At 39.6% G+C, this 288,358-nt stretch overlaps 5 protein-coding genes, 2 long non-coding RNA genes and 2 other non-coding genes across 17 annotated transcripts; 6 read left to right on the top strand and 3 right to left on the bottom strand.

Annotated features, from left to right (window-relative positions):
* Positions 1 to 3,178: 3,178 nt before the first annotated feature.
* On the top strand, positions 3,179 to 6,779 carry SP9 (Sp9 transcription factor). Its single transcript, XM_020887564.2, has 2 exons — positions 3,179 to 3,331; positions 4,375 to 6,779. Exons 1-2 carry the CDS (start codon positions 3,311 to 3,313, stop codon positions 5,797 to 5,799), a joined length of 1,446 nt encoding a protein of 481 aa, XP_020743223.2. The 5' UTR covers positions 3,179 to 3,310; the 3' UTR covers positions 5,800 to 6,779.
* An 8,999-nt stretch (positions 6,780 to 15,778) lies between these two features.
* On the bottom strand, positions 15,779 to 53,024 carry CIR1 (corepressor interacting with RBPJ, CIR1). 2 transcript variants are annotated; one of them, XM_020887558.2, is made up of 10 exons: positions 52,858 to 53,024; positions 47,334 to 47,428; positions 42,718 to 42,791; positions 42,112 to 42,122; positions 41,961 to 42,025; positions 41,262 to 41,310; positions 40,348 to 40,465; positions 19,312 to 19,418; positions 17,854 to 17,939; positions 15,779 to 16,800 (listed from the first exon to the last, which is right to left on the bottom strand). In XM_020887558.2, the coding sequence occupies exons 1-10, from the start codon at positions 52,927 to 52,929 to the stop codon at positions 16,128 to 16,130; spliced, it is 1,350 nt and encodes a 449-aa protein (XP_020743217.2). In that variant the 5' UTR covers positions 52,930 to 53,024; the 3' UTR covers positions 15,779 to 16,127. The 2 variants fall into 2 exon arrangements, with proteins under 2 accessions (XP_020743217.2, XP_070332099.1); XM_070475998.1 differs by lacking the exons at positions 42,112 to 42,122; positions 52,858 to 53,024 and having other exon boundaries at positions 47,334 to 47,424.
* Positions 53,025 to 53,029: 5 nt separating this feature from the next.
* Positions 53,030 to 88,474, top strand: SCRN3 (secernin 3). Of its 2 annotated transcripts, none has more exons than XM_070475999.1 (8): positions 53,030 to 53,120; positions 56,134 to 56,303; positions 59,345 to 59,526; positions 60,070 to 60,269; positions 63,199 to 63,411; positions 80,182 to 80,344; positions 81,242 to 81,422; positions 87,853 to 88,474. In XM_070475999.1, exons 2-8 carry the CDS (start codon positions 56,145 to 56,147, stop codon positions 88,021 to 88,023), a joined length of 1,269 nt encoding a protein of 422 aa, XP_070332100.1. In that variant the 5' UTR covers positions 53,030 to 53,120; positions 56,134 to 56,144; the 3' UTR covers positions 88,024 to 88,474. The 2 variants fall into 2 exon arrangements, with proteins under 2 accessions (XP_070332100.1, XP_070332101.1); XM_070476000.1 differs by lacking the exon at positions 53,030 to 53,120 and adding an exon at positions 53,244 to 53,582.
* Positions 88,475 to 93,032: 4,558 nt separating this feature from the next.
* Positions 93,033 to 135,253, bottom strand: GPR155 (G protein-coupled receptor 155). 4 transcript variants are annotated; one of them, XM_020889129.2, is made up of 16 exons: positions 135,034 to 135,252; positions 130,463 to 130,959; positions 122,929 to 123,328; positions 120,779 to 120,944; positions 119,758 to 119,913; positions 118,097 to 118,180; positions 116,627 to 116,744; positions 113,084 to 113,168; positions 112,901 to 112,991; positions 111,621 to 111,831; positions 107,799 to 107,903; positions 103,532 to 103,668; positions 101,949 to 102,044; positions 99,383 to 99,447; positions 97,969 to 98,106; positions 93,033 to 94,980 (listed from the first exon to the last, which is right to left on the bottom strand). In XM_020889129.2, the coding sequence occupies exons 2-16, from the start codon at positions 130,926 to 130,928 to the stop codon at positions 94,689 to 94,691; spliced, it is 2,610 nt and encodes an 869-aa protein (XP_020744788.1). In that variant the 5' UTR covers positions 130,929 to 130,959; positions 135,034 to 135,252; the 3' UTR covers positions 93,033 to 94,688. The 4 variants fall into 4 exon arrangements, with proteins under 4 accessions (XP_020744788.1, XP_070332098.1, XP_020744798.1 ...); XM_020889139.2 differs by having other exon boundaries at positions 94,813 to 97,457; positions 135,034 to 135,253; XM_020889131.2 differs by having other exon boundaries at positions 94,813 to 95,033; positions 135,034 to 135,253.
* On the top strand, positions 134,392 to 227,392 carry LOC110134565 (uncharacterized). 3 transcript variants are annotated; one of them, XR_011490944.1, is made up of 4 exons: positions 134,392 to 134,618; positions 174,257 to 174,336; positions 221,532 to 221,636; positions 222,529 to 227,392. It is a non-coding gene; the product is annotated as an uncharacterized lncRNA (long non-coding RNA). The 3 variants fall into 3 exon arrangements; XR_011490942.1 differs by having other exon boundaries at positions 221,532 to 221,777; XR_011490943.1 differs by lacking the exons at positions 221,532 to 221,636; positions 222,529 to 227,392 and adding an exon at positions 187,478 to 193,318.
* Positions 183,275 to 183,378, top strand: LOC139038135 (U6 spliceosomal RNA). Its single transcript, XR_011491078.1, has one exon. It is a non-coding gene; the product is annotated as a U6 spliceosomal RNA (small nuclear RNA).
* LOC139038102 (U6 spliceosomal RNA) lies at positions 185,047 to 185,148 on the top strand. The gene has a single exon (XR_011491049.1). It is a non-coding gene; the product is annotated as a U6 spliceosomal RNA (small nuclear RNA).
* Positions 193,682 to 234,931, bottom strand: WIPF1 (WAS/WASL interacting protein family member 1). Its single transcript, XM_020889114.2, is given in 9 exon segments — positions 193,682 to 196,737; positions 203,242 to 203,355; positions 204,056 to 204,271; positions 208,282 to 208,525; positions 208,527 to 209,056; positions 212,303 to 212,461; positions 218,758 to 218,887; positions 222,347 to 222,434; positions 234,842 to 234,931. Coding segments are annotated over 8 exon segments (1,500 nt in total). The 5' UTR covers positions 222,398 to 222,434; positions 234,842 to 234,931; the 3' UTR covers positions 193,682 to 196,681.
* Positions 234,932 to 235,021: 90 nt separating this feature from the next.
* On the top strand, positions 235,022 to 241,906 carry LOC139038038 (uncharacterized). 2 transcript variants are annotated; one of them, XR_011490946.1, is made up of 4 exons: positions 235,022 to 235,427; positions 236,217 to 236,394; positions 236,508 to 236,646; positions 239,328 to 241,906. It is a non-coding gene; the product is annotated as an uncharacterized lncRNA (long non-coding RNA). The 2 variants fall into 2 exon arrangements; XR_011490945.1 differs by having other exon boundaries at positions 236,217 to 236,646.
* The last annotated feature ends 46,452 nt before the right edge of the window (positions 241,907 to 288,358 follow it).

The following is a 288,358-nucleotide window of genomic DNA, read 5'->3' as shown; positions in this document are numbered from 1 at the left end:
AAAAAATCTGTTGATTTAACCATACCATATTTACGATGTAAATATATTCCAAGATGAAAACGTCACGGATCAATTGTAAAGGACCCGGATACATAATTTTAAAAAATCAGTTTCAGTGTATATGAGGTTCTCACCCCACTTTCACTGCTCAGTCAGATTTGTTTATGCAGAATCGACATTTAATAGTGCTAATTGCACTCCAGTTAAATTGCCCTGATTGCAGAAAGGGAAGCAATTTTCGTGCTCTCTGTCTGGGTTTGGAAGAAATTGTTTTATATTCACCTCTTTATAAAGAAGTGGAGATAAGGCACCGGGGCCTTTGCACAAATTGCACTTAGGGGCTGACTGGCAGCATTCAGGCGCTATAATAGAGCATTATTTGGCCGTTTTGAATAATGTAAAGCGTTTGCTGAAAGCTATTCTCCTGAAAATTGCTTTAACTTTTAAAAGGGTGATGATTCACTCCAAACCAGGCCTTTGTTACATTGTCATTATTTCCCCAAATGTTTTAACAGTCAGCTCAACACTTCAGCATAACACATTGATCTTTGTTTAAAAACTAGATTTTTTAGAGGATGAAAAAAATCTGTCACACGGGGGGAAAAAAAAACTGGACTTCTGAAAGATTCCCTTGGGCACCCCACCTTAAAGTTGAAGGCGTCTACCTGCGATCATCTGGAAGATTTTCTAACTTTTATTGTGATCCGGTGATGTGTATCCAAAGAATATCCGAGTGCCCACGTAGAATCTGACAGCTGAAACTATGCTGAAAACGGAGGGAGGGGGAGGGGAGGAGAAGGGAGGAAGAGGAAGAGGAGAAGAAGAAGGCAACCTGGGCGCCCGGAGAGGTGCCAGCGTGAATTGTTTTAAATGGTTGACTTGAAAATGTCACCAGTGCTAAGTGGCTTTTTGGATTGTCTTATTACTTTGTCAGGTTTCCTTAAAGAGAGGGTGTGTTGGGGGTGGGGGAGGAGGTGGCTGGGGGGAACCTCCGCGCTTCTCCTCCCCGGGCTACACTGGGTGAGTCGGCAACGCCTCGCTGCCACTTAACAATCCCTCTATTAGTACAACGACGCGAAGACTCTACGGGAAGCCGAACACCAGTCTGCTCTCCCAGGGCAGAAGTCACCTGTTGGGAAGGGCTCCCGGGTCCCCCTGCCGGGCTTTCTGGTTCTTCCAGGCTGCTAGGATGCCGCCTCACCCCTCCACGCCGAGTCCCCGAGGCTTTACACACTCCCCCTTACCCCTCTCCCCCGCCAATTTCTATTAAATCCCCGGGACACAAAGCTTCATTAGAGCCGCGCGGGTCTTCCCACTCTCCCTCTTCTCTCCTCTTTCTCTGTCGTACTTTCCTCGGCCTTTTCGCCACCTTAGACCAAAGTGGGGGGGGCGGGGAGCATTTGAGCCAAGATATTCTAACGAAAAGCAAAGAAAGCAACCCATATAGTCTTCTCCACCTACGAAGTGCACCAGGATGCACGCAGACTCCATCTCAGGGCCAAGAGATGAGCCACGGTGGTCGCACTTTTTGGGTCAAGAGGTACTGTATGCTCCCCCTCCGCAACAACTCGTCTTTTGCACCCAAGCTGTTGAGGTTCGTGGTTTAAAATGTCTTTTAGAGCAGGATGTGGGCTTTCAGGGGGAAATGTGGTACATTAAAACCAGTACCCACGTCTGTCGAGGGCACTGATATTTCTGATTCAAAAGCTGCTCCTGGCTACTCTGAAGAAAAAGAAGGGGAGACCCAGAAAGAAAAAACAAAACAAAACAAAAAACCACCTCAGCGGGTACTGAGGGGCTCCAGGAGCGTAGTTAGTTGTCTGAGGACGTGTCTTCTCACACGACAGGATCCGAAGAGGACTTTAAGATGCTTCCAGCTTGCAAAATGTGGAGGCGCCCACGTGTGGCCTCGTCCCTGGTACTCACGGACAGAGGTCCGGGTGAGAAGCTCCCTGAGCACGTCCAGGAAACAGGGAGCTAGGGGCGAGCCCACCCCTCAACCCGGCGTCCTTGCCCTTCAGAGGAGCCTCTAGGCCCAGACAGCCTGGAGTTTGAGGGGGTTGGAGCTGGGGCAAGAAACTCGATTCCGGGCTGAAACGTGACATGCAAATCTTCACCGGGTTAAACAAACAGCCGAACAAGCTGCAGCTTCAGCGGGGGTGGCGGTGGGGGCGGACGCGGCTCGCGCCGATCTCTGTTTCCAAAGTCGTTGCATTGTGAAAATAAGCGGCTTCGTGCAGCGTGTTGTATGGGCTGATGTCTCCCACCCCCACGCCAGCCCCCAGCGAAACCTGGCAGATAATCAGCACGTCCCGCTGTTTAGTCATATTTGACAACTGGGTTAACCTGGTATCTAGGCGCTGGCAAACGGTACAAAGGGTGCCCTCAATTACCACTTGAAGCTTCGGGTGTGAGTGGCACTTGTATTACCCACTGGGTCAGAGGCCAGAGCGACAATTAGGAAGTCACATAGACCGCTAGGGGAAATGGCGGGATGCGGTAGGCTCCAGGCCCTCCCAACAAGTCTGTGGGTGTAGACCTAGACGAAGAGGCCTATTTCTATCCTTTCGGAGGAGCTGTCCCTTCACCCCTTCTCCTCAATGTGACTCTGAGTAAAACTGAATCCAGTGGGAATCTGGAACCAGGTAGACAAGTGACAATGATACAATCGCGAGAGAGAATGATGGATTCCAGCTGAAGTTGTGCTCCGCAGGCGAGAGCCTGGATACACAAAGTGAGCGTTGACATTTTCATCTCTACTTGGGCCTTGCCCGTGTGGCCTCCGCCTCGGCGCCCCCTCCCCTCCTGTCTCCTTTCCCACAAGTGGAGAGTCGAGGACTGTCAGTCCTAACTTGCACCATCTTAGGGAGGCCGCAGCGGGGGTGGGGGTGGGGAAGCTTGTGACTCAGTCTCAACGATACTTAAACCTGGCTTGGTGAGTGTGTGTAAATTTTTAATTGCGCTGTAATTTCTTCAGTCCCTAGCCGGCGACCGCCCCCGCCCCCCACCCCGCTAGCCGCGGTGACTGGCACGCGCCGGGAGCCCGGGCTTGGGCCCCTCGGCGCGTCTGATTGGCTGCTGGGCAGCTCCCGTCTGCTCTGCCTGCGCCCTCATTGGGTAAGAAGCGCAGCCAGCGGCACTTCAAAGCGGGTGCTCCTCTCACTTAGGCTGAGTTTAGCCGGCGGGAGCCCGGAGTCCGCTCGGCGCGAGCGCGGGGACGCGGGAGCCGCGCGGAACCCGAACAGTTTTTCCGAGCAGCCGCCAGGCTCAGCCTCGCTCCAGGCCCCGCCACGCCACCCAGGGACCTGCTATGGCCACGTCTATACTTGGGGTAAGTCGAAAGTGCGGTATTTGCTTGTTTTAACAGGAGTAATTTTTCGTTATGGCTTCTCCAGGTTGGAGGCTCTGGAGAAACTGTTGCTGCCCGAATGCAGCCTCAGCTTCTTTGAGCACTTTCCACATTTCTGGGACTCATTCTTTCCAAATTATTGGAATCCAGGAGGTGCCTTTGAAAGAAAAGGATTTGTTAAGCAAGTCCTTTCAATATTTGGTTTTAGAGGTTCCTTTTCTTCCCCGCGTGATTTATATCCCATCTCCCCCCCCCACCCCCCCCACCCCCGCTTAGGGGATTGTTGCAATTACGCGACAGCGGTGTTTCCAGAAAACAGTCTTAATCGTTTTGCAGACCATGTAGTCACGTTAACATTTACACTTCTGCGGCTCCCTAGTTCGTCTATGACTGAAATCCATCGCGGGGGTCTCTTCTGCTCGGATTCTTGTCTTCGTGTGTGTGTGTGTGTGTGTGTGTGTGTGTGTGTGTGTGTATGTAAACATTTAAAACGTTTTCTATTAAAAAGAATGAAGTCGCAGCCACCCTTGGGAGCAGTGCCCCAAGTTTCCCCCACCCCGGCCGCTGTTCCGGCCGCCTCTATCCTCACCTGGTGTTTGCTGTCGATGTGTTAACCTCCGCGCTTCATCCCGGAGGGCGACTTGGGAGCTTCTTTGAGAGGAGCGGACTTATGGCGAGCGGAAGGCGAGCGACTTGAGTCCTGTTTGGGGCAGGATATGCAGCGACTGAGGCGGGGAGAACCGACACACTTTGATTTGTAGCCTCAACGAAGAACAACTTTACAGCTCCGGGACCCTCTCTCTTGGGATCGCCTCTGCCCCGCGCGGGGCATCCTCCGCGAGCGCACCGGGAGGAGGCGCGAGTTGGGGGGCCACGACCCCCCGCCCGCCGCCCCGGGACCAGCGGCTGGGGGACGGGGCTGCTCACGGGTGCACTTTGTCTTCCTCCCACTTGTTCCTGCCCTCCTCCTCCTCCTTGCTCCCTCCTCCACCCCACCCCACCCCACTCCACCCCACCCACTCTAGGAAGAGCCGCGCTTCGGAACGACCCCGTTGGCCATGCTGGCGGCGACCTGTAACAAGATCGGCAACACGAGCCCGCTGACGACGCTGCCGGAGTCGAGCGCCTTCGCCAAGGGCGGCTTCCATCCCTGGAAGCGCTCCTCGTCCAGCTGCAACCTCGGGTCCAGCCTCTCGGGCTTCGCAGTGGCCACCGGCGGCCGCGGCTCGGGCGGCCTGGCGGGAGGCTCGGGCGCAGCCAACAGCGCCTTCTGCTTGGCCTCCACGTCCCCTACGTCGTCCGCTTTCAGCAGCGACTACGGCGGCCTCTTCTCCAACTCGGCGGCGGCCGCGGCGGCAGCGGCCGGCGTGTCCCCGCAGGAGGCGGGCGGCCAATCGGCCTTCATCTCCAAGGTGCACACGACGGCGGCCGACGGCCTGTACCCGCGCGTGGGCATGGCGCACCCGTACGAGTCGTGGTACAAGTCAGGCTTCCACTCGACGCTGGCGGCGGGCGAGGTGACCAACGGCGCTGCGTCGTCGTGGTGGGACGTGCACAGCAGCCCGGGCTCGTGGCTGGAGGTGCAGAACCCCGCTGGGGGGCTCCAGAGCTCGCTGCACTCGGGCGCCCCCCAAGCCTCGCTGCACTCGCAGCTCGGCACCTACAACCCCGACTTCAGCTCGCTCACGCACTCGGCCTTCAGCTCCACGGGCCTCGGCTCCTCGGCCGCCGCCGCCTCGCACTTGCTCTCCACCAGCCAGCACCTGCTGGCCCAGGACGGCTTCAAGCCGGTGCTGCCCTCTTACTCGGACTCCAGCGCCGCGGTGGCGGCCGCCGCAGCCAGCGCCATGATCTCGGGCGCCGCGGCCGCCGCCGCCGGGGGGAGCTCGGCGCGCTCGGCCCGCCGCTACTCCGGCCGCGCCACCTGCGACTGCCCCAACTGCCAGGAGGCGGAGCGGCTGGGCCCGGCCGGGGCGAGCCTGCGGCGCAAGGGCCTGCACAGCTGCCACATCCCGGGCTGCGGCAAAGTGTACGGCAAGACGTCGCACCTGAAGGCGCACCTGCGCTGGCACACGGGAGAACGGCCCTTCGTGTGCAACTGGCTCTTCTGCGGCAAGCGTTTCACGCGCTCGGACGAGCTGCAGCGGCACCTGCGGACTCACACGGGCGAGAAGCGCTTCGCCTGTCCAGTGTGCAACAAGCGCTTCATGCGCAGCGACCACCTGAGCAAACACATTAAGACGCACAACGGGGGCGGCGGGGGCAAAAAGGGCAGCGACAGTGACACGGACGCCAGCAACCTGGAGACGCCCCGCTCCGAGTCCCCTGACCTCATCCTGCACGACTCCGGCGTCAGTGCGGCCCGGGCGGCTGCGGCTGCGGCGGCTGCGGCTGCGGTGGCAGCCTCGGCGGGAGGCAAGGAAGCCGCGTCTGGCCCCAACGACTCTTAGAGATCCGGCGAGAGGCGCGAGGAAGCGAGCGAGCGAGTAGACAACGAAAGCGAGCGAGAGGTTCGGAGGGCAAACGACCAGGGGATGGACGGGCGGGGGCTCCCGGGCCGCCCCCGGGCCGGCGCGAGGTGGTGCGGCATCAGGCTCGCGGACCGCCGCTCGCCTGCCAAGCCAGGAGCTCCCCTCTGCTGCCCGAGTCCAGAAGAGAATCGAACGCGTGTTCCAGGAACAAAAGCGAACCAACTTGCGACACAAACACTTTAAAAAACTGCACACACAGACACACACGCCGGAGACCTACAACCACAAGCACGCACACTCAAGCGTGCACACACACACTAACACACCACTCGCACAAACTTCTCGAGCGAAGAGCAATACATAGAAACGTTCCCTCCTCCCCCCACCGCCCACCCCCTTCCTCCACCCTTCTCTTTCCTTTTCTCCAAAAACGAGTCACCACCCTGCAAAGGACTGTCAGAACATTTGAGAACAAACGGGACCTATAAAAACAGACCCTTTGCGTGGATTATATTATATATAAAATGCTCCAAGTCCTGCTTGATATCTACTTACAGTGAAACTTTTTATTTCCTATAAAAGGAAGCATCAAAAAAGGCTGAAGGTGAGAAATTAAGCTGGAAGTCTAGTGACAGTTTCTCTGTATTTCATAACATCTGTATAAATAGGGTTCAAAAGATTGTGTTCTCTTTTATTTTCTTGTAAGTGTTCATTCGAATAGAGGTTTGTTTTTTTCCCCCCTTTGGTGAATTCCTGAAATTCAGGGAGTTTTTTTTTAATTTTCTGATGCACTTTGTGAAAGTCAGTATATATGTAAAAGATATTTAAAATGTTGAGTTATCATTTCACTCACAAACACGTAAGTTAAGGTCATCTAAAGAAATTAAATGCGTTTATCTGTATGAAGAAAATCTTGACACCATATTTTCATTTTGGTATTATTAAAGGACTCTGAACAATACACTTTCTTTTTTTTTAATCCTGTTACCCCTCCCACCCCCACTAGTAACCTTTACATGGGTAGACTTTTTTTGTTGGGAAAAATTCCCTTAATGTTAGTCTTAGGTAATGTGAGGTTTATGTGAGTTATAAAAAGCCATAATACATGTACGTTTTTTGCAAAGTCAATTATTTATTTGTATGTTAACAGCATAAATTAAATGGGGTTATAAGGTGTAGTTGTATTACTTAAGGAGACAGTTCTCAAAAGGTGACATTTTAAAAGTCTGGAAACCCTTCGAAAAAGCAAAGGTCCTTGGCAGTTTTAACTGGGGAGGTGCCTACCCCTGCCAGAGAGGTCAAACAAAACTCCAGTGGGTTTGTTTGTTTTTAAAAAGCGATTTGGCACAATGAGTGAAAGGAAAAAGCTTTTAAAAAAGAAGTCTTTTACCTCCCAAGACCCTCTACGGTTGGGAGGTGACTCAAGGGAATAAATCGCTAGAGTCAATACCCCGGAAAAGACATTTCATGCCTAAATGAAAATCTTGTTAAATGTTATTAATTTTGACTTAGAGCACACAGCAGCCCCCTGTGCCTTGTATTCCCTTATTAGGGATTCATGTCTTATCAAATATCTAATTAATCTCCTAGACATCATTTGTTCTGGCCAACTTTATCTCAGCTGGTCCACGGGGAAAACTCCAAATATTCTCCGTGACAAAGCTCCCTTGAAGATCTTTTTAATTGTCTAAATTAACTGCACCAAATTTGCATGTCAAACGGTAAAGGGCAACCTGAGATAAAATGTAAACGTTTTAAAAGCCCCCAAACTAAGCACTTGATTTGATAACTAGGCTTTTTAATGTTATGGAAGACAACTGCTCCTTTCCTTTTCAAAGACGGCTGATCTATGCAAATAGTGAATTGGAAATGCCTAGGTCCCCGCGCCGTCAAATGGCCCTCGCAGGTTATTTGAATATCAGTGGCGCTGCTTCTGAAAAGGTTCAAGGATGCTCTCTGACTTCTTTGTGATTACTCAGTGCGGCGTCTTATTCTGAAGAAAAAAAAACTCAGGAATAATTAAAGGCTGGGATCAGGCCTGGGAACACATTTGGGACAGGAATCTCATTTAGACAGTCTCTTTCAAAATAAGGCACAGTTAAATTGACCAGAAGGCAATTATTGAAATGAAAATTATTTTCACTCTCTTTGTCTTCTGACCACCAACTTAACAGCCCCGGTTTAAAAGAGAGGGAGAAACGAAAAGAAAATTGGTAAATGAAATAATTTCGCAATTCGAAAAAATGTTAATTTAGAAAATGAAGTACATATTTACAGAATAAAAACTATATCTAAAAGGCTCCCCTCACAATAGAAAATAGAAGCAAAGTCAGCCTCAGTTGTGTGGGGCAGTGTGAAGAATTAAAAAAATTATTGTCTTGGGAACTGGAAAGAATGTTTTGATTTTTATAGAGGAGAAAAAAAAATAAACTGTTGTTATTAAGTCAACAAAAATTTTCTCTCAAACTGCAGTGAAAAGCCAAGTAGCAAAGTAGCGATAAAATGTACAGCGAAGGTCTCCAGTCGGGCGTTTGCAGAGTCTCGGCTGGGTGACTTCCCGCTCCCCCTTCCTGCGTCCCCGAAACCTCGGCTGGCCGGCTCTTCCTCGAGTTTCTTTTCTCTGGCCATTTTCTCTTCTGGCTCAGTTTATCACCGGGGCCTCCGGGCTACACTCCGCGCGCCCTCTCGTCCAGGCCTGGCCTGGAGAAGCTGGCCAGGGCTACGTTCACCCTAGGGGCTTGGGGACGAGGAGCTGGAGGTCGAGAGCGTGCCTGGCGTGTTTGGGGCGCTGAGGGTAGACGGCGCGGAGGTGAGGGTGTGGTGGGGTCTCCCGGGGAATAAGGGCGCCCGGGCGTCTGCCCCAGGCAGCTTTGTTTCTCGTGGATAATAAAGGCAGATCAAAGGGCCTGGCCGCGCAGGTCCCGCTCGCCTCGCGACTCCCTCCGCAGCCCAGTGATCAAGGCCTCTGCGCGCTGCCTGTGCCCCGCGGGTCAGCGGACGTCCATCACCGCGGCTCCCCAGAACCGCGGGCGGCGGGCGGGCGTGAGCGTCCAGCCGGGAGAGCGGAGCTCACGAAACCTGCACGCGGAGGGAGAGGGCCCCTGCCCCCAGCCGAAACTAGCAGGCAAGGGAGACTCCCGCCCTCTTCCCCAACCTCCGGCCCCAGGGGGCCCTGGGGGCGCGGGGATACCTAGGTCGGAGCGGGCTGCGACCTGCTGGGCCCCAGCAAATTGGGGAGGGCGGGCGTGGGAGGAGGGAGCCCAGGAACCCCGAGACGAGTTCGGTCTCCACCCGAGGTGGGGCCGCGTCTCCCCAGGGCCACCTCGGGGCTTCCTGGGCCCGGCTCTGATCCGGGCGCAGGCGAGGGCCGCAGCTCGGAGGCTGGTGTGGGGTTGGGGGCGCAGGCAGGGGCCCTGAGTCCTCTCAGTCCCGGGTAAGAGGAAATTCGATTTCGTTTCAGCCGGTGTCTCCAAGTATTTCCTGCGCTGTAGCTTCTCTTCCTGCGCAGGAGAGGAACGAAGACCAAGTTTTCCTCGGCCCTTCTCTCAACCAGCCGCAATCCACACCCTCCCGCCGAGTTCTGCCTTTTCTGGCTTTATTTACTTTTTTTTTTTTTAACCCTTGAAGTGAATCGAATTCTACCTGATGTGAGGGGTGGGGGGTGCGGAGAAAGAACGAAAAAAAGAAAGAAAAGAGAAAGATTTTTCTCTTCTTCAGGAGGGAAAACATTATTTTGACGCGATTAGATGGTGCACCTGAGCGGCTTGTCTGGACATTCCGTCAAATCGTTATAAGTCGTGTAAAATTGAATTTCTTTTTATTCAGATGGAAACTTTATTTATTTTAACTCTAATCTTATTTGCATCTATTATCTGTATTCGCCGAGGCTCTCTCCCACTACAAAAATGCAGATGAAGTAAATCTTACATAAATCCCGCCCATTTGTGTAATTGGTATACTAAGTGTTTATTTTAAGTGAGAATAATTTAGCTACAAATTTTCTTAAGGAATAACATTCTTAACACATTAAAAAAACTGAAAACTCTGATTTGCTTTTATGTTTGACAGTCGCTCTTGATTCCTTTAAGAGGAGCTTGGTGAGTGCGGCTCTCTGGCGCCATCTAGAGCTCGGGTTCGGGAAGGCCGCACTATCGGCCCTCTCTCGCCGCTTCGAGAGCGGGGAGTCTGCGTTTGCAGCGAGCTGCAACAACCGAGCGAATCCAGCAAAGAAAAGAGAGTTTTTGTCTTCGGGGAAGACAAACCCCGCTACTGGGGAGCACTGCTTAGTAACGGCCGGTATTATTGCTCCAGGCAAGGAGGTTTTTTCTGAGATGTGCCAACTGAAAATCCAAACAAATAAAATAACGCCCTGCTTGGCCCTAGTCTTAGAATTGGCGTATTTAATATTTCTTTCAAGGCAACTTCAGGGTCTTCCAACTTGGAGCTGAGCACGCTGGGCGCTGTCGGCGGCGATTTGGAGCCGGCATGGGGACCCGGCCGTGGGCGCAGCGCCCCCGCCCAACGACCCTGGCCTGAACCGACCAAACCAAGCTGATTAAAGCACGCAAGCAGATCGTCCCACGTCCCCAGACCCCCTGTGAAGGGGAGAGAAGCGAGGGACCCGCACCTTCTCCAGCCCGGACCCGGGGATGGCCGAAGCAGTCTCCTGCCTCGCCGCTGTCTTCCAGGCGCCGTCCCGCCGGAGTCGAGTGCTGGGGGCTACTGGGTAGGCCGGGACCCGGCGGGGCGGGCAGGGTCTCTGAGGGCTGCCAGAAGTCCCGAAACCCCTCCTCCCAGCTCCTTGCGAAGGATCTGCACTGCCCGCCGGCGCGAACTGATCCCTTTTGCCCCCGCCTTTTCCCTTGGAAACCCAAATCTAAAATCGGATAACACTTGGGGGCGTTGACCAATTTTCTCTCCACTCTGAGTCTCGCCGTCCCCCCGCCGCCCCTTTCCCTCCTCTTTCTAGTCCACTACCCCACCCCTCGTCTTCAGACGTCGCGCAGTGGCTTCTTCCCCTCCTTTCTTGTCCCCTACCCTCCCTTCACGTTTATTGTATTTTAATCTTAAAAGCTACACCTCCAAATCCCGCACCCAAGGCCGCAGAAGCGCCGGAGCCCGCAGCAGATAAAGCCGGCGGAGGCGACGGGGCGCCGGGCTCCCTGATCTCGCGCCAGGGAAACGCCATGCGTTTCCCGGAACTCTCAGCCACCTTTGCCGCGGGTACCTCGGCTGGGTTTGTATTTGCTGTTTTAATACAAATCCCGCCGCACTGCCTATTTCAAAGATGTGCTAATTACTACTTGGATAGCAGGGCGCAAAGTCCTTGTCCATTTCCAAGTACAAAGTAGGTTGCTAGAAAATTTGAAATTGCCTTTCAGCCTAAAGCTGCCTTACCTGAATGTCATAATTACAGTAATTATGTACATCCAAATTACATGCTAATTAAATTAGAATCAAATCGTTCTAAATCGAAATCAAATGAGGTAGTGAAGAATTAATCAATGACAACATAAATAGAGAGCTTCCTTCAGAGATATTTATTGTAACGATCCAAGGAGGAATTTGATCTGAAAAAGTCACCTGTTTATTTACTTTCAAATTAGTAATCAGTTATTATCCCTTCTCCATAATTTTAACCGTTCAGTGTTATTTACCCCCACTCTTTCCAGACGCTGGAGTTTATAGAAATATGTATGAGGTAAATACATACAGACATGCCTACCCTATATGTTATTGATATAAATATATACAGTGTGTTTGCAACTCCAGTTAAGGGAAGGTTTCACCAAGTCCGTGGAAACATGTTCCTCCAGGGCCTGTTCTCAGGGACCCGGAAAAGCAAAGCAAGGCTTTAGATTTTCCAAGATCCTTACACTCTCTTCCTTTAGAATTCATACCAGGGATTTTACATTGTTTTGCAAACATCCAACCATTTCTGGGTGATCTATTTATTTAAAAAATGCAGATTGATAAGTCCCCTCTCCAGCCCCCACCCCCGCTCCACCGCCCACCCCCCTCCCGGCAACCGCGGTCTGTTTTCTGCTTGTAGATTGCTGGCGAGAATCAACATTTTCATTTTTGCCCCGGGAGCGAGAGATTAGCATCAGCGTCCTAAAGCGCCCTCTTCACCTGTGGAGCCCGAGAGACAGGAGATACTCGCTCGCTTTCCTGACTAGCGAAGTCCCCTCTCCGACCTGCAGAGGGGAAACGCGCGGGAGGCCGGGCGAGCTTAGGCAGGAACTGGCAGGCGAGGGCCCGTGGCGGCCCTGGCGCCCTGGTCCCCAGGGCGCAGCTCCCCTGGCCCACAGCCTGGAATTTCTGAGTGGGCCACCGGTGGGGTCAGGGGTGGGGAGGAGGACCGGTGCTGCGAGTTAGCCCGCATCCTTTCCTGTTACACGTTGTCGGTGGGTAGTCCAGCGGCCTCCTCGCTTATTCTAGGAGGCAGACGGGCCCCCTAACAATCAGGCTTTCATCTGGGTTTGAGGTGCGTTCAGGTTGCCAGACGCGTGTCTAGGAAAGCATAACGGTGCGCAGGGGAGCAAGCCAGCCCGGGACTCACTCCAGCCCCCGACTCCAGCCCCCATCTGGCCTTCTTTCAGTCTAAGGCGAGGTGCTTGGAAGCCACGATCCGGTCAGCACCCAAGCCTCCGGACCTCCGCTTCTGCCCACCGCATCTGGAGGACCTTCAGACCGAAAGGACTGGGGTTTTCCGTGTCTACGAGCCAGGGAAAGGCGACTCACGGGCAGTTTGGGCCAGAATGTGCATTTCTTTTCCTCCCAAGACGTTTCCTGCGTTTCACCCCGCTTCACTATTAAGTTGTATTCTGAGGCTGTTAAGTGTGGCGTGAAGAAAGGAGAAAGGGGGTATAGGATGAGGATCTGTTTCCGCTTCTGTCAGCAGGAACGGGGTTTGAGGAGATTCACCAGTTCTGGGTTGCCATTGCATCTCCCAAACCTTATAGTTCCCTCCATCTTAGTTGCTGCTCACAACTTTTAAAAAGCATTTCTCCTTTTTGATCTGAAAAACCCGCTCCCAAGACCAGCAACTATTGCATGCCTTTATCTCTTTTCAAGTGGTAACTATCTAGGTTTTCTTTTCAGAAAATCGAAATAAGATTTCTTAATACTTCTCAGCTACTGAAGCTAAAATGCAGCTTTCTCCCAGATCTTATTAAGCACAGGGTGTGGAGGGTGCGGCCTTGCAGAGTGGCCTCCTCCAGCGCACCTCAGCCCAGTGGTCCTTTCCTGAGGAGAGGAAAGTGAAATGGCTTAGGTGGATTTTAAAATCTTTGAGAGTCAACGCTGAAACAGTAAATATTTGGTGATTAAAAATGGGAAACGCCGAGCTCCGAACAGCACCGACTGATGTGATTCACTGTCAGCAAGCCATCTCCTGGAAGAACAGCAAGGAAGGTCTCGCCAAGCCTTTCAGATAAAAAGCCTTCTTTAGATTAAAACCGTATGATACAAAGCAAGATCTCCATTTCCCACTGCAAGGTAAGCAGAAACCTGCTGCTATGCTGCAGCAACCTTGCCTATTCTGGCACATTTATTAAATTAAATGATGACTAACTTACCACATTCAGATAAATAAACAAGTCCTAACCGAGTAATCTGATCATGCCTGACCATTTGTAAATCGACAGCACCTCCTGCAGGAATTAATTTGCTAGTGTTAAATAACATTAAATGTTAAGCCAGGGAAAGGGGAGGAAGAGACCTCAATAGTCTCCGAAGTTAGCCAGTGCTATGTCATGCCATTGGACAAATTAGAAATGTCACTAGGTACACCCAGATTTCTTGAAAAGAATTTCTCTATTAAGGGTCAGAAGAATGACTTATCACCAGACTTTTCCTGTGGTTTTCTAAAAAAAAAAAGATACTGTTGAGGACTTTAGTTCTCGAATCATACGCATTAAACTTGGAGGATTCTTTTTTGGAGTTAGTACTTAGGGAAACCTCTACACATTCAACTAGACATACTTTCTATTATAAGCCTTGTCTCTGGTTTTTACCTGTACTTCAAAAGCAAAAGGATAACAAGATGCTTAACATTTAAAAAATCACTTTCAATTGCTTTTGCCTTTACATTAGAATATGCAGAACAAGTCAGGTGAGCCTCTTCAGAACTGTTACCATGTTAAGATTATACGTGAAAATGCCTCCCTTCAGTTTTTGTTTGCCAAGTGAGAATGCTAGCCCCTTGGGGCTGTCTGGTACCCTTGGGTGACCAAGTCTGAAAGTCAAACAGCAAACCAACATTTTCCATAACTACATGTGAATTTTTCTCACCGTTGGGTTGATAAGAATATTGGGGGTGCTGGTACCGCTTTATAGTTTCTCAAACAGTGAAGGATAAGTTAACCAGAGATTTAAAAAATTCTTGCGGCCACCTTCAAGTTAAAAGGGGACCACACTTTTGTGTAAGTGTTAAATGATAATGTGTTTAATTCATTTTAATTACAGGATGCATTTCAACATTTCCCTTCATGAACACTACAGGTTCAGAAATCCTTGAAGGCAGTAAGTATTGCATAGGTTTTGACATTATCAAAATTATAAAGTCTAAAAAGGCATAACATAGGAAATAATCAGTGCGACACTGATGAACTCAAGGTGTAAATTAGCAGTCTTTATCAATCTCAAATGCATGCTTTCTTTTTTTAAATGAAGAAGGAAGGGGATCTTTGAGGTGCACAGTAAGTTACTGAAGAGTACAGGAGGAGGAATTCAAGTTCTTCTCTCCCAACTCTTAAAAACGTAAATAATCAGAGTTGCTTTATGCCTTCAGTTAGCTGCTTGTAAATCAGAGGACATCTGTGTGTGCATATGTAAGAGACACATACACACACACACACACACACACACACACACACACACCAGATACAGTCTTACAGTAATTCTTCTAAATTACTTTCTTATAAAATTTATTTAACTAGTACTGCCAATTCTCAAAACCATCTGAACTAATGAGTACTTGTATTATATTAAAAAAAGGTGTTTTTAAAATGTGGAACCATGATAATAATACTTGCGTATGTGATGGTTAGTATGTATTTTTTTGAATTGCATGTTACTTGTAATTTGAACTAAATGATTTTTTCTATAGTTCTCCTTTACCATACACTTTGAAACACAAGGGGAAATTTATAGCTAAATTTATGTATGTCACACATACCTATTTATGAAATATATCTAAACAGCTTACTAACTTATGACAATAGACGCTTAACCTTTAGAAGTAAACTGTGTCATGGCTGAATGTCCGTAGTTGGAAGGCCATCTGTCCTAGGTGGAATGGCGGCCCCTAATGACACAGCAGTCCTAACCTGGAGCCTGTGAAGGTGTTAGGTCACATGGCAAAGGGGAGTTAAAGTTCCTGACAGAATGAAGGTTGCCAATCAGCTGATTCTGAAATACGGCGATTATCCAAGTCTCCTGACAGGCCCAATGTAATCACAAGGGTCCCCCAAAGTAGAAAACAATGCAGAATGTCAAAGTGTCAGAGCAATTAGGTGTAAGAATTTGACTCGACTTCTTTAGTTTTGAAGACAGAAGAAAGGGGCCAGCAGCCAAGGAATGCAGGTGGCCTCTAGAAGCTGGAAAAGTCAAGCAGATTTTTCCCAGAGCCTCCAGAGCGAACCAACTCTGCTGACACCTTGATTTTATCTCAGTGAGACCCATTTCAGACTTCTGATCTCCAGAACTGTATTTGCATTAAGACTGAGGTAATTTGTTAAGACAGCATAGAAAATTAACACATCATCCAAATGTAACTAGCTTCTTAGCCTAGAGCAAAACAACTGGAAGGAGTTTAAAGTCTTAAAGTAATACAGATCAATTCATTACTTAATTCATACCAGGGAATTTCTACAGTGATTACACTTGGCTTCAAGTAAATTCAAATCTTAAAAGTAATAAATGTGAATTGAAAAAAATAATTAAACTATATCCATTCAATGTACTGTCATTCTTTTAATGATGAAAATGTCACAGAGTAATAAGGGGTTTTTATTTCAGTACAGGGTACAAGAAACATGTGTCAACAGAATATATTTTTACAGCCTCCAAATAGATTACTTACAAATATTTGCAAAGTTTATTCTTATGGGATTCATGTAGTTTTGTACTTGATGGAAGTTTACAGAGATGAAAAATTAAAATAGAGCTTCTTATCAGAAAGACAACTGTATACAATTTAGCCCTTGCTAAAGGTATTCAAGAAAAAAGTGGAGATATTTATTCTCAGTTAACTGTCACATGTTTAAGTCTCTACTCTTTACTTCTGCTCCGTTCTTTTGGCGTCACTCTAGTATGCTTATCTCCCGATAATGCTCTCTATGCACTTTGCCTCCTCTGTATGCATCCGTGCCACGGCATCTGGTGTCACTTCTGTCCCGCTCTTCACTTGGACTGCGCCGCGGCCGTTTCCTTACTTCTCTCGGCTTGTAACTGCCGTGACTTCTGCTTCGGCTTCTCCTACTCCTCTCATCCCGGCTCTGGCTCCTGCTGCTCCTCTCCTTTCTTCCAGATCCTCTCTTCTCCGGACTCTGGTCATGGCTTCTGGGCTTTCTGTCAGAATCAGAATGGCTCCATTTGCTGTTCTCCCCAGAACGCTCTTGTTTTAAAAATTTAGGCTTTTCCTTGTTACTGCGACTGCAAGAACGGTCTTCATCCCGTTTTCTCTTCTTAGACTTGTCTGTCTCTTCAGAATCACTGTTGTGATTCCCTGAACGCTTGTTTTTCTTTCTTTTCTTCTTCTGGACTTTCTTTCCTTTGCTGTCACTCTCACTGCTGCTTTCTGAACTGTCACTAGAGGAGGAGGAGGAGGAGGAGAGTGGGGAGGAGGAGGAGGGGGAGGGGGAGGAGGAGGGCTTGTTTTTATGTTTTCTGTGTTTACTTCTGCTCTTCTGAAGCTTTTTCTTTTTTCTATCTTTTTTCTTTTTCTTTTTTTTCTTCTCAAGTCGATCTAATTTCCTGTTATTAGAAAAAAATAGTAATAGGCTATGTAAAAATAGTCTGTCCTTTCACTGATAAATATAAAATTTTGAATAGACAATACAGTTTCTTAGAAACATTAAAAGTGGTGTTAAAAAAAAATGGTGTTCAAATACAAATTTTTTACTTTTATTAAACAACAAATAATTTTCTTCCTTTTAAATTATTCAAGGCACATACACAATAAGTTTAAAAACATTAATTGTCTAGGTATACTGTCCTCTATAGTAATGACTATTAAATTTATTTTTACTGAATAAGAATTGGGAATTATATAGTATTCAACATAATCGTCACTGTAGCATAAAGAAAGGTCTGTAACATTAGCTGGACCAACTGCAAACTCAAATATAAAGCTCTAATCAATGGAACATTAATTTTATGTATGTACTATTTTAAAATATGGAAATACTAAACAACATTACACAGTCAAAATTCAAGAGAATATTCTCCAGAAATTCAGAATAACAATATATTTTTACATTTTAAAATACTGTATTTAAAAATGTCCTCACTGGATTCTGTCCAGCCATCCTCAAAACTCCACATATTGAAACAACATGAGCTCCCTCTATTGGACTCATCAGACATTTCTTGGATTCTTTAATCCAGAGGTAGTCTGTTTAACATGATTCATACTTACTTTAAATTTTAGCATTTTCAGGGTTCCTCATAAAATCATACAAAATTAAAGAGAGTAATACATGGCCCACAATATCTTCTAAGAACAAACTGTATATAAAGATATATAAATCTACTATGAAAAGTAAAACCTACAAATAAATCTATTTCCACATTAAATTTTCTGAAAAGTGCAGTGACTCTGTTGGTATAAGCTGAGTATAGAATCTTACATTCATTTTCATATTCCTGAAAGACAAACTATATTACTGTAGCTGAAGAATAAATCAATACATATATGTGATACATAAATTAAGTACCTTAAACTCAGGATCAGAGTTGAATATGACACTAAAATGAAACATAAGAAAAAATGTAGTTGAACTAATTAAACAGATACTTTTTAATCACCTGAGGAGTTTCTGTTTTTGTTTGGTTGTTAGTGACTTTAAAAATTCAACTTCTGGATCTTCTTCACCCTCGCTTGCAACATACTCCTAAGTCAACAAAAGCATCATAAAATTGCTAGATTAGAAAACAAGTTAGTTGTCAGGAAACATTTACAAATAAGTTTTATATTAGGGACATACTGTTGATGAGTATGACATTTGGATTGGAAAGAGGAATTCAAAAAATTTTGTAGTCTATCTGCCAAGGAGGATCATAATGCCCTAAGAGATTAAGATGACTGCTTTATCAGGAGAGGACGATAGAGAAACACAGACAAAATGTTTAAAGCATGGCTTCTACTCTCTCTTGTTTTTATTTTTTTTAACCTTTCTGTTATTTTTTTTTTAATGTATTTATTTTTAGTTGGAGGACAATTGCTTTACAATTCTCTCTTAAGTTTGAATTGAAATACTTCTGGGTTTAAATATTTTCTTTTTAATTTAATGAAACATAAAACCCAGGAAGATCACAAACTTTACAGGAAGGTCAAAACACCCACACTTTTTGCCTTTATAATTTCAACAGTACATTATTAAATATATAAACAGTACATATACATAATAAATGGGCTTCTCTGGTGGCTCAGAGCTCTCTGGTATTCTCAGGTAAAGAATCTGCCTGTAATGGGGAAGACTGGGGTTTGATCCTTGGGCGGGGAAGATCTCCTGGAGAGGGGAACAGCAACCCACTCCGGTATTTTTGCCTGGAGAATCCCACTGACAAAGGAGCCTGGTGGGCTACAGTTCATGGGATTGCAAAGATTAGGACACGACTGTGACTAACACTTCACTTCACTTTACACAGTAGATAGGTTGTACGTACAATCCCTAGCAATGTTTGAGATGGAATGTGACTCTCTCAGAGCAGTAGAAGTTTATGCTGGTGGGAGTCTGGGTTTTAGTCTCAGCTCTGTCTTTAAATAGCCACATGACCTTAGGGAATCACTTAACTTCTGTGGGCTCCAGTTTCCTCATTAAATGAAATAAATGGTTTATATTAGAACATCTACAACCTTCATACTCAACCATTTCTGGATCTATGTACAGTTTAATCAAGTAACTGTTTAAAATATTTTCCATTATTTTTATACACTTCTTCTCATTGGTTCTGTTTAACATCACTTCAGGGTAAGTTAGCAGGAAAGAAAAAGTTAACAACCTTATCACCAGATCAGTTAGGTATTTTATCCACAAAAACCCAGAGAAGCAGCTTTGTTTATTAAAGTATAGGTTTAAAAACAATTTCTCATTTAGGTTAAAATAATAAAGAAGCAAAATCAAAATGTATTTTAGGCATTTTCTTTACTCTATCTTGCCTTCCTATGGATATATGCATATTGGAAAACATTAAGTAGCAATTCACAAGCAATCACATTTAGATTTATAGACATTTTCAGCTTACTGATAAAAAGATCATTACCTGTGATGGATCATTTGCGGTCAAGTTTCTCCCCAGTACATTTCGTTTCAGTGCAAACCCACTGTTTCTCATCTCCGCTATTAGCTCCGAGGGGTGCATCGATGGCCCTGTTCACAAAAATCACAGTTTGAATGTATCATTTATATCTCTCTACCTTTTTCGGACTCCACAGTAGGAATGCAGTTGAAGCTTTGTTAAATAAAATCACAGCTAAATCAACTCAATAATCTTCTGCTGAGCAAATAATCAGATATGATTTTCTAAAACAGCAGTCTGGAGATTCAGAATAGAAAATAATTGCATTTTTCTTTACATGCTAGGGTATTCTCTTCTTATGTAACTTTGTCATAGTGAAAAAAATACACTTAAATGTTATCTTCTTGGTAGTTTTCAGTATAAAATCAAAGCAAAATGATTAAAAGACTGCAATTAAATTTTTTTTGCAATTAAATTTTTAATAGTTATTCTCTCAGTAAGAATTCAATTTAAAAAGAGATACTTTTAAAGGTACATGAGCAATTTATTATTCGAGTTTCCAATTCAAAATTTCTAACCCTTATTTATCAAATACCAATACTGAATTCATTGCCATGTGGTTGCGAACTCATAGACACACACACACACACACACACACACACACACACACACACACACGCTATCAGTAACCATCAAGTACCTTAGTTATAATCTTGCACATATACATACCCAGAGTTTGAAGCTTCTAGTCATTAGTTTGGGGTTGGTGACAAGCAGTTTTATGCTGGTTATATGTGTGTATGTGTTATATTTTCTATAAGCTGTTGTTTGCACTTTAGCAAAATCCCCAAACTTTTTGAAAAGTGAGCTTGTTTTGGTAACATAATATGCTCTAAAGACAAAATATGGGCTAAACACAGACATAATTAAAAATAAAAAAAATTTTAAAGATATGTACTCTTCCGTCAAACATTATTATATTTATGTAAGATAAGAGAGACTCTTTCCTCCTTCTTTTGCATATTCTAGTTTCACTTTGTTTTCCCTGCCAGTAGTAAATAATGACATTTCATGAAAGGTTTTTAAAAGTTTCTGGCCTAAATCATTACATTGGCTCCAATGAACTACACTGGGCAATGTATCTGGAATACAGGGAAGAACAGGACAGTTCCTGCCAACAAGGAATTCATACGGGAAGCTGGGAGGATGGAGAAATAGTCAGAAACTGATATTCTAGTTTGCTGATTGAATATATCATCTAATTTCTTTATTCTTTTAACTGCTCTATTGGTCTTTTAACTATTGATACTTATTTGCAAGCTCACTTACATGTTACCATAAAAAACAAAAGGAAATAGGCAATACAGTTTAAATCTGTTCTCTCTGGTAAAAAGTTTGGTCAGACAAGTTCAGGTGTAGGTCACTAACTCTTATTGGACTCTGGGCATTACCATTCTAGTCATATTAGCAAAAACAATTGAAAGTTGCCTATAGGTATTAGGGAGATAATTAGAAAAATAGCCTATTATTGGTATGGGAAGTATTAATAATGTGATGCTTTAATTTATTGGGGGAAAAACCCTTATTTATTGAAAACAAAAACATCATAAAGCAGTACCTTTGACTGATATATTTCATTTTTAAACAACACGATTTTTTGTTTCTTTTATACAATTAGTTCCTGTGGATTACTTTAATGACTTTAAGAAAAATTATTCAATTTGGTTGATAATATTGATAATAAGATGTTAAGTAAAAAACTGAATTTTAAATATTAGTATGGATTGCCTCTAAATGCATTGAAGTGTTAATATAATAGCTTTAAATTAATTATAGACTGTTCACTTTGGTGCCTTCTCAAATTTCACATGTAGAAACATAATTTTATAAAGTAGAAAATGTCTTTCCTGAAGTGTCAAAACTACATTTCTTTGTCAACAACTTTTTAGATGTTAAATGAATTCAGAAAGCAAACATGTTAAGAATTAGGATAAAAAGCACTCCAGTGAAGGGCTAAAGAGCTTTGGCCATTATGATGAGAGGGTACTGATTTCATCAGTTTTCATCAAAAGATGGGTAATTTTAATAAAATGTATTAGAAAACATGGTTTAAATTTTTTTATTACAGTACTTCCAACCACTTCAAGAAAATGATCTCTTTTTCCCCAGGCTGACAGAGATTATACAGGCTATGAAACAAACATTACTCTTCCACCACTTGTATTTCTCCAAAATCTTAACTGAGATTTTATAGTATATATGCTTAGCACATACTTTCACACTGTATGACTCTAAATACAGTGATTAGTGAAGAATTAACAAACAGTACTCAATAAATAAAATAACGATCTTTTTGTCAGTAGCTATAACCGTTTAGGATTATTTTATATATATATATGTATTTTTTTTTTTACAAAAAATGTTCTTGATAGTAACATTTTTCAAAACCCAGACTTATTCACTTCATTTGGTACTTAAACTTTCTCCTTCTATCATCACAAATTCTAGGTTTGAAAGATGTGACATATCAAGTTTAACTAAGATATATTTAGCAAGATATCTTTATACTTTCATGTTATTGTGATAGTGGCTAGGTAGAGTTAAACTGACAGACATGGCTCCAGCTGAGAGCTCAAAATTTAATTGATATAATAGATTATACAGATACGTTAAAAAGACAGATTTTACAAATATGTTCAAATGCAAAATGATTGCTTTTTTTGGATACCTTAATAATTTAAATTATACATGTAGCTGGGGTTTAGGAATGTTTGGTTTGCTCTTAAATTTGCTATGGCAGAATGATTCTAGAGAACTCAGAAAAAAAGGCTGCTGCTGCTGCTGCTAAGTCGCTTCAGTGGTGTCCGACTCTGTGCGACCCCATAGGTGGCAGCCCACCAGGCTCCTCTGTCCACAGGATTCTCTAGGCAAGAATACTGGAGTGGGTTGCCATTTCCTTCTCCAAGAAAAAAGGGCATTTGTTTTAAAATGTAGATTTGTGAGGGATCCTTTCTAGATCACTTCAGCCAGGCTGGGTTAAACCTCCATAGCCTGAAAACCAGTGTTCCAAATTAGCAAAGCAGGTCCATGGAAGAAACTGTTTTCAGCATTCATTAATTTTGCAAACTTGCTTTGCTATGATATGTGGGTAAGCATCAAAATACTGATTGTGACTATAGTATGCAGTTCTGTGTCCTGATTAGACCCAGACTTTGTTCTACTAGAAAAATACCATGAAGTCAATGTCACAGAAAAAAATTCTCCGAAGGCAAATTATATTGTATTAAAATTATGTTTGTGAAGGGTTTAATTTGTTCATTAAGAGCATTCATTTTTATAGAACTAAGCAAAAGCAACAGAAGGTAAAAAATCTTCTGTAGTAAAATAGGTATTTTATTAGAGAATAATATAGGAATCCGAAGGGCTGGCTGTGAGAAAGGCCCTATCGCTGACTTCACAATTAGAGGGCAGGAGTCCCAGGTGAATGCCACACACTGCACAGGAGGAAGACTAACGCTAAAGGCAGAGGTACTTCCTGTGTTTCACTGTTAACCTAGGTCCATCTGCCCTTCCTAAGACAGAGGGATCTTCCTTTCAAAATTCATCATTCCTTTCAAAAGAAGAATTACCTTCTACTATTTTACGGTATCCAGCGGGAGAAGACAGAGCACTGAGTTCTAGGTTAAGAATAGCTGTATTAGAAAGACTTTGCCCTCCTTCCCCCGAATATACTAATTTAATTTATAGGATGCTACTGTTTACTGGGGCATTGAACAACATCAACTGTTTGCTGGGACTAAAATGCTATTCCTAGAGTGAATATAATTTTGTTTGTGATGACAATGGCGATCAATTTTTTTCTTTCTTGTTCTGTGTATTTTAACTTTATATAATGAAAAATCTCAAACCTAGACAGAATAATGTAAAGAGCTCTATATACTCATCACACAGCTTCAACAATTATCAATATTTTACCATTCTTGTTTTATTTACTACCTCCAAGTATTTTTGTTTCTTTTTTGATAGAGTATTTTTCTCCCTCTCCTTCTCTCTTTTTGAGGTATAAATGACACATCTTAAATCCCTTTTAATCTAAAAAAAGTAACCATTTTTCCTCATATGCCCCCTTTATTGCTATTCATTTGTTCAAGAAACTGGGTCATTTTTCCTGCAGAATTTCCCCCGTTCTGGGCAGTGATGTCATTTAATGTTCTTTTGACCCTTGTATTTCCTGAAAATTAGCAGTTGGATCTAAAGGCTTACTATTAAATTATCTGGGTATTTTATAACACATACGTTAGGGGAATAATGGAAGGTTTTCTAAAATTGGGATTCAGGAAAATGACACCTGAAAACAAATACATTTTTGCTAACGAACTAGACTATGGAAAAAAGGCTGAGATTTCAACTTGGTATGTTCTTGCTTTCACCATGCTATTTACTGTGGTCATACTAACAGTGACAAAAACCTTAAAAATGTATATGTTTGAAAATAAACTCCCAAACACATCACAAATAAATTATGATTCTTATTTTCATGTAAAGTACGACATTTATTTCTTCTTTCTTTCTTGAAGTTAAACTGACTATACATTGTGAAAAATCCACACTCCCTGTCACTAAATGTAAAAAGGACACTTAGAAACACTAGTTAGGTACGTGATCAAGAGGGAGAGTTATCGAAATTATCTTATACTTGTATTTGATTCCTAATATTACCTAGCCTTTTTGCTTTAAAGAGAGCTTATAGAAAGTTATCTTAAAAAAAGACTGAAAAGGGGGGCACAGTAGGAGCGTGCAGCACACGTCCCAGGGAAAAAGTGAACAAAGCTATTAATAAAGTGTGTGGGTGATTTTTATTTATATAGATGAGAATGTTTTATGTATGATTTTCTAAAGGTTATGCAAGAACCAATTGTACTGAATTGTAATAAAACTGCTCCATACTGGGAATTTTCCTGACACATTGCCAGTTCAGCTTGGAAACAATAGGGTTTCTTACTGCCCTTATCCAAGTTCATACTGAAGAAAGCTAATCTGATCTTTATTAAGACATATAATACAAAGGAAAAATTAAACATTTCATTTTTGTGTATCTGGAAAATACACAAAAGCAAGGACAGATAAAACTACTCTTATTGTATGCTAGTGAAAAACTCTGTATTAAAAAAAACTTTGATATTTGAGTTTCATTTGATTATGTCTTTACATTTTCAACTTAATTTACATGCAGATATTTCAGTGATGATACATCTATCACTAAATATTACGATAAAGTGATAAAGATAATAAAGTGAATTCACAGTCCTAGAGAACAAAGAAAAAGCATTTGTGTTGTGATGAATACGAAGTATTAGAAGTCAGCACTAGGTTTTTAAAGAAGTTATGAGAGTATGAACGCTCTTGAAAAGAAATGCATCCATGAACTTCAAAAACATTATGCTGAGTCAAAGAAGAACACATACTGGATGAGTCCATCTATATGAAGATCATGAACATGTAAAAGTAACATATGGGATTAGAAATCAAGAGTGGTAGCTGTAGGTGGAAGAGGCCGACTGGAAAGGGACTGAAGGGTATTTACTGGGTGACAACAATGCTCTATGCTCTGGATCTTGTTGGAGAAACTGGTTACATGGATGCATATATCTGTCAAATTCAAACTACATTTAAGACCAGTGAATTTTACTTAAAAATATATCAAGTCAGTCAACAGTGGATCTTTCCTGGTGGCTCAGCATAAAGAAACTGCCTGCCAATGCAGGAGACATCAGTTTGATCCCTGGGTGGGAAAAATCCCCTGGAGAAGAAAACAGCAACCCACTGTAGTATTCTTGCCTGGGAAATCCCATGGACAGAGAAGCCTGGTGGGCTACAGTCCATGGGGTTGCAAAGAGTCGGACACGGCTTGGTGACTAACCACCACAAACAACATTCAACAGTAATTACTGAATGACTAAGTTACTACAGACTGTCACTACATTTCTAAACTAGGTCTCTCTACAACCATGGAGAGACCCCTGCATAAGGAATTGTAATTTTACATAGAAACTGATTTTACAAATCAATACTAAGTATTACTGAGGGCTTATTATTTTATCTCACTAGGTACTTGAGAAATAAAGAATAGAGAACTTGGTTTTTGCTTTCAAGCTTATAACTTTTTTGGGAAAGTTCATATAAAAGAATAGGAAACATATAAATTGTAAATTTGTGTTATAAGATATATTCAGAGAATAAGATGATAAATAAGATGATGTTTAGTATAGTTAACAAAGCCTAACTATTCAGTCACTAACTAAACTATTATTTACTAAGCATGTACATTGTGCAAAGAATTGGGAATACAAAGATAAATGAGATACAGTACCTATTTCAGAAAAGCAATACCTTCTAGGAAAGAATTAGAAAGTGAGTTTGACTTTCAAACTCTTAATATAAGATTCAGGAAAAGGCAAAACATAGGCAGTGTAAATAAGTGGAATGTGATGAAGATTCATGTTAAGTTTGATTTGGGAAGAATTATTATTTCTAGGTAGGTAGACTACCTAGACCAGGTAGACTACATATCATTTATTCTCCTTTTCCCAGGTAATCACTAATTTCCTTTACTTGACGTTGGCAGACCTTGAGTAGATGGAATGATATTAACAGGAAGAGTCATGTAAAAGAGTTATGACTGTGATCTGAGAATCATTAATACCCCTCTGAGATTATGGTAGGTTTAGCCTCCACTAGCCTCACAGATGCCTTTTAACACAGAGCTGAGCCATTTACTGAAAGAACAGGACTGCGATTAATTTGTTAATATCAACGGAATTTTAAGGCACAGCCACTCTGTAACAACAAATTTTTTTTTTCCATTTATTTTTATTAGTTGGAGGCTAATTACTTTACAACATTGCAGTGGTTTTTGTCATACATTGAAATGAATTAGCCATGGATTTACATGTATTCCCCATCCCGGTCCCCCCTCCCACCTCCCTCTCCACCCGATCCCTCTGGGTCTTCCCAGTGCACCAGGCCCGAGCACTTGTCTCATGCATCCAACCTGGGCTGGTGATCTGTTTCACCATAGATAATATACATGTTTCGATGCTGTTCTCTTGAAACATCCCACCCTCTCCTTCTCCCGCAGAGTCCACAAGTCTGTTCTATACATCTGAGTCTCTTTTTCTGTTTTGCATATAGGGTTATCGTGTAACAACAAATTTAATCACTGAATTATACCAGTGCTTACAGACAGTTCAAAATTACTCACTGGTCAAGAGCATCGATCTGACCTTTTAAATACTAGGAACTGACAGGTTTTACTGGTTACCCTTTGGTGACCATACAGTTTTGTTTCCTATGTGAGTCTATTTCTGTTTTGTAAATAAGTCCATACTATTTTTTTATATTTCACATACAAATGATATCATATTTGTCTGCTTACTTCCCTTAGTATAATCTCTATGTCCATCCATATGCTGCAAAGAGCATTATTTTATTCTATCTTATGGATGAGTAATGACCAACAAGGGCTTAATTTTCAAAATATACAAAGAACTCACACAATTCCATAACAAAAAAACCACACAACTACATATTAAAGAAGAGAAGAAATGGTGTCTAACCTTCCTTCTTTATTTTGAGGTCAACCCTTTATTATTAGTCTCAATATCTGCCTACTTGAGGAGCTTAGCTTTAAAGCGATTCTGGTAATACTTTTTCTGCAGTAAAATTATGTTGAAGGATTAAAAAAAAAAATTCTGCCATCAGATGTAATGTTGTCTCAGTGGCTATGCTGGGAGGATTCAAGTTCTTCAAAGCATTACACAGAAGAACTCAGTAACAGATACAGTGGGATAAGCCATATGGTCAACTGAGTTTATCATCTTTCTAAAGAAAATCACTCCAGCATGTTCCTAGGTGTCTTTCTAGTACAAGCTAATGATCAGACAATTATTTTGTTAAATTTTCTGAACAGGTTCTCAAGCAACAAAACTTCCTCCCACGTGAAAGACTGGTGGAGAGATGGAGGGGCGGCATGTGGGTGCTCTGTTGCAGAAAACTGCTATCAGTGCTACAGCTTCGTGTAAGATTCTTCAAGAAAAACTCAATCAAGTCTTGGGGGAAATAAGGCAAGGAAAAGAGTACTGACATGCAAACAAATGTTTGCAACAAGCATAAAACAATACCTCAATTTAATCTATTTATTAATTTTCATATTGTTTAAGCACACTAAAAGCTTTGGCATAAACAAGAATGGATAAAGACACTTGAAACATTAAGTACCAAACATCATTTTGGCTGTTAGAGGAATGGCTGGAACTCTTACTTAGGCATTGATACAGAGAAAGAAATTTTGTATATGTCAAGATATCCAGTGACACCATTTTGAATTTAAAATTTACTTTTATTAGAAATGTGAAATTTACCATGGTATCATATAGTCAGTTCCAAATACTCTTAAATTACAGCTAAGTTTAAAAAAATGGCAAAGTAACTTTAAATATATGGCAACTCAGACTTAAAAGCAATACAGAGACTCAATTTATCTGGATCAGACACCAACAGCCAGCAACTGGTAGAAATACCTAGACGATAACCGACTACCAGAGTCTGGGCAAGGACTAGCATAAGAGATGAAAATTCCTGGGGCCCAACCTTAAAGGGGCCCCAACACTTTTGTGAGCTTTACTTCCACAAACCCCATCAAGTTCTCACTGTCAACACCAAAGAACAATCCCCTTGTACTTCCCTTCCAATAGTGGGAAGGGAGAAGTAACTATATTGAAATATGCCCAGAGCATTTTGTTGCCTTGAACAAGTGCTTAACCTCAAAGGAAGCTATGGCTCAGTGGTAAAGAATCTGCCTACCAATGCAGGAGACGTGGGTTAGAGTTTTGGGTTAGGAAGATTCCCTGGAGAAGGAAATGGCAACCCATTCTAGTATTCTTGCCTGGAAAACCCATGGACAGAGGAGCCTAGCGGGCTACCATCCATGGGGTCGCAAAGAGTTGAACATGACTTACTGACCAAGCAACAACCACAATAACCTATGTGAGGGAAGAGAGAAGCTGTAGGAGGCGAAGGGAAAAAGCTGAGAAACGTTTGTGAAGGTTGCAGCCCAGGGGTAGAGGCTCACTGAAAGAGGGAAACTTAGTCATCGAATTATACTGACGGAATGTTTCCCCTTCTCTCCCTCATATCTTACCGCTGCATCAGTAGGGTTCCTGTAAATCAACGGATTGCAACTGAAGCCAGGCTCAGCCTCTACTAACAGAATCTGTAGGAAAACCCAAAGATAACAGAGGAGACAAAAATAAGGACACCAGAGGAAATTTACCCTTTAAAATTTACAGCTACAACAAAGAGTAAATAGAATCTAACTCCTAGCCAGGTAAACACAAAAGGTCACTCTAAAGGCCTATTTACCTTGGTTCTGTCTACCTGATACAGTATGTCTGGCTTTCAACCAAAAATTTTAAGTTTGCTAGGAGGCAAAAACCATAGTCTGGAGAGACAAAGCAAGCATCAGAATCAAACTCAGCTATAATGAAGATTCTGGAATTATCAGATCGGGAATCTAAAATAACAAGATTCATATGCTAAGGGCTCTAACAGAAAAAGTGGACAACATGCAAAACAGATGGGTAATGTGAGCAGAGAGATGGAAACTCTGAGAAAGAATCTAACAGAAATGATAGGGGAAAAAAAAAACATTAACAGAAATAAAGAATGCCTTTGATGAGCTCATCAGCAGACTAGGCATACCTGAGGAAAGAATCAATAAGCTTTTAAGATAGGTCAACAGAAGCTTCTCAAACTGAATAGAAAATTTTTTTTAAAAATGGGCTTGAGGGAGTCAGAATATCCAAAAACTGTAGGACAATTACAAAAGGTGTAACATACGTACAATAGGAATACCAGAAAGAGATAAGGGAAAAGAATGGGAAAAAAAATCTGAAATAATAATAGACAAGATTTTTCAACACTAATGACAGACACCAAAACACAAATCCAGGAAGTTCAGAGAACACCAAGCAGTATAAATACAAAACAATCCATACCAGGGATATGATATTCAAACTGCAGAAAATCAAAGATGCAGAGTAAGATGAAAGATGTCAGAGGGGGAAAAAAACTTAAGAGAGGGAGAAGGATAAGAATCCTATGAGACTTCTCTTGAGAAACCATGCAAGTAAGGAGTAGACTAAAATATTTAAAGGTTGAAAGGAAAAACCCACTAGTATAGAAATTACCCAGTATCCAGTAAATTATCCTTCAAAAGAAGAAATACAAGATAAATATTTTATTGTTCTTATTCTTAAAAGATCTAACAGATAACACCTTATTTAAAATGATAACTTCAGTAATAAACTGGATGCATTATATTAATAACTATGGATAAAGGAAACATATGCAGCAATGTTGCAAGAGACAGGAGGAAGGAATTGCACCCAATTGGTTTACTCTGTCATAAGACTGGCGTAAGACTGTTATAAGCACTGGTACTACGTGTGAAATGGTACAGTTACCTGCAAGTGGACTTAGGTTAGTTCTAAATGTATACTGGAAATTCTAGGACAGCAACTAAAATTAAAAAACAATTAAGCATAGATGATATGCTATGAGAGGACAGAAAATGGAATCACATAAAATACTTGATTAAAACCAGAGAAAGGAAAGAATGGAAGACAAAAAGAACAAGGGAGACAAATAGAAAACAATTATAAATATGGCAGATCTTAATCCAATTGTATCCATAATAGATTAAAAAAACATACAACTTATATGTTGCCTACAAGAAACCTAGTTTAGGGTGTCTTAAAAAGTGGTGTCTAGTCCTGCCTCAGTTTACTGTGCTGTGTTTACCTAGTTGGCTCTCAACCCTCCATCAGACTGTATTATTCTTAAATCCCTAAGCCCCACCTCTTTCCAATCCCTCTTTGTCAATAACCTCACCTCCTACATCACAAGGAAGCTGTGAGAAAGAACTCCTCCACCCTTCCTTGCCTTCCTTCATCTGCAGACTTATCCATGCCTGCCGTTGGTTCTCCCTCCAGGCACTCGGCCCCTTCCAGTGAGGGAGTCATGGCTCTTGACTCCATCATCCGTCAGACCTTCTGTGAGACCACTTGACCAAATTCAGTGCATATGTGGAACATTTTACAGAATTTAAAGCATCTTTTAAAACTGGAATTTATCCTTAACTGCTTATTGTTCCATTTAAGATTAAAATAAACAAATAATAAAATAAAGTAATAAAGCATTACATCAGCAGTATGATTTAGTACTTGCTGAAGGTATCTTTTGATCTTTCAGTTTTATTAAAATTGATTTATTAATTGCTAGACAATTATTTACATGAAATCAGAATTAAAACTCTTCAGTTCAGTCGCTCAGTCATGTCCGACTCTTTGTGACCCCATGAATCGCAGCATGCCAGGCCTCCCGTCCACCACAAACTCCCAGAGTTTACTCAAACTCATGCCCATCGAGTCGGTGATGCCATCCAGCCATCTCATCCTCTGTCGTCCCCTTCTCCTCCTGCCCCCAATCCCTCCCAGCATCAGGGTCTTTTCCAATGAGTCAACTCTTTGCATGAGGTGGCCAAAGTACTGGAGTTTCAGCTTCAGCATCAGTCCTTCCAATGAACACCCAGGACTGATCTCCTTTAGGATGGACTGGTTGGATCTCCTTGCAGTCCAAGGGACTCTCAAGAGTCTCCTCCAACACCACAGTTCAAAAGCATCAATTTTTCGGTGCTCAGCTTTCTTCACAGTCCAAATCTCACATCCATACACGACCACTGGAAAAACCACAGCCTTGACCAGACAGACCTTTGTTGGCAAAGTAATGTCTCTGCTTTTTAATATACTATCTAGGTTGGTCATAACTTTCCCTCCAAGGAGTAAGCGTCTTTTAATTTCATGGCTGCAGTCACCATCTGCAGTAATTTTGGAGCCCCAAAAAATAAAGTCTGACACTGTTTCCACTGTCTCCCCATCTATTTCCCATGAAGTGATGGGATCAGATGCCATGATCTTAGTTTTCTGAATGTTAAGCTTTAAGCCAACTTTTTCACCCTCCTCTTTCACTTTCATCAAGAGGCTTTTTAGTTCCTCTTCACCTTCTGCCATAAGGGTGATGTCATATGCATATCTGAGGTTATTGATATTTTTCCCGGCAATCTTGATTCCAGCTTGTGCTTCTTCCAGCCCAGCGTTTCTCATGATGTACTCTGCATATAAGTTAAATAAGCAGGGTGACAGTATACAGCCTTGACGTACTCCTTTTCCTATTTGGAACCAATCTGTTGGTCCATGTCCAGTTCAAACTGTTGCTTCCTGACCTGCATACAGATTTCTCAGGAGGCAGGTCAGGTGGTCTGGTATTCCCATCTCCTTCAGAATTTTCCACAGTTTATTGTGATCCACACAGTTGAAGGCTTTGGCATAGTCAATAAAGCAGAAATAGATGTTTTTCTGGAACTATTAGGTAGATACAAAAACTACATAGAGATTGTTTTCATTTTTGTTTCTGTAATGTTTATGCTTTTTAACTTTTAGTTTTGACTGCCTTGATTATGTGACTTTTCAATAAAAATTTTCAGTCTTTAAAAAAAAAAGAAACCCAGTTTAAAGACACTGAGGGAAAAAAAAGACAGATTAAAAGTAAGGATACAGAGAAAGATATATCATGCTAACACTAATAAAATAAAGCTGGAGTGTCACATTATTTTCAGATAAAGCATATTTCAGACCAAGGAATATGCTTTCAGACCAATCCTTTATGAAAGATAAACAGAGACAATTACATAATGAAAATAGGGCACATTCTCTAAGACATAACAATCCAAATGTGTATGCACCTAGTAAGACAGTATTAAAATATGTGAGGCCAAAACTAATATAAATGTTTTTAGAAATAGACAAATCCTCTCTTACAGTTGGAGCAAACTTCAGGACTCCTCTATCTACTAGGCAAAAAATCAGTGGGACATAGTTGAATAGCACAGTTCCCATCAACTGGATCTAGTTGTTATTTATTGAGTATTTCAACCAATCAAAGCAGAATATACATTTTTCTCAAGCTCATATGGAAGAGTCACCAAGACTACATTCTTTTTTTTTTTTTACGAACAAGACTACATTCTGAGCCATAACCTTAACATTTATAAAAGAACAGAAATCATACAAAGAGTGCTCTGAGACCAAAATGGAATTAAACTAGAAACCAGTAATAGAATGATCACCAGAAAATCTCAAAATATTTGGAGATTAAATAAACACACTTATAAATAACACACAGATAGAAGAAATCTCAAGAGAAACTTAGTATTTTGAACTAAATGAAAATACAACTGCTGTATAATAAAGAACTTGGGAGCCTTTGTCCCCAATTTGTGGAAGGGAGCCTCTAAATATTGGAGATTTCCTGAGTGATAAAGTGTCATGGTGAGCCCCTAAAACGCTTATGCCAAGGAGACGAGTCAGGATGGAGCCGGCCACAGGAGAAAGGCCAACCATGGGATTAGAGGGTTGGAGCTTTGAGCCACATGTCAGCCTGACCTCCAGGGGAAGGGAGAGGGACAAGAGATTGAGTTCAACCACATGGCCACTGATTCAGCAAACCACGCCTATGTAATTAATCCCTAATGAAAACTCTATACGGCACGGATGAGCTTCCTGGCTCTGTGCATACTGGTGTACATCAGCATGTAAGGAAGGTGACACTGGAAGACTGGAGAGAGGACACTGGGAGCTATGTGACTAGGGTAGGCAGAAGCAAGGCAATTGTGTGTAAAAGTGTGAAATTTTTCTTTCCTACATATTGTGTGATTCTGTCTATATGAAATTTCCAGAACAGGCAATTAAAAAAAAAAAAAGCAGAAAGTAGACAAATGCTTGCCTAGGACTGGGGAAGACTGGGGATGAGAACCGAGGAATGTGGGGTTTCATTCTGAAGAAATGAAAATGTTTTAAAATTGACCATCCTAATGGGTGCACAACTTCAAAGCCATTGAACTGTATACTTCAAATGGGTGAACTGTATGGTATATAAACTGTAACTCAATAAAGCTGTTAAAAAAACATTTTTCAAAGAAATGAAAAGACAAGCCACAAACCTGGAGAAAATATCTGCAGAAGACACATCTGATAAAGGATTGATACCCCAGTTATATGAAGAATTCTTAAAACTCAACAATAAGAAAATAACCCAGTTTTAAACAGTGGGCCAAAGGCCTTAACAGACACCTCATCAAGAAGATATACAGATGGCAAATAAGCATATAAAAAGATGTGCTGAATAATATGTCATCAGGGAAGTGCAAAATAAAACAACAAGATACCACTCTACACCAACTAGAATGACCAAAATTCCTAACACTGACAATGCCAAATGCTGATGAGGATGTGGTGCAACTGGAGCTCTCATTCATTGTTGGTGGAAATGCAAAATGGTGCCCTACTTTGGAAGACAGTTTGGGAGCTTCTTATAAAACTAAATATATTCTTACCACATGATCCAGCAATTACATTCCTTCATATTTACTTTAACAAGTTGAAAACTTATAACCACATAAAAACCTGCATGTAGATGTTAATACAGCAGCTTTATTTGTAACTGTCAAAACATGGCAACCAAGATGTGCTTCAGCAGGTGAATGGATCAATAAACTGTGGTACATCCAGACAATGGGCTATTATTCAGCACTATAAAGAAATGAGCTAATACGCCATGAAAAGACATGGAGGAACCTTAAATGCATATTACTAAGTTAAAGAAGGGCTTCCCCAGTGATGCTAGTTGTAAAGAATCCACCTGCCAACGCAGGAGACATAAGAGACATGGGTTTGATCCCTGGGTTGGGATGATCCCCTGGAGAAGGAAATGGCAACCCATGCCAGTATTCTTGCCTGGAGGGAGAATCCCATGGAGAGAGAAGCCTGGGGGACTACAGTTCAGTGTCGCAAAGAGTCAAACACAACTGAAGTGTCTTAACATACACAAGTGAAAGAAGCCAATCTTAAAAGGCTACATACAGTATGCTTCCACCAACATGACCTTCAGAAAAAGGTGAAATTATGGAGAGAGTAAAAAGATCAGTGGTTGTCAGGGATTAGAAGGGAGGGAGGGACGAATGCTCAAAGCACAGATGATTTTTTAGGGCAGTGAAACTACTTTGTATGAGACTATACTGGGTAGATACATGCCATCATACATTTGTCCAAACGTACAGAAGGCAGAATACCAAGAGTGAGACCTATGGTAAACTATGGCCTTTGGATAATGACGATGTGTCAATGTAGGTTCATCAACTACAACAAATGTACCACTCTGATGGGGGATGCTGATAACGGGAGAGGTTACGTATTTGTGGGGGCAGGTGGTATATGGGAAGTCGCTGTGCTTTTCTCTCAATTTTGCTACGACCCTAAAACTGCTCTAAAAAATAAAGTCTATTAAGAAAAAACACAAACAAGACTGAAACAAAACAAACAAAAAATTAAGAGACATACAGATATATGTGACCATTCACTCTATTAAAGCCAAAAAAAGAAAAGCTCCACTATGTATCTAAAAAAATGCTAGTTTCAATTTACATTAAAAATATGAGTAAGCAACAGAAGGTAAGAGGCAATGACAGGAGTAAGGCCTACAGAGCATAAACAAAAGGCCAGTGGGCCAGGCATTTAGTTATGTTGTACTATAAAAATATTTTACAAATATTAAGTCACCACTGAAGCTTACAAGTTTTATATATAATTTTGATGTACCTAGAGTGTACAAAAACTTACAAAGTTAAGATGATCTTATCAGTAGAAAAGATATTCTAAACCAGCTTAGCCAAGAGAAGTATTTTGATTGCCTAATTTAACTTTGTAAAGGAGAAGTAAATCTTATAGCTTGTCCCTGTAAACCTCACAGCTGGAATATTCTAACAGCACCTTGCAGTTTCCAGTGATCAAAGTAAGTTACTTTATATACTAAACTAAGAATTTCATAATAGAAATAATGTAACACCAGGGGGTGCAGTTATCATGAAATAATTACACTCCTGGGAGATTACAGGCACAAGGCTGTACCCCAGGGGTGTGATTATCCCATGATAACCACATCCACTGAAATTGCCTTATTGCAAAAATAATCTCTATTCACTGGTGAGACATTATTCAATAGGTGGTTTTTTATAAATGAAAAGATTTTTTAGCTTGAATCAGCAAGTGGATTAGGAAATTGGCCAGTTTATTTTTCATTACATTCAAATTCAGAATATAACATCATTATTTGCTTTCCTATTTGATACAGCATAGTATTTTTGATTTTGTTTTTGAGAAACCCTTTAGGAGTTTCTATTAATGTTAGTTAAGTGGTACTGCTAAATTCAGGTCAAACTTTAAAAGGCATTAAGTGAACAATATCATTTTAAATAATTTATTTCTATGTGTAAGTTTTAATTCCTCTAATATTCATTTAAAAATTATAAATGTATAACCACTGTTAATATTTCAGTCTATCTCCTTCCAGGCATTTTTATTTTTCTAAAAGCATCTCTCTATATGTCTACTTAAAGATGTAAAGAGAAAAATGAATGGAATCCATGTAGCTAGCTACCTTGTTTTATAATCTGCTTTATCTGACCAAATGTTATAAACAATATCCATTCATTAAGAAATCTTCCTATCATTTTTCAATGGTTGCATAGTATAGGATTCCTGTGTGACAATATCCCATAATTATTCATGTAATATTCTTTTATTATTTATTTAGGTTCTCTTACACAATGCTTTACAACAAAACCTTGGGACATATCCATGACTATTCCCATGGGACAATTTCATGACCATGTATTATTAGTAAAACATAATTTAAACAAACAAGGACCTATTTCCCAAACCTTCAGTTGTTCTTACATATAGTTGAAGCTGATGGTTTTCAACTTGGACGGTACATCAGAAATAGATCAGTAACTTTCATCTTATGTGGTATCATAGATAGTGAAAGTTACTGATCTATTTTTACCTTAATCTCTCATAGAGTTCAGTGCTTTGAGGTATTCTTAGAAAAGTAAGACAGGATTTAAGAAATTTGAAATACTGCTTCCTCTTTTTTTTACCTGCTATATCCTGGTACATCCTCATGTGTCAACACAGATCAACAGCTCAGTTCATATATCTTATCTAATGGCTATATGGTATTCCAGTTTGGCTACACTGGTATTCCAATTAATTCCATAATTAATTTATTTTTTAATATATTTTTTTGGCCATGCCGCGCATCATGTTGGATCTCTGATCAGGGAGCAAACCCATGTTCCCTGCAGTGGAAGCATGGAGTCTTAGTGGAAGCATGGAGTCACTGAACCACCAGGGAAATCCCGTAATTTTTTTTTCCATACTTAATTTTTTAAAAATATACTAATAAAGTGCTTACTATGTGCTAGGTGCTATTTATTCTAAGCATTACATATGTATTAACTCATTTAGTTCTCATAACAACCTTATGAGGTAGGTACTAGTATAATATCTATTTTACAGACACCGAAAACTGAGGCACAGAGGAGTTAACAGCTTGCTTGAAGTCACATGGCTACTAAGTAGACAGCAGGGGTTTCAAATCAGGCATCTACATACCTCCACACCTTCACAGTCTGAATTTATAGTTCCTTCTGTGTGGACAGTTGTTCCTTTGGCCTGAGATATCAAATAGATGGTTGCACTGTCCTGTCATCTAGGTCTCAGCCTAATATCACTTCCTCAGAGGTGGCCCTTCCTGACCACCTCACCTAGTTATTCCCCAATTAGTTCTTACCACAGTATCCAATGTAATTCTCATCACAGAATTTATAAATGCATAGTACTTCCTTATTAGTTTATTTTCTGTCATTCCCAATAGAATGAAAGAACTTCTGTCTTGGGGCTATATTCCAAGAACCTAGAAAAATGCCTGACACAGAGTAACTACTCCATACTTAATTGCTGAATAAATGAGTGAGTTTATTTTACCAACCCTTTACTGATTAGGTTTATTTAGGGTTATTTCTAATCTTTCACTACTATAAACCTTTGGGCATCTACCTTATCACTTTCTTACTATAAATTCCTGGATGTTGAATTTCGAGTAAAATGATATGTATGTTCTTAAGGTTTTTGATACATCAAATGACTCTTCAAATTTATCAATTTATCTCCACTTTATCAGTAGTGGATTAAAATGTTCATTTTATCATACTTGCTCTAACACTGCATGTGTCATGCTTTTAAATCTTTAGTGTAAGTTCTTTTGGTTGTTGTTAGTAGACTTTCTAAATAGATTCAAGAAAAAGTAGGTGTATCAATTACCAAATAAAGGGCTATCCCAGTCTATAGTCTATACCCTAGTCTCCTAGTATCCCAGTGTTCGTCCTACTCATTCTCTCCAAGCAGATCAGAGTAAGACAAGGCTGAAGAACAAAGACAGCACTGACACTGCCGCTTCATAGCCAACACATAAGTCATTCAGCTGGAAGGGCACCACGAGGATGGAGCGAAGGGAAATATGAGAAAGATGTAACCCCTCCAGAAAACAAAATACACCTTTCAAACTAACAACAGATCCCTGGGACTACCAAAAGGAGAGCTCAGAGGTGTCTGTGCTAATGGGTTCTTCATCCTACTCCACCTTCCTTTCCTTTGGGGCTTTATTTCTTTGATGACTTTTCTCCCTTCTTTCACCAGTTGAGTGAGGGCAGGGGAGAGGGAGCTAGTATGTGGGGTTTTAAAAGCACCTGCACTGTGGCATCAGCAGGATGCTCTTTTGTCAGAGATCGTCACACCAAAGAGTCTGTATCCATATTCTCTTACCACTGAGTAATTTTCCCTCTACTTAAAATGTGTGGTTTTTTTGGCTGCTCTGGGTTGTTGGTAAGGTCCTCAGGCTTTTTTTTCTCCAGTTGTGGGAGTGGGGGCTACTCTCCAGTTGCAGTGCTGGGGCTTCTTGATGCAGAGCACAGGCTCCAGGATGTATGGGCTTCAGTAGTTGTGGCACATGACTTAGTTGCCCCATGGCATGTGGGATCTTTTTGGACCAGGGATAGAACCCATGTCCCCTGCACAGACAGGCAGATTCTTAACCAGTAGACCCAGGGAGGTCCTTAAGAGGTGGTTTTTAAAAATGTTTTAAAGAGAGATAAGGATTTTAAAAAATTCACGTGTAATATTTTGTGTGTACTTCCTCTACCCATCCTGACATTCATAACACCACTAATGAAACAGTGTCAAACTTGACAATGGATCAAATTCCTAAACTCCTAATATGAGAACTAGCATCTTGAGTCCAACAGCCTGCATCTGGCCTGCTGGAAGTAAGCCTGATCTCTAGTTACAGAAGAGAGCCTGAAGGCCATCTGCTGACTGAGGGTGAACCTTGAGCTCAGAGGTGGCAGTGGAAGCCTCACCGAGTCCAAAGAGGTGCATCAGAGGCCGAGATTAGCTGAGGACAGAGCTTCATGCCTAGAGCTTTTGCTTCAATAGAGCAGCTCTGCCTTTATATGTTCTACATCTGGGACTGCTGTTGTTTAGTTGCCAGGTCATGACCGACTCTTTGTGATTCCCATGGACTGTAGCACGCCAGGCTTTCCTGTCCCTCACCATCTCCCAGAGTTTGCCCAAGTACATGTCCATTGAATCAGTGAGCCATCCAACCTATCTCATCCTCTGCCGTCCTCTTCTCCTTCTGCCTTCAATCTTTCTCAGCATCGGGGTCTTTTCCAATGAGTCAGCTGTCCACATCAGGTGGCCAAAGTATTGGAGCTTCAGCATCAATCCTTTCAAAGAGTATTCAGGGTTGATTTCCTTTAAGATTGACTGGTTTGGTCTCCTTGCTTTCCAAGGGACTCTCAAGAGTCTTCTCCAGCACCACAGATCAAAGGCATCAATTTTTCAGCACTCTGCCTTCTTTACTTTCCAGCCTACATCTGCACACGACTACTGGAAAGACCATAGTCTTGACTTATATGGACCTTTGTTGGCAAAGTGATGTCTCTGCTTTTTAAAACTGTCTAGGTTTGTCATAGCTTTCCTGCCAAGAAGTAACTGTCTCAATTTCATGGCTTCAGTGACCACCCGCAGTGATTTTAGAGCCCAAGAAGAGGAAATCTGTCACTGCTTTCACCTTTTCCCCTTCTATTTGCCATGAAGTGATGGGACCAGATGCCTTGATCTAAAGTTTTTTTAATACAGAGTTTTAAGCCCACTTTTTTACTCTTCTCTTTCACCCTAGTCAAGAGGCTTACTTTGGATTACATGTAGGATTTTTAAAAAATTTTTAAAGGTTCTACAGCTGTTTAAAAAAATGTGGAAAATCTCTTGAGTTATACTATCATCCTTTATTTTAAAATGAAGAATTGAAACTCATAAAAAGTGAAATGACTTAAGGTTACAGGGTTAAGCAGGTTATTGCTATTATGATTCACTAAGAATTATTGTTGGATTAGTGTGTCTGTTTGAACAACATACTAACAAGGCACTGAGAAATTTAAGTTAAAACTTCTCAGTTTTAATATCTTCTTATAAAAAGAACTCAAATGATTTACACCAAATTCAACCAGTTTTTCTTAAGTAGACAACAACAGGCAGGAAGGTAAATAACTTTCATGTAAAAATTAATTTTAACATATTTAACATCTTTTAAAATTCAATTTTCTCTCTGAAACAAAAACTGCAATTGTGGCTTCTAGTTCAGCTTAGTCTTAAAGCTCAGGAGGACATAAATATGAGAAACAAGCATTTCTTCCTTCGATTGTTAGGTTACCAACCTGATAAATGATGTTTAATATATCTGTTACTTTTAACATCAATTTCATAGGGTCCTTAGCTAGAAAAATTAAATCCTAATACAAAGAATTTCATATTCAAAACATATAATCAGAGTTTTCCATTGACCATTTTGGAAATGTGACCTAACCCCATAAAACCAAACCAAACCAAATCAAACCAATAACAAGACAGACTTAAAAAAAACAGTTACTTTAGCTTTGTTTGTCCTCTATATAAATTCTAGAACAAACAAATTATGTCCAGTGCCTACCTGAGCCATCAGTGGGAACTGAACTTGCATTAATCCCAGAAAGACCAAACAAAGGACATTCTCGATCTGTGTTGACGTGACCCCATTTGTGACATTTAATGCATCTCACATTTCGAACCTGAGAAATAGTAAACATTAATTATTTTGGTTATTAAAATACTAAGAACCTAACCACTGTTCAACTCCTTACTCCTTGTAGAGTTTAAGTGAAATCAGTCTTGTTTTTAAAAGATCTCCAAGGAAAGAGACTCCACATATATTTGGTTAAAGTAATTCAAACACTAAAATCTTTTACTATAAACTGCGTCTAAAAGTTCAGCTGAATCCTATTTCTTTTTTAGTGTTACCTGGTGGCAATAAAACAATGTAATTCAAAAGGAAATGGTAAAACACCAAAAAAGAATGATGTCCTGTCTCAATCTGGAATTCTCTAATTTAAAAAAAGTTAATCTTTGAGGTTTCAACTTCCTAAACCAAGGGCTAGCAAACTTTTCCAGTAAAAAGCCAGACAGCAAATATTTTAGGCTGTATGGGCCAAAGGTCTCTGTTGCAACCACTCAACTCTGCCAATATAGCAGGAAAGCACCCACAAATAATATGTAAACGAGTAAGTACGGCAGTGTTCAAAAAGTTTTATTTTTTGACCATGAGCTAATTCTCCAAATTCCTTGAAAACTGCAGAGACCATTTTCATTATAGCCCTCACTATAAAATTTTGAATCCTATCTTTTATCATGATTTGATATTTGGATTTGCATCTTTGCTACATTTAATGTTTTCTCTCCGAGTCCTTCTACTATCTGATACAAACAGAAACCATAGAGCCCCTTTTCAGCTTAAATACCTTTGGACAACAATATAAAGAAGAGTTTATTTTGAAAAAATTATTCTTACAGAATAAATGTGTCACTTGCCTGAATACCAAAGGGCTGATCTCTGATGTTCATGTCATCTTTGGCATATCTATTAAGGAGAGAAAATGTACAAACAATATTAATAATAATAATAATTAAACTAAAAATAGTCTTATAGTTCTAAGTAAATTATGAAATGTACAACTTTAGTAAATAAATACAACCATAAAATCTATTTAGTATTTCCAAACACCACTTTATTATCAAGTATCCAGTCTGATAATCCGTGATTTTAAAAAAATGACAAAAATAAAGCTAAAGACTATGATCAAGCAAATTAGCTACATAAGAAAAATCATTAAAAATAACTTTTCACATTAGTTTCCTTCTCTGGTGAATAAAAAGCAACATAGGATGGGATATCAGATAAAACTGGAGAAGGAAATGGCAACCCACTCCAGCACTCTTGCCTGGAAAATTTCATGGATAGAGGAGCCTGGTAGGCTACAGTCCATGGGGTCGCAAAGAGTAGGACACGACTGAGCTACTTCACTTTCTTTCTTTCTATAGTTCCTTTTGGAGAAGGAAATGGCAAGCCACTCCAGTGTTCTTGCCTGGAGAATCCCATGGACAGAGGGGCCTGGTGGGCTGTGGTCTATGGGGTTGCAAAGAGTCAGACGCGACTAAGCAACTAACACACACACATATCAGATAAAATTAATGATACATATTTTATCTTAAAAGAAAACCAGTTCTTACTTTTCTCGTGGGGCCCCTTTCTGCCATTCAAATTTGTATTCAGTCTCTCCTTCTGTTTCTTCTTTCTAAAAACATTGTTAAAGTCTTTCAGTTTTTCCATAAAATTTCAATCTATTGTAAATAAATCGAAACATAGAAAGCAGTACTTTACCTCTTTGTTTTCTTGATTGCATATCAAAAATATGGAGGAAAAAAGGTAGGTCAAGTTAAAAACTTCAACATGAAAGTCTGCTATTATATACTACACTATGATATCACGGTATTTAATTGTAACCTGTAAGAATGTATTGCTTTGACTTTTTTCTTCTTTCACAAGATAAAATTCAAATCACTATAGGATAAAAAACGGTACTGAATAAGAGGCAGTATTTAATTAATCTTAACAAAAGATTAATTTCTGATCTTTAAACTTCTATATTTTTCATTGACAGTGAATATTATGCCTTCTATTTACAAATATACTCGGCTAGAAGGACTAAAGACACAAATTATAAAAGAATAAATATACTTCTGGTGATGTTGAGATTTTATTTTCCTTCCCGAACAACATGTCATGAAATTATTATTATACTAGAGAATTATTGTTAGTATTTATCCTACTATATTGATTGTAGTATTTTAACAGATTATTTTATAGAATAATATCAATATTAAAAGATGAAGAGCAACTTCTAAAAATGTCTGTCATAACAGTTCTCAATCTTTAGTGACAAACACATCAAAGACTTAAAAAAAAAAAAGGAAATGAAGCAAGTACCTTTCTTAGCCCCTGGTGGAGCCTCATACATGAAGTTAAGGCCATTCTTTACACGTTCATCTCCCATTAGCAATCTAAATCAAACAAGAGATAAGTTTTCAAATTTTTTTCTAGGAGGAAAAGAACTGCAGAATAACTGTCCCTCTATACCCCTAAATTCTAAGGGAATTAGGATAAAATGTTTTTATTAGAGATAAAATTCCAGAACTACTCTTCTGACTAAATGATATCTGAAATAAATGAATGAAAATTCCAACAGTGCTGCCCCTTTAGTAACTGGTTTTAAGTTCTGAGACTTTCTCAATACTTGAAAGAACCTAGCCCTCCCAACTGAAATGAGGGGAAAATGCCATGCTTACCCTTACATGCTTTTCTTAAACTTTGAAATGTTGTCTTGAAATCCTATATGCCAACACATATTTGGAATTAAGTTAGATAGTGCCAACATTTTTTCTTAATTGTGAGGAATCAGTTTAGAAAAATAAGTCTCTCTGGATTTCTTTAGGAAGTCAAATCCAATTAAAGCTTACAGGAGTCAAAGTCAACAAGAGAATAAATAAAATTCTTTAGCAAGGCCAATGGAGAGAGACTAGTTTAAAGAAAATCTACAAGAAGTTAATTACTATGATGGACTCAATATCTACTGCATCTTAAAAATCATTTTTTAATAACTTCTTTTTCAACACCAAATGTTCCCTGTTTGGAGAACACAGTGTTCTGTTGTTCTGTTTAGAGATATGTTCTGTTTAGAGATATGTGTTTAGAGAATGTTGTTCTGTTTAGATATGCTGTGCTTTTTAGAAAAATAGCTCTGCAACAAACCGAATGAATAATCAAGTTAAACCTTTTAATTCATAAGATCTATGTAAAGTACTGATTAAAAAGAAGAAACCTGAAGAGTAAACATAATTTCCTCTTATATTTGGAAAAGGCTATCACAAAGTATAGCCTACATGATTCTAAGTCCTCTCTCTCTTATTTCCACTGGAGTTTACAAATAACTGTAAAAGAAGAGGAAGGCAAAAGGACAACAGGATCTACATCCATACCGTGGGATATGATTCAGCAATAAAAGGGAAGGAACCAATGACACATGCTACAACATGGATGAACTTCAAAAACATTGTACTAAATGAAAGAAGCCAGTCACAAAAAGCCACATATTGTATGATTCCATTCATATGACATTTCGAGAATAGGTAAATCTATAGAGAAAAAGTAAGTCAGTGGTTGCTTAGGTCTGAAAGGAACTGGGAGTCCAGGTTGTGGGAATGGGAAGTGACTGCTATTGGGTACAAGATTTCTTCTTCGGGTGGTGAAAATGTTCTGAAACGAGTTATGGTGATGGCTCCAAACTTTAAATATACTAAAAACCAACATATACCTTAAAGTTCATAAATTATATCTTATATTAACACCATTTAAAAATTAACATGAAGCATACGAAAAGCTCAATATCACTAGTTATAGGGAAATGTAAATCAAAACCATGAGATACCATGCTGCACTCATGAGAATGGTTATTTAAAAAAAAAAAAAGGAAAGTAACAAATGTTGGGAAGGGTGTGGATAAATTGCAACCCTTATGCATTACTGGTGGGAATGTTAAATGGTGCAGGCCCTATGGAAAACAGTTTTCTGATTCTTCAGTAGTCAAACACAGAACTACCAGATGATCCAGCAGTTCTGCTCCTAGGTATAAACCCAAAGGAACTGAAAGTTGGGGGATGAAAAGATACTAGTATGACATTATTCAAAATAGTCAAAAGACAGAAGCAACCCAAGTGTTCATTATGGTTGACTGGGAAGACCAACTGTGGTATGTATAAACAATGGAATATTATTTGGCCATAATAAAAAATAAGCTATGATACATGCTACAATATGGATGAATCTTGAATATGTTATACTAAGTGAAGTATGCCAGACACAAAATGACAAATATTTTTCTACTTGGGGTAATGAAAACAAAGTTTTGGAAATAGAGTGGAGATGGTACACAACACTATAAATGTAATTAATGCCATTGAACTGTGCACTTAAAAACAATAAATTTTATGTTTTATATATTCCCTTCCTAAAAAGCATTTCATTTACACAAACGAAAATAATATAAAATCAAAACTGGAAGATCAATTGCATTTTGTGCAAAACTCAACAGGTATACAAAATAAAAGGAAAAGCTACTATATTAGTATTTATGTTTTAACTTCAACTAAAAACTTATACAAGTTCGTCCTTTTTTCCTTTTTTTTTTTGCTGTTGACTCTAAGTAGAGTGAAATGTATAGATGTTCTGACATCCTTTTATTTATCCATTCAGAATAATAAATATGATTGTCATGTTTAGGGATCAATATCCACAAACACTAAGAAATATCTAGGACATTTAAAAACACAGAAGGGAAAAAATAGAATACTAAGGAACAGAACTATTAAAGACAACATTTTTTAACAAGGAAAAATGAAAAATGTAGCAAATCACTCCAAATACTCATAAACTTGCTTTTATATACTCATAAATTCAAACAACCAAACCTAGAAGCAATGAACAAACCTAGTGTCCAGACCCTGGTTTCTAAGTATTTTTCTCAAATAAAAGGAACAGGTTGATTCCAATACTGGAGCAGGGAAAAATAAAAAACAAATTTTTTATGACCTTATAGTGTCATGAAGTAGTTTTATTTATTTACTTTTTAAAAGGATGGAGCATGTTAAATGGACATAGGAGTCAAGCTGATAGAGCAGGCAAAGGCCAAAACTTGAGCAAAAAAGTATACGAGTACTGGATTATAACCAATTAAGTAAATATCTGAGTCCATAATGATAGGAATAAATGATTAAATAAATAAGTGAGGGAAAGGAAAAAATCCTCTTTCCAGAGAAATGCAATTTAAAAAATGTAGAGGAATTTAGAGAAACAGAAAATCACTGTTAGAAAACCACAGTAAAAATTGATGCAGGCAAGAACTATCAATGAATAGTAATACTAGTGGGCGAAATTCAGGGAGAAACAGATATTTGCATGGGTTCTTACATTTCTACTTCCACGATCTCTTTAATTAATTATTTTAATTGGAGGCTAATTACCCTTCAATATTGTGGTTTCTGCCATACATTGACATGAATCAGCCACAAGTGTACATGTGCCCCCTGTCCCGAACCCCCCTCCAACCCCCCTCCCCATCCCATCCCTCTGGGTTGTCCGAGTGCACCAGGTTTGAGTGCTCTGTTTCATGTATCCACGACCTCTTTATTGGTCTAACTCAACTACACTGCTGTTTCCTAATACACTCTTCACCTTCCCACCACGCTCATCTTTAATAAGCTTTGACTATATGCAGATCAGAGCTTTTCGACAGCAGTGCTATTTGACATTTTGGACTTGACCATTCTTTGTGTATGCTGTAGGCTGTTTTGCAACATCTCGAGAATCCACCACTAGATGTTATCACCCAACCCCTGAGCTATGAAGATCAAAAAATGTGTCCAAATGTTGCCACATATCTCCTGGGGCAACAAGGGCCCTCAGTTGAGAACCATGGCTCTAAACCCTTACCCTTCTTCATAGTTCAGCTTTGAACTATGTCAAATGTCACCTTTCTTTTTCTCCTTTCCCCTCCCTTCTCCCTCCCCTCTTTCACAGAGTCTTACTTTGTTATCCCAAATGGAATTATTTTGTCTTATGCTAGCCTGCCACAGTTTTTCTAACAGTGTATTTTCAATTAGTTATTATTTTCAGCCTTGAACTATATGTATGTACATTTCTTGTTATTAGATTTTCTTGAGGCTAGAGAGAAGCTATGCATCACATTTTATATTATAGGCTACTACAATATCATTTGTTGCCTTGCATGAAGTAGGTACTCAATAAAAGTCAATCACATTAAATAAATTAGTGAGAAAAGTACTTAACTGAATAAAATGTTTTATTTCTCTAATTTTGCTCTCAATACACTATATTTTAAAGAGAGTATTTGGTAATAGTTTAGTATTACTTTGCTTAAGTTCCATGTTTTGATGAAATATAGGACTGACTGGAAGAGAAAGTGTGACCTATCAAAAGCACCACTATTTATTTGTTTGATTAACCAAAAGAAATCAGCTTCAGAGTCAGACCTGCAAATACAAACATAAAGTGACAACAGCTGGGGGTAGGGATGGATACTGTACTACATAGTAAGCCAGTGAGGAACTCTAGCTCTTATCCTATTAAAAGAACAATGACATGCAGGTCAGGTAGAGACACTTCACTTTACTTCTTAAAGCTATCTTGCGCATCTTTTCATTTCAGTGTATGTTGAAGAAATATCTTCGTACGAGGCCTCAGTAGTTCAAGTATAAACATTTATTTTTCTTCCAAGTTTTGAGTAAGTTGGAATATCTCTATAAACTATATATGGAGTGTATATTCACATCAATCTATATTTTATGTGAATTATGGGTAAGGTTGGAAAAAGTGCCCATCTATCAATGTAAGAGTAAAGACAGTTCACAGGGAATACAATCCTATCATTGGGGGCATTCAGTTAAAAAAAAGCTAGTATATGATTCAGTAAAGGATATTCTCATGCAACTGATTACTCTAAAAAATACCAGCAGGGTTGAATTTCTTACCTATTATCATATGATTCTTGTTCTTTTAGATATTGTTGCATTAACTCTTCTTGTTTCTTCTTGTCATACGATATTTTCTGTTCTGCCATCCAAACCTAAATTAGTAAAGTAAAAACTTTGTTCTCTTTTATAATAAAACATAAAACGCTATTCTATATAGTTTACAACATAGCTATTTTGGTCAGAAAGCCACAATAACAAAACAAGAGTTGAAAATTCCAATTTATGCTTTGATACAAGTCCTAAAATATAATCACTCAAAACAGCTAAACTTTCAGGCAAGAATGTCAAAATTGAGAACCACTCTGAGCACTTGGTACAACAGCTTCTTGCCCTCAGTCCCTTGCGTGTTTCAGAGACAAGAACGACCATCTCTCTACATGGAATATGTCTAGTGCAGAAAACACACAGGGCACATTGTTGGATGCCAGTGTCACTGATACCCCAAGAGAGGAAAAATGGAAGACAAGGAGGAGGAAAAAAGGAAAGGAGATGAAAGACAGATGTAGAAAAAAGGGAAGAAGCAAGAGAGAAAACTGAAGAAGGAAATGGCAACCCACTTCAGTATTCTCGCCTGGACAGAGGAGCCTGGCAGGCTACAGTCTATGGAGCCCGAGAGTTGGACATGACTTAGCGACTAAACCACCAAGAGAGGAAACAGATGAATCAACAGATGCATCTGATACCCTGCAGTTGCTCGAAGGCACCACCACCACAGGCTGGGTGGGTCCCTATGTGATATTCTCAGAATCATAAAAAGTGGTGAAGGTAAAAAGCCCACACAGCTTATGCAAGGATATTTAATCAAGTTACCTCCAGGTTTAAAAGGTATCAGTGTCTTTCCACCTTCTTTAAAGTAAAGGATAAAGTGTCTGATAACCATTCAACATAAATAGCAAGGCAAAACTGTCTCTCCCAACAAGCTGTTTTAAGAAGGTAAATTTAAGGAAAAATATTTAACACATTGATAAATATTTAATACTTAAATTGATAAAGTAATAATTATAATGGGGCAGATAAATATGGGGAGGACTGGGGACAAGACTGCCATTATTCAATTTTAGACACAAAACAGGAGTAGTTACTAGTATTTAATAGTACTCAGATAGGTAGGTTTTATGGGGACGACAATCTGAGATGTGGACAACAAAGATTAATACGGAGATAAAAGCAAAAACAGAAATGAAAAGAGAATCCTTCAGGAAGAGACTATCCTGGAAATTTCTTTTGCGTAAGTTCCTAAAATTTCTTCTACTGTCTTCATAACTAACATATCTGTCATAACCAATATAACATTACCAATGTAATGTTACAGTAGAAGAAAAGTCTACACTTGGGATAGGCAGTAAAAGGCACCTTTGGAATTTTCACTATAGCTAAAAATGCAAACAGTTGAAATAGAGAAATGCAAGATGTCATTGCCTGATCAAATAATACATTAATAACAACCTCCTAATGATTAAGATACTACTTCTAACAATAACTACATTTATTTAAAGTTTTAGATTTACAAAGTTATTTTACAAATCTCATTTGCTCAAGAGCTGAAATACATGAATATTTATGATGGATTAAAATAAAAAGTAGTGAAATATATTCTCGCCTACAAAATGCTCAGAATCTGCTAACAGAAAACCATACTAACCTTTCTGTATGTTTAATATATTTTATAATAAAAAAAGATGTGAATTGTGTAAATAAATAGTAACAGTGTTTGGGTTTGGGCAGCGTAGGAAGAGGGCACATCATGATTGTGTTTTTCATAGCTTATGTTTTTATATGGTTGCATTTATGCCATTAAATCCTCATCTGGGAAAAAATAGTAACAATTAAAATGAATAACAGAATACATTCAATGTAAGGAAATAGAACAAGACAGTGATTAACTCTAGGGGACAGAGAAGAAGGCTGATATAATAGAATACTTTACAGCCAAGTTTTGGTTTTTAGAAGTTCTTTATTTTTTAAATGACATAACTATACTCACATTCTGACAAAATGTGGTCCACTGGAGAGGGAATGGCAAATCACTTCAGCATTCTTGCCTTGAGAACCCCATGAACTATACTCACATGTAGCCAATATTATTTCTGTCTTGTAAATCCTTCCAAGGATGTTCACATGGACACACACGTAATATACATAACATAAACACACACATACACACACATTTTTGGTCCCTCTTTTCATAAATGGTAACATATACACAGATGGTGACTGCAGCCATGAAATTAAAAGATGCTTACTCCTTGGAAGGAAAGTTATCACCAACCTAGATAGCATATTAAAAAGCAGAGACATTACTTTGCCAACAAAGGTCCATCTAGTCAAGACTGTGGTTTTTCCAGTAGTCATGTATGGAAGTGAGAGTTGGACTATAAAGAAAGCTGGGTGCCAAAGAATTGATGCTCTTGAACTGTGGTGTTGGAGAAGACTCTTGAGAGTCCCTTGGACTGCAAGAAGATCCAACCAATCCATCCTAAAGAAGATCAGTCCTAGGTGTTCATTGGAAGGACTGATGTTGAAGCTGAAACTCCAATACTTGGGCCACCTGATGTGAAGAGCTGACTCATTTGAAAAGACCCTAATGCTGGGAAAGATTGATGGCAGAAGGGGACGACAGAGGATGAGATGGTTGGATGGCATCACCAACTCAATGGACATGAGTTTGGGTAAACTCTGGGAGTTGGTGATGAACAGGGAGGCCTGGCGTGCAGCAGTTCAAGGGGTGGCAAAGATTCAGACATGACTGAGTCACTGAACTGAACATATACAGCATGCATATATATATGTATGCATATATAATACAGCATACATAAACAGATAAAATGTATAAAATAAAATTCTATACCATGGAGATCATTCCCAGATCAGTAAACAAAATGCTTTATTTTCTAGGAGGGTAGGGTGCTGAAGAGTATCATTTCTTTGTGGAGCTACACCATCATTTATTTACCAATCTCCTGCTGTACTGGTGGATATTAAGACATTTCCAATCTTCTGTTATTACAAAGGCAGCTGCAATAAATAACCCTGTTACACAAGTAGCTTAAATGCGTTAAACAGGATTTTGAAGCATATTAAAATTTTGCCAAGGGAAAAACAGGGTAAGATATCACTGGCAGAGGGAACAACTCAGATAAAAGATCCAAAGGTATAAAACAGGAATTGAATAGTTTGATTTTACTGGAGCATAAAGTCTAAGGTTGGAGACTTCCCTGCTAGGCCAGTGGTTAAGACTCTGTGTTTCCACTGCAGGGGGCATGGGTGCGATCCCTGGTCAGAGAACTAAGATTCTGCATGCTGTGGAGCCAAAATTAAAAAAATAAATAAAATTTAAAATCTAAGATGGGAGAATAGCAGTAAGGGATGATGAAGGAAAAATAAACTGGAGCCTGGTTATCTGGACTTAATTTTGGAGTATTTTAATAAGGAGCTGGAAGAAATCAAAGCTGCGCTTTAACATGACTACTCAATGGAAGCAGCCCAAATACTCATCAAATGATGAATGGATAAATAAAATGTGCCGTATCTATACCATGGAATTATTCAGCAATAAAAGGGAATGTAATACTGATACATTATACAGCATGAACTCTGAAAACATTATGCTAAGTGAAAGAAGCCAGTCACAAAAAAAACCCATATTGCACGATTCAGTTTATATGAAATGTCCAGAATAGGCCAATTCACAGAAATAGAAAGCAGATTATTTGTTGGCTAAGGCTGGGGAGCGGGGAGGATTAAGGACAAAAAGGGGAGTGACTGTTAGTAGATATGGGTTTTGGGGAGAGTGATGAAAATATTTTAGAACTGTTTTGGTGATGACAAAATTCATAAATACACTTAAAAATATTGAATTTTACACTTTATATGAGTGACTGTATGGTATGTGAATTATATCTCAGTAAAACTGCTAAATAAAAAAATAATTATTCTGATTGGTAGAGAATGGATTTGAGAGGGATCAAAACTGGCAGCAGAAAAACCAGTTAGGAAATATAACAATCTAGGTGAAAGATGATAAGGGTCTAAGATGCAGATAAGGTTAAGATGCAGACAGTAGTGACAAGGAGGAGAGATGCATTCAAGAGATACTTAAGAAGTAACAGCAATAGAATTTATTAGCCGACTAGATAAAGCAATGATGGAAAAAGATGAATCTTATTTCTGGCCTGGGTGACTGGATGAGGGTTGAACACAACCCTCACAACACAACTATCTGCATTTCCTACTGATACAAGAATAGGAGGAGAATAAAAAGACAAGTTCTACTTCAGGTATGTTGAGTTTGAGATGCCTGCAGGATATCAAGATGAAATTGTCTAGTATACAGCTGTGTTCAGGTGCCTTCGGTTCAGTTCAGTCGCTCAGTCGTGTTCGACTCTTTGCAACCCCATGAATCGCAGCACACAGGCCTCCCTGTCCATCACCAATTCCCAGAGTTTACCCAAACTCATGTCCATCAAGTCGGTGACGCCGTCCAGCCATCTCATCCTCTGTCGTCCCCTTCTCCTCCTGCCCCCAATCCCTCCCAGCATCAGGGTCTTTTCCAATGAGTCAACTCTGCATGACGTGGCCAAAGTATTAATTAGGGCCTAAGATCTGGCAGTGTAGAGTTGAGTCAGGAGTAAAAAAAAGGGTCGTTAAAATTTTGAAATTGGCTGTAACTGTTCGAGAAAGCATATAGAATAAGCAGTATGAAACTCTGGTTACCACCTGTATTGTAGGAATAGTCTAAGGATAACAGTGTGTGGGGGCGCAATTAACATTTTATTGTGCACTCCCTCTATGTAGTAGGCAGAGAGCAAGGTGGTGTTTCAGTCTTTATCTACACCATCTTACTTAGTCCTCATAACAATTTCAAGTCAAAGCAACTGATACGGATCATTCTTAACTTACAGATTAGGAGGCTCAAGATGAGGGATATTAAATATTTTATGCAAGGTCTCAGGGCTAAAAGTGACTGTGCTGGAATAACAGAATATAGGTCAGGTTTCAATGCTCAGACTCATCCTACTTCACTATTCTGCTTCCCACTGCCGTAATATTCAGCATACTTTCTTTTGTACTGGATCTAATAGACCTATAAGTGGTCATTTAAAAAGTCACAGCTCAGAGGTTACCAGACGCTACAAGATAAGGTGGGATAAAAAGAGGAAGCAAGGCGTGACTTTCCTTTCCTTATCTATCTAGATAGTCTTTTTTTGTCTGGGATGGCAGAGCTCAGAAACCGTTATCTCAGATTCGAAAAGACAACCTAAGAATCTGCTGAGGGAAGTAATGAGGAACCCTGTTACCAGACTATTTACATTCTGGCTGACAGAGCCGAAAGAGCAGACGGAGCCGCCTCTTCCCTGGCTGATGTAAAATAAACCTCGAGAGCCAGCGTCGAGGGACAAGAACACCAGGGCTTTAGGCACGGAGAAAAGGCGGCCGTCCCAGGGGTCCCAGACACACCACCACTCTGACCTCCGGGAGGTCCTAAGAACCCAGGCGCCAAGGGCCTGCTCACCGTACTCACCTTTTTGATGTTGGATTTGGAAGCAGGATGAAAGTCCTTCTTGCACATGAAATTGGCGAAGGATTTCCCCATTTTGGAGGGTGAGCTGGGGTATGCAACCGCTAGATTTGAGAGCAACGTAAACAAACTCTGCCGCCTAACCGGAACTGCGCCTCCAGTAGCAGTGGGAACTTCCGGGGTCAAAGGGGACGACTTCCGGCACTAGCTCCTCTGCCGCCCATTCTCACTCCTTTCCCCTTTCCCTTGGGTAGCTCGGAGGCGAGGTGAGGGGCGTGCCGGGGGGTGGGGGGGTGGGTAGGAGGGGCGGGCGAGCCCAGTAGTTGTAGGAAGTAGGAAGCCCGGAAGTGCGGCGGGTGGGACTGAGAGGCTCCTAGGAGGGGCTCCTAGGAGGGGCGCGGGCCGAAGCTGAGCAGTTCGCAGCTGTCTGGGGTGCTGAGTGTGTGCTGGGCGGCGGCAAGAGGTTCTGGAAGTCCGAGCAGTTTATTCTGTGAACGCTGTGTCGAGTTACAGAAACCTGCCTGCACCGATTTTTCTCGTCTGTAGTAATTCTTGCCCTAACTGTCGCAAGTTTGTGAGGATCAAACGATAAAAGCTCTTGGTGAACTAAAGCATAAAAAGTATATAAAATGTCAACTCCACAAGAGCGAGGACTCTAGTTTGTTGTGCGGCTCCTGGTGCAGAAAGATGTCCGTAAACATTTGTTAAATGATGACTATGTTCTAGAGGTTAGTAAAGCCTCTCAAGACTGCCCCTCCTAAATGCGTTAGATGTCTTCCTAACCAGGTGACCTGTTTTCTTAGCTTATTACCCCGGTTGGGTCAGATTACGTAGTGCACCTTGATGGCTCTTGAGATTCCAGGGTATTGAGGGTACGTGGCTGCCGCTGCTGTAGGCAATCCTTCAACCAAGTCCTTTCCCAGGATGAGGTGGCGTGTGATGTCAGGAGAAAGCTTTTCTGAGAAATGTACTCTTCTGACATATAATAACAGTAACAGCGTTTATATAAGTGTCTGATGTGTTCTATGCATTGTGCAAAACGTTTTACGCATTGTCTTATTAAATTCTCGTAACAGCCCTTTGAGAGATTTACAGATGAGGCAGTAGGCTTAGATAGAGATTAAATAGCCTGCCAAAGTTAGGCAGTGGTGGAACTAACTTTGGAACACATATAGAAGGCGATTTAAGACATAAGTTGAAAATCACACGAAGGACTTCCCTGGTGGTCCATTGTTTAAGAATCCGCCTGCTAATGTAGGGGACACTGCTTCCGTCCCTAGTCCAGGAAGATTCCCCCATACTGCAGAGCCTCTAAGCTTGCAGTACACAACTACTCAAGCCCAGGCTCCTAGAACCCGTGCTCTGCAAGCAAGAGTAGCCCTGGCTCCCCACAACTAGAGAAAGCCTGCACACAGCAAGGAAGACCCAGTGTGGCCAAAAATAATAAATTAAAAAACATTTTTTTAAAGGAAGGAAAATCACACAGGAACAGAAGCATTGGTGATCTTTCTCCATCACTGAGAAAAAGAGAAAAACCGTTAGGCATTTCAGGCTGAATTTGTTTCTTTCTTACCTGAGTCATTTTGTTTTCTTTACAATGAAATATTGATTATATTTAAATCTGTTCATGTAAAGCCATTCTAAGGTTTGGGTAGTATAAGACCAAGGAAAGAAGGAAACTGAAAACCATTTGCCATTCTAAAAGCAAATTTTGTTGCAGTTGATATTTAGTTGCTAGGTTTCTGACTCTTTGCACCTCATGGACTGTAGCCCACCAAGCTGCTCTGTCCCTGGGATTTCCCAGGCAAGAATACTGGAGTGGGTTGCCATTTCCTTCTCTAGGGGATCTTCCTGACCCAGGGATCAAACCCGTGTCTCCTGCTTGGCAGGCATCTGCTGCTTGGCAAGTGGATTCTTTACCACTGAGCCAATAAGCTCTACTAAAATTGAGGATTTAAGATTTTTCCAAATTACAATTGAAGATATGATCTTGATATTAAATTATACAGTCAGGACTTAGAAGTTGAATGTGAACATAACAATTCAACAATGGGAAATAACAGTTTGGAATTTTATTGGCATGTTTTTGCTTTTGTCTGATGTAGTGAGTCTGTTTCAAAATTAAAATGTTTTAATGAACGCCACCCTTATGGCAGAAAGTGAAGAAGGACTAAAGAGACTCTTGATGAAAGAGGAAAGTGAAAAAGTTGGCTTAAAGCTCAACATTCAGAAAACTAAGATTATGGCATATGGTCCCATCACTTCATGGCAAATAGTTGGGGAAACAATGGAAACAGTGGCTGACTTTATTTTTCTGGGCTCCAAAATCACTGCAGATGGTGACTGCAGCCATGAAATTAAAAGATGCTTACTCCTTGGAAGGAAAGTTGTCACCAACCTAGATAGCATATTAAAAAGCAGAGACATTACTTTGCCAACAAAGGTCTGTCTCGTCAAGGCAATGGTTTTTCCAGTAGTCATGTTTGGATGTAAGAGTTGGACTATAAAGAAAGCTGAGCGCCGAAAAATTGATGCTTTTGAACTGTGGTGTTGGAGAAGACTCTTGAGAGTCCCTTGGACTGCAAGGAGATCCAACCAGTCCATCCTAAAGGAAATCAGTCCTGAGTGTTCATTGGAAGGACTGATGTTGAAGCTGAAACTCCAATACTTTGGCCACCTGATGCGAAGAACTGACTCATTTGAAAAGACTCTGATGCTGGGAAAGATTGAAGGCAGGAGGAGAAGGGGATGACAGAGGATGAGAAGGTTGGATGGCATCACCAACTCAATGGAGTTGAGTCTGAGTAAACTCCAGGAGTTGGTGATGGACAGGGAGGCCTGGTGTGCTGTGGTCCATGGGGTCTCGAAAAGTCGGACACAACTGAGCAACTGAACTGAACTGAATGAACATTCTTTGTTAGATATGTACACAAATATAGTCTTTATAGTATAGGTACAGGTGTTTCCAAATATGGAAATAGTGAAAGGAGATTCAGGGAAGACTTCAGAAGAGAAAGAGCTTGCAGGGCAAATCTGAGCTATAGACTAGAAGGAGGTACTTGTTATTCCTGTTTTCTTACTTATTCTTGTAGTGCTAGATTCATGCCCATTATTTTCTTACTGATTTCTGTAGTACAGTATATGAAATTTAAAACTTTAGTGAACATCCTTTGTTAGATATGACAGTAATATCCCCAGTCATCAAGTAAACTCTGTTTTGTATATACTAAATAAATATATTTTTCTCTTTTTATTTTCAAACTTCCATATGATTTTTAGTTTAAAAAAAGATGGAACCTTGTTCCTGTGACACTTTCGTGGCATTACCTCCAGCAACAATTGATAACAGGGTTATTTTTGGAAAAAATTCAGATAGACCCTGTGATGAAGTACAGGAAGTAGTTTATTTTCCTGCTGCAGTTCATGACAACCTGAAGGAACATCTTAAGGTAGGTGAAATGCATGTTTTGTTAACAATATTTTTCTTTAAAAATGTCAAAAACAGTGTTTAAAAATCACTTGCTAGCTATCTGGCAGAGGCTATAGAAGCTAAAAAATCAAAGAATTTAAATTTCATAAATAATTTGAATCAGAACTAGAATTCTGGTCTTTTATTTTAGTGATTTGGAGAAAGCTGAAATAATTATTGTTAGTTTTTTGAGCAAATATTTGAATGCTTACCATATGCAAGCATGTTGAATAGGGGAAAGAGTTAACGCTTGCTGTCAAGACTGGTTCTGTCTTGCTTTTAACAGTTCCCTACCTTGACAACAGGCTTCCCAGGTGGCTGGGTGTTAAAGAATCACCTGCCAGATAGGAAATGGGCTGAATTTTCTGGGTTGGGAAGATCCGTTGGAGAGGGAAATGGTAACCCACTCTAGTATCTTGCCTGGAAAATCCCATGGACAGAGGAGACTAGTGGGCTATAGTTTATGGGGTCACAAAAGAGTCAGACAGGACTTAGAAACTAAACAACAACCACTCTTAACAAGAGGTGTGAGATCTCATATTAAGATGTACAAGTGTGGACTTCCTTGGTAGTCCAGTTATTAAGAATCCGCCTGCCAGCGCAGGGAACATGGCTTCAGTCCCTGGGCCCAGGAAGATTCCACCTGCTGCAGGACAGCTACACCCTTGTGCCGCAGCTATTAAACACCACAGCAAGAGAAGCCGCCTCACACACCACAACTGGAGTAGCTCCTGCTCACCACAACTCGAGAAAGCCTGGGTGCAAACAAAAGACCCGGCTCAGCCAAAAATAATAATGATAAAATATCTGAAAGCTTCAAGAATGCGGTGGTAAACACCATTTTAGAGCTCATGGAACTAAGACCCTAGGAGTGGCTATGGAGGAAGACCCTAAATTGCAAAGATTTGTTGTTGCCAGCTTTCAACTTAAGTCAATTAGTTATTAATGTCAGCCTATCATAAAAATGCCAGCATGCTGCATCTGGTTAAACGAGGGGAGAGAAGACTTTACCTTATTTGCCTTGTTTACCCACCCTGCCCTATAATGCCTATAATCATGAAGATGAAATAAATTGTAACATTTAGTTTCTATCATTTAAAAAAAAGACAAGTTTTGTCTTCCAGGAGCTTAGAGTCTAGTAGAGGAATAGGATGTGTATGTAACTAACCACCTTGTAAAGAAGGATGAAGTTTCAACACCAAATTTAAGAGCAGCAGATTGTGACAGCGGTGGGGAAGAAGCAATTAATTCAGACTAGGAATCAAAGAAGGCTTTACCAGAAGTTGGGCTTTCAGCTGGAATTTGACGTGCAAAAAGGATTCTGATTGATGTAGAATAGAAACAGTCATTCAAGGCTCTGGAAATAGCAGTTTTATCATCAGAAGAGGTTTTCTTGATCCAGTGATAACTGTCAATACTATGTACTAGTCATTTGATAGTATACACGTCAATTAAAGGATCCTTTAAAATTTTTTTATTTAAAAAATCCATTTATATGGAATTTAAAGGGAAAATTTCACACTATGCTTTTATTGCTAAATTATTTATTTTTAGATTCCATTTTTACTGATATTCTAGTATCAAGATATATTAAATATTAGATGTTTTATGTATCCGTTATTCCTCCACATCCTTGTGGGATTGGTTCCAGGACCCCCTAGGATATCAAAATCATTTGATGCTCAAGTCCCTTATATAAAATGACATACACATGCATATAACCTATGCACATCCTCTCATAAATTTTATTTTTTTTTTAGGAATTGTATCAATTTTATATCTCTCATTCATTTATTTTCCTTTTGAAATGCTCAAATCAAGGCAGGTATTTACAAATGTCTTTCTTTAAAATGGTTGCAATCATAATAATAGTACATTTGATTCACAAGTTTAATTTCCCAAAATATTTAGTTTGGAATCAATCCAAAACAAAATATTACATTATTCAAAAGAGATAATATCTCAGGAAATGTATGCCATGATCAAGTATATATTAAAAACAGTTATAGTCCACATGTGTCTTTCATTACACTTTTATTTTAAACATTTATGTCCATTGCTATGTGAGGAAGATTTTTCAGAGACAGTAGGAATTGCAAGTTACTGCAGACCTTTCTGTGGCCACGCTTATCTCTCATAAACTTTAAATTATCTCTAGGTAGTACAATATGTATGGCATGTAAATAGTAAATACAATATAAGTGATATGTAAATAGTTTCCAGCAAGTGGCAAATTTGTTTTGCTTTTTGGAACATTTTGGAATTTTTTTTCGCTGAATATTTTTGATCACTGTTTAGTTGACTGTGTGGATGTGGAACCTGTGGATACGGAGGGCTAATTGTACTAGGCCAGTGTTTTCTTTTGATGAGACTATTTACTCATTGTGGATCCATTTCTGTTTTATCTCTTCATATTTATCTCACCTATCCTGTAAGCCAGTAGTTCTTGTTCTTTTCACAGTTGTGGATAAACCTGATGGGTGAATTCCACGTGTGACATGGGCTTCTATGGCAATCACTTGTATTTATGGGCTGCCATATGGAATGTATATCATTAATCAACAAACACTGGACGTTGAGTTTGAGATCTCTTTCTTTACGTTTCAACTCACATACATCTTCCTTTACAATATGTTTCAAGATTTCACAACTAGAAACTCTCTCCTGAGCTTCTATTGGCACCCCACCTTCACTTTTCTTCATAGTCCTTATACTTTGTATTTCCTTGTGTCTTACTAATGTACAAGTCTCAGTTTCTTGAAAGCAAGATCTGTATCTGATTCACCGTTATAACTAATATATTTCTTAGCAGACAGGAGAGGCTTAGTACATATCTAAATGAATAAATGCTCTTAGGGACAATTCTGAATATTTTTTAAGGGTAATGCCTTTATAATTGAAATTTTCAATTTAGTTATAATTTCTTTCATAATAGTCAGGCCTTTGATCAATTTTAAGATGGTGGACTTTGATAACTTTTCTTTTTCAGTTTTATTGTTGTTGCTATGACTTTCTTTACAGTGTACTTACATAGAAATTGATCAAGTTCCTGAAACATATGCTGTTGTCCTTAGTCGCCCAGCTTGGTTATGGGGAGCAGAAATGGGAGCCAATGAGCATGGAGTTTGCATTGGGAATGAAGCTGTATGGGGAAGAGAAAAAGTTTGTGATGAAGAGGCACTGCTGGGCATGGACCTTGTCAGGTTATTTTTTTGTTACATTTTTGCACTATAGAACCTGTCTAAACTTAAAATTTTGGTGTAACTCTTAACATGTTTTATCTTCCTTTTTTCCCCCATTTTTTGGACTTTTATACTTTATAGTTTGTGTTAAAAATGCTTCAGAATACAGGTATGTAATTTCAAGACTCTCAAATGTCATTAATTAGGGGAAGGGACGGAATTGAAAATTATGATTCATTGGAAGTACTTAACATATTTTATTAGACCATAACTAATTCTCACAGTTACCTTATGGGCTATTATTATTATCCTGATTTTACAGATGAGAAATCTGGAGATTTAGAGATAAATCAGCTTGCAAATAAATTACCAAGTTGGAATTTGAACACTGATCTTTGTTTTCATCATCCCAAACTAGCTTTAGAAGGAATAGATTAAAAGTTGGATTTGCCTGTATCTATTAGCTTGAAGAGGTTTTTCTTTGAACATAAACACAAAATCTCATGTGCAAGAAAAATAATGAAAATTTCTTTTAATCTGAGAGCTTTAATATTTTTATTTTAGACTTGGCCTTGAAAGAGGTGATACAGCTGAAAAAGCCCTCAATGTCATTGTTGATTTATTAGAAAAATATGGCCAGGGTGGAAATTGTTCAGAGGGCAGGATGGTATTTAGCTATCACAACAGTTTCCTGATAGCGGATAGAAATGAAGCCTGGATTCTGGAGACTGCAGGAAAGTACTGGGCAGCAGAAAAAGTAGAAGGTATGGACAGCTTTTCATGATTTAATTTGTTTTACAGTTAATAAAATACCTCCTAATTGCAGACATTTCATTTAGTTGTTTTTCAAGATTTATACTCCAGTGCAATGAAGGGGAAAACTGCAGGGGAAATGAAAAAAAGTGAAAGAACTCTATAAAGAGCTTTCTTGAAAAAGAGGAAAAGGTGCTATCATCTCTTTTTCATAAATATGATATTAATTTCATATAACCTGTGTACATTTTCTGTGAAGTAACTCTTGTATGCTTTATAGTAGTTTTTTACCTTTTAATGAGATAAAATCATTACTTTATAATTTTTTCATCTTTTAAACTTTGGGCTGAACTCCAGAATTTCATCATGTGTGGATATGGAGGTGAGGACTAGGGAGTGTTACTGGGGATTGGTGATTGTGAGTTAGTGGTGAGAAAGAATATGTTAGTAGTAACAGTAGTAAAGTGTAAACATTTAATGTCATTGAGTAAATAAAACAATTGTTTTAGAATGCTTTGCTTTTTTTTTTCTTGATTTCTTTGTGATCATATATACTCATTTTCCAGTGAGGAAATTCAGAGATATGAAATTATGTACTCAGGGCAGTGAATGATAGAAGTTATTGTTTTTAAATTTTATTTATTTATTGTTTTAGCCTTAGAATTTAAATATTTCCATCCTGACTCTTTGTTCAGTATTCTTTCACTTGAGTATAGTCTTGTGCTAAGGCATGTTCACATACTTTTTGTGTACTTACCCTCTGGATCTCATAGTTTTACAGATACACATGTGAAAATATTAAATAGTACATGAATAATATATACATATATATGCCATAAATATTTAAAGAAAGGGAAAGTCATTGTGAACTGGAGAAGTTTAGAAAATCTTCATGAAGGTAGCTTTGAGCTTTGCAGGATTTGGATGCTATTTTTCACAGCAGGTTATTGACAGTTGTTTAGATGGACATTTTATTTTATATTTTGCATGCATGTTTATTAATACATAAAATTGAATTGAGACTATTTTTCTTATTATGATAATTGGCCTGATCATACCATTAATTACTTTTTATTTTGTCAAGTATGCTACATACAAGAGAAAAATGAGTAAGTGTTTTTTGTTGAAAAATGAGCCCCACCAAGCCATCTGAAATGAACACCTTCATTGAGTCTGATTTATTCAGTTGCAGATTAACTTTGTCAACTTGTTTCTCTTCCTAATAGTAAATGAGCCCAAGAACTAAATAGCTTAACTGTAGGGAATTATCTTACTAGATGGAAAATTCTTCCCTGACTTTGCTTCTGTCATGACTTAAGTCTATTATTGTAGTGAGACCATCCCAAGTATGACTTCATTAGAGTGATTTAACTGATTTCTACTTGGCTGATTGTCATTCTAAACTGTTTTAAAATGTTGTTAATTTTTATTCATCATATCTATTTCATTTATTATGATTTGTTTAGAATAGGCTTTTATTGTTTCTTCTGTTTTGTATTTTAATTGTAAATTTTGTTATAACTTAAGTGTCATGATATTTTTAGAAGCCTTCTATATCAGTTCTAAACTTACTTATGGCTATTTTTTAAACAGTAATTCACATAAAAGACTAACATCTAAAATATTATAAATAACTGTCAAAATTCAACAGTAAAAAGACAATCCAACTAGAAAAATGAACAAGAAGACACAAAGAGACATTTTGCCTAAAGGGATATACAGATATCACAAAAGCTCACGAAATGATGTTTAGCATCATTACCCATTAGGGAAATGCAAACTAAAATCACAATGAGACATATTATACCTCTATCAGAAGGGCTGAGACATTTTTAAATTTTATTCATTTTAATTGGAAGATATTTGCTTTACAATGTTGTGCTGTTTTCTGCCATACATCATGAATCAGCCACAGGCATACATGCGTCTTAAACCTCTCTCTTGAACCCTCCTCCCACCTCCACTCTATCCCGCCCCTCTAGGTTGTCACAGAGCATTGGTTTGAGCTCCCAGCATCATACAGCAGATTCTCACTGGCTATCTGTTTTACTGGAATGGTTAAAGATTTTTAAATGACACTACCAAAAAGCTAGTGAGAGTGTAGAGAATGGGTCACTGATACATTGCTAGTACGAATATAAGTCACTCGGAAAACAGTTTGGCAGTTAAAAAAAGGATCTTAATATGCAAGTATGATACAGTGTAGCACTTACAATCTTGTGCACTTATCCCTGAGAAAGAAAACTTAAATGCACACAAAGACCTGTACATGAATTTGTATGGCAGCTTCTTCCACGATAGGCAGAAACTGGAAACAACGAAGCAGTCCTTTAACTTGTGAATATTTAAATAAACTGTAGTATACCTAGACCATGGAATACTACTCAGCAATAAAAAGGAATGAACTGTTGATACATATAATAACCTGGAATAATCTTTAGGGAATTAAACTGAGGGGAAAAAAAAGCCTTAAGATTATATATTGTATGATTCCATTTATATGGGTTTCTTTTGAAATGACAATTATAGAAATGAATAACAGATGGTTGCCTGGGGTTTATGAAAAGGTGGGTGTAGAGATAAGTGGGTGTGGCTCTGAAAGGGCAACATGAGTGATCATTGTGATATAATCTTGACAGTATGAATATCAATATTTTGGTTGTGATATCATACAAGACGTTACCATTTGGGGAGACAGTATAAAGGTGCATAGTTTGTTCTTTAATTCTTATAATTGCATGTGAATCCATAGTTACTTCAAAATAAAAAGTCTAATTTAAAAAAGTTATTTATTCATGGGTAATAAATAGATATACATGGTACAACGTTTAGAAGCCTATATTTACATTGAAATAGTGATTAAAGATCATAATGTACAGAGATAGATACATTACATTAAATGTGACTTTTCTTCTCACTTCCTCTCTTCTTTGAAAATAGAGGGAGTTCGCAATATTTCTAATCAGCTTTCTATAACGACCAAAATTGATCGGGAACACCCAGACATGAGAAACTATGCCAAGCAGAGAGGTTGGTGGGATGGGAAAAAGGAATTCGATTTTGCTGCAACATACTCTTATCTTGACACAGCCAAGATGATGATTTCACCAGGCAGATACTGTGAAGGCTACAAACTTCTGAATAAGCATAAAGGTAATTTTAAATAATGCCAGAATGAAAATATTTCATGTATATATAATGTAGGTATAATAAAGTTTAGGTTTTGGCGAATTATTCTAAGTAAAGATATATATTTATTAAAACTGAAAGTATTGTGATATTGTAAACTATTTTTTGAGATGAGTGAAGTGCTATGTAATTGTGAGAGGGTAACAGTAATGATTCTTTTTGAAGAACAAGTTCAGATTTGCAATCCTCAAATCCTTTTTTCAGTTCTTATTGATATTCTTAAAGCCAAATTTATATTACTTTTGTTGTCAGAATTCACTGGAACATGGAGATAGTTTTCTTTGACTCTTGCTCCTACTTTTTTTTATCTTTTGATAGTACCCTGGATATTTTCTAATTTCAAAAGTTATATCTGGAATAGGTCAAGAAGACTAACTGAGAAGATATAAGAATTCTCCCTTTTCACTCCTAAACTCTAGAACTGTTGAATAAAATATTTAAACATTAAGGACGTATACAGCTAACGTATACGTATACTGAATACGTATACGTATTCATCTTCTTAAACACAAGAAGAGGAAATTGTTAGGTACCAAAAATGAAGAGAAAACTCACATTGTCAGCAAGATTTGAGGTATCTTTTCTCTGTTCTGTTCAACTTCTGTGTCTAAGAGGATATTGTGGACAAGATATCAGCCTTGCAGGCTACTTTTAACATCCATATGAATATAGGTGCCTAGCAGAAAGACTAATCTGGGGAGCAGGAACTGGACTCCTTACTAAGATCAGTACTCTGCTGCTGGCCCAGAGTCCAGCTGGAACTGAGATGTCTGCTGTGCCAGGCTGTGGGTCAGTACAGTCTCTTGTGAGCAACTGAACTCGGATCTATGTGTACTTTGTATTATGTATAATTATATTTATGGAAATGTCTGCTTCTCCATTGAATTCTGTCAGTTTTTGCTTAATGTATTTTCAGTTCAGTTCAATTCAGTCACTCAGTCATGTCCAACTCTTTGTGACCCCATGGACTGCAGCACACCAGGCTTCCCTGTCCATCACCAACTCCCAGAGCTTACTCAAACTCACGTCTACTGGGTCAGTGATGCCATCCAACCTTCTCATCCTCTGTTGTCCTTCTCTTCCTGCCCTCAATCTTTCCCAGCATCAAGGTCTTTTCCAGTGAGTCAGTTCTTTGCATCAAGTGGCTAAGTATTGGAGTTTCAGCTTCAGCATCAATCCTTCCAATGAACACTCAGGACTGATTTCCTTTAGGATTGACTGTTTGGATCTCCTTACAGTCCAAGGACTCTCAAGAGTCTTCTCCAACACAACAGTTCAAAAGCATCAATTCTTTGGTGCTCAGCTTTCTTTATAGTCTAACTCTCACATCCATACGTGACTACTGGAAAAATCATAGCATTGACTAGACAGACCTTTGTTGGCAAAGTAATGTCTCTGCTTTTTAATATGCTGTCTAGGTTGGTCATAGCTTTTCTTCCAAGGAGCAAGAGTCTTTTAATTTCATGGCTGCAGTCACCATCTGCAGTGATTTGGGAGCCTGAAAAAATACAGTGTCTCACTGTTTCCATTGTTTCCCCTTCTATTTGCCATGAAATGATGAGACTGGATGCCATGATCTTAGTTTTCTGAATGTTGAGTATTAAACCAACTTTTTCACTCTTTGCTTTCACTTTCATCAAGAGGCTGTTTACTTCTTCCTTCACTTTCTGCCATAAGGGTGGTGTCATCTGCATATCTGAGGTTATTGATATTTCTGCCGGCAGTCTTGATTCCAGTTTGTGCTTCATCCAGCTGACATTTCACATGATGTACTCTGCATATAAGTTAAATAAGCAGGGTGACAGTATACAGCCTTGACTTACTCCTTTCCCGATTTGGAACCAGTCTGTTGTTCTGTGTCTAGTTCTAACTGTTGCTTCTTGACCTACATACAGATTTCTCAGGAGGCAGGTAAGGTGATCTAGTATTCCCATCTCTTTAAGAATTTTCCAGTTTGTTGTGATCCACACAGTCAAAGGCTTTGGCGTAGTCAGTAAAGCAGAGTAGATGTTTTTCTGGAACTCTTGCTTTTTTGATGATCCAACGGATGTTGGCAATTTGATCACTGGTTCCTCTGCCTTTTCTAAATCCAGCTTGAACATCTGGAAGTTCACAGTTCACGTACTGTTGAAGCCTGACGTGGAGGATTTTGAGTATTACTTTGCTAGCGTGTGAGATGAGTGCGAGTGTGTGGTAGTTTGAGCATTCTTTGACATTGCCTTTCTTTGGGACTGGAATGAAAACTGACCCTTTCCAATCCTGTGGCCACTGCTGAGTTTTCCAAATTTGCTGGCATATTGAGTGCAGCACTTTCACAGCATCATTTAGGATTTGAAATAACTCAATTGGAATTCTATCACCTCCACTAGCTTTGTTTGTAGTGATGCTTCTTAAGGCCCACTTGGTTTCACATTCCAGGATATCTGGCTCTGGGTGAGTGATCACACCATTGTGGTATCTGGATCATGAAGATCTTTTTTGTATACTTCTTCTGTGTATTCTTTTTTTTTTTTTACAGGTTTTTTTTTTTCCATTTATTTTTATTAGTTGGAGGCTAATTACTTTACATCATTACAATAGTTTTTGTCATACATTGAAATGAATTAGCCATGGATTTACATGTATTCCCCATCCCGGTCCCCCCTCCCACCTCCCTCTCCACCCGATCCCTCTGGGTCTTCCCAGTGCACCAGGCCCGAGCACTTGTCTCATGCACCCAACCTGGGCTGGTGATCTGTTTCACCCTAGATAATATACATGTTTCAATGCTGTTATCTTGAAACATCCCACCCTCGCCTTCTCCCAGAGTCCACAAGTCTGTTCTATACATCTGAGTCTTCTGTGTATTCTTGCTAGCTCTTCTTAACATCTTCTGCTTCTGTTAGGTCCATACCATTTGTGTCCTTTATTATGCCCATCTTTGCATGAAGTGTTCCCTTGGTATCTCTAATTTTCTTGAAGAGATCTCTAGTCTTTCCTATTCTATTGTTTTCCTCTATTTCTTTGCACTGATAGCTGAGGAAGGCTTTCTTATCTCTCCTGCTATTCTTTGGAACTCTGCATTCAAATGGGTATATCTTTCCTTTTCTCTTTTGCCTTTTGCCTTTTGCCTTTTGCTTCTTTTCTTTTCTCAGCTATTTGTAAGGCCTCCTCAGACAGCCATTTTGCCTTTTTGCATTTCTTTTTCTTGGGGATGGTCTTGATCACTGCCTCCTGTACAATGTCACAAACCTTCGTTCATAGTTCTTCAGGCACTCTATCATATCTAATCCCTTGAATCTATTTGTCACTTCCACTGTATAATCGTAAGGGATTTGATTTAGGTCATACCTGAATGGTCTAGTGGTTTTCCCTACTTTCTTCAATTTAAGTCTGAATTTGTCAATAAGGAGTTCATGATCTGAGCCACGGTCAGCTCCTGGTCTTGTTTTTGCTGACTGTATAGAACTTCTCCATCTTTGGCTGCAAAGGATACGATCAATCTGATTTCGGTATTGACCATCTGGTCATGTCCATGTGTAGAGTTGGACATGTCCTGTGTTGTTGGAAGAGGGTGTTTGCTATGAGCAGTGCATTCTCTAGGCAGAACTCTGTTAGCCTTTGCCCTGCTTCGTTCTGTACTCCAAGGCCAAATTTGCCTGTTACTCCAGGTATCTCTTGACTTCCTACATTTGCATTCCAGTCCCCTCTAATGAAAAGGACATCTTTTTGGGTGTTAGTTCTAGAAGGTCTTGTAGGTCTTCATAGGACCATTCAACTTCAGCTTCTTCAGCATTACTGGTTGTAGTATAGACTTGGATTACTATGATATTGAATGGTTTGCCTTGGAAGCGAACAGAGCTGTCATTTTTGAGACTGCATCCAAGTACTGCATTTCGGACTCTTTTGTTTACTATGATGGCTACTCCATTTCTTCTAAGGGATTCTTGCCCACAGTAGTAGATATAATGGTCATCTGAGTTAAATTCACCCATTCCAGTCCATTTTAGTTTGCTGATTCCTAAAATATCGATGCTCACTCTTGCCATCTTTTGTTTGACCACTTCCAATCTACCTTGATTCATGGACTTAATATTTCAGGTTCCTATGCAATATTGCTCTTTACAGCATTGGACTTTACTTACATCATCAGTCACATCCACAACTGGGTATTGTTTTTGCTTTGGCTCCATCCTTTCATTCTTTCTGGAGTTATTTCTCCACTGATCTCCAGTAGCATATTGGGCCCTTACCGACCTGGGAAGTTCATCTTTCAGTGTCCTATCTTTTTGCCTTTTCATATTGTTCATGGGGTTCTCAAGGCAAGAATACTGGAGTGGTTTGCCATTCCCTTCTCCAGTGGACCACGTTTTGTTAGAACTCTCCACCATGACCTCTTCATCTTGGGTGACCCTACACAGCATGGTTCACAGTTTCACTGAGTTGACAAGGCTGTGGTCCATATGATCAGTTTGATTAGTTTTCTGTGATTGTGGTTTTCATTCTGTCTGCTCTCTGATGGATAAAGATAAGAGGCTATGGAAGCTTCCTGATGCCAGAGACTGACTGAGGGGGAAACTGGGTCTTATACTGTATTTTAAATACTGGTAATGTATTTTAAAATGCTGTTATTAGGTGCATATTATTACACAAGGTTATCTGGAAAATCTCCCAATAGTTGGAAATTGTAGAACACACTTTAAATATATGGGTCAAAAAAAGAAATCTCAAATTAGAAAATATTTTGAATTAAATAAAATGAAAATCACATATTTATGGCATGCAGCAAAAGTACCAGTTCCAGGAAAATGTATCGTATTAAGTGCTTATATCAGATAATAAGAAAAGTCTCATATCAGCAATGTAAGCTTTCACCTTAATAAACTAAAACAAAAGAAGACCAAAAATTCCCAAGCAAAGAACAAAAAGAAAATCATAAAGTGCAGAAACCAATAAAATTGAAAACAACAAAACCATGGCAAAAATAGATCAAATTAAAAAAAATTGTTCTTTGAAAAAAATTAATAAATTGATATACTCTAGACAGCTTGACAAAGAAAAAAAAGAAGAAAACACAAGTTACATGTCAGAAAAAAGATATTATATATCTGTAGACATTAGGAAGATAATAGGGAATGCTCTAAACAGCTCTAAATGTATTCAGTAACTTGGAGGAAATGAACCAATTCCTTGAAAGCCACCAATTACCAAAACTCACCTAGGAAGAAGTAACTCTTCATTTAGCAATTTAATTGATTGTATGCAATCTGCAAAGTCTGTCTCCTGGTCAGCAGCTCAAATTCCAGTTCATCTCTTATGTCTTTAGAATGAGGATCATTCTGGCCCTTCATATACTAATTCATGAATCTGATGGAGATTTGGGCAGAGTTTTTTTTTTTTTTTCCCTTAACAAAGAGTTTGGCGGTTCCTTTCTATAAGTATCTCCTTTCTGCAGTTCTCTCTTCACCTTCTAGTACCTGCCATTTGCCTGTGGTACCTCAGGTCTTAAAGGCCAAGGTTTTCTGTTGCATGGCATTGACCATGGCCTTCCCTCAAGCCAAAGCAATAACAAAAATGGGAAATTTACTCTGTGCTTAATCCCATCTTCCGAGTGTCACTTCTCATCCAGAATTTTCCTGCTTTTGTTTACAGTAAAAAGCCTTCGGTGTATTTTATCCCTTTATAGTTATCTGAGGGAGGGTTAGTTTGATAGAAGCTTCAGTTCAATTCAGTCACTCAGTCATGTCTGACTCTTTGTGACCCCATGGACTGCAGCACACCAGGCCTCCCTGTCCATCACCAACTCCCAGAGTTTACTCAAACTCATGTCCGTTGACTAGGTGATGCCATCCAACCATCTCATCCTCTGTTGTCCCCTTCTCCTCCTGCCTTCAATCTTTCCCAGCATTAGGGTCTTTTCCAGTGAGTCAGTTCTTCGCATCAGGTGGCCAAAGTGTTGGAGCTTCAGCTTCAGGGTCAGTCCTTCCAGTGAATATTCAGGACTGATCTCCTTTAGAATTGACTGGTTGGATCTCCTTGTGGTCCAAGGGACTCTCAAGGGTCTTCTCCAACACCACAGTTCAAAAGCATTAATTCTTCAGTATTGTTTTATTTATAAAAATAAATATATTCACATGATTCAAAATTCAGAGGTACCCAAGTGAAGTGTCTCCCTTCTAAGGGTTATTCACTCAGTCATGTCCAACTCTTTGCAACCCCATGGACTTTAGCCCACCAGGATTCTCTGTCCATGGAATTCTTCAGGTAAGAACACTGGAGTGGGTTGCCATTTCCTACTCCAGTCTCCCTTCTAACAGGCCCCTATTCAGTTATTTTTCCTATAGGCAGTTCCTTGTGTATTCTTTCAGAGATGTTGTATGCTTAATGAAATTATATATAGGCATTCTTGATGCTCTGCTTTACAAAATGGTTGTATTCTGCCCATACTTTTCTGTGCATAACTTTTTTCCCAGTTAGCGGTAATGTATATCATTCTATTTTAATATGTACTGAACTTCTTCATTTTTTTGAGAGGTACATGGTATTCTATTATTTTTGTATACTTTTATTTCCATATGGCTGTATTTTATCATTGTAAAGATTGACTGTATGAATTATATTTTAGTTAACAAATTCCCTGTGACTTAGATTGTTTTTAGTTTTTCACTACTGAAAATTATACAACATGCTTATAGCTTCTTTATTTTCACATCCATGACCATTTTCCTAGAATAATTTCCTCAAAGTAGGATATGAGGGTCAAAGCATGTGCATGTATTGCGCTACTTTTATGTTGTCTGAAAGTGAAAGTGAAGTCTCTCAGTTGTGTCTGACTCTCTGCGACCCCTGGACTGTAGCCTGCCTGGCTCCTCTGTCTAAGGGATTCTCCAGGCAAGAGTACTGGAGTGGGTTGCCATTTCCTTCTCCAGGGGATCTTCCCAACCCAGGAATTGAACCTGGGTCTCCTGCATTGCAGGCAAACTCTTCACTGTCTGAATCACAAGGGCTCTTTGTCTTGTCTATTTGCCTCCAAATAATTCCAGAAAAATTCTTTATCTGCTACCCCAAAATTATTATCTGCCACCCAATAATTATGAAGATTATTTAGAAGATTATTGGGTGGCAGATAAATGCTAAAAGGCTCTTTTCACTAATAAAAATATGTGACTGATATATACTCTTTCACTTGAAAGATAAAGTGGTTCTATAAATCAGTCAGAAAGCAACTTCTCAGAGAAAAGATCAGTCAGTGATTGATACTTGCTTCTCAGGTATTCATTAAACAAATTAATTATACGTATAGCAGAAAAATGGGGCTTCCTAGGTGGCTCAGTGGTAAAAGAACCTGCCTGTCAGTTCAGGAGATGGAGACCCATGTTCGATCCCTGGGTCAGAAAGATCCCCTGGAGGAGGAAGTGGCAACCCACTCCAGTGTTCTTGCTGGAGAATCCCGTGGACAGGGGAGCCTGGCTGGCTGTGGTCCCTAGGGTCGCAAAGAATCGGACACCAGGGAGTGACTAAACACACAAATATGCACACACATACAGCAGAAAAAAGTTCGTGACAGAATGTTTTTAGAATGCCTTAATGTCATTGTTTTCCAAGTATTTAATACCTTACTTTTAATTTCCAGAAGAACATCTTATCATTTGAAAAATTTCCTCTAAGTTTCTTAATGTTAGTTTGTCATTTTGTAAGTAGGTTATTTGAAGTGTCTCTTTTCCCATGTGGATAGATATGTAGAAAATGCTGAAATATGTTACTCTAAGGATTTTGATTTTAGGGTGACTATTATTGTAAAAGTAGAGATGGAGTAATGGTTGCAACAGTACCTACTCCTATTTATTTAAAAAGTGTATCAGAGGCTTGACAACTGTGCTAAGTGATTACATTATTTTCTTTAAGCAACCATGATAAGTAGGTATTATCTTCATTTTACAAATGAGAAAACGATGTTTGTGCTCTTCACTTATCTCCTGTATGAAACTTTAAAAAAAGACTCTTATTTGTCCTTACACTTTTCTCAGCACCTAGTTCAGTGTCTGCACTAGTGTATATGTACATTTGCTAAGTTTTTTTGTTGCTGTTAACAAATTGAATCACACTATCTAACCTGCAGAGAGTTTAACAATGATCATTATTGTGTCCTTTTTTTATGGCAATAAACCTGAAGGGTTAGGACATAAAATTAGCAGGTATTCTGAAAAAATGAAGACTATCAACGTATAACTAAGCCAGAGAGAAAAATGTCAAGAATTGTAAGGTTTAGGGTGATTGGATAAAAGGAATAAAAAATAGGTAGAAAAAAATTATAAATCAATTACCCACTGCATTATAATAATTAGTTCTATTATATTTAACAAAATGACTGAATTATAGATTTGAAATGCATAGATGAGTATAGTAATGGATGCATCTGACATGAAACTTCTCTTTCCTCCAAGTATGAAGTACAGTTCATCCAGCTTTCTGTGCTTTGCCAAAGGAATAAATGTCTTCCCAGTACTTTTATAGAAAATTGTCTACTAGAATATTATAGCTAATTTTTCCTATGATTTTTCTAGATGGAAGAGCCTACTTCTCTTCTTTCCAGCTCTTCCTACCTGATAGCTATTAACTGTGCTGCATGTATGTCCAAATTGTATCTATATTCACTTATGTATTTTAAATGACTAGTTTAAATTGCAATGAGATTGTACCCTGTGTTTTGCATTCATTTTAGTGAACCCTACCACTGCAGTCTCAGTACTTATTCAATGCTTGCTAGTGGATTACTTATAGCTATCCTACTCAAGTGATCATGTAAATCCTTCTTTCATTTTGAGAATTGTAGGTTTTGAATACAGAAAACATTTTCATAATACCTGTCTTATCTCAGTGTTATGGTTCTGACACTGTTTTCATCAAAACTTGCTACTTATAGGAATTTATGTTTGAATAATTCTAAAATCTCACTGGGTACAGAAGCTATGTATCTGATAGGTGTGGATGGCTTTTGCTTTATTGTCTAGTTTTATTATTAAGGATTGTTTTCAGATATATACTTTCTTTTTCTCCCTGCATTTCCCTAAATTAACAGAAAGGTATTGCTCCTGTAACAAATTATCTATACATTATTTTTCTTGAATTTGAAGTCATAGCTGTGTTATGGAGAAAGTGAAAATTTGCTATTAACATAAAGCAGTTGGTAGTTTGAGTGATTAACTGAGGATGGAACACTATATTGTTTTATATGGAAATCAATTTTATTTTAATTTGAAATGGCACAGAATCACAATTTGGGTACATACTTGATGTAAACTTTTTTCTTTTAATTATTCCCATATAGCATGGGAATGAGGGGAATTTCTTGCTTTTCATGCTTTATTTGTCCTTGTAAGTAATTTCATTTTTTTATTCCTTTGCTGTCGTTGTAGTAGGATTTGCAAAGAGAAGAAACAAATACCTATGGTCAACCAACTGTGTTAAATGAAAGTTATTTTTTTCTTTAGGACTAATTTTAATAATATAATTAAACACTTACATATAAACGTCTGAAAATATGTGATGGCAGGAACTCTATGTTTTGTGTTTTTTTAAATATACTTGTTACAATATGGATCTACCATATTCATTACTGTTATTAAGAAATTGATACTACTTGAGGGCGAAAAGAGACATATTTAATAAATGAAAGGCATAAAATTTGAGTTGGTTAAAAGCAGAAAGCTGAACATCTGCTTCTGGTTAACAAGGGGTAGCTAGTACTGGACTAGCCTCTTCCCAAGAAAAACTATAAAAGCTGGAAGAATAAAACCACTGTTTGAAGGCATGGTGAATACCCAAAACAGTTAGAACATGATGGGCCTAGATCCAGGAGATTGGAAAAAGACCCTCTGCGCTCTGAGAGGAGTCTGACCTTCTATGTCACAATTTCTCCTTATAGCAGTTGCTGACTTCTATGCAGTGTGTATGTAGGGAGACACTGTAGGATGAATAGTCACCATCTTTTTTTAAAAAAGATGGTAGCAATAAGCCTATATGCAAGACAGAAAAAGAGACACAGATGTACAGAACAAACTTTGGGACTCTGTGGGAGAAGGCGAGGGTGGGATGTTTAGAGAGAACAGCATTGAAACAAGTACACTATCAAGGGTGAAACAGACCACCAGCCCAGGTTGGATGCATGAGACAAGTGCTCAGGGCTGGTGCACTGGGAAGACCCAGAGGGATGGGGTGAGGAGGGAGGCAGGAGGGGGGATCAGGATGGGGAACACATGTAAATTCATGGCTGATTCATGTCAATGTATGGCAAAAACCACTACAATATTGTAAAGTAATTAGCCTCCAACTAATAAAAATAAATGGAAAAAAAAAAAAAACAAAAAAAAGGAGGAGTAGTCGCTAAGACCTTAAAAAGTTAAGCAGAGATTTTGGCAGTCTTACAAGGTCTTAGGGACAAAAATTGGATTTGATGAACAACCAAGAAGGGGCCTGAGAAATACCCTAGGCTTTCAGTTGAAACCCCAGAAAGGCTGTATATTAGGAATAAGAATGGACAGAGAATAGACCAGTCTTAGCTGGATCAATAGGTAATCTACGTATATTCCATCTGTTTGTCAAAAGAAAATTAAATCCTCTGTGGAGGGAAATATCATGCAGAACCTCTACAAATTTTCATCTACAGTGTCCAACATTTAATTAAAAAGTTATCAGACATGCCAAGAAATGGACCAAATGACTGAAAATCAAGAGAAAGACAGTAGAAACTGACCCACTGGTTATCTGCAATTAGTTTTATTGGATACAGACTTAAAAATTAATATGTTTTATATGTTCAAAAAAACTAGATGAGAAGATGGAGAATTTTATCAGAGAACTGAAATCTATAAAAGAGAACCAAATGGAAATAAAGTAACTTGTTGTTCAGTCACTAAGTTGTGTCTGACTGTGACCCCATGGACTGCAGCACTCCGGGTTTCCCTGTCTTCCACTATCTTCTGGAGTTTGCTCAAATTCATGTCCACTGAGTTGGTGATGCTATCTAACCATCTCATCCTCTGTCTCCCCTTTCTCCTTTTGCCTTCAGTCTCCCAGCATCAGGATCTTTTCCAGTGAGTCTGTTGTTTGCATCAGGTGGCCAGAGTATTGGTGCTTCAGCTTCAGCATCAGTCCTTTCAGTGAATATTCAGAGTTGATTTCCTTTAGGATTGACTGGTTTCATCTCCTTGCAGTCCAAGGGACTCTCAAGTGTCTTCTCCAGCACCAGATTCAAAGGCATCAATTCTTTAGCACTCAGCCTTCTTTATGGTTCAGCTCTCACATCCATGCATGACTACTACAAAAACCATAGCTTAGACTAGACGAACCTTTTGTTGGCAAGGTAATGTCTTGGCTTTTTAATATGCTGTCTAGGTTTGTCGTAGCTTTCCTTCCAAGGAGTGTCTTAATTTCATGGCTGCAGTCACCATCTGCAGTGATTTTGGAGCCCAAGAAAATAAAATCTGTCACTGCTTCCATTTTTTCCCCCTTCAATTTGCCATAAAGTGATGGAACTGGATGTCCTGATCTTAGTTTTTAGAACTGTAAATTTATAATAACTGAGAATTCAGTATAATAACCTATTAGACATAGCAGAAGAAAAAAATTAGTGAATTGGAATATCAGTAGAAAATTTCGGCTTAAAACAGAGACAAGGCTTTGGAAAATATAGGCAGGAGTGTGAAAGCCATATAGGACTCATTGAGAAGATCTAACATGTATGTAGTTGTAGTCCAAATAGGAAAGGTGAGGAAGAATATGGATGGGCAAAAAGCAAGATTTGAAGAGATCCTGGCCAAGAATTTTCCCAAATTAATAAAGTTGGCAAGTCACAGTTTAATGAAGCTCTACAAATCCCAAGGATAAATAAAAGGACACCACACCTGGGCCTATTGGAATAAGATTGTTGAAGAGGGAAATAAACAGAAAATCCTAAAAGCAGTCAGAGAGAAAAATATATATCACCTTTAAAGCATCAAATATAAGACTGGCAGAAAACCTTTGCCTTCAACAGAAGGGAAAGAATCTAGAAGACTATAAAATGACACCTTTAAAGTGATAGAGAAAAATAATTACTACTAATTTAGAATTCCATATCCAGTGAAAATATACTCCAGAAATGAAGCTGGACTAAAATTTGAGAGAATTCATCACTAACTGGCTAGAATCAAGATTGCCAGAAGAAATATCAATAACCTCAGATATGCAGATGATAGTGCTCTAAAGGCAGAAAGCAAAGAGAAACTAAAGAGCTTCTTGATGAAGGTGAAAGAGAAGAGTGAAAAAGCTGACTTAAAACTCAACATTCAAAAAACTAAGATCGTGGCATCCAGTCTCATCACTTCATGGCAAATAGATGGGGAAGAGTGCAAATAGTGACAGATTTTATTTTCTTGAGCTCCTAAATCATTGCAGAGAGAGACCGTAACCATGAAATGAAAAGAAAATTTGCTCTTTGGAAGAAAAGCTATGACAAACCTAGACAGTGTGTTAAAAAGCAAAGACATCACTTTGCTGACAAAGGTCCATATAGTCAAAGCTATGGTTTTTTTTCAGTAATCATTTATGGATGTTAGAGTTGGACCATAAAGAAGGCTGAGTGCTGAAGAATTGATGTCTTCTAACTGAGATGCTGGTGAAGACTCTTGAGAGTCCCCTAGACAGACAGGAGATCAAACCTGTCAATCCTAAAGGAAATCAACTCTGAATACTCATTGGAAGGACTGATGCTGAGGCTGAAGCTCCATTGTTTTGGCAATCTGATGTGAAGAGCCGACTAATTGGAAAAGACTGTGATGCTGGGAAAGCTTGAGGGCAGGAGGAGAAGGGGACTACAGAGGATGAAATGATTAAATGGCATCACCAACTCAATGGGCATGAGTCTGAGCAAACTCCAGGAGATAGTGAAGGACAGGCAAGCCTGGTGTGCTGCAGTGTATGGGGTTGCAAAGAGTTGGACACAAGCTAGCAACTGAATAACAATGACAATAGCAAATCAATTGGTACTAAATGAAATACTGAGTTATTCTCCAGGAAAAAAATGATCTTAGAAGTAAGGTGGGTGAGAGTGAATGAAGAGTAAAAGAAACAGTAAATGTGTGGGTAAAACTAAATAAATATTGTCTGTTTAAAATAATTTAATGACCAATGACCATTTCCGTTGTGCTCAAGTTCTGTTGTGCATTGACTTTGTATAGTACCAAGGCTACACTTCCTGAAGGCTGTTCAGGTTAATGACTGAAAGCATCAGGGAGACTAAGGCAGGCCCATGCCTGGGGTCACTGAACTCTTCTGATGGCTGACCTTGGGTCAAGGACTTCCTGCAAGCCTTGCAAACTTTCCTTAGATGGCATGCTAGTCTAGGTCACTTTCACTCAACCTTTCTTCCCTCTCTATTAAACCAAGTTTCAGACTTCAGTTGCAGTCTGGATTACTTCTCATTTTCTCTCATAGGCATTTTCCCTCCTAAAATCTTTATACATTTACACACTGCTATATTAAAAATGGATAACCAACAAGGATCTACTGTACTGAATAGGGAACTCTGCAGTTACGTGGCAGCCTGAAGAGGAGGGGAGTTTGGAGGAGAATGGATACATGTATATGTATGGCTGAGTTCTTTTGCTGTCCATTTGGAACTATCACAACATTGTTAATTGGCTATCAGTTCAGTCACTCAGTTGTGTCTGACTCTTTGCAGCTGCAGCATGGCAGGCTTTCTTGTCCATCCCCAACTCCCAGAGCTTGCTCAAACTCATGTGCATCGAGTCCGGGATGCCATCCAACCATCTCATCTTCTGTTATCCCCTTCTCCTTCTGCTTTCAATCTTTTCCAGCATCAGGGTCTTTCCCAATGAGTCAGTTCTTCACATCAGGTGGCCAAAGTATTGGAGTTTCAGCTTCAACATCAGTCCTTCCAATGAATATTCAGGACTGATATCCTTTAGGATTGACTGGATTGATCTTGCTGTTCAAGGGACTCTCAAGAGTCTTCAACACTACAGTTCAAAAGCATCAATTCTTTGGCTCTCAGCTTTCTTTATAGTCTAACTTTCAAATCCATACATGACTACTGGAAAAACCATAGCTTTGACTAGACAGATCTTTGTCAGCAAAGTAATGTCTCTGCTTTTTAATATGCTATCTAGGTTTTCATAGCTTTTCTTCCAAGGAGCAAGCATCTTTTAATTTCATGGTGGCAGTCACCATCTGCAGTGATTTTGGAGCCCAAAAAAATAAAGTCTGCCACTGTTTCCATTGTTTCCCATCTATTTGCCATGAAGTGATGGGACTGGATGCCCTTATCTTTGTTTTTTGAATGTTGAGTTTTAAGCCAGCTTTTTCACTCTCCTCTTTCACTTCCATCAAGAGACTCTTTAGTTCCTCTTTGCTTTCTGCCATAAGGGTGGTGTCATCTGCATATCTGAGGTTGTTGATATTTCTGCTGGCAATCTTGCTTCTAACTTGTGCTTCATCCAGCTGACATTTCACATGATGTACTCTGCATATAAGTTAAATAAGCAGCTATTCCAATACGAAATAAAGCTTAAAAAAGCCTTTGTGTATTTTAAAAAAATTACATAAATCATCAAGCCAAGCTTATTGAAGCCAGACTGAAATTTGGTTCTCTCTCTCAAAAGCTTTGTACATAGAATTGGCATCTGCTTTTCAAAGACCCAGATGAATACAGTAGAATTAAATATATGAGAAATAGCACAAAAGACAGGAGGCAGTAATTGGAGTAAAAGTGTTACAAGGTCCTTGTATTAACTAAGTGGTGAAGAACTAATTTAAGACATTGTAATATATAAAGTCAAGAGAAAATAATAAGAAGAAATGTACAAATAAGCTAACATGGTAGAAATAGAATAATAAAGACTTGAAAAAGTTAAAGCAAGAAAGGGTAAAAGGGGAAAAAGAATAGCTGGCATAAATAGAAAGCTAGTAATAAAATGTCCCATGTAGAATTGTTCTTATATGGTTTTTATCTTTGATGTCATGCTTTTAGAAAGGCCATTTCCACTGTACCAGAAATGATTATCTACATCTTATAGTTTTATTTTTAAAATTTATATTATAATTCTTCTGGAATTATTCTGAAATAACGTATGAATTAGGATTCCAACTTATTTTTTTTTTTTACCACTTCTCAAATGATTACCCAATGATCTTAGCACCACTTGTTTTTTAAAAATTTATTATTGGAGTATAGTTATAATGTGTTAGTTTTAGGAGTACAGCAAAGTGAATCAGTTATATGTATGTGTGTATATATATATACACACACACACACATACTTTTTTAAAAAATTCATTCCCCATATTGGCCATTATACAGTATTGAGTAGAGTTTTCTGTCAGCACCACTTTTTAAATGAATTATCTTTTGTCTGCTGATTTGAAGTGCCAACCAATTTTATCAAATAAAAAATTCCAAAGTAAACCCAAGTGTAAATTAGATTACTGTGTTTATCCATAGTCTAGGACAATGCCTGGCATTTAATAGATGTTCAATAAATTTGTTGAATGAATAAGAACTAAAGAGAGAAAATCCCATTTTTGTCTTTAGAGAACTTGTAATCTAATTGCAGAGATAGGAACAATACAGACAAAAGATCAGGAAATTAATGGCAGAGATAGACAAAAAATAGGACCAATGCAGATGAAAGATAGAAAAATGTTACTTCAGTTAAGTTCGGTAGAAGTTTTAATTTGAAGGAGTTTTAATGTGATTCAGGGAGAATTGAGAGTCATAACTTTTGGAGACGAGAATCATTATCGTATGAGAAGAAGATATTTTTGGCTCCTCTTGGAGGACTGCATTGTGGAGGGGTAAGGTTATCCATCCTAAGAGATCCTAAGAGATCCTGAGAGATCCTGAGAGATCCTAAGCCATATAAACATGTATAGAAAGGAGCAGAGCTGTCTGAAGGCAGGCTGGGCTTTTTAAATTTTTTGGTGGAAATGCCTTCCAAATACGGGATTCTGAGGTTCTCTGTAAGCATGGACATGTTGTGTTTGGTAAAAAGATAAAATAGATTTTTTTTCTGTTTTTCTAAAAAAAAAACTCCTTAAAATACCAAACTTTACCTATGATAGCAGAAAACAGAATATAATGCATTTATATTTACCATGCACAATGGACATTTAGATTTTTGAAGTATTCTGACAGAGCTATGTACATACAAGTTCCACTAGCCAATAATGTCCTTTGTCTCCTTGATTCCCACTCAGGTTTTCATAAAAGAGTACTAATGTCAGACATAGAAATTATTACAGGAAAAATAATTTGTTATTTTGTAAAGATCATCTTTTGTAATATTGGAAACTAAGCACAATATTCTCTTAATATTTGGTTCCTAGAATGGATAGACTCAGATAATAATTATTGACATTGTTAGCTAATTGCTAACTGCATAACCCTTAAAAAATTTTGAAAGGGCAATGAGATTGAGTGTATTTTGTATGATTGATTTCTTCTTCTTAAGAGAGAATAGATTTATCCTGTTATAATGTTTTGAGATTTTGTTTATTTTATATTTAAAAAAATATCTTCCTTGTGACAGCACAGTGAGTCTAACAGTTACGATACAAGATTTGCTTATAGTCAATCTTACTTAATACCTAAACCAGTATCTCATGTTAAATATTATCAGTAGAGAAAGCAGGTCATAATTGCAGGATGCCAGTTTGCAAATGCATATATATTTGATGGTCTTAAAATTTGTTTCCCTAGGAAATATAACTTTTGAAACAATGGTGGAAATTCTCCGAGATAAACCAAGTGGCATTAATATGGAGGGAGAATTCCTGACCACTGCAAGCATGGTTTCTGTTTTACCTCAAGATTCCAACCTTCCTTGCATTCACTTCTTTACAGGGACTCCTCATCCTGAGAGGTAAAGTCACAAATACCATCAACCAGGCAGGGAATAGGGTAGAGTCATTAGTCTGGTCATGATTTTGTCAGGCTAAATTTTTGTTGCACCAATATGACAAAAATTTTCTACTGGATGTTTTATTCAGGTTTTAGTCTGCCATTTGCATATGTGTTATATAACTGTTCTCATTCTTATGGGATGAAAATGTTTATTGTTTCTGGTACACAGTTATTCCTATCCCCTCTTTCCCCAAATATATTTAAAATTGTCAAGAAAAGAAAGTAGATAGGTTTTCTTATGCAGATTTCTGTATTAAATATTAGATGATTAGTAAGAGTAAAATGGTTCAATAATCTAGAAACACATATAAAACTTAAAATATCAATAGTTCAAGCTTTATCAAATAGGATTATACAGGCTATCTTGATTTAAATTGTTGGTATCTCTCATAAAACATAATGCACATTATATTTAGAAATGATCTTATGTGTGCTATCTCTTATCTTTCGTATTATTAGAGATATCTTCAAGCAAATGGAATGAAATTTGTGAACTCTTTATTAACACTTCTGCTTATTTTCATCCCATATCCTAATCCTCAGTATTTTGCACTGAGGATTGTTCTTACCCTCCAACTGTGGAGTTTGCAGTAAAAAATGAACCATAAGTTTACTTGACACTGTTTATGTGCCAGGCCCTTTGCTAGGTTCATGGGAATTCAAGGCTAAATAAAACATGTCCCTTGCCCAAAAGAAGATCCTAGTATACCAAGGAAGATAGGTACAGGTAAAAGTAGTATGATAGGAACAATCAATATGTTATAGATGAGTAGAAACTAGAGGGAATCATAGAAGATTTAGAATAATGCTGAATATTTTTATATCGCACATACCAACTTAATACTTTTGCTTCTAGATCTGTTTTTAAGCCTTTCATATTTGTGCCGAATATATCACAACTACTGGACACCAGTTCACCTACATTTGAACCTGAAGATTCAGTTAAAAAGAAGCTACAATTTAACATCAAGCCTGACAGAAGACATCCACTCTACCAAAAACATCAAGAGGCCTTGGAAATACTAGATAATAAGATGGTATGATTAGATTATCTTTTCTGTTTATCATGAAGAATAACTTAAAGTATGATTCAATTCATATTTTGAACTTTGTAATGTCAGCCTTCTTTCCTTTATATAAAAATAGGTCTAAAAATAGTTTAGATGCTTAGACTATAATAGAGCTATATTATTTGTGTGTGTGTGCTCAGTTGCTCAGTCATGACCAAGTCTTTTTGACCTCATGGACAGTAGCCCACCAGGCTCCTCTCTCCATGGAATTTTCCAGGCAAGGATACTAGAGAGGGTTGTCGTTTCCCCCTCCATAGGATCTTCCCGACCCAAAGATTAAACTCACATCTCCTGTGTCTCCTGCACTGGCAGGTCAGTTCTCTACCACTGAGCCACCTGGGAAACCTTTATATTATTTTTGACCTTTGGTTAAAAATAATGGTTAAGAATGTAGTTTGAATTTTTTAGAGCAATTTATTATATTAAGCATAATAACAATAGCTAAGATTTATTGAACACTTATACACCAAACACCATGGTACTGTTACATGGGGTATTTAATTTAATCTTCACAACCACTTTATCAGGTAGGTACTATTAATACCCCCATTGTTGTTGTTGTTGTTGTTAAGTTGCCAAGTCTTGTCCGACTCTTCATGACCCCATGGACTGCAGCACACCAGGCTTCCCTGTCCCTCACCATCTCCTGCAGTTTGCCCAAGTTCATGTCCATTGCATTGGTGATGCCATCCAACCATCTCATCCTCTGTCGCCCTCTTCTTCTTCTGCCTTCAGTCTTTCCCAGCATCAGGGTCTTTTCCTGTCAGTTGGCTGATTGCATCAGGTGGCCAAAGTATTGGAGCTTCAGCTTCAGCATTAGTCCTTCCAATGAGTATTCAGGGTTGATTTCCTTTAAAATTGACTGGTTTAATTTCTTGTTGTCTAAGCGATTCTCAAAAGGCTTCTCCAGCACCACAGTTAGATAGCATCAGTTCTTCAGCACTCTGCCTTCTTTATGGTCCAGCTCTCACAACCATATGTGACTACTGGAAAGACCATAGCCTTGACTATACAGACCTTTGTTGACAAAGTGATGTCTTTGCTTTTTAATACACTGTCTAGGTTGTCATAGCTTTCCTGCTAAGAAGCAATCGTCTTCTAGTTTCCTGGCTGCACTCACCATCCACAGTGATTTTAAAGCCCAGGAAGAGGCAATCTCTTCCTGATTCCACTTTTTCCCCATCTATGAAGTGATGGGTCCGGATACCATGTCATAGTTTTTTTAATATTTAGGTTTAAGTCAGCTTTTTCGCTCGTCTCCTTCACCCTCATCCTCCTCACTTTCTGCCATTAGTGTGGTATCATCTACATATCTGAGGTTGTTGGTATTTCTCCTGGAAATCTTGATTCCAGCTTGTAACTCATCCAGACTGGCATTTCTCATGATGTGTTCTTCGTGTAAGTTAAATAAACAGGGTAACAATAAACAGTCTTGTTGTACTCCTTTCTCAATCCTGAACCAGTTAGTTGTTCCATACAAGGTTCTAACTGTTCCTTCTTGCCCAATATACAGGTTTCTCAGTGGACAGGTAAGATGGTCTGGTTATCTAAGAGTTTTCCACAATTCATTATGATCCACACAGTCAAAGGCGCATAGTCAATGAAACAGAGGTAGATGTTTTTCTGGAATTCCCTTGCTTTCTCTGTGATCCATCAAATGTTGGCAATTTGATCTCTGATTCCTCTGCCTTTTCTAAACCCAGCTTGCACATCTGGAAGTTCTTGGTTCATGTAATGCTGAAGCCTACATGCAGGATCTTGAGCATAACCTTACTAGCATAGGAGATGGTGTTTTGAACATTCTTTAGTACTGCCCTTTCTTGGGACTTGGGATGAGGATTGACCTTTTCCAGTCCTGTGACCATGGCTGGGTTTTCCAAATTTGCTGACATATTGAGTGAGAGTTGGACTATAAAGAAAGCTGCGCGCCGAAGAATTGATGCTTTTGAACTGTTATGTTGGAGAAGATTCTTGAGAGTCCCTTGGACAGCAAGGAGATCCAACCAGTCCATCCTAAAGGAAATCAGTCCTGAATATTCATTAGAAGGACTGATGCTGAAGCTGAGACTCCAGTACTTTGGCCACCTGATGCGAAGAACTAACTCATTTGAAAAGACTTGATGCTGGTAAAGATTGAAGGCAGGAGGAGAAGGGGACGACAGAGGATGAGATGGTTGGATGGCATCACTGAGTCAATGGACATGAGTTTGGGTAAACTCCGGGAGTTGGTGATGGACAGGGAGGCCTGGCATGCTGCAGTCCAAGGGGTCGCAAAGAGTTGGACATGACTGAGCGACTGAACTGACTGACTGATTAAGTGTAGCATTTTGATAGCATTATTTTTTAGGATTTTGAATAGCTCTGCTGGAGTTCCATCACCTCCACTAGCTTTATTGACCGCAGTGCTTCCTAAGGCCCACTTAACTTCACACTCCAGAATGTCTGGCTCTGGGTGAGTGACCACACCATCGTGGTTATCTGGGTCATTAAGATCTTTTTTGAACAGTTCCTCTGTGTATTCTTTCCATTTCTTCTTGGTCTCTTCTGCTTCTATTAGGTCTTTACCATTTCTGTCCTTTATTGTGCCCATCTTTGGACAAAATGTTCCTTTGATATTTCCAATTTTCTTGAAGAGATATCTAGTATTTCCTCTTCTGTTGTTTTCCTCTATTTGTTTGCATTGTTCATGGAAGAAGGCCTTCTTGTCTCTCCTTGCTATTCTCTGGTATTCTGCATTCACTTGGCTGTATCTTTCCCTTTCTGCCTTACCTTTCACTTCTCTTCTTTCCTCGACTATTTGTAAAACCTCCTCAGACAACCATTTTGCCTTCTTGCTTTTCTTTTTCTTTGGGATGGTTTTGTTTACTGCTTCCTGTACAATATTATGGACCTCTGTCCATAGTTCTTCAGGCACTTTATTTACTAGATCTAATCCCTTGAATCTATTTTTTACCTCCATTGTATATTCATAGGGGATTTGATTTAAGTCATGGCTGGCCTAGTGGTTTCCCCACTTTCTTTAGTTTAAGCCTGAATTTTGCCAAGAGAAGCTGATGTCCACAGTCAGCTCCAGGTCTTGTTTTTGCTGACCTTATACAGTTTCTCCATCTTCAGCTACAAAGAATGTAGTTAGTCTGAATTTGGTATTGACATTTGGTGATGTCCATGTGTAAAGTTGTTATCTTATATTGTTGAGAAAGGGTATTGCTATGACCAGTGTATACTCTTGGCAGAATTCTGTTAGGCTTTGCCTTTGTTTTGTACACCAAGGCCAAACTTGTCTGTTACTCCAGGTATCTCTTGACTTTCCTCTTGAATTCCAATCCCCCATGATGAATTGGACATCTTTTTTAGGTGTTAATTCTAGGAGGTCTTCTAGATCTTTATAGAACTGATCAACTTCAGCTTCTTCAGCATCAGTGGCTGGGGCATAGACTTGAATTGTGTTGAATAGTTGGCCTTGGAAATGAACAGAGATCTTTCTGCTTTTTTCAAGGTTGTAGCTAAGTACTGCATTTCGGACTCTTGTTGATTATGAGGGCTACTCCATTTCTTCTGTGGGATTCTTGCCCCAGCAGTAGATATAATGGTCATCTGAATTAAGTTCACCCATTTATATCCATTTTTGTTTGCTGATTCCTAATAAATCTGAAACTTGGAGAGTTTAAATAGCTTGTTTAGTGTATCTCACACCAAAAATTATAAGACTACTGGAGGGAAGTTAACCTGGTCTCTGAAATAATGTTCTTGATCATGTACCCTCAGATTAATTTTAACTGAAAGTGACTGGACACTCCATAGACTTAAAATAATAATTATAATGAGTTTTTTATAAAATGATAAATGCTTATATAATACTTTTAAACATAAGTATTATAAAAGATTAAATATATCATACAAAATCTCATCTCCCAAAATAAGTAGATATGTATATTTTGAGGGACAGATAGATGGGGAGACAATTCTATAATATCCATACGTCTTCACCCTTCCTGCCCTCTTCCCTCTCTGCTCCAGGGATAAAAAAAAAAATAGAAGGAAATGGAAGGGTTGCCTAAAGGCTTTTCATAAAACTATCAACTGATTCCTTGCAATGAAGGAAAAAATTGGCCATCTTACATGTTTTCTCACCTGCTTCTACTAGCTTCTGATTTTTATTGTCTATAATTACTTTTACTTTGTCAAGGTATATATATTTACATTCTTTCTACATTAAATGCATTAAATGAATTTTCCTCCCAGGTAATTTTTTTTTTCCTTTTTCTGTAGTATGTTTATATAGTCATCATGCTTTTCTGTCTGCTCTCTCCTCCCCACAACTTATGCTTAAAGCAGAGAGCTCTATCCAGATCTTCTGTTTGTTATATGTTCTTGACACTACCCTGGAGGACAAGGCAACCCACTCCAGTATTCTTGCCTGGAGAATCTCATGGACAGAGAAGCCTGGCAAGCTACCGTCCATAGAGTTACAAAGAGTCATACATGATTGAAGCGACTTAGCATGCACTCACGCTTGACACTACTCTGCCTTTTCTGAGACCGGTTTGTTTGACCTCTGACCTACAGTGTAAACTTTTTTTGTAGCCAGGTGGTATGGAGTGAGAGGCAAGTGTTTTGTTTTAGGAGCCTATTAAGTGCACTGACTCAAGCCCAGTTCCCTGGGTCAGCAGTGTCATTCCCTCCATGAGCTTGGCTCATCCTGATTGAGCACAGCGCTGTGAAAAATGATGAACCCTCTGGCTCCTCTTGCCTTTGCTCAAGTTTCTCAGTGATGTGTTTCATGAGCGTCTGCTCTGGAGGGGTCTTCCTTCGCGCCTCCCCGAGCAGCCTCTGCACTGCTCTAATTCCTCACGCTAGTTCTCAAGAGTTGTCCGCGCCCTTTCCCCCTTAAATACTGCTTGTGGGAGTGAGGTGTTTTTTTTTTCCTGTTTTGGGAGTGAGTTTTGTAGAATTACTACTAAATGGTCATTAAAGTAAATAAAATTGCTGTTTGACATTTCTCCAAGTAATATTGAAATAAAATTTAAACGAAGTTACTATTTTAGGGTTTGTTTAATAAGCATTAAATATTGATTGACAGCAAAGTAGTGGAAAGACAGTAGAATTTGAGGGAAGAAGTGTGACAGAGTTTGGTTCTGTGTAAATAAATACGTTTGTGTTTTAGGGAGAGTCAGTTCTACTGGTAGTTTGTTACCATTTTTTGATTACTAATGAAATTGAAAATCTCATATGTTTATTGGCCTTTGGTACTTCTTCTTAAATGATTTGTCTGTTATTTTCCTTAGCCTGTTTTTCAAGTGATTCTTGTTTAGCCCTTTGCCCCAAAGAGGCAAAAAATATATGAATAACTTTGTTATGTGGCAAATTTTAAATCTGTTTATTTAACTTTTTTGTCAGACAAAGTTTAAAATTTAATCAAGTATATTTGTTACTGTAAGGCATTTTTATTTCATGCTTCAATAGGCCTGCCTCACCTCAAAATAAATATAACCTCTGCATTTTCTTCTAGTATGTGTACATTTGGGGGAAAAAAGTTCTTTATATGGAATTTATTTTTGCAGGTGTTATGAAGTAGGGTTCTAACTTTTTCAAAGAGGTGACCAATTATTCTAATACCATTTATAAACTAAATACATTTTTTTGTTTATATATGGAATGCAAGGTTTCTTCAGGGGAAAAATTGCATACAATTTCACAGTGAAGTTCATCTCAAAGTTAAGAATCCTGATTTTGTGGAGTTCTGTTCTATAATGGTTCAAATTTTTAAAATTATGCTCACTTTTTATAACTCTCATCCTATATACTTTTTCTACCAGTACCTACCCTCTAACTGATGATGGTAATTCATTAATAACTTGAAATTGCTCCTTTCAATAAGAATCATGACCTTTTTAACCCCCTTGTTGAAACAAGGAATCATAGAGAAAATGTCTTTTCTTTTAGTTGTTCTTTCCCTTGAATGTTACTATTCTACTCCTTTGTTTAATCTGATAATACTGGTCTTAAAAATAGAAGATCCAAATTCACAAAAATAGCTCAGCCTCAGTTTTCAGCAGTCTTCCCCATTCACAATTAATACAAAAATTTCAATTGACCTGTTATTTGTCTTTTATGTTTCTTGCTTATAGACTAGTACTACATATTTGTTATTGTCTTTTCTACTAAGAATAACTAATAGTTTGTGGTTAATAGATTAACTCAAGCTAGAACAATGATTTTTCCCAAAGAATTTCATTCCTTCTTTGTCTAAAGAACTGAACCAGAACTTGAAACCAGAATGAACAGACCTTGTCTGTAGAGGTGATTTGGAATTTGATTAGACTCGTGTGTGTGTGTGTACATTCACATGCACATATGTGTCTGTGTATTTACTTATTTTTATTTTTCAATTGTTCAGGAAAAAGCCAAAACAATGTTGGACAACATGAGCAAACTGGAGAAAGAACTGTTCAAAGAGATGGAATCAATCCTTCAAAACAAGCATCTTCATGTGGATAAAATTGTTAATCCTTTTCATCAGTGTACAGAAGATGAAATTAGAATTTATAAGTCAAATATTAGTTCTTAGTGATCACATAAATGGTCAGCAATCATCCTCAAAGTTAGAATCCATTACCTTGGTAAATAATATAAACTTAGTTTGACCAGATCTGACTATTCTTTAATAGCATTCAAGTGATAGCATGGCTATTAAAACTATATATAGCTTTGATGAAATATTGAGAAAGGAAATAAGATTGGAATTGCACATATATATCATGGATAGTCAGGTGTTACTTCAGGTTTTGACATATACATTTTGTTAGCCATGATATCTTAAAAAAAATCACAATAATGAAATGTCCAATTCTGCATAAAGCATGAAACATTAAAATAATGTATGCATTTATTAGAATTATATATTGTCCTCAATTTTCTCAGTTACAGTAAGAAAGCAAATTTTTCTTTTTAATGGAAAATATTGTCTCAACTAATAAATTTTTTGAGCTTTAGGCAAGTATTAGCCAGCTCTAGCAAAATTTTCTAGATTTACACATTGTTTTATTAGTGTTTTAATTATGCAAATTTTTAATTAAACTCAAACATGCTCTTTGTCAAGGCTTAGCTGACCAGTGAGCTTTTAGCTCTTATTATCTAGCATTCTTTCACCCATGCTCCTTATTTAGAGCTTTTCTGGGAGATCAGGACATGAAATAAGCCAAGACCCCAGGAGGTACTGTTTTGGTATCTTGAATCTCGAATCTTTTACTTTTGTTCATTCAAGGAAGACAGGAACAGGAATGGGATCAGTTCAGTTCAGTTCAGTCGCTAAGTCGTGTCCGACTCTTTGCTACTGCATGAACTGCAGCACGCCAGGCCTCCCTGTCCATCACCAGCTCCCAGAGTTTACCCAAACTCATGTCCGTTGAGTCGCTGATGCCATCCAACCATCTCATCCTTTGACATCCCCTTCTCCTCCTGCCCCCAATCCCTCCCAGCATCAGGGTCTCTTCAAATGAGTCAGCTCTTCACATCAGGTGGCCAAAATATTGGAGTCTCAGCTTTAACATCAGTCCTTCCAATGAACACCCAGGACTGGTTTCCCTTAGGATGGACTGGTTGGATCTCCTTGCAGTCCAAGGGACTCTCAAGAGTCTTCTCCAACACCACAGTTTAAAAGCATCAATTCTTCTGTGCTCAGCCCTCTTTATAGTCCAACTCTCACATCCATACATGACCACTGGAAAAACCATAGCCTTGACTAGATGGACCTTTGTTGACAAAGTAATGTCTCTGCTTTTTAATATGCAGTTTAGGTTGGTCATAACTTTCCTTCCAAGGAGTGGGATAGTGGTGATGAAATAGAAATATTAACATATTATAAACATTAAAATGCTATAATGTATAATGCGTCATGAGCATTATATATGAGTTATAGTATCTGCCCCCAAATTATAAAACTTTGTTAAAGTTACACAAAGATTACCAAGTAAGACTCAAAGTTGCAAATATAAATAAAAGAAAAATCCAACTCAAAATGACACGATATTTATTAGTTTCTAGAAATTTCTATTTTAGGTATTTGATTACACTGTCATATTTATTGGTCCCTATCTCAGATGTAAAGAATCTGCCTGCAATGTGGGAGACCTGGGTTCAATCCCTGGGTTGGGAGGATCCCCTGGAGAAGGGAGTGAATGGCTACCCACTTCAGTATTCTTGCCTGGAGCATCCCATGGACAGATGAGCCTGGAGGTCTACAGTCCATAGGGTCGCAAAGAGTCGGACTTGAATGAAGCATCTTAGCACACACACACATCATTGCAATTAGGATTGTTAGTAAAATACGGGATTACTATTACTGCTAAAGAGTGCTCAGAAATTGTTTTAAATTTTCTCTTAAAAATCATCATCTGACAGCTTTTGTCTAACGCAGGGCTTCCATTACAAAAGAAAACTTTATCAAGTACTCAGTTAATTCTGGTTTGTCTTACGTATAATTCAGCGAGTGATAGGTTCTTAAATCATGAAGCCCCTTAGCCAACCACTATGTGCCCCCTCTCTCTTTTTTAATATATGAGGAAAGTAAGGGTAAGCAGTTCAGTGATTTATTGAGGCACATAAATGTGAGTCTTATTTCTCTCTCTAGGGCCTGCATGTTTTCACTTTCTCCTTTGATACCATGCTAGGCCAAACTAGCACCAGGCTCTTACCTGGACTACTGCAGTTAAGTTCTTCTACACCCATTTGTGCTCTTTATCTTCAGCCACATGGGTCACTGCAGCCAAAATGACCTATTAAAATTTTAAATCTGGTCATGAATTTCCCTCTGAATTAAAAAAATAGGTTATTTTTAGAGCAGTTTTAGGTTTAAAGCAAAATTGAGCAGAGGTGCAGGGTTGTCACATACCCCATTTCTCTACCCTCCCCCCACCATCAACATGTCACACCAGAGTGCTACGTTTGTTATAACTGATGAACCTACATTGACACATCATTATCACCCCAAATCCAGAGTTTACATTAGGGTTCACTCATTGTACATCCTGTAGGTTTGGACAAATGTATAATGACATGTATCTACAATTACAGTATCATACAGAACAGTTTCATTGCTCTGTCCTCTGTGCTTCACCTATTTATCCCTCCCTTCCCCTAACCGCTGGCAGCCACTCATCTTTTATTGTCTCCATAGTTTTGGCTTTTCCAGAGTATTAAATAGGTGAAATCCTACAGTATATGGCCTTTTCAGATTGTCTCTATAACTTAGTAATATAAGTTTCCTCTATGTCTTTTCATGGCTTGATAGCTCATTTCTTTTTAGTGAGGAATAATATTCCATTGTCTGGTTATCCTGGTTGCTGATATCCACTACTGAAGGGCATCTTGGTTGCTTCTATGTTTTAGCAATTATAAATAGAGCTGCTGTAAACATCTGTGGGCAGGTTTTTGTGTAGATGTTTTCAACTCCTTGGAGTAAATACCCAGGAACATGAGCGTTGGATATCATGGTAAGAGTATGTTTAGTTTTATAAGAGACTGCCAAACTGTCTTCTAAAGTGACTACTGTACCACTTTGCTTTCCTACTGGCAATGAATAAGAGTTTCCATTGTTCCACATCCTCGCCAACATTTGATGTTTTCAGTGTTCTGGCTTTGGGCCATTCTAATAGGTATGTAGTAGTATCTCACTGTTTTAATTTGCATTTCCCTAATGACATATGATGCAAAGCACCTTTTAATATGCTTATTTGCCAACTCTGTATCTTCTTTGGTGAGATATCTGTTCAGATCTTCTGCTCATTTTTAGAAATCAAATTGTTAATTTTCTTACTGAATCTAAAACTCTTTTAAAACAGTGACTGAGATAAGTCCCAATCCTTACCAACTATCAACAAGATTCTGCTCACACCTATCTTATTTATGCTTTTGTCATGGGTCTTTTTTAAAGTTTCTATTCTGCTCTTTAAATTCCTTGAATGGGCCCAGTTCCCTCATCATGACTACACCCTCTGCCTGCATCATTCATTTCATGGACTCTTAATATAGAGTTCTGCTGAAACATGACTTCCTTAGGGAAGTTTTCCTCACACGAGGTTGGGTCTCTTGATACACACTTTCAGAGCCACATGAGAGCCTGATCACAAGTGTAATTAAATGTTTAACACCTCTCTCTCTCACAGCAGAATAGAAGCTTTACGAGGATAGGAACCACATTTCCCCCCCACTGTTGTGTACTTAGTATTCAACATTATGTCTGGCACAAGGTAGATGCTCAATAAGCATCTGTTAAATTAACATTTGAGGACTGATGGAAAAAATTGACACAGTCCTCTTCTCTGCTTGTAAAGTTGAGAATGTTAGCTAGACAATATATAACTTGGAAGATAAGATAGCCTTTTATTAAGGTTGAGGTCAATCTGTTCCCTTTTTCCATAATCAAAATGGGAATAATAACTCCCCAAATAAAGACAAGAATTATTAATGTTTATAAAATAGCCAATTAATTTATAAAACAATTTGGGAGACTTTATAAATCTGAAATGGTATTTGGGCTTTGGTCTTTGCGTGGGTAAATAATGCCTTGTGGTATATTTTAGAAAATTTAAGGTTTTCTTAAATTTCATGGGTTTCTTAAAGAGTAAAAAAATATAGTAGCGCAAATTAAGTACTTTTTTGGTCAGTCCTTAAATGATATGGTTTATTATTTACCATTACATAATAAACTAAGGGAATAATCTAATAAACTGAGTATTTTAGAGAAAGCTAGTTTGATCTTTGATGAAAACATCAATTTATATATTAATTTTTAATGAAAATATTTACCCTAGAAATAATTATGCCACCTAGAATTTTGGAAATCTAGTTTCTATTTGTAATTTTGCTCTAAAACAGGTTTTGTGGAGTAAATGTTTTCTCTTTTTGATTGATTGTAGGCTTTTATCATTATAATTGGAGAAATTTATCATCCTGTCTTTTCCTGAAAAACGGTGATATTTCTGATCCTGTTTCCAAGCATAACTCATCAACTTGACCATCTAGTTTAGTGATCTAAAGTAATTTAATATTATACTTAATATTAGGTATGATGCGGCAAAACTAAGCTGTATTCTGCTGCATAGCAAATGTAAAATAATACTTTTACATTATTTTTGTGCTTTTAGAAATTTACTGATCATTAATTATTATTCTTAAAATGTCAAGCACACTTAACCTTATTCTAAAAAATCCTGAAATTTAAACACAAGTTAGGCATGGAATCACACATTGATAACAAAGAAAAGAACAACTGATCATGCTGAAGATTAGTATAAAAGTGGCAGCTTTTAATCAAAATTGTATTGGATAATTTTTCCAGCAGTGACCCTACATATTAAAAATTATGAAATATGTGAGGACTCTAATGCCCTACTGACTCATGAAGAAAAGGTGCTTCCTGAGAGCATACTTGGCAAGGTCCTGTGCACAGGCCCCATAGGGTCGTGAAGGATAGTCAGTCTCAGGAGATCCACTTAAGGAAACACTGAAAACCTATAGAAAAGACCCCTCTGATGGCTTCTGCCTTATTTGGATTACTCAAAGACAAGACACTGGCGATGCAAGTTAAAATAGGTATTTTATTGAGAAACTTGCTCTGTCAGTGAGCAAGTGAAAGTTACAAATATTTTTATTTAATAAAATTAGCATATCCTTAATTCTAAAAACATCTCTTAAAAACTTCCATTATCGGAAACTGCAGATCTTTCTGAGTCAGGGTTTTCTTTTAGTGCTTCCATGGAAAAAGATGCTTCCAATTCCCTTCATGCAAATAACATGTGTAATATGACTTGTTCACAAGCAAAACAAATTCCCCACTTGAGTTTGTGTTGCTTGCATGCATATGAATTAGTATCTTTATTGCTATAACTATAAAAGTCTCCTGGTACAGCAATGAGGCTTTATGCTTACTCCTGAGCATTCTGAGAGTTATTATGTGGTCATTTAAAAAAAAGTTATGTAGCAAGACAGTTCTGCTGAAAACCCCATTCCCTTATTAAACTTAAAATTGGTGTAGATTAATACTACACATTAATGTGTAATTTACTCGTTAAATACCCTAGGCTTCCATGCAGGGTTTGTTTTTTTTTGTTGTTACATTTTGTTGCATTAAAAGGGAAGTGATTTAACCCTATAAATTATTTTCTAAATGGCTTTTACATATGACACTAAAAGTATGAGACAAATAAATATTTGAAACAGTTTTAAATAAGTTAAACCAGTACTGACACCTAACAATTAAGTAAAGGTTCAAAGGTCATGCAAATAGATGTCTCTTTAATTGACTGAAGGTAAAGCTTATCTGAGGGCGACATTTAATAATTTTCAAATGTATAAATTTTTATACATGGACATTTAAAACTAAATTGTATATGTAACAGTAGGATGTTAGGTTAGAGTTTTAAAATCTTAACTTGAATTACATAGTTTCTCTTCTTTTTAACTGCAGGGAAAAGGTATAGGGTATCCATCTGCTCTGAGAGCTTTGTGCAAACACCAGAAATGACATATCACATGGCAACAATTTTGTTGGTAAATTTAAATGCATCTGCTCAAATTATTTTTAGTAAAAAAGTTAAAGATTAGACTATACTTCTGTTGATGGATTTTAGAGATGATAATATTTATGGAGGTTTTTATTCCCTTCCTAATGGCACAAATTACTATTTTGGATAGCAAAGCAAGAGAAGATGAACCTTAAAAAAAAGTGCTTCTAGTTTTTAATGAGTACTATTTGCCGAGGAAAGGGGAAAAATAGAATAAGAAGGCCTCTCATTACAATCATTAAAACTTCTTTTTTTAGGAAATGCTATCAAGAAGTGCAAAGTGGTCATAATTTAAGGACCATATCCCCTCAGCAGCACACCTGCCAAATTTGGCAATTTAAAAGAATAGTAAATTGGATGTTGATTTTGAAATTACAGCACACAATTGGAGGAAGCAATGTTTTAAAATGTTGACATAATTATAGTAATTACTATATTCATTATCAGAACTTTAAATTTTGTTTGGTTCTCTTTTTTCTAAGTCAGTTTTCTGTGTGTTACACATACATGTAAAATCACAGAATATTAGCATGGAGTGGGAACATGTCAAATTTTACAGAAGAGGCAACTGAGGCTCAGAAAGGTGGTGATTTGCCAAAGGTCCCACAGCTAATAAGTAACAGATCTGAGGCTAGAATATGACTCCATGTGGGCTTGTCTCTTTCATAACTTAGGTCTTAGGGGATGGGGATGAATGCTCAATTTCTTTGTAACTTTCCTGTTGGGGAATGTCTGCATTAATAGTGGGAGGACTCTGTTTAGGACTCTTTTGAAGAAATCTATAAAACAAGTACTCATCCCGAAATTCATATTCATTGGTGATATGTTGGATGACTCCCCCTTGCACCAGTCTATCTCCATATATAACAGCTTCACCACGGTCAGAGGCAAGGCCAACTTCAATGAGCCAGTTCACCAAGTCACAGCCACAGAAGGTCCCAGCAGAAGTCTTTGCACCACACCTGTATGTCAAAGGAATGATTCACCCATGTGTTCTTTAAATCTGGTATCAGAACTGCATGATGGAAGACAAGCAAGGAAAAACAGGAGACAGGGAAAGACAGCATGATAGTTAAGAGGTGACAAGAATGAAACTATTCTGAATATAAAGGGTTTGTTAAATCACCTAACCCTAGAAAGATCTACCAGAGGAAGACAAAATATGCCAATAATGCTTGTGAAAACAGAAACACTTAAAATAATGACTTAGATAATATAACTGCATCAACAGAGAAATATTCTTTTTATAGTAGATGGTCTTTTATGATCAGATGAGTTCTGTAGACACCTATTACATATTTTATAAGTTATATTCTTAGTTAAAATACATAATTGTTTCAGGGACATTAGCAAGCTCTTAAGAAGTGACAATTTTTACTAAGTTATTCAAATCAAACTTTAATATTTTGTGCTTATTACAGTACCCACAAATCACCTTTCTTCATGTCCTGAGCAAGATAATCTTACTGATATGATAGGAATTTGTTGCCTTATGAAGCAGGGGAAGGATAAGTGAGATCTGTCTTGCTATAAGATTTTTTTCACAGTTGTTGACTCTATTCCCCACACTGTACATTTCATCCCTGTGATTCATTTATTTTGCAACTGGGAGTTTATACTTCTTAATCTCCCTCACCTACTTCTTTCTTCCCCTCACCCTTCCCCCCTCTGGCAACCACTTGTTTGTTGTCTGTATCTCTGACTCTCTTGTTTTGTAATGCTTGCTCATTTGTTTGTTTTTTTAGTTTCCACATATAAGTGAAATCAAACAGTATTTATCTTTCTCTGTCTGACTTATTTTACTTTGCATAATGCCTTCCATGTTGTCACAATGGCAAGATTTCATTCTTCTTTTGTGGCCGGGTTATATTCTATTGTGTATATATGTATACACTATATATATTCACAAACACACAATATCTTCTTTATCAATTCTACTGAGGAACACAAGTGTGTTTGTTGTTTTTTTTTAATATCTTTGCTATTGTAAGTAATACAGCAGTGGACAATGGAGTGCACATTCCTTTTCTAATTAGTGTTTTTAATTTTGGGGGGGGGTAAATACACAGAAGTGGAATTGTTGGATCATATGGCAGTTCTATTTTTAATTTTTGGAGGAATTTCCATAAGATTCCTCAGATATTTTTAATTTTTAATTATAAACCTACTTCTTAATTATTTAAAATTTGTCTTCCTAATGCAAATGCAGGGGTGCCTCAGGTATGAAAAAATAAACAAGGGGAAAAGAAATGTAAGAAAACCAATTACGTGAATTCTGTTCATTTTTATACAAATATGTTATAGACAACATGAATCTGTCCACAAGCATTAGCCAAGCTGTAAAACCTAAAGTGCTTGACAATAGGAAACAGTGGCTGAAAATACAGATGAAATGAGAAACAGGTGACAAGAAATTTTAAAACATTTAATCACGAATATAAATTAGCATTTCATATAAAAATTAAAAAGTTAATATACATGAAAAAATTTCTCAAGTACATAAAATATTGTAACATCAGTATTTTACTTAGTAATAGGATATCTTAATTTATGCTTTGCAATGACAAACATCACTTTGAACAAAAGCCTGAATGTTACATCCCAAGTCTGAGCCTTCTTCCTGCTTGTTAATTTTAAATGTATAGCCCTACACCTTCTAATCCGGACACCAACTGATTCATATTTGCTTCTGATGACTGATCAGGCAGCTACAACTACAGTCTAGGAAGTTGTGCAGCGTGACATAGGATCAGCCATTCTGCAGGACTGGAGCCAGCCTGTGCCTGTTCACCATCTGGGACGGAGGCAGCCTGGCAGCCCTGCAAATGGCAAGAGCTATGCTTCCTAACAGTCAGCAGTCAGAGTGGGCCTGGTGGAGTTAACACAGAGTTCCCTCTCTTAATTTGAAAAAGAAATTTTAAATTGTTGAAACTATCCTTAGATCGTACTTTGAAATCATTGTGTTTGGCCCTTTATGGGTGGGAAACTAATTTTTCTTCATAGCTTACCATTCCCAGAAACTAGGCTAGACCCAATACATAGATTTTGTTATCTAATGCAAACAACCCCCAAGAACTAGATATTTTAAAGAAGAGGAGAATTAAGGTTTGGAGAATTGAACTTGCCCAATGTCACACAGCTAGTAATCTCCCACAAAGTGACAGATCCAGGGATTGAGTCCCAGACTCAGTCTCCACCCAGTGAATCTCCTTTCTACTAGCTGAGTCAGGATACCTTCTGGTTATAATGAAATACAGTGGCATAATATATGTAAATAAATTATCCTGAATGGTAATTTTCATAGCTTTTCAATTTTTCAGTTACAGACATAAAAGTATTTGCTTCTTTATATCATGTTCTGTTCTTTTCCTGTTTTTCGACAACCAAATATATTGGCACTAGAACATTTGTTTATTCCTTCCTGCTGTATACACCATGCCTGAGGATTAGAAGAATAAATATGATGTCAAAGACTAAAGATTAGGACTTGAGGTGAAAAAATAAGCAGAAGAATTAATTAAAAGACAGAAATTTCACTTTACTTTCTTGATAATATCATTAGTAATATGAAATAGCATATTACTAACATATCCTTAGGAGATAGGGAATATAAAATCACTTCTAAATACAATGTATCTCAAAGTTTCATGAGAGATATTAATGGCCAGCATGAACTGAATGTTAATATTCTGCTATATTTTGGTTCATTCTAAAGTTTTCATATTTTATATGGAAATTGTAAGTTATATGGCATTTAAAAATGTAAAAATTAAAGTTATATGGCTTTTATACATGCTGTTTCTTAAACTATAAACTGACCTATAGCTATTTTAACTTTTATGTGTATATGTGTTATTGAAAATAACAAAGTCAGTTACAAGCATGTTAGTTAGCCTATCACAAACCAAAATTAATCATCTAAAATATAATTATCTAGAACCTGTACTTACCTTCTTTCCTTCACAATGTTTTGGATACAGAGGTCACGGTGATAATGGATAAATTGTTGACAGGTCATTTTTATTTCCTCAGGAACAGAAGAATCCTTGTTTTCTGCTGTTTCTTTACTGTTCCATAGGAATTCAAGTCTGAAAACCAAAAATTTTAGGATGAAATTTTTTAGGAAAGAAAAGCCCTGAGAGAGCTCCTTCTTGCTTATCACCCCGTCAATATGGCTGTTCCAAAGCTGTCATTCACCACAGCTGTCATCTACAACACCCAGACATCCTTAGTCTCTGTCAATATGGCTGTTCCAAAGCTATCATTCACCACAGCTGTCATCTACAACACCCAGACATCCTTAGTCTCTGAAGCAGAAATATATTTAACCTGCATTCAGTTTCCTGTTCAGAGCAGGCTGGGGTAGAACACTTGAATATTTTATAAACCTTCTAGACATGTTTGAACTATTTCAGGATCTACCAAAAAATGAAGTTCCTTATTCTATAGTTTTAAAATGCAAAAATAATATACAGCAATCAAGCATTTTAATTTCCCAGTATCAGTACCAGAGAGACAAATACTGGGATATAGAGTAAAGAACAATTCTGTTTTGCCAAACCAGACAGCAGATCTGTTGACTCTTTTAAAAGATCAACATTATGAAGCTAATTAAGTGCAGTGACTTTCCTATTATGCCTTTCTTCTTTCATCAAAGGATTGTGACCAACCCTGGCAACTACATTTCAATAATGATGATGGAAAAAAGGAGAAGAAAGAACAGGGACCATTTACTGGGCACTTTTATATAGTCTATAAGATAAATTCCACTAGCACTTCTAGTTTCTACTACTTTTGACTTTGAAAACTAAGTACAAGAATTCTCCCCCCATCCCTACTTCTTCCTCCTACCACCAAGGTGATGTGCTCCTACTTCATTATTTTTCACAAATTCCTGACCTGAATTCAAAGAAACTTTTCCCCAAGCCAGTTTTTTAAAAATGAAATTTAAAAAGAAGAAAACTTGAGTTTTCTATAAATTGTCAGTGTGATAGAAAAATCCTGTTGTCAAAGGAGAAAGACAACCAAATATAGACCTTTGGGGGCATACCGCCTCTTATTTCCATTTGTTAATACATTTTCAAGTTTCATTTTATTTTATATATAGTTAATGGCATAGAAGTCAGTTTTCATCAATTCCTATTAAAATGTAAATTATGTTGGATTATTGACAGCTCTTCTGACATTTTCTCTGCAGTTATATATAACAAATATGTGAATCAACAGAAAACCTTTCTATGGTGCTTAGGTTAACCATTCTGTAGTCTCCTAGCAGTTTCTAAAGGCTTAAAAATATAAGTATCTTAATAGAATGGCTTTGTCATTACCTTTACAGTTATAGCTTTATTTCAAAACTAAAATTACCTTCTTTTGAAAGGTAGGATGATTAAATGTTTGTCCAGTCCAAAGATGCCAAAGGAAATAAACCCCTATGGAAGAAAAAAAAGGTTATTATTTTATGAGCTCTACAATAAAAGTTTAAGACAGAAATGAAAAAATTTAGTGCTTGGGGAAGTAAACCTCTGGTGATTAGAGGAACATTTTAAATAGAACACACAGGCAGACTCTATAAAGTTAAGTGCCTGATGGCATGTACAGTTGATCCTCTGTATCCACAGGTTCTGCATCTATGGATTCTACCCACTGTGGGTCAAAAATATTTGGGAAAAAAGTTCCACAAAGTTCCAGAGAGCAAAAGTTGAATTTGCTGGGTACTGACAACTATTTACATAGCAATTACATTGTATTAGGTGTTACAAGTAACTTAGAGATAATTTAAAGTAAATGGGAGGATGTACATAGGTTATATGCAAATACTATGCCATTTTATATAAGGGACTTGAACATCCATGGATTTTGGTACCTAAGGCTGTGTCCTGGTGCCAACCCCCCTTGGATACTGAGAGATGGTTTTATGGTACTTGGCTGCCTCTTCCCAATCATCTTTCCTGCTAATTATGATGGGTGATATGAGTGCTGATCAACCACACTAGCAAGCTAGTTTACTGGAGAAAAATGAAAACATTTAAGGGCTATGTATCTTTTTTCCCCCTTTCTAAAAAGAAAGTAAAATAATCTCCCATTACGCTTAAGTACTTCTTTATTATTTTTCTGTTAAAACTTTAGAGACACTAGAATTAACAAGTGCTATAGTGTCTGATTAAAATGAAGTAACTGAACAAAATTTATGTGAAATGAAATTGGCTACTGCTTAGGGAAAGAGTTTGAAGAATTTGGGCATAATGAGTCAAACTAGCACCAGATATTAGCCACACAGCAAGACGATCAGGACTGCCTGGGAGGATGGGAGGCTGGGAACTGCCATCTGTCAGGCACGGCAGGGTAAGGATGTTAGTGCAGGTTGGCGTGGGTGAGATGAAGAATGCAGTGACATGAAGAATCTATCTGTCTTCACTTCACATTATAAACTACCAGAAAGGAATGATCTTACTACCACATCTCCCCAAGAGGAAAATGGAATGGGAGCAGGTTTTGTATCTCTCTCCCTTCTTTGAAGCACTTCAGCCATAAGCTGTGGGGGCCGTATTTCAAATGCAACATTCCTGGCATTAGCTTCTGTTTGTGAAGCTCTGTGAGTCCCAGTCCTGGAATGGCTCAGCTTGGAGTGGGCTTTCTGAATGCAAGATACTGAGTAAGACTATGATTTTTCAACCTAGTATTTTGTAGTTCAGATCGTAAACAGTATCACAAAGTGAGGTGGACATCAAGGAGTCCTTAGCATGCTCATGTCTGTCTATAATTAATGGACAGGTCACTCTTCTGTCTAAATATACATGTTATATACTAATACATGTTAACTAAATCATATGGCCAATTATTCCAGGTTTAATAAGCAAACCCAGTGATTTCAAGTACTGTATTTTTTCACTCTGATACTTAATCTGGGGACTAATATTCTCTAATTAAAAAGTAAGGTACTGAAGTGGAATAACAATTTTTAATTTTCACATAAAAATATTTTCCCAGTATACAAAATATGATTTATTCTTTTTAAAATATTTACTTATTTATTTATATTTGGCTGCTCTGGGTCCTTTTTGCTACACAGAGGCTTTCTCTAGCCATGGTGAGCGGGGGCTACGCTGTAGTTGCGGTTCTAGGGCTGCTCATTGCAGGGTTTCTCTTCTTGCAGAGCCCAAGCTCTAGGGCATGTGGGCTTAGCTGCCCTGATGTATGTGGGATCTTCCCAGACCAGGGATCAAACCTGTGTCCCCTGCACTGGCAGGCGTATGTATTCTTAACCACTGAACCACCAAGGACACCTTCATTTATTCCTAAATCTTCAATGGAATTTTAATTTCTAATTTTTAAACTGGGGGGTAAGAGTCTACTTTGCAGATATTATTGTGATGTTTAAATGAAATAATTAATGTAAAATGCTTAAAATGTTTGGCATATGGTAACTCTGAAGGAATCGTATCTACTGTCCTTGGTCAAATTTTATTTATATGTCCCGTGATTTTTTTTTAAAGATATAAGTACCTATAGTTCAAGAAATACCAAAATGTAAATGAAATGTTGTGCATTTAAATAAGTGACTAAGCTAAAGGCTCAGAGAAGTTAAGTCATTTTCCCAAAGTAACTTATTAAGGCCACAATGAAGTTTAAAAAGAACTTGGAACATCTTGTCCCTGCTTAAATTACCATCCTTTATCTCAAAACCAAAGCAAAAAACTATTTGGTATTTCTGACTGAAACACTCAGTGTGCATTTTGATGACTTTAACCAATATAATAATTCATCTCTACTAGGAGATAGGCAGCAGCTGTCAGCTGTCATGCATACCAGCAGCTGGCAAACAAACTAAACCCTTTTGATTTAGAAGAAAACAACCACATCCGTACCACCACCTCCCAATCAAACCATCCAGCAAAACAGAAACTCCTCAAAGTTCTCAGTAAATAAATACCTGGCCAAAGTTAAACACAGCACAGAAAAACTGTAACTCAACATATAGTCTCCCAGGCTCTTGGTTGAATAGCCACCATAAACAACTGGAAAGATTCTGTAAAGGAAGGGGAAATAGGACTTTAAAATGAAGCAAGCTGATCATTTCTCTCTATCCAGAACATAGTACAATAATTTATCTACTTAATAATTAGGAAGAAAAGGACTAAAGGGAAAAACACCAAGAGAATACAGAGGCTTTGTCTTTCAAACAAGAGGTTTAAACCTCTCTTCTTGACAGATGTCATTCAAACAGCATCTATTCTGATCAGATTTGAAGAAAGAAGACATGAGCCACAATACAGAAGCTTACATAATACATCAGGACTTCAACTAGCCTAAGACAGGTCTGATTTTAAAATTAGTTTTACACAGTGAAAACAATCACATCACCGAGCAGCAATTCTTGGCAGCATTTCTTCATTTTTGATTTTTGTTCTTAAACAGCAGCTAAAATGGTGCTGGCTGATATGATTCTATGTAGTGAGCACTGCAGCGTGAAAAGTGTAAGAGAGCTTCTTTATAGGTTATATGGTCCATTGCCTATCACTAGGCTAGTTACACATGAACTATCACAAAGAATTATATAATAACTAGTAATTCACAAAAGAAGACTTAGAACTAATTTTTTTAAATGCTTTGCTAATCAAAGAAATGCATTTAAAAGTGAAATGCTATATTTCACTTATAAAATTATCAAGTAAAAAATTTATAATAGTCAATGGTGAGAATACTTAACAAACCTATACTACTTCTTTGGAAAACAACTTAGTAGAATGCATCCAAAGACACAAAAATATTTATACTATTTAATCCAGGTTTTCCAACTTTTGAGAATCTATGATAAGGAAATATACTGCATGGAGATGTTTATTAGAGAATTCTAAAAAACTAGGAACAATCCATAAGAAAATGATTGAGTGAACTGTAATGCATATCCTCCATAGTTTATTGAGGAGCTATTTAAAGTAACGATTAGAACACTTTTGCAGCAACATGAAAATGCTTGACATAAGTCACAAAGCAGGACATAAATCTATATGTATTATTAGAACCATGAAAAAAATATTAAAAAAGAGAAGGTAGTAGTATGGTGGATATTTTCCCTCTTTTCTCTGTGGTATCCATTGTATGAAGTGCTTGTATTATTTTCATAATGTAAAATTATTTTTAAAAGTTTATTTATCTGAGGACTGTCTTCTGAGAGACCATGTAGACATTTATCTACTGAAGTTAGTCAAGGAATAACTTAGGACCAAGTATCCCTGTATACATCACAGAGCTAACTGGTTTTACCCAAAATTCTAGGTTCAGAGCATAGGATGAGTAAGTATTCAAAGCAAAATGAGTTACTGAAGCACTTAAGCATCAGAGTAATGTGAATTACTCATTCTTCTTCCTCCCAAAACATTAGCTCACGATTAGGAGATGTTCGTGCTGCGACTCCCCTGGGAAGGAGCAACCAAGTTTCTCCCAGATGCCTGGAAAAACTTTTGTCAAACATTTAAAGAAATGGCTCCCAAACAAAATCAGAAAAACATTTACAGCAAACAGGCCAATAATGAGAAGTAAACACAGCAACACATGTCGAGTCAGTTGCTGGTCTCCACTGTGTAGATACTGCTCCTCTTCCTGGGCCAATATGCAGCTCTGGGAGTTACAGCGGCTCACACAATGCTCGTCTATAAAACAGTAAGCACAACAATTTGTAATCAGAGCTTTTTATTTGAATGCATTTTAAATTCATAATGACTTCCTAAGCAAACCACTACATATGCACATTCTCAGCTTGGAATCAGTATATTATTTTAGATGAAATCTAAAAAGGCTCCTTCATGTTGTTTTAGGAGAGTTCTACTTGTAGAGTGTTTTTATCCAAAAAATACAATAGTATTTTTAGTATATGCAATAGTTCCCTTCTACATTATTCAACAGTGTAACACAAACACATGCACACACAAATTTTTAAGGCTAATTTAATAACAAGTTTCTCCTGTTATATAATCTACCTCTTGGTATGAATATCCTATATTGGCTAACAGCAAAGCAAATTTACCACTTGCCTTTCATTAAAGACTTTAGCATTTGCTTAGAAAAGACCTCTAAGGAACCAAGTAAAAAATATTATACACTTTGTTCTGTTTGCATATGGAAGCAAGTCCAAATCACAAGCATGACTTTTCTTTGGCAGAAAAGAGAAGTGAGAAGCCTTTCACAAGAAACCTTTATTCTCCTACCTCAGCTCCACTCTTATCAATGGCATCAAAAGTAGAAGAAAAAATTTTTACAAAACAGATGCTAGTCTAACATACAGTCTTATTACAAAAAGTCAGGGCTTAAAAAACACAATTTTATAGCTCTTACCTTCAAGCTTACAAAAATTGTATTTCCTAAAGCCTCTTTTTAGAAAAGAACATATACAAGCATTAAACATGGTATGATATAATAGCTAATGGCATGGATGAAAGTTCACACACACAAAAAGGTTAAAAGCAAAAAGAAAGTAGGTTGCCAAACTGTTTATGTACTTAGGAGTATATCTACCTAAAGAAACAAAAGATCTATACATAGAAAACTATAAAACACTGATGAAAGAAATCAAAGAGGACATAAACAGATGGAGAAATATACCGTGTTCATGGATTGGAAGAATCAATATTGTCAAAATGGCTATACTACCCAAAGCAATCTATAGATTCAATGCAATACCTATCAAGCTACCAATGGTATTTTTCACAGAACTAGAACAAATAATTTCACAATTTGTATGGAAATACAAAAAACCTCAAATAGCCAAAGTAATCTTGAGAAAGAATAACGGAACTGGAGGAATCAACCTGCCTGACTTCAGAGCCACAGTCATCAAGACAGTATGGTACTGGCACAAAGACAGAAATATAGATCAATGGAACAGAATAGAAAGCCCAGAGATAAATCCACGAACCTATGGACACCTTATCTTCGACAAAGGAGGCAAGAATATACAATGGAAAAAAGACAACCTCTTTAACAAGTGGTGCTGGGAAAACTGGTCAACCACCTGTAAAAGAATGAAACTAGAACACTTTCTAACACCATACACAAAAATAAATTCAAAATGGATTAAAGATCTAAATGTAAGACCAGAAACTATAAAACTCCTAGAGGAGAACATAGGCAAAACACTCTCTGACATAAATCACAGCAGGATCCTCTATGACCCACCTCCCAGAATACTGGAAATAAAAGCAAAAATAAACAAATGGGACCTAATGAAACTTAAAAGCTTTTGCAAAACAAAGGAAACTATAGGCAAGGTGAAAAGACAGCCCTCAGATTGGGAGAAAATAATAGCAAACGAAGCAACAAAGGATTAATCTAAAAAATATACAAGCAATTCCTGCAGTTCAATTCCAGAAAATTAAATGACCCAATCAAAAAATGGGCCAAAGAACTAAACAAACATTTTTCCAAAGAAGATATACAGATGGCTAACAAACACATGAAAAGATGCTCAACATCACTCATTATCAGAGAAATGCAAATCAAAACCACAATGAGGTACCATTACATGCCAGTCAGGATGGCTGCTATCCAAAAGTCTACAAGCAATAAGTGCTGGAGAGGGTGTGGAGAAAAGGGAACCCTCTTACACTGTTGGTGGGAATGCAAACTAGTACAGCTGCTATGGAGAACAGTGTGGAGATTTCTTAAAAAACTGGAAGTGGAACTGCCATATGACCCAGCAATCCCACTCCTGGGCATACACACCGAGGAAACCAGATCTGAAAGAGACATGTGTACCCCAATGTTCATCGCAGCACTGTTTATAATAGCCAGGACATGGAAGCAACCTAGATGCCCATCAGCAGACAAATGGATAAGGAAGCTGTGGTACATATACACCATGGAATATTACTCAACCATTAAAAAGAATTCATTTGAATCAGTTCTAATGAGATGGATGAAACGAGCCCATTATACAGAGTGAAGTAAGCCAGAAAGATAAAGACCAATACAGTATACTAACGCATATATATGGAATTTAGAAAGATGGTAACAATAACCCTATATGCAAAACAGAAAAAGAGACACATATGTACAGAACAGACTTTTGAACTCTGTGGGAGAAGGTGAGGGTGGGATGTTTAGAGAGAACAGCATCGAAACATGTATATTATCAAGATTGAAACAGATCACCAGCCCAGGTCGGATGCATGAGACAAGTGCTCGGGGCTGATGCACTGGGAAGACCCAGAGGGATCGGGTGGAGAGGGAGGTGGGAGGGGGGTTGGTTTGGGGAATACATGTAAATCCATGGCTGATTCATGTCACTGTATGGCAAAAACCACTACAATATTGTCAAGTAATTAGCCTCCAACTAATAAAAATAAATGGAAAAAAAAAAAAAGCAAAAAGAAAGTAAGTTGCCAAAATGTTTATGTAGTATGATCCTGTTTTTATAACCTTTTTTTATGTATATCTTGGTGTAGAAAAATTGTAGCCGTGTATATAATAAACTTGGTCTTAAAATATTATGTACAAATATTATAAAAATGCATAAAATCCATTTTACTATCTTTTATCTGCATTTTTACATACTGCAATATTTACTTTCATAAAATATGATCAGAAAATCTAAGAAGCTCCTATATTTAGAAGATTTTTTCAGGAATCAGCATATTAATGGAAAAATGACATAAGCAAATTGTAAAGGGATTCTGGGGGCAAAAAAACCCATCTGGGGTTGATGAATCAAATCACATGTTGAATTTGTCAATGGACTTTACTATTAGGTATATTGTGTAGGAAGGAAAAAATAGGAGTACAGCCTTGGGAACTCTGATGTAAAGAAATATTAGCGTTAGAAAAGGGGCACACAAATAAAACTTGAAACACCTGTAACTGGATACCAAGAGAGATTTCCTGCTGAATGTAAGTGAAGGCTCAATATCTGCCCGAACAATAACTACAACAATTGCTGCTGCTACTATGCTTATTTTTAAATTTTATTTATTTTTGGCCACACTGCACAGCTTGTGGGATTTCCCTGACCAGGGATTGAACCTGGGCCACCATAGTGAATGGCTAGAATTCTAACCACTAGGTCACCAGGGAAGTCCCTGCTTCCATGTTTAATAAGCATTTAGTTTGTACATTACTCACTGTGCCAAGTGATTAGCATGCATCATTTCTTATAATATTCACAACATTTTAAAATATAAAAACATTTGGCATCAAAACAGCTGACATGCTTCATCATAAAGAGGACTTTTTGGGGTTTCTCTTTCTACTTTGATTTTTAAAAATTGGCATAATTGACTGAAGGTACATTGCAATTTACATATATTCAGTTGTTTTAAATAATTTGAAATTCAGACCATAAATGTGATTCAGTCTGTTAGTCTATACGTCAAAAGGTTATTACTTTTAAAGATTTTTATTATTTTATAAGAAAGGGCATATTTTAAAGCATATGGATTCAAAATGTAATTAAACACTAACTAACTAGTCCTGGCCCTGGGGGAATGGAGTGGGGAAAAGTCTCAGCTTCTAAAATGAGATGCCAAAGAGAAACAAATAATCCTTAGGGCAAACTTCTTGGAATTATTACTCAGGTTAAATTTACTGGAGAATTTCCATGCAGATAAAAAAAAATAATGAATACTCTATCTATGCACAATTACTGTACTATTTGCACTTTCTTCCATCTTATGAGAATATTCTCAAACAGTGTAGCTTCTATAGAAATTCTATGTAGAGTTCTTTTAAGGCATAAGATTAAAAAATCTTTTGTTCTTTAGGCTCATCCTCATAGCCTAGAGGCACTTACTTTTCTCAAATGAAGGAGTCACAGACCCACTGGTGGTTATGTCTGCTACTGGTTCCGTGGATGGGCAGCGTAATTCACCATTTTCCATAGAGCAGGAGCAGCAACCTATATAGATAAAATATAAGTTATGACGGGAGAGTCCAATCACAAAAAATGGACAATGTAGAAAGATGCCAAATAAAACAGAACACCCCCCCCCCAAGAAAAAAACAACAAATCCCCAGATTCATTTATATATACACAGGAATTTTCCATACAGCCTCAATGTATGGGTATCTATCAAAAAGTACTTAAATGTGCTTATATAGAAATTAACATTTAAGGAGTGTCAGACAAAGGATCAGCCCCTTACATATTGCTGCCTCTTTGTATAAGACAAAGAAAATGTTTTTGTTTGTTCTCCAGCTGCTATCTTTTTTGGAACACCAGGGAAGTCCCATAATAAGTTTTTTTTTTAAAGGAAAATGTTTTTATCTGTGCTATGTTATTAGTTTCCACTGTGTTTTGGGAAATAAGAATTTGACCACTTTCCTAAAATATAGCTTTGATTTCACTACTCCTTGGATGAATTCTAGTTTGACACAGAATTCATCCAAACCCTCTTCTCTTCTAAGTTTAGCTCAAAACTCAACTTCTTTCAAGAACATGTCTCCTACCAGTTGAGAAGATGCAGTAAATGCAACTGGATTCTTTTTTATTTTTCATATATAATGCTGAAACTCTCTTGCTGGTTTTTAGGTAGATTGGTTTATAGAAGTCACACTGGGACACCTACTATAGAGCTGTAATTTTACTTTGTATAGTCAGAGAACTGCATAGTGTCCTTTAAAACATTATACACATGCATGGACACAGTGCTCCTTGATATGTATTATAATAGAATAACTTCAGTGATAAACTGTATTAATGTACTAAAAAGGCATAATTCATAGGCTGAAACTTTCATTGATATATGCTCTAATTTTTCAGTAGTGTCATTAAAAATAAAGATTTCAAAGTATAAAAACTATCATCTATAATAAAACTATTACAGATGTCTTTCTAAATTTAAGATAATGATGCCACAGAATAATTGAAAAGAAAACACAGAAATCATCTGGCCCTGCCTCTTATCTTCAGAAACTTGAAGGCTTAAATCCACTAAGATAAATTGTTAAGAAAACAGATATATAAAGCCAGCCCATTCCAAGGACATATGTGCAGGGAACAAACACATAGAGCAGTTTTTCCCTTCAAACATGAGCCTTCTTATTTATGTGTGTATGTTTGTTTGTTGCTCAGTAATACACCACACTTATTTATTATCTTTTCATTCTACCCTTTGACCTCCTTCACCCATCTCTCCTGCCCTCTACTCCTCACCTCTGGCAACTACCAGTCTTGTTTTCAGTATCTATGAGCTTTCTGCCCCCCTCAAAGATTCCACATATAAGAGAGATGATATGGCCTTCTCTTTTATTAACTGAACCTTTGATCTCATATTAAAGTAGGTTAATTTTCCTTTCAATTATAATTCCACACTTACAAGCAAGTCATGTGTCTCTGACAAATGTGTAGCAAGGGGCAGAGGGGAGTGAACTATTTTGGATTACTGAGATTTGGGGAGGCCAGGCTGCACATCTAATGTACTATGTATTAATATGATTAGCAAAGCAGAAGAGAGCAGACTGTAGGGAAGGAAAATAACCAGACAGGTTTAAAAACCTTTTTCCTGGGAACATGGGTGAATAGGCAAATAAGCAAGAACTCTGCCAAAGCAGTTTTCAGGGGAGCTTCAGAAAATCACGTCCTATCTTATCAACCCATCCATCTACCCATTCATTTAACAAATATTACTGAACATATATAGGAAACCTGATACCATGCTAGATGCTGAGGCTACAATGGTGGGCAAGTCAGTCACAGCACTTATGGTCTAGTGGATTATACTGATAATTTAAAAAGCAATTATAAAGCAGTGAGATAAGAGGTGAGAGAGGTATAAACATTACAGAAGGTTTTCTATTGAGATAAGCCATAACTGTCTTCTGATTCTCTATTTATTTATATAAAAGGTGCCAGCTAGTTATCCTGCTTGAGATGATGATGACAGGGTTTAAAGAATATCTATGATACTGTTTATTTGCTATTTTTAAAGGACAGTAAGAACAGCAGCAAAAGTCTCTGGGCTTGAGACACTTAGTTTAGGACTCCACACACGTTCGCAGGGCTTTGGTGGATAGTTCTAAAACACTGGCAGGAGAAGATGACGTAGAGAGTGGTGAACGGTCTTTACAACCTGTCTGAAAACACACAGTAGATTGATTTATAGGATAAATGTAAGAGTCCACAAAGGCAAGGAAGGAAAGGATGCTGGGCATGATCAGAAAAGTACTCTAGATGTCAGAAAAGTGGCTTTAAAAACTTTAGTGAACACATACCCATAATCCTTAAATTTCCATTTTCAAAGGGAAAATAGTCAAGAGGACTCAAAAGAATGAAATTCTGATGCAATAATCACAAAGGATCCTACAAAGAAATTAGTGAACACCACCAATAAAATGAACTAAAGGAGGCCTGACTGAAGCAGGGTTAATGTAAATCACTAGTTGGCCAAATACAGCCCTATGTAGTGGGACCCTACGGTCCTGTGTAGCAGGTGTTATCAGCATCAGATACAGAAACCAAGGCACAGGAAACTTGCCTAAGACCAAATAATAAAGTTCTAGAGTCAGACTTGAACCCAGGCAGACTGGTTCCATATCCCTGTTTCTACCTCCTGTCCTATCTACTTCCAGTTTGGGATGATGAAGGATGGGAGGGAGGGAGGCAGACAATATAAGCAGTGAGATCTGTGGGATCTTCTTCCTTTTAAGACAATTAAAATTTTTTTTTATACCTTTTCTCTTTCTTCTCTACTTATCGCTATTTACAACTAATAGTTTTAAGATCAGGCATCTCTCTACAAACTCTCTAAACAAAATAGAGGACATCATTTATACTTCCCACCAAAACAGTCTATGTCTATGAAATCTCTGCACACACCAGTGAATCCAAAATGCAAACTCTATTGCTGAATTCCCTTCATGAATTGAGGCAAACCCCATAACAACTGTTAACACATTAAAAAAGTCACTGGTTAGGGTCATATTTTCACATAGGGACATATGTTCACTATAAATAAATATTTTAGGCTTTGCAGTCCATTGGGTATCTGTTGAATGACTCAACTCTGCCAATACAGCATGAAAGCATCCATAGACAATGCAGAAGTAAATGAGCATGTCTGTGTTTCAATAACCTGTGATAGACACAAATTTAAATTTCATGTAACTTTCAAGTGTCATAAAAATATTTGTCTTTTAAAATTTTTTCTTCAACCCTTTAAAAACATAAAAGTTGTTCTTGGGTTTGGGGCCATACATAAACAGGTGGCAGACTGCAGTTTGCCAACTCCTAACATTTACCATTAACCCTGCTTCAATTAAGCCTCTTTAGTTGATTTTATTGATGGTGCTTGCTTGATGCATTGTTGTTAACAAACATAGATGATTGGTTTCCTAGAAAGAGCCTTCCCGCAGTTATTACTCTTCTCTAAACTCTCAGGCCCAAAGATGTCTGAGGATTAGACTTATTCTCACAAAAGATTATCCTCATAAAAGATTTATAAACAAGAATCTAATAAATGAACTTGTAAGCTCTATTATTGACTATGATTCAAATTCCCCATTTTACAAATACCTGTGACATTGAAGATAATTCAAGGAAGTTTCCTTAAACAAAACATTTAAGAGTACATGCTATACAGGCATATAAAAGTTTCTCTATATTTAAGGATCATACTTGTTTCTGGGGCAGAACTTGTAAAAGATTCAGGTTCATTCACTGGCGCAGGACTGTCCTCGAAAGCCGTGTTTCCTGGCTCTGCTGCTTTGTGGTCCTGAGACTGGTCGAAACCTTCATAGCGTCCCGCTTGGGAGGTGCGGTTCATACACATGAGTGATATGCCAGCTATCACAATGCTGCAGGACAGGGCAACTGCCGTGATGATCATCTGTCAACATTGCAAAGAGATGTCAGGCCACTATTCACAATCCCAGCTTGATAATCTTCGTAGATGACTTAAGGGCACTTTTTTGGTGGAAAACGCATTATCTCGATAGCTATAAATGCTCTATAACAGTGGTTCTTAAAAAAGAGGAAGAATATGGAAGGAATGTAAAGTACTTACAGAGAAATTAGGGCTTGTCTCTAATCAAATGAGATGTTTAAGTGTTCTTTTCACTATGTATCATGTCGTTGGTTTACTCTACAAGCAATCTAAAGTAAATGACAGTGATAGTTGCTCAGTTGTGTTCGACTCTTTATGATCACACGAACTGTAGCCTGCCAGGCTCCTCTGTCCATGAAATTCTTCCAGCAAGAATACTGGAGTGGGTAGCCATTCTCTTCTCCAGAGGATCTTCCTGACCTAGGGATCAAACCTGGGTCTCCCGCACTGCAGGGAGATTCTTTACTGTCTGAGCACTTACAGACTTTTTCTTCACATCAGAGTTTTCGTTTGCTGTAATACATAGCTCAAGTGTACTTCAACTAGAGACCTTATTATGGTGATAATACTAAAGATAAGTACTTACAGCTAATACTTATAATCTTCAGCTAAAAAAGACATATGTGTTAGTTGCTCAGTTGTGTCTGATTCTTTGTAAGTCCATGGACTGTAGCCCACCAGGTTCCAATGTCCATGGAATTCTCCAGGCAAGAATACTGGAGTGGGTTGCCATTCCCTTCTCCAGGGGATCTTTCTGACCCACGGATAGAACCTGAGTCTCCTGCATTGCAGGGAGATTCTTTACTATCTGAGCCACCAGTGAAACCCCAAAACAGACTTAGGTATGTAAAATCATTTTTGTTTTTTGCTTTTTAAATTTCATTTTCTTTTTTATAGACATGTCAAAATATTAATCACATTTTGAGGTGTAAGTTAACAAAGTGACATAGGATCACCAGTGTGATATTGGAATAAATTTTCAAAATTAATTTCAATGTAAGTATAGCAAAACACATTAAGCAGCTAAAAAGAGACATTCTCAAGAACTGAACTGTCAATAAACTCTTCTCACCTGCTCTTTTCCATAAAAGAAGGCTGAGTCAATGCTTTCTCCATCATGTTTTCCAGTTATCAAAAGAACACCAACAAGGAGAGCAGGAATCCTACAATAATGAGAGTTTAGAGAGAAAGAGAGAGAATGAATAGTAACTGTGTATGTGGGACCAGGTAAGCAAACAGAAAGCTACCAACTTACCCCCAGCCAGATATTATGATGATTCCAACAGGAATTTGTACCCTTTCTCTCTTTTTCAAAAGAAACAAAGAAATTGCTAGAAGGCCTAAGAATAAGAAATAGAGATTAAAAGACAGGTGATTACTCTCAATGTTGATCAGACTTCACGGAACTTTAACCAAGCTTATTTCAATAGTAGTCTGTAGTTCTTGCCCTAGAATTTACTCCTTCTAAATAAATGCTTTTCCCAATATTTTGAAGCAAGTTTTCTTAATTCAAAATCATTTGTTTTCCCTCCTATATTGCCTCTTTACTAAAATCTCCTTGTTTCATACATGAGGATTTTTTCAAAAAGCCCAAATCATTTTGTTCTTTTGACTCACGTGTTTGGAATTGAAGTATATTTGCGGGGAAAAAACAAAAAATTTTTTTAACTGGATACAGAACAATTCTAAAAATAAAAACACCCCCGGTTCTGCTGTTTCTAAGAAAGTATAGGCAATTCTCACAAAGGTTTGTTTTTGGAAAACTCACCAAGTCTAAATGATGGGCCTTAATATAAACTTAATACAGAAACAAATGTTTTAAACATTTGGACAGATGTTTTAAAACAAATATTTCATGAGCTTTCCTTATACTTTATACCCAATTATTTATAGAAGTAACACCTTATTTAATAAATTTTACACAGCTATAGAAGCTTAGAACTTTAGGGTTGGCAGGGACCACTGTCTTAAATCAATGCCTTTATATTATAGCTGTGTAAACAACAGTTTGCCCAAGCCACACAGCCAGCAGAGGGCAGAGCAAGACTAGAAACCCAGTCTTCTGACAGAAGCTCTGTTCAGTGCTTCTAAAACTCAAGTCTGTTGACCCATAGGGATCTAGAAATTTCTATGAGAAATGTTAGGTCTTTTTGGTTTATTTGCAGTGGTAACCATCTGGGTGACCATCTTATAACCAAAGCACACTCTCATTATTTCAGGGTTTATATCTGGTTTTATATGAAGTTTGAGCCAAGTGAAGGCCAAATGACACCACAACACAGTTCAAATCAACGTTCTGTGGTAGTCTGAAGAGGGAAAAGCAGTGAGATAACCTGGTCATAAACCCACACATCAAAGTAAAGGTAGGCCAAAAAAAAACACCCCAAAAACCCCTACCAGAGAAGTGAGTTCAATTTTACATTTCAAGCTGTGATTCAGATTAGCAAAATAAGATCCTTTGTCATGTCAATTGATGTTGCTAATTACTTACTGAGCTTGTACTTTTGTCTAAATCTAATGAATTAGCTTTGGCTTTAAAATTGTATATTAGCTGTCTATAATGTCCAACCAGCTGATGCAAAGAGCTGACTCACGGGAAAAGACCCTGACGTTGGGAAAGATTGAGGGCAGGAGGAGAAGGGCGTGACAGAGGATAAAATGGTTGGATGGCATCACTGACTCAATGGACATGAGTTTGAGCAAACTCTGGGAGATAGTGAAGGACAGGGAAGTCTGGAGTGCTGGGGTTCATGGGGTAACAAAGAGTCGGACACGACTTAGCAACTGAACAACAAGGAATTCACACCTAGGTTTAAGATTATACAGATTAAGTAACACTGTGCTAGCAACAATACAAATCAACACTGAGCTCCTTGAGAACTGTTTTTCTGTATAGGGGACCCACTCAGTTCTCAAGTTCAAGAGATACGATCATACCAGTGCTTCTCCCAATGCATTTGTACCCTCTATTGTTTCAGGTTTAAGGTGCCAGGGAAACAAGCAACCAATCACAAAGGAGTGCCAACTGTGTAACAATAGTGAGGGGACTCATGAAAATTCTAATGTTTATCATTTTATTCCTGCCTTGTGAAAATATAACAGTCTAGGCCTGGATGTCTCACTGATGAAGCTGTGAGAGCTCTTGCCTGAATCAGCTAAACTCTTTGGGCCTTATTTTCCGCATTTGCAAAATCAAAGATTTAAACTAGACTGGTGTTCCCAAAAGCAAGAAGACTGTAGTTGGCACAAGGATGAACTTTTTTTTTTTTACTAATTATGTTTAACACATACTTGAAAAAATTTTAACTAACACATAAAACCTGGGGTTTTACTGAGGTAAGGCTAAATTTGTAATGTTAAAGTTAAAAAAATAAGTTAATTTTAAGGGGGAAAGAAAGGACAAGTGGTATGCAGATATGGCAAAATTCATGAGGATGGTTTGCAAATGAATAAAACTGAAAATGGCTGAACAAAATGATTTTAAATGACCTTTTAGATCCAAAATTTTGTTATAATAATCTCAAGGTTAAAGGGCACCTTCATCGGGGTCAGGAAATTCAGAGCAGCTTCTTTGGAGATTTTGGTATTCATGCTTGAAGAGGACTTCAGAGAAACTTGGGGCTTTCTGATAAACTGAGCTCTTTACTGCTGTCTTATTCTGAGTATAATTTAACCTTAATAAACCTAAGTATTAGAGATCAAGTTGTTTCCTCTGTATTTGGAAATAATCTCTAGGCTCTTTTAACTGGACAGCTCATGAAAACTCTTACACCATGCAAGGTGTACTTGCCTTTAAAAAAGTACAAACCTCCTGTTTGCACTGAATTCATTTTGTAATTCCTCACCGCATTGTTGCTTCACTTCAAAAAGCTGTTGACTTAGATGGGTCCTGCTTTTGATCCTGAAGGCATGAAATCAAAGGCCTATTCCCTCCAGCCACTTCCCGACACCTGCCTCCTAACAGTGGCTATAACTAGCACAAGTCTACAATTTCCTTTTATGTGCCGTTTTACAGGTTTGCATTTTTGGTATGACTACAAATCAGCCAGACTGACCGATTCACAGACATATCAGAATGCGTGCACCCAAATTAATGTTTTCCGTCAAATAAGCAGTGTGCTAAAACACTCTGAATATCCTTTTTGGAGCCAGTTGAAATGAAAAATAGTTTTTTCTTACTGACTATTCTTCTATTTCCATGCCCTTTTAATCACTTGTTTTTCTTGTTCTTGTATTACTGTTCTTCCCTCTACTTAGTAATACAGTTAAATTTGTTGAATGCCTACCACGTACCAGGCATAAATCCATACTTAATTTAGTTCTCAAAATAACCCTGTTAAGGTGCGATAATCCAAGCTTACACATAAGGAAACTGAGACTGCAAGTTAAGTCATTTGCTTAGGGCAGAATGATGATTATTGTTCATTCAGTTCAGCTGGGTTCTAAGTGCGCTCTGGTACACAGCTCACATCCTCATCCCCCTCTGCCCTTTCCTTCTCTCCCTACCTGCTTCCAGTGCTTGCACCCTCGATGGCTCAAAGGGGAGCTCTGTTGACTGTGGCCTAGAACCCAAGGCCCTGAGGACAAGGACCTGTGACTGGGAACCATCTGAGCCCAGGTGGAAACGGAGTGACTAGGAAGCAGCACTCAGCTTTGCAGGCTGCCTAGTTAGTGAGTACAGCTGCCTGAGCAGATTCCCCAATCCTGTACTGCGACACTTAAAACAGATCACTAGAAACTGGAACCTCAAGAGATGGAGGGGAGGGGACCCTAAATTTCTCCTCATGATCCAACTTACCTGTCCACAGGTAGGTGCTATAGAGGGAGCTGTACAGTAAGACAAAGACCAGAATTTGTCCAACAAAATTTTTTTCTTTAACAAAATTCCATATCATCATTCCAGCACAGACGATAGACTGAAGGAAAAAAAAAATGATAAAAAAAAAGTCAGTCATACTCACATGACTCACACTCATGTGTTTTATTCATAGCAACTATAATTATTCATTTAAAATTATTGCTGAGTAACGACTGCATTTTAGTTATACTAAATGCAAGGTTTTTATGATTAAAAACCTTTTTATACAGCACCTTTAACAATGTACATATTTAATTGAAACAGATAATGACAACATTCTAAATCCTAAGCTTATATTTAGTACAGGTTTACAGAGAAAATGCTAAACTTCTTTCCAGTATAATTTGAGACATGCAAAGATTTAGCTAGAAAAGTAATAAGAAAGTTAGATTTTTAATAATTCAATTACTTCTATTAAAAAATGCAAAGTTATCACCAAATATCATTACATTACAGTTGTCTTTTTGTATCCATGGAGGATTGGTTCTAGGACCCCTCCTTATCCCTTGACAGATGATACCAAAATCCAAGGATACTCAAGTTCCTTATACAAAATTCTATACTATTTGCATACAACCTATGTACATCTTCCTGTATACTTAAAAAAATTTTAATTGAAGGATAATTCCTTTACAGAATTTTGTTGTTTTCTGCCAAATATCAACATGAATCAGCCATAGGTACACAGATGTCCTCTCCCTCCTGAACCTCCGTCCCAGCTTCCTCCCCATCCCACCTCTCTAGGTTGTTACATAGCCCCTGTTTGAGTTCCATGAGTTTCTGTACACTTTAAGTAACCTACAGATTATTTAGAATACCAAATACAATGTTAATGCTATGTAAATAGTTGTTGGCATATGGTAAATTCAAGTTTTGCTTTTTTGGAACTTCCTGGAAATTTTTCTTCTGAATATTTTCAATCTGTGGTTGGTTGAATCTGAGCATGTGGAACCTATGGATATGGAGGGCCAACTGTGTTAACCTCAGCTTTATATAGTGCAAGATCCAATGCAATATTTAATAAATTATGAATAAATTAATTATGATCAAATTGCAACAACTGATTGCATTTGGTAAAAAAGACTTTGATTTTATAACTGGAAAAACCCAACGAAGAAATTTTCTCCTCTATAGCAGTATCAGTTCAGTTCAGTCGTTCAGTCGTGTCCGACTCTTTGTGACCCCATGAACTGCAGCACACCAGGCCTCCCTGTCCATCACCAACTCCCAGAGTCCACCCAAACCCATGTCCATCAAGTCGATGATGCCATCCAACCATCTCATCCTCTGTCGTCCCCTTCTCCTCCTGCCCTCAATCTTTCCCAGCATCAGGGTCTTTTCCAATCAGCCAGCTCTTCGCATATAATCAATGAGAAAAACATAGCTTTAATTATCTGTAGGTTTACTAACCTGAGCGATGAGTAAATTAGTTGTAAGCATATGAGGAAGCTGTTTATATTTCTTGCTCAAAAGAAGAATAGCCAAAGACCAGATCTTAAAGACAGAGTTTCAAAAGTTATTCAGGTTTCTTAATCTTTATAACTACTTATTAATTACTAATTTTTATTTTTAATTAGTAATTACTTATTAGACTCTTTAAAGAATTCTTTTATCCTGGTTCAAAAAGGAACTGCAATATTTTATTTATTTTAACCTTAGTTCCCAAAAGGGTATTAAGGTAAACTAATATTCAAAGTAAAATAAAAAGCATGGGGAGAACCTATGGTAAATTAACTCCAAAAATGACAGTTTTCAAGAACTAATGCCTTGACCAGGACCATGTTTCAACTTTCCCTACCTTTGGTGGCTGGGGTGGGACATAGGTTCACAGCCAACTATTCAGGAAAAGAGATTAGTGGAAGATGAATTATAATGCACTACCATAAATTTTCCCTTTTTGATTCTACCATATTGGCTCATGAGGTATCTAAATTCCAGGCTATCTTACTTCCAACAATACATGTCACCCTCCTTAAGATGAATTTTCCTGCATTCTTTACATTTAGAAAGATACATAACAGTTACCTAAATATGCTATTTGGTTTCCTTCTTTCTTCTCACCTCATTGTCAATCAAAAGTTATGTTGTCTCTCCCCCCTCCACCAAACTGCCCTCTTATCTATGGGCATAGATTTTAAGAATATGTAACAGAAGCAAAGTTTCTTAAAAATAATATTAATCACACATGTATTTGTTGCCAATGTATATATTCATCCTTATCTCCTTTGACAGCAAATATTGTCTTTTTTTTAAAGCCAGAATACTATTTGAATTCAATAGGCACTCAATCTACAAGATACTCTAGTTGTCAAGTGTATAAGTATTTAATATGGGCTAGATATATTCAAAAGTTTCATTAACATTAAATGGGTGTTTGCTGTTAATCTCAAAGGTCCCTGACAAAAACACAGTTCTACAATAGCTAGTATCTGTATAGTGATTCACCATTTGCAGAATGCTTTTTTATATATTGTCTCATGTAATCCTTAAAACAAACCATGGAAATAGGTGAAGTTATTATCTCTATTTTATAGATGAGAAAACTGAAACTTACAGCAGTTAAGGTTACTCCACAGAGAAATACAGCTAGTTTGTGATAGGTGCATGCGTGCATGCTAAGTTGCTTCAATAGTCTCTGACTCTTTGTGACCCTATGGACTGTAGCCCACCAGGCTCCTCTGTCCATGGGGATTTTCCAGGCAGGAATACTGGAGTGGGTTGCCATGCCCTCCTCCAGGGGATCTTCCCGACCCAGGGATCGAACCCGTGTCTCTTATGTCTCCTGCATTGGCAGGTGGGTTCTTTACCACTGAGCCACCCAGGAAGCCCCAGTTTGTGACAGGACCAGGAGTCAAATCCAAGTCTGACTAAATCTCATGCCTTGTCTGTTATACAATTCTACCTCCCAAATGGAAAGGCAAAACTCAGAAGGCTGATTACATTTTATAGGCAGGCTTCGGTTTTCTCTATTGTACAAGAAATTAGGTTTTTATTCCCTAACTTTCTATTACCAAGCTATTTTCATATTCATTCTGTGATTTTCATTCATTTTTATACTGAATCATACTTACCAAGGAGACCAGGCTGATAATACTTATATCAAAACTAACATTCTGGATGGCATATGCCAATGGCTTAGGATCCATGGTGGGAAAAGTCAGTAACCAGGCAGAAACATACATGATCGGTGCAGACACAAATGTGCTTATTACCATCCCTGAGGTTATCTGCCAAAATGAAATCAAATTGAGGAAGAGTCACAGACTCAAACAATTTACATAAACTTTAACCACAGCACACTAAGGCATTCTAAAATAAAAGCAAGAGTCAATAAAATCATAGAATCCAACATGTTATCAAAGAGCATATTCCCCTTTTCTGAGCGTTCTTAAAGAAACACAGTTAAGTTCCTTTGGCTCCTCTTTTAATTCATGCTCAATTTATATATGCATATAACAAATGCTAGAAATCTCACAGCTGATGGTTATCGTCTAGGTTCTTCAAAGTAAATCATATTAATGATCTACTTAAACTGATGACCAGTTTCTTTCCATACTGTTTGATAAACTATAGGGCAAAAAAAGCAATTTCAAAAAGAGAAAAATTACCATGCAAACATTCTACTGATTAAATAATGGAACTAATGGAACTTCAGTGAAATGTTGTTTTCAAAAACATCTTCTCTAATGCTGTAGATAACATATCCAGTATGCTTGGACACTAGTTGGTGTTAACCAATTTAACTATTTATTGCAGTTGATTATGTGGTGTTTTGCATCTGGTGGCTGGATTATCAATGAATGAAACAGAGTTTTCTCCCTCAAATTTCAAAAATTACCCTTCTATAAATAACCTTCAGGCTTAACTATAATTACAGCATTAAAATACTTGAAGCTAAAAAGATGAATGAAAAAATTCATGGCTGATTAAAGATCCCAGATTAAATAACTCTATTGTTACATGATGCCTCTTTATTTACAATGAGGCAGTTTCCAGATATGAAATTCTCATAAAATAATGTAGATTTCTGTGTTTCAAAAATTCATTTTCTACTAACCAAACAATCAAACTTAGCAAGAAATATATACATACAATCTCTACTTCCATGTTGAACTGTGTTGCAAAGATAGCCACTCCTGGTGCTACAGGAAAGACACCATACAAAAATGCGTAATTTGATAAACTTGTGTGGTTTACTACATTGTCGTCCTTGTCCAAGAGTTCCACCATTTCTCTGCACAGAAGTGGCAGCACCAGGCTGAAGAAACAAGAAATGCATCATTTGCTTGATATCAAAGCATGCTGGTGCCCAAGTAATAAATTGCTCTAGTGAATTTGGCATTAGGTTATTCTTCTTCTGCCCAGAAGGTATCATTTTATTCAAAGAATCAAATATTCAACTTGGAGCTACTTAAAGTAAAACAATATTCTTTAAACATCAGGAATTAGGAGGAAAAGAAACTCAGATTGTTTGTGTTCTATGAATAATTTTCTTGCAAAAAATTTATAAAATGTTGCAATTATACTGCTGTTACTTGCTTTCCATATTCACTGCAATGTTAAAAATTTAAAAAAGACTCACAATCTGAGTAAACTTGTTTAAAAGAAAATTACTAAACATTTTTTTGGGGAAAAAAAAACAGCTGACTCTTATTATGATCAGGGTTTTAAATGGTTCAGGTAATAACAATGATACTAGGTAGATTCTAAAAGACAGTAGAGAAATAGGTATCTTACAATTAGTTTTTTATCTTTGTAAAGAAGAGATTTAGCAAAGGGAACTGTAATAACTGAGGTAGAGCAGAAGCTAGTTAAATTCAAATCTGGTGAAGAGTCAATTATGAAACAAATCCTTCAGGATTCCATAGAAAGAGCATATCAAAAGTAAGTGAATTAAAGCAGCTTTCCTTTAAAAAGAACAAAACCAAGGTTAATATTGTCACAGCAGCACCTACATAGATGCTCTCAGATGGAGTCAAGAACCACTTTTATGTATTTTTATAATTAAAAGAAGAAATTATTAAATAGGAATCATAGAACCAGAAAAATTTTTTTTAATTAGAATGTTTAAATATTTATAAGTAATGGTTGGTAATCACTGTCATTGTCAGAACCGTATTTACTATTGTGGCAAAACTAAATATTACTTTATTTCCAAGAGCATAACACCACTATAAATAATCTTCAGAATTTATATTCATTTTTATTATTTTGAAAATATAGATACTATTTCATATTGCACAGTTCTCATTAATTTAATTGTCTACAGAGGAGCTAAATTCAATAGTTAAATATGCCCCAAGTGCCTTGGGATCATCTCATGGTAAAATTATGTCACCTACACCAGGAAGTATAACTCCATGGCTAAAGAGCTAAAGAGGCTGAAGAACTATTAACTAAGGAGCTAAGAACTTTTCATTTGCAGGTTAGGATCAGATGGTTGATAATAATCAATACTACTGACTTATCTATATTTAGAAAATGTAACCACCTTCAGAATTTTAGAATATTTCCCCTAAATTCATGAAATAAAGTTGTATGTTCAAAATTTTATTGCTTTCCTCATAGCCAAATCCCCGTGTTCAGCTACTTGGTCTTTTTATCATCTGCTCTGGGGAAGGATCAGGGGCAGGAGGAGAAGGGGATGACAGAGAATGAGATGACTGGATGGCATCACCGACTCGATGGACATGGGTTTGGGTAGACTCCGGGAGTTGGTGATGGACAGGGAGGCCTGGCGTGCTGCGATTCATGGGGTTGCAAAGAGTCGGACACGAATGAGCAACTGAACTGAACTGGAGAAGAAAATGGCAACCCACTCTAGTATTCTTGCCTGGACGGAGAAACCTGGTAGGCTACAGTCCATGGAGTCACAAAGAGTCGGATATGACTGAGTGGCTTCACCTTCATAGCCAATAGGATTTTAATAGATTTAGAATACTCAGAAATCCTGCAAAATTCCCTTAAAACTATGATCAAACTAGGACCTTGGAAGGTATTAGGTAAAATTACATAAAAGCTGAAGGAAAACCATAGCCTTTATCCTTTAACAGTAAAATGGAAAAAACAACCTGTACAGAAATGACTTTCCACAATCACCAATATCACATTTCCCTTTAAAACCATTCAATTAGGAGGGATTACTACTATTGAACTATTTAAAGGAGAAAATCCCAACAAACTGGATAAATAAAGTAAGGCTTTCACAAAGTATAATCCCCAAGTAAATAAGTGAAACTTACAGTTTAGCTGTGATGAGAAGAATTAGTACAACAAATGCTGACTTCTTTAGTTTCTTTATTTTTCCTACCATTGTAAGACCAAGATAAAATAGAGCTGATCCAGAAAAAGAATTTGCAAGTCCATCAAGAAAATTTTCCATATATTCAGGCACCTTTTGATCAAGAATAAAATTGAAGGCAATGCCAATGAAGACCATAAATACAATTGGGTTCTGTAACACACGCAAAAGTCCAAGTCCCAAAATTTTCACTTTGTTTTGAGAAGCATTCTGAGTGTCTTTCCATTTCTGAATTTCACAGAAGATAAATCCTATAGGGTTTAACATCATCAGAGATATTGGTGCCACTAAGTAAATGTACTGGAGATATTCTGGGTATGTTGTTTGATATAAAGCTTCAACTGCAAAATACAAGTTAAAAGTGATTTAAAAATGATTACCACAGAAATATATTAATAAATTATGTATATAATATGTTCCTTGCTTAATTATAACAATTGTACATTAACCTAAATGGTGTAGAATGACTTCATTAGCTTAGTTTTGGAAAAATATATTTTAGTAAAGCTGAAAAGGAAGAAAAACACACCATATTAAATGATATAGCTTATAAAGTGATAATCAGCTTAAAAAATTTTTAGTTAAACTCACTAATTTTTACTATGTAGAGGCTAAGACTAGTCTCAAGAAAGAGGCAGATTTGTACAGTTCTTAGAACAATTTAAAGTTAAAATCTACTAACCAAATGTTTAAGAAGTCATAGCACCAAGGTGGTTGTTGGTTCTCTTGAGAGGTAAGTTTCAATGAAGTGATGAGGCAGAAATCAGAGGATAGAGGAGAGAAACAGAGAAATGGAGGAGAGGGGAAGAGACAACAGACTGAAAAATGAGGACTGATGTGATGGAGTCCAAGCTATTTAGGAAAAGTAGTGAAGACAGGACATGGCTGACAGATAAAGAGCAGAGGGGTCAGAGACTGGAGATTCCCATGAAGTCCAAGTAGGAGCAGTTGGAAATTTAGGAGATCACAGGTGTCGGATAGTAAGCTACTGAATTTAGTGTTTCCCAATGGCTAGGTCCAGGATGTGGCTACAGGAGTTGGCGGCTAAAATAGAGTAGAGGAAAACATCATTGAAGGTGAGGAGGTCAAGGAACTGAGAGAGCAGAGAACTTGGTGGGTAGTTCACATGGATACTAATGTTAAACAAGATAATGGCAAAATGTGGGACTAGAGATGATGACAGAGAGCCAGATATTAGTCTTCAGTGAATGCGGAGTGACGAGAATGAGGTCAGCAGGTGACAACAATGAGGATGAGTGGTCTAGCAGGCAACAGGAACCTCAAAGAAGCAGTTTGTAAAGAAGGGCAGAGAATAGTGTATACACAGTGGCTGTGAGGATGCCAGTCCTGCCTACCCACTGCTCACGTGGTATGAAGGTGATGAGGAAATGGACAGCCTACCCTGGAGAGAAATGAACACCTTCAGGAAGGAAGACCAGTGAAAGTGCTGAAGAATTAGAGATGGTAAAGTGGACCCAAGAAATGTTTTGAGGGGGGATACAGTAAAGTCATGTTAATGTACATTTAACTATGCAAATTCAACTATGCTTTCTTAGGAAAACAAAAGCTTCAATTTTCTTTTTCATACAGCATGTCCCCAAGTACAAACTAATTACTTATTCACTGAAGAACAACGCTTGAGAAAGAATCTGGCTTTTAGACTTAAGAAAAATGGTACAATATACATGGAATATGTGTGCTGTATTTTGTGGGTTATTTGAGGGATTTTTCAGGGGTTCAATTGTACATGATGACTTTAGAGTCTAACCACTGTATAAGATGAGTCTCCTTGACTCATATGAGGGTTGGTGGCCTGGTCTTGGCTTGATCAGCACAACTTAAAGCCTTGCAGCTAGCAAACTGATCTCTAGGCACATTTTTGGCAATGAGTTCTGAAATTATTCAAACTAATATATAAAAAGGTTGACTCATAAATGATTTTCAAGTTGAGAGATAAAAAAGAGAACAGCCACAATCACTCACAATCACTTGCTTCATAAGAGAGGCAATCATGTGAAAAAATGTAAAAGATTAGGCTTCTCAATTTACATTAAGATAAAGTGACACAGGAAGGAAAATATATTTGTTTACTTACTCAGGATACGTAAGTTCAGTTAATGTCAAGTACATGTCCCATTGGTTATGTAACTGAATTATATAACCTTTAGAAGATCCTGTTCTCGTTAGCTAAAACCTACTTTTTATAAGATTCAATTCCCCTTTTTCCAGCAAAGCACATACAGAGGTCTCTAATATCTCTGAAATGCAGTGGTTAAACAAAACACATTTGATTACCTGAAATTTCACAAATTCTTTCCCCTGATTTCCAAATTAGATATACTAGATCTATAACTCAGTGGCTTTCTTTCATGTTTCTAAAGTTTCACCTTTTAAGTTAAAAAAAAAATAAAAGCAGTACTTTTGATAACTATTTCTAGTTAGCTATAGTTTTGATTAGATAGTCTAACTCAAAGGGAAACCTTTCCACCCACCCCCCTCATTTTTAAAATAGAGTATATTTTAGAAAAGACTTGTGTTTTCAATCTGAGCTTAAGAATTTCCCCAAATAGCCAAAATAAAATTCATAAGGTTTTTCCTTTGAGAATGTAAAAGCACACAAGGTCCCTTAAGTTAATGCCTTTTTATAAAAAAAAAAAACAGAAATGTACTTTCCTGGTACAGTAGCACTTAATCACCATCATATGATGGACTTCAGGTTGTTTTAAAAGTTCAAAGCAAATATGAGCAACAGTCTATTATCTAGGTCTAGCCAATCACCTGGAGAAGGAAATGGCAACCCACTCCAGTACTCTTGCCTGGAAAATCCCATGGACGGAGGAGCCTGGTAGGCTGCAGTCCATGGGGTCGCTAAGAGTCGGACGTGACTGAGCGACCTCACTTTCACTTTTCACTTTCACTCATTGGAGAAGGAAATGGCAACCCACTCCAGTGTTCTTGCCTGGAGAATCCCAAGGACGGGGGAGCCTGGTGGGCTGCCGTCTATGGGATCACAGAGAGTCGGACACGACTGAAGTGACTTAGCAGCAGCAGCAGCAGCCAATCACCAAATACTTTCTTCTTTTGCATGATCTTTTGTATTTGATTCCTACATGGAATCTTAATTCCGACTACTCCCACTTGTTAAAAATCTCAAAACTGGACTTCCATGTAAGTCCAGTGGTTAAGACTTCACCTTCCAATGCAGGAAGTGTGGGTTCAACTCCTGGTCAGGGAGCTAAGATCCCATATGCCTTGTGGCTAAAAAACAAAACATAAAGCTGAAGCAATACTGTAACAAATTGAACAAAGACTTTAAAAATGATCCACATCAAAAAAGAAAATCTCAAAACTGGGTTACCTACTGTTTACCAGCCTATATTCCTCTGGTTTTTCTTGACCATCCCCTTCTTCCACTTTATTTGCTATTGACAATGTAACCTAAATCTTAAATTTCAAAAATTAAGATTTCCCCACAGCTCTCCCCACCCATAAGACCATATATAAAATCTTTGACATTCATTGTCTAGTTGCCACAGTTGGTTCCTTATTTATCCAGCTCATCTTTCACTATACCTTAGTGCAAATCCTCCATCAGCCAATTTATATCATTGTTACACTGGATAAACACCAGGTTCATAATTACTAGTTCTATATGCTGATCATTATTCCTTAACATCTTGAAGTCTCTTCTTTCTTACCCAAATCTTGCCTACTATTTAAGGCCTATCTCAGGTACCACTTCTTCCACCAAGTCTTCAGTCTACATCATGGATATCCCCTTCCCTGGATGGCTCTGGTAACTTGTTTCATATCAGTGCCACCTCAACAAATTCTGAGTTGCTTGAAGGCATCATTTTATAACCCCCAGTCCCAGCAGACCACTAAGCAAATCTGAAACTACTTGCTGAATGGAATTAACATATCAGTGAATGTCAAAGGTTTCAGACAGACTATAAATGTATTTTGTAACATAGCAATTTATACCTAATTGTTATCCATGAACCCATTTCTTTTTATATCCAATGTTTTTCTTTTTTCATATTCTGAATATTTATAAAGCAGGTTATTATTGGGATATTTTAAGTCAGTTGAACGGGTATATGAAGGCAAAAGAAATACAGTCTAGTGGGAAAGCAAAAATGGAATAAATCCCTGTTAAATTACTAAAATAGGGTTCAATATGGGAATTTCAGTCCATTCTGCCATTCCTTTGCATAATGACTTAACATTTCATCTTCATCTATAAATAGGCAGCTCTATTCATTACCAATCTGAATACAGTTTTTCAAATCTGAAAAAAATGAAATTCAGTGACCCACATTAACAAATTAGATTTATAATCATTATATCAACTATTAAGTGCTAATTAATACTTAAAAATAAGGCTCTTGGGGGAGGGGAGAATCCCACTATGAGGAATTATTTTATAGCCTTGAAGAACTAAGAGACAAAATTAGCCACCCACTGTGCCTCCCATTTTGATTCCTGCAGGGTTTCAGTCCCTAGCAAATAACACAAAGACCCAGACAAGATCATTCTATTATTTAATGGCTTATAGTTAAATGCTTCATTTCCTTTCTGTTTACAGCTCAAGCACTAGAGCATAATTATGATTAGTCGGGGTGCTTATGCTATCAGCATTGTTTGAAGAATAAATTATAGGACTTAACTATGCCCCATTAGTATCTTTTAATGACAAAGGCAGGGAACCATTCTGATTTGCTGAGATCAACACTTCACCTCAGTAGATTCCTGGTTTCTTCTCATACTCAGATTTCTTAAGGTACCTTTGAAAAGAATTTTTTCTTAAAATAGCAAGCTTCCTTTTTTAGTCTGCAATAATGCAATGTAGTATTCTGTCACTTAAGTACAGATAAACCATTTTGATGCAGTTTTATAGACCTTTATAATTGTCATAGTATAGAGAAAAAGGAAACATGACTCTCCTTTGTCTTTAATCATTAACTTATCCCTCTTCTTCTGAGTAACCTGTAAATTGGACCAATGTTGCAGATCAAATGCAGTCTTGAAAAGGACACTTCCTTTAAGCTGTGATGCTTATCTGTGAACAAGAGAGTGGGAATTCTTGGGAGTGGTCATGTAACAAACAAAAGAATGGTCTTCTCTTTAGAGACAGTCTTCTCTGTTCACCCTAAGCATGGCCACAAGGCAGATGGGCATGATCAGAGATAATAATCTCATCAGAGCAAATACATGGCCCTACAGTTCTGTACCACATCTTCCAATCTGCAGATATGAGAAAACACTTACTGTCTATACTATTGATTTCTAGTAAAGTCATTGTCTACAACCTAATGTTATGAGTGCTTATATTGTGATTTAAAAACAACAACAAAATAAAAACAAAAATTACAACTCAAAGTATGCAAGTATAATCATCAGGGAAATTGGGCTAGCACACTGATGGAAACATGATTATTTCTGGATTCACTGATTTAGTATGGGACATGAGAGAAGCAGCAATGAAAATGGTTGACTATATTTTTTATTTGGAGATTCTGCCTTAATATGAAAATAAATAAACTCATCTAATAGGTCTTTTGCTATTGCTACTCATTTTATGAATTATTTTGAATAATGTAAAGATAAAGAAAAACTTTGATTCTATCTGAAAATAATATATTACAAGGGCTAGTTGGGCCTTCTAGTGATTCGATGGGCATGTTATGTAACTGTGTGGCATAAAAGAACACCCAGGATTTAAATCTAGTCACCTGTGTGACCTGGGGTAAGACAATTAAATCTCTGTAAGTCTACCTCCTTATTTGAAAATGAGGATAATAACATCTGCCCTACCTCAAATGAGATAAGTATATAAGTACTCTCAGAAAGTTACAAATATTACTTCTATTTAATTATGGGCTTACTACTCTATGATGGCATGAAACTTATGGTTCATGTCTAAATTAAGATATAACACTATTTATTATTTAACACTATGATACTTAGCCATTTCTAAAGTCTTTCCTTATACCATAAGTACCTTGACAAACATAATTAATGCTCCTGAAGAGATGGACAACACATTAACTTCTTGCTCTTTTATTTCCAGTCTTTATTTAAATGCTTGGTTCAGCCTTAATTTTAAAATTCATTAACCTTCAAGGAACATCTATCTCATTTCTGACTATTTACAGCTCAGTTATCTAACAGCCTAGTTTTTTCTCTTTCATAATCTCCGGCTTTACTCAGAGTGATTTAATTTCTTAGGTAAATCTCTATTTCTGGTGAGTGTGAGATGGAGGAGAATGATAGTCCTCCAGAATCCTTTCAGTGCCAGAGTTGAAATAACTTCTCTGGAGGGGGATAGTTAAAAGGTAAGAAATTTGAAAGTTAATGGCAGATTTCAATCATTCATTTCATTAAGTTTCATTTATTTTCTGCCCAGAAGATATATCACCAGAGAGGTGGCCTTCACTGACCCTACCTCCAACCTCAAATAGCACCTCCTTAGAAAATAACACTACTTTATTTTTATGGCCCTTCTAATTATGTGATATTATTTTTATTTTCCCATTAAAATGTAAATTCAATATGTACAAGAACTTTGTTCACAAGGGTATTCCCAGCAGCTAGCATAGTCATTGGTGCTAACAGGCTCCTATCAATGAGTGAAGGAAAAAATGAATGACTATATCCATAATATTCAGATCCCTGCATTATGATAAATGATCAAACCACAACATAAACTTTTAACATAAAGAATATTAAAGACTAGTTATTAAGTATGCATTTTCTTGGTGGCAGTTTGGAAAACAGAATATGTTTCTAAGATATTTAAACATCCCCAGTTGGTATATTTACTATTTCATTAGGAAACATATACATGGAAACATAAAATTAGGCTATTTAAAGAGTTGGAAATTTAAAGAAGGGAAAGTTGGAAACGTTAAAAAAAAAAAACACAAAAAAACCCATCATTTTGTTCTTAAACAAGAAATTAGCTTCAACAAAAGTACACTGATATTTTGAATAACAAATTCAATAACAGGCATTAATGTAAAATAACATACACTCTAAATGGTAAGAAAAATAAGGAAGGGAAAAAGTCCCTCATAAATTTCCACTGCTAACAATAATGACTGTTTTTAAACAGGTGTATGCTTCTTCTTTTTACAGAATTTAAATCAGAATCTGATCTCTTCTGGCAATTAAACATCTTTCATATATGACTGTGGAGAAGAAAAAGAATACTATTATAAAGAGAACTCAGTTTATTTGGATATGAGCATTTATTTTAAGCAGATGTTTGAAGGTGCCTCAAACTCTGAAAAAATATATAATCTGACTAACTTAAGACATATTTAAGAAAAAACATGAAAGATTTCTTAGATACAAGAATGAGGTATAAATCACTAACACATAGTTAAAAGATTCAAGTTAAAGGCTTACATTTTATTACCTCCTAAAACACCTGAAATTTTTTAAAACTTAAAAAATAAAAAATAACTTACCTATAGGATATCCCAATGCAAAGTCATTACTTTGTGTAGCAAAAATAGGAAATAGTCCAGCTTTGCTAAATCGACTATCGGGACTGGCAACCAATAACGTTAATACACATACAACGAAAAATACAGAAGCTTTGGCAATTAAGATACTATATAGAAAAGACCAATCCACATTAGAAAAATTAAGTACAACCATGTTTTTGAATAGTAAAGCTGGAAGTGCAAATCTGGAGACAAAATTTCCCAGTCCTTTCGCCTGTGTTGATGTTATAACATTGGCCCTTCCTGCTATGTAGCCACAAAGGACTATGCCAAAGCATTCTAATAAGGCTGGAAAAAGCCTTGTTATTGACATTGAAGGTGGGTCATTAGTGGAATTAAATCCATGTGTAACTGGTGAGGACACAGTCTTGGTCACATTGACCGCAAGGGTTAAGTTCTTGGCAGGTATATCGGAAAAAGAATTCATTTTCTTTCACCTTCCAACTCCAACCAGAGCTCTGAAAAGAAAGGAAGAAAGATTCAGTGTGAAATCAACAAGAAGAATTCTAGTTGAAAGGATATACTGGCAAACCTAAATTTATTAAATAACCAAATAAATACACAAAATTTTTTTCAACTACCATCAGAGAAAAATACAATGAAGAAAAAAAAAAAAGGTGGGAATGTCTGCCAACAACAACCTCTTGACTCTCAAAGGTGGGTCAGCTCAAAATATTTATGTCCTATATTCAGTATCAGATATGAGTAAAATAACATCCACAAATAGCACAGCTGCAGTGATGCCCCGTGGTTCTCTCCAGTGATCCATACTCAAGCTCCGCCTAGTGGATGAGAACACGGGGCCCACAGAGTCTCTGCTGAATGTCCACTGCAGCCAAATTGTCCAGAAATTTCAGAAGTTCTCAGGGCTACATCAAGCAGTCACAATGGACAGGAAGGTCTTTTCCAGCCTGCAGAAGGTCTTGAATATAGGATAGGAAAAAGAATATAATAAAATATCACTAATTAACTTTGAACCAGTAACTTCTGTGCCTCACTTTCCTCATGTGTGAAGTGACAATAATAGGACCTACCTCATAGGAACTTGATATTATTCAGTATCAAATCCTTATAAACACATCTGTTACAAATAAATCACTTAACAAAAGTTAAATATAACTTTTGGTGGCATATAAGAGAGAGAATGAAGGAAAAAATGATGGCATCCCACCTACCTCCTCTTAGTTCCTTTTACACCACAAACACATATTGGCTGTCTTGAATGCTCCATAGCAGCAATGAATGTGCCCTTGAACGCCTACAGGGACTTTGCACATGCAGTTCACTCTAGAATATTCTCTTCCTTAACCACCTACCATTCTCCACATAACAACTACCCATCCTTTGAACTGTATGCAAATCAATTCAGGAGTTGTCTGTATCAGGTAAGGCTCCTCTAACACCATACCCACGCAAGCAGCCTTTCTCAAGTAGAATCATGTTCCTTAACATTAGGCCACTTTTCTCAGTTTATTAGACTATGTATTAGAGTGACTATGTGACTTATGTCTGTCTCCTTCATTGGACATTAAGTGCCATAGAAGCAAGGACTGTGCATGCTTTTGTTTCTTCCTAATGGCAATCCACTCCAGTACTCTTGCCTGGAAAATCCCATAGATGGAGGAGCCTGGTAGGCTATAGTCCATGTGGTCGCAAAGAGTCGGACACGACTGAGCGACTTCACTTTTTTCACTAATGCCGTGCACAGTGCCTGGAGATTAAAGCACATAGAAGATTAGGAGACTAAAACAATTACCTGCTCTTATAAAAACCCTTCGCTCTTAGGTGGATCAATGTTCTCTCTTAGGAACTATCTACTTCATGGACAGATCTTGCTTTCTCTGAATGCTAAGTATTCTAAGTTTTTCACTATATATAGCAACAGGCCCAAGACCACAAAATGTGCTCTAAAATGTTCTAAAGCTGTTCACACAATGTTAAAGAACACAAAATGTCTTGTAAAATGTTCTAAAGATGTTCAGAAAATGCTAAAGCAAGGAAAACTTTATGTTAACATGACAATACTTAGACATTCCTCTTGCTGCCAGGGACACAATGAACATTAGATTTGAACAACTCTGCAACTAATCAGCTTTTATTAGTAACTAGAAGTTAATATAGAGACCATTGCCAATTCCTAAGTGATTATTACGGGTAAACCATCCAAAGTAACCTTATATAACATAAAAAGTAAAACAGCTTATGCTTCCTGAAATGTACAATGCCCAGGGTTAAATACTTAAACACCCACATAACATTAAGGACTCAGATGGCAGGCCAGAAATCAACAAAAACTGATCTAAGGGGGTGTGGATGAGATAATTTTCTCTGTGCTACCCTAGTATAAGCTGAACCCATTTAAAAATATTATGTTTAAATCTGGATCAGGACAAGTTATTTTCCTACTAGGATTAGATAGGAGTGGTCAATATACACAAAACCTGTAATATTCACACATACTTGAAGTCTACCAAATAAACATCAGATTATATCCTGGGAAAGCTACTGATTGGTACAGGTAGTCATAACTGAAGTAAGGAGCTGGTAAATGAGTGAACTAAAGTGTTAAACATTCAGATCTCCTGAGAGATGTGGATTTGAAAAAACAGTGCTAAGATTAAAGTGATAAACTATTCCAGTCTTCTGTTATTTTTAAAAAGTTCCCTCTATTTCTTTGCTTGGACTATTATAACTTACACTTCTCACTGCCCCTTATTTGTACCAACCACACTTGCATGTCAATTTATTCCAATAATTTTTAAACTAACAGTTTTAAGTAAATTTGCAATTGTTCAGTGAAAAGAGTCAAATGGCCTGAACCCAATTTGGGGCCTATTGCTTATCAACTCCTTGGGCAACTAAGCCTGTCTGCACTTCAGCTCCTTCAACTGTAAAATGAGAGTAAAAATCTCCTTAGACGGATATTGTGAGGACTGGAGATTTTACACAGCTTATTATAGTAGCTTTTCACAAAGTAGACCTTCAAGAAATGGTAACAACTGCTATTGGGAGTTGTGTGTCCTAATAGTAACAAGAATGGTAGTAAGTTAAATACAATTAATTGTTCTATGCCAATTTGTCAAACATACTTGATATTAAAGAGTCTCCAACTAAAACAGAGGGATGGGATAGATTGTAAGGTTATCAGTTTTTGTTTTATACCAAACAACTAAGGGGAGTTCAATTCAAAAATTTAGTTTGATCTTAGTTGTTAACACGGAAGGGAAAGTTCTTTAGTTCCCTCTAGGTAATGGTCAAATAGTTGTAGCAATGTCCAGGTTTAACTTTCAGTTAGTCAAAAATTAAGAGAAAAACTTTGGAAAGTAATCTTTCCTTTCCCATTCTTTTAATGTTCCTTGATATCATAAAAGCAATATCTGCTAATTGAGGGGCAATGAAAATAACCAAAAAGGACTTAGAAAGTTTTATGTCATCTTAATTTTTTTTTCCCAACAGGAAGAGAACAAACTTCCTAAAGCATTCTTTTAAAATAAACAGGAGCCACAGCAATGGAAGTATTTTTTAAAAATTGCATCCCGTCTTTTCATCACATTAAAAACAGTGCTGAACAAAAAGTTAGCTTGTCACAGTAAAAGACCACTCATTGGAAAGGGAGCGACAAATGCTATACACTAGTCACTTCTGGTCACTCATGATTTAGATAACAAGGAGGAACCACTGACACCGTAAACTGCTATTAAGTGAAAATGGGGAGGAGGGTTCTGACTGGTTTCAAAGAGAAAGCTTTAAAACCTTAGGCTATTTCTCAAACACCCAATACCCTTTATCCGATGGGAAAAACATAATACAGTATTGTACCATTCAAGCACTTTCCGACATCAACAGTCACACCATCCACCCACTCCCACCTACTTGCAGGGGACCAAATGTCCTCCCTAGAGACCCAGGGTGGGGAGGGCTGAGCGCTGCCTCTTGCTTGTCGGCGGGGACAGACTTTGGCCCTCTAAGATAAGGATGTAGAGAATCCCTAACCAAACAGGCCGGCCAAAGAACAGCTGCCACCCAATGCCTGGGAAGGCAGCAGTAGAAGTGTTCGGCACCTGGAATAAAAAGTTGGACGCTCAGCTTTCCCGGGGCATGGTAGTCACAACGCAAGGTAAGTGAAATGCTCCTAAAAGGGGTAAGGGAGACAGTTTGGTGCAACGCTCCAGGTACCTGGGCACAAGCTCCCAGGATGGCATTCGCTGAGGCACCCCCCCCCTCCCCAGAATAAGGGGAAAGAGTCTGAGAACGATATGGAGGACGCACGTACAGTGAGGCGCTCCTCAAACTGGGGGATGGCAGATCTGTCACCAAAGGCGACAAGCCGCCCCTTCCCCTGCTAAGTCTTCCCGGGTGGACCGCACGTCCTAAAGGCGGGCGCTGCGGGGCAGAAGCGGGCAGGCGCACGCAGCGGACTGCGGGCCTAGGCGCTGCCCACCGGCTCAGACTCGAGGAGCGAGAGCGGGGGCACCATGGGCCCGCAAAGGAGCCGGGACCGCGTGGGTCGGCGCCCCAGGGGCCCTTCTCACCTGCTACGTCTGCAGCCCCGGGGCCGCGGGAGAAGGGAGTCGATGCTCGAGGTGGACCAAGCAGGGAGGAAATCACCGTCATTTCCCACCTCCAGCCCTCCTAGCAGAGAGCTGTCGGCTCCCCGGGTGAGGCTACAGCAGCTCAGTCACGTTCCGAGAAAGTGAGGGGCTAGTAAGCTGGGACCAGGTCAACTCCTCCCCGTGCCGCCCCGCCCCTCCTTTAAGCCCCTCCCCCGGCCAGGGGAACCCCGGAGCCTTGAGGGCCCCGGCCCCGCCCTTTCGCTCCGCCCCCGACCGCCGAGAGGCGGAGGCCCATGGTTCTCACCCACGTCCCCTCCCCCACTCCCGCTCCTCTCCTCACGCCTACTGCGAGCCGCTAGACGCCGGCGGCAGGACTTCCGGCCGCTCGACTCCCGCAAAATGGCGGCAGGTGTGGGGACTTTGTGGTTTCTCTCTTCCCCCTAAATTCAGGTGCAGAAGCTTCTTGTCTTTCCGCCTAACCCCGGCCTCGTGTAGTCTGCCGAGTCCTCTCTCGATTAGCCTAGCCGTTTATATAGTACAGTTTAAAAACAAGGTCTTAAAGAGTAAGACTCGTGGGTCAGACTCCTGCCTTTCACCTTTCCCGGGGCAGTGTGACTTTGACCTTCCTAGATCCGAGACGAAAATGTAACGCTTTTTATTCTGTTTGGTGGTGGTGGTTTAGCCTACAAGTCATGTCTGAATTTTGCGATCCCATGGACTGTAGCCTGCCAGGCTCCTCTGTCCATGGGAGTCTCCAGGCGAGGACACTGGAGTCAGTTGCCATTTCCTTCTCCAGAGAATCTTCCCGACCCAGGAATTGAGCTCGGGTCTCCTCTATTTCAGGCAGATTCTTTGCCGACTGAGCCATTTTGCGTTTGGTTTAGTAAACTCAGTCGCTGACTGCTTGTGTTTTTATCGTGGGTAGAACCACGCATATCCCCTCAGTGTACTGAGAGGAAACTGTACTGGTGAAAAACTGAACAGAGCAGGAACTGAAGATACAGGAAAATAATGCATTCTGCCCCTGTTCTCCTCATTTCACCCTTGTTCTCTATCTTAACTTTTAACAGCCCTCCCTATTTGCCTTTAACCTGGCTACTTTTTAAAAAAAAATCTGACTGTATCTCAAAGCTGAAAGGGTTTATTTAGAAAGTTTGGAGATGAATTCAATGGAATATTTATTGAGCTTTGACTTTTAGCGAAAAACTGGAAGATAGGCCTGGACATGAACGGTAGGGTGAAACTCTAGAAGTTTCTTAGGTTAGCCTTGGAGTTTGGACCATATCCTCTGACCACAATAAAACCATTATTATTATTATTTTTCCCCCCATGAGAACATGTCTTAGTGATTACACTAATTTTGGATATGCAGTCTGGAAGCTTTCCCAGGTTAGTTGAAAGACTGAAAGCAAGAAAAACAACTGACTTTGGGGAAAAAAACAAGCCAAGAGGAAATGAACTCTGGGGTGGTGGTAATGAAAAGAATGGAAAAGATCTGAGAGACATTACAAAAGAACTGTTGGGACTGGATTACTGACAAGGCTAAGAAAGGGAAGGAGATAATGAACCTAGATATTTGCTCATCCATTGCAATAGAGAAAGTGAAGAAGAACTAAAGAGCTTCTTGATGAAAGTGAAAGAGGTGAATGAAAAAGTTGGCTTAAAGCTCAACATTCAGAAAACAAAGATCATGGCATCTGGTCCCATCACTTCATGGCAAATAGATGGAGAAACAGTGGCAGACTTTATTTTGGGGGGCCCCAAAATCACTGCAGATGGTGACTGCAGCCATGAAATTAAAAGACTCTTACTCCTTGGAAGAAAAGTTATGACCAACCTAGACAGCGTATTAAAAAGCAGAGCCATTACTTTGCCAACAAAGGTCCATCTAGTCAAAGCTATGGTTTTTCCAGTAGTCATGTATAGAAGTGAGAGTTGGACTGTAAAGAAAGCTGAGCACCAAAGAATTGATTCTTTTGAACTGTGGTGTTGGAGAAGACTCTTGAGAGTCCCCTGGACTGCGAGGAGATCCAACCAGTCAGTCTTAAAGGAAATCAATCCTGAATATTCACTGGAAGGACTGATGCTGAAGCTGAAACTCCAATACTTTGGCCACCTGATGTGAAGAGCTGACTTACTTGAAAAGACCCTGATGCTGGGAAAGATTGAAGGTGAGAGGAGAAGGGAACGACAGAGGATGAGATGGTTGGATGGCATCACCGACTCAATGGACATGAGTTTGAGTAACCTCCGGGAATTGGTGATGAACAGGGAGGCCTGGCGTGCTGCGGTTCATGGGGTCGCAAAGAGTCAGACATGACTGAGCGACTGAACTGTACTGAACTACAATAAAGAAAAGGAATAAAACTAGGGAGACTCTTAACACCCTTACTGGTTCTAAGGCTCCACCCTTTCCTATCATTCTATTATCTGAAGATGAAGAAATATTTCAAGTGAGGGAAGTGGTTACAGAAGATGATGAATTTGATTTTAGGCCTAAAATCTAAAATCTCAAGAAAGTTAGTCTCCTCTCTTGAAAAAGTTATCACCTTCTTCATTTGAGGTCCTGGAGATTAAGTCATTGGTCTAAGAACAGCCAGCAAGAGAATGGGACTCTAGTGCTCATTGTCCTCAGAACTAATTGCTCATGAAAGTATCAGCACCTGTAAGATTGCTAGCAGACACCGGAAGAGAAAACAGAAGCTCAAGACAGACAAAAAACAGAGCCAAAGATGTGGTTTGGGGCTAGCTGTACAGAGTGGACAAGTTTTCCGGTATAAGCAGCTGGCTGGGGAACAATGGCTCTAGGAAAAGTGTATACAGAAATGAAGGACTGCATCAAAAATCATTCTTAGATAAGCATTTACTGATAAATGCCATAAGGTAACCATTTAATTCCATTATCATGTCTGCTAGTCCTTCTGTGAGATGCTGTTCTATATGTACTATTACCTGAAAATAGGACATGGAAAGCACAACACCTCCGATAGCTTCTGTTAACACTTTACTGTAAATGTATCACTTTTTCCTATGCATATAAAACCAGTAAAGTAAGTTCATACAATACACATTATTTTTCATACACATGATTTTTAGTAACCTTTTCATTTAATAATATTTAACATTTTTATGCATAAATATAGATCTCTATCATAACTTTCAACACCTATTGAATATTCCCTATTGAAAAGTTGAGGATTATCTCCCTTAAAATTTTTGGACTTTGTCTCTTTGGACTCTGGACATCCATAGTGTCTAATCAAAGATGAGTAAAGAAGAGGAAGGTAAAATAGTAGAAGTGTTCAGAATGACTTAAAATGTGTTGTTTGAAGTCACTGCTGTTGGTGAGAATCTCTTAGAAGAAGTGGAGAAAACCACAGAGTCAACAAGAGTCTGAAATATAGTATTTGGGTGCAATCTCAAAAATGACAAAGATTTCTATTCATTTCTGAGGCAGACCACTCAATATCACAGTAATCCAAGTCTATGCCCCAACCAGTAATGCTGAAGAAGCTGAAGTTGAACTCTTCTATGAAGACCTACAAGACCTTATAGAACCAACACCACAAAATGATGTCCTTTTCATTGTAGGGGACTGGAATCTAAAAGTAGGAAGTCTAGAGATACCTGGACTAACAGGCAAGTTTGGCCTTGGAGTACAAAATGAAGCAGGGCAAAGGCTAACAGTTTTGCCAAGAGAACGCACTGGTCATAGCAAAACCCTCTTCCAACAATACAAGAGAAGACTCTACACATGGACATCACCAGATGGTCAACACTGAAATCAGATTGGTTATTTTCTTTGCAGCCAAAGATGGAGAAGCTCTATACAGTCAGCAAAAACAAGACCAGAAGCTGACTGTGGCTCAGATCATGAACTCCTTATTGTCAAATTCAGACTTAAATTGAAGAAAGTAGGGAAAACCACTAGACCATTCAGGTATGACCTAAATGAAATCCCTTATGATTATATAATAGAAGTGACAAATAGCTTCAAAGGATTACATCTGATAGACAGAGTGCCTGAAGAACTATAGACTGAGGTTTGTGATATTGCACAGGAGGTGGTGATCAAAACCATCCCCCCCCCAAAAAAAAATGCAAAAAGGCAAAATAGTTGTCTGAGGAGGCCTAACAAGTAGGTGAGAAGAGAAGCTAAAGGCAAGGTAGAAAAGGAAAGATATACCCATTTGAATGCAGAGTTCCAAAGAATAGCAAGGAGAGATAAAGCCTTCATAAGTGAGCAATGCAAAGAAATAGAGGAAGACAATAGAATGGAAAAGACTAGAGATCTCTTCAAGAAAATTAGAGATACCAAGGGAACAATTCATGCAAAGATGGGCAAAATAAAGAACAGAAATGGTAACAGAAGCAGAAGAGATTAAGAAGAGGTGGCAAGAAAACACAGAAGAACGACAATGTTGTGATCACTCACCTAGAGCCAGTCATCCTGGAGTGTGAAGTCAAGGGGGCCTTAGGAAGCATCACTGTGAACAAAGCTAGTGGAGATGATGGAATTCCAGCTGAGCTATTTCACATCCTAAAAGATGATGCTGTGAAAGTGCTGCACTCAATGTGCTAGCAAATTTGGAAAACTCAGCAGTGGCCACAGGACTGAAAAAGGTCTGTTTTCATTCCAATCCCAAAGAAGGACAATGCCAAAGAATGTTCAAACTACCACACCATTGCACTCATTTCACATGCTAGCAAAGTAATGCTTAAAATTCTTAATGCCAGTCTCAAGCAGCATATGAACTGAGAACTTCCAGAAGTTCAAACTGGATTTAGAAACGGCAGAGGAACCAGAGATCAAATTGCCAACATCCGTTGGATCATAGAAAAGCCAAGGGAATTCCAGAAAAATGTCTAGTTCTGCTTCATTAACTATACTAAAGCCTTTGATGTGTGGATCACAACAAACTGGAAAATTCTTAAAGAGACAGGAATACCAGACCACCTTACCTGCCTCCTGAGAAACTTGTATGCAGGTCAAGAAGCAAGAGTTAGAACCAGTCATGGAACAACAGACTGGTTCAAAATTGGGAAAGGAGTACATCAAGGTTGTATATTGTCACCCTGATTATATGCAGAGTACATCATGAGAAATGCCAGGCTGGATGAAGCACAGCTGGAATCATGTTTGCTGGGAGAAACATCAATATCCTCAGATATGCACGTGACACCACCCTCATGGCAGAAAGCAAAGAGGAACTAAAGAGCCTCTTGTTGAAGGTGAAAGAAGAGAGCGAAAAAGCTGGCTTAAAACTCAACACTCAGAAAACTAAAATAATGACATCTGGTCCCATCACTTCAGGGCAAAAAGATGAGAAACAATGGAAACAGTGAGAGACTTTACTTTCTTGGGCTCCAAAATCATTGCAGATGGTGACTGCAGCCATGAAATTAAAAGACACTTGCTCCTTGGGAGAAAAGCTGTGACAAACCTAGACAGCATATTAAACAGCAGAGACGTTATTTTACTGACAAAGATCTGTCTAGTCAAAGCTATGGTTTTTCCAGTAGTCATGTATGGATGTGAGAATTGGACCATAAAGAAGGCTGAGTGCCAAAGAATTGATGCTTTTGAACTGTGGTGTTGGAGAAGACTTGAGAGTCCCTTGGACTGAAAGGAGATCAAACCAGTCAATCCTAAGCTTAAGCTCCAATACTTTGGCCACCTGATGTGAAGAGCTGACTTATTTGAAAAGACCCTGATGCTGGGAAAGATTGAAGGCAGGAGGATAAGGGGACGACAGGGGACAAGATGGTTAGATGCCATCACTGTCTCAATGGACATGAGTCTGAGCAAGCTCTGGGAGATGGTGAAGGACAGGGAAGCCTGGCATACTGCAGTACATGGAGTCACAAAGAATCGGATATGACTGAGCAACTGAACAAACAACAACAATATAATTTCAAACTTCTTTAAAAAATATTTAGTTTCTTTGAAACTCCCTGTCCCCTTCCTGACAGAAGCAATTTCTCCTTCAGTCAGTTCAGTTCAGTCGCTCAGGCTAAGCCTTATTTTTGTTAATTTCTGTAGTCCTAGCAATTATAATAATGTTTTCCTTGACATATGGTAGGTGTTCCATAAATGGTTTTTGAATGGTTGAATAAAACGTAACTGCCTACCAACTATCCAGAATTTTAAATCGTATTTCTTTCTATTGAATGGGAATGATGGAGCTTGGGGCAGGTGGTTACTGAATATGCCAAGGTGGCACATTGATTATTTTGGTTTTAAGTTACTTGAGATAGAGCTGGTATAAGAACAGTCTCAACCTCCTTTGTCCCCCTGAAAGCAGGAAACAAAGCTCCTTAGGAAGGTATCTTCCCTATTCCATGAGGATGAAGGGCACTGAGAGAGAAAATCTGAGGCTGAGAAAGCTGTAATAAGGGCTCCCCAAGTGGCTCAGTGGTAAAGAACCTGCCTGCCAATGCAGGAGATGCAGGTGACTCAAGTCTGGTCCCTATGTTGGGAAGATCCTCTGGGGGAGGAAATGGCAACCCGTTCCAGTATTCTTACCTGGAAAGTTCCATGGACAGAGGAGCTTGGCAGGCTATATAATCCATAGGGTCACGAAGAGTCAGATGCACTGAGCAACTGAGCACACATGCAGGCTGTATAAACAAACTTTGTTACTCTCTCATTAGTTTGCTACCCTAAGCAAAACCCCCTTTGTTTTGTCAAATTTTCACAAATGATTGATTCTTTTTCTGAAAAGGCATTTAAACAGACTGCTTTGGTCTCTTCTCAGGTATGTGTGAAATTAAATTTGTTTCTCTCTTGTTAATCTTTCTTATGTTAATTTGATTATTAGACCAGTCAAAGGAACATAGAAGAATAAAGGAAGCATTTTCTTCCCCCAGGAAGCTATTTGATACCAGCAACTATGGTATAGCTCTTTCATAGTGGCTGAATTTCTCATTTTTTCCAGTTTTTCACTTAGCCCAGGTTTATATAAACATTCTCTGAAATTATGGCTTCTTTTTGTTATTTCACATGCTATGTGCTCAGTCACTCAGTCGTGTCCATCTCTTTGTGACTCCATGGACTGTAGCCTGCCAGGCTCCTCTGTCCATGGGGATTCTCCAGGCAAGAATACTGGAGTGGGTTGCCATGCCTTCCTTCAGGGAATCTTCCCAACTAGGGATCGAACCCAGGTCTCCCACATTGCAGACAGATTCTTTACCATCTCAGCCACAATTTCTGACCTGTCAAGGTAAAACCCTGAAAACTACTTTTTTAAATTCAACATTGTATTTTTGTAAATACATAGTGGCTTTTCCCCCTTTTCAGCTTGCTATTAAAATATTCTTACAAGGCTGAGTTGGTGGACACATGGACATACCTGGAGAAGGATTCCTCCCGAGAGAGCATGGAAGCTCCATGCTCTATTCTCACATACTGTGCCGTATGCACCTCTTCCATCTGGATGTTCATTTGTATCCTTTAGCATATCCTCTAATAATAAACTAGTAAAAATAAATTGCATTTGTTATTGTTATTGCTGGAGAAAATAAGAAATCCAGCCACTGTAAAAGAGTTATACCATAGTTGCTGGTATATATACAAATTATGTATTATATGTATATTATATATATATTTTTTTCCTTAGGGAAAATAGAATCTAAACATTTCACCTTGTTACTGATTTGATTGATGTCAGGTGAGACTCAAATGTAGTTAAATAGACAAGGGCTTTTGTCTGGGTAAACACTTCAGAAGTTTTAAGGAGAAAAACAGTGAAACCAGAATGAGATTATGAAACTAAAAGTTAAATCAATGATTTAGATAAGCTAGAGTACAGAAAGTATGCAATAGCAACATGGTGACTTTGGAGCCCATCTGATTTGCCTCAGGATTTAGCGTCTTGATACAGTACTTGTGGTTTTGTTTTGACCTTTTTTTTTTGTAAAAGGGTTAGAGATCAGGAAAATGAAGATGAAGAACAACAAAAAATACTCCTGTTTTTACTACTAGTTTGTTCAGTAAAAAGGTGCTCACAGACAGACTTATGTAATAGGCAGTCATTCTATAAAGAATCTTATAAATGTGTAGAATATTTTGTAATCTGAATGATCTCTAAGATGAAACACTGTAAAACTAACCAACTTTGTATGATATAAAGAGGAAGTGGCAAAACGGCAGATTTAGTTTTGACTGGAGTAAGGTCTTTAGCTGATTCTTGTTAAAATCTGGATGGAACTTTTGAGTTTAATAGCTAGTTCAAAAAACAAGTTATCTAGCATATCTTCAGCATGACAGTTAAGCATAGACCTCAGATGCATTCTTCCAGTAGATTTTGTGTTTCAGGAGTTCTACCTTCCTTCCTTCCTCAAAAGGGTAGGCACTTTATCTGTGCTGATTTCTGTGGTATCCTTAGTACCTGGAAGAGTGCTTGGCACATAGTAGGCACCAGGTAAACATTTGTTACCCTGCCAACTCTTGGAATACCAGCTAAACACTTTTATGAAGTTTCCATATTTAGAGAACTTAGGACATTAACACCTGTTCTTTCTTGTGCTGATTCTTTCAAATATCAACAAAAGTAACTGAAGAAGAAGTATCAGAACTCAAGTCTCTGAGTGGCAGTCGAGGAACCAGATTGTTCTGTGACTAACAATGGCTGAAAAAGCCAAATCATGAGGAACTGTCATTCCCTTATGGCTCAGCAGTAAAGAATCCGCCTGCAATGCAGGGGACACAGGAAATGTGGGTTTGATCCCAAGGTTGGGAAGATCCCCTGGAGAAGGAAATGGCAACCCACTCTAGTATTCTTGCCTGGAAAATCCCATAGACAGAGGAGCCTAGTGGGTTATAGTCTATGGGTTGCAAAGGGTCAGACATGACTGAGCGGCTGAGCACTGGACAGACTAAATGTGATCATGTCCCAAGAATAAATTCTACAAATATTTAAATGTCCCTAGAATTCCAAAAGTTATTTAGACTTTCCTTTTGCCTTAACTTCTATGCAAGCTTTCCCTAAGCCATTCCAAAAAGTGGAAACAGGACACAGAACTTGACTTATGAAGTATAAAAGCACTACCCAGACTGAGTCAGAAAGATGCCTGGGCTTTGGAGTAAGTTGTTCTTGAAGAATAAAACTGATAAAAGTGAGTTTCTCAGTGCAGTGTTAATTGGCATCTAGGCTTCTATAGCCTATAGCTAAAAGGACTATTAACTATGTCCTCAAGCCTGGCTTATAATTCGTTCTAATAGCCTAACTCAAGCCCTCTCCTGTGGGTGTACATTTTGGAGACAAGATGTTTATATAATGCTAACATGTGATAAAATTCCTAGAAAAGCCTTAGAAATTTCATTTCGTATGTTGCCTCAGTAATTGGTTAAGGATCTTTTTTTTACATAATAGTCTTTGTCAAATGAAAAACTGCTATTAAAAAAGCTTAAACCCAATATTTGCCATAGTGAATGTAATTGTTTGTTTTAGAGGCAAAAGGAGATTGTCCCTGAGGGCAATTGAAACTGTATTTAGAAATCTTCAAACTCAGGCAGTGATCTCGGAGAAATTAAGAAGCATCTCCCTGAATCTTTCTTCTCAACCACTTTAATCTCACTCATCCAACCATGTTGTGTCAAAAACTAGAGTATGAAGGAAACGATCACTTTTCTTGTTTGTCCAAAATTCCTCTGCTAACTTTGGAAGGTGGTAAGCAGGAAAAGTGGTAAACTCCGTCTGTTATAGGGAGTTAGCCTATGTGAATGTAGAGGGTTCCTGAAAGTAATTACGGAGTAATCTGAAGAAGAGCAGCTTGTCTCTTCCACTCCTGGAAAGGGAAATAAGAGAGCTTAGTATCAGTCCCTCTGAGGGAAGGTGACCAATGGGAAGCTGTTGCTAAGGAGCCAGCTGGTGCATGGATATTGCTCTAGGTGATGTTCCATAAAAGGATAGAGAGTGGAAGGTTAGAGTTCAGACACTTCCTCCATTTTGACAAGACCTGTTCCATTGTTTCCTCTTTTAGGCCTTATTCTTGATGTGCTTTCAAGCACTCTATCATTCTTTCTCTTTCTCAGCATGTTCTCAGCTTCTCATTTCACTGTTGCTACAGGCATACTTTGAAGATATTGTGGGTTTGGTTCCAGGCTGCCACAATAAAATGAATATTGCAATAAAGTGAGTCACATGAACTTTGGGGTTTCCTATTGCCTATAAAAGTGATATTTACAGTATAGTTGCTAAATGTGCAATGTCTACAAATGTACATTATGTCTGTAAAACAATTTACATATCTTAATTAAAAAATACTTCATTGCTAAAAAGTGCTAACCATCATCTGGCAATGCAGGGTTTCCACAGACCTTCAATTTGTAAAAAGCACAGTTTTCTGTGGAGCACAATAAAACCAAGTGCAGTAAAACTAAGTATTTCTGTACATGCTAGCAATTTGGTCCTACCAAGCTACCTGCTTGCTCCATATATTATTTGTTCAGCATGATTTTACTGTGTAGGTTACTGATCATGACCTAGGAGAGTCATGTGATCAAAAGATGGAGTAATATGGGGCAGGGATCAACCATAAGGACTAAGGTACAGAGGGGTAAAAAGCAGAATGTTTAATCATAGTCAGGAGTCCAAAGATCTGTCACATTGCTCAATCAACTTCACACCAGAGTCATCTGGGGAATAAAATTTTTTAAATTGAAGCATAATTTGCATACAATATTATGTTAATTTCAGGTGTATAACAATGATTTGACATTTCTATGTATTGCAAAATGATCACTTGGGGAATGTAATTTTTTAAAAATATAGATACCAGGCCCCTGTCAGACTTACTAAATCAACATCACTGGGATTGTGTCCATACCTTTCCCCCCAGATTCTGCACATGATTCTAACGCAAATTTCTGAAAGTGACACATTTAGGGAATAAACTCGAAATTATAAATCTGTTTCAAGGGTAGGCAGGAATATTTGTCTTAGAGGAAGGCAGAAAAAATTTCCAGAGTCTCAGTCCTCTATGGGGAGAAATGTATTCTTATTGTGGGAAAAAGGGTACACTGAGTCTGGGAACTTCCTTTGGAAATCCATCTCAATAGAGTTTTTCCTATCAGGATGTATTTCTCATGAAACCCATTTCTTTTTGGTTTGTGGAAAAAAGCAAAACAAAATAAAATGGACCCCTGTTTTCATTTCTCATATATTTACACTATTTCCTCACTATAGGGCCATTATCAGATTCCAGTCAAAAAGTTCATGTTATGGGTAAAACTGGATGAAGTAATTTTCTGATATATTCAGTAACTCAGCCAATACATTTACTGTATTGTAGCAAAACCTCGGTGCCTTCATTTCATCATCTCTTAAAGCTTCAGTTTTTTAGAAACAGTCATAATTTCCTCTTATATTTCTTCAGGGATGTTATTTTCTAAAATACAGCTTTTTACTAATCTTTTATAGTTTGTGCATTTGGTATCTTATTTAAGGAATCCTCACCTGTATCAAGGTCATAACAATATCCACCTACATTTTCTTTTAAAAGTTAAATGTCTTTGAAAATTGTTCTTCTTTACACCATTTTCCAAATTATAGCCCTACTCTAGACTCCAAGTGTAGAAAGTTCCTGCCCAGCACAGAGAATGTTTCTGTAGTTCTTGCTACCGAGTCAAGATCCAAAACTCCTCAATGCAGAATAAAATAAACTAGAAATGTACAGAGATAAAAATCTGTCAAATGTGGTAAAAGAAGATAGGAGAGTAGTATGAGCTAATGGGAATATTAATAATGGAAATATTATCTCAAAGTCAATGTGTATTTGCCCTAGAGATACCTAAGAGATGAGACCTTAAGCCTTAAGAAGGCTGAGCAAATGAAGGGCGTGTGGACTAATGACTGGTAATCATGCTGTGGTTATGCTTATTGCATGTTTGTCAGACGTCTAGCCGAGGTATACTTATCATGTGTTTGCCAATATGTCTAGCAGGGCCTTTAAGATGTCCTTGAGTAAAAGTCATTGTACAGCTCCATGTCAGCTCTAATAAAAAAAAAAAAAAACCAACTACCTCAAAGAAAGTAATCTTGTGATAAAATTCCTGGAAGACATCTCATGTCTGAACCCCTGTTACATATCCGACTACTCGCTCAGGTTCTTGGCTCAGCTTTGGAGCTGGCGGCTGGATCTGGGGCTCCAGCTCTGGCCCTGCTTTGTTGCTGCTGCTGTTGTGCTCAGTCATGTCCGACTCTTTTCAACCCCACAGACTATAGCCCGCCAGGCTTCTCTGTCCATGGGATTCTCCAGGCAAGAATACTGGAGTGGGTTGCCATTTCCTCCTCCAGGGAATCTTCCTGACTCAGGGATTGAACCCACATCTCCTGCACTGCAGGCGGATTTTTTGTCACTGAGCTACCAGGGAAGTCTGCACTGCTTTATGAATGTCTATCATCTAGTGTCCTCCCCCTGCCTCCCGGATTGTGTCAGACAGTTGTGTCTACTGTGATTGACTTGACTCACTTGTATCCTCTGCCCTAGCTAATCAGAATCATTCGGCCTCCATGTAGGATACTTAATACCATCTCAAGCCGATGAGAAGAAACTTCCGGCCCAAATTTCCGAACTGTTACCAGATGGGAACCATGACTTGCATTAAGAAAGCCAAACCTTTAGGATATTCTCCACATACTCAAACAATCTAATTGACAATTGTCCCAACAAAGTAGGCATCTCTACTGATAAAAATAGTCCCTTTTCAAAGGTGTGACTTGTGTAGGCCACCCTGTGCAGAATAGCACCACTCTTCGTGGGAGGCACCCTCTTGTCAAGTGAATCTGATAGCTGGGTGGCCTCAGAGGGTGATTCTGCTTCTCGCCAGGAGCAGCTTTCCCTACTGTCCACTGTAAGAAGTGTTACTGCTGTCCTCGTGACCTTGCCTAGAGGAATGGCCAGACAGACCAAAATGGCCAGACATTTTCTCCCCTCCTCAAGTCACAACCTTTTTCTTTTCTGATTATAATAACAGACAGTATGTGTGCACACTTTAAAAGAAGTGCAGTTAATACCAAAATGTATATACTAGAAAACAAAAAGTATTCAGTAATACCAACAGAAATAATCTTAGTTACTATATGCAGAAACATATATACATATGTATATATGCACTCAAAAGCACATATATATTTATTAAAATGCAGAATTTTATAGCTTCCTTTTTTAACTTGAAATATTGAGAATAAATATTTTTTTCAACTCAATCCTTTTTTTTTTTTTACTGCACTATAGTTTTCTATATATGTGTGTCATCATTCACTTAATTCTCTAATGGGAATTTCAGTAACTTTCATGAATATTTTCTTCATTTTTTAAAGTAGTTACCATTAAATTATTAACATATGAATTTAAGTAAGCTTAACAAACAACCAAAAAAACCACCAAAAACCCAAAGTCTGAAATTAATCTCTGGACCCTTCCTGGACAAGAATAGAAATTTTAAACACTTTACTATTGAACACAGTTCACCTGTCACTCTACCATCTTCCTTGCTAATATTGCTTAGAATTGTAATTTTGCCTCTTTGAAAAACAGAATAATTCAAGTCTTTGAAGTTTAGAAAATATATTACCCATACGTTACTGCTTGCTATGCTCTCTAGTCTTCCTGAATCTAACTCCCACCCACTCCCTCCCCGCCACCCTCTGGACTCTGGAAGTGGCAGGTACATGCAGAGGCTCCAAAGTCAGACTGCCTGGATCAGACCCTTAGTTCTGCCGCTTGAAAGCTGAAAGCTGTGTGGCTTTGGATAAGGGACTTAACTTTTCCATGCTTCAGTTTTCTTGTCCATAAAATCAGGGTAATTATAGTAACTAGCTTTTCAAATTGCTGTGAGAATTAATACCTTTGAACAGCACCTTTGCACTAGTAAGTGGCCAATAATTATTTGCTAATATTATAATTGTGGGCTTTCTGGGTGGCTCAGTGGTAAATAATCCGCCTGCCAATGTGAGAGATGCAGGTTCTATCCCTGGGTCAGGAAGATTCCCCTGGAGTAGGAAGTGGCAACCCACTCCAGGATTCTTGCCTAGAAAATCCCATGGAGAGAGGAGTCTGGTGGACTACAGTTCATGGGATTGCAAAGAGTCAGACATGACTGAGCGACAAAGTATACAGTATTTTAATTGTTAGTTTCCTATAGTAGGTTCTTTCCACTAAGGGTCTTTTAGTTCCGTACCTACCTCTACCATTATATTTTATATTTTTATATGTTTTCATGTTTCATTCTTTCATTTCAGCTTGAACTCCCTTCAGTGTATCTTATAGTACAGGTATAATGGTGATGAACTCCTTCAGCTTCTATTTGTTTGGGAAGTCCATCTCTCTGTTCCTGAAAGACAACCTTGCTAGGTTAAGTATTCTTGGCAGATTTTTTTTAGGTTAGTTCTTGTACTCTTGAATATATTATCTTACTCTCCTCTGGCCTGCAAGTTTTCTGCTGAGAAATCTTGGTCATGGCTTTCTGCTGGTTCCCTTTATATGTGAGAATTTTTTTCCTCTTGGTGCTTTTAAAATACTCTCTTTGTCTTTGGTTTTAGATAGTTATATTGTACCCTTGGATAAAATTGTTTGGGGTTGAAATTTTGGGATTTATTAGCATCAATGGGCTTCCCAGGTGGCTCTAATGGTAAAGAACCCGCCTGCCAATGCAGGAGATAAAAGAGACATGGATTTGATCCCTGGGTTGGCAGGATCCCCTGGAGAAGGGCATGGCAACCCACTCCAGTATGCTTGCCTGGAGAATCCCATGGACAGAGGAGCCTGGTGGTCTACAGTCCATAGGTTTGCAGAGTCGGACATGACTGAAGTGACTTAGCACACATGCCTTAGCTTCACTGAACTTGGACATCCAAACATCTCCTCAGATTTGGGAAGTTCTCAGTTACTGTTTCTTTAAAAAAACTTTCTGCTCCTTTCTCCCTTTCTTTTCCTTCTGGACTCCAGTGATGTGTAGATTGTTTCTTTTGATGGTATCTCATGATTCACATAGACTGTCTTCATTCTTTTCATTCTTTTTTCTTTTTGCTTCTCTGACCAGATAATTTCAAATGACTTGTCTTTTAGTTATCTAGTTCTTTCTTTTGCTTGACTGAGTCTATTTCAGCTCAGTTGAAACTACTGAATTCTTCAAGCATTGTATTCTTCAATGCTAAAGTTTCTGTTTTTGTTTATGGCTTCTATTTCTTTGTTTAACTTCTCATTTTCTTCATGCATTATATTCCTAGTTTCATTTAATTGTCTATCTTTTCTTTTAGTTCACTAAATTTCCAATATTTTTATTTTTTAAATTATGAAAGTATGATAACACATTTACAGGAAACTTGGAAAATACAGAACAAGGTTACATATAGTTCCACTATATATTATAATTATTTTTTAAAGTAGCTAAATTATGATTTTTAGTTGGAGTTTCAATATCAAACTCACAAAAATTACTAGACTGTATATACAGAGAAGTAAACGAATATAGTAGGCCTGAAAAGCACTATGAACCAATTCAACATAATTAAGATCTAAATTTCTTTAAGAGAATTATTATGAATTCTTTGTCAGTTCATAGATCTCCATGTCTTTAAGGTCAGTTATTGGACTTTTAATAGCTTTCTTTGGTGGAGTCATGTTTCTTTGATTATTGACCCATCAGACCTTGTATTGGTGCCTATGAATTTGAGGAAGTAGTCATCTCTTCCAGTCTTTACAAACTGTCTTTGCCAGGCAGAAATCTTTCACCAGTCAGCCTATCCAGAGATTCTAGGTGGATTGTCTGGTGTGTCTATGGGCAGGCTTGCTACTGGATTCCTTGGGCAGGCAGGTCTGCTGCCTGCGTCAGCATGTAAGAAGGCTTGGTACTTGGATAAATAGGGGTCAGCTTGGTGCCTGGGTCCACAGTAGCTCACCGGGCAGGCCTGGTGCTTGGGTCTGCACTGATGAACCTGTGCCTGGGTCATTATGGGCAGACCTGGATCTTGGGTCCACAGGAGCCAACCAGGTGTCAAGGACCAGTGGGGTAGGCCCATCATCTTAATCTGTGTGGGGCTATCTGGTACTAGGGTAGAGTGGAAGCCTAACTGCACAGGAGCTAGCCTGAAGAATGGGGCCACAGCACTACCCTGGCACTAGGACAAGCCTGGAGCCTGGGGATGCAGGAGTCATCCTGTCACCTGGGGCCTGAGGGGCAGCCTGGAAGTTGTGTCTGTGGGTCCAGACTGGTGTGGTATGGACTGCAAGCATGAGCCCGTCAGAACCAGCCTTGAGGGTAAGGCCTCAGGGGCTGGCCTAGTGATGGAGAAGGCTAGGAGCCTGGGTCTGTAGCAGCCTATCTGGAGTCTGCACCCACAGGGGCCATTGTGGCATGAGGTGGCATGGGATCCTGGGATTATGGGAGCTGGCCTGGTGCTGGGTTGGATCAAAAGCCTGGTCCTTGGTAGTTGGCCTGGTGCTGGGCCCAGCCAGGAGCCAGGGTTTGTGGAAGCTCTTGGGAAGCCATAGGCCACTGGAGCCACCCAGGGCCATAGGAGGTGGCTGGTGCTGGCATGTGCCAAGAGGCTGGATTAGCAGGATCCTGCCAGGAGCCTGGGCCATGGAAGCCCTCTGGGGCTTCTGGAGCTGGCTGGCACCCAGGTGGCCTAGGGCCCTGGGTTTGTAGTTCCTCTGGGAACCTGGAACCATGAAAGTCCCCTGGTGCCACTGGGACCTGCAGACCCTGGAGTGAGCTGGGGCCTATGTTCAAGGGAGCCTACAGAAGCCACCTAAAGCCTGAAGGAGCTGGCTGGGTGCTGGGGATGGTGGCTCTGGGGTCCACAGTGAAATTGCCTGCTCACTACTTCACTCTATTTCTCCCTTGGGGAGGTTGTCTGTCTTGACCAGGCAGTCTAGACGTGGAGAAGGGGTGACAGGAATAATGTGAATCTATCATTCCTACTCTCCTCAATGCATTTTTTTCTTATTCCTGTGTTTAGCTCAGACTCTGTAATTCATCACCCAGACTCTTGTGAAGGTATTTTTATATGTGGATAGTTGTTCAAATTGATATTTCCAGGAGGAAATCAGTGGTAGAAATTCCTATGCTGCCATTTTGCTGATGCCATTCCCCTCCTAGATCATGTTTTTTGATCCACCCTGACAATCTCTGTCTTTTAGTTGATGGATTCAAACTGTTGACATTCAAAGTGATTATTGATGTAGTTGGATTAATAGCTACCACTTTTGTTACTACAGTTGACCCTGGACAATGCTGGTTTCAACTGCATGGGTCCACTTATACGTGGATATTTTTCAGTAGTAAATACTACAGTATTACATGGTATGTTGAATCCACAGATGCTGAGGGCCTACAAGTTACATGCAGATCAACCCCCACTGTTGTTCAAGGGTCAATTGTATTTTCTGTTTGCTGCCCTTCTTTTCCACCATTTATAGCTTTAATTGACCATTTTGTATTATTCCTTTTTATCTGCTCTCAGTATATTAGTTATATTTGTTTTATTTTTTCCAGTGTTTGTCCTAAATTTTTCAACACATGGATACATTTGGATTTACTAACCCAAATCCACTTTCAGATAACACTATATACTTCTTCATGAGTAGTGAAAGTACCCTATAATAACAAAATAATCCTAATTTCTCTCTTCTGTCCCTTACATCCTTGCTGTCATTCATTTTACTTATACATAAGCATACACACACACACACATATATATAGCTATATGTAGTTGAGTACTGTGTTGCTGTTAGATCTATAAGAATACAAAAATAAAAATTTTAATTTTCCTTCACTTATTCCTTCTCCAATGCTCTTCCTTTATATAGATAAGAGTTTCTGACATGTATCATTTTTGTTCTCTCAAAAGAACCTCTTTAAACCTCTCTTGCAAGGCAGGTCTACTGACAACAGATTCCCTTAATTTTTGCTTGAGAAAGTCTTTATGCTTCACTTTTGATGAAAGTGAAAGAGGAGAGTGAAAAAGTTGACTTAAAGCTCAACATTCAGAACACTAAGATCATGATATCTGGTTCCATCACTTCATGGCAAATAGATGGGGAAACAGTGGAAACAGTGGCCGACTTTATTTTTCTGGGCTCCAAAGTCACTGCAAATGGTGATTGTAGCCATGAAATTAAAAGACGCTTACTCCTTGGAAGGAAAGTTATGACCAACCTAGACAGCATATTAAAAAGCAAAGACATTACTTTGCCAACAAAGTTCCGTCTAGTCAAGGCTATGGTTTTTCCAGTGGTCATGTATGGATGTGATAGTTGGACTATAAAGAAAGCTGAGTGCTGAAGAATCGATGCTTTTGACCTGTGGTGTTGGAGAAGACTATTGCGAGTCCCTTGGACTGCTAGGAGTTCCAACCAGTCCAACCTAAAGGAGATCAGTCCTGGTTGTTCATTGGAAGCACTGATGTTGAAGCTGAAACTCCAATACTTTGGCCACCTGATGCGAAGAGCTGACTCATTGGAAAAGACCCTGATGCTGGGAAAGATTGAGGGCAGGAGGAGAAGGGGACGACAGAGGATGAGATGGTTGGATGGCATCACCGACTCAGTGGACATGGGTTTGGGTGGACTCTGGGAGTTGGTGATGGACAGGGAGGCCTGGCGTGCTGCAGTTCATGGGGTCACAAAGAGTCGGACACGACAAGCGACTCAACTGAACTGAACTGTACTTTGAAGGATAATTTTGCAGAACGTGGAATTCTAAGTTGGTGAGGGTTTTTTTCTCTCAGCACTTTAAACATTTTACTCCACGGTGAAAGGTTTTCTTACTTAAATGGCTTCTGAGAATAAGTTAGTTGTAATTCTTATCTTTGCTCCTCTATAAATGAGATTCCCCCAACCTCATCCCTCTAGGTTTGTTCAGGAGTTTTTCTATATTTTTAATTTTCTGTACTTTGAAAATGATATGCCTAGGTGTAGTTTTTTTAGGAAGCTTTAATTCTGCTTGGTGTACTCTGAGCTTCCTGGATCTGTAATTTGGTGTCTCATATTAATTTGAGGGAAATTCTTAGGCATTATTGCTTTGAATATTTCTTCTTTTTTGTTTGTTTGCTGTTGTTGCTGTTCTCCTTTTGGTATGCCCTTATGCATAGGTACACCTTTTGTAGTTGTCTCACAATTCTTGGATATTCTGGGGTTTTTTCCTTCAGATTATTTCTCTTTGTTTTTCAGTTTTGAAGATTTCTGTTAAGATATCCTCAAGCTCAGAGGTTCTTTCTTCAGTTGTCTAGTCTACTAAGTCCATCAAAGGCGTTATTCTTTTATCTTTCAGTGTTTTTTATCTCTAGGATTTCTTTTCAGTTCTTTCCACCTCTTTGCTTATATTACCCATCTGTTCTAACATGCTGTCTACTTTATTCACTAGACCTTTAGCATACTAATAATAGTTGTTTAAATTATAAGTCTGATAATTCCAACATCCCTGCCATGTCTAAGACGTGTTTCTAAGGCTTGCTCTTTTTCTTATGCCTTTTTCTTTTCTATTTTTCACTTTTTGTATGTCTTGTTATATATATAGGGCTTCCCTGGTGACTCAGATGGTAAAGAATCTGTCTACAATTTGGGAGACCCAGCTTTGATCCCTGTGTTGGGAAAATCCCCTGGAGGAGGGAATGGCAACCCACTTCAGTATTCTTGCCTAGAGAATTCCATGGACAGAGGAGCCTGGCAGACTACAGTCTGTGGGGTCACAAAGACTCGGACTTGACGAAGGGAATCTCAGTAACCAAGCATGATGTACTGGATAAAAGGAACTGCTATAAATAGGCCTTTAGTAATGTAGTAGTAAAATGTGGGGGAGTGGTGGAGGAAGGGAAGTGTTCTATAGTCCTAAGATTAGGTCTCAGTCTTTTAGTGAGCCTGTGCCTCTGCATTGTGAACTTCACACATGCTTCTCAGTCCCTTCATCCATACCCTGAAATGGAACAGGATGACTGCAGGGGCGGTGAAGTGGGGGCGCTGGAGGTCAGACCCTGAACGGGTTATTTCTCTTTCCCAGGCCAGTTAGGCTCTGATAAAACCCCAGCTGGTTCCACTCTGGTTAAGCAGTTTCTTCTGAAGGCAGACCTTGTTAAGAAGAACTGAATGTTCTGATTGACTTCAAAATCGTTCCTGCAGAATAGTTCCAGTAGAAGCATGGTGGGGAAGCAGGTTGTGGTGGGGTTTTTCTTCAGTATTCACTGTGAGAACCTGGAGGAGATCCAGAAGGTAAAACTCATGAATGTGTGGAAGCCCTCAATGACCAGATCCCTCTTGAGTTTTCAGAGTTCTCCACACTGAGCCTCCAGCAGTTTGTAAATCACAGTTCAGTTTTCCCTACTTCCACACTGGTTCCCACAGAGGTTGCTGCTCCAGTAAGCTATGATTCTCTGTATTTGCCTCTTGGTTTCTCCAATTTGGGGAGTAGCATTTTGCCCTGTGACTTCATTTGTTGATGAAGATTTGTTGATTTTTGCTTTACTTATTGTTAGGTTGGAGTGGCAACTTCCAAGCTTCTTACATGCTGGACTGGAAACTGACATCTCTTTTTACCTGTTCATCTCAGAAGTATGAAAAGTCTCAGTGATTCTCTGCGAATCTTTGCTAGGCCTCTTTCTTCTAGCAGTTTCTCATGTTTCCCTTGTTTGCCCTATTATTTTACTGGGTCTCCCAGAAATTATATGTCAGTAGACTTTATATTCTATTGACAGAATGTCCTTTGGACAAAATTGTGAAAAACCTAATAACTGGAATGGCTTGATCGGTTCTACCCTTTCTAACAAGATTTTCCTAATCTGTCATCCAGTCACCCTACCCACTTCCTTTTGGTTCTTAATGACCCCCTCTTCCATTCCAAAAAATAACCCCGAAGGCTTCACTAGTTTATCTTATTTTCACAGGTGTTTATTTTTTCTTTTTACCATACTCATGGTTTTGCACATTTTTATGGAAACTATTTATACATTTTGTGGTAAGTACTTAGTTTTAAATACTTCTGGCTTTATCTCTGACTTTACATCTTTTGTTGCTAGAGTGATAATATCTGTTGAGTTGTGTCTTCAAATAAATGTCTCTTTCATCTTCAACCTTCCAGTTCTCTTATGTTTTGTATCTATTTCCTTGGGAGTGGGCTCAGACTTCTCACTCCCTATATTCCTTAAATATTTCCCCTTCCTCTTTTATTCAGTGTAAGAATTCTGGTTGTATTGATCTAGATTAGCCTCACATATCGATTCTCTCTTTTCAGTGACTCTTCTCACTGATGCCTTGTGGCTTATCTCTGGAGGCTTAGTCTCTCACTTGGTCTAACTCCTTTCAATGTCTCCCCATTTCATATTATTTTTCTATGACAGTGGAATACTTTTAATCTCAAGTACCAGAAAACTCAAACATATTTACTCAGTGAATGTGATTTACTGGCTAATAGAACTAACAAGACCAAGGTAGGATAAGCTTCAGAGTTGGTTTAATAGTTCCACTATGTCCTCAAAGACCTGAACTCTTTTTTTTTTTTTATTAAACTTTTAATTTTGTATTGGCATATAGCCAGTTAACAAACAATTTTGTGATAGTTTCAGGTGATCAGTGAAGGGACTCAGTCATACCTCTACACGGATCCATTCTCCCCCAAACTCCCCTCCCATCGAAGACCTGGATTCTTTAGCTTTCTCTGCTCTGCCTCCAGTCTTACCAGCATCATTCCAAACCTGGCTTCTCTCAGAGTGGCAAAATGAATCCAGAAATTAAAATTTCATATTTATATCCCACTCTGCCCAGAAAGGGAAAGAATATCCCTTATGGTTTCTCTTCCAGAGAACTGAGAAAGCTTCTTTCCTAGAAGCCCATTACTGTAAAGGATACAGTGTGTGCTACTGGACAGAATTAGCCAGATGCCCATCCTGTACTGACAGGTATGCCTGAGAAATGGCATGCACTGTGTGGCTTAGGTGTGGCTTTTTATGAACCAATCATTGTAGAAAGAGGAAGGGTTGACCTGGCAAATTTAAATCAATCTGAAACCATTTCTCTCAGTGAAAGGAGTTCAGCTTCTTTCAGTGCTAGGAGTTCAATCAGCATCTAGACAAACATGATAGAGAAGTTGACATCTGACTAAGGGACTGGAAATTCTGAGGAAGGAGGGTTGGGGAAATAGATATTGAGTAATTAAGAAATACCCAGAACCCTTACATGGCTATTTAAAAAATGGTTAAGACGCCACTTTTCTGTCATTGTGCTGATGCCCTAATCCAACAAAATCTGTCCCACCACCTGTTTTTATAAGATTTTACTGAAACAAAGCCATACTTATTTTAAAAGTATTGTACATGGCTGCTTTCACACCACAATGGAGAATTGAGTAGTTGTGGCAGAGACCCTATGGCCTGCAAAACTTAAAGCATTTATGATTTGATCCTTTCAGAAAGTTTGCTGACCCTTGCCTTGAAAGATTAAATCTAAACTCATCCTGGATTTCAAAGCTGTTCTATCATCTTTCATCACTCTACTGATCTTATGTAATTGGCATTATTCACTGTATACAACCTCTAATCCAATCAGATTAATTTATTTACCTACCGCCAAAAGTGTGTGTTCATTCCTCACTTTTCTCTTTTGTTTCTGGCCTTTCCAATTTAGAATGTTTTCCTTCAATCTTATGTACCTTTGAAGGCCCATCTCAAGTTCCTGAAGTTTTCTTTGTTAACTTTACCCACATTGGAACCTTTTTTCCTATACTCATTGCCTCTATCACACTATGAGGCATTTTGAGTCTGCATATGTTTTATAAATATATAAATACATATTTGTCCAATTGAATGCAAAACTCCTGGATATTAGAGTCTTGGTAATATAATATTTTTGGTGTGTCTTTTTATAGAAATCCAAGCAATGCTGAACAAAGAGAAGGCACTTAACTGATATTGTCAGACTCTGCCTCCCACATAACCAGATTAGTCAGTGTCTCTACACCCCTCTCCCACCCTAATTTGAGCTTCACCTCTTCTCATCTGGCCTAATGCTACAGTCTCCCAAGTGCCACCTGCTCCTTCTGGTCCCTACAGTCATCTCCCCACATGGCAAACAGACTGTGGTGGTTTAGTCACTAAGTCGTGTTCGACTCTTTGTGACCCTGTGGACTGTAGCCCGCCAGACTCCTCTGTTCATGCAAATTCCCAGGCAAGAATCCTGGAGTGGGTTGCCATTTGGGAAATCTTCCTGACCCAGGAATTGAACCCGCATCTCCTGCAGTGCAGGTAGTCTCTTGCATTGCAGGCAGATTCTCTACCAACTGAGCCATCTGCCTGGAATATTTCCCTTCCAGGTCACGAATGTCTGTCTTTTCATAATTTAGGTCTCTCTCTCCTCCTTGCCTGACCACCCAATCTGTACTGACTTCCCCTCACTTCCAGTATGTCACTTTAGCATCCAGTTTCGCTGTCTTGCTTGTCCTGATCTTGACAAAAATTGTCTTGTTTTCTTGTTTAGCCATTTCCCCTGTAAATACAGCTCAAGGAGCTTACCTGATTTGCTCATAGCTGTATCTTCAGCCCCTAGAACAATACCTGGTGTATGAGGTGTTCAGTAGCTCTTTATGGAAAAAATAAAAGCATTCATAGATTTATTTTCTTTTAAAATAGGAAAAAAGAACTTGTGTTCACTCTCATTAACATGCATTTACTAAGCACCTACTTTCATGGTATTACCATTTAGGGTTTTGCACAAATTGTTCTTAGGGGCAGTGTTAGTTTCCTAGAGATCATAACAAATTGCCACAGGCTGAATGGCTTATATAACCTTATTCTCTCACCATCCAGGAGGCCAGAAATGTTGGCAGGACTGAATCCTTCTGGAGGCTCTGAGGGAAAATTCATCCCCTGCCTCCTTCCTGGTAGTTGCTGGCAATCCTTGGCATTCTGTGACTCATAGGTACATCACTCCAATCTCTCCTTTCATCTTCACATCACCTTTTCTCATGTGCTTCTCTATGTACCCCCCGTCTCTAACAAGAACACTCTCATTGGATTTAGGGTTCACTCTAATACAGTAAAATCTAATCTTGATCTTTAACTAATTATATCTTCTGTTACCTTCTTCCCAAAATCACATTCTGAGGTTCCCCATGAACACGAATTTTGGGAGGACACTATTTAACCTGTTACAGGGGTCTCTTTGATACAGAGACTAACAATCTACTCTTCCTGTAAGTTACTGCACTTAGGTTGTTATTTGAGTGGCCAGCAATCACCTCCCTTCCCTAGAAAATCCCAATTTCTAATGGGAAATTACTTCTTCCACTTTGTGGACAATCTTGGTAAAGACATAAATCAATATTTCTCATCCCAGCATAACCAAGGAGCCACATTTGACCCAAAGGAAGACAAATGGACTCCTAGGATTTTTATTTTTCCAAATGGATCTTTCTTTATATTTTGGCAACCTTTCAAGATAGAGTTTTTACTAAATTTCCTATGATAGTTGCACTAGAAATCTGAATTGACAGAACACATTACACAATCTGGACTCCTAGCACTTTTCACCTGGAGTAGGGACACACAAGGATGGGAAATAAAGGGTGAGTATACACTGGAGCAGCAGCCCCTTGACAAGATCTGTAAGTTGCTGCTGCCTAGACCCCAGCAGCCTGTCCCCATTCCTGTCTTGTGTCCAGGTCTGGCCCTCTAGCCCCTAGCTCATCCCATGAGTTCCTGGCTAGTACTCTGAGGAAGTCCCTGCTTGCTTGTTAGCCAAAATCCATTCCTATCATTTACAACTAAAGAAACTCAGCTGTTACTCTGCGACTCAGGTTTGTTCAGCATTGGTGCAGTTTTTGATACTTAGCTCTGAATTCTGACATGCTGAGTTTACTACTACATGAGATACTACCTTCAAAATGTCAATTTCAGCTCAAACCTACAAATTAGTGAAATTACAAGACAGTATATATTAGCTTTTTTATTAATTTATTTATAACCCATCTTGTTCCAAAAGGATTGCATTGTGTTAAATTATCCTACAAAGGTACAGCAAAAAAAAGTACATTTAAAATAAGAAACAAAAATGAGACTAGGGAAAAATAAGGTTAGAAAAGTGAGATGGAGCCACAAGTGAGCCTATTCCTTAAAATGGTTCCCACGAAGGCCTAGACAATAGAGAAAAGAAATAATAACATGAGAGGGTCTACAAGTTACTGTTGTTGCTATGGTATTTGGCAACAATATTTTTCACTTGAAATAATACCTGCTCAACCTACATGTCTGTTAAAAGAACTTGAAATCTCTTTATAGTAAAATGGGACCATGAAATAGTCAACTTGCCAAATAGGAACTGCCAATCCCAGAGAAGACAATGAATTTGCTTAAAGTCATTATGCTATCACTTTAAAGATGGTTAAAAAAAGTCCTAAAACATCAACTTTAATTAATTAATTTATTTATATAGGTTAATAATACTCAAAAAACCCTTTAAGCTATAGTGCCTTATTTTTAAATTGTTTTAATTTTTTAAATTAAAAAAGTTGTTATTGGGGTATAGTTGCTTTATAATGTATTGGTTTCTGCTGTACAGTGAAATGAATCAACTGTATGTGTATATATATATATCCTCTCTGGGACCTCTCTCCCGCCCCCCTCCATCCCACCCGTCTAGGTCACCGCAGAGCGCAGAGCTGAGCTGTAGTGCCTTATTTTAAATCGTTGACAATTTATTTTGCTTTACATGATAGATGGATCTTGGCAAACTTAATTTTATAACCTTTTGTTGCAAATTAAACTATTTTAAATTCAATAGAGAAATGCTATTTGAAAGAACACCTGTAGTCAATCTTTTTGCAAACCAAGTATCAGTCCCTTAGATATTAGTGATGTAGCATTTTCACATACTATAGAAATGCTGGTTCCCCTCTTGCAGTTTTTATAAAAGAGGCAAAGCCCAGATTCTAAATGCAAACACTGCATAAAGATATTGCTCATACATAGTAACATAGTAAACATAATCATAAGATACTGATCTTCATTATTATAATGAAGATTTTTCCATTTGAATATTTATTGCATTTTTTTCCTACCAAACCTTTTCTACCAAAATGGATCTGAGGCAACTATTGAATACATCGCAAGTGCCACCTAGTGCTTTCTTTGAAAATAACATTTTTGTATCTTCAGAAACTAGACCGAGAAACAAGATGTGAAAAGCCCATACTCCCAGGGCAGAACCTGTTTAAATAGCTCTGCTTCCTAAAAAAAGAATCTGTTTTCAGCCAAAAAAGCAATTTGAAAGAATAATTTGGCAGTAAGTTTGACTGTAGTCGGATCTTCCAATACTGGTTGGTTTTATTTCTACATAGGTACAGATTTCCCCTCTATCTGAAAGCAGAGCGTTCCTGTGAAACCTTTTGTAAGCAGAAATGAAACCTTTTGTATGCAGAAATGGCGTAAAGCAAAGAAGCAATTGCCTTAGGACACACCTTGCTAAAGGATGCCCAGAGTAAACTGAGGTATCAGATGCTGAGTTGCTGAGTGTCTGTCGTTCCCTGGCAGGGAGGCTGGTGGTGCCACTCTGCTTGTGTGTGCTACTTCTATAGTGGCTTGCTGCAAACCACGCGCTGAACGCTGTTTTCGCTTTTTTGCCTTGTTTTGTGAAAGTGAACATCTTTTTTTCAGATTTTTTTTTTAATTAGTGAAAACAGGTACTAAGGTAGGTCTTTTGTAGAGATGAAGTAGCATAGGGCAAACTTTGGAAAAGCAGGGGACACCTGTATAGATGGAATTAACTAAAGATACTAAAGAAAGGGAAAATGAAGGTATTTCCATACAGAAGTAACAGCAATATTTTCAAGAGTTCTTCTTCCCCATTCCCAGTAGGAGCTGATGATCTCTTGGAAGCTCTTATTCCAAGTAGCTCCTCTTCCCCACTGTCTTTAAGGCACTGAACTGTTGTTACCATCATTGTCTTACCACCACAACCACCCCCACCCATAGTCATGATCACAACCACCATCTGAGTAACTCTTGTCGTAGGCTGCTGTCAAGGAAACAAACACAGGTTTTAGCTGCTACAATCAATGCACTTAATGGCAACTGGGAGAGAGAAATAGACGAAAGAGAAAGACAGGGAGGAGAAATATAAGTGTAATAGTAGAACAGCAATACTTTCAAAAGCAATCACCGTTTGCCCAGTTCACAGAACGGGAATCATTGGAACCATCCCTGCCCTTTACCCACTCCTGGTGCCAGAGCTTTGTAGCCCTCATCGGAAATGTCTTTCTGGTTGTTCTCTTTTCCTCCTCTACTGTCTGTTTATTCCTCCACGTCATGCCTGGACAATTGCAGCAGACTTATTCTTTGGCTTTCTGTCTCTCCTCCTGCCAGGCTAACATCACGGTAGTGCTGCCTTTAGCTTTTCATTCTCTTCCTCAATAACTAGCATGGCTCTCAGTGCTTATCAGACTATGGACACAAATCTCTAAGACCAGAGTAGAAGGCCTTCCATAATTTACACGAACTTTATCTATTCAATCTGATAGGCCACCATACTCCCAACACTAAAATTTTTATCCTCAAAGGGCAGTTCTCTTTTCACTTTGAAACCCAATGCCACACCATGCTTTCATTTCCTTTTTTAAATTGTGTGGGTTCCCTCCTGCCCACGCCAGTATTTCTACTTTTTTTTTCTTTTGTCTTTTGTGGTCTTTGCCTAGTTTCAGCTTTTCCCAGTTCTTTCAGTTCAGTTCAGTCGCTCAGTCGTGTCTGACTCTGCAACCCCATGGGCTGCAGCACGCCAGGCCTCCCTGTGCATCACCAACTCCTGGAGTTTACTCAAACTCATGTGCATTGAGTCAGTGATGCCAACCACCCATCTCATCCTCTGTCGTCCCCTTCTCCTCCTGCCTTCAATCTCTTCCAGCATCAGGATCTTTTCAAATAAGTCAGCTCTTCGCATCAGGTGGCCAAAGTATTGGACTTTCAGCTTCAACATCAGTCCTTCCAATAAACATTCAGGACTCATTTCCTTTAGGATGGACTGGTTGGATCTCCTAAAGTCCAAGGGACTCTCAAGAGTCTTCTCCAACATCACAGTTCAAAAGCATCAATTCTTCGGCATTCAGCTTTCTTTATAGTCTAACTCTCACATCCATACGTGACTACTGGAAAAACCATAGCTTTGAGTAGATGGACCTTTGTTGGCAAAGTAATGTTTTTGCTTTTTAATATGCTGTCTAGTTGGTCATAACTTTTCTCCCAAGGAGTAAGTGTCTTTTAATTTCATGGCTCCAGTCACCGTCTGCAGTGATTTTGGAGCCCAGGAAAATAAAGTCTGTCACTGTTTCCATTGTTTCCCCATCTATTTGCCATGAAGTAATGGGACTGGATGCCATGATCTTAGTTTTCTGAATGTTGAGTTTTAAGCCAACTTTTTCACTCTCCTCTTTCACTTTCATCAAGAGGCTCTTTAGTTCTTTGTTTTCTGCCATAAGGGTGGTATCATCTGCATATCCAAGGTTATTGATATTTCTCCTGGCAATCTTGATTCCAGCTTGTGCTTCATCCAGCCCGGCATTTCACATGATGTACTCTGGACGTAAGTTAAATAAGCAGAGTGACAATATACAGCCTTGACGTACTCCTTTCCCGATTTGGAACCAATCTGTTGTTCCATGTCCAGTTTTAACTGTTGCTTCCTGACCTGCATACAGATTTCTCAAGAGGCAGGTCAGGTGGTCTGGGATTCCAGTCTCTTTCGGAATTTTCCACAGTTTGTTGTGGTCCACACAGTCAAAGGCTCTGATGTAGTCAATAAAGAAGAAGTAGAATGTTTTTCTGGATCTCCTGCCTTTTCGATGATCCAACGGATGTTGGCAATTTGATCTCTGGTTCTTCTGCCTTTTCTAAAACCAGCTTGAACATCTGGAAGTTTACTGTTCATGTACTGTTGAAGCCTGGCTTGGAGAATTTTGAGCATTACTTTACTAGCTTGTGAGATGAGTACAATTGGGGGGTAGTTTGAGCATTCTTTGGCATTGCCTTTCTTTGGGATTGGAATGAAAACTGACCTTTTCCAGTCCTGTGGCCACTGCTGAGTTTTCCAAATTTGCTGGCATATTGAGTACAGCACTTTCGCAGCATCATCTTTTCGGATTTGAAATAGCTCAGCTGGAATTCCATCACCTCCTATAGCTTTGTTCATAGCGATGCTTCCTAAGGCCCCCTTGACTTCACATTCCAGGATGTCTGGCTGTAGGTGAGTGATCACACCATTATGATTTTCTGGGCCATGAAGATATTTTTTGTATAGTTCCTCTTATTGTGCCCATTTTTGCATGAAATATTCCCTTGGTATCTCTAATTTTCTTGAAGAGATCTCTAGTCTTTCCCATTCTATTGCCTTCCTCTATTTCTTTGCATTGATCACTGAGGAAAGGCTTTCTTATCTCTCCTTGCTATTCTTTGGAACTCTGCATTCTATTGGGTATATCTTTCCTTTTCTCCTTTCCTTTTGCTTCTCTTCTTTTTTCAGCTGTTTGTAAGGCCTCCTCAGACAACCATTTTGCCTTTTTGCATTTCTTTTCCTTGGGTATGGTCTTGATCCCTGCCTCCTGTACAATGTCATGAACCTCTGTCCATAGTTCTTCAGACACTCTATCAGATCTAATCCCTTAAATCTGTCACTTCCACTGTATAATCGTAAGGGATTTGATTTGGGTCATACCTGAATGGTGTAGTGGTTTTCCCTACTTTCTTCAATTTAAGTCTGAATTTGGCAATAAGCAGTTTATGGTCTGAGCCACAGTCAGCTCCCAGTCTTGTTTCTGCTGACTGTATAGAAATTCTCCATCTTTGGCTGCAAAGAATATTACAATCTGATTTCGGTATTGACCATCTTGTGATGTCCATGTGTAGAGTCTTCTCTTGTGTCGTTGGAAGAGGGTGTTTGCTATGACCAGTGTGTTCTCTTGGCAAAACTCTGTTAGCCTTTGCCCTGCTTCATTTATTCTTTCATTATATTGTTATTCTGTCACTTATTACCATTCCCCTCCTCCATCCCTCTCTTTTTTCCCCTTCTGCCCTCTTCCTGGGCATTCACATTCTCCTCCTGTCTCTCCTGGTTGCTCTTTCATCTTGCTTGCTCGACAGCAAATCCTATGGGAACTTCCTTTCCTGCTCTTTGGATTTATTTTGCTGTTTCCTAGGTCTCTGATATTCCTCTTTTTTTCCTCCTCCTTTTGTTGCAAAATATTTTCAAGCAATTTCCCCAGAATGAGCATTTTAAGAGATGAATATTCCAAATCCTTGCAGCCTGAAAGTGTCTTCTACTTTCACACTTAATTGTGTTTGTCTGGATACAATATTCTAGCTTATAATCATGTCGCCAAAGAACTTGGTAGCTTTTCCTCATTGTGCATTAGTACCTTGTTTCTGATAAGAAATGAAATATCAGTCTACCTCTTGTTCTTCTGTAATGTGGAAGATGAATTCCTTCTGTTTCGCTATTTTCAAGTCAAATCCTAACAATCGATTTTCCCATTTTAAACCTGAGCCCCAACAGGTCTGTGTTCTTTTAATGCTAATTTATGATATTTCAGAGATTGACTTTGAAAATACAGAACTTCATCATTCAACAAAAAAAATCTAGTAAAGAGATGAAAAAGATGTTTCTTTTCTACTGCAACTACAAAGGGAGAGACATTCTTGCTCATCTTAAAATTTGGTCAAAGGATCTGATGAAGTAAGGTGTTACATGTGAACTCTCACAAGGACACCAGTCTTGTTTTCAGTGTGAAGTCTTGCACATGTATTTGTAACTGCTACCAGTTCATCATGTTCTCTCTAAAATAAATCTGTCATTGGAATTATTATTTGCACAAAGGGCTCTTGTAGATGCTAGAGATTTTAGAAATTATTGCCATGTCATGTGGACATAACCTTCAGTGACCCTGTCTTACTTGTTAAGGCTTGTTAGGATAGTTTTATATGTTGTCCTGGTGATAATGCTATAGTTAACAACTATGTTCCCAAGTGGTCTAAACAGTATGAGAGGAGGTTCCTTGGCTCTCTCTTCTTTCTGTTCACATAATGGACAAATAATGCTGCTTTACTAGAGCCCTTCACATGACAGAAAGTTTAAGTCTTGTCTATCTACGTTTCCATATGGTTGTATATTCAGTTGCTTCAGCACCATAGAACACAACAACAATTTCTCAAACCAAGAACTGGTTTAATAAGATATTTTCTCTTTACTAATACTGAGTGCCATTCAAAGCATATCTCTTTTTCAGTGTTATTTGCAACATATTTGTATCATTTCAGTGTCTCTCGGGAATTTTGGGAGGGGAGAGGAAATTGAATAAGAATATTAAAAAGCAAAGTGGCAGTTCCTTTAATTAAAAAAAATGTTACTCCCTGATCTCAGATACACATCAAGGTGCAGGAAGACAATGTCCTATAGTATTCTTCTAAATACTGTAAAAATCTTCCTACCCAAACCAAAAGTATTCTCTATATTACTGTAATATTAAATCTTTACTATATCTATTATTCTATAAAGTAATCAGTTCTAGGACAAAGAACATTAGAAAAAAAATTTACATTGTGGAAAAAAAAACTTTCCTTAGATCCATATGACTCTCCAAATCATCGCTGAAAGTGATCAGATAGATAACAGATGAGCAGAACAGAATAGGGTGCAAAAATAGGCCCACATATAGAGGATTATTTGATTTATCACAGAAGTGCCAATCAAATTCATCGAGAAAGGGAGGACTTTTTAATATATGGTACTAGTTCAAAGGATGAGCTTCCCAGGTGGTGCAGTGGTAAAGAATCTGCCTGCCAATGCAGGAGACACAAGAGATGTGGGTTCAATCCCTGGGTCAGGAAATCCCCTGGAGTGGGAAATGACAACCTCTTGCCTGGAAAATTCCATGGAAACACGCTGAAGTCCATGGGGTAACAAAGAGTCGGACACTTCTGAGCAACTGAGTAGGCACACACTGGTTCAAAGGATATTTGCATTTTAAAATTGGGTAAATAGTAGCCACTTATTCACCAGAAAGCTAACAGTAATTTATACTCTCACCAACATACTTAAGAGTGCTTCATGACTTACTCAGTGTTTAAGGATATTTGCAAAGGATGGATGTTCTGTTTATTGAGCACAAAGTACTCTTTCTATGTGTGTATATAATGCAATTCATTCATTATTCAAGCAACAAGTATTTACTGGATGCCTCATATATGCTAGGTACTGCTCTAGGCCCTGGGGATTTGGCTGAAGGCAAAATACTTACTGTCTTAGAACTTACATTCTTGTAGGGGGAAGACATAACAAACAGATATAAAAATACAATTTTATAGAGTTCTAAGTGGTATGAGGGGAAAACCTAACAGGTAAGAGCTTAGAGAGATGAGGGGGGAGAGCTCTAGTTCATAAAGGAGAATCAGGGAAGGCCTCTCTGCAGAGGTGAGGAGGAGGAGGCCAAGCAAAGTTAAAGGGGAATGTGTGTGTGTCCAGGCAGAAGTTCTGAGAGTAGAAAGGCCCTAAATCAGGAAAGTGCTTGGTTTGGGAGAGACTCCAAGAGAGACTAATGTGACTGGAAAATGTATGTGAGATACAGAGGTGGGGGGGGGACTGGTTCATACTGACCTTGTTGGCTATAGGAAAACATTTAGATTTTATTCCAGTGTAATAGGAAACCATTGAAGGGTCTTCAGCACTCCTGTGGCATAAGCTGATTAATATTCATAGAAGATAATTTTGATTGTTGTCAGGAAATGAATGGGAGGGGAAGAAAAGGGAGCAAAATGATCTTTAGTTATGGCCAGAGGGACAGTAACTTGGACTAAGTGGTAGCCAGGAAAGTGTGGAAATGTGACCAAAATTGGGACATATCTGGATGTTGTAACAGTTAGAGCTAGCTGATGGTTTGGATATTGGGGTGGGGTGGGCCCAGGGGCAGAGAGAAGTCAAGGATGACTCCTTGCTTTGGGACCTAAGCAACTGGGTCAGTGGTAGTGCCTCCAACTGAGAGAGAGATGATTGATGAGGGAGACAGTAGGGGGCACTGGAAGAACTTTGGTGTGCATGAGTGGAAAACCCAACATCCATCGATAGATGAAAAGATAAACAAAATGTAATATATCCGTACAGTGAAATATTATTCAGCAATGAAAATAAATGACATACTGATACATACTACCACATGGCTGAACCTTGAAAACATTATGCTAAGTGAAAAGAAGCCAGACACCAAAGGCTACATCTTGTGTGTTTCCATGTGTGTGAAATATCCAGAATGAGAAATCTTTAGAGTCAGAAAAGAGATTGGTATTTGACAGGGGCTCAGGGTGGGAGGAAGAACTGGAGAGTGACAGCTTAATGGAGGTTTCCATTGGGGGCGATGAAAAACTTCTGGAGCTAGACAGTAGAGGTGGTTGCACAACATTGTCAAAATGCTAAATGTCATGAAATTTTATACTTTAAAATGGTTACAGCAGTAAATGCTATGTTGATTGTATTTTACCACAATAAAAAAAATCTGAGACTAACAACACAAATTTTAGGGAAGTTTTTGTATGTAGGGAAAATTTTTGTATGTAGGGAAACTCAAGCATTCAGTTTGGGACATGTTAAATTTGAGATGCCTGCTACATATTCAGATAAAGCTGGATTCAGGAATCCAGAGCTCAGGGGAAAGTTTAGGACTGGAGAAGTGAATCTGGGAGTCATTAGCATAAGGATGACATTTAAAGACTGAGAGCTGGGTGAGACCACCTAGGAAAGTAGTGTAAAGAGAGAAGAAAGGAGAAACTGAACCTGCACTACCTTGATGATGGTCGGGAATAGGAGGAGGACCAGCCAAGCAGCTGTGGGCATGCTGGCTCCACAAAGCAGTAGAAGAGTTAGGACAACATGGCATCTCTGGAGCTCAGGTAGAAAGTACTTTGGGGAGAGGGAGCATCAAGTGTCGATTACTGTTGAGAGATGGAGTAAAATGCAGACAGCTGGATTTTGTGCAATGGAAGTCCCTGGGACCTTTACAAGGTTGTTTGTAGCTTGTGAGGAAATGAACTGACAACCCAGACTCTCCTGTCCCATGCTCTCATGGCCTCATACCTTATATTCTGTAAACAATGATATTGCTGACCATGGAAGCCCGGAGCCTGTGTGCCCACTTGGCCATGGACCACTTCGGTCTGTCTTAGTGTATCAGCAGTCTTTGAAGACTCCCTGTTGCTGCTGCTCCTGCCCAGAGAGAATAAACTTGTCCACAGTCCCCACAGCTCCTTGAGTCTTTCTCCAGCTTCCCTGGTCACGCCTTATCTACCCGGGGTTTAGTGAACAGTGTGAGCAGCAAGACATAGTTCCAAGTGCTTATATGCATTACTCAAATGCACTAGCTTAAAATATTTTTATTTGTTTGGTTTATCAATTTCTCAAAGAGATGTATGAAGGTTTTCTAACATCAATATAGATTGATCAATTTGTATTTCTTTTTGTAAAAAATATTCATTATTTATTTATTTGGCTGCACTGGGTCTTCATTGCTGAATGAGCGCTTTCTCTAGTGGTGGATTGAGGGGGCTGCTCTTTAGCTGTGGTGCACAGGCTTCTCATCAGAGTGGCTTCCCTTGCTGCAGAGCGCGGGCTCTCCCAGGCTCCAGTAGTGGTAGCACATGACCTTAGGCCTCCGTGGAATGTAGAATCTTCCCAGACCAGGGATGGAACCAGTGTCCCCTGCATTGCAAGGCAGATTCTTAACCGCTGGACCAACAGGGAAGCCCTAATCTTGTATTTCTAAGGCCTTCTGCTTGTTGAATTTAAAAATTCTGTATTAAGAGATTAAGTGTTCTTGACTCTCATGTCTTTGTTAGTGAAATGTGATTTTTATCATCTGGAAGTAGCCGTCTTTCTTTTTAATTGTAATGGCATAAAGATGGATTTTTAAAAATCCAGATCAAAACTTGGTTTTTTAATATGGGAACTTAAATCATTCACATTTTATATTACTAATATATTTAAATATACTCACGTTATCTTGGCTATGTTTTCTATTCAGTTTTTTTCTTTCTGTTTCTTCTTGCTGTCTTTTATTAGATTGATCAAGTTTTCTCATAGTTATACATGTTTTTAAAATCAGCATCTAGAATTAATCCATCTTTATGTCTTTCCATTAAATAAGAAATTTTCACTCTGACTTCCTCCTTCTACCTCTACATGTGTAACTAATTTTACCAAATTAATTTTATTCTAGTCAAGTTTTACTATTGGTTTTGATTTAGTTTTTTTCTCTTTTATCTCACAGCATCTGTTTCTTTGGATTATCTTTTGCCATTGTTGTTTTGTTTGAGTGCATTTTTGAGTACTGTAATTATTTTAGAGATAGTATGATTGTGGCAAAACTTCTGAATCCTTGTATGTTAAAAATGTCTCCAATTTTGCTCTCATATTTGATCATAAATTTGCGTTTATAGATTTCTAGGTATGAAATCATTTTCTTTCAGAATTTAGCACCTAAGATTGCTGATGAGACGTCTGATGCTAATCTGCCTCTTCTCTGATTATAAATAACAGAAACTGGCTCTGGCTAATTTGTGCAAAAAACATTTTTTTGGCAGGTTATTGGGTAGCTCACAGAATTACCTTGAAGGTTGAAAACCAGGCTTAAAAAACCAGCAGGATCCAAGGTGGCCCCAAACAAGGATACTATGTAGAAACAGTCTGGTTAGGTCATTGCTTCCAGTCTTTGTGGTCACTCCAAATTCAGGTCCTGGATGGAACAGTTAACACTCAAATTGCCAAACCTGAAAGCAGAGTTATCTGCCAGGCACCCAGTAAACATGTGTGATAGGCAGAAAAATGGCTCGAAAGATGTCCATAGCCTAATGCTTGGAACTTATAAACATGTTCCTTTAAATGGCAAAGAGACATTGCAAATATGATTAAGTTACATAATTTGAGAAAGGGTGATTAGCCTGTATTATCCAGGTGGGCCCAATCACATGATTCCTTAAAAGTAGAGACGCTTTCCCAGCTGTGATCGGAGGGAGACATGACTAACACAGAGGGGTCAGAGAGATGCAGTGTTACTGTCTTTGAGGATGGGGGAAGGTGGTCATGAACTAAGGTATATGGTGGCTGTTGGTAGCTGGAAAACGCAAAAACCAAAGTCTCCCCTAATCTCCCGAAAGGAATGCTGACACCTTGAGTTTAGTCCTGGACTTTCGATCTACAGAACAGTAAAGTAATAAATTTGTGCTGTTTGAAGCCACTGTGGAAAATTGTTACGGCCACAATAGAAAACCGGTACCCCACACATTTGCAGTATTTCTCTGTTGTGATGCTAGAGCAATGAAAGGCCTCACTCTGGTGGCAGACTATGAACATTGTGAGCCTTGTAGAGCTATTTTGTCATCTAACACTTCCTCCTGTCTTCTTGCATCCCATCACTCTCTGATGTCCCTCTGATGTCTTCTTTCAGCCAATTTAGGGGCAGGGGAAAGCCAATGGAGCCCATGTTCTGAATATAGTTCTTTAATACGTTACCCTGATGGTTGATTCAGAGCTGCCTTCTGTATTATTGTAAATGTCCCTCTGAGTGTGGAACTCGACTTGCTCTTTCCATTGTTTTAATCATTTATTTGTTTTTTCAGCAGCCAGTTTGGGGATGTGATTTTTTTCTTCACTCTTGTCAATGTTGTTAACTTTTATATTTCAAATTTTTCTGATAATACTGCCTTTTCCTGTTTATCAGTACTATGTGAATTTCTTCTTTAAAAATGCTTTGCACCTGTCATTGTAAGAGAACTGGGGTGGAAGGGGACGTGATCTTATGTGTTCAATTCACCATCATGATCCAACTGATGCCTGTTACTTAGGCTGATTATTCTGAACCTGGGGCTCAGGCATAATCTGAAGGACTAGAAAGTTCCCTGAAGGGTGGGCCGTGTGGTCAAGTTTCAGCAGGGAGGCCCAGGAGGAAGCCAGTGGAACACAGGGTTTAGGAGAACCCAGGTGGTGGTCAGGTAAGCCCCCTAACGGGAAAAGACAGAACAAACCTGAGTTCAAACCCCAATTTTGCCCCTTTTCAACCAGGTAAACTTAGGCAAGTTTCACCTCTATGAGCTTCCATTTTTTTTTCATTTTAAAATGGGGTTAACACCATCTATCAGACAAGGTTGCTCTAAGAATTAAATGAGACAATATTGGCAATGTGCTTATCATAGACTTGGCAATATTGGGTATTTACTGAGTGCCTTTACATGGATTAATCTTGTTTAATCCCAACTTTTAAACCTATTACACAGATCAGGAAACTGAGGAATAGGGAATTTAAGTAAGGCTTAAGGCTGTAATCATAAAGTGGCAGAGGAGGGATTTTGAACCTGGGCAGTCTGGCTGTCATGTCTGCACACACACATCATGCTGCAGATTACCCTATTGGGCTGAGTGCTCTCTTTTGCCTTTCAAAATTTCCTGTGTGGTTTTGGTGGAGGGAGCCAGATTGATTTTAGGAACTAGAAAAGGATTGAGTCAGCAAGAGAGGATTAAGCGGCCCCAGTAACAGGCAAGCTGAAGCTGGTGGATCTTGTAGGTTATTGTTTAGTATCCAAGTTTGTTGGCTTATTTGCTTTTATCATGTGCTTATTTTGTGGAGTTAACACTTGCGTAACAGTAACATGTACATATCTTAAAGGCACAGCTCAGTGAATTTTCACATGTGTTTACACCTAAGTATTTGCTATCTGGACCAAGCCAAAGAATGTTTCTAGCCCCCTTGAAGGCTCCCTTGGGCCCCCTCCCAATTGGTACCTGGCCAAAGGTAACTATTGTACTAACCTCTATCATTTTGGGTCGGTTTTTAGTCCATTTTTGAGCTTTGTATAATCGATTATAGGGTTTGTGTTCTGTCATGTCTGGCTTCTTTTACTCATCTTACTTATTTAATTTGATGAAGAATCAGATACTATGAATCTGTGAGCATATGACCACCTTCCATGAGCAGGTAGTTAAGGTCTCCGAGTGTGACCCCAAGGGCTCTGTGTACAACATACCCTTTTGTGCGTCTCAGTAGCAAGCTATGGGGGATGGGGAAGAAAAGGAAAACTTGCCCAGTCAGGGCCACCATCCGCTCCTGAAGGCTCTCAAGGTGCCCTGAGCTCGAGGGTGGACATTCTAGATATACTGTGTGTGTGAAGTGAATGTTAGTTCTGTTTTTATTTCTGGGATTCCCCTTTGAGCTGGGACAGCTGCCTGAGTTTGTTTGAGGGTAGAACGTTCTTTGCCTTTTTGCAGCTGTGGTCGTGCAGTGGAAAACTCTGACTTGCTCTACACACTTGGGTGCAAGTAATGTCCATGCCTGACTCCAGCCTCTGGGAACCCATTTTCTCAGGGTAGGGGCATAGCTGTCTTCTCTGTGAAACACTGCCTTCCATGTCCTCCCTCTTAAGGATAATTCCAGCTTCTTTTCTGGAAGAACCAAGAATTCTCAACCATAAAGAAACTCTTTAAGAGACTCAGATCTATAGAACAGACTTGTGGACTCTGGGAGAAGGCGAGGGTGGGATGTTTCGAGAGAACAGCATCGAAACATGTATATTATCTAGGGTGAAACAGATCACCAGCCCAGGTTGGGTGCATGAGACAAGTGCTCGGGCCTGGTGCACTGGAAAGACCCAGAGGGATCGGGTGGAGAGGGAGGTGGGAGGGGGGGACCGGGATGGGGAATACATGTAAATCCATGGCTAATTCATTTCAGTGTATGACAAAAACCACTGCAATGATGTAAAGTAATTAGCCTCCAACTAATAAAAATAAATGGAAAAAAAAAAAAAGAAACTCTTTAAGTTCTTACACCTAAAGCATGAGAAAGTCCTGAGCTTCGGAATAAAAAGCTAGGTTTCCTTCCAGAGAGGAAAGGAAGGGGAAAATTGCTTTTCCCTTCTATCCAGTAAGTCTCCAACAGAGGTAGGAACAGGGTATAAGTGACTATATCAGTTATCTCTCCTGTCCCACAGTGCTGGGTTCTAAATCTGCTCTCCGTGAACCACAGGGGAAACCGGGCAAAATCGCACTCGAATTATCTCAGCTCCAGGTTTTTCAGCTACAAAATGATGGTGAAACCAACCTTGCAAAAATGTTTTCATTGGTAAATGAAACTAGCTATTTGTAAAGCTCCGTATTTAGAATCCTAATAAATGTATTATTATTATTATTATTTCTACAGGAGGCATCACCTGCTTGCATGGAAGTAGGAATAGCTGAATTGGGTGGCCTGGACTGCAGAGGAGCGAAGCACTTTGTCAGGTAGGTGGGAAGCGGGCTGGGGCTTCTCTGTCTCCTTTATGTTTCTGAGCAGGTAAGTGGCATGAGTCAGCAGGTACTGGGAGGTGGCCCTGTGCTCTCAACATAGTACCCAAACCTGACCAATAATAGAATCTCATGGAGAGTTTAAAAACATTCCTACCTCAGCCACTTACTTTCTTTAGCCACTACTCTGGTTAAGGATCTGATTCAGTAGGGCTTCAGGACATGGGGGAAAAAAAATCCTAGGTGATCCTGATGACCAGTAAGGTCTAGAGACTTGTTCTAGAATATATTCCTTCCCAAAAGTCCGATGGTTTGAAACATTTCCATATTATCTGAGAGGGGGGGTATAAAATTAGAACTGGGGATGTCCTGAGTCATCTTAACCACCGTGAAGGAATAACTTTTGTGGAACTGTCTAGATGACATGAACCTTATCACATACATTGTAAAGCCTGCGTCTTGATTTCTGTGACAAAATTTTCATCAAGGTAGAGGAGCAAAGCTCACCAGTACCTTGTTCGAGTAATTGTACGATGCTCAGTCCCAAGCAGTAACCAAACTATTCCTTTAACTGGGAATCGTTTTTACATTAAAGTAAATTAGAATGATCAGGCATGCTTTTCTCATCTTTGTAGCCCCTCCTTAGCTTCTGTTATTGAAGGCATATTTATAACTACCTCTCTAGAATGCAACCTCTGAGCATTCTGATGAGAAAGAACATTAGACGATAGGCTCTTAGGACTGTGAGCTGAGAATGTCCATTAGTGTCCTAACAGATTAAGTCAGCACGGGGAGAGAATGGGAATTAGAATTCTGATGGGAGATGGCTTGAGGGGATCAAACAAATCCAAGAATCTAGTAGTGCTTTATTACATATTACTGTAATTGAAACCTTAATTTTGTAATTTATAATTGAGTTTGGGAGTATTGAAAATTTAGAGAGAGGGCAGAGATGAGAAAGGCTTGGGGAAGCCAGAGGATGTGAGGACAATACAAGCCCATGTGGGAGATGAAGAGGGATAGAGTCAGAGAGCAAGGTTGTTGAGGTAGAACAATAACCAAGGTAACGATTATCTCCTTCAGCCCTTTATGGTTCCTGCTGGACAATTCCCACCCCAACTTTTCCCTGCCTCTTTTTAGTATTTCACCCTGGTAAAAGGCAGAACTAAACTAGTTTCTTGAGGTAGTCTCAAGATGACTTAAGTAGAAGTCTAGGAGATGGCTCAGATTATAGCCAAGAAAATACCTAAATGTATCTGATCACAGCTTTGTCCTGTATTACTTAGATGCTTTACTGGGGGCAGAGCTCATGGAACTTTTGCAAACAGCCTGGAGCTTAGAGGGTGTCTTCATCACTTGTTTTTGGGAATTTGAATCCTGTCTATGCTGTTTATTGTGTGTGTATTGCATTTGTTTTTTTGAATTGAGTTCCTTTTAGAGCAAAACTGGCTTATTGCTGTGAAGAGGTTTGATTTTTGGTTTTGCTGCACTTAGAGAAAACAAATAAAACCTAAGAATTAAGTTTCTTGGTTCTATGTGCACTAGATTTATATTATACCTTCTCAGAATGAAGAGGCTTTACTGCTAGGGAATAAGTGACTATAAATCCTCCTAGCTTGTCATTCCCCCAACTTTAACCTCCACCCCTACTCCCACTGGGTTATTTTGAGGCATTTGAAGTAAATCTCAGATGTCATTTCATTTCTGCTGTAAGTATTTTAGCATGTGTCTCTTAAAGATATGGATTCTTTTTAAAAACATAGTTTCAGTTTGGATTAAGTGACTAGCAAAATAAAGAGGTGTACTTGCAAAACAAAACATAGCCACAATACCTTTTTTTTTCACAATACCTTTATAGTACTCAAAAATATTGATAAAAATTCCTTATTATGGTCAAATATCTAATCAGGTTTAAATTTCCTCCATTTTTGGATTTTGCTGATTAGTTCACTGAGATGTTGCTTAACAAGTTCCTTTATTCCCTGTACATCCTGTAAGCTGAATATTAGCTCTAGGAGTTTAATCTGACTTGGCTTGTTTTTTTTGGGCAACATACTTCATAGGTTATATAATTCCAAGCTTATATAATTCCATTGGAAAGCATATGATGGTAGCAGGCATTGACTAGAAGATTGTTCATTTTTGACTGCCCCTCAACTGAACTATCAAGCTATATGCACCTTAGACATACCTCATATACATACCCTCTACTTTGTACTATTTTAACTAATTAGGAAATGGTTACTTGGTATAAGCTCATCTCACAGAAGGTTCCATTAATCTTCAATATATGTAAGTAAGCATTTTCTCAATTCCCACCTGTTGTGATATTGCTGGTTGTCTATTCAACTACCATCCATCTCACCTGTTTAATGCACTGACAGAGCCTGCTTCTTGTTAAATAGCCTGGCCACTTTTTCCAGAGTGCCTGGTTTCTGGGAAACTCTTTCCTTCTTTATGAGGATTCTTGTCATCTTTGGTTTTTTACATGAGGTGTGATGTTGTTATTTGGTGTTCAGTGGCCATCTTCTGACCTTAAGGAGTAAGCTTAAGGGTTAACACCAATGTGTCCAGGATGATGGGATGGAAATGTGGGATGAGTCCGGATGCTCCGTAAGTCATGGAGCCACTGGATTAGGCAACCTTGCAAATGCTGTGCCTCCAGACTTCTTATGTGAGATTATTTAAAAAGGTGTATTTAAACCACTTTCAGCTGATTGTTTGCAGCTATAAATAACACACCATGTATATTCAAATAAATTTCTTTTGTGTTTCTGTTCACTATCTAAAGCCCTGATACAGGGGGGAAAAACCCTATAAACTTTGATCTTGAGTCAAAGTCTTTGTTAACCACACTAATAGAGCTAAAATGATGATACAGATAGCACAAATCATTGAATCATCAAAATTAACTTGTTTTGATGTCATATTTTAAATAAAATCAGTTTTTGATTAGATACAAATTGAAAAAGCACACAGCAACTTAAAAGTAGAGATAGAGGCCTAAACCTTCTGTGTTGGTGATAAGAACTGGAGTTGAAATATTTTCCCAAGTCTCATCATCAAAGCACATAATCAAGAGGTGACTTTGAGTGTTGGCAACAAAGGGAAACTTTTCCCCTTGTTACATTATGCTGTACATAATATTCGTATTAAGTAGGAGAATTGGAATTTCTGAATCTCCTCCTTTGCAAGAAGACAATTCCCAACATTCAAATTGAATGCACAAAGTTAGCAGGCAGTGATGAGGATTTAATTTTTTAAAAAAGGTATGATGTTTGAAATCTAAGAAGCAGCTACAGAACTGAAAAAAGCAAAGGCTATCTGATGATCTGACCTGTGCTTGTTCCTGATTCTGTTTTTTTTTTAATTGATAAATAACATGATGCTCCTGCTTGTATTTTGCATTCCCAGACTGTTGAAAGCAAAGTTTTATTGTTTTTTGATCAGTTGTAGATTGCACCTTTGTCCTTGCAAACAAGGTGATGACAGTGAGTGATTCCATGAAACCCTTGGTAACAAACCTCCTTTGTGCTGTGTGAAGAACCCCTGGCTCATAAGTGGATGACATCAGCAGGCTTCCCACCCGTTCCTATGGATCCCTCAAAGTACAGAGACTCATTGTTGATGACTTTCACTCTGAACAGCTGCCAGTCTCACTGGCTTCATTCACTGTGAAGATGGTGATCATACCTCCCAGAATTCAAATAATCTGTTTTCAGACCATGTGTCAGGCCATCTGCCCTTGGGTCTGTTTAGGAAAATATGATCACCTTAATTATGGCACAACCCCTTCCAATTTCTCTGTCTGCTTGGAGGTTTTCCTCACAGGTCTCATTGTTTTGGACAGGTCTCAGGTGGTGTCCCTTCTCCTTTGCTGACTACATTGAATTACATATGTATTCAGTGGAAACATCCTCCTATAGGGATCCTGCCTAGAAGGCATTTCAACATAGTCAATACTTATGCACAGTAAGGCAGAGCCTACCTCCCTAGGAAAAACTACCTGATCAGAATTCTGAGTGAGTTAAATGTCCATTAGCACAATAAAATTCAAAGCTTTTAAAATTGCATAACATGATCCATTTAAGCAGGTGAGCATAGCTTATCTTGGAAAAGTCACCGAAAGGAAGAAGGCAGGGTCAGGGTTCAGCTTTGGAGGTAGGTAAGAGCAAAGAGCGACATTTGAGTCCACTAGGGGCAGGCTCGCTGTCTGCAAGTGGTGGATCAGGCAGCAGGCTTGCTGTTTGTCTGACACTGTGGCTTGGAGAATGTACCAGAATTTCTGCTGTCTTTTCTGTCCTGAGTGCAGTGAGCCAGGCACATGAAAGGCACTCAGGAGATACTTGCCAAACTGCATTGATATGTAACTTTTACTTGAATCTACTGTTTGCTACCCCAGATAAATGCACTTGCAACCATCTTTCTGGTTCAGAGTCTCAAAGCTCGTCTGAAATGTCATAAAGAATGTTTGTACTTAAGGATAGTTTTTCATGGAGGACTTTGATCTTCTGAAAATTTTTTAAATCTGATTATGTAGTCAGAATATTAGAAATAAAGTTTAGAAGAGGACAGACAGTTCTTGGGTACAAGGAGATTGGTAATGGCTTGGGACAGGTGAATAAATATATTTATCTGGTTCTGTGAGCCTTATCCCTTTATACCACTACCAGTATTTTATAGACACATTTTTCTATTCAGTAGTCAAGCTGTAAACACACTGAATCTTGATAGTCATGTCTTAAAAAAGGGGAGGGGGGAAGAAAAAAGAGAAGCACTGCCGTCATTATCCCAATGGAAATACCTTTTGTCTTTGGAAGCGCAGGCTTCCATGTGGACCATCACCGGCCTTCACTTCACTTTCAACCCATCCCGACCATAGGCTTCCTATAGGTCTGCCCTTGTATGTAACTGGTGCTCTTAGAGGAGACTCTGGACCCACTGTTTCCTAAACCCAATCCCAAGGTTTTGTTTTTACATAGAATTGTAGGTGCTCAGTAACTGTTGGGTAAGTAAAACAGCAAGTGGTGTTTAACAATATTGGTGAGTGGTGTAGCTTTTCCTTCACGCTCACAAGTTTTCTGGGCCCAGGATCAAATCTCCCCCACCTAGATCTCTTAGCATACATATGGATACACTCAGTGTTTGTGTCTGAGTAAGCAGAGCACGGACCGCGTTCATGAATACCACGGGAGACTGTGGGGTTAACTTCCCCCCATGTCACCAGCATTGCCTGCTGAGCAGCAGAATTGTTCTCCCAGGTCCTTTCAAGATCTCTCAGGTTCATGGTAATTGGTGGGAAAGGAACAGAGAGATTTTTTAAGCCAAACTCTTCATTTTATTGGAAAAGACCCTGATGCTGGAAAAGATTGAAGGCAAAAGAAGGGGATGGCAGAGACTGAGAGGGTTGGATGGCCTCATCAACTCAACAGACATCAGTCTGAGCAAACTGCGGGAGATAGTGGAGGACAGAGGAGCCTGGCATGCTGTAGTCCACGGTTGCAAAGAGTTGGACACGACTTAGTGACTGAACAGCAACAACAACTTCATTTTTTAAGCGAATAAAACTGGGTCTGGAGAGGTGGAGCAACTTATGCAAGAATCACATATAGCTAGCTAGTCTTTGGCAAAACCAGGAAGAATCTGAGTCCCCTTGAAAGTCATTTTTCTTCCAGAAATATTTTAAAGCTTCATGTTAAAGATCCTCATTTTATGGCTATATATATGCCATCAAATAGTTATAATCAATTACTCCTCAAGGAAACTCTTAAAGCTTTTAGCTAATTACTTCCCATTTGACACATTTCAGGATGTCAAATAGTTCTTACATCAAGATAAAATACATGACAAGTTGAAAAGAAGAGCCATAAAAAGATAGAAAACTTTAAAGGAGTTATCCAAAAAACTGGTAACATGACTCCAATCCTTTGGGGTACATTCAAGGTAAAAGGCTGGGCCTCTGAGGAGGGCTTAATAAACAGTACCTATCTTCTTCACCTGGATTCTGAACAAATTGAGAAACAACAGGAAAGGTAGCAGATAGAGGTAAAAATATCACCTTTGTTAGAAAGAAGCTGAGTGGAAAGCAGAACTTAGTGTAGCAGCCAAGTGGGCTGTTAACACAATTCAGGACCACCTTCTGGGCAGAACCAGTGATGCCTGAGGGCAGGACCACTGTCAAGAGGAAGAAGGGCCGGGCTAAGCTTTCCCAGTGAGTGAACAGTGTTGTAAAGTGGTGCCAGGAAGATTCCAGGATGTTACAGCTGGTGCTGGATTCAGCTATTCCCCATAACAAAAAGGGGGTTAAAGATGGGGAGGGAAGATATGTGAATGAGGTTTCTCTGGAGGAAGATAATCTGACTCCCACTTGTAAACTAAAAAGGAAAGATTTCTAATAGTGGGAACAAAGGAGAAGTGGTTGGGCTGGGTGGGCCAGTGTTGGGAGAGAGAAAGAGAGAAGTGGGGGAACGAGGTCGGGGGGATGGGGGGGTGAAGAGAGGGAGAGATAGAGACAAGGAACTTTGTTACTGTCCAATAGGGCCACCTAGCGGGGCTCTCAGGCTTTTGAAGGGATAAGCTGGAGTTTTGACCCAGAGCTAAGGAAGTTTTAGCTGATCTAGGGAACCTCAGGTGAGAAAAGGATGGTGGGTGTCTGATCCTCCCCATGAAAGCTCCCCACCCAGAAAGAGGCAACTTTTAATACACTGCTGCTGCTGCTGCTAAGTCACTTCAGTCGTGTCCGACTCTGTGCAACCCCATAGAGGGCAGCCCACCAGGCTCCCCCGTCCCTGGGATTCTCCAGGCAAGAACACTGGAGTGGGTTGCCATTTCCTTCTCCAATGCATGAAAATGAAAAGTGAAAGTGAAGTTACTCAGTCGTGCCCGACTCTTCGCGACCCCATGGACTGCAGCCTACCAGGCTCCTCTGTCCATGGGATTTTCCAGGCAAGAGTACTGGAGTGGGGTGCCATTGCCTTCTCCGTTCAATACACTAGCTTAGCCCCAAAAGAGAAAAGCCAGTCAATTAAGAACCCCCACCCCCATCCTCCTTTACTTCTTCCTTTTCCCACTTTGACCCTGTAACAACCATATTTAGTGAAATGGGGCAGATAATTGGAAACAGTAGGTAGAATAAAGGAAAAGATGGACCTTGCCCCTGTCCCTGGCTTCTTGACTGCCCGATGCCCCTGAGAATAAAGGGAAAGTTTCACTTTTAAATCTGATTCCGGGATTTGATTATTACACCAGGATTGGTTCTTCTCTATTAATTGAGACTGTCGGAGACTTACAGTGGCTGTAGGACTTGTTACCTGGGAGTGATTTAAAACCAGTCCTAGCATAGGGTTATGGAGGTTTTCATCCAGGGGCAGGGAAAGAAGATTTCTTCACTGGATAATTTTAAAAGGGAGAGTGGAAATAAAAAAGTTGCTTTCTCGTTTGGAAAGATTAGCTTCTCCTTCAAATTGAATAGCCTGTTGGCTTTGTTTTGTTGGCTTTTATTTCTCTTGCCCACCAGCGGTGTCTCCACATTTATTAGGGCTTCCCTGGTGGCTCAGATGGTAAAGCGTCTGAGTGCAATGTGGGAAACCCCGGTTCGATCCCTGGTTTCGGGGAAGGGAAGATCCCTCGGGGATCCTAGGAAGATCCCCTGGAGAAGGCAATGGCAACCCACTCCAGTACTCTTGGCTGGAAAATCCCATGGACAGAGGAGCCTGGTAGGCTACAGTCCATGGGGCTGTAAAGAGTCAGAAATGACTGAGCGGCTTCACTTTCCTTTCCTACATTTATTAAACATGCTGCCTAAACCAGTATTTGGGACACTGAGAACACTGGAAACTCAGCTAACTGAGGGCCCCATCCCGCTGATGGCATTTGCTGCATCTGCCCCAGGTGGTGGGGCACATGCAAGCAGCATGGGGCTACTTCCCTAAGGAGTTATGAACTCAAGAAGGAAAATGATCCATGCGTTTTAGTCAGTGACAGTGGTCTTTCCATGATCTCTTCTCTTCAAAGCACCCTGCCAGCAAATAGCACTGCTAATTAATTCTTTTGGTGAGTAAACTTAAGGGAATATATTAAATGGCTCCCTCCAGTCCTGCCCAAAGCCTGGAAGAGGAGGCCAGCTTGAGTTTTTACCACCATCTCCAAACACCCTTTGTTATTTGATCAGAATAGTTTCCCTCTACGATATTAATGATTCCTAGGGTTGCTTTAAAAAGTTTCTTTATTATACATGAAGTGATTGAAAACTGCCAATCATGAATCTGGCAATCCCCTCTCATGAGCTTAAAGACTGTTCTGATTACGATAATTACATTTTTATGAATATCCTACCTAGACAGTAACAATTTTACTGTGTCAGACTACACCACACAAAGATACATCAATTTCATCTGCAATGAAAAATAGATCCTAATAGCTCAGTTATATTTATATGATAGTCAAACATCAAGATGCATTGTAAGTACTTCAACTGAACGAATTCTGATCATTATTTAACCTTGAGATGGTGATTAAGGATGAAGGCTTGTCAGCTTTCATGAATTATTTTTTCATGATTTTTGCTGTTTTGATTTGATTTTTAAAACCCTGTAATTTAACATTTATTAATATTTGGATTCTACCCCACCCTCCATGATATGTGGACAAGGCAACAGCAACAAAAAAATTAATAGATATGATTGATGGTCAGAGAGGATTAGGTAATTGTAAGACCTAATTTATGTTTCAGGAACAACAGTGCCATGCCAATTGGTTTTCTTCTTGCCTAAGTTTCTTCAACCATGATACAAATAATGGACACAGTGGTCAGGTTTGATGCTATGAATACATATTATTTTAATGCCAAGGAAAAAACTGTTCCATTACTACAGATAGTCAACAGTGCTGGTCAAAGTGTGTTCTGAGAACCAGTAGCATCAAGGGTCACCTAGAGGTCGCTTCGGCAGCACATATACTAAAATTGGAACGATACAGAGAAGATTAGCATGGCCCCTGCACAAGGATGACACGCAAATTTGTGAAGCGTTCCATATTTTTTATGGAAGCAACCTAGATGCCCATCAGCAGACGAATGGATAAGGAAGCTATGGTACATATACACAATGGAATATTACTCAGCCATTAAAAAGAATTCATTTGAATCAGTTCTAATGAGATGGATGAAACTGGAGCCCATTATACAGAGTGAAGTAAGCCAGAAAGATAGAGACCAATACAGTATACTAATGCATATATATGGAATTTAAAAAGATGGTAACGATAACCCAATATGCAAAACAGAAAAAGAGACACAGATGTACAGACCAGACTTTTGGACTGTGTGGGAGAAGGCAAGGGTGGGATGTTCTGAGAGAATAGCACTGAAACAAATATACTATCAAGGGTGAAACAGATCACCAGCCCAGGTTGGATGCATGAGACAAGTACTCAGGGCCGGTGCACTGGGAAGACCCAGAGGGATGGGATGGGGAGGGAGGTGGGAGGGGGGATCAGGATGGGGAACACATGTAAATCCATGGCTGATTCATGTCAATGTGTGGCAAAAACCACTACAATATTGTAAAGTAATTAGCCTTCAACTAATAAAAATAAATGAAAAAAAAGAAAAAGAAAAAGGAAAAAAAAAAGGGTCACCTAGACGCCAGTTAGAAATGTAAATTCTCCCGCCCCAGATTTGTTGAGTCAGAATCTTTGGCAGTGGGGCACAGGACTCTGTCTTAACAAGCTCTCCAGGAGATTCTCGGAGGTTTCGGAACTGCTGCTTTGGCATCTTGTAGCTGTTTCCTTTGGCTGCAGTGAGACACTGCCAGGAGTGGAGGGGTGATCCTAGGAGCACTAACGGTGTTCCCTGTTAACTGTGGCCATGTCCGTTCCAGGGGGACTTAAGTGAACAAGCTCTTTTGGTCAAATTCCCCTTAAGTGGGTTTTCTCTTTTCTTCAGATCCCCAGATGTTGCAAACCATAGGTTCTTCCCATTACCACTCGTTAGTTCGTCCTCCCTGGTAGAGGTATGTTTGTGATCCCTTTCTAATGTCAAAAGCCTTCTGCCACCCTTGAACCTCTGCTGATCCTTTCCCTTTGTTACAACCTTTTCCTTATGGTCATCTTGAGTTGCTTAAAAAATTTAACATCCAACATGGTGCTCTTTGTATTTCTCACAGCAGTAGCTGCACTATATATTTTGATAGCACTTTGAGTCAAAACTATTTACCAGAACTCACCAGAAAATGTTATGAGGAAAGGCCACACATTGCAAGCACACTTAATTCAAGAAAACACAGAAGGACATACTTAGTATGAATGCTGATGCAAACTCACCAGGACTGTCCAGGGATGTCAGTAACAGTTTTTCTTTGACTGAGAGATTAAGGAAATGTATTGCAGAGTTTGGTAATAGATGACAGAGGGGAAGGGAGGAAGGGGAAAAGTTTGACAGAGATTTTTGTAATCAAAAAGTATTTCCAAGACTAATAGTATTCTAATGAATCAACATGCGTGGGGCAGTGTTAAATGGAGTAAATGAGTATGATGAAAGTGAATGGCATCTTATGACTTAATCTTCGTATTACTTTATAAAAATACATTCTTATATATATGAGTGTATGCTGCAGCAGCAGCAGCAGTATGCTTTTAAAGACCCAAATCTAAATCCTGAACGTGCATCAGAATGACCTTGAAGCTTGTCAGAACTACAAATTTTCATGCTTGCTGTGGCAGCACAAATACCAAAATTCAAGCCTGCAGAGAAAATTAGCATAGCCCCTGTGCAAGGATGACATGAAGATTCATGAAGCATTCCATATTTTTAAAAATTTTCTGAGTTCCAAGAGACTTTTATTTTGGTAGGCCTGAGGCGGAGTCCAGGAGTCTGGATGTAAAAACCACTCTAGGTGATTCTAGTGCAGGTGGTCCTTAACTTTCATTTTGATGCAAATCTCACTCAGAAAGAGGAAAACCTTTTGATTTGTGGTTGTGAGGTAGTAAGGCTCAACCAGTGTCAAAGTATCTTTGGATCCCCGTGATGCATTAAGTCAAGCTGTTGACTAGCACATGCTTTCTGTCTAGTTCTAGAGTTATTTGTGCACTTGCCTCCACCCTCAAAAGGCTCCCCAAGACACAGGAATTATGTGGTATACTGACATTTGTATCTTCAGCTAGACTCACACCCTGCCTTCTCCTTATTGAGAAGATGCTCAATAATATTTGTCAAATGAATGAAGGCAGTAAGGGTTAGAATGCAATTCAGTGACTGTGATTGAAACAGACCCTTTCACCCCCAGCTTTTGAGATCTTCGAGTCAGGTTTCTGTCTGTGTCTCAGCCCTGCATTTGTTATGTGGGAGGTCAGTTTCTTCTTCCTTCATAGGGCTGCTTTGGGGTAAAATGATGTAATGTATGTGAAAATTCTTTGAAATTGCAGAGCCACTTGTTTCAGGTTTTTAGAGTATGACTGTCTTTTTTTCCCCTCTAACTTCATGTTTCCTGTGAACAAGTGCAACTTATATGACTGAGGCAAAGGACACAACATTCACTTCGGGCAATTGTGGGAAAGTGAATCCTATTATTTGAAATTGGAAAGAACCACCTGGCTTTTCCAACTTCAACACTAAAAATTGTAATATAAATAGAATAACTACCCCACAAATAACGGGGAATACAAAGGAAGGGAAATACACAGGGGAGCAAATGAGCTATTCACACTGATGTTTGACTCTGAGACTTAACTTTCAGATATCTGTGTGTAATGAAGTGATCTCTGAACTTTAGTGGTTCCCCTAAGATCCCCTTAAAAGGTAACTGTTGTCTGATAAGATAAGCTGAAAGGTACAAGTATGTAACATCCCTTTCAAAACCTTAAGGTAAAGATTATGATTACTCCTCAAGCTAAAGAGAACCAAAGAGTTGAAAGAAACTAGGTCACTTAAACAGGCGATGTGCCCTGGGTGGTAAATGCTGGTCCAAGTCTGAAGCAGTACATAGCCCAATGAGGAAAACAAGGACGAGGAGTTTTCCATGAGAGTATATGTATTCAGTTGAGCCTATATTGTCTTTTATGTGTGTATCTATTTATTATTTTACTTTAAAAAGTTGAAGCATGTTTGATTTACAGTATTTTATTAGTTTCAGGTATATGGCATAGTGATTCAGTATTTTTCTGACTGTAGTCCATTATAGGTTACTACAAGATGATGGCTGTAATTCCCTGTGTCATACAGTACATTCTTATTAGCTATTTTATACACAGTAGTTTGTATTTGTTAACCCATTCCCCTAATTTGTCCCTTACCCCTCACCTCTCCCCTTTGGCAACCACAAGTTTTCTATATCTGTGAGTCTGTTTCTGATTTGCATATATATTCATTTGTATTATCTTTTAGTTCCCACATATAAGTGATAATCTTATAAAATATGTTTTTGTATGACTTTTCCCACTAAGTATAGTATTTTTTAAGTCCATCCACATTGCTGTAAATGGCAAGATTTCGTTCTTTTTTTATAGCTGAGTAGTATTCCATTGTGTGTGTGTATGTAGCACATCTTCTTAATCCAGTCATCTGTTGATAGACTCTTGGGTTGCTCCTATGTCTGGGCTATTATAAATAGTGCTGCTTTGAACATTAGGGTGCATATATCTTTTTGAATTAGTGTTTTGTTTTTTCCTGGATAAATGCTAGGAATAGAATTGCTAGATCATATGGTAATTCTTTTATTAGTTTTTTTAGGAATCTCAAACACCCTCTCCAACATTTGTTTTTTGTAGACTTTTTGATGATGGCCATTCTGACAGGTGTGAGGTGATATCTCATTGTGGTTTTGATTTGCATTTGTCTAAAAATTAGTGGTGGTGAACTTCTTTTCATGTGCCTGTTAACCATCCAAATGTTTTCTTTGGGAAAATATCTATTCAGATCTTCTGCCCATTTTCTGATTGGGTTGTTTTTCTGATATCAAGTTGTATTAGCTGTTTACATATTTTGGATACTAATCCTTTGTTGGTCACATTATTTGCAAATATTTTCTCCCCCCATTCCACAGTTCGTCTTTTCATTATGTCATTTGTTTCCTTTGCTAAGCAAAAGCTTTTAAATTTAACCAGACCTCATTTTTTGTTTTTGCTCTTCTTTCTTTTGCCTTAGGAAACTGATCCAAAAACATTGCTACAATTTATGTCAAAGCTGAAGCTCCAATACTTTGGCCACCTGAGACGAAGAGCTGACTCATTTGAAAAGACCATGATGCTGGGAAAGATTGAGGGCAGGAGGAGAAGGGGACGACAGAGAATGAGATGGTTGGATGGCATCACCAACTCAATGGAAATGGGTTTGGGTGGACTCTGAGAGTTGGTGATGGACAGGGAGGCCTGGAGTGCTGTGGTTCATGGGGTCACAAAGAGTCAGACACGACTGAACGACTGAGCTGAACTGATGTCAAAGAGTGCTCTGCCTATGTTCTCTTCTAGGAGTTTTTTGCTTTCCATTCTTACGTTTAGGTCTTAAACCATCTTGGATTTATTGTTTTACTTGGTGTGAGGGAATGTTCTAATTTCATAGTTTTAATCTCATTGTTGGCTGTCCAGTTTTCCCATCACCACTTCTTGAAGAGTTTGTCTTTTCTCCAGTGTATATTTTTGTTGTAGATTAAGTGACCATAGGTGCATGGTTTATTTCTGGGCTCTGTATTGCTCTATTGATCCCTGTGTCTTTTTGTGCCAGTACCATACTCTTTAAGTTACTATAGCTATGTAGTATAGTCTGAAATCTGGGAGAGCTATATCTGCAGCTTTGTTCTTCTTCCTCAAGATTGGTTTTTGGAGTCTTTTGTGCTTTCTGTGAATTTTAGGCTTATTTGTTCTAATCTAATTATCTGTGGGCAGTACAATGACTGAATTATTTTAGAAACAGCTATAGGCCACTCTGTAGTACAGAGGAAGCAAACACAATTGCTCTCTACTCTTTATCTGAAATTCTCATTTTACTCTTACAAAAAGCCTGTGGCTTAAACTTTTTTAAAGACAATCACTTTGTTCAAGTTCTATATCAGAACCTGAGGAGGACCATAATGTGAGGACAGATCCAGGTTTTGTGAGGCTGGAAGCTTTAGATAGTTTAGGGGGCTCTATTGTTTAAAAAAATACAGTAATAAATTTAAACATTTGATACAAAAGTGAGTAACTAGAAGGAAGCAATCCTTCCAAGTGGTGGTCACAAAGGTGGAGTTTCATTTGTTTCCTAGAAACGTGCCTCTGGAAGCAAAATTTTAAGATAAAGGGATTTGCAATAGAATGTTGATGGGTGGGACATTTCCAAACATTTACCAGTGAGAGAAATACACATGTGCTACATGTGGCTCCAGAGATAGACGCTAAGCGCCAAATGGTCAGAGCAGAGAGAAGCAGGGCTGTGGTGCAGAGCAGAGGAGGGCCGCTCTAAATTCTACATGCAGGAAGCCTTCAGTACTTGGAATGCTTAAGAGAACTGAGTAGACTGTTCAAGTTAATCAAAAACAACAGCAAAACCCCCTCATTTATTGGCCATCAAAACTTAAAAATAATACAATCTTTCTTTTTTTCAATTTCCCCGTAGGTTTAAGAACTTAAAAAAAAAAGTCAATCCATGTAATTTACCAATTGAGTTTAAGAAAAAAAGAAACCAAATAATTACTTAGAGGGGGAAATAATAAAATATTTATTCTTGCCTTAATAGAGAATCCTCTGTTGCTTGGGTGACTGAAGTAGTGCCCATTCCTGGTGGAAACATGGATGTTGGCCTCCTTAACTGCCTCCCAGAGATCATTCAACTGGTAAAGTTATGGTGGGAACATTGGTTTGACTGTGGTGAAGCTATAAATGCTCAATTAAAATTTATTGAATGAATTAATGAACCAAATGAATGGTTCCAGTTTGGACAAATCAGAGCAGTTTCAGAAGCATTTTTATTTCTAAGAATTCTATAATCAAATTTTATCAAACTCTTGAATGCATTGAAAACTCCTTTCTGAATATGGCCTACATTTGACAGCAAAAGGATTAGGAAATGGAAGGAAACTTTTACTGAGCGCCTGACATATGCCAGGTATTTTGCTGATGTCTGTATATTTCTTTAAGCTCTGTAACCATTTTGTGGTGTTGGAAACTAGATCTCAGGGCTAAATAACTTGTCGGTGGCCTTTCAGGGAGCAAGTGGCAGAGCTAGGATTGTTGTCCTAAACCAACTATGAGTAGCACTCCCTTCCACTTTCAATAGTGTTCTACTGTGGATCATAAAGTCTAAGGCTGCCCTATCTATATATGAGGTCTTGATTCTATGATTTCAAATTGAATCTAATAATTTTTTTGATTACTGAAGCAACAGGAACTTTCATTTCCCAGGCCTGTGAAGTATGAGGGACTGACAGCACATGAAGTGACCCCTGTCTAGAGTTTGCTTTACATTTCTGATACAGAAATTCTGCTATTTCTCCTTTAAAAGTATAGTTGTTAATCCCCTTCTGGTCAGTTTGGTTCTAGTTAATTTGGGATTATTATATAAATATTTACTTCTACTAATAGTGGCTACCACTTATTGAGTGCTTAGAATAAGTCAGGCTAAGTACACGGTCTCATTTAATGCATTTATTAATATTATAAGATAGTTTCTTACTTTCTAGATAAGGAAACTGACACTCAGAGCAATTAAGTGACTTGAAGGAAGAGATGAAAGCAGATTTTCCTAATCTCTTAACCTTTATACTACATTAAGATGTGTATACAAACACACAGCAGATAATTTAAAAAACTGTCAAAGCTGGAGACAAGATGGCAGGTAGAAGGACTTGAGTTCACCTTCTCTCATGATAACACCAAAATCACAACTGACTGCTGAACCACCACTGACAAAAAAGATCCGAACCTACCAAAAAAGACATTCTACCCCAAAGAAGCCACAACAAGATGGTAGGGGGGTACTTTTGTGATATAGTCAAATCCCATATTTCCAAGTGGGTGACCTACAAACTGTAAAATAATTATATTGCTGAGGATCTCCCACAGGAGTGAGAGTTCTGAGCCCCATGTCAGGCTCCCCAGCCTAGAGGTCTGGCACTGGAAGGAGGAACCCCAGGAGCACTTGGCTTTGAAATAGGCAGGGCTTGAGTGCAGAAGCTCCACAGGACTGAGGGAAACAGATTCTACTCTTAGACGGCTCACACAAGCTTTCACTCTGAGACCCGGGGCAAAGCAATGACACCATAGAAGCCTGGGCCAGACCTACCTGTGAGTCTTTGAGAGTCTCCTGCGGAGGCAGCAGTCAGCTGTGGTTTACTGCGGAGGCAAGGACACTGGTGGCAGATGCACCAGGGAATGCTCCTCTGCATGAATTCTCCTGGAGGTTGCCATTTTGGCACTGAGACCTGGTCCCGCCCAACAGCCTACAGGCTCCAATGCTGGGACGCCTCAGGCCAAACCAACAAGGTTGGAACACAGCCCCACCCATCAGCAGACAGGCTGCCTGAAGTCATCCTGAGCCAACAGCTGCCAATAAACACACCCCTTAACATGGGCCCTAGCCATCAGAGTGACAAGACCCCATTCCACCCACCAGTGGACAGGCCAGTCCCTCCCACCAGGAAGCTTGCACAAGCCCCTGGACCAAATTCACCCATAAGGGGCAGACTCCAGAACTAAGAAGAATGACAATTCTGTAGCATGAGGAATGGAGACCACAAACACAGGAAGTTAGGCAAAATGAGACAGTAGAGAAATATGTTCTAGATGAAGGAACAAGATAAAACCCCAGAACAACAACTAAGTGAAGTGGAAACAGGCAATGTACCTGAAAAAGAATTCAGAGTATTGACAGTAAAGATCACCCAAGATCTCAGAAAAAGAAGGGAGGCAGAGACCAAGAGGATGCAAGAAATGTTCAATGAAGAGCTAGAAGATTTAAAGAACAAACAAACAGAGATGAACAATACAATAACTGAAATGATAACTACACTGGAAGGAATCCATAACAGAATAAATGAGCAGAAGAATGAACAAGTGAGCTGGAAGATCGGCAGAAATCACTGCAGGGGAACAAAATAAAGAAAAAAGAATGAAAAAAAGTGAGGACAATCTAAGAGACGTCTGGGACAACATTAAATACACCAATATTCACATTATGGGGGCCCCAGAAGGAGAAGAGAAAGAGAAAGGGTCTGAGAAAATATTAGAAAAAAGATAATAGTCGAAAACTTCCCTAACATGAGAAAGTAAATAGTCACTCAAGTCCAGGAATCCCTGAGAGTTCCATACAGGATAAACCGAAGGAGGAATATAATGAGACACATATTAATCAAATTGACCAAAATTAAAGACAAAGATAAAATATTAAAAGCAACAAAGGAAAAGAAAAAATAATATATAAGGTAATCTCCATAAGGTTATCAGCTGACTTCCCAGCAGAAATTCTGCAGGCCAGAAGGGAGTGGCTCGATATATTTAAAGCAATGAAAGGGAAAAACCTACAGTCAAGAATACTCTACCTATCAAGACTCTTGTACAGATCTGACAGAGAAAATAAAAAACTTTACAAACAAGCAAAAGCTAAGAGAATTGAGCACCATCAAACCAACTGCACAACAAATGCTAAAGAAACTTCTCTAAAAACCTTGCTGATATCAAGTATTTATAAAGACATGGAACAAGAGGATGTCGCATGCAGTGCAGCACAGTAGAAATCCGTGCATCACCTATTAAAACTGACCAGTCAATTCTATTCCTACACACTTATGGATGCTAGCAAAATTCTTGCACATGTACACCAGGAGATGAGAATACAGTTTATAACAGTATTATTTGTTAATAAATAAAAACAACCTGAAATTTCCATTAACAGGAAATAAACAAACAAATGTGATATAATCGTAGTGTGGACTATCAAATAGCTGTGGACAGCAAGTGGCATGGACAAGTCTCAGTAATGCTGAGGGGGGATAAAGTAAGTCCCTGAAAAATATATTCCAGCAGTCAGGAAAAGATGAGATTTTGAAAACCGAGAAGTAAGTCAGACAAAGAGAAGAAAGGACACTGCAGTCATGGAGAACAAGGAACAGCAAAACCCATTTAGGAACTGCAGATGCATGACACCTCCTCTGACGCATGTCTCCCTAACACAGAATTCTGATATACCCGAATTCACTTCTGGATACCTTTTTCTGAACCATGAGAAATTCTGTAAGTGAATTAACTGCTTATTAGGAATAGTTGTAGGAGAAGAGTGAGGATGGAAAGTCAATAAAAGATAAAGCAGTTAGAAAAGAAATAGAGATGATTACAATTAATTCCTCTCTAGGAAGCCAGGTGGGGGAAATTAAATCTTGTGGTTCTGCCTGCCCTCCAGTAGCATCCTAAAGAGGAATGGAGCAAAGGTCAATGTCGGTCATGCTTCAGTGTCAAGATTACCAAGATTAAAGGAAAATACACTAACCTGGGGGCTTCCCTAGCGGCTCAGATGGTAAAGAATCCACCTGCAATGCAGGAGACCCGGATTCCATCCCTGGGTTGCGAAGATCCTCTGGAGGAGGAAATGGCAATCCACTCCAGTATTCTTGCCTGGAGAATCCCCTGGACAGAGGAGCCCGTACAGTCCGTGGGGTCGCAGAGTCGGATATGACTGCGTGACTAACACACACGCTAACCTGAAGATTGAAAGCTATACTAACCTGGAGATTGAAGAGAGATTTTAAAAGTCAAAGACAACTAAAGCTTTTCTCTGTGCTTTTTCCACCTCAAGCACTTAAGTTATGGTGTCTGAGATCACAATGGGAATGATCAATGGTGTTTTTAAAAGAAAATATTTGTGTCCAGAAAGAAAGGTTACTACAGTAGAGCTTAGTACTCAATTTATTGAAGCTATAAACTCAGAAATTGTTTTTATGGCTGTTTAAATTCAGTTTGCAAATCTTGCTTCTTTTTTTTCCCCTAAGAAATAGAGTAATTGTCCAAAAACAAACAAAAACTCTATTGAAAGTGAAAACTAAGAAAACCCTATTGGGCCTCCTAAATTTCCACTGGCCTTTCCTTATTTATCAGTGTCAGTGATAATCTTTGTAATTACATCTTCCATTCTTTCCACCATCCACCATTTACTTCAGAGTAGAGGCATTTGCCTCAAGTAAACAGACAACAAATTCTGACTAAGATGCAAGTTCTCAGGAAATACAAGGAGATTAGAAAGTGGACTGCACTAAATATTTACTTACTCTATGGACCTTCTTCTTTTTTCAGTTTGTCTTTCTTTACTAGAGTATAAAGCAGAAGTCAGACACTTGTTTTTTCACTTATATTTACATAGACAGTACTTAAAATAAAACCCACCAGATGACAGTCTTACCATTCTGCTTTTATTTATTGTCTGGCTAATTTACAAAGACGCAGATATCTAGGGTAGGTCCTACCCCACCATATAAACTATCCTGATGACATAGGTACCAAAATGTGCATGTTTACATAGTACAGTGGTATGAAAAACATTTTCTTGCTTTACAGTCCCTCACTATAAATAGGGAAAAATTAATTTCATCATGCCAGAAAATTTTGGGCACTTTAACAGTCATCACATTTCTGCTACTAAAATAAAAAAATTGATATTACAAGTTAAAATATAAAGGCCTAACAGTTTTTACAAATATGCAAATAATCTGCTACTTAGACATAAAAAGTCAATTTCTCTCAAATCACCAAGTAAGGCACCATTGGATTAAACATTTTTCTTGGTTTTTACTAAATAAAATGCATACTGAAATAAATACTGAACACTGAATTTTAATACTGTAATACATTTCCATATAAAATGACATGTAAATGTTAAAATACTGTATTGCATCTTGAATACATTTACCTGAAAACTTTATGGGAAAAAAACATATGTAAGCTCTGGTTTCAGGGAAGGATGTACTAATTTCTGTTATCTGCTATAGTTAAAGATTTTAGCATAGAATTTATTCAAAGTTTTGGAGACAATTAGGTTTCTAAATTTCAAAGAAAGGGTGTACATGTATTAATGGAATATTCACTTAAAAATACATTTTAAAACATCTCTATCCTGGGTGAATAGCAACTCTGAGCTGTGACCCTGTTTCACACTTTAGGATGGTACCTGCAAAGTTGGAATATGTATAGAAATTGGCTATTCTTACTACCCCTTACAAAATTCAGACCCATTTTTTGGGGGTCAGATTTTTCTCTGCCATATTTGCTAGGAGAGTTCAACTCCATCTTTCCTGAAGTGGGTCAACATGCTTTTATCATAAGGATTTTTACCAACTATTGATATCTGATCAAAGAATTCAAAATAAAATGATGGCATATTATCAAAGTATTAGAGATTAAAAGCTTTTTTCTGAAAATACTTTACCAAGTTTGTTACACCTTTATATTCCTTGATTTTCTTTGGGTAAAGGGCCCCAAGTGAATGTATGAAAGACAAATGGAATGGTAGAGGAGAAGTGGGGAAAAACCCAGGTTATCTAATGTACTAATAAACCCAGAACTTTGGCAAGGAAAGTTATAAAAATACAATATACTCAAATGGGCAACTTCATAATTTATTAGACATCCCATTTATTAGAATTCTAAGTTCTTTTGATTTTATAAAAATGAAACAATTATTCTATAAATATGAATGCTTCTTTCAAATTTTTCTTTGGATTGATTTCTTGTTAGCATCTCCCAGGAATACATGAACAATACACTGAAACCATGATACAAGGTTTAGGTAGATATACATATACATATATAGCTGTGAACTTTTAAAAAATAAGTAATGGTAATTTTAAACATAATCAACTATATAAAACATCTAAATGGAAATAATTTTTTCCAAGTCTATAGCTAGATTTAAAAGTCCCAGTAAGGTTTTGTAAACAAAATCATACAAAAAAGGCAAGGCTGGCTCATCCCTATGTCCTCTGGGGGAGCTTTATTTGCATAGCTCCAAGGCAAACGATTCTCCCAGGTAGATTCAAAACAAGTTCCCTCCAATTTCCAGCAGCAATCTCTTTCTCTCAACCCCATAAGCATCAGATTTCAAATTTTAGAGTTTTGCCCATCAATTAAAATCTGTTCCCTTCTTCCACATTTCTGATTTGCTACCTTTCTCTGACTTTCCCCAACTATGGAGCCTATGAGCCTCCTGCCCTAAGGAACAAGCTGGGCTGGAGAGGAGTGAAGCCACTTGAAATGCGTTACGGCAGGAAGCCAACCAACAGGTGAGCTTAAGGAAGCTAGTTCTGAGCTAGAGAGCCCCGACTGGCTTTCAGTTTCTTTTCAATGGCTTTATTCCACATAACTGTAAACCCTATTAGATCAATTTCTGACCTTGGTACTGCGAAGCAACACTTGTATACAGATTCCAAGGGAAGAGGGAAAATAAGGGAGCAAAATCTAAGGAAAACTATTTGCCAAACAAGGATCCTAACTTTATTTTTAGCTACCTCTTGAATTGCTATAGCTCATCTGGGCTTTTCTGTTTTTGAAACAAGAGGTGTTTGCACTAGGCTCTATCTTATAGAGCTGTACTGTCCAACACGGTAGCTACCAACCATGTGTGGCTACTGAGCACATGAAATGTGACACGTCCAAATGGAGATGTGTTCCAAGTGTAAAGTACACACTGGAGTTTGAAGACTTAGTACCAAAAAAATATATATATATATATAAAATATCTCATTAAAATTGTTATACTGACTGCAAGTTGAAATGATATTTTGGATATTAGGGTTAAATAAAATATATTAAAATTAATTTCACCTATTTTCCTGTTTTATGTTGCTACTAGAAATTTTAAAATTGTTTACCTGGTTCACATTATATTTCTATTGAACAGCTCTGTCCCAGGGCTTACCTCAGACCGCCCAAGATTGGACATCTTGTAACTGCAAATATTTTATGTGAGCAACTTGTTTAGGTGGTCTGTGGTTCATGGAAACAGACAGGAGGCCAAACATGCAAAAAAACAACTCTCAGGGACCTTAATACTGTGGTTTGCAGCAAAAAAGCAGTGAATGTTTGAATATCGTTGGTTGAAAGCTGGGACACAATTTCATCGCTGCCTACCTGTCACAAAAGCCTGTCGATCCCCAAAGCAGCCAACAGGCTGTAGCTGAAGCAAGCAATAGCCTTAAGGATATACACAATATAAAAAGCAAGGTGCATACCTTTGCCGCATACCCACCCTACACACACACAATCCCACATCACCTCCCTTCTTCCCTATTGCCATTAGGAAGGGAACAAGGGAGGACAGAGGACGAGGGTGTGCGACTTGGACAGCAATGACAGAGGGAGCTCTGGTGCTTGAGTGTAGAAGAGCAGGCAAGGATCACCTTGGGATGGGAGGAAGGGGTGGGGCACCCCTCTCTCTTCGGTTAGATCCACCTTGATGAAAAATTAGACAAAACACAAATTTTGGTTAGAAAACTTATGTTCTCACTGTAAAACTCAAGAATGGTTGCAAAAGTACCCACCACCCCCCCGCCTACCCATGATCAAGGCTGTAAACAACAAGCACACATGCATGAGAAATGAAAGGAAGAACCGGGTAAGGACCTGAACAAATTTTACTAGAGAAGGAGGACCTGCCACTGAACTTGTGGGAAGTTAAAGTACTTTAAAAATTACTTTTTTTTCTCATCACAAACTTCGTATATGTGATTATACATATATATATTATAGACTGAGAAAATATGGATGAGAAAAACAAAACAAAAATTCATTAATGCTTGTACCACCTGGAGATAGCCTATAACGTTATGTGTATATCTGTTCTTTTTTCTTCCAAAAGCAGGATCATTTGAACACTTTTCAGTCATTCGTTATAAATATAATTATTAATGACATATTGCATTTTATTATAGAAGTATACTATAGTTAATATAATCAGTTCCCTTGATGGGCATTCAGTTATCTTCTCCATTTCTAAATACTGCTTTTTTGATAGCAGCCATCCTAATGAATGTAAAGTGTATTTCATTGTACTTTGATTTGTGTTTTCTTAATGGTTAGTGGTGGGATGACTCCATGATGGTGGAGCAGACAGAAGTGCGCTCATCTTCTTCTGCAAGAGCTCCAAAATTACAACTCACTGCTGAATAACCATTGACAGGAGAATGTTGGATCCCACCAAAAAATGTTACTTCAGTATTCTTGCCATGATAACCCCATGAACAGTATGAAAAGGCAAAAAGGTAGGACACTGAAAGATGAACTCCCCAGGTCGGTAGGTGCCCAATATGCTACTGGAGATCAGTGGAGAAATAAATCCAGAAAGAATGAAGAGACGGAGCCAAAGCAAAAGCAACACCCAATTGTGGATGTGACTGGTGATGGAAGCAAGGTCTAATGCTGTAAAGAGCAATACTGCATAAGAACCGGCAATGTTAGGTCCATGAATTAAGGTAAATTGGAAGTGGTCAAACAAGAGACAGCAAGAGTGAACATCAACATTTTAGGAATCAGTGAACTAAAATGGACTGGAATGGGTGAATTTAACTCAGGTGACCATTATATCTACCACGGTGGGCAGGAATCCCTTAGAAGAAATGGAGTAGCCTTCATAGTCAACAAAAGAGTGTGAAATGCAATCCCCAAAATGACAGAATGATCTCTGTTTGTTTCCAAGGCAAACCATTCAATATCACAGTAATCCAAGTCTATACTCCAACCAGTAATGCTGAAGAAGCTGAAGTTGAATGGCTCTATGAAGACCTACAAGACTTTCTAGAACTAACACCCAAAAAAGATGTCCTTTTCATTATAGAGGACTGGAATGCAAATGTAGGAAGTCAAGAGATACCTGGAGTAACAGGCAAATTTGGCCTTGGAGTATAAAACGAAGAAGGTCAAAGGCTAACAGAGTTTTGCCAAGAGAACACACTGGTCATAGCAACCGTCCTCTTTCAACAACACAAGAGAAGACTCTACACATGAACATCACCAGATGGTCAATACCAAAATCAGATTGATTATATTTTTGCAGCCAAAGATGGAGAAGCTCTAAACAGTCAGCAAAAACAAGACCAGGAGCTGACCATGGCTCAGATCATGAACTTCTTATTGGCAAATTCAGACTTAAATTGAAGAAAGTAGGGAAAACCACTAGACCATTCAGGTATGACCTATATCAAATCCCTTAAAATTATACAGTGGAAGTGACAAATAGATTCAAGGAATTAGATCTGATAGAGTGCCTGAAGAACTCTCGACGAAGGTTCATGACATTCAAGGCAGTGATCAAGACCATCCCCAAGAAAAAGAAATGCAAAAAGGCAAGATGGTTGTCTCAGGAGGCCTTACAAATAGCTGAGAAAAGAAGAAGAGTAAAAGGCAAAGGAGAAAAGGAAAGATAGACCCATTTGAATGCTGAGTTCCAAAGAATAGCAAGGAGAGATAGCAAAGTCTTCATAAGTGAGCAATGCAAAGAAATAGAGGAAAACAATAGAATGGGAAAGACTAGAGATCTCTTCAAGAAAATTAGAGATACCAAGGGAACATTTCATGCAAAGATGGGCACAATAAAGGACAGAAATGGTACGGATCAAACAGAAGCAGAAGATATTAAGAAGAGGTAGCAACAATACACAGAAGAACTATACAAAAAAGATCTTCATGACCCAGATAACATGATGGTGTGATCACTCATCTACAGCCAGACATCCTGGTATGTGAAGTCAAGTGGGCCTTAGGAAGCATCACGGTGAACAAAGCTAGTGGAGGTGATGGAATTCCAGCTGAGCTATTTCAAATCCTAAAAGATGATGCTGTGAAAGTGCTGCATTCAATATGCCTACAAATTTGGAAAACTCAGCAGTGACCACAGGACTGGAAAAGGTCTGTTTTCATTCCAATCCCAAAGAAAGGCAATGCCAAAGAATACTCAAATGCACAACTGCACTCATTTCACATGCTAGCAAAGTAATGCTCAAAATTCTCCAAGCCAGGCTTCAACAGTATGTGAACTGTGAACTTCCAGATGTTCAAACTGGATTTAGAAAAGGCAGAGGAACTAGCGATCAAATTGCCAACATCCGTTGGATCATCGAAAAAGCAAGAGAGTTCCAGAAAAACATCTACTTCTGCTTTATTGACTATGCCAAAGCCTTTGACAGTATGGATCACCCCAAACTGGAAAATTCTCAAAGAGATGGGAATACCAGACCACCTGACCTGCCTCCTGGGAAATCTGTGTGCAGGTCAAGAAGCAACAGTTAGAGCTGGACATGGAACAACAGACTGGTACCAAATCAGGAAAGGAGTACGTCAAGGCTGTATATTTTTACCCTGCTTATTTAACTTATATGCAGAATACATCATGAGAGATGCTGGGTTGGATGAAGCACAAACTGGAATCAAGATTGCAGGGAGAAATATCAATAACCTCAGATATGCAGATGACACCACCCTTATGGCAGAAAATGAAGAAGAACTAAGAACCTCATGATGAACGTGAAAGAGGAGAGTGAAAAAGTTGGCTTAAAATTCAACATTCAGAAAATGAAGATCATGGCATCTGGTCCCATCACTTCATGGCAAATAGATGCGGAAACCATGGAAACAGTGAGAGATTTTATTTTTTGGGCTCCAAAGTCACTGCAGATGGTGACTACAGCCATGAAATTAAAAGATGTTTGCTTCTTGGAAGAAAAGCTATGACCAACCTAGACGCATATTAAAAAGCAGAGATATTACTTTGCCAACAAAAGTCCATCTAGTCAAAGCTATGGTTTTTCCTGTAGTCATGTATGAGATGTGAGAGAAAGCTGACCACCAAAGAATTGATGCTTTGAACTGTGGTGTTGGAGAAGACTCTTGAGAGTCCCTTGGACTGCAAGGAGATCAAATCAGTCAATCCTAAAGGAAATCAGTCCTGAATATTTATTGGAAGGATTGATGTTGAAGCTGAAAGTCCAATACTTTGGCCACCTGATGCGAAGAACTGACTCACTGGAAAAGACCCCGATGCTGGGAAAGATTGAAGGCAGGAGGAGAAGGGAACGACAGAGGATGAGATGGTTGGTTGGCATCACTGACTCTATGGACATGAGTTTGAATAAGCCCCAGGAGTTGCTGATGGACAGGGAAGCCTGGCATGCTGCAGTCCATGGGGTCACAAAGAGTCGGACGCAACTGAGCAACTGAACTGAACTGAACTGAATGATTAGTGATGTTGAGCATCTTTTCATGTGCTTATTAGCAATCTGTATATCTTTTTTCAAGATATATCTATTCAAATATTCAACTCATTTTAAAAATTGGGTTTTGTTGTTGAGTTGTAGGAATTCTTTATATATTCTAGATATTAATCTTTTATCACATATATGATTTGCAAATATTTTATCTCATTTCATGGATTGTCTCTTCTCTGTCTTGATGGTGTTCTTTTAAAAACTATGGGGTGGGGAGGGAGGCAGGAGGGGGATCGGGATGGGGAATACATGTAAATCCATGGCTGATTCATGTCAACGTGTGGCAAAAACCACTACAATATTGTAGAGTAATTAGCCTCCAACTAATAAAAATAAATGGTAAAAAAACCACAACTATGCATATCTGTGGGCTATTAGCACACCATAACTTGGTTTAAAATCCATTCACAACTAAACAATTCATTTGTCCCATACACATTTTTTTTGAGGCTCTTACAGGTGTCAGGCATAAAGCCAGGTGCTCAGATGCTGTGAGCAGGTCAATCAGGGACTCGTGTCAATAATGCAGGTCTGCTAGGGCCACTGTTATTAGACTCAGGTGGGCTGGCACTGACAGATTCCTCAGCAGGCAGCCACTTTTCTGACAGAAACCAAAATAGCCCACTTAGGGATTTCTGAGTTAGAACAAATCTCTGACCAAGAGGAAGAGTTAGAGGAAAACACTGGCAGTCCATTACCTCACCTCTTCCTCTTTTTATCCCAGCCAGGTCTTTTTTGGGGCAGGGACCTGACGAAAGACCGCCCAGATGTAAGCCAGCCATCTGTCACGAAGCCCTGACCATCAACTGATAACACCACAAATGGTTAGCACATCGAGGGCTGGCCTTGTGCAGAGCTGCAAGTAGGTTGTGCTATTTAGGGCTGTCTGGGTGCCCTATCAGGGCACCTCTGCTTGGAGGCAGAGGCAGGTACAGGAGCAGGGTAAAACCACTCCATGGCACTTTGTGTTAGAGAGATGCTCAATTATATTATAAAATATTAAACATGCCTAATGCTAGAAATATTAAAGGTACAAGAACATTTTTGGAGAGCTGTGGAAATTAATTCACCAATTTAAGAAATATTTTTAAATGCCTACTGTATTTCAAGCTCTGTGCCACTTGTGGAAGATGCAGTAGTAAGCAGGGACATGGATCCAGTCCTCAAGTTGCAGACAGTCATGAAGACAGGAGGTTGGGGGAAAGAATGTGTTCAGCTATTAAATTAAAAATCTAAAGGGGCTGGGGAGGATGGTTCTGTTACTGACTTAAATACATAAATAGTGCAGATAGGGTGAGGTGAGGAGAGAGCAAACTCAAGAATATTTGTCACATGTGAAGACTTTTTCACCAGAAATTTCAACCACCAACTACTGCATGATAATTTTATTACAGTTATGCCTCTTTTATTAGCCATTATCTAGAATTCAGTATTCCACATAACTTTTTCTAGGACTTAAACTGGTCTTTTCAGTAGAATATTCTGTTTACTTTTGGCATTTTTTTCAGGGAAAAATTTTCTAATTCTTTGAGTTCTTCAACAGAGGCACAAGGCAAAATTTGTCCGTTTTTGTAACCCACTAGACGCATCTGGTATAGTCTGGTGATACCTAGCACAGCTGTGTCCCTAGCTTCTCCTTTGACCCAAGACTGCCACCTATCATCTCCGCAAAGTCAGTGATTTTGCTTCTAACCAACCTTGACTTCAGCTGATACTAATCTGCTCTAAGGCTGGGAACCAACCAACCAAAAATTAAGAACTATGTATTAAGAAAGAGTCAGTAGGCTCAGAGTATATGAAGGAGTTCTGCTGGACAGTGAGAACAAGGCTAGGGCTATGTGACAGCTGTCTGACTTGCTCATATACTTTTTCTCCACACATCTGTGGCTTGGGAGTTTGGTTCTGAAGCTAACACTGTTATAAGACAGAGCCCCGTCAAAGATATATGTATATTTCACGCTAATTCTTCCTTAGCTGTATACATTTTTTGTTAAAAAAAAAATCTAAATGTCCAATAATGGTAAACTAAATTATTATATGCTGACTTGATGGAATCCTGTAAAATAAAAACCAAGGGATAAAATAGGGAAGTATTTACTTAGCAATGTTATATAAATCTCATCACCCAAAACCCATATTCTATAACTATATACATTAATCAGAATTAGATAGATAAAAATTAAAGAGAACCTGGTAAAATGAAAATATCTGTTATGCAGAGAGATTACAGGCATACTTAAAATTTTCATGTAATGCTCTGTAAATTTATATTTAAAAGATCAAAATAGTTACAGTGAGTTTTTTTTTAATAACTAATGAGACATTCTGCCAGTCTCAAAACTAGTAGAAATAGAAGAGACTCTAATTGTGCCAACTTTAGGAAGATCAAAATGGGGAAAGATTGTCCAAATAAGCAAAATAATAAAATTTAACCTACTAGTAAACTAAAGGTGTTTTGAACTTATAATGACACATTAAAATAATCGCTTCTCATATGCATTCTGGATGTCTCCATTTTCCTCAATGAATGTAGAAGGAGAGTTTACTAGAATTTAAATGGTTCCAAATCCAGGAGTAATTTCTCTGAAATCTGCCCACTCCAGACAAGAGACCTCGATTTCCTACACAACCGTCAGCTGTGTACAACCCAGGCTACTCAAGTATGAAGCCATCTAAAAGCCCTTGTAGAAATACTCACTCCGGCTTTCATTTCTCGCCAGTTTACTGGGATAACTTTTGGTTGTTGGTACATATGGCTCTGGAGGTGGCAAATCAGAAATCGGATGGAAGTAGAATCTGCTTTCCCACTCATCTGAGGGAGAGAAACAAACAGTATCTTCAGTAACAGACAATCTGTTCTGAAGACTACTATAATGAAAGGCACAGAATGAAATAGAACAGCAGAGATCACATCTGGTTTTACATCTAGAAGTTTAGAGAAAAGCCCCAAATGCCACCAATGTCACTGATTACCACAGTGATAAAATGTACTGGTCTGCAAATCAAACCAAAGACAGATCCAAGTGACTTTAACTAGAGTGACTAGGACCCAGCCAGTTCCTCTCAGGAGATGAGGGCTGGGGTTTGGGATACTTTTCTTAATTATTCCTCCACCAGTGGAAAGAGTAACTGATAACAATGGCAGAGATAAGCTGCTCAATACCTGCTGGCCATCAGGCCTCAAACCCACAACAAACTGTTCAGAAAGGTAGGTAATAAGAAAGGAAGCTACAAAAATGCTTCTTTTCAGAATTCTAGAAATCTCTGGAAAGTTAACCAAAATGAGACTCAAACAAGGAACAGAGAATAATGATCTGCCTTTTTGCAAGGAAAAGGGATTACTGTTTTTCATTTGAAATCATAGTGGGCCCTAGAATGCTTAGATTAGTGCTGTGCAGTGTGATAACAATGGAGGTCACACAAACAAGAAATGTTCATGCAAACATACAAACACACCTGCCACTCAATTGCTGACCCATTATAGATTCCCAGGAGCTGGGACCACATCTTACCTTCACATGAAGAATCTTGGAAGCCATTTCTAATTGATGTTGATGGTGGAGGTGGGGGAGGCGCCCCAGTGCCAGGCCTTTCAGGAGGAAGAGGAGGCCGGGGCCCACTTCTGGGACTAGAATCTATTCCACTCCTGGACGGCAACTGAGGGGTGGCGGGCAGGGCCCGAGATGTGCTGCCATTTCTGTTCATTGGAGGAGGTGGTGGGAGAGGGCCTGGAGCCAAAGAGAAATGACATTCAGTGCTATACCTGACACACTATATTACCATTATCATCAACATGCAGTTACTGAGTAACTGAGCCTGCTGGATACATGCCCTTTTACTGGAGAAAATAGAGAAATGGTGGAGACTTCCTAGGAGCTTTAGCCAAGAAATGAGGCACATATAAACACAAAAATGCATAAATGTACACACATGTGGAACAAATGCACACTGATGGCTAACTGGCTATTTGGCTTTGAGTCAGTATTGAGATTGGAGATGATGTAGTTGAGAACAGGTAATCAACATCTGTTTATACTGACAACTGTGTACTTTAAAAACATTTAAAATTCCTTATAAACAGCTATTGAAATAATTTCTGTGACATACTACTTATTAAGTAAATGTTTTATTTTTTATTTATTTAACTCTTTTTTCCCCCATTTTTATTAGTTGGAGGCTAATTACTTTACAATATTGTAGTGGTTTTTGCCATACATTGACATGAATCAGCCATGGATTTACATGTGTTCCCCATCCTGAACCCCCCTCCCAAAAGTAAATATTTTAAAAATAAGATAGTTATGAACTTATTTTGGGTCTCCAGAGGAATTAACTTTTTAAATGCAGAGTATTATTGCTAATTATACAAGCATGTTTCTGTGATGCATATAATCTATTTCCAGACAGAAGTGGGATCAGGAAACCAAATATCAGTCATCCTGAGATGAGCAGGAGTTCCTTCTTGGTTCTTCCTCTTAATCTGGGGAGGCAGATTAACACAGGGAGTGACAGCTAATCAATGTGCATTGTTATAAATGCTACTGGAGGACACTGGCCCCACACAGGCTGATTATCCTATGGAACTGTCTACAAAAGAGCACCTTTCTCACTGCACTGTTGCCAGAAACAGTCAAAAAGCATGTAAAAGGAACTTGAGCATTTCTCATGCAAATCAAAATGGCCTTAGTAGTTATGCCTAATTTTCAGCACTGTGTTCCACTAGCAAGATGCTGACATTTTATGTAAACACAACATCTTATGGTGCTATAAGTATAAATATCTTCTGTTAACTACAGATTCAAAATCCAACCAGAAGACCTTATACTGAATGACCCACCCATCGAAGATATTCCTGCCTGGAAATCTTGGCTCAGACCCCTAATGGAGGTGGGAGGCACACCCAGCCCTGGTTCATCTCAAGGAGTCTCCAGTGCCCCAACTGGCAGGGTTTATTTATTGCCCCGTCTGCTTCTCAAAGCTGGAATCCCAGTCAGTTTAAGTAGATTCATTGGGGGAAGAAGTGGCTCATATGCTGTGGGCTTAAAGGCAGTGGTAGTACTACCTCATACTGCCACTAAATGCAAACCAGACTTCCAATACTATGGGGCCTGGTACTGTGTAATGTCATCAACCCCAACATCTCTCTTTAAAAGTAACTGTTCATGTTCCTAACTGCCCAACCTTTTAGCCTCTAGCTACAAACCTAGGCAAGCATAACAGAAAAGAAAACAGATTTCTATTTCCTGTTGGCAGCATAATAATAAAAATGATCACTGACTCTAGCGAGTCCCTTGGACTACAAGGAGATCCAGCCAGTCCATCTTAAAGGAAATCAGTCCTGAATATTCACTGGAAGGACTGAAACTCCAATACTTCGGCCACCTGAGGTGAAGAACTGACTCATTGGAAAAAACCCTGATGCTGGGAAAGACTGAAGGCAGGAGGAGAAGGGGACGTCAGAGGACGAGATGGTTGGATGGCATCACTGACTCAATGGACATGAGTTTGAGTAAACTCTGGGAGTTGGTGATGGACAGGAAGGCCTGGTGTGCTGCAGTCCACGGGGTCGCAAAGAGTTGGACAAGACTGAGCAACTGAACTGAACTACATCCAGGGAAATAACACAACTAATCTACACACTTGTCTCATTTAATTCTGATGATAACCCTGAGGAGTGTCAGGACAGCAGGCAAGGCCTCAGAGATATTGGAAGATTAAAGACCTCAAGTCAGGAGGCTAGTGAGTGGAAGAATAGGATATGACTCCATTCTGTCAAATTCTAAAGCACTCCCTTAACAATGAAGCCAAACCTCCTCTGAAAATACAGATGGCCCTTGACAACTTCTCATAGGTTCCCTTTGGAAACGTAAATTGGTGGGAATTTTTAGAGGCCTATTTGGCAATACCTATGAAATCCATAGTTTACTACGCATATCCATTGTCCTAGAAATTCCATTCCTAGAAATTCTTCCAAAAGAAATACACAGAGGCATGCACAAATATTTAGCTCCAAGAATGTATCCCTGCATTATCTGCAACAGCAAAATTCTAGAGATGGCCTGTATGACCACATGACTAATAAATAAGCTAAGGTACTCATGTGGGATTTAATATTATGCAGCCATTAAAAGTCACATTGTAAAAGAACAGTTAATCATAGCAAGAAAATGTTAATGAAATATTGTTAAATAAAAGTAAATTAGCAAACAATATATGTAGTGTGATACTGATTTTGCAAACTTTTATATACATGCATTTAAAAAAGACAGGGTATCTAAAAAATGTTACATCTAAATGTTGGTGATGGAAGAATTATAGATGATTTTTATTTTCTTTTATTCTTTTATGCATTTCTATAATAAATAGGTATGACTTATGCAATTGTAAGAAACAACAAATATATATCACTGCCGATCCTACTTTGGGAAATATTTAATCTGTTGATTCAGTCATTTGGTAGAAGAAAATAGCTCCTCAACCACTTCAGGGGTTTTGGATAATGAGAAAACAATACACTTCATTTATCTGACTATTGTTCTTATTTGTTCACTGAAGTATCCTTAATGAGATGACACAGTACCTAGATTGAATAGACTAGCCACTTTTTGTATCTGTAGCTGACTCTCCCTGGCAAAGTGGTTTGAAGGAGTGGTTCTCAAACTTTGTGACACTCAAACTTACAGTCACTGGGGAGCTTCCTCATATCCTGGTACCCAGTTTGCAATGCAGACCAATGAAACCAGAACCCTGGGGTACAAACCCAGGCATCATCATTTTTAAAGCTCACCAGGTGATTCCAGTATGTGGTCAAGTTTGAGGATTACTGGTGAAAAAATGGTGTTTATTAGGTTCTTGACGTCAGAGCGTGAAAAGTCAGTTAGCTTCTCACAGAGAAAAAAATACCCCATTTCCAAACATCTTGTATGTATGGTTAAATTTTAAAATGAGGTAATTCTTTTGACTCTGTCAATAACCAACAGAAAACAAAAAAGCATCTATCACAAGTAGGAAAGAGATACAAACTCCTCACACTTCGTATACTGTGAAGGTTCTGCCCTTGGATCCAGGTTTCTCAGCCCTGGGTGTGGGCACAGATGGGCTTCAGCAGGTCCTTCAACCCATGAAACAGCAGGCAAATTGAGTTTATGCTTATGAGCATTTTTATGGAGAGAAGGCGGACTTATAGACCTTATACCTTTATCTAACTCTCCAAGGGATCTCTGTGCCCAAGATATGAACAGATAGCAAAATGGACTCTACTATGTGCCTTTACTGAGCATGGAAGTGGCCTCAAAGCTTGACCAATGAGGAGAAGTAGTACAGGCGAAGTTCATTTGCTCTTAAACAACTGCCCTTCTTGTCATAATGGGCCCTCCTGCTGGAGATGGGAATTTAGTTCCCATTAAGATAGCAGAATTTCCCTTCCAGGAGAGGAGGCAGAGCCTCAGATGGAAGGTGAGTTGCCTATTCTTAATTTAACTCATTTGGGGTCATTTCACTTCATTAGTTACTCAGTCACCTCACTTTCAAAACATGGACAGAAATATTGGCCTGCACTCTCCTCAGAGGTTTAGGGGTGGTCAAGAGGAAATCACATGGGTTATGTGTCTTCCAGGGTCAGAGCAGTCTGAGGGTTCACTGAAGCCCTTTTCGGGCTCCGGGCCCCTGAGCCTGTTAGTGACGTGTCGGCTGGCGGGGAGGCAGGGGACCAGCTCCCCGCGGTCCGGTCTGGCCATACCTGATCTGCCCGGTGGGTCCCTCACCGGAGGAGGAGGTCTCTCATTGGGCGGGGGCGGAAGAGGGCCCGACCGTCCTGGTGAAGGTAAGGGAGGCGCTGACGACGACGACAGGGACACGTTCCTCTGCGGGAGCCTCGGGATTTCGTCGCCACCGCCAGTGGACACGGGGGGCAGCGGAGGAGGGCCAGGACGGCTGGGGGGCGGAGGCGGCGGGGCCTGCGAGGAGGAGGAAGGCCGCGGGGCAGGACGGCACCGGGGGCTTGCTGTTCTGAGGGGGAGGCGGCGGCACAGGCTCCCTGTGGATGGCCGGCCTGTTGCCCACCGGGGGAGGCGGAGGAGGGGGCTTGTCATCCAAGGCCCTGCTCGGAGTAGGAGGCAGGGGAGGCCTATTGGAGAAAGGCGTGGAAGAGCCTGAGGGGGTCTGACGGATGGAGCCTCCTCCGAAAGCAGCACCTCGGTTTCCGGGGAAAGGGGGAGGGGTCAGCCCAGGACTGGGCTGCCGGGGCGCCCCCGGCACTAGGGGGGGCCCCCGGTTGTGCAGACTTGACTGACTGGGTCTTGGCGTATTAGGCACTGGAGGGGGGAGGTTATCAGGCTTTGCGCCCACTTCGGGCCTCGGCGGAGGCATTCGGTTCCTCTGAAGCTCTGGGGGTCCGCTTCTGTGGCCTGCAGGAGGCACGGGGAACCTCCCTGCGCCGCTTGGGGGTGTGAAAGGTTTGGCGGATGTGGCTCTTCCTCCTGGTGGCAAGATTGGTGGTCGGCTTCCTCCGGACTCTGAAGAACAGGAAAAAAGCCGGAAAGTTAGGAACCTGAAAGGAAATCAGAGAACTAGAGTATATTGCCAGCTAATGGAAGCCCTTTCCTAGATGCTGTAGACTATAGGTAACTATTATTTATATAAATTGGGCCTCAGTGTGTCCTTCCTGGAGGCAGAGGAATAGATCACAGCTCTCTTTCTCTTCTAGTCCCAGATTCTACAACCCATCAGCTTTCAAAGGGATTCTGGAGCACTCCCTTGGAAGTGATGTTGGTAAGAGTTCTGGAGAGATCACTGTTCATTACAAGAGGTCAAGAACAGAATGGGACTGCTCCTGGGGGTTTCTGCTAAGGATTTTCTTTTCTCCCCATCACTATCCCAGTCCCCCCACCCTGTATCTCACGTTTGAGAAATAATTTAGCCATCTTCAGTTCAGTTCAGTCGCTCAGTCGTGTCCGACTCTTTGCGACCCCATGAATTGCAGCACGCCAGGCCTCCCTGTCCATCACCAACTCCCGGAGTTTACTCAAACCCATGTCCATCGAATTGGTGATGCCATCCAACCATCTCATCCTCTGTCGTCCCCTTTTCCTCCTGCCCCCAATCCCTCTCAGCATCAGGGCTTTTTCCAGTGAGTCAACTCTTCGCATGAGATGGCCAAAGTACTGGAGTTTCAGCTTCAGCATCAGTCCTTCCAATGAACACCCAGGACTGATCTCCTTTAGGATGGACTGGTTGCCATCTTAGGTGAAGTTATCCCAACGTTAAGTTTCTATATGGGAGGGCTTACCTAGCCCCCTTGTAAAGAAATGTGCAAGACAGGATGGGAAAATATAATGGAAGAATTATGGCTGAAATAAGAAACTGCAAAGGAAAAAAGAACCTGTTAAAAAAGAGCTGACACCAGGAAGTGGTCTTAATCTGGAAACAAGTAGGCAACTATACAGTTTTTTCCGTAGTGGGTCGTTCCATTTCAATAATATAGGACAGAACCACCCTATTACGTAATTAATGTTTGACTGCTTTGGTTCAACAAAGGGCAGAACTAAAGAGGAACCAAAGTTATGGAAAAATTCAAATCACTACTGCAGAGTCTCTTGCAACCCAAACTAATTCTTTAAAAATGCTTAGCCTGAAAACTCCTAACAGTTCAACCATGCACCAATTATTTATTGAGTACCGGCTATGCTATAAACCATTATTCTAGCTGCTAGAGGCAGAGGAGTAAACAAAAACAGAAACAATCCAGTTCTCTTGTAGTTTATGTTCTTGTGGCAGAGATGAACAAATACCTGGTAAACATAAATATTTTCAGATCATTATAAGTACTAAAAAGAAACTCAAATAGCTGATGAATCTGAAGAAGTGCTAGAGAGGCCAGGACAGATGGAAATGGCTGGGGATGGCTCTTCTGGGGATGTGACATTTGAGCTAAGGCCAGCCATGGAAAGGAGGAAGAGAGGTGCTTCAGTTGGAGTGTCAGCAGGTACACAGGCCCTGAGGTGGAAGTAAGCTTAAGTTAAAAACCAAGGCTCATCTGCCAGAGACAGAGTGAGCACGGAGGAGAACGCTGTCAAATGCAGCCTGAGCAGCCAGCAGAAGCCGAGTGATAAAGAGCCTTGTAGGCCAGAAGGAGTTCAGATTTCACCCAAAAGTCCAATGAGAAACATTTGGCTGGATTTATACAGTGGAGTAATGTGAACTCTAGAGAGAATTTTTTGTTTTGACTTTAGCTCTAGAAATTAGCTATGTTTTCTTTGGCTGTGTGGTATGGTTCTATGTCACCAACCTGTGATAAGTTTTATCTTCAAAATTTGGATTAAAGTGAAAGACAGTGAAAGTGAAAGTCACTTGGTCGGTTGTGTCCGACTCTTTGCAACCCCATGGACTATACAGTCCAGGGAATTCTCCAGGCCAGAATACTGGAGTGGGTAGCCTTTGCCTTCTCCGGGGGATCGTCCCAACCCAGGGATTGAACCCAGGTCTCCCACATTGCAGGTGGATTCTTTACCAGCTTGGCAACAAGGGAAGCCCAAGAATACCATAGTGGATAGCCATCCCTTCTCCAGCGGATCTAACTGACCCAGTAATTGAACCAGGGTTTCCTGCATTGCAGGTGGATTCTTTACCAACTGAGCTATCAGGGAAGCCCTAAAGGTACAGTTATTATCCCAATGTACATCTACATGTAAGACCCAACATGCAAATTGTATACTGTGAAAGCATATACTTCTGGTACATCTTTTGTGCACTAACTTCAATTCCATCTTCATTTAATTATTTTACTTCCAATTGTCTCTTGCCTAAATTTCCTCACTATTAGAGTACTGAATGTATGCATATGTCTGCTGCCTCAAGACCTTTCAGTGGGTTTTAAATATACAAATTTTAAATGCAGGCCTAGCAAGATAAAAATCTCTTATATTAGTGAGTCTCCCTCTAGATTTTGACAATCCAAAACTAAAATAGTCAGCTAACCCTGAGGATTCAGTGCCTTTATCTTCATGTGAATGTGAGAATTTCCCAGTGACATTTTAAAAGACCACAGAATTAGAAATAAAGTTCTTCCAGCCCAGTAAACATTAAATAATAAAATTTCATGGAAAAATTTCTTCAGTTTCTGTCACAATCAGGGGAGAGCCTCACACACTCTATAAGGTTTTTAATTTAGGCATGACCAGGTTCAACTTTTCTTTCTGCCATTCTGTTCATAGACAATCCTTGTAAGACCCATTTCCATGGCTTCCTGCAGAGAATACTTAGAATCTCTGGCCCTGAAATGGCAAGTGTCTGTCAGGCAAAATGCCTTTTTAGATTTTGTGAGATATGTAATTATATTCCATATGACATGCTCCACTGTGTGTTTGAAAAGAGACTCACAAGTATTTACTCCACTAGACAGCTAGGTCAGACTACCTCACAAAGAAAGCTGAATCTGTCAGGTCACCAGGCAGAGTTTCCAGGGGTGGCTCTCATTTGCTCCTTCCTTTTCTTCCCAATCTAGTTCACCCTTTAGAAAAGTACAAGAAAGTACAATTTTCCCCAAGGACACTGGGCAAATATTTAACGGCTTGATGGAGCTGTCTGATCCTGATTTAAAAAGAAAAAACGATGCTAAATGGAGTCCCTCTTATAAAACGGTGTTAGCATTTCAAGCAATCTAAAATGTTTTAAAGGGCATAGTGCCTTAGAGGGGATGCCAAGTCTCAAACCACCAGATTGTGCCTTGTCTTCGGTTACTAAGGGAAGGAAATGCTCTTTACCATTCTCCCTGTTGGCTGTGGATCTCAGCTTCGGCATTCCAGCCTGGAACAGTCCTCCCAAACCGGGTGGTCCACCTCCTCCAAAACTTCCACCACCTCCTCCACCACCTCCGCCATAGCTGCCACCACCACCACCACCACCAGCAGCTCCTTTAGGTTCTGTAGAAGGAAGAAGACACATTCTTTTCACATGTATGAAGACACTTTCGGAGAACGTCACCAGTCCTGGCCCAAGTAAACAATAATGATACAGCAGGAAGCTGGCTGACCCTAAGCCCATGGTGGACAACTGGGATTTCATTAAAGGGTAGGATTTTAAGGACTCACCCTATCTCCAGTCAGAAAAGCAGAAAAGGGTTCTTTCTACTCCAAGGCTATCTCAAGCCCTGTGGTGGAAGAATCAGTAATAGATCATGTTTTTCGCCCACCTGGCTCACTGCCATATGAATTAATGATATCTATTTGTTCTATATCAGAAGATTTGGCAAATAAAAGTATATTCAAAGAAAGAATGTGTTAAGGGAGGAGAAGATGCAATAAAATGTGAGAAGAAAGTAAGATAGAAGAAAGTAAAAACAGAAGAAAGTAAAAATAGAAGAAAGTAAAATATCCCATAATTTTGCTTCATGGAAATACCCACTGTTTTTGTATATTTTTTCCCCCTGCCAGTTTTTTCACTGTATACACTTTTTTTCTTAAAATTAAGACCAAATTCACTACATAGTTTTTAGTCTGCTTTTTTCACTCAATATTGTTAGCATTTCCCATGTTATTAAATATTCTCTGAAAACATGAGTTTAAAGGATTGCATTGTGTTTTAGAACATGAATGTGCTGTAATTTATTTAACCATTTACTTATTTGATGGCCTTTCAGGTTGACTTCAATTTTTTTTTTTTTTAAATTTTCATTCTGAGTTTATTTAACACTTCATCCACTTGAAATGAAATAATACATGGGCTCCAACACTGACCAGACACTTGCTAATACTGAAATAAAAGCTGCCAGTCAGTTCATACTTATTAATATTTTGGGTAACATTTAATTCATTATGTTACCCAAAATATTAATAACTATTTACCTTTACAAGCTTATTGCACTTCATGTGAACTTTTCTCCAGAAAAGGTATTCCTAAGAGATCAGCAAACTGCCAATCTTGGTTCATTTTGTTCCTTTTGATAAACCATGATTCAACTCTACAGTTCATATTTCTCTATAAAGCATCAAAAATCAGAAGCTTCAACAGGTAACGTTTAAAAAGACACATCTCGAGGCTCATTATCCCTTTTGTCATGAGGCTCTGGTCATCTTATTCTGGTATGCATTAAACTTCTGGTTAGTCAATCTTCCAACCAGTCACTCACTTTTCAATGAAGGTTAAGACTAACATGGAGCTGCCAATTATCCAGGGCTAAGAATTCTGAGGTTAGCTGGGGGCGGGAGGCCGGGGGGGGGGGGGGGTTCAAGGTCTTGAAATAGAAAGTGAAGTCGCTCAGTCGAGTCTGACTCCTTGCGACCCCATGCACTGTAGCCCGCCAGGCTCCTCCGTCCAGGGGATTTTCCAGGCAAGAACACTGGAGTGGGTTGCCATTTCCTTCTCCGACTTCAATTTTTTAAATAAAACCCAACAGTAGACTTTAACATTTTAAAAATTCTTTGCAACTTGAGACAATGTAAAGATTGTTTTATTTTGCATTTGTTGCCAAAAAAAAATTGTGAAAGATTCTGAAATGGGCAGACCAACAAAAAAGGAAAGGAAGAAGAAAGAAAAGGATTATCAAGTATCCAGTTAGCCTTCTGGGCCATTTCCCATTGCCTTTGAGTTAGTCTGTAACTCTGTAAGTTGTAGAAAACTGAAAATAATGCAAATGTATTTGTCCATAGAAATGCATATTGGCTGTGTTCAGTGTAATTCAATTCATTATTGATGTATTTTACACTTATTTGCAAATTTATTTCAACACTCACCTGCCTGCATATGTGTGGTACTTAAAATTCTCCTTTGAATTGATAACATCATATTGGTTCCCTCATTAAATTAATGAGCTCAATAAAATATTTGATATATGTTTATTTTATATCCATATTAGAGCCATGATTTTACCCTCTTTAAAAAACTATCACTTAACAATTTATGTATGTATGTTTTATGAAGCTAAGTACTATTTAAAGTTCTACCCCTGGAAAACCTTGTTGAGTCTTTGATAAGTATTACATGATATCTACAAAATAATCTGAGAGAACTGACACTTTTATGATATTTGGCCTTTATGGAAACATGCTATGTTTTCCCGTGTCTTCTGATTCATTCAGTAAAATTTTATAATTTTCATAATGAGAGTCACCCATACTTCTTTCAGGGTTACTTCGTATACATTTTTGTTGAAATGATGAATGTTTTGCTACTGTAGTTTGGATATGGTTATTATTGGCATCAGGAAATTTCATTTGATATCTAATAAATCACTTTGCATTTTCAAAATTGAAATTTATTAATTTTTTACCTTGGATTTTATGAGCTTCCCTGGTGGCTCAGATGGTAAAGATTCTGCCTGCAATGCAGGAAGCCTGGGTTCAATCCCTGGATCAGGAAGACCTCCTAGAGAAGGGAATGGCAACCCACTCCAGTATTCTTGCCTGGAGAATCCCCCATGGACCGAGGAGTCTGGTGGGCACAGTCCATGGGGTCTCAAAGAGTTGGACGCAACTGAGTGACTAACATTTTCACTTTGGATTTTCTAACAGAAAAATGGTCTGCAAATCATAAAGGTTTTACCTACTCTTTTCTAACAGTTGTATATCTTATTTCTCTTTTATATAAGAAATTACTTTGATGACTGAGTTTCCATGATGTTATTAATGTTTTATTAATTTAAAGATGGTTTATTTTAAAATCAATTATAAAGAATAAATATACATTATATATTTATCTTAAAAGTAAGTTATTAATGTCACCAGTACTATAAAACTGAGTAAATCATATTTTGATTTTAATGAGAATTACTCTAATGTTTCAAAGTTACATATTGACTGTTGGTTTGAAATAACTTTTTTTTCTTCTAAATATTCATAGTTAGCAAGGATTGTTCCACTCTGGGTTTTTAAGACTATTTTATAGCATGGAATTTTATCAAATGCCTATTTAGGATTTACTGAGATCATTATATAGTTTTCCTTATTTGGTATGATGGATATATAGACTTTCTAACATTAAAAATGAGATAAACCCTGGTCTTGGTAAAATATAAAATTATTATTTTTTAATACTGTATACTACTGAACTAGAGTCTGGTTTTTTGGTATCCTTTCATCTATGATCATAAGTGGTCTATACGTAGTAGGGTTTCTTAATCTTGGAACTACTGACATTTTGAGTCAGATAATTCTTTATTGTGGGTTCTCTGTTGTTATTCTCTGTAGAATGTTTACAGCATCCCTCTGCCCACTAGATGTCAGTAGGAACACCTCCCTCAAGTTGTAATAACTAAAAATGCCATTAGGCATTGCCACATGTCCCCTGAGACATTGATACATGTTTTGATATTAGGATCATTTTAGTCTCATTACACCGATCAGGTAGCTTTCCTGTCTATGTTTAGGGATGATTTATATAGTGTTTGAATTAGCTATGTCTTAAAATCTGAATTTTCTGATAAAAATTATCTGGCTCTAAAGCTTTGTAGAGAAAAAATAATTTTATAAAGTTTTCAATTTTTCCCTTGTTCATTGAGGCTTCATAAGTGATTTCTGGTAAATCTGTCTTTTCTTAAAAAATTAAGATTTCAAAATGTTTTAGCATATAACTTCATTGTAGCATTCTTAATTTTAGAAAATCTGCTTTGAATCATTTATTTAATCTGCTTTCTGAGCTCTGTTTTATTCATTGATGTTTTCTTTTTTTCTGGACTAGATGTACTGTAAGTCTGTGTTGGCTCTGTACCTTTTCTAGGTATAAGACTTTCTGGGATAGTGATGGGAAGTGCTAATAGAACAATCAATCTGATAATGAGCTCACAAGAATTACTTCACATAATAAGCTATATCAAGTTAGAATAACAGTTTCTGGAAGTGTGTGTAAAATTGCTTCCTAATAAAATTTAAACTTTTACTAATTTTAATTATTGCCAGTAATATGGATAATGTCCTTGTCATTCAAATGTTATTCACTGATGAATGATACATTTTAGAATACTACAGTTCATAGGACACCTTTACCTAGTATTGAACATTCAAAGAGAATGATGTACTGTTCTAACAGACATTATACATTAGCGTTCTTAACTTGCAGCATTTGTGCTGCTTTTGGATAGGAAAACTAAACTAGTTGAGGTTAGCTAACTGACTCCAGGTCACTTTGTTAGCATTAAATTGCAGGACAAGGCTGACCTCAACTGACCTCAACATGCATAACCATGGTCAATATTTTAACATAGAGCCCAGGGAGGTTTTACCTGCAAACAATACAAAACCATGGATGAACTCTGCCACTTGTAAAGAGCTTGAGACAACAGTGTTAGTGTCCAGTTAAGTTCATGGACAAAAAGGGCATGCATTGGTTTGCACCTGGGGTCCACAAAGCACAGTGCATTCTTAAACATCACTGAAAGGGAGAACACACACTTATTTCCATTTTAATGAGAGAAGTGTATCTTGAAGAATATAATGAATTTCCTCTAGTGGATTGAGAACTAGGCCCCAGACTGTCCATTCTCCTTCAACATCTAGGGAATTCACATCTACCTCTCCAGAGTCTGCGCTCCCTCTCATAGTGAGAGAACCACTGGGCTCTGTTCTGGAGGTTGGCAGTTTGCAGACGGAGTTCCTCTGGCCCCATAGCAGGCACCACGATTCAATGGCGTTGGATGTAGGCTCCCCTGACAGAATTGCCTGGGCTGGGCAACCCCCAGGGAGAACCTTGTGACAAAGATAAGGAAAACTAAGGGACTGATTGTACACTAACCATACCATTTTGTGGGCATTCTGACCCATTATAGATAAGAGTTTGTTGAAAGTCAAAGACCCGCTAGTTCCACTGAGGTGTGGTGCATTCTGATCTGTACTACCCTGCCCAGTAACAGAGCAACACTCAAAGGCCTTTGTCATGACATTCCTCTTTCTACCTTCCTCCCACACCAGTGTTCTCACCTAACTCTCGTCTTTCTCTTCTACTCATTAGGATTCCCTGATAGCTCAGCTGGTAGAGAATCTACCTGCAATGCAGGAAGACCCCGGTTCAATTCCCAGGTCGAGAAGATCTGTTGGAGAAGGGGTACCCACTGGAGGCTACCCACTCCAGTGTTGGGCTTCCCTGGTGGCTCAGTTGGTAGAGACTCCACCTGCAATGCGGGAGACCTGGGTTTGATCCCTGGGTTGGGAAGAGCCCCCAGAGAAGGGAACAGGTACCCACTCCAGTATTCTGGCCTGGAGAATTCCCTGGACTGCATAGTCCATGGGGTTGCAAAGAGTCAGACACGACTGAGTGACTTTCACTTTCACATCTCATAATTCTCATCTTTCTCTTCTACTCCATTAGGCACTTTTCCTAGAAACTCTTCCTAAGCGCTTCTAATCCTACAGTCGGCTAAAATCCTACATCATTACTCCCTTGTCTACAAAGCTCCCTCTGGTGATTTTTGGGCAGTCTATTTTCTATTGAGTCCAAGTGGGATGCATAGTCGAGGACAAATTCTGGGCATACCTCGCTGGCAGTGGAAATGTCTAGGAGCGCAAGGAGATAGTCTTGAGGCCTAATAATTAACTCCTGGTAGATTTTAGTCATCTGTAATGTTTCATTCTGTTGTAAATGTTAGTAAGTAGCCCTGTATGGTAGGTGCTTGTTTGTTTATACATAGTCTGTTTTGTTTCAGAAAGTAGCTCAGATTTATAATGGATTTAAGCAAAGTTGTGATCTCATTTCTTCTCTCTCCAACCTCATAATAATCATATCTGTACATGTGAATTATACATTCTGGGCAACATAACACTCTCATAAGCATTGTCTCATTTGATGATCACAACAAATGTATAAGGGCAGTGAAACAGGTATTATCTCCATTTTACAAATGGAGACAAAGGGTTGAAGATGGTCAGGGCTTTAATCTACATTCTTTGATTCCAAGACTAGGGCTCTTTCCATATTTCATGCTGCCTTTTGCTCTGTGGCAAGACAAGGGGTTAATTTCCAGAAAGTGTTGTAAAGTGTTGTGAATAATTCAGAGAATCACTGCTGTGTGTGTCTTGGACAAAGAATTATTATACTGGCTTCCTGCAGCATTAGAGGGAACCCAGGCCAGAGCCATGGCCTACAATGAATGATACAGTCCCTTATTCTGCTAGCTTCACAGCTGTTGTTAACAAAAAAAAGAAAAAAGAAAAAAACTTTTGGTGGGAAGGGTAGGGTTGATCATTAGGTCATAAACCACTTATCTCCATGGAAAATAACTTTTTTAACTTACTGTCCAATATTGGTGCACTTCTGTCATTGGTGACTGTCTTCTTTAGTTTCTTCCCTTTGCTGATGTCAGAGAGCAGAGCATTTCTCCCAGCCTGCTCTGACTTACTCAAGGAAGGCTTTTCTGTATTGGCCTGAAAGGAAACCATGCAAACATGTATTCATCTTCTGAATTAACATCATGTACTACAGCACTCAATGAGAACAGCTAGAGTACTGGAAGCTTGTTATTAAGGTTCTTGGCAATAGGCTGTAAATTCTCCACAAGTTTTAGACCCGATGTCATTCTTTTTAAGATCCAGACATTTGGGAGCAGATGCATCAATAAATTACATTCATTTTTCATGCAGGAAGAGTCAGTCCCTGATCAAAGTCTCTGAAATTCAGACCACAATCTGGCTATAACTGACAGAGCCAGGGTTGGGTGGCTAGAGACGAGAAGGGAATTTTAAGTCTGAGAGGAATCTGCAGGATACTGTGAGGCTTCATCTTCTAGAATGTTCTCTGAAGAACATATTCTCTTTCCTGTCTTTTGGAACTAACCTGATGCAAGAGGAAAACTGCCTTTAGTAAAAAGGGTCAGGTGTAATTTTTTAATCCACCAAAATTTTAGAAAATAATTCCCTCTGGATACATTGCCAGATAATTTTTTCTTTTTAATGTAAAGCAGATTGGAGGTATATGGTACATATAGTTTTTGCATTTTACATATAGTAAAATTGCTCCTTTAGTGTAAAGTCCTGTGAATTCTGACAAACATATACAATCGTGTAGCCTAAGATTTCCTTTAACTCCCAAACTCCCTTCACATCCTTCTGGCCTAAGGGGTTCCTCATGTGTAATCCCTTTTTACAAATTGTTTATTTTTTAATTCTTTTCCACTATGGTTTATTACAGGATATTAAATATAGTTCCCTAGTTCTTTTGAAAGCTTACCTCACAGAGGCTGCACAGTAGACAAAGGTGCTACTTTAAAACCTCTGGGTATTTTCTATGATTTCAGAGTTTTTGGGAAAGCTCCTTACTGTGAAATTAGGATCTTGTTTTTCCAGAATTCCTTTGGGGAGCAGGGACACCAAGAGCCCAGCAAATGGACTCAGAAGTGGGCATGTGCCTGTGTCTGTCACACCTGGAAACTGGCGTGGTCTGGCCTGGTCCCAGGCAGAGTCGTCTTCCCCAAACCCAGAGGTGCTTCTGGCAGGCGTGAGAGTCCTTCGAGGGACTCTGAAAGGCTCCGATTTCAGATGTGCCAGGAAGGGCCACAGGGAGTAAACCTGGGCAAGTGTAGCTTGACACCTGACCCAGCTGTTTATTATAGTTAGAGGCAGAGGGAGAGCTCAGAAAACCCTGAAGCAGGTTAAACAGAAATCTGTGTTAAGCTGAAAGGTTTTTAAAATAATTAAGGTATCACTTGCTCATGATAATAACAGCTAACGTTTACATAGCTTTTACTGTGGATCAGGAATCATTTTTAGCATTTTATGTATATTAATTCATTCAGTCCTCATCAACCCTGTGAGTTTATAGAGTCAAGGAAACTAAGGCACAGGGAAGTTAAATCATCACTCGGGTCACCCAGCTTATAAGAGAAGGAGCTCGGATTAAAAACCTGGCAGCCTGGCTCCAGAGCCCAAGAACCTGACAGCAGGATGAACATGGGGTCCCGAATGCCTCTTCCCTAAATTGGGAAGATATTAAAGAGTACAAACTTGCAACTAAAAGATGACTAAGCTCTGGAGATCTTAACTGTACAGCATAGTTATTAAAGTTAACAATGCTGTATTATACACTTCAAAGCTGTTAAAGAGACCAGAACTTAAAATGTTCTCACCACAAAAAAGAAATAATAATTATGTGATGTAATAGAGGCATTACCTAAAACAACAGTGGCAGTTATATTGTAATACATAACTGTATCGATTCAACATGCTGCACACCTTAAACTTACACAATGTTATATGTCAATTATATCTCAGTTGAAAAAAACAGATAAAATGCCCTTTGCCTACTGACCTCCAACCCTCCTCTGAAGCAAGCCTGTTTAAGAGCTTCTCAGCAGTCAGTTCCAGAAAGGTTCTTTGCATATACAGTTCACTTTTGCTAATGGGATCATCCTCTATTGCTGAAACTTGTTTTTATAACTTAACCATGCCTTGGACATCTTGGAAAGAGCTTTCTGAATTACCTATTGTCTTCATCCTAAAGATAAAAAAACCTGAGGCCTAAAGAGGGTTAATAACATGTCCATGTTGGTTTTCTTCACGGTTTTGGGTCAGCAACCCTTCTTGGCCTCCTGTTCTGCCTCAAAATTTATTGATAACTCACTATTAAACCCTGGGTGTGCTAGTTATAATTTTTCAAATACACATTAAAATAAAAACATGAGCTTTTTTTTTTTTTTTTTAAAAAGATCAAGGTATGAACTACCCAGCAGTGGTACATAACTACAGTTTTCGGGAAATAAAAACTAGTTCTCCTATGTTCAACAGATCAGAGCTTCTCAAACTCATTTTAGGGAAGGGTGAATTTTTACGAAAAAAATTTCCAATCCATCATGGACCGATATTTTGTAAAATAACAATGAATTATTAGAGAAATGAATTAGTTTTAAAAAGACACACAAAATACAATCTTAGAAGCAACAGACACAACACCATTATCAGATTGCTCTAAATTACTCTAAATTTCCATGTTTATTTTGGGGGGACTCTAACCAGGAGTTGGAGGATCACACTTGGAATAGCAACGAGCTAATTAATGGTCTGTTCTCCCAACTAGGGTCCAGCCTGAGACGGGCTAGAAAGAAGCCTGGAAGCCTGGGCAAAAGACTGTCTCTGAGCTTCAGTTTCCCCGAGTGAAGAGTGAAGGCATCACATGCTAGGGGTGCGTCTGGGAGCCTTTCCGGATTACTGCATGGAGGGCTGCTTGGAACAGGCTTCAGGGTGCACCAACTTCCGGGACAAGTCCATCATGCGGAGGGATGGGCCCAGAGAATATATTCCTTGGGAAAGTACACATGGAAATGTGAGGATGGACTTAAAGGGTGAAATAAGGGTGTGGGGGAGGATGGAGTGGGAGATGGGGGTTATTTGTCAAAAACAGAGTGAGAAGAAAGATGGGGAGAGGCAGAGAAAAAGAAATGAGTGAGTCTGGAGGACACGTTAATGGATGCATTTTCAGATAGATGGACAGACCTGGGTTTCTGGACTATCCTGCCCAGATGCTAAAGGCTAGAAGCTGAGTCCATTTGAACAGAAAAAGGGCAAACTGGGCAGAATTGGTCCTGCGAACCTGTTCTGGGCCAGCATGTTTGAATGAACAGGATGTCTCCCTTGACAGACGAGGTAGAGCAAACCTAACTAATCCACATTCTGCATGTGTCCTCTGCATTGTATGAGACTTTAGACTATGAAACATTTTCATACAGTCCTGCTGTATCTCAGGGTCTGGCTTACTCCAGCACCTGGAAACCTTACCATATCATTCATATTTAAGCCAGAACGTAAACACACTGAAAACTAACACATGTGTGCCAGGTTCGAGTCTGTTTAGCTTGCTTCATGCATGGATCACAGATGGGGAGAGCCACTCACCAGAGCAAATGTGGGCGGAGGCGGGGGCGCTGGAGGGGGCGGGACGGGCATCTTGAACAGTTAGCTTTCAACAGTCTGGATCACAAATCTGTAAAACAAAACAGAAAGAAACAAAGCGCCATCATGTATTAGGTGTCTCTGTAATTCTCTGTCCTAATCTTTCTTCCCCTTTTGCCTCAAAGGGACAGTCTGAGTTTCTATAAGAGGTGGGATTCCTTCACAACATGGCTAGGATGTTACTCTTCTGGAAGGATGCCAGCCTGGGAGGATTCTCAGCCAGACCCTCAGAGTGCCCGGAGATACTGCGAGCAAAGTGCAGTGCCACAGGTTGCTTAATCCCACCACCACCAAAGCAGGTCGGGGAAGGCTCCTGGTCTGCAGCCCGAGAAAGCCGGGAGGTTATCGGGAAACGACTAGCAGTGCATCCCAGCCAAGACTGACGTTCAAGTGGCTCCTCTCCCTCACTTGTCTCCCTGGCGCAGTCCACTCCTGGGCTTGCCCACTCAGAGCCCCGCAGCGTTTCTTCTCTGTCAAGAGATTCCTGACATCTGTCTAGCTCTGAGTAGCCCCACAGGGATGTAAAGGTAAATCTATTTCTATTCTTTCCCTCAAAGTTCTTCCAGTCCTCGAGGGAAAGGAGATGGGGACAAGGTAGGATGGGCAAGGAGGCCAGGTTCCCACCTCTGTACTTCTCGGCATTTCCTTACAGGAGCCAGAGGCAAAAAGAGAGGAGGACTCCACCTCTGACTTGGAGCTGTTTACTAGAAACAGGGTTCCTTAGAAAGGCTTTCTGCAGAGTGTGATGCTCAGGGGACAGAGGGAAGGCCAGACTCCAGGCTGCAGCACAGTACAGGGGAGCCATGGTGGGCAGCGGCAGTAAAGAGGGCAGCCTCGTCAACGTCAGGAGCTGAAGAAGCAAGGGGAAGGATGTGCCCCAGGAGTGATGCTAACCACCACTCCTGGGCCCTTTCCCCCCAGGCCTCAGAGTCCCATCCCTGGGTGTCAGCAGATGCCCCACCCCTCAGCTACTTTCACACCCTCAGCATCCCAGCTTCTCCCACCTAGACCTCGCTACTCCTGGATCAGCAGGGCTCCCAGATCAGTCTCGGATCATCACCATGAGAAACATCACATCTCAGCCCTGCTGCCCACACTGAATTTGTTTCAGCATTTTAGCAAGATCGCTGGGTGATTCATATGCATTAATGTTCAAGAAGCCTGGTCACGGAGCCTTAAACCAAGAGAGCAGCCTGGGATACTGACCACATGAATAACACTGTTCCTACGTGATGTGTGTCCTGAATTTCAAACAGCAGAATTATCTTCCTTTTATTTTCAACAGTCTCTTAATTGCAGAAAACAATTTCTTAGAATTTAAAGTATTAATTTAGCTCAACTACTAAAAGTTGAGGGAAACTTACACCTTGAATCAAATATAGATGGCCCTTGAACAACGAGTTTGAACTTCACGGATCCACTTAGATATGGATGTTTCTCCATAGTAAACATTGCAGTGCTACACCATCTATAGGTGATTGAATCTAAAGATGCAGAACCAGGGTACAGGGGACCCATGGATTTGAGGAGCGACTATGCGTGGAGGATCGGTGCCTCTAACCTCCATATTGATAGTTCAAGGGTCAACTGTACTTTCTATTGAAGTTTTGCTGGATGGCTTGCTTTCTGTGATGTTAGCAGAATGGAAAAGTTAAGAGGACATGACTTGTCAAAACTTCTGGAAGACAGGAATCAACACAGTTCTGTTCTGAGTGCCTTCTATAAAATGAAATTTAGAAACCTCTAGAGCAGCAACAGCTGCGCTCATTTATTGACAGTCAACTGGATAATAAAGGGCATTCTATTTCCATCATCTCAAACACATTTTACAGGGGAGGACGCTGGGACTCAGAAATCAATAATGCATTAAAATGATGTGAAAGTTGTTTATATCAAGTCCTTTGGATCTCTGCTCTTTTTAGATAAGCATTTTCAGGCAGGTGAAGGGCTCACTAGTATTGCACCTCACCTTAAACTCGGTCAGAATCTGGTTTTCAAAAAGAGCTTGTCTCAGACAGGGATCTGTCCCTTACTGTTCCTTACTTTGGTAAGAAAAAGTCTCAGGATCTGTCCCTTACTGTCCCTTACTTCTCTTGACAGAGAAGAAACACTGTGGGTACCAAGTGGGCAAGCCCAGGAGAGGACGGCGCCATGGAGACAAGTGAGGGAGAGGAGCCTCTTGAGTGTCAGTCTTGGCTGGGCTGCACTGTCCCTTACTTTGATCTTTCCTGGGTAACACCAGTCACCCACAGGGCTGCATGGGCAGTGTAAACAGAGTTGGGGGCCTGTGTTTGGAGGCTATAAAGGGGGTGCTCCAACTGCAGGGGCACCTTCAGAGGCCTCAGTTGTGTCCCAGGACCAGGAGGAAGAACAAGGGTCTGAAACTGGATTCAGGCCCAACTAACTGTCAAAGATGCTGTGGCCAAAGCAATGGTATTAACAGAGCTAAGGCTCATCAAGGAGGAGGGTGGCTGGGTCCACCCAGAGGGTCCGAGAGACGGGCTCCATGGGACAGACCATCCATGTGTTCGGTGGATAAAAGGCCCCTCAATGCTCCAATTCATCATGTCAGATTCTGTGCTCACTGACTAGTCTGCCATCCTGTTATCCTAAGACCAAGAAAGAAGTGAATTCTAATCACCACCAGGAACCTCTTCTGGGTTTGGTTCTCAGAAGTCAGTCTCTGGTTGCAAAGATCAAATTGAACTTCTGTCCTGTACACCTTAGGGGCCAGGCGATGGGGCAGGGGCTCTCTCAGGAGACTGTCACCCTGCAAGGCCTCCTTAACTCTCTTACAGTTTTCTGTTGCTATTGTGGTTCTCTCTGTGCATTAACTGGCTTATAAATAAACCTCTGGACCACAGAGCCGGGCTTTCCCCTGCCCTGACCACCTCACATAAACAACAGGGTGAGGATCTGCGGGTGAGCGCTCTTACCTTTCCCAGGCTCGATTCTCCTTTCCCTCCACTGCTGCAGCTCCCACTGCCCCCCTGCCTCACTCTCCCCCAGATGAACCACTCCTACGCCTGCCTCCATGCTGAAAGCTGATTCCAGAGGCTGCCATGGTCTCCTGGCTCCTTGCTAGCTGAACAGCTGCTGGTCTGGACTTGTCCAGGCTGGACCTTGAGAGAGGTTTGTGAGAAACCCCAGACTCTCAACCTGCCAGCCCAGCACACAGGTCAAAGGAGATCAGTCTCATGTCCCGCAAGCCAGGCCCTTGCTGGATCCCGTTCTTGGCTGTCTTTCCACCCCGCTGAGAACACCAGGTCTCCCCAGTACATGGCACATAGTCTCACTGATTATGTGGGGGAAGTGAAAGAATCAGGTATCACACAAACAAGCCATATGCTGGCCATTGGAACAGCTCCCAGCATCAGCCCTGAGCACCCCGGGGCCTGGGTAAAGAACCAGTCCCACAGCAGAGGGGCAGGCCAGCTTTAAGTCTGGGCGCTTAGTTTCTTGACTTCACTAGAGAAGTAGAGTCCAAGGCCGCGGAAGAGCCACGTCAGAACCAAGACTGGGCCTGACGGAAGGGCCTCAACATCAGCCTCAATCTTAACAGGCAGGCCTTCCTAGCCTGGATCTCCATACCCACAAGGTCTGTGGACAGAATTCAGGGAAAAAAGGGACATACTTATTTCCCCTAAATTCTAACTACAAGTTAGCATTTCCTTCGATTATAAATCTAGGCCACAAACCACACCTAAAACCTTTTCACCAACAGTCTTTCACGTGATATTTTCACATCATAGTGTAATTTTGCAGGTCTCTTTGGAAGCTGGGGCAATGATCTGCTCCTAGGCCTTGTTGTACCCACTGCACTGCAACTGGTTTCCTTAGTCATCCTCTGTATTTTGTTTTACGCATTTAACAGCAGTCAGGGAAGGAGTGGGAGTTTGGGGGCTTTACCAGACACCAGTGTGGCCTACGGATGAAAACACTTAGAATCTCTGTGAGAACATGAGTCCCGGGTCAGGAGAACATGATTGTGAATTTCTGCTCTGCTGCTAATAATCTGGGATAAGACCGAGCTCGCTGTTAAATGGGGGTGTGGGAAGAAGTGAACCAGCGCAGCAGGGCTGGGCAGGGTAATCAGTCAGCAGATGGGTCCAGAGCGGTGGTCCTGCTGGGGCCAGAGCCACTCAAGCACCTGGCAGAGGGTGGCCAGGCTGGAGACTGAGCCGAGGCCCTGGCTGTGTCCTGTGCGGGTGTGGCCGCCCCGTGGAAAGGAGGCCGCCTGAGGGCTTGGCCTCCTGCATTTCCATCTGCCCTCAGGAGATAAAGTCCCACAGGAAAGGCAGCTCGGTTCCCCGGGTGGGACGGGCTCTTGAAGAAGGGAAAGAGTGAGTAGGATAAGGGCTTCCAAAGTGCGGGCAGTCAGCTCTCGCATGGGAACCGGGCTCCTTGGAGTTGGAGGGCCACAGTCCTACCCATTTAATGATCCTTGCTCTCCCACCCTCCCCAGGCACCGAACTTTTAACAATATACACTTCCGAGAATCAGCTGCTTTTAGAGAATCATTTCACTGTTTTTTTGGTGTGTTTTTTGGCTGCCTCGAGGCATGCGGGATCTCAGTTCCCTGACCAGGGATTGAACTGGGTCCCCTGTAATGGAAGTGCTAAGCCTTAACCACTGGATCTCCAAGGAAGTCCCTCATTTCACTGATTTTAGTTGTTGTTGTTTGTTTTAAAATTAAGACAGTAAGCAGCCTAGATGCCCATCAGCAGACGAATGGATAAGGAAGCTGTGGTACATATACACCATGGAATATTACTCAGCCATTAAAAAGGATTCATTTGAATCAGTTCTAATGAGATGGATGAAACTGGAGCTCATTATACAGAGTGAAGTAAGCAAGAAAGATAAAGACCATTACAGTATACTAACACATATATATGGAATTTAGAAAGATGCTAATGATAATCCTATATGCAAAACCAAACAAGAGACACAGATGTACAGAACAGACTTTTGGACTCTGTGGGAGAAGGCGAGGGTGGGATGTTTCAAGAGAACAGCATCGAAACATGTATATTATCTAGGGTGAAACAGATCACCAGCCCAGGTTGGATGCATGAGACAAGTGCTCAGGGCTGGTGCACTGGGAAGACCCAGAGGGATCAGGTAGAGAGGGAGGTGGGAGGGGGGATCGGGATGGGGAACACATGTAAATCCATGGCTAATTCATGTCAACGTATGACAAAAACCACTACAATACTGTAAAGTAATTAGCCTCCAACTAATAAAAATAAATGAAAAAAAAAATACATACATATATAAAAAAAAAATTAAGACAGTATATTTAGTCCACAAATGATAACTTTAAAGTTTAATATAAAAATAGTCCATGTTGTAAGCATTCAACTCAGCAAATAATACTCTTCACAGTAAAACAATCTATTAAAGAAGAAAATGCTTGAATAAGTTAATCCATATGTACATAATTAATTAATTTTCAACAAAGTGATCAAAGCAACTTGATGGGGAGGTCTTTTGAAGGTCTTTTCAATTCAAGGTCTTTTCCATAAATGGTATGGGAACAACTGGATGCGCATGTAAAGGTCTCAGGGCTTCCCTGATGGCTCAAGTGGTAAAGAATCCGCCTGCAATGCAGGAGATGTAGGAGATGCGGGCTTGATCCCTAGGTCAGGAAGATCCCCTGGAGGAGGAAAAGGCAACCCACTCCAGTGCTCTTACCTGGGAAATCCCATGGACAGGGGAGCCTGGCGGGCTACAGTCCATGGGGTCACAAAGAGTCGGACATGACTGAACATGTGATGGCTTATAAAGTCTCATTTAACTCTTTAAATAACATCACGGGGAGAAAACCCAGACTTCTCTGTAACGTTCACCTTGTGTGTTGAATTTTTTGTGCACAAAGAAAACCACACGAATGGAAATGGGTTTTTTGTTTTCACACACAGCGCTATGGGTTGAATTTAATGTTGAAGCGCTAACCCCTAGTATCTCAGCATATGACTGTACTTGGAGAGAGGGCCTTTAAAGAGGTAGCTAAGAGAGCCCCATTAGTCTGGGCCCTCATCTAATATGACTGGGGTCCCTGTGAGAAGAGGAAGAAACACTGGGGCTGTGTGAGGACATGGGGAGAAGGTGCCATCTGCAAGCCAAGGAGACAGGCCCTGGGAGAAACCAAACCTGCCGACACCTTGGTCTTTGACTGCCAACCTCCAGAAACGTGAGATAATAAAAGTCTGCTGTTCGAACCACCCAGTCTGAAGTGCTTTGTTATGGCAGCCCTAGTAAATGAATAAACACAGTTTTAACAGTACGTGTTACCTGTCTGTTATCCACTGTGGAAATGAACAGCTTTTGAATAAAATCTACCAATTGATTTCTCACCCAAACCATCTCTGGATTGTCTGTCATACGTTAAAGAAATTAAAAATCGACCTGAACCCTAGGGTATGTGATTGATTACCAAAGTTTTATTTAATCACTGAACGAATCAGTGATTCAAATTTTGGAATTCCCCTGGTGGTCCAGTGGTTAAGAATCCACCTGCCAATGCAGGCGACATGAATTTGATCCCTGGTCCCACATGCTGCACGGTGTGGCAAAAAAAAAATTAAAAAATTTTTTAAGTCTAAAAAACTCAAATTTTAGGTGAAAATTATTGAGGTGAAAGGAGGGATCTATCAATAAACCTTTTACAAAGGAATTGACTCTGAGGGTTGAGAAAACAAAGCAGAATATTTTACATAAATTATTTCAAAATCCACTAATTTTTTCTTCATTGTCACCAACACAAATATACAAATACACACATGATACATCAATATTTAGAAATTCTGGAATTTCCTAGTTCTGTGAGAGAAATGGATGGTTTTACTACAGCTCTACTAGGTCAGCATCATGGTTTAAACTCACAGTGAACAGCATCAAACGCTGACCCTAGATCAACCAGGGCAGCTTGTGGCCCCAAGCCACTTGCTGTGTAATATTGGTTACGGGGGACACCTGTGAAAACGAGTGACTTGTTCCCCACCGTATAGCCACATATTCCCCCAACAGCATGGGTAACTAGTCACTCACCCAGAGCCCAGAGTTCAGTCCAGAGCTGCCCCAGGAAACCGAAGCTTTCTTCTTCAGTGCATTCAACTAAGAAAGCAGAATTATCTCTGAATGTGAAATGACCAAGAGAACTGACGAGTTACTTAAATAAACTGTTTCTTAGTTTCTTGCAACCAACGTCAAGTTCATTCTAGATGATGCCACACAAGGCCCATACTACAGAACAACAGGAAGAGGGGAGAGATTTCCAGCGCTGTCCAATGAAATAACCCAAAGAAGGCCAGCCTCTAATCCTGAGGACGTGTGTGTGAGGGTGTGTGAATCGGCCAAGTTCTAGCAAAGAAGATAAGAAGCAGGTTTATTCAGTTACGTTTTATCACCATTTTGGGCTATTCAAAATTATAAAGCATTTTGCTATGCATATCTTGCCAAAAGTCACCCTTGAATACTCTTCTGTAAAACGAATGAGAGAGAAGTAAAAAATTTTTTTTTTCAAAAAGGTTGAATTCATCATTGTGGAGGGGGGCAGGGACAGGGAGTAGACATAATAGAAATAATACAATTGAAAAAATCCTAAGGTCCAAATGTTCCCTTGCCTTCATTACTTTCTATTCTGTATCTTATTTTTATTTATATTCATTGACATTTTACTTTATATATAATGTTCTTAACTCATCTTCATGTATGTATTTCTTGTGTGTTCTTGACCTTTTCAGGTTAAGACTTTGAAAATTTTTTCCCCTGCTTCCAAAATGATAATGCTACTTATCACTTATCCACTTATTAATTTAGAAAACAATAGATAGGGACTTCCCTGGTGGTGCAGTGGATAAGAATCTGCCTGCCAATGCAGGGAACACGGGTTCGATCCCGGGTCCAGGAAAATTCCATGTGCCTTGCAGCAACTAAGCTCATGTGCCACAACTACAGAGCCCACGTGCTGGGGCCCATGAGCAGCAGTTACGGAGCCTGAGTGCCGCTACGACTGAAGCCCGTGTGCCTAGAGCCTGAAGCCACTGCAACCAGCAAGAGCCCGAGCAAAGCAATGAATACCCAGACCAGCCATAAAGAGAGAAAGAAAACAACAGGTAACACTAAAATACAGAGATGAAAATAAAACATGACACTTGTATTTAACCACTGAACAAAGCATTTGATAGTAATTAAATTTCAGGTGAAAAGGGTTGGAGTTAATACTATCCAGAGATAGTTCTTGTCAACATTTTAATGTATATTTTTCCAGCGTTTACACACACACACACACACACACACACACCTCTTTGTATCTATATAAATACACATATGCACAACTGTTTCACCAAATAGTAACAGAAGGAAATTTATAACACATATAACTCAGTAGTGTTTTAATAAGGAAAGGCCCTTAAATTCATACTGAGTTACTGCAGCCATAAAAAAAGAGTGCAAAGGCACTCATTATAAAGGTAACGAATCCACTCCAAGTTATACTGTAAAAATAAAATCATTTAGCAAAAACCCAAATTGCCGCCAACATCGTAGTTTTGATTCCCACTCAGGATTATTTTTGGTTCTATTCTTTGGAGACTCCTCCATGAGGCAAACTTGGTTGGATGTGCTGAAGATCTGAAAACCATCAGAACTAATTAAGATGAAGTCGGCTTTGTTCTTCAACTTCCTGTAAAAATGCTCAACAGGAAAATTGATGCTCACAGCAAACCACAGCCATCCTGTTTCTTTAGCACAGTCTTTTCACAGCTGCAGTTGCCTGTAGTTTCTATTTTCTGACACCAGGCCCAGTGCAGCAGCTCTGCGCCCCACCCCCAAGCATGGCATGTCCTTTTGGCCATTTTAGAAACTTTTAATATCTTTGCATAAAGTTTGTTGCTATTATTGTGACTCTTCCTCTCCTCAGTTCAAGCTTCAGAGGGCTGCAGGCAATGAGGCAATCAATAGAAGAGGAGAAACAAAAAAGGCTGCTCAACCCAAGAGGAAGCCAAAGGTACAGAAAAGAAACAAGCGTTCCTTTATAAGCAAAGCAACTGCCTCGCCTAGTTCGTGATCATTGTTTTTCTCAATCTGAGCTGCATGTGGCACCCACGCTGACTGTACATGGGACCCTTCATTTCTCAAAACGTATTTGCTCTTTTCTCAGCTGGGCATCAATTAAGGCAATAGCTTAAGTGACTTTTGCTTACGAGTTGTGTTCTCAGTGGCAACGGTTTGTGTCTCTGCGGTACTTGGAGGATCCTTGGCTATTTCAGAAACATATCATTTAGAGTTCTTTTAGATAAAGAATTGATAATTCGGGGAGTAGAGGGAAGGCATTTTTCAGAGAAGACATTCTGAAGCATCTACAACGTCATTATGATTAGTTGGGAGCTTGGACACAAACTCACAGTTTTACTATAAGAATAACTTCTGGGGAAATAAAGGTTTCTATGAAGTGAAATTACTGTTAGAATACACAGTCCTATATGTTTAATTACATGAAAAGTTAGCACAAATTCACAGACAGCTGAACCCTCTCAAAAATGAGAAAATGAAGGTAAGTTAAATGACCCACCTGTCCTTGTTTAACTGTGGAAAAAGGAAGGTAAATCTTTTCTACTTTATTCACTTAATTAAAAAGTACCGATTTTCCTCCCACAACTTCCCATCTCTAAGAAGTACTTTTTTTTTTTTTAGTACTCTCTTTAAGGGGCTCAAATCTCAAAGTTAAATCCTCAGCACCACATTTAGTTTTACGAAAACTGCCCCTCCCTATTCCCCACTACACACACACACACACGCTCACACACACTCACACATATACACTCACGCACAACACACAGCATATATGTCAGCATACTCAACATATTTTATTAACTTAATCATTGAAAGTATAGCCTTGTAATATAAGCAGAAGCATCACCAAATTTACTTTTAAAAAGGTCCAAAGACTTTAGAAAGGAAATGGTCTTACTTGAGGTTATTCACTTAAAGATATTTACTATCGCTGTGACCATTTTAAAACAAAGCATTTGTACAATCCCAGATTATCAGGATTAGAAAAGGACATCTCATGGCCTCTAAACTGTACTTTTGAAAAAAGCTCTTGAAATTACATTTAATTGTTAGTGGCCTTGGGCAAACTGCTCAGCCTAAGTCTAGTTCGCACAATAAAATGGGGAGAAGGGTATCTACTCAATAGGACCATTGAGGAATTAAATGAGGCAATTGCTAACTGTTAGTCATTTTTTTAAAAAATAAAATAAGCAGAAGTCAAGAACCTAACATATAGTGAGTGCTCAATAAACATTACCTTTTCCTCTATTTAACCAGGAGAAAGAGAAATCACGAGCTGATTTAAAGCCTAGCCTACATGTGCATACCCATGTAATTTCTGCATTACAAAAAATGGTGAAGGGAGGTGTGTATAAAGTTCATTTAAAATTTCTCAGAAAAGCATACTAAGGCATTTCTTATTATAATATTCTTTTCTCCTGTCTTAATTTTCAGAACTGAGGGTTGCCAAATTACAGACAGAGGTATTTAGTACTTATGATAGTCCAAGGGAAATGTTCTTTTCAACAAGAGGTAAATAAGTGACAATTTGGAAAAACAAAAATAAGTCAAACCTTAAACCAGAAGTGGATCAAAATTTAAATAGCCAGAAACTCCCCCCAAATACGATGTGTTTACAAAATGCTAAGCAGACTTCAAAGAGTGTAAAGCTTGAAAGGTCCAGGAATTAGGTAGCTCACTTCCTCTTACATTTTAGCACAGGTCGGGAACCTCCAGCCTATAGGGCATATCTAGAACTTGATTTCATCAATGATCAGAGTGAAATTGCTGCGGGACCCCAGGGAAAATTCTTCACCCTGAATACTCTGTTCAGTATTCTCTGAATACTGCCATTCATCCAGGGTATGCATAATATTAAAGGTTTAGTGCTAAATCACTTCAGTCATGTCTGACTCTTTGCGACCCCATGGACTGTAGCCCACCAGGCTCCTTTGTCCATGGAATCTTCCAGGCAAGAATACTGAAGCGGGTTGCCATTTCCTTTTCCCAAACCCTTGTCTCTTACATCCCCTGCATTGGCAGGCAGGTTCTTTACTGCTAGCGCCACCTGGGAAGTCCCTAAAAGTTCAGACATTAAGAGTAATTGAAGAGCTGTGAGCAATTAACCAATGGATGAAGTTTTTGAAAAGCATTAGAAAACCTGACTCTTATTTTAGATAAATCATTTAAGTGCTTTAGACTATACAAGGGAGAATTTTGACTAAATGTTGTTCTAGTTCAGAAGCAACATAACTTTATGAAGTTAATGCATAAGATTAGACCCACAATCCAAGTGACCAGAAAGGGTATGGTTTTCACACTAATGGTCCTCAAAGTCTTTTTCAAGCTTCTCATCTTCCTCTCTCACTATCCTGACTTACTCTTTCTCCTGCTTCCTCACTTTCTCTCAACCAAGCTGTCCTACTTCTCTTCATAAGAATCTTCCTGCAGCCTTTTCTTCATTTTACCACTTGTCCATTTTCTACTGTACATGCTAGTTATGCCACTGATTATTTAAAAGAACTTACACTTATTGACCAAAGTTTTATGTACCCTCTTAACTTTTTAAAGCTTTATTTTATACTTCTTCATGGGGTAAAAGGAATATAAATCAAATTGCTTTCTCATATATGTTCCAAAGGAAAAAAAGCTTTTTTTTTTTTTTGATACAAAAGTTTCCTTAATCCTGCTCTGTAGATATTTTAGTACACTGCTTGGAATATGAAAATTACAATGCTTTGTGTCACAATATGTATCATATTAAATGTAACTGTTTATAATGAATGCTGCAGAATTTGATCAGCAATAATTAATTGGGCACTGCACTGTTCAGATGTTGAACAGAATGGTTCTAAAAGACAAACCATCTTTGTCCTAAAAGACTGCTTAGAAATAGCTTGGGATTTGAACTTAAGTAACAGGTCTGTAGCAACAGACTGGCAAGAGCTGAGTTCCACGGTACTTTCCTTTGAAGTTTCCAGTGACTTCTTTTGCTTTAAAAGCACTTACTGTTGCTGGCCAAAGTGGGAGTTCAAAGGTGATCATGTGGACAAACTGTACCATCCACTGAAAGGATACAGTTAGTGACATACCCCCATTTAACTGGGAGAAAAAAATTACTGTGGATCCAAACTTGTCCAGTGGTCAGGAAAAATTCTGCTGAAAATCTTGCTTACATTTTAGTTCAAAGCAGAAGTTCTAAATTGCCCACAAGCACCACAGTGGTGAAACTAGTCTTGTGTGCAACAGGAGGACCACATGGTGGTCTACTGAAAAATTAAACAATTTTATCTCAGCATACAGTGGTCCACTAAAAGCCACTTAGTCCTCCCACTGACTTAATAATGGAAATACACGGAGTTTGAATATAATTTTTCTTACCGTTAAAGGATACCGCAGGAAGGCATGATCAGGGACACAAGCAGGCAGCGAGCAAACGAGAAATGAGAGAGAAAACCGTCGCTGTGAAAGCCATCATCTTCCAACACACACAAGGGGTCGTTTCTGGACCGCCATTTTGGACGAGCTCTGGCCTCTTGTCAAACGTGACATACTGAGTCAGAGGCAGACGTCCTTCTGTGGTTATTCACTTCCTGTCTGATTAATTTGTTGCTTGTTCCTTCCTCCTTTTCTGCAGAAAGGGGAGCTAGTTTGGTTTTACTTAAGAAGCAAGCAAAAAAAAAAAAAACAAAAAAAAAAACCCCTAAATTTGGAAAATTAAATGTTTCTCCTTCCCACCAGGTGTAACATATCTTTTGGCACAGGGGCAAGAGGAGATAGCAACTCGAGTTGGTTAACAGCTCAACTTTATTCTCGACACATCCACAAAAATAACTGCTCATGGAACATGAGCCTCTTTCAGGAAATTTCATTTTAAAGTATCACTCTTGATATTGATGATAACATTTAGGATTGAGGAAAAGAGTCGCTCAAGATCTAAAAGCTCCAAATGACACTGATAAATAAGGTAAGTGATTCTTCCTCATCTACAGAGCAGTCAAGTATGTAGGAAGTAAGTTACAAATCCGGTGAAGAAAGCTAGTCAGGTGTATGAAGGCAAATGAGTTTCTGAAATGTGATTCTGATGCCCAAGTCAGAATACATGAAATACAGGTTCACCTCTTTTTATTGTGCTTTGCAGATATTGCATTTTTTTTTTTTTTAACAAATTGAAGGTCTGTGGCAACCCTGAGATAAGCAAGCCTATTGGTGCCATTTTTCCTTCAGCATTTGCTCACCTTGTGCCTCTGCTTCACATTTTGATAATTCAAGCAATATTTCAAACTTTTTCATTATTATTATAATTGTTATGGTGATCTGTGATTATTGATCTTTGACGTCACTACCACAACACATTGACAGCTCAGACGAAGATTACCACTTGAATGAAGTTTTTCCAAACTGAGGTATAGTTGATTTGCAAGAGCAATAAAGTAGTTATTAATTTAGGTATGTATGTAGATTAAAATTTTTTGCTTAATTATTAGTTTTTGCTTTGTTTTGGTTTTAAAAATTTTTGTGCACTTTTTTTAGGCATGAGGCTGCACCCTTAATAAACTATAGCATAATATAGTTTATATTATATTATATTATATTATATATATATATTATTTATATTATAGCATAATAAACTATAGCACTAATAAACTTAATAAACTATATGCATCGGGAAACCAAAAAAATTGGTGTGGTTTGCTTTACTGCAATATTTGCTTTATCTTGGTAGCTTGGAATAGAATTTGCAGTGTCTCCACAGTATGCCTGTTTAGGTGAAGTCAGCTGAAGATCAGAGTTTTCCACACCAAAATATTTTGTTTCCATCCTCCACACTTAAATGGGGTGACAATACTCTCCCAGAAGATGCTTGACAGAAAAGCAGTGATGAGGAGCAGAAGGAAGAAGTCAAATTCCTCATTATCAAAGGACTCTGAGAGGTGGGCAGGCAATGGAATGTGCATAGAAAATACTACACCAAAACTTGAGGAATGTATAAAAATCTAAAAACGCTCTCAATTTTTTCTCTATCTATCTGAATATATCTATTCAGACATATTTGCAACACACACCATGTAACTCTGAGAAAACAGTATCAGCTGAAAGAATGAAAAAGAGGCATATTTTGGAAACTAACATCATTGTAAAATTTGACTCTGGGGTCCTGATTCTGCTGGGTTCAGAGGGAAAAGGTATGAAAAGATCATAAGCTGCCTAATATTCCATTATACGTAAAATGATGGGACTGGGTGGATCAGGGGGCTGTTGGAAACATGTGGAGGCATTTTCCGCTGGGTGGGTTGGAAAGGGGTGAGGAAGGTTTGTAGGATTCATGGGTGGAGCCAGGAATATGAAGTTTCCTGTGATGCTTAGGACAGTCTCACTCCAATACCGGAAGTACTCCTAGAGTGGAGTACTGGGATAGTTGACTAAGTACTAAGTACTGGAAGTTGACTAAGGTTCTTTTAGTTCTCAATTCTTTAAGATAGGCTGCACAAGTTTTGTGATGCCAAGTTATGGCAGAATTCTTATTAAGTGGAGGTAGTTTAGTTGCTAAGTCGTGTCTGACTCCTGTGACCCCATGGACTGTAGCTTGCCAGGCTCCTCTGTCCATGGGATTTCCCAGGCAAGAATACTGGAGTGGGTTTTACCACTGAGTCAGTGGGGATTCCCACTCCTAGAAATGGAACTTCCTAAGATTAGTGATCTGGACACTTCTATTTTACCCAGTGCCTCTGGAAAGCACAGACTTTATTCATCTCACCTAATGTAGGATCTGGAGTCCAAGGGACACTTAATACATGAAAAGACCTGGGGCTGGACAAGAGGGGGAGGCCTGAAGTTATTATCTCCTTCGCCATCCACTAACCTTGGAAAAACAGAAAACTTGATCAACTACTAAGTAAATGCTTGAATGACTCTTTGGGGAAGTCTAACTATAGTTGGGTCTAAAAAGAGAACATAGGCAATATGGTGATTTTGCTATGTATTTACAGAATTACTTTTTAGTTCTCTAATAAGTAATGCCCCCCAAACACACACACCCACACCCCAGGACATGATAGACCATGACTATCCCCATCCATGAGGAAAAACTCAACTAGAAGGGAGTATGTCACTTAGAAGTCTGGAGCCCATGACACATTCAAGGGAGTAAGTTGTCTAGGGTTTGGGTCTATTCCACCTTTAATAAGAACTTATAAGCACAGTCAACTTTGGACACATTTATGAGGTGTCTACTATGCACCACAGGACATAAATCAGATAATGTTCCTCCCTGTTTAAAACCGTCTCATGGTTTCTCATTTCACTTTAAAAATCCAAGCTCTACCTAGCCCACAAGGACTCACAAAATCTGCCCACCCACCTGCTTCCAGCTCTCTGACCTCATTTCAAGTAAACTCCATCTTGCTAATTACCTTCCAGCCCTTTCTGGCCCTTAAACGCACAGGCTCATTTGCATCCTGGGTCTGACAATTACAAGCCCTTTTACCTTACTCTTCCTTCCCAGTTCCTTCTCATTATTTGTCAGCAAAACTGCCCCCTCTCATGTCCCACCTCTGCTCCTGTCTTCCTTTATCGCACTTGTCACCATCTGGTATTTTGTTCATTTATTTAATTGCTTATTTACCTGCACATCTCTCACCACTAGAATTCAAGTTCCATAGGACCTTGTTTCCTGTTGTTGCCTTAGGATCTAGAACAGCACCTGGTGGGTGTCAGTGAATGTTATTTGTTGAATGAAAGAGAAAATAATTAAAAATTGTGCCATAATATAACACTCCTTTAAAGGCTTGAGACTGTTCCCCCTAAAGCAGTGACTGAGGAAAGTTAAGGACAGACTTGAACGCCCTTCTTGGGAAGGCTTAGGCTAAAGGGAAATCTTCCGGGGAAAGGATTCCAGAGATCAGCAGTGAGCCCTTTAGCTCACTGAGAGGCTTGGCAGTGCAGGCAGAGTCTCACGCAGTGCAAGTGGTTCCTGTCACTGAGCAGTGAGGAGAGGAAAACGGCTAAGCAAGTTGAAGACGGAGACAAAGGAAAGATCACGTGGTGGGCGGGGGAGGGTTCCGACAGCATTATTGACAAGGCGGACCTGGAGGCCTCCCTCTGCAGTGAATGCCTCACAGGGCGACGTGAGACATGACAGTGCTTTGTCCCTTCCTCTGTGCCCAGGTGTTTGCAGATCAGCGTCAGTTTCTTAGGATAAGGAAGTTTAAGGATGATGAAACTGCAGAGATCAGAGTCCACGCCATCATTTACAGAAGAGGAAATGGGAGTCCAGAGAGATTAAGTGACTATCACACCGCCGGCAGCAGCAGAGCTGGTGCCAGAGGCCCGTCTCCCTCTCCATGGCCCAGTGTCATTATGGTCTTAAGTTCAGGGGAGGATTTCACTTAATTCCCTTGTATAAGCATAAGAAGAGGTGGAAGGAAGAGGGGTAGGGAGAAGGCTGTAACATGGAGGGGAGCAGTTGACGGCAGTATTAGTATGGTGTTGGGGATGTTTGTGTTGATGTTGGGGCTTCCTGATGGCTCAGACTATAAAGAATCAGCCTGCAATGCAGGCGACCTGGGTTTGATCCCTGGGTTGGGAAGATCTCTTGAAGAAGGGCATGGCAACCCACTTTGGTATTCTTGCCTGGAGAATTCCATGGAAAGAAGAGCCTGGTGGGCTACAGTCAATGGAGTCAGAAAGAGCTGGACACGACTGAGTGATTAACACTCACTTTTTTTTTTTTTCACTTTTTTCACTGGGTATGTTAGTATAATGAAAAGCTGAAGAAAAGTAGATTGAGAACCTGAGGCAAATAAAGACAATCATGACTCTAGACTTCAAAGGGAATTTTAAATACATATATCACCTTATTCAACAGATGGACCAGTCCCAGACTAAAGACAGAGCAAAACAATAATCAACAGTCTCCAGAAAAACCAAGTGAAGAATCTTTCATATTAATCTACAGAAACAGAAAACGAAGAGCAGACAGAAATTACAGCACAACATTGTGGTTCTCCCCTGGAAAAAGCAGGAAAGAATCACAGCCAATGACCCTCCTATGGTGACCCCGAATCAACAGAGACTGAGCAGGGGCAACAGTGCCATGAATAAAATATAAGGACAATTGATTTCTTTTAATTCCAGTTTTTCAAACTGTGTTTCCATGACTACCTGTTATGGTGCAGTATTTCCCCAGTAGTAGAAACATGTTTTAGAGTACTGTACTCCTTCCATTCTAAAACACCATTTTCTTCAATAGCAAAACACCCCCCTTATCTTATAGCTTTTTATGGGGAAGAAGAAACAGTACCAGACTAAATGTATGCATTTATTGTAAGAGGAATTCTACTTTCAAAGTGTTAAAATATGGGAATCACGTGATTTAAAAGAGCAGAAACAAAGGAATTAGCTTCTTGCCCATAAACATATCAGTAGTTATATAGAAGGTTGATAATTTAAAAATAACATATGCCATCAAATTTGGAAAACTCAGCAGTGGCCACAGGACTGGAAAAGGTCAGTTTTCATTCCAATCCCAAAGAAAGGCAATGCCAAAGAATGCTCAAACTACCACACAATAGTACTCATCTCACAAGCTAGTAAAGTAATGCTTAAAATTCTCCAAGCCAGGTTTCAGCAATACATGAATTGTGAACTTCCAGATGTTCAAGCTGGTTTTAGAAAAGGCAGAGAACCAGAGATCAAATTGCCAACATCCTCTGGATCATCGAAAAAGCAACAGAGTTCCAGAAAAACATCTCTTTCTGCTTTACTGACTATGCCAAAGCCTTTTACTGTGTGGATCACAATAAACTGTGGAAAATTCTGAAAGAGATGGGAATACCAGACCACCTGACCTGCCTCTTGAGAAACCTGTATGCAGGACAGGAAGCAACAGTTAGAACTGGACATGGAAAAACAGACTAGTTCCATATAGGAAAAGGAGTATGTCAAGGCTGTATATTGTCACCCTGCTTATTTAACTTATATGCAGAGTACATCTGAGAAACACTGGGCTGGAGGAAGCACAAGCTGGAATCAAGGTTGACAGGAGAAAATCAATAACCTCAGATATGCAGATGACACCATCCTTATGGCAGAAAGTGAAGAAGAACTAAAAAGCCACTTGATGAAAGTGAAAGAGGAGAGTGAAAAAGTTGGCTTAAAGCTCAACATTCAGAAAACTAAGATCATGGTATCCAGTCCCATCATTTCATGGCAAATAGATGGGGAAACAGTGGACACAGTGGCTCACTTTATTTTTCTGGGCTCCAAAGTCACTGCAGATGGTGATTGCAGCCATGAAATTAAAAGACGCTTACTCCTTGGAAGGAAAGTCATGACCAACCTAGACAGCATATTAAAAAGCAGAGACATTACTTTGTCAACAAAGGTCCGTCTAGTCAAGGCTATGGTTTTTTCAGTGGTCATGTGTGGATGTTAAAGTTGGACTATAAAGAAAGCTGAGCACCGAAACATTGATGCTTTTGAACTGTGGTGTTGGAGAAGACTCTTGAGAGTCCCTTGGACTGCAAGGAGATCCAACCAGTCCATCCTAAAGGAGATCAGTCCTGGGTGTTCATTAGAAGGACTGATGTTGAAGCTGAAACTCCAATACTTTTTGGCTACCTCATGCAAAGAGCTGACTCATTTGAAAAGACCCTGATGCTGGGAAAGATTGGGGGCAGGAGAAGGGGATGACAGAGGATGAGATGATTGGATGGCATCACCGACTCGATGATGGGTTTGGGTGGACTCCGGGAGTTGGTGATGGACAGGGAGGTGTGGCATGCTGCAGTTCATTGGGTCGCAAAGAGTCAGACACGACTGAGTGACTGAACTGAACTGAACTGAGTTATATAGAAGGTTGATCATTTAAAAATAATCTCAAAAACAGAGAAGTTCAAAACTAACATCACACTAGTCTATGTCCTGCTAATATAAATTGGTATAACCTTACTCAGGGAAACATTTGCAACATATTTCCTTGTGTTTTGGCAGCTCAGCATCCACTGACCCTACTTACAATGATATCCTTCAGTTTTTGTTTGGAGACACATCCCTCCCTCCCTCCCTCCCAGACCCTGTGGGTCCAGAAGAATTTACTCCAATTCCAGATACATGAATTGCTGGCTCATGGGAGCCTTGCATTCACGCAGCCCCAGAGACTTTTCTTGGCGATAGCCCGTGGCCTCATCAGAACCAAGGGAATTTGTGTCTATAAGACAGAATTCTTCCTGAGGGATGGAGCTGGGTCTGTGAGAATGGAGGGGCTGAAACTGACTCACTCATCCTCTGACCACATGGGGTCTGAAAATGAGACATCAAAGTGAGAAACTAGGGATGGAGAAAACCCAGCTGTTGATGTTATTGGCTGAATCCTTCTATACCTGAAGCTAGCTCTATTTTGGACTTTCAACTTATACTAGCAAATAAATTCTCTATTTCATGCAAGTTAGTGTGGTGAGGTTTTCTATTACTGGTAATACAAACACTTACGTGATACAGAAATCAGTACTAGAAGTGGATATTGAATGTGACTAACCCTAAAATGTGCAACTGGCTGATTTAAGGTTGGGTGACAGCTGGTGCAGGCTCTCCTGGGCTAGGAAGTTGGCCATCCTGGTTATGTGATGGCATCACTGCTGGTTAGGCTGCCACCTACTGAATCCTGGGTCAAAGACCACAAGCCTACCGAAGGTGCACCATTAAAGAATTCAGAGAAAAAATTAGAAGGCTGAAGTATGTCGGCTACTTTCAGCCTTCAGTAAGATACACAGGGGAGAGAGAAACTTAGGATGAAACTTATTGGAAGCCTGGTGGAGAGGGGGACAGGGAAGGGCTTTGTCAATAGAGGCCTTTCTTTCCCCCCTAGGATGTGCAACCATGTTTGAGAGTCAAATAATCTGGAACCTTCTGGTGTTAAAACTCCCAGTTCTCTACGCAATGCTAACATTAGGCAGAACAGGGCCAAAAGATAACAACAATATCAGGAAAGAAGTCTGACACAAAGGAGAAGCTGAACTTCCCACTGTCTCCCCCAAAGACACTGTGGTCTCTCATCCGAGCAGAAGGCTGTTACCTTTATTGTGATATGCTGGGTTCCATCTCAGGAGCAAGGAGTAAATTAACAGTGGCTTTACCACCTCAGGCCACTGTTTCAAAACTGTACCTAATCTGAGGCTGAGATAAAGGCCACAGAATTTATGAGCAGAGGGTGGTTCATTTGCTGGGAGACAGAAGTGCCCAGGCTTGGTGCCACATTCAAAGACTGCAACTCAACACAATTTTGAGTTTTGTTCACTAGTCCATGGAGCTCGGAGATTCTAGAGAATCTTATCACGTTTTTAAATACTAGAGGATAAAACCTTGGAATGGTTGAAAACAGCTTATGACTGCTTAAATCCTAAAGCAATCCCTAGATCCATGCAGCCAGAGAACAAGGCATAGACTGTGGAACAGGTGTGCTCTGATCTAGAGATGGCTCTGGAAGACAACAAATGAGGAAGACCCTTAAGCAAGAGCAGAAGGAAGTTAAGCCACTGACTGAGCAGAGTTCTCATGTCATCGCCACAGGGAGAATCTGTTCACTGGGTTATAAAATGTGCTAGAGATAGGTGACAAATGACTCCTCTCCTTTCCCAAATGGAAGTTTAATTGTGAAATTCTCCTACTACCCTCCCTCCACCATTGTATACTGGGTGTTACATTTATAATTTACCACTGGACCATGATATACTACATTTGGGGCCAACAGACAAGATTGTGGAAAGTTTGGCCTTGGCACTAGACTTAGACCTCAACTGTCTACTTTCTGGGGGAGGGAGGTGAGTGATTTATTATGTGTGGGACATTTTTGAAACTGTATGTGTAAGACGTGTGTGTATGCATACGTGTGTGTGTTGGACAGGAAAAAAGAGTACACACTGGTTGCTTTGGGGCTGTCTATCATCCATTTAAATTATAGCAGAGCCTCAGATCTGGGGAGAGAGACATCCACTGACCTTTCATTCCTGCTCTTCCAGCTTCAGCAGGAAAATATGTCCAGAATCATGTAATAAACCAAAATGGAAATGAATATGAAAAAGAATATATATATATATAAAACAGAATCACTTTTCTGTACATCTGAAACTAATACAACATTATAAATTACTGTGCTTCAATAAATGAGGTAATTGGAAATCTGAATATTGATATTTAATAATGCTAAGATTATTGCTAATTTTAAAGAGTGATAATATTATTGAAGTTATGTTGTTTTTTATAGAGTCTTTAAAGTTTTAGAGACACATACTAAAATATTTGTATATGGAAAGATATGATGTCTAGGTTTGTCCTGAAATGAAAAAATGGGAAAATAGGTACAGGTTTAAAGAAAACAAAATTGGCCTGAAATCATCATTCTTGAAGCTGGGTGAAGCATACGTGGCAATTCACTATAATGTTCTAAGTACTTTTCATATACATTTGAAATATTTCTATAGCAAAAAGGGTAACCAATGATATGAAAATAACTTGTGGCTCACTCACAAGAGGCCTCATCCACTAGAGGCTGTTAAAGGCGTTTGCTCACTCTGTTATAATCATGTTCAGACCTGGGAGTTTTACAGAAGTTACCTTTTTCTCCTCAAAATGACCTCTTTGGTTGATGGATGAATGAAATGGAACAGAGACTGAGGGCTCCCTTATACTGATTCAGAACCCAAGCAGCTCTTCCTAGAAAACTTGGGGACTCTATTAAAGGTGACAAAAAAGCAAAAATCTAAATTCCAATATACCAACCAAAGAACAAAAGAAAACAACCCTCCCCCTAGATTAGAACTGCCCACCTGGTCTATATGTGCAGTTCCATATTTTCTACTAGTTACATTAAAAGGAAAACAATATAAAATACTAATATTTTATTTAACACCCTGTTTCAAAAATATTATCACTATAACATGTACTCACAATAAAAAGCCTATTAATTAGGTATTTTGCACTCTTTTTTTCCTATTAAGTCTTCAAAAACAGGTGTGTATTTTACTGTGAGTGACATTTCAAACAATCAAGAGCCACTACCACACTGGACAACACGGTCCAGATGGTGAGTGCCTGGTGGGAAGAGGCCTCACCATATTCTAGGTAATTTAATTAAAATGCAAACAGTTCCCAGGTAGTCACCAACATTGAATACATGTGGCCTGCAGCGGGGAAAAAACCATGTGAGATGGAGGGAAAAGTTTCTTACAACTTAAGGGGCCAATGGGAGGAAAGCCCTGTTTTCCCATCCTGCCAAGTATTTGCTTGTGCACACACCCAGAGAGAAGCTGCTGGCATATGGATAGTTGTGTGTTCCTTCTGGATGCTGATCTGGTAGCTTCATCAGGTATGAAGCTCAGGATGGGGTCTCTACCATGATTTGTGGGGTGGGAACAACAGCCATATTGCTCCCTATCCAGTCTTCTCTCCAGCCATATGGCTGGTTACTCCATGTCTACTGCCAGAGGATGGAACCACGTGGACCAGAAAGCCCTCCCCTGACTCCTTAGGAAACAAGGGTCTATCCAGCTCTGTGCCTTTGGGCCTGAGGCCACTCAGCTGAACCCTGCAGAAGGGCTCACTGACCTGAGACTTCCCCGGGGGCCCCTTGACTGCACGGAAGCTGGGCTTGGCTGGTGCAGGTGCTACCTGGAGAGGCAGACCCAACCCTTCTGCATGTGGGCAGGAAATGGGGGTGTTTGTGGGTGTCACAACAATGGGGAGGCCCTCCTGGGATGCAGGCCAAGGATGCTAGTCAATGTGCAATGTACCGGACTGTCCCACTCAATAAAGAATTGACCCACATAACCTTCAAAGGTCCTGGTGGACACTGATGTAGGTGAAAAAACTGTTTAGTAATCTGAGCTGATAATTAAACTCCATTTTACACATCATTCAAAGTAAATAAATACTGTTGTATTAGTTCCCAAGTTTCCCAGTAATGCAATGTCATATGAATGAAATACTATGCTTTGCACAGCTCTTTACCAAGAGTTGTTCACCTTGGCTGGAAAATGTGTCCCAATGCATTGCCACTTGTGAGAATGAAGTCTCCCTTACCCAAATTAGTCTGCAGTCACAATGCCCCACTCACAATGATTATCAGTGTAACCACAAAACCCTGGCCACTTCATTTTGTTTGCTAATGAGCAGTACCTGATTGCTTACAATTGACGTTATTTTATACTAAATTACATTCCTTGTGTTAATTAATAAATTATAATTGTAATTAATCTTCTTCTTAATTACAGATAAAGATTACACAGAATTGGGGAGGAATGATGTATGAGGTCAGATTATTTCCCTGGTGAAAGTTCACTGACATCTGTGAAGGGGACATTAGAAAACCCTGTTATTCAAAGTGAGTCCGAGGTCAGACAGGCTTGTAAGCCACCGCTTCTGCGCATGGCCGTGACCAAGTTCCCTTAGAAGTCGGGCATCGCTGGGGCGGCTGGAGGACAGGCAGGGGCTGGGCAGCTGGCTTCGCGATGGCTCTCAGCCTGGCTTCGCGATGTCCGCGAGGAAGGCCAGCTCCACCGACGGGGCGGCGAAGGAGGAGCCCAAGAAGAGATAGGCGAGGTTGTCCGCTAAACCAGCTCCCGCAAAAGTGGAAACAAAGCCAAAAAAATGTGGCAGGAAAGGATACATCTTCAGACAAAAAAGTGCAAACAAAAGAGGAAAAGGGGAGCAAAGGGGAAACAGGCTGAAGTCGCAAGAAACTAAAGAAGACTTACCTGTAGAAAACAGAGAAACTAAAAACCGAGGAGAGCCCAGCCTCTGATGAAGCAGGAGAGAAAGAAGCCAAGAATGCTGAATATCACACACCCAATCCTATCAAGGGTCCCATCTCCCTTCTTGTATAATCCAGAGATCTATTTTTATCAACCGCTTTGAAATGCACATTTTTTAAGCAGCTCTAGAAACGTTTTTAAAAATGAAGGAATCCCACCTCATCCTATTTTTTAAGTGTAAATGCTTTCTCTTTTTTTTAAAGAGGTGAAAGCATTTGGGGGTTGTTTATTTTTTGGTACAAGAAGAAAACAGTGTGATGTTGAGTATTGGAGGCTTTGATTGTCTTGGGTGTCAGTTTAACGTTCCATAGATGAGGGGTTGTTTTATATCCTATCCTATAATACAAAGCATGGCAGTTTTGTATTATACTGCCATATATAAATTGTGGTTTGGAGTCAGTTGTGTATTTAATGTCTTGAACACTTTACTTCTCTTCCCATGTTGTTTTTGGTAGAACTGTTGCCTAAAGCAGACCACTCACTCCTTGATCTTGGCTCTCTGGGAGAGAATTTTGCACACTCTATAACTAATCTTTGGTCGAACCAAGTGATCGACAATTTAAGATGTAGTGTATATGATTTAAATTGTGAATTCATGGGACTTGCAATGTAACAGCATGTCAATATTTGAAGATATTGGTCCTTGATATTCTGTTAAGGAAAATCTGCCTACAAATTTTAAGCTGGGAAGTTGCTGGAATAACTGTTCAGAAAAGAATCACAACTACATGATTTTTTAAAGATTTTTCGTATGTATATTGAGAATTGTGAACAAATTGAAATGTCTGTGTACTGATCCTCAAAACAACTACATGAATGTTTAGAGCTTTGCTAAGTATTTTAAGAATTGTGTGCAAACTGAAATGTCTGTATACTGATCATAGAATCTCAACTATGAAAGAATTTCTTGAAGCACATGAAAAAAAGAAAGTCAGGCATGGCAATTTGACGGCTCTGCTCCTTCAGCCTGGGGAATGGGGAGGGGAGCTCACAGGGACTGTCCGGCTGCTCACCTACAGTCCTGGGAGGGACTCAGACTGTTTCCCAACGGTCACAGCTACATGCAGAGCTTCTTGCCGCTCTTCCTTAGCAGGCCCTGCTTCCCTCAGTGGTTTGGCTGAAACAATGTGTTCTACTTGAATGACCCCAGATTCCATCTGATTTTGCCACTTCAAGAACTTTCCGCCTCCATTTGGCTGCTCTGGAGTCTCCAAATGACTGACTGGGAAAACAGACTGTTGGAAAAACACCTCCAGGTTGTCTTAAAGGGATGGCTGCCCCACCAGGCCACTGGAAAGGCAGTGCAAAGTGCCTCCCGCTGGACCAAATGCATGTACACTGTTCCCCCCAACTCCAAATACAGGTGGAGGGGAAGAGATCAGAAGCGGTGCAGCCACAGGGTGACCTGCTCTATCACTGTGTGTGTGTGTGTGTTGTTTTTGGCTTATTGGGGTTTTTTGTTTTTGTGTTTGCTCAGTGCTGACTAAAGGACTTCTCCCCCTGCTGCATGGAAGCTGCTTGATTCAGTCTTGGATCATTTCATCCTGCTGAAACCATTCCAGCAGAATGGACAGAACCATCAGCTGGTGGCTGGTGTAAAACGCAACTCCATGACTACATTTAAATATTGACTAGTTTGAGAATAGCAAACCACAAAGACGTGAGGTGTAAAAACCACATGTGGTTTATATTTTGTAGGACACCCTCAGGAAGGTAAATGGACATAGTTTAAAAAAAAGTCAAAATGGTTTCTCCCTGCTTCACCCCTACCTACCATCATTAAAAAATACTAAACAAAACAAACTAAGCAACAATTAAACTGAGCCCAACCTGCGTGTCAGCCTTGGCTTTGGGATGGCAGCTCTGTCCTAGCAAGGCAAAAATGTAGCTGTCTGGGATCCACAGCCAAGGTCAAACATAACCCTGACCTGGGCCTACAGCCCTCCCAACTCCAGCCACAGTCCCCACAGCTGCCTTCCTTATTCACTGGCCCCTCTGGCCCCACACGCAATCTCCTGGCCAGTCTTCTCCAGCCAAGAAGAAAAACACCCAAGGAAGGTTATTTTCCAGAAGTAAAATCTTCTAGCATCTTTTATCTGCTCTCCCTGTGTACCTGTCTCTAACCACACGGCTGACCAGGAGCGGGAACACTGTGAGGTCTCCCATGCGGCCGCAGCTCCTGTGGCATGCTGAGCGCTGGTTCAGGGGTTAGGGATGCCACAGGGGTCAAACGGCAAGATCACACAGTGATCACCACGCTCACGGAGCATTCATATCCGAGTTGAGGATGTGATGGGAGGAAAGCAATTTATCTCCATTCTGTGCAGCACAGGTGTTACACAGAGAAGCCTTAACAAGGTCACACCCAGAGGAAGGGCTAACTCAGGCGGACTCTAGTGTAAATGTACAGTGTATCAAAGTCTGGGGGTAGTCATTTCTATTTGAGAACCATTTCTATACAAACATACTTGAGGACATCCTGCCAGGCCAGCCCACAGAAGTCTTATTTAATTCACAATAGGGCTCTACTAAAACTTTGGTTTCAGTTCTTCAAGGGAGAGAGCTTCATGATTCTGCTGCACCAGCCTCAGCTTCTGCCCCATCCCCGAGCCAGCCCTATACCTTCCCTTGACCCCACTCCGCACGTAAGGGGCCCCGTCCCTGAGTACTTCTTACCCAGCAGTCCTAACTCCCCTCCACAGGGGTAAGATGATCTCATCAAGATGTCAGGAGGAAACTGACTTGCTTTTTAAAGACAGAGGAGTTGTTAACCCAAGTTTTTTGTTCAGAGAAAGGAAGACATTGGGGTGGAGGGAAATGCTGTCTGGGGTAAACTTAAGTTTCTCCTACTTTTTATAGTTTTCTTCCTTAAAATAAACACATATTATGAAAAAGTCATATGTGAAAAGTTTAGAAAATAAGAATAATGTAATTTTAAAATGACCCATTAATACTCAGAGAAAACCAGTTACCATTTTAGACTTTCCTTTGTCTTTTTTCCTGTGTATGCATCTGAAATGGGATATTCATCTTTCTCACACTCCCCCATGTTATCAAATATTAGCCTAACAATTTTAATAGCTTCATGTTTCATTTTTATGGATGTTCTATTACCTATGTAAATATTTTTCATTGTTAGACATTTAAATTGCATCCAATTTATTATTACGAATCCTACCATGACTAATATGCTTGTATTGAAATGTTTGTGATCCTTTCAGAGTACTTACTTAGGATACATTTATTAGAGTACAATAGCTAGAAATGAAATATATGAAGTTTTTCCTTTTCCCTCTTGATACATATTGTTATACTGTTTTCTCAGTTTTACCATTCTTATTCTCACTAGCACCCATTTCATTTCTTTTCAACATGCACTATTGTCACTTTTCAAAGTCTGCTAATTCGATAGATAAAAAAATTGTATGTATGAGCCATTTTAAGTTTCATTTCTTTGGTTATTAATGAGGTTGAGATGTTTTATACATTTACTATCTTCTCCATTTTTAGAATATCTTTTTCCATTAGCTATCTGTTATCTAGATTTTTTTTTTGAATTATAGGCTTTTAACTCTTTTCCCTTATTTCTTCTGTTTTTGAATTTGAAGACCATCTAAAGGCTCCATGACTTTTCATAGAGAAAATAAAATATTTTAACCATTGGGAGACTGGGTGGATAGCAGTGACCATTTCTGTGTGTTTATAAAGCAAATTTCATAAATCAAGAAAATCATCCCTACTCCCAACAGATAATACGCTTACAAAGAATTCCCTGAGACTGCAACTGTGGTAATTTTGTAGAGCCTCCAAGAATGTCCACCTTCTAAGCAATGTTTCCACCCCACGTTGAAAGGAAAGAGCAGGACATCCAGGCACATCTGACCACAGTTCCTCCCGTCTCAAAGGCAGAAGTAGGAATACCCTGATTTATGTTATACACGTGCAGACATGTGTAAACTTCTAAAGTCTGAGTCCAGAAAATAACCATTATGACCCTGAGTCACCGTATTCCATCTTTCACAAGACCGAAGTTCCCAGGAACTAAGGAGTAATTTAGGCTGACCTAATAAGCATCCAAGCTTCCATTCCAGCTTTACCATCTTCCTTAGCCATTCTGCAAATATTCTGGAAAAAGTAAAATCTAACTTAGAATTTTTTTAATTAAAAACTTGGTGATAAAAACCCTTCTGAGCCTGGGTCATTCATTCAAAGTAACTACAGTTAGCTATTTGATGATTAACCGGAAGACCTGGGCTGGAATGACATCCTCTGGTCTCCTTTTCACCTGGGTCTCCCCAAGTCAGGAGCTATTCCTCACTTCATACAGTTTTCTCTCCTGGACTTTGATGATGTTTAATGTGTCTCAGTGAGAAAGGCATATGCTCTGGGGTAAAATGCCTGACGCAATACTAAACACTCAACAGCATCAGCTATCATCATTATTATTAAGTGAGCTCACTTCTCCCTAGTTATACTTGGCAAAGGAGGGAACACAGCAGGCGAAGTGGCTCCTTTCATTTCTAGAGGGATAATTTGATGTAAGTTAAGGATAAAGAATTTATTCTATATCATAGTTAAGAAAGAGCTTCCCAGATGAAACAGTGGAAAAGGATCCCCCTGCAATGCAGGAGATGCAGGAGATGCAGGAGACACAAGTTCTGATACCTGGGTCAGGAAGATCCCCTGGAGGACATGGCAACCCACTCCACTATTTTTGCCTGGGAAATCCCATGAACAGAGGAGCCTAGGGGGCTACAGTCCATGGGGCTGCAGAGAGTTAGATATGACTGAGCATGCATGAAATCATTAAGAAAACCTGGGTACTCATAATTTCAGAGTCTCCATTTTATACTGGCTCTACAGTTAGTTTTCAGGTCTCCTTAGGCCTGTCTCAAAAACCTGGCATCGATCTACACAATTTGTGCTGGTCCTATTCTCATTTACAAATGCCTCTGCATTTTTGTGCAATTTTTTTTCCATTTATTTTTATTAATTGGAGGCTAATTACTTTACATCTGTGCACTTTTAAATGTCACTGGACTCAGTGGACACAGACTCAGAAAAAATGCCCCAGAAACTGCCTAAAAAAACAGTTTCTCGTAAAAGTTAAGAAGAAATAGGAACTTGTAAATTGATTTTGGGCTCACTGCCTTGTTTTCATTTCACCTGGAGAGGCTCCCTGCCAGTTGTCAGTTAAAGCTCCAAGAGGAGGATGGGGACCCCAGATACCCCACTGCAGAGAGCTGGACTTGTCTTCAGTGCTCTATGAAAGAGTCCCAAAGCCCTTTGAGACTGTCTCACCCAACAGGGGAATGAAAGACAGAGGTTCTTCTCAAGCCTGCTTTATTCTAGTGGTTGGGATGTGCAGAAAGAATAGGAATGGTCTGTGAATGTTTTCAGAGATGGCACATAATGAACTGAAAGAAAACAGGCCTTGAGACAAGATCTGATGTCTCTGAGCAAGTGAGAAAACAAAACCATGATTCCTATCAGGATGCCCAAGTTCAGCCACCACAAGTTGAGGGACTCTGACGTGAAAGCCAGTTGTGCCAAGAGTCAAGTGAAGCTTCAGCAAAATTTAATACCACACAGAAAACACTATGAGGATCCAACTCCTGTTGGCAGGGAATTCATGGAAAACCAATATGAAGATCACCAATGGGAAATTTTATTTTCCAAAGTACAAAGGCTTCTGAACACAAAATTTTATATTCATCCAAGATTTGCTCCTACCTCATGCAAAATACTCTCTGGAGGTATATTTTTAATATTCTTCACTAATGAGGTTTACTGACTTCTCTTCAACTTATAATTGGACAAACGTGGAGATTAGATTTTCTTCTCTTGCTTTCCACCTCCTCTCTATATATCTTGTAAATATAGATGGGAGTTTCTCAGAAGTGCTGAGAGACACACAGCTGAGGTGTCTCAAAGTCTTTATAGGCACAAGTTGTACAAGGTTGAGCGATGGAGAACAACACACATCAAACTCTGGATTCATTAACAATTACTTAAAAACAATGTAAAAGACAGTGAACAGGGCTTCTCAGGTGGCTCAGTGGTAAAGAATCTGCCTGCCAATGCAGGAGACACAGATTCAGTCCCTGGTCCAGGAAGATACCACATGCCACGGAGCAGCTAAGCTCGTGCGCCACAACTACTGTGCCTGCGCTCTAAAGCCCAGGAGCCACAGCTACTGAAGTCAGTGGACCCGGAGCCCAGGGTCTGCGAGAGAAGCCATGGCAGTGAGAAGCCTGCGCACCACAACTAGAGAGCTGCCCTCACTCGCTGCAACCAGAGAAAAGCCCAAACAGTAACGAACACCCAGAGCAGCAATAAATAAATAAATATAAAGGGCAGTATACAGTATACACTGCTCAGGGAAGGAACTGGGGCCTGTTGCTGCTTTGCTAGAATTCGCACTTTTACAAAAATAAAGTTCATAGAAGGGTTGGGTCAATTCAGTGGTGATTTTCCTTAAGTGTAACTCTTCCTATTCCCTTCCCCTATGCAAGAAAGCAGTAACATTTAAAAAGGTATAAAATCAGAACTGGATGAAAGTCAAATCGGTTTCCTTTAAATCCATAAATCTGGGAATATAAAATCACTATAAACTTATTATGGTTGTATATTTTAAATCTCTAGTCATATTTTCCTTAGCATAAGCATAAAAGAACTGAAAGGTTTAGAATTTACTTGTAAGATACTATAAAATATTACTATCCTCAAAAGAAAAGAAATGTATGAATTTATGGAAGAGGAATAATATTTATAAAGCATGTTAGTAAAAACACTATATGTTTGCACATCAACATTTAAGAGCATTCAAAGGTCATTTATTTAAAAATATTTAAAGTATAATAAAAATAAACTTAAGAATGACTTTACTCAAACTTGCAGTTTCTAAAAATTTATCAGAACCAGAGAGCCTGGAAGGATCAAAGATTAAGTAGAAATCCACAATCAAGAGGGTTCCATGGAATTCTCAGAGAGAGCAGGCAAAGGGTCATCTGAGGACACTATTTTAGCCTAAACTTTGAGTATCATTCAAACAGGGAGCCAGTGCCTGATGTTAACAAAACACAGTTTTCTACTGGGAAGGTCAGATGATAGCCCATCCTGTCTGCCAAAATTCGTGGATGAGGAATCATTTCATGAAGTCATGCACAAACATGAAATACACTGTGAAGGTCTGCTGCCATCCCTCAATCATCGCTTGCTTGGCCAAGCTGATGGCCAGCAGGAATATCTCCCTCTGCAAAGCTGTTTCAAAGTAATGACTTGGAGGAAGTGGTGTGCTGATACCATGAAAAAAAAAAAATCCCTCAAACACAAAGATAGTTCAAAAAGCATCTGTATACGCTCAGAGGAAACAAACAGCTCAGCTAATTTCAACTCAAAATAAACCCAAGAGACCAGTTTACCTTGGCCTTAGTCACACACACACATGCAGGAAAACTGAGGGTCAGCAATTATCCAATGATTTCATTGAGTCAAAGAGGATGAAAGGGGGAAGATTATCCATCCTGGGGCAGGATGGAGTGAGAGAAGATACCTACCCCCATGGCTTCCCACACAGATTCACATGTATGTAAGGGGACTGCACACCATTCTCTCCATGAGACTGGTGAGCCCTGGAGTCTGACCTCTCTTGCTGAAGCCAGTAATAGACCAGAAGCCATTCTGCGCCTTTAACACCTGGTCTCTCCATCACTGAAGCCTTGCCATGGGTCTTCCTTCCGCAACGTTGTCCTTACAGAACTAAGGAGGAGAGGACACCTAAAATCTTTTTTCTTTTGGTCAACCTTAGGCTGAAATATATCTACAGTCTTAAACTGACCAATACTGAATTTCCAGCTTTCAAGCATTTATAAATATTCTTCAAATTAAGTGAACAAATTAGCAACAAAGATCACATTATATGTGGTTTTGAAAACCATTTGGAATTTTCTGTAAAATCAGCTACTTTTCTGACAGAATGGGTGGTGACTACTACCAAAATCTTATAATGACCCCTATTTTTTTTTCAAATAACTTTCATTTGAGACGATCATTAGATATGTCAGCAAAAATCTTTAAATTTCGTTTTTTTTTTCAGTCCTGGTTCTGTATCACTATTTTGATGTCTTTTCTTGCTGACAGGGTGAAGGAAGTTCCAAAAGCCCTTCAGTTCTGATCATTTGAGGAAATTCTCACAGCTGAAGACATATTTATTTTACTTGATTTTCATTTTTCAGAGAGGAAGACAGAAAAGACTGATTGACTTTTAATATCAGAAACATGTGTCACTGACAATCAACTGCGTAGTAAGATCTTTAGTTTAAAATATTTAGTACCCAGATGACATGTGGGGACAATTAAAGTATTTTAGAGGATGCTTTCCCCTTCCCCTTCATGATATTCAGGCTGGAAGCAGGAAGCAGAGATTTTTGTCTCAGCTCAACAGCCCACCCACAGGGGCAGCTCCCCGCTGCAGGTTTTGACGTCTGTCTTTCTAGGTAGAACACCAGTCGGCAATCCTCTGCAGCTCAAAAAACCCAACATGACCTTTTGGGCTTCTCTGGAAAAAACACATTGAGTAACAAGGGATAGAATGCTTTCTGTTCAGTGTTTCCATTGCTATTCTCTGGCCAGAAGAAATACCAAATCACAGGCATCTGGAGAAGAGAGATGGCCCAGAAAGAACAATGGTCTCACACAGCTTGCGAGCGCTGACCCCCTAAACGTTCATTTCCTGCTCTCTTGTTTCCTGTGGAGCTACAGGCATTGCAGCAAAGAGCCTGTGCTGTCAGACCTGACTCAGTGATTGACTTCTAAAGCAGTGGTGACTTCTAGGGAGTGAAATGTTATTCTGATCACCTTGAAGACACAGGAAGCAGCGAAAAGACGCAGGTCCATGGCAGTGACAGTCAGAGAAGGAAGTGTGGTCCATGAGGATATATAGCATGTGATATTAGCTTCTGCCTATGAACTTTCCCAAAGGCATTGTCCAGCTTTAGAAAATAATCAGAACACCCATCACCATCTTTGTGTTTAGTTTATACACCACACAGTGCTTTCTTGGCTGGTCCATGGCACGAAAGAATTGAATAAGGTACCAGAAAGTAGACAAGCTACACTGTGAACTGATGCAGGTGGAAAGGGCATGACTTAGAAAGGCATAGGTTCAAAAAAGGTCTCTGAGGTTTCATTTCCACAGTTCTTAGTCACATAATTTCCTTTCTGGATCTAACAGTGACTAACAGGCCTTAGAAAATGAATCGGTGTACTAGGTGGAAAATGCCATAAGTCACTGGGTCTCTTCTACAGGGTGAAGCTTTTTTTAACCCTTTCTTTATGAGTCCTCTTTTCAGAATAATTTAAAATTCCATAATTACAAGTGCTTCCTCTGTGCCTACATTCCCCTTCTGAGACCAAATGCAGCTAGACTCACCTTGTGAGTGTGTGCTCAGTCGCTCAGGCGTGTCCGCCTCTTAGTGACCCCTTGGATTGTAGCCCTCCAGGCTCTTCCATCCATGGGATTCTCTAGGCAAGAATACTGGAGTGGGTTGCCATTTCCTCCTCCAGGGGATCTTCTAGACACAGGGAATGAAACCACATCTCCTGCGCCTCCTGCAATGGCAAGCTGATTCTTTACCACTGAGCCACCAAGGAAGTCAAGCCGTGGCCAACTAGACAAGAACAGCTCCCAGGCCAGGAACGGCCAGTCTTCAGGCTGGGGAGCACACTGGGCTGGCTGGGCATGAAACACTCTACTCAAACGGGGCAGTCAGGTTCCTCCCAGCCTCGGAATGATGAAGTGGGGATCAAGGAGAGGGAGGGGCAGTCAGCTGATGGAACCAGACAAGAGGCAGAAAGGAACAGCTGAACCAGTTAAGCGGTGGACATGAAGAAAGAGGTGACCAGTCTCCTGGTGCATCATGGTTTTTCAGGTCCCTAAACTACATCCTAGTCTTCAATAATTTTAATAGTATTAATACTAACAACACCAACAATAATAGTTAACATTCACTGCACCCTTACTGTGTGCTAAGGAGCATTCTAGGACCTTTTACAAATATTGATTCAATTGTTTTCTCAATAATTCTATGAAGTAGATGATGATGGCAATGGGACACAGAGAAGTTAAGTAACTTGACCAAGGCTACATAGCTTTTAAGTGGTAGAGACACAGCCTAAACTCAAATGGCCCGGTCCCAGAGTCCATGCTTCCAACCAATATGTGCCTACTTGTGGAGCTAGTCCTGAGTTCCCCCTTACTAACCTTCCTATAATAAACTCCCTCTATTAGTGAGGCCTGACAGAGAGTCTATTTCTTGCTCCCCTACTGCCTCACAATTAGTATTTTCCTTTGTACCACTCAACATGAATCTTAGTAACTTAAGCACATATGTATTAAATCAAGAATCATTTATATAATAGCCAGGACACAGAAGCAACCTAGATGCCCATCAGCAGACGAATAGATATGAAAGCTATGGTACATATACACAATGGAATATTGCTCAGCCATTAAAAAGAATACATTTAAATCAGTTCTAATGAGACGGATGAAACTGGAGCCCATTATACAGAGTGAAGTAAGCCAGAAAGATAAACATCAATACAGTATACTAACGCATATATATGGAATTTAGAAAGATGGTAATGATAACCCTATATGCAAGACAGAGAAAGAGACACAGATGTATAGAACAAACTTTTGGACTCTATGGGAGAAGGCGAGGGTGGGATGATCTGAGAGAACAGCATTGAAACATGTATATTATCAAGGGTGAAACAGATCGCCAGTCCAGGTTGGATGCATGAGACAAGTGCTCGGGGCTGGTGCACTGGGATGACCCAGAGAGATGGGATGAGGAGGGAGGTGGGAGGGAGGATCGGGATGGGGAACACATGTAAATCCATGGCTGATTCATGTCAATGTATGACAAAAACCACTACAATACTGTAAAGTAATTAGCCTCCAACTAATAAAAATATATGAAAAAAAAAAGAATTATTTAATGCTTACTATGTGCCAGGAACTGCTATGAGCTTTGCAAGCTATTCCAGCTTTCTCACGAACCTTTCCTTGGTGGAAAGGGACTTGGTCTGCATACCCGACCACACTAGAATGTGTTTCTGATATCTATTTTGTTAGGTCACACTTCCATGACCTTATGCATGATATATACTATGATGTACTACTTTTGTACATACTGTATTTTCTTTTTTGTATAATACTATGTTGTATCCTGAGCTCACTGATAAAATAATGTCTAAAAAGCACATTATAAAGTCATCAATACTTAAAAAACTAAAAATAGAGTTGCCATACAATCCTACAGTCCCACTCCTGGGCATATAGCCAGATAAAACCATAACCCCAAAAGATACATGCACTGCCCCCCAATGTTTACTGCAGCATTATTTACAATAGCCAAGACATGGAAGCAACCTACATGTCCAGTGACAGATGAATGGAAAAGAGATATGGTATATATACCATACTCAACCATAAACAAGAATGGAATACTTCCATACGCAGCAACATGGATGGACCCAGAGATGACCATATTAAGTGAAGTAAGAGAAAGACATATATCATATGATATCACTTATCAGTTCAGTTCAGTTCAGTCACTCAGTCATGTCCAACTCTTTGTGAACTCACGAACCACAGCACGCCAGGCCTCCCTGTCCATCACCGACTCCTGGGGTCCACCCAAACCCATGCCTATTGAGTCAGTGATGCCATCCAACTGTCTCATCCTCTGCCGTCCCCTTCTCCTCCTGCCCTCAATCTTTCCCAGCATCAGGGTCTTTTCAAATGAGTGAGCTCTTCGAATGAGGTGGCCAAAGTATTGGAGTTTCAGCTTCAACATCAGTCCTTCCAGTGAACACCCAGGATTGATCTCCTTTAGGATGGACTGGTTGGATCTCCTTGCAGTCCAAGGGACTCTCAAGAGTCTTCTCCAACACCACAGTTCAAAAGCATCAATTCTTCAGTGCTCAGCTTTCTTTATAGTCCAACTATCACATCCATACATGACCACTGGAAAAACCATAGCCTTGACTAGATGGACCTTTGTTGGCAAAGTAATGTCTCTGCTTTTTAATATGCTAAGTTGGTCATAACTTCCTTTCCAAGGAGTAAGTGTCTTTTAATTTCCTGGCTGCAATCACCATCTGCAGTGACTTTGGAGCCCAGAAAAATAAAGTCAGCCACTGTTTCCCCATCTATTTGCCATGAAATGATGGGACCGGATACCAAGATCTTAGTTTTCTGAATGTTGAGCTTTCAGCCAACATTTTCACTCTCCTCTTTCACTTTCATCAAGAGACTCTTTAGTTCTTCACTTTCTGCCCTAAGTGTGTTATCATCTGCATATCTGAGGTTATTGATTTTCTCCTGGCAATCTTGATTCCAGCTTGTGCTTCCTCCAGCCCAGCATTTCTCATGATGTACTCTGCATATAAGTTAAACAAGCAGGGTGACAAAATACAGCCTTGACACACTCCTTTTTCTATTTGGAACCAGTTTGTTGTTCCATGTCCAGTTCTAACTGTTGCTTCCTGACCTGCATACAGGCTTCTCAGAGGCAGGTCAGGTGGTCTGGTATTCCCATCTCTTTCAGAATTTTCCACAGTTTATTGTGATCCACACAGTCAAAGGCTTTGGCATAGTCAATATAGCAGAAATAGATGTTTTTCTGGAACTCTCTCACTTTTTCAACGATCCAGCGGATGTTGGCAATTTGATCTCTGGTTCCTCTGCCTTTTTTAAATCCAGCTTGAACATCTGGAAGTTCACAATTCATGTATTGCTGAAGCCTGGCTTGGAGAATTTTGAGCATTACTTTACTAGCGTGTGAGATGAGTGCAATTGTGCGGTAGTTTGAGCATTCTTTGGCATTGCCTTTCTTTGGGATTGGAATGAAAACTGACTTTTTCCAGTCCTGGGGCCACTGCTGAGTTTTCCAAATTTGCTGACATATTGAGTGCAGCACTTTCACAGCATCATCTTTCAAGATTTGAAATAGCTCAACTGGAGTTCCATCACCTCCACTAGCTTTGCTCATAGTGATGCTTCCTAAGGCCCACTTGACTTCACATTCCAGCATGTCTGGCTCTAGGTGAGTGTGAGTGATCACACCATCATGATTATCTGGGTTGTGAAGATCTTTTTTGTACAGTTCTTCTGTGTATTCTTACCACCTCTTCTTAATCTCTTCTGCTTCTGTTAAGTCCATACCATTTCTTTTATTGAGTCCATCTTTGCATGAAATGTTCCCTTGGTATCTCTAATTTTCTTGAAGAGCTCTCTAGTCTTTCCTTATATGTGAATATAAATGAACTTATTTACAGAATAGAAATAGACTCACAGGCATAGAAAAACTTATGGTTTCCAAAGGGGGGTGGGTAGGGGGCACAGGAAAGATAAGATAGAAATTTGGAATTAACATATACACACTACCATATTAAAATAGATAATCAACAAGGACCTACTGTATAGCACAGGGAACTATACTCAATATCTTATAATAACCTATAATGGGAAATAATCTGTAAAAGATTATATTTATGTACACATATACATATGTATAACTGAGTCACTTTGATATACTCTTGAAACTAAAATAATATCGTAAATTAGCTACAATAAAAAATAAATCACCCAAACAAAAACAGATGTGGTAAAGATGGCTCCCCGCCCTTCCCCAGGGTTTCAAACGTCCTTCCTAAGTTTCAGAGGTCTTCCTTCCTAGGATTCCGGGTCAGAGTGAGGCCATGGGGAGGGCAACAAGTTAAGCTCTTGCTGGCTGGGAATGGCTTGGAAAGAGTATGTGCCTGGAGGTGGTGCTGCCACGCTCCCCAGACCCTGCAGAGCTGCAGTGGTTCCGGCAGGGCAAGTCAGCAGTGTGAACCACGGCCTTTTCTCTGACCTGCCAAAGCCTCACTGTATGGAACCCCATCACCACTAAATGATGCTCATTTATGTCTGTAAACTCGCAAGACGGGTGCTCCCAGATACTGGGGTGTCACGCTGTCTCATCTCTACACCCCAACAGCACCCTGCTCTTCCTACTGAGAAGTATACTCTGCTAACCCTCTGGACTATTTCTTTTTGATCCCTCTCTGTTTCTCTCTATACAGAAATATAAATATATATATGTGTGTGTATGAAATGTGCATGTGTATAAATCCTAATTAAAATTAGGATTATAATGTATCCAACTCTTGAATCCAGTTTTTTGTTATTCTTTTGTGCTACTAAATAGTCTTGATTTTTAACGACTGCATGATAGTCTATGTTCAAAATTTATTTAACATTCTTCTGTTGCTGGTCATCTAGCTATCTCTTATTTTGCTTTTATAAATGTGCCAATATCAGTATCATTACATGCAAATTCTTGTGCTCAGCTAGGATTATGCCATAGAATAAACTACAGAAACAAATACTGGATCAAACAGCCTTAATAATTTAAACTCTCTTGAAACACAGTGTGAAAGGCTTACACTTCCTCTGGCATCATAAAGGAATGCCCTATTCACCATACTCTTCCCAACACTGAATATTACAGTTTTAGAAGAGCTTTATCGTAATCCGCTCTCTTCAATGGGTAGAACAGAGTATATATTGAAACTCTATACTCCCAAGTAAATGTCAGAAGGGTCGCTTACAAGCAAGAGTAAAACAAGCCTATGATCAGCAGCCCCCATCTTCAAGCCCTTGAAACCTTAACATGCTTTAGAATTTTAGAAATGGAAATTACTTTAGAGATCCCTGAGTAAACTGTTTCAGTTTACAAATAAGGTAATCAAAGCTCCCAGAGGTTATGGACCTGGGAAATGCATTCAAGTTAGAACTAGAATCTCATTGTTTTGCCTTGTGAGTCATTTTTTTTAGAATAGGTTGAAACAATTTAACAGAAGCAAAAACCATTGTTACCAGAGTGAAAGTACAAAGGAAAAAAAGCATACAATATTTTTCAAGAAGGAAACCATTACTGTTCTAGATTCTATTTTATCTTCATCATGTCAGAATAACTTGTTTTATAGACAAAAGCAAAAGTTCACATCTAAGTACTACTTTGATCTTAAGATTCTTGCTTAAATCTCCAACAGATTTTTTTTCCCCACAAGCATGAAAACATTCAGTATTGATCTATTATTTTCTCACCTAGCCAACATTTACTAAGAAGATACTCTGGCCAGGGACTGTGCTGGTACTGGGGTAGCAAGGGGAAGTATACCAAGGTAGGAAGAGAGGGGTTCATTCTTGGGGGATGGGAGGCAGGAAGATAATGTGAGCAGATAATCATAATGCATGTGACTGGGTGGTGACAAGGTACAAAGACGTCGCAAGGGTGGCAGAGCCGTGGGTATGGAAGGCTTTGCAGAGGAGCTGGCCATGAGCTGTGCTTGAAGGCAGTTTGCTAAGCAGAGGAGGGAGAGAAGCCTCCCTGGCCATGGAGAGCAGGGCTGCTCCTTAGACACAGCCGGCTGGAAAGGCACTCTAGGGTCGGACAGTGTTCAGGAATTTGGACTCCCAAACTGGAGGTGCTGGGGCCCCATGAAGATGTTTAAGCACTGGTGCCACAGTCACACCTGTCCTTTATCAGCTCACTCTGACGGCAGTGAGGTGAAACGCTAGAGTCTTTAAAGGCAGGAGACTCACCTGCCCTGGTCCAGCCCTCAGGCTCTGAAGGTGTAAATCAGGGAAGAGGCAGAGGAAATATAAAAGGGGAGATGGATTCAAGTAATACAGCATGTTATTTGAGAAATGACAAGACATAGAGATTGATTAGACAGGGGGTGCCATTTATGAGACGGGGAAGGCAGAAGGAGGTCCAGGTTTTAGAGGAAGGGCATTGAGCTTGAGATCTGCCAAGATATCAGGTATATCCAGAAAGCAAATGGAAGCACAGTCTGGAGATCAGGGAGGTACAAGCAGAATCACAGCAGGTTGGCACAATCAGTACAGGGCTAACCACCCACCCCACCCCCCGCCTCCACCACCCCCAACGCCCCCTCCACACACTTGGGTACTTTCTCTCATCTGCGGGCAGGGAGAGCAGCTGCCCATTAGAAATACGCCAGCCACATATGCAATTTACAGTTCTCTACTGATAGATGAAATTAACTTTAAGAATATGTTTTATTTCATCCCATATATCTAAAATATCATTCCAACGTGAATCAATGTAAAGATTACTAACGAGATACTTTACAGCCTGCCATACTGAGTCTTCAAGTCCTGCGTATACTTTGATCTCACAGATGTGAGTGACTTGGGGCCTCCCAAGTCACTCCCCACCCCATCTCCCCCCTCTCGTGTTCTGGGGGGCAGCAGCAAAGGGGGGGCAGTGTGACACGTGACTGAAAGTTTGGGAGGGGTGAAGACTACCCCCCTGTCAGGTTATCAAGTACCCTGGAAGCAATCTGATTGAACTTAGACCTCCCCCCCACTTCCTGAACTTGAACGGTTATCTCTTTATCTGTTTATGTGTCTGGTCTCCCAATAAGTTTCCTAAGGCAGTGGTTCCCAAATGCCAAACATTTGCAAACCAACTTCATAATTCTGGGATGACTGCATACCACCCAAACTAGATCATTCACTTAATATTTTTTTTAAGTCAACTAACCTTAAAAAAATACAAAGCCATAATTTAGTGTCATCCTAAGTAACTAGATCCATGAAACTATTCATTTCAGGTGTCATTATGTATTCTTTTCTAGCATACATGGTAACTAGGGGAGAATCTCCTTCCAAGCTCACTCACATGTTGGCAGGACTCAGTTCCTCGCCGGCTATTGGTCAAAGGTCTCCCTTGGTTCTGGGCTGGGTGGTTCTCTCTATGGGACAGTTCAGAACATGGTAGCTGACCTTCCTCACAGTGAGCAAGAGAGTGAGAGAGAGCCCCCAAGATGGGAATCATATAATTAAATATCAGAAGAGACATGCCATCCTCTCTGCTTCATCTTGTTCACCATAAATGAGTCACTAAACTAGCTCACATTAAGGGGAGGGATGTAAATAACGGTGTGAATTCCATGAGGTGGGGAGCCTTGGGGACCAGCTTAGAAGCTGCCTACCATTCAATGATGTAAAATGTCAATGACTTTTATTGGGGATGTGGTCACAAATGCTGCTACAACTACCGAAGTTTGTGGGCTACCTTCATACTTGAGAGAAATGCAAATTTTTTAGTTAGAGGCTAGCAGAAATAAAGATGTATTACATCCACTGATTTCAGGTTAACGGCCCCCCTCCCCATGTTAAAGGACTCAGCACACCTCGCACCACCTAAAAATTAGTCTGAAGCTTTGTGGATGGGCCCAAGGATTCCTCACACACCCCTGGAACCACCATGTGTAGGCATTTGCTGTGTTTGTGAAAGAATCCTTTTTTTTCTTAACCATGTGGTACTGCTAGTCCAACTTAGAAATAAATCGGCTTTGAAAACCGTTCCCACAGCTGCAAAAAGCAAGTGTTTGGCACTAATAAATCAAGATTAGTGGAGCTCGGCTTATAATGAAACTTTCACCTCCTCTGGGCAGGTGGTCAGCAACTGCTCTAGCGGGGCAAACAAGCCATGTTTCACAGAGATAACCATTTTTCTCATGAGAGGCAGGAGAGGAGTAGAAACCAAGTAGAGGAGAGATGTATTCCTAAAAAATCCAATCTTCTGAAACTGGGGCCCCTGGAAACACTAGACAAAATTATGTTTCTAGGGGTCCTGCATGACCTCTACGTATTACTTTCCCAATGACAACCACTGCAGATGCTTTCCTTCTAGATGATAAAAAACAGCCTGGGGTGTTAACCACAGCCCAGAGCAAAGAACCAGTGATTTTGGGAACAATTATAGTTTAAATTTTGCCCTCCTGGGCCCCCATCAAAACCATCAGACTTCGATGATGGTCCAGTGGTTAAGAATCTGCCTGCCAGTGCAGGGGACATGGGCTCGATCCCTGGTCTGGGAAGATTCCACATGTCAAGGGGCAGGTCAGCCCACGTGCCACAGCCACCGAAGCCCATGTTCTAGAGCTTGTTCTCTGCAACAGGAGAAGCCACGGCAATGAGAAACCCACGCACCTCAACTAGAGAAAGCCTGTGCGCAGCAACGAAGGCCCAACACAGCCAAAAGTGAATAAGTAAACCATTTTTAAACATCTGTCCTCACCGGCTCACAGTGTTCTGTTTTATTAGGGGTGAGACAGGAGTTAGAGTCAAAATATCTAACAGCCCCTAATGCGCAGGCACTAACCAATCCAAACAATGCTGGATGCTGGAGCAGGGTCCTGGGGCACGCCCTGCTGTGCCAGGCACGAATCCTTAGTTGCTGAATTATGAGAGAGGTCTTGGGGTACTGGGAGTGCACTTGGGTGACTGAGGTTGGTAATGAATCACCAACAGGTTTTGAAGCATCTTAGTATTTTAGTAACCAGCACAGCTACACCAGGGCAAACAGTCTGAGTATCATCTGCTGAGGTGGGGGCTGATTCTCCCCAGAGTCCCCATGGAAGGTTCCAGTGTGGGAACTGACCCTGCTGCGCTTCAGCCCTCCGTCTGGCTTGCACTGAAGGGATAGAGTCCAGCCCTTCTCTAAGCCTGGAGCTGAGGTCAATGCCTCCAGTTCCTGGACCACTTCCAAGGCTCTCGGAAGCCCCTGTCAGGCCTCCTCAGGGCCGGCTGGCTTCAGACTCCCAGCTCCCAGGCGCCTTCCAGGAGCAGCGTGGACAGCTGCCGTCAGCTGGCACCAGGGACTTCTACACAAGAAGGGTGGGCGTTTTCCTGTAGGGCTGGCGGGGGGCACGCTCTCAGCCCACAGCCATCACACCACTCAGGCAGTCCCACCACTGTATGGGGTAGAGATGAAAAAAAGAGACTTCTCTTCATGGATCTTCTCATTTCAAGGACTGCTTCAGCAACTACCTGAAATTTTTGAGAGGAGCCCCATGTTTTCGTTCATGATAAAGAGGTCACTCTGTGGTGCCACTCGGTCTACATTATTTTACTGAAATGCTCCGCTTGGTTTATTTTGCTAGTGCTTCTGAGAAGCAGAGTAGGGGAGGCTTTGGATACTGGTAGCCCTGGGTCTGAATTCTGGCTCCGGGGTCTGTAGCCCTGTCTCTTCCCTTCTGAGGCGATGTATTAGATTGGGTAAAAGTTCATTGGTGTTTTTTTGTAACATTGTACAGAAAAGACCGGAATGCACTTTTTGGTCATCCCAATAAATAGCTCTGTAAATGAGGCTCACACAACACCTGGTTGAGGGTCTAATGAGACAAAGGCAAAACTGATAGATACTCTTACAAACTGAGCACAAGACTGAGAATAAAAACATTTAGTCTCTGTTTCAGGTAGGAACTGCTAGTGTTATTCCAGTGTACCAATTTAGGTCTTTCAAAAATACACCCTTTATGTTCACTCAAGCTGACTAAAAAGCAAACAAAGAATGAATTTAGAGGTCAAAATGTTTGTTTTGTACAGACTTCGATCAAACCCATGAGAACTCAGAGTTCTCCCCGCTGAATGAAGTTAACATACTTTCTTTTTTCCAGGAAAACAGCTAACATATTTTAATTCACTAATATTTGTGTAACTAGCTAACATTTGCTTAAATTACAATAAATACAACTTCAATTATCAAGATAATAGTAATATATATATAAACATTAAAAGGTGCAAAGGACCTTACAAGAGTTTCTTCAATTGTCTTGACATAAACACAAAGAAAAACTTGATTTGTTTAAATACTGAGCATCTGAACAAAAATAAACTTTGTTTTTGCCTACTTTGCTAAAAATTTCTTTTCTTAAAATAAGAATTATGGGGACTTCCCTGGCAGTCCAGTGATTAAGACTCTGCGTTTCTACTGCAGGGGGTGCAAGGCTGATCTCTGTTTGGGGAACTAAGATCCTGCATGTGGTGTGGCAAGAAAAAAAATAAAATTATGGAATCCCTGAGGCTTAAGCAGGAAAAGGCAAGGTCTAAAACAAAAATCCCGATCCTTCCACTCTCATTTACTTAAGTAAACACTCTCTGATTTCAGTCCCAGAAATTAATCAATGATTGATTAAGGACTTATTAAGTCCTTAAGCAAAGTCCTAGTTCATGTTTTTATAGGAGTTTTAGCTACAGATGTATTTAGAAGTAATATCCAACCATTAAGACCATTAAGGAAGATTAATTTCTTCTGGAATTCTATCTCCTACATGTAGACACATATCCAACTGCCTACTCAACATCTCCATATGAAGTCTCTCTAACAGACCTCCATGCTCAGCGCAAACTAACCTCCACAGACTTGCCCTCCACTCCACCCACCTTGCTCTACTTATAGGCTTCCTCATCCCAGTCTGATGGCACTTCCATTCCTCCTAGGCCTAGGACAAAGTCCTTGGAGTCTTCCTTGATTCCTCTCTTCTACTTAGCATCATTCAATCCAACAGTTAATTTTGTTCCACCTTCAAAACAATCAGGCTCTGCAGTATTCACAATAGTCAAGACATGGAAACAACTGAAATGTCCATCAACAGATGTATGGATAAAGAAGATGTGGTACAGATATAAATGGAATACTACTCAGCCATAAAAAGGAATGAAATAATGCCACTGGGAGCAACAGTGATGGGACCAGGGATTATTATACTAAGTGAAGTTAAGCCAGACTGAGGACAAATACCATATGATGTCACTTAAATGTAGAATCTAAAATACAACACGAATGGACATATCTACAAAGCATAGACTGTTTCTCTGTCTGTGTCACAGACACAGAGAAAAGACTTATGGTTGCCAGCAGGAAAGTGGGCCGGGGGAGGGTTAGACTGTGACTTTGGGATTAGCCGATGCAAACCATTATATATAGTATGGAAAAACAGCAAGGTCCTATTGTACAGCACAGGAAACTTTATTCAATATCTTGCAATAAACCATAATGGAAAAGCACATACATAATTATATATATATATAAATAACTGCATCACTTTGCTGTACACCAGAAACTAATACAATATTGTAAAACAACAATACTTTGACCAAGAAAAACAACAAACAAAAACCAGACTTTGATGAATCCTCACCACCTCTAGTGTCACCCTTCTGGTCCACAGCTTGTCATCTCTCACCAGATATTGCAATGGCCTCTCTCTTCAACTCTTGCTCTCCTGTTCTGTATTCTCAACAGAGGAGCCAGAGGCATCCTTTAAAGAGCAGTCAGAGCATCAACTCTCATGGCTCAAAGTCCTCCCAAAGCTCCCCCTCACTCTTGAGTGAGGGCGCGCATCCTACACGGGCCTACAAGGCCCTTGAGGACTCTTCCCTACCTCCCTCCTCCTCACTTTGTCCGGCCACCCCAGCTCCTCCTCATTCCTTGAATACGCCAGATTTGCTCCGCCTCCAGGCTCTAGGTAACTGCAAGGCAATTTCTCTCACCTCTTCCAAGTTCTCACACGAATGCTACCTTCTCTGTGACAATCACCCCACCCGCCCCACTTAAATCTGTATGCCCACCAACGCCTTCCCGCCCTTCCTACCCTGCTGCGTGTCTTCCTTAGCCCTTGTTACTTTCTAACCTTGTAACAGACTATGTAACTTCCTACTTTGTTAGGTTTACTGCTATTATCCACATCTCCCACCTAGAATATAAGATCTACATGGAAGGTGTTCAAAAAATATTTCTGAATTAAGGGAAACTGCCCCCTTGAAAAGCACAAAACAAACAAACAAAAAACCCATGAAATATCAAGAGTCCAAAAAGGGCTTGTAATGTTCAACTGCAGGACCCATATATTACATTTTATTTTCTTATTTAAAGAGGAGGGACAAAGACGTAAGGCTGACATGGGGGAGAGTCTGCCGTTTGCCCAGGAAGACCCTGTGGAGGGGCATTTCCAGGGAGGGGTGGATCACCACACCTCCAGCTCAGGGACTGCACCGAAAGGTCCCCAAATCTTCCTACCTAGAGGCCCCCAAATCTCCTTATCTGGAGCCAGAGGGCTCAGACTCAGAATGACTGGCCCATCTTACAAATTCATGAGAGGCTCCCAGGCACACCAGTATTCACAAATGATGGCATTACTCTCCACTGACCATGGCCACTGTCCAGAATATACTCCTCTGAGATACTGGTATCCAGGAAACTGATGTACTTTTTCAGAAGGGATCTTGGAATCAGGGCTAAGGCTGCGTAAGCCTCTTGAAGGCTACTTAATCTGGGCCATGGCGAGTCCTAATCTTCATCCATGCTACACAAGGGACAACCCCCTCCCCTTACTCCACAGTCCTGTCCACAATATTGACGGTCTCTCTTTTTGGCCAACCCTGGGCAACACTGGGGATTTTTCCTTTCTAGGCTGTCCTTTTCTTCGGTCCAAGGGAGCCATCACTGCATACAAACTTTCTCCAGGTAGGAGAGGTTAGGTGTCTACTGTCAAGGTTACACTCATATTGCTGTAGCTCCCTCCAGGAACAGAGGTCACTGAGCTGGAGTTTTGTGAACTCATAAACTCCTCAGTCTCTTGGCCTGCTTTTTCTAGGCATGGGTCTGGCCTCTGTAGAGTCCAGAGGGGCACTGATATTAATGTCAAGTCCTTGGGAGTTCTCAACACTGCTGCCCATGGCACAGTCAGGAGCCTTGATCCACATCCACCACTGTCACTAGCTCTTTCAACCAAGACAACTCTCCTAGCCATTCTGGGCCTCAGTTTCCAAATCTAAAACTGAGGGGATTGAACCCATGACTTATGCGTGTGTGTTAGCCTCTCAGTCCTGTCTGACTCTTTGCGACCCCATGGACTGTAGCCAGCCAGGCTCCTCTGTTCATGGAACTCTCCAGGCAAGAATGCTGGAGTGGGTTGCCATTTCCTTCTCCAGGGGATCTTCCTGACCCAGGGATGGAACCCCGATCTGCTGCATTGGAGGCAGATTCTTTTTTTATTATTATTATTTTATTTATTTTTGTATTATTAGTATTTTTTTTCATTTATTTTTATTAGTTGGAGGCTAATTATGAGGGTGGGATGATATGCAGGCAGGTTCTTTACTGCCTGAGCCACTGATTGAACCCTTGAAGATTCCTTCTATTTCTAAAAAGCCAGGGTTCTGTTTTTTTTTTACCTATCTCTTTAAGTTCTGAATAGTGACAACAGCATCCAAAATCCTCTTTCTGAAACTTTCCCCAAGGCCAGATGTTCCTGGCACTGAAGTAGGAGAAAAAAATAGTTTTTGAATAACCTAACATTTTTGTCTTTTGGAGCACATTATCCTCTGGCCTTTTCAATTCCCCTTCCCCTATTGCTACTTCCTTATGAGTCCTTAAAAGCAGTTTTTAAAAAGTAAACTGTCTACCCTTCCAGATTCACCACGATCTATCTTATAATAACATTATTTCCTCCCCAGTTATTTTCCCTACATAAAACCTCTCAAGCACTTTCATTCTGGCAACTGTGATTATTCATCAGCCTTGATTTGCAGGGGAAAGCATTAAATGCTCCAAGGAAGTAGAACATAAAGCTTAGACGCAGGGCTGGGGGAGGAAATAAGCTGTGCATGCAGGTGAGTTCTTTCCTGAGCCTGTTTTTAGGAGGTGACGGGCATTTGAGGCGGGAGTGAGAGTTAAGCACAGAAAGAAGAGGGGTATAAAAAGGGAAGGAGGGAAAGAGTGAAGGCGCAAGTCTGCTTTGAAAGAGCTTTCAGGCGAAGCCCTGGTGGCAGCCCATCAGGAATGTTCGGTTGGTGAAATGACTTCTGGAACTGAGACTTTCCTAAGAAGCCACACCGCAGTGGGAGGGCGGGGCTGGCGCCCTCCGTGCAGCTGTCTGCGTAGCAAGCTGCTGAGGTCTTGGGCAGCCCCTCCACTGGTCCCACACCCAGTTTCCAGGAGGCAGGATCATTCTACAGGTCTCTAAAGTCTTCAAGGAAGACCAGATCTTTCTGTAGCCAGCCTGGAAATCAAAAATGCTCCAAACCACCCCGTAAACAGTCAGATATTTATTGAAAGAATAGCAATTCACTAGCAGACCCTCCAAATGAATCTATAGGCATAATACACGAATAACTTCCTAGCTTGAAGTTAGCAGCATATTCTAAATAATTGTAGGTGCCAAGATACCATCTAATGACTTTTAACTGAGGAAGCATCTCCAGGAGATAGTGAAGGATAGGGAAGCCTGGCATGCTGCAGTTCATGGGATCCCGAAGAGTCTGACATGACTTAGAAACTGTACAACAACATGTGCGTATGGGTGCCTGCATGTGTGTGTGCAAACATGTATCCTAATATTAAAAAAACAAAAGAATCTGCGTTTTTATGTCACACTAGGATTACAAACCAATTCAATGAGTGAACCTAAAATATGACATATTATTAAAACCCAGACACAAACAAAAGTAGGAAGCAAGCCTAACTCATACCAGAAAGGATCAAAAACAGACACTCTGGTAAGTATCCAGCTAGTTAGACAGTCTCAAAGCAGTAACTTCTAATTAGTATTGAGAAATTACAATGTTGATGGTGTATGAAAACCTCCTGGTGAAACTGGCATAGGATGTCATGTACACCAGGAAGAACTGCTGCTGAAGTTTGCTCATTTGTTGCATCATAACAGGGTTCCACCTCCAGGATTCATCTTGTCCTAGTTTATTTATTTATTTATTGAGAAAAAGTTTTCTCTGTCTTCCATTAACAAACAAATGCAAGCATTTTGGTCATTTTCTGATACCCTTTTGAGAGGGGTGGAGAACAGCGCAAACTTTCTAACTGATGAAGAAGTGGAGGGAAACTGAAATGGCAGAGGCAAGAATCAGTCAGGTACACAGGCAGTCCGTTCCCTCATCTCGATGGTACTTCATTTAGAAGTCAGCACCTCCAGCAAAAGCAGTCCCCACAGGACTGTGTCCCTCTGCCCATCACATCTTCCCTACCAGTTCCTTCCTGAAAGTCTGAAATCAAAACCAACACCACGGCCACAACTTCAGAAGAGTCCCACTACTCTTGTTCCTTTTCCTGGGACACAGTTCAATTCCTCTTTGGGTCCTTACTACCCAGAAGCAAAATACACTTTTTTTTTTTGAGGCATTCATGAAGAAAAATGACAATGATTTTGTAATCTGAGGTATCTTTGAGTCTGTGCATTTGGAGGGAGGGTGGTAATAGGAAGACATAATTACTGGATGATTCTCAGAAAGTATTTTTATCCCAGCACGGAGTTCAGTTTTAGTCAACAGAATTGAGGATAAGGCTTTTTCCTGAAGTTTACATAGCTAAAAAAGTATAAAGTATGGAAAGAATAAAAAGCACTACCCTAAGCTCTTCCCTTTCCCCTTTCCCTTCACTTTTATCAGTTTTCAAAATCCAAACTGCTTATAAGCTGAAAATGACTGAGACTTTGTGTAGCACTCTGAAGAGTTAAGATAAAAATTATACTGTTGAAAAAAAAAATATTATTGAAAGAAACTCATGCTCTTTCCCAAGGGTGGAGGTCACAGGAGGCAGCTGGTACCAGTAGACAATATGAACATTAGAACCTGCATATGTAATACTTTAAAAAATCTACAGTTCTCTAAATATCCAGAATATATAAAGGAACTTAAAGCTCAACAACCAAACACCAAATAACCTCGCTGAAAAACAGGCAAGGGACTTGAACTGGTATTTCTCCAAAGATGATATACAAATGCAAACAAGCATATAAAAGGATGCTCAACATCACTAATTGTTAGAAAAATACATATCATCTTACATCCTTTAGGATGGCTGCTATGGAAGGGGGAAAAAACAGAAATTAACAAGTATTAGCTAGGTTTTGGAGAAAATGAAACCCTGGGACACTGTTGGTGGGAATGTAAAAAGGTACAGCTGGTATGGAAAACAGTAAGGCAATTCCTCAAAAAATGAAAAACAGAAATACCATATGATCCACCAATACCACTTTGGGGTATATATACAAAAGAATTGAAAGCAGTGTCTCAGAGAGGTCTGTGTACACCCATGTTCCCAGAAGCAATACTGAAAATAGCCAAAGGTAGACGTAATCTTGGAGAAGGAAACAGCAGCCCACTCCAGTGTTCTTGCCGGGAGAATCCCAGGGACGGGGGAGCCTGGTGGGCTGCCGTCTATGGGGTCGCACAGAGTCGGACACGACTGAAACGACTTCTCAGCAGCAGCAGCAGACGTAATCTAAATGTCACCCACAGATGAATGAATGAAGAAAATGTGGTATATGTAACAGACTATACTATACAGCGTTACAAAGGAAGGAAATTTTGACACATGCTACTACATGGATGAACCTTGAGGACTTTATGCTAAGTGAAATAAAGCAGTCATAAGAAGACAAATATTGTATGATTCCACTTATATGAAGTATCTAGAGTAGTCAAACTCATAGAAACAGAAAGTAGAATGTGGGCGCCAGGGGCTGGGGGGAGGGAAAACGGAGAGTTGTTTCATGGCTCCAGAGTACCCATTTCTCAAAATGAAGAAGTTCTGGAGATTAGTTGTACAAGGTAAATACATTTAATGCTACTGAACTACACACTTAATAGTTGAAGATGGTAAATTTTATGTGTATTTTATTTTATTTGGTTAAAAAACCAAAGCTATGCTCCCAATATTCCCCAGTATGGCAGTGATGATAACAACAATACCACCCCATGCCCAGGAACTTCTCTCTGAGAAAGCCCAGAGAGATAGATGGCCTACAGACCTGCTGATGCCGATGCAGAAAGATGGCCAAGGATGAATTCAACTGTAAAGGTTGCACTCATCAGTTTCATTATTTTCTTCTTCTCTACTAGCATGAATACTTTGTATATCTCACCCTTTCACTCCTCTGAAGCCCAAGCCACTCCAATATCTGTAGGTGCTGATTCTGACATGTTACTCTGTATTATCTGAGATTCTGGGGAAAAGAGACCTGCCTATATGTCAGGGTCCAGGAGAAGACGGATTGTGAAGTCAGCCCCTTCCTCTTCTTATTTAGAGAATTCAGTGACATGCCCATGTAGTCCCTCCCCATAAAATTCAGCATTTTTCAACTACAGGTAAAAGGTGACCATTTATGTTTCTACTTTTGACCTCCACATTGAACTGGCAGCACTTCCTGTCTAAGAATAACATGTGAGATTAATATTCCAGGTGTTATCCACCATCCAACAGGATCTAGCACCTTCTGCTCCTCTGAGTCCTCCTTTTTTTTTTTTTAGAACCACTTTCAGGTTTGGGGATCAGAGACTTTGCATAATAATGACACTTAATAAACCTTGTCTTGTATCTCAAACATAAAGGAACACAGGGAATGTGGAAAGTTAGAGGAATGGATGGGCAGAGAGCAGATGTCCCAAGGAGAAAAGGAAAGAGCTTTCAGAAGGATGCATTCCGAAAAAAGATGTCAAGTCCATCTGGAAAGCATTTAAAGAAATAAAAAACCCTTTTCCGCTATGAGCAGCAGATTAGCAGACTACAAAACTCTCTGAACAATAAACCTCTAGGACCAATTAAAAAATCAGAACAAAACTGAAAGAAGAGCTCCTTCAAGGCATGTCCAGCTACCACGAAGATGTAAGTCTCTTTCTGCTGTTCTGGGGTGCTCCTGATGCCATATGCAAGAGACCTCTCCACCACAGTTCCCCTCCATGTGGCTCTTCTAGGCATCTATTTGTGCAAAGGATTCCAATACAAAGAAAGTCCAATCTCTCCTCTAGCCCCCACCTCTGACTGGAAACATGGACTGCCTCCCTCAGAGCCAGTATAGGGTTTCTAAAAGCACTAGGGCTGAGATCTCTAACTTCCAATCCTCCCTTAGTCTGTCAGTTTCCTTACCATCTTCTTGCACAACAAAGTAGCAAAAAATGGAAAAAAAATGTGGCAATCTGAGCACATTATCAACAATTTTCTCTTGCCTCATAGTTTTGGTTGTTTCGCATTACTAGGATATAAACAACACGTGAGTCTGCTAACCCCTCACCCCACTGTTCTGTTTTTCAGTACAGACACTTTGTAGAACCCTCTGGGCTGGAATGAAGACAGGAAACAGGAAGCTCCCAAACCTGGGCTCGTCTCTGCTTTTCTCTCTCTACCTCTATTAACACATGAACACAGCTACGCAAGAATTAGTCTGTTTTCAAATGGTCCAGAAAAAAAAAAAAAAAAAAACTCATCGCTGGCTAACCTGCTCTAGTGCTTAATAAGAGCCCAAGAAGGTAGTGACTTCCTTCCTGTCACTCAGATTTAAGACATTTTCCTTTTTTATTCAGGTCTGAAAGTGGCAGGCCGTTGTGTAAGAGCCTTTTGTTGAAAGTTCCTTATTAAACTGCCCCTCATGGGCCATCAGATGAAAAATCTTGGGCCGTTTCGCTGTATCTAGGCTCTAATTTCCAAAGCTTCAACCATCTCTCAGCTTCTGCTCTAGACACTTCAGATCATCCTCTCTGGAGACCTACAGGCTGAAGACAAAGCCCTGGTGGCAGGCAGACCTCATGGCTCCCGCACACCCAGGACAGGACAGCTCCAAGCTGTGTTCTCAGAACCCGCGGTGGGGGCAGGGCAGGCAGGGGACTTCCTCATCCCACATTCAAACTGCCCGCACCCCTTTACTTCCATTTTCAATAAAAGAAGGAAATTTTTTAAACAACAGTAGAAGACAAGGAGGAAGGAAGAGAGCATAAAAAAATTTAAAAGGGAACTTGAGACTTGATAAAGATATGAGAAACAATTTTAACAGGAAATACAAGCCAAAAGATTCACTCCACCAGAAAATAAAAACTGCATAAAAGCAACAGACTTGTGCATAGTCTTGTAGCATGTCTGTCCACACAATGTTGCTGCATTTTCTACTGCCCTTTGAACATCCTGCAACCGCCTGTAAAACACAAGCTGATGGGTCCTGGTTTATGCTAACAGGTGAACTTGGTGAGAAGCTTAGCTAAATTCCATGAAATAAGTAATTTAAGGACCATGTGAAGGTTTGCTTTTTAGGGCACAGAAGTTCTGAACCGGGAAGCAAGAGATTCTGAGAATTTCATTTTCATAATAAGGGCTTGATGCTTATTCCTCTAACAGCGCGTGGCCACCAGCTACACCCTGGCTCTTACATTCAAAGCTGGAGCAATTTCTTCACGTCGCAAAAAAGCATTCAAGGCAGTTTAAAGAAAAAGAACCAGTTAGGTATTTTAGAGCGGCTATGAAAGATCTTTCAGGGGGAAAAAAAGGAGCACTAACCTGTGCTGTTTTACTCGCTGAAAACGACCGAGTTCTCAAGCTCCCCTGCTGTCTTGCAGCCGGCTTCCTGTAAGCGTTGCATGTGACATTAGACTTCCTCACTGCACCTTCTCTGACTCGTTCAAGGAGCGGTCAGAGGCATGTGATAAGATCGTCTCCCTGCCTACTTCACGCTGGGGTAACCCTGTGTCTCAAGAAATGGCTGTGTCCCCACAGGGGTCCCCAGCTGGCCTCAGACATCCCCAGGGCTCAGGTGAAGAGGAGAGAAGCAAGGGGATGGGGTGGGGGAGGCGGGGGACAGTGGTGTCTGGGCTCCTGGCTCTTCTGATGCCCTAAGGAGGGGGAGAAAGGGACAGACCGAGGCTCTTGGGCCCCCGGGTAGCCCCGCCTTGGGGCAGGGTGGCACCTGGGAAGGGCAGCCAGCTCACGGTGGAGCCTGGAGCTTGGGCGCTGGCCTGTCACCAGGATGGGCCCAGTGCCACCGCCCTGGGGACTGCTGAGGAAGGGCGGTCATGCGCTGCACCCAGGGCGTCCCCAGAATCCTCTCTGGAGGGCGCCAGCGCGGACAGAACACCCAGGGCCTGGCTCACGTCCTTCTGCACCTTGCAGCCACAGGGGCCACTCAGCCTGAGTATCCTGGGCCAGTCCCAAGTTCACGTCCAGTCTAGTCAGTCCTGCTGTCGGACGGTGTGCCCTAACTTCGGGTTCAGCAAACAAAGCCGCGGTACTCTCTGCCTCCCAGGGCTACATAACTGGCACATATATCCCCCTTGCTGGTCTCCAAAATATGCCAGCCTTTTGGTTTCTCCTGAAAGGGTTGACTTCATCTTCCTGTGGGGTGGATGGGGTTCCTAGTGGCATGTGAGCCCTGGTTTTGGCGGCCCTGATGCTGGCCTGCCAAGAGCAACAGGGAGAGTGCCCCTCTGCGCCCCCAACAGGGGCGAGGCCTGGAGCAGAGCTGAGGCAGGACCAAGCAAGGTCCATTCAAGGGTGCCATTCTAGCCTGCTTGTCCCTGTGGTCGGCACCCTCCTCTCTCCTTTTACAATTCCTCGAGCTCTCTGGAGGTCCAACATACTGGAATTTATGGATGCAGGCAGTGGTGTGTGGACGTGAAACAATGTCCTGGACCAAGGGGAAAATCGTCTGTAATTTATACAACCTGACTCAGTGCAGAAACCCCAACGACTGTTTCTATTTGGCTACCCTGGTGTAAATTCTTTTAAAAAAAAAAAAAATGCTTTTAAAGGGATTTTTTTCTTTTTGGTTGTTTTTTAGAAAGGTAACTGTAGACAAGCTCACTGTTCCAAGTCTTGAAAATATGACCCTATAATTCCCCAAAGAAGTTTTCCATGTGAGAACACCAAGTGAGGAAACGGATCCTGGGAGTCAGGACTTTGGATAACACGAAACTCTGCAGTCTCACCACATGAGTGCCTTTCTGGCTTTGAAAACACACGTAACTGTTTTTACCATTCTGACAGCTGATGGCTGGTTTTCTGACTGAACTGTACAGTTAGATTAGCCATCTGAGTCAACATGGCTAAAAGCATAGCCATCACTTTAAAATAAGAATAATGGTAAAACTTTGCCATCTTGGAAAAACAAAATACTCCATGGATGATAAATAATAATGAATCGACTTGAATATATTTAGAAGTGTCACATTCTGGGCTAAGCTGCCAGTTCCATTTTTTTAAACTAAGCAGTTACATATGTTCTACTTCAATCACGCTCTGTGTGGAATTTTCAACGGTCGCAACAAAATACATTATAATTTCCCTTAAAATCCCCTAACCTGGCCTCCTGTCCATGATTTTTGTTTTTTCTGTTTAGGCATTAAAAGAATTTTAACAACTTTGTCTTTTAGAGCAGTTGTACATTTACAGAAAAATCAAGAAGATAGTCAGGTTCTCATTCTGAACCCAAGCTCCCTGATACTAAAATCTTACATTTAGTATGACAGATACATAGCAATTAAGAAACCAAAACTGATACATTATTCATAACTAAGGACCATAGGTTCTTTAGGTTTTCTTAATTTTTCCCCATGTCCTTCTTCTGTCCCAGAAATCCCATCCAGGATACCACATTACGTTCAGTCATCGCGCCTACTTAGGCTCCTCTTAGCTGTGACAGTTTCTCAGACTTTCCCTGGTTTTAATGACCTGGACAGTTCTAAGGAGTACTGGTCAGGTATTTTGTAGAAGGTTCCACAACCGGGATCTGTCTAATGTTTTTCTCATCGTAAGACAGAGTGATTGGGTTGTTTAGAGGAAGACCATAGAGGTAAAGTGCCATTTTAATCACATTACACCATGCATATTTACTGTCAACGTAATTTAACACTGTTGATCACGGCCTTGATCACCCAGAGTAATGTTTGTCATGATTCTCCATAGAAGGTTGCTCCTCACCCTCTTCTATACTGTTACACTTTGGAGAGAAAAGCTTGAGGGTGGAGTATCTATATAAATTATTTTGAATTTTTCTGCACAGAAGACTTATCACTTCTCCCCATATATTTTCAGTCATTTGTTATATCAGTATGGTCTCACAGATATTCATTTCATACTTTGGGTTATAATTCAACACAATTTTACTAACTTTGTTGCTCAAATTAATCACCTTTGGCTGGTGGGAGCTCTTTCAGTAGGCTCCTTGTTCCTTTGACATTCTCCTATCAATATTCTGTTTCTCAGTTTTTGTTTTCAAGCATTTCATTATTCTGGCACTAAAATACGCTCCATGCTTATCAAATATAGTACCTCCGCAGCTGTCCATGACATTTTTTGTCTTGACAAATGAATGAAAGAAAATAAATCTATGGGCCTGAGAAAACTTTTATGTGCCTCCAATTTTCATTAGTTCTGTCCTGTGTATTAGTAAACACGTTTTGAATTTTTGAAGACTTTTTTTTATATGTACCATTTTTAAAGTCCTTATTGAATTTGTCACAATATTGCTTCTGTTGTATATTTTGGTTTTTGCCATGAGGCATGTGGACCCTTAGCTCCTTGAGCAGGTATCTGACCCACAACCCATGCATTCGGGAAGGCAAAATCTTAACCACTGGACCACCAGGGAAGTCCCTAGTAAACATTTTAAAATTGCTTTTATAAACTTAGTCCTATCTTCTACCAGCAAAAAAATACCAAAACACCAACTGAGTGAGATTCTGCATTTCCTTAATTCCGAGACACGTATTTTGTTTTTTTCTTTCATATTCTAACATTTCTGGACAAAGTGTACATTTAATATCATGTCCTTGCCCCTACCTCCTCACCTGTCATAAATTTAACGGTACACCTTACAGCTGATGGTGTCTTGGGAATGGAGGGAATACTAGTTATTTGGACTATAGGCATTATTTAACTACTTTCACTGATTTTTCTTTCCCCCACTGAACAAATACTTTGACTAAAGTGGTTTAATGTGTAGCATCTACAGATTTTTACCTATTTCCAGACACAATCTAACTTTACCTCAAATCACAAATTCCCATCAAGTGTTAAATTCTTTTCAATTGTTTATGGATTTAATATCTGACTCCTTTTATGTTTATCATGTCACTTTTTCAAGATCTTGGGATCCATCATCATGCCTGAAGGGCCTAACACTGACACTAAGTGGCTGCAGGAATGACGTCTCACTCCTGTGGATGAGGACTAAAAGTGCTTACTGGTCAGAAGCAGATCAGAAAAGCCTCCTGAGTTCCACCTTTCCACTCAGGGAAGCCATCCAACTACAGAATGGCAAAACTGGCTATTCTGTTCTCTGGAGCTGGGAACTCATGAACTGATGCTGCTTTGGGAGTGTCATGCTTTATAGAATTTTTTTTTCTTTTAATGAACAGAAACTTGTTCACCCAATCACCGTGGCCATATTTCAGTCACAGATAAAATGCCCAATCTTTTCATCCAGGCAGGAGAACTTGGATACTCTAAATACTATTTTCTGTCCTGTGCTATGCTAAGTCACTTTAGTCTTGTCTGACTCTTTGTGACCCTATGAACTGTAGTCCGCCAGGCTCCTCTGTCCAAGGGAACTCTCCAGGCAAGAATACTGAAGTGGGTTGCCATGCCCTCCTCCAGGGGATCTTCGCAACCCAGGGATTGAACTCGGGTTTCCTGCATTGGCAGCGAGATTCTTTATCATCTGAGACACATGTGTAAAATGTACTAAGATACTGATAGCGCCCTAGTCATCTCACTAGCATTCAGAAGAGATCGGAAGAGTTGCCACACTGACTTTCTAGGCAGTTCTTACCACATGCAGTTGTCCCTTGGTATCTGCAGGGGATTGGTTCCAGGACCACCCCCTCCACCCTGTCCCCACAAATCCAAGGATGCTCAAGTCCCTTAAGTTGGCCCTGTGTATCCATGGGTCCACACTGGTGCAGAGAGAGGGCCCAGTGTACTTTGATTTAATTCTCACAGCAATCCTGTGATCCCCACTTCACAGATAAGCAGCCAAATTAGAGGGGCTAAATAACTGCTCAGGGACCACTGATAAGTTTGAAGCCGGAGACTCAGAGCTGAATGTTACTCTTTGCTATAGAGGGTTTACCATCTATAACTCACAAATGGGCACTTTATTGAATATAGTCCTATTCTCTAATTAGTTTTTGCACATGCTTTTCATCTCATCCAAAGTTAAGTGACAGTGAGGACAGAAACAATGTCTTTTGCTTGTTATGGCCACATCATGCAGCATGTGGGATCTTAGTTCCCCAACCAAAGATCGAACCTGTGTCCCCTGCATTGCAAGGCAGATTCTTAACCACTGGACCACCAGGGAAGGCCATGGGACAATGTCTTTTATCCCATAAACTCTGCCTCATTCCAGCAACTACCCTGTTAACTCTGCACTTCTGCCTTACTGCTAATCAAATTTTTTATTAGGAAAAAATTCACAATTTTTCTAATAAGAGTAAATAATTAAGCTTCATAATTTCCCTTCCCCTACATTATTGTTTTATTTTTCAGTTATTAGCTTCTTAAATTTTAAACTTATTTTATTGCTTTTCTGTCCTTTAATAAGAGGCTTAACTTTTTATCTAACTGTATTTTTAGTATAATCTCCCATAATTTGATGTACTCTATTTACACTGTTAATTTTAAAATAGCCTATAGTTGCAGTAGTGACTTTCTTTTTGATCCAAAAACTATTTAAAAGGATCATATCTCAGTTTCCAAGTGCTCAGATGGAGGTGGAGGTAACAGCCATCTTGTGTAACTTTCAATGCTATGTTTTTGTTATATGTCTACTTTTTGGTTAGTTTAAGTTGCTTTGTGGTGTAGTATTTCATCAATTCTTGAAATTATCCATGTTCATTTGAAAACCTGCATTTATTTCCTATTTGTTGGGTTAGGTTAATAACTGTTATCTAGATCTTTTGTTCCTTCTTAATTCTGTCTGCTTGATGAAATTCTGAAAGTATTTTGTTAAAGTTTCTCACTATGATTATGGAAAATTTTGTGTTTTTAAATTTTTATTTCATGTATATTTTTAATTTGCATTATTTTGCTTGTAATTTTAACAGATTTTGCTTTATCTAATTCAGTGTTAAATGTTCAGTACCTAAAGTTTCATTGTTATTGAAGCATTGTTATTGTTATCTTTTATAAATATGTTTTGTTTTATATCTTGTTCAATATTTCTTTTACATTTTATCCTACACTTTTTAAAGTTAATATTAACACTCCTATTTTTGTTAGAATTCACCAACCTATCCCTTTATTTTCTGCCTTTCTGTGTAATTTTGGTATACAAACACTTCTAAAGACAGCATTTAGCTAGACTATCTTTTTAATCAATCTTATTTTAATAGAGGGATTTAAATGTGACTGAATCACATTTACTGTTGTATGCTTATCTCAAGCTTGCCATTTTATCATATATATTCTGTTATATTGCTTTTTTGGTTTTTTGGTTCCCTTTTTCGTGATCTTCGCTGACTGACTATGGTTTATATTATTGTAGCACCCCCGGCTCTGGAGGTGTGTTTTAATATCTAATGGTTTAGAAATCCTCCCTATTATACTTTTTCTACAGGTTAAAATACATGTAACCTTTCCTGGTGAACATCAGAGAACTGCAATAGTAAGATCCTGTTAATCGGTAAGGTCAGTCCATTGTTTTGGGAAATTTAATGAAAGGTTCATGTCAATAACAATAATAAATTTTGTGTATATAGGAATGACACTACACAGGCATTAGAAACTCTTCTAAAGGGTATGTGGCCAGGTCTCCATTCACTTCCCTCCCTGCTTCCAACAACAAGAACTGGCTATAAGCTTTCACAAATCATGTGGATGAATGGGGGTAGAGGGGCAGTCAAGAGCCTAGTGGCTGGGATGCAGCCAGGAACATCCTGAGGAATGCTTGTGCAAATTTTGGACTCAGATATGTGGGCACTTTGGAGATCTGTAAAAGGGAAGCTATCAAGGTGAACTTCCTGCTATCTCACTTCCAATCACTAGAAGTCACCATCAGCTGAGAAATCTCATCTAGAAGTAGATAAGAGCACCAAAGTAAGACCACAAGAACATAAACATATCCTTGAAAGACATGAGAAATCCAAATGAGAAAATAATGTTGCTAGACCTGCTCAGGGGGCTAGAATTCTCAGTTTCTTAGTGTCTAGTTAAAAAACTCAGTAATCAACAAGAATCCACCCTTTCTCCCCTAAAAACGAGGTGTTTTCCACTTTTTAAAAAACTTTGATATAGGTGAAAGGGTGATGGGGAAAATTCTGGCCATAAAATACCTAAGCAGGTATTCTTTATATGTGTTTCTATTTGTGCATGTGTTTGAATAAAGGTTAACATTAAGATTCCATAATTACTTTTTTATGGAGAATCCCAGTGGGAGGGAACCAATAAGGATAAAGGTGAAACAACTGTTTGAAGACTTGAAATTAACTTTCAATTTACTGGACTGAGATCCTGGTTTGAATCACAAAGAAGTGATTAAATACCCTAAAAGAGCATTTCTGTTCTAACTTAACATATTTAAAAAATTAATTTAGCCACATAAAATTTTATGAAGCAAATCTTTTTTAAGTATTCTCATAATACAAAAGGGGAGACTAAGGGATTCTGAGTTGAAGGGATTTGTTCAAAAAGTAAGTAAGTGATAGAACTGGGATTTAAACCCAAAGCTTCTGACTGCAAGTCCAGTGTCACTTCCAATATACGCCAAAACTTTTTTTTTTTGGTTGGCATGTGGAATTGTAGTTCCCTGGCCAGAGATTGAATTCATGCCCGCTGCATTGAGAGTGTAGAATCTTCACCACTGGACCAGCAGGGAAGTCTTACATCAAAACTTCTGTCTCAGAGAAAGCTAAACCCGTGCACACCACATGCATGGTGTACAAAGAGAAACTGCAGCGAGGTACACCGTTGGTAGTCAGTGCATCACGATGTAGGTCAAACAATTCAGCTAGACCTAGAGCAACTGTTTCTACACTGACCCCGAGTGACTTCTGCAGCATTATGTCATGCCAAAGGCGTTCCTCATTAGCAATCAAGCAAAAAGACACCGTGCACCACATTTCTGAGTCCTAGGAACAGCTACAAGGAAGAAGAAAGGTCAAAAAAGTTCTCTTGCTGATGCACTGCACTCTGGTACATTTGATTATGTCCTTGTAATGTAATTGAAGAGTCATTCTTTGGCATACTATAGGGCCTGATATCGACAAACAATCTGGCCCTTTACAATATCATGCAGTTTAATTCCTGGAGAAGGCAATGGCACCCCACTCCAGTACTCTTGCCTGGAAAATCCCATGGACCGAGGAGCCTGGTAGGCTGCGGTCCATGGGGTCGCTAAGAGTCGGACACAACTAAGCGACTTTACTGTCACGTTTCACTTTCATGCATTGGAGAAGGAAATGGCAACCCACTCCAGTGTTCTTGCCTGGAGAATCCCAGGGACAGGGGAGCCTGGTGAGCTGCCGTCTGTGGGGTCGCACAGAGTCGGACATGACTGAAGTGACAGCAGCAGCAGCAGCAGCAATTTAATTCCAAATAACTAGGCCTCTCACTCATCTTTGTTATTGATCAAAACATTGAAAAGATATGGCAAACTCCCTTACTCATAAAAAGGCTGGCTAGAACACAAAGAAAGCCTTGCCATTCACCTAGGATGAGTTTTAAGAAGCCTATAAATACAGAACGCCAGAGGTGGCAGACAGTATTGAGAACCAAGACCCTCTCACACATTTGTTGCTCCATTCTTTTAGGCTGAATAGTGAAAAAAAGAATGCAAGGCAATCTTAAAATTCCAAAGTGAACCAAGGTTATTGGGAGAGATTATGAGTGGGTTTTATGCAGATTTGTAGCCCCAATTCAGGATTTGTATTTTCCCTACACATATACATAACATAGGATCATGAGAACAGCAAATTGCCTATTTGTACAATCTTCCTACTCAGATGTAACCCTCTCTTCCATATTTAACAGCATATAGAATAGGGCAGAATTGGTAAACAAGCTCACATCACTCCTAAAAGGAAGGATTCTGGAATCAAACTACTTGGGCTCAAATCCTGGATCCATTACTTACTAGTTGCAGGGAAATACTTTATTGTTTGGGGCCCAGTTTACTCATCTGTAACATGGAGATAACTTTCTGAGTACCAAGTGTGACGATGCATTCAAAGAGCTTAGCCAGTGCAGTACATAAATCGTGGCTACTATTACTGTTAGTAGGTGGAAATCTTATTAGGGAATTCTACATTAGAACTTCTCATAAGAAATGTAATCAGAGTCAAGCAATGGGCTTCATCTCTGGGTGCTGTGTAAGCAGGAAATAAAAGATCTTCAGAAATCAGGGGCAGTGGAGTTACAGGTCCTCCAGTCATCCTAGAGAGGCAGAGTCCAGCCAGGAAGTAGAATAGGAAGCCTGGAAGTGGAGTAGCATTTATGCTTCTAAATTTGGAAGAGTTGGATGTATTTGTGTCTGATCAAAAAATGAGGAAAATGGTTTGTGAGTTACATCTCCACTAATTTTGTTTTTTAATGATGAAGGCTTCGTAACCAGGAAAAACTATGTGGATGAGAAAGAGATGCTTAGAGATGGCTATTAGTGTGGGGGGGAGAGGAACAGATGGCCACACGGGATTTTGAAGAAGCTGTTTATGTGGTGCGCAGTGTAACACTTTTAAGCCATGCCTTTTGGAAAAACTTAGATGAAACAGATATGTCACTCTTCAAGGCTATCTGGCTTTCTGATGTTTTCTTTGAATGAGACCCTAGGCAGGATCTGCACCATACTGTAGCACCTCAGATTTATTCAGGTTACAATTAAAGTGTGGGTCATATCCAGCTGAGCAACATCAAACCCAAGCACATGTGTTTATCACATATTTTCTGGATTATGATTTGGATTTTGAAGTGGCTACAGACAGGCTGAATTACATAATTCTATAAATGAGGTAATCTTTCAAATGATAAACATCTCTCAAGATTCTATTAATATTTACAGTCATTCTGAATAACAATACATTGTATATACCATTATCTATTATTTTCTTTGTCTAGAAATAAAACTGGTGCTTTGGGAAGTACCTAAAATAAAAACAAGGTGCTGTTTGTTGAACTGGGCTTCCCTGGTGACTCAGTGGTAAAGAATCTATTTGCCAATGCAGGAGATGCAGAGGATGTGGGTTTGGTCCCTGGGTCGGGAAGATCCCCTGGAGGAGGAAATAGTAACCCACTCCAGTATTCTTGCCTGGATAACCCCATGGACAGAGGAGCCCAGTAGGTTATAGTTCATGGGGTCACAAAGGGTCGGACATTTGCTGAATTACTGTTGCACATCTCTCAGTGATATACTTCCTGCACTGAAAACCACATAGCAAATACTAATTCACATCCAAGCACAAACTGATGTACAACAATGATCAAATATCTCTTTATCTAATAACAGTAGTGTGTTTATTGAAATGTTTGCTGAACATCTTATATAAACTGCATTTTACCCTTAGGACACAATGGATCATTAGTAACACTGATGGAAGTGGAGGCAGAATAGGAATTAATGGAATATCACAATGAACTCATTGAGTTTTTGTTTTAATAAATTATACTTCCCTTTTTATTGAAAAAATGACCACCATGAACTGTAATATTCATCAAAATACACTGAAATTTTTAGCAACTAGGAGCAAATAGGTATAAAATAGGTGTAAAACCTTCCTTAAGCAATAAGGAATATGCAGGGGGCAGATAAGTTGTGACCAAGAGTGTGCTACTAAATGTACCACTAAATGTATAAATTCAGGTTAAAAATAATTCATTTAGCTTGATTAAAGACAAGCATTTAAGGTTACAAAAATAAAAACAAATAAAGCAAGGCAACACCAATACCATCCTGGGCTGTCATTAATGATAAACTGTGTTGCTATCCAAATTGTAAAGGAAAAAAAAATCCAGGAATCCACTACCAAACTGTGCTAACAGTGCACAGACACATCTTGGGGTTATGTTTCTCATTTGCTAAGTTCCAATAACAGATATATTTTATTTACAGAAATCCAACTCTTTATGCTTGAAAGAGAAAGAAAAAATAAATACAGTGACAGCCATTTCACTCACCATTCGATACAATCTCTCTTGAGATGAAAGCTGTGAAGCTATGGTTGTCACTGGCATGCCATGCTGGGTATAGTACCAGTCTTCAAAAACACGTATCATTCACACGCCAGGGCTCATAAATGGCAGCCGGCCGCTTCATGTGGAGGTCCACCCCCAGTGATCAAGAGTAACTCCCAATGGAGGGAATTTCTACCTTAGCCACAATTGTAAACTTCACTGAACTCTGCTGGACCACAGATATCTTTATCTCTCTGTGGTTCCTCGTCCTCAGAAACTCTGAGCAGCTCAGAAACTGCTGCTGCAGTGACACCAAGGCTCAGTTATAAGCCACCATGCCTTCTGGTGCGTCCTTCCCTCATGTTCTCCTTACACCAAAGGATGAAGTAAAGATTTGAGACAGAGTTTTGGGGAAAAAAAAAAAAAAAACCCTTTTATTGTGGCCCAGTACCTGTGATAATTTCATGCCTTTTAAAAGGAAGTTTGGAACATTACCGCTCCTTTTAAAGGAAAAGAGGAGCAGGTAGGCTCACCAAGAGATGAATGACTGTCTTAACACATGAAAATGTCCTAATGAAATGCTCCCACCATAGTCTTAAAAAAAAAAATATGGAACAATATGTACTGAAATAAGGAAATGACTTTCCATCTCTCAGTATGTCTCTGAAGTAAAGACTGACACTTTAGGCAATAAGAACCTGAGAGAAAGGTGTTCTGTCTCCAGTAAAGCCAATCTTGGCCTCGGTTAAAGGTCAGACTCTTCCTTCCAGACCCTCCCAGTAGAGGCTTGCTCCCTCCACTGGACCACTGGTTCCCTTGACCCCTCTTACCAGTTGGGGGAGAGAAATGGGTTTGGCACCTTGCAGGGGTTTACTGAATGAATGAAAGATCACTGCCTCCCAACAAAGAAGAGTGGAATCCCTCATTCTCAAATACACAGTCTAGTTCACTAGTTTTCCAAACAGTCTACTCCATGTATGCACAAAGTACGAAAACTTCAAAATGAAAAATGCTGATTCCGATTCTAAGTTAACCTGCCTAGTAATTTATATATCTTAAGGCAAAACTGGACCTAAAACTCCCTCTGTCCTTCCTCCCATGATCTCCTGTTACTAGTGCTTCTTGAATCTTTTACTTTTACTGAATCAGAATACCATCTCAACTGCTCTTCTCAAAAGAATTAAACTCCTTAGCTTCTTAGTTTTCTTTCTAGGACTAAACATAAGCTGTTTAAACATATACCTCCTGACAATATTTTTAACAGAGAAATAGGAAGCCAAGAAAGACAGAAAGTCTCTGACAAATAGAAGCAACCACTCTATCCTCAACCATCCTGTGCTGGAGACCACTACCCTGGTCCAAGGTGCCCATGGGCACCTTCAGACGGGTGGACAATGAGGAATGGCTAAGCAGGGGCCTGCCATGAGAACTCGCATGAGATGGCCAAACAGCCATGAGGATGAGATTAGCACTATGGTGAACTTACGTATATATGGACAGCCGAGTTTCCTGGCATCTCATGTGCTGTGAACTTGCTCCCTCTGATCTAGAAACATGAGTTCTGACCCACAAGAGCTGAATTTCTCTGCTGTGGGCTGAGCTGAAAAGACAACAATTAGAAAAAATAAAGATTTCGCCACACAGCCTTTCAAAAGGGATCTGGCCTGTGATCTGCCATACCCTGATTTTCAAAATTCAAATGGATTTATCTGTTCATGAAAAGACCACTAAACTGATTGTAGATGTAAGTACTAAGACTTTTATTACAGTTCAGCTGCTTCTGAAGCACTAGCTACCTTGGGCCCTAATAGCCTAATTTTCCTGTATACGCGCAGATTGCTTTGTAAATGCTCTTAATAGCACAAACTACTAGCACTATCCATTAACCTAAAATATAATAATTATGACATTAAGTGTTTATGTGTATCAACAGTGTTACCTTAAAAAAAAAAAAGAAATCCTGAGTGCTTTCTAATGCATTGCCTAATTCATCATCATGGAAGAAAGCTGCTATTTCTACTCAGAGGTGGTGACATGAACTTATTGCTAAATGAAAAATAGTAACATACTCTCCTGAGCAAACTATTAAGTTGCACACATATCTGTTAACTGATTAGCTCACTCTCCCATGTTTTTCTTATATGGAAAAAACCTAGCAGCAACATGGTACATTTTGATGGGACCAGGGGGTTCTTGCAGTCAAGATCCTATAAACACAATGGTGTGATACAGTAACTACCCAAGCTATATAGCCAGGCCACCTTGGTGGGTGAGTG

This window comes from Odocoileus virginianus, chromosome 13 (assembly GCF_023699985.2).
Source record: "Odocoileus virginianus isolate 20LAN1187 ecotype Illinois chromosome 13, Ovbor_1.2, whole genome shotgun sequence".
NCBI classification, from domain to species: domain Eukaryota; kingdom Metazoa; phylum Chordata; class Mammalia; order Artiodactyla; family Cervidae; genus Odocoileus; species Odocoileus virginianus.
This window is presented reverse-complemented; position numbering and strand designations above follow the sequence as displayed.

Excerpts from the sequence above, each read along its gene's own strand:
- SCRN3 (XM_070475999.1), top strand. The coding sequence starts at position 56,145 with ATGGAACCTTGTTCCTGTGACACTTTCGTGGCATTACCTCCAGCAACA. Across the intron at positions 60,270-63,198 it reads GGCAGCAGAAAAAGTAGAAG|AGGGAGTTCGCAATATTTCT; the intron begins GTATGGACAGCT and ends CTTTGAAAATAG. Across the intron at positions 81,423-87,852 it reads AAATACTAGATAATAAGATG|GAAAAAGCCAAAACAATGTT; the intron begins GTATGATTAGAT and ends TCAATTGTTCAG.
- CIR1 (XM_020887558.2), bottom strand. The coding sequence starts at position 52,929 with ATGGGGAAATCCTTCGCCAATTTCATGTGCAAGAAGGACTTTCATCCT. Across the intron at positions 47,429-52,857 it reads CCAAATCCAACATCAAAAAG|GTTTGGATGGCAGAACAGAA; the intron begins GTGAGTACGGTG and ends TTACTAATTTAG. Across the intron at positions 40,466-41,261 it reads ATCAGCCCTTTGGTATTCAG|GTTCGAAATGTGAGATGCAT; the intron begins GCAAGTGACACA and ends ACTATTTCTCAG.
- GPR155 (XM_020889129.2), bottom strand. The coding sequence starts at position 130,928 with ATGAATTCTTTTTCCGATATACCTGCCAAGAACTTAACCCTTGCGGTC. Across the intron at positions 116,745-118,096 it reads CTAATTTACTCATCGCTCAG|TCTATCGTCTGTGCTGGAAT; the intron begins GTTAGTAAACCT and ends TTTTTCCTTCAG. Across the intron at positions 113,169-116,626 it reads TAGCACCTACCTGTGGACAG|GCCTTCTAGCAATTTCTTTG; the intron begins GTAAGTTGGATC and ends TCTTATTCTTAG.
- SP9 (XM_020887564.2), top strand. The coding sequence starts at position 3,311 with ATGGCCACGTCTATACTTGGG. Across the intron at positions 3,332-4,374 it reads TGGCCACGTCTATACTTGGG|GAAGAGCCGCGCTTCGGAAC; the intron begins GTAAGTCGAAAG and ends CACCCACTCTAG.